At 41.3% G+C, this 288,358-nt stretch overlaps 1 protein-coding gene across 4 annotated transcripts; it reads right to left on the bottom strand.

Annotated features, from left to right (window-relative positions):
* Positions 1–34,299: 34,299 nt before the first annotated feature.
* LOC126285456 (uncharacterized) lies at positions 34,300–168,254 on the bottom strand. Of its 4 annotated transcripts, none has more exons than XM_049984857.1 (22): positions 168,130–168,254; positions 164,096–164,155; positions 162,094–162,280; positions 160,692–160,758; positions 160,468–160,565; positions 142,183–150,503; positions 141,988–142,094; positions 132,083–132,480; positions 124,709–125,153; positions 102,276–102,399; positions 98,430–98,560; positions 90,828–90,974; positions 86,178–87,479; positions 77,807–78,164; positions 76,979–77,380; positions 60,075–60,493; positions 55,197–55,477; positions 51,858–51,993; positions 48,272–48,656; positions 41,293–41,401; positions 38,002–38,224; positions 34,300–36,852 (listed from the first exon to the last, which is right to left on the bottom strand). In XM_049984857.1, the coding sequence occupies exons 2-22, from the start codon at positions 164,127–164,129 to the stop codon at positions 35,140–35,142; spliced, it is 15,387 nt and encodes a 5,128-aa protein (XP_049840814.1). In that variant the 5' UTR covers positions 164,130–164,155; positions 168,130–168,254; the 3' UTR covers positions 34,300–35,139. The 4 variants fall into 4 exon arrangements, with proteins under 4 accessions (XP_049840814.1, XP_049840812.1, XP_049840813.1 ...); XM_049984855.1 differs by lacking the exon at positions 168,130–168,254 and adding an exon at positions 166,630–167,559; XM_049984856.1 differs by lacking the exon at positions 168,130–168,254 and adding an exon at positions 165,864–167,066.
* Positions 168,255–288,358: the final 120,104 nt, after the last annotated feature.

Genomic DNA, 288,358 nt, shown 5'->3' on the forward strand with positions numbered 1-288,358 from the left:
GGGATCATGATTTTAGTTCTGCCGGTGGCTGTTGATTGCTGTTTTCTGAGATACACTGCACGTCACACGGTTGTGGTTAGGTTAGGGCGCAGGTTTAAATTCAGGGATACAAAACACATTGTCTACCATATTTCAGTCACTGGTCACTTAAAATCAGCTGTCAACAGAGCATCTCGAATTTTCATCATACTTCATGGTGGTTGCTTCTAACATTGCTCCACATTACCCATTAACAGCAGTTCTGAAGTGACCCAACATAGTTGTGACACCTATAACGGAGTAGCAACTGATGTGGCAACACTGTAGCAACAAGTACCAGACATCAACTATCAAGTAATTTTAATCAGACCATAGGAATGCTTAGCTTCTCCAACAACTTATGGCACTCTGCTGCCAGAATAGAAGCAAGTGCTTTCACACATTCCTTACAGAGTGTGTGATGTTTGCCTGCTTTATTCCATTGTTGACTGTCCTTGGTGTCGACATACTGTGTTGCTATACTGGCTGAAAAATGGGGGTTGTAGTTCAACACTGACTACTTTGCATTTCACAGTTATTTACCTTCACTGTTCACAAAATCCCCATTATACACGGTTTTATGGCCAGTACACTATTGTTTAACTTTTGATAAGACTCATTAATAGGTTGCAGGCAAACATCCAGATACTGCTACAATAGTTTACTGTTGAATATCTACGAGCAGGAAAAGCCTAACCACACATTTCACAGTCTTTCAAATAAATTGAATAGACACTGTCATTGTTTTAATACACAGCCTAATTGTGTTACACTTATTTCACAGTTAAGTTGATGCATGGTTATTGTTTTAACTGTAGCGTTACCTGTTTGTTTACGCTTTAAATCTAAAGTGGGTGGAAGGGCTGACCCATTAAAGTGAACATTTAAATTCCAATGGGTTTAATAGCTAACCAAAACAATAACATAAAATTTGACAGGTGCCACTCGGGCAAGATTATTTAAGAGACTTACATTACATAAAATGACAAGCAAGTTAATAAATCATTTGCCAAACATTGAGAGCCGCCACTCAGGCAAAATATTTAAGAAATTTTCATTACATAAAATCATAAGGAAGTTAATAAATCATTAGCCAAACATTAAGAACCGCCACTCAGGCAAAATATTTAAAGAAATTTAGCTAAACATTGAGAACTGCCACTCAAGCATTTAAGAAACTCTCATTACATAAAATCATAAGCAAGTTAATAAATCATTAGGCAAACATTGAGAACCACCACTCAGGCAAAATATTTAAGAAATTTTCATTATATAAAATCATAAGTTAATAAATCATTAGCCAAACATTAAGAACTGCCACTCAGGCAAAATATGACCATAACTTTAACAAAGCAACTCTAGTTAAGACACAACAGAAAATATGTACCAATCGAAGCAAGGCCCAAGCTTGTAAGGCTGAAGTTTAACCACAAACAATGAAACCAACTGAAAGCGGTAGTACTTAACTTCACATCAAGAAGTTGTTCTGTTTACAACCCCACGTCAAATAGGCCACCAAAATGTGAAACAAGCAAACGCTACCGAAGAGGAACACACGAGCCCAGGCAGAGTCCACTGCACGTAAGCCAAACTTGTAATCTAAAGGGGAGCTCTATGCTTCAGTTGCCTGCTGGCTCAGCTCACTGAAACACAGACCACACCCGACAACAGGAGGCAGGAAACTTTCTAAACTTTAACATCTGAGATAGACCAGTAAATTAACTCTATAAAATCAGGGCTAAACAACAACTAATTTCACTCGGAAGTCCTTCAAGTGAAACAGTACTTGATAAACACTAAGAGTAGGAAATAAACTGGCTCCCGAGAACTGACACTGACTAGAACTTAAGGACACACATCTACAAATATATCGATATTATGCGGAAGCAGAACACACACTTAGTAAGAGACCTCAAATGAAATCAAACAAACATAACATCACACGTCTTGCAATGCCTTACTGTACCAAGAGCAATCACAATGACAGTTAACTAAGTGCTGTTAGTAAATAGTGTACTTAACTCGGTGTCTTGATGTGGGGGCGAGTTTGTGAAGATGTCAAACCATTGCTTCACAAGACCATAACAGCGTGTCTCTCCAAGGAAGCAGGCTCAACCACCACCCACAAGGCTGCTGGAGAATGTACAGCGCTGGCCAACTCATGCCAACTCTAGTACAGCCACATGACAACTGCCGCCCAGCCTCACGCAAGCCGTCTTCACTTCTGTCCAATAGCCAATCGCCGACTCGCACACTGCGGCATGATGTTCTCAAAGCATTGTGTTCTCCTCCTACTTGCGGTTGGCACTCCCTTATATCTCGAGCCGGCTCCAGTCCAAAGACGAACCTCCGCACTAGGAAATCGATCGTACTCATGGCAGAGATACTACTGGCACCAGTCCTGCCACAGCTCACTAACCAACACAGGTTTCTTGTCTGAAACTTGGCCGTGGACTGACTGTCTTGGGACCAAAAATTGTGCCCTTATATATTATCACAATAACAGGCACTGAAACTATACATTGTTTGATGTTTAATTTACAGAAATCATAGATTAAAACTTAACTCATTAAATTAACTGTTGTTGTTATTGTTGTGGTCTTCAGTCCTGAGACTGGGTTGGTGCAGCTCTCCATGCTACTCTATGCTGTGCAAGCTTCTTTTCTCCTGATAACGACATCCTCTTGAGTAGTCCCCACCCGGAGATCCGAATGGGGGACTATTTTACCTCCAGAATATTGTACCCAAGAGTACGCCATCATCATTTAATCATACAGTAAAGCTGCATGCCCTCGGGAAAAATTACGGCCGTAGTTTCCCCTTGCTTTCAGCTGTTCGCAGTACCAGCACAGCAAGGCCGCTTTGGTTAACATTACAAGGCCAGATCAGTCAATCATCCAGACTGTTGACCCTGCAACTACTGAAAATGCTGCTGCCCCTCTTCAGGAACCACACGTTTGTCTGGCCTCTCAACAGATACCCCTCTGTTGTGGTTGCACCTACGGTACGGCTATCTGTATCGCTGAGGCACGCAAGCCTCCCCACCAACGGCAAGGTCCATGGTTCCTGGCGAAAAATTGCATCTTTTTAACAGTTTCTTCTACTACAAGATTTAAGCCATATTATTTGTTTAAATCATGAAATTAACAAATATAGTTACACAAACAATACTTTTGATGAAACTGGAAATTACTTTGGATTGAATTAAGAGCTGGCTTTGTTAACATGTTTTTGAATAGAGCCAAATAGATCCCTTAAGAATACTATTAGTTGTTTCTCCAAATGTTTACAATTGTTACAGACTTTATATTTGTTTATGCATCAACAATCAAATTTAAATTACAAAACAATTACTGATTTCACCCTATAACAAAAGTATGTACTAGGAATAGTCGAAACAAATTAGAAAAGCAGTTACATACATAAAACTAAGCACAAAATTAGATCTGGTGTTATATTCTTTAAAACTGAGGACCAACCTTTTCCTTTTATGAAAATGCAGATTATACTCACATATTACATGGCGCAGAACCATAATAACTCACTTTTGTAGTCTAATGAATATTTATTTTAACACTGAACAAAGTGAATACAAGAGAAGCTGTTGAACATGGCAGGTAGCAAGATATAGACAAAGTGAACTAAAAGTAAAGTCAAGGAATATTGGTTTAAAGACATGGTGCTTCACACCAGAGGCGCCACAGAGCCCACCCCCCCCCCCTCCCCCAGGCAGTGCGGACTGGACTGAGGGAGCAAAGTCAATTCACATCAACACAAAATCATCGTACCAGCGCAGTGGATGAAGGCGGCATCCGGCAAGAAGTGCCCGCCTCGGAAGCTGCGTTGGACAGCTGCGCAGGCAGTGGTGTGTCGTTGGAGGTCATGTCAGCATGCAAGGTGCCGGCGAAGGCAGGCCAGCTGGAGGCGTCGGAACTTGGCTTGGAGGTGGACCAGGCAGGTTTTAATCTGTGCACTGAAACAGTATTTAGTCATCCATTGAGTAGCATCACGAAAGTATTAACTCTGCAGCATAAGATGTAGTGCGAACTGGAGTATGGTGGCTGCAGGGCTTCCATACAGAGTCGTCGGGTAGCATGACGAATTCACACAATGCCAGGTCTTTGTGTACAAACACTGGCAGTGTGGAATGAGCATGAGGTGGGGGTGGGCGAAGGTGGGTGACTTGCACATGCACTCGTTCTACAAGGGCCATCGCTGATTTCTGATACCTGTTAAGGGTGGCAGGTGGAGAGGGCAAGAGGGGGGGGGGGGGGCAAGATCGTCAGTGGTTCACTGACCTTGCCAGGCCAGAATGGCCTGGGCAGTGCATCAGCAGCAGATGACAACTGAGGGTGCGGCACGACAGCCACACAATGCGAGGGATTCCACAAAGCGAGAACATTTGCGTACTTGCCAGGCCGGAGTGACATGGACGGGGTGACGGTGGCAGACGATGATGGACCTCGTGACGCAGCAGCCACATGATGTAAGAGATCCCGTGGAGTGAGAACATGAGTGTCCTGTAGATTCAACTGATATGGTGTGAAATCAACAGCAGGGGAAGCTCGACATAGGAGCGATGCAGTGTGAAGATGCAGTAGAAGCAGATGACAGTTCCAAAAGAAACAGCTCTGTGGACAGGCTGCTGATCGTACTCCGTGCATGTGACAAATCAGCAGAGGCATCGACAATGTGGGAGTCTAATGCCTTTTTCTGTGTGCAGAGCTCATCAATTTGTGGGGGCATGGCTGGCAAATCAGAGAGCTGTATAGTAATACACTTGATCAGATATGCACATGTGGAAAGCATTGCCAAGGAGGCGGAGAGCAAAGTCTTGCTCAAGTCGTTAGAGCAAGGAATGGTAGAATCAGATGCTTGGCGGAGTGTGGCGGCCTGCAGGTCTGACGAAAGTCCATAATGGTGTAGGAAGTCCAAACCAATCACAGGTTCATCCACGTTGGCCATGTGGAAAGTCCATGGAAAGGTGGTGACTGGTGATAGGCGAAGTGACATTTTGGACCGCGATAGGAGAGTGATTTGCAGCAATAAGAGCAAGGTTAGTAGGAGAAAGCACGCTGCCCATGTACTTGGCCGGAAGAACGCTGACATTGGCGCCGGTGTCAATGAGACAGTTAGTGCTCGATGAAAAGTCAAAGAAATAGACGTGTCGCACGGCCAGAGCGAGTGGTACGAAATCGGATGGTAGGGAGCGTGGAGGATCGTGGAGGGATGTGGTGCCCAAGTGTGCCCCCGGTCTTGATTGGGAAAGGCACAAGGCACGTGGCAGTTGTGGGCAGCGTCCTCATAAGTAGTGTGGAACCAGCACAGTGCAGCTGGCTGCGTTGAGTCCAGAATCAGGTTGCTGCTCGGGCGAGGTCGGCAGAAGTCAGAGGGCCATGAGTAGTACCTCCTGTAAGCTGCTAGGTGGCATTTCCTGACAGGTGGCGAGCATCCTGGTCTCTGTCGGCAGAGTGTGGAACCGGAGGTGAAGGTGTGCCAACTGATGATGACAGGGATGTCATCTGTGATGGGTGGTGTTGGTGACGAATGATTACTTAGGCCCCATTGGCCATGCGTAGGCAAACCTCAAGAGGGTCAGTGACGTGAGATAGCAAGTGAAGTTCTGGGTCCAATGGCAGTTTGACCATCCACAAAGTCCAAAGTGCAGTTTTTGGTAGTGCTTGATCATGAATTAATGCACGAAGGCACTACCAAAGCTCCAAAGGTGTGCGGTCATCAAGGTGCTCATCATGGATGATGTGGCAGATAGCCTCGGATGGAGAGCGAAAAAGACATTCGATGAGCAATGTTTTCGCTGTTAAATACTTGGTCCAGGCGGGTGATGAGAGGAGCAGATCACTGATGTGGTCTGGATGAGTGTGGAGGTGACTCACCAGGCAGATGAAACATGCATCATCATCTGAAATCCCGTGGATATCCAGGATGTGATCCATCAACGTGAACCAAGTCCTAGGGTTGTCCTTTTGCAAGGCAGGCAACTTAGGAAACCTGCCAGGTAACACATGTTGATGCAGCACTGGGAGGTGAAGAGCTGTGTGAGCAGGGTAGGAAGCCCCCAACAGTGGGAGTGCAGAAGCAGTGGGCAGTGTGTCGCCGAAGGACTGCGTGGTGGGTAGGGGGGTGGGGGTGGGGGGAGAAGGTGGGTGGCTGCAAGCAGCACACAATATTGATTGAGTCAGTGCAACCAACAGCATGATGTGTCCCAACTGCAGGCCCAATGGCGAACGAGGCGTGGATGTAAAACACGGTGCCGTTGCAATAGCGGGTGGAAGGCAGTCACGGTGCAGCCACGGGTGGGCTGATCTACTGATCTAGTAACGGGTGCAGGTGGAATGGCTGGTGCCATTACGAAAGCAGGTCGAAGGTGATTGTGGTGCGATCACAGAGCGATGGGTGTGGAAACCAGCACGGTCGCGACAACCGGCATCGCTGGGGGGGTTGTTGTGACGTCAGGCATATAATAATGTACGACCCTGTGCACATGATTGTTCGAATTACGGTTCTTGAACTTCATCAGCACATCAAACCATACCAGAGGGTACTGCATAATGGAAGGGTGAAACACAACATCCTTCTCTCGACTATCAGTCACAATGTCACTAAGTGGCGTGCACTGTCCATGCAGCAAGCATTGCTGCATAGCATATTGGACCGGTAATGGTTAAGTGGCTGCCAGCATGGCTGGGCATAGGTAATTGTTCACTTTTAACTAGACGCACATTAAGTACACTTGTATATTCATGATCGGAAGCCAAGTCAATTAGGTCTGCTACACTTGCACTGAAAGACACTGGTAGATCCATTGTTCTGTAGACCAGCACATGAAGTCTGTTAATGATGAAAAGAAGCACAAAATAATTCTGAACACACAACATGATGTTGGGGTCACCACAGTGGGTATTACATAGTGTAGAATCGTAATAGCACACTTTTGCAGTCGAATGGACATTTATTTTAACACTGAACAAAGCGAATACAAGAGAAGTTGTCATACATGGCATGCAGCGAGACACAGGCAAAGTGAACTAAATGTAAAGTCAAAGAACATCAGTTCAAAGACATGGCGCTTCACACTAGAGGTGCTACATGACAATTAGTTAAAAGTGGAAAAATGAATTTAAGGAAGCAGATGGCAAAACGAGAGGGGACGTATAAATATCCCAGCTTGCTTCATCACAAGGTGTATTATGTAATCCATAAGTCCAGTCACCTTTCCTCTGTTTTGTGGTTTTCTATCCATGATTTCTTATTTCAGTATATCATTGTGACAGTCGTGCTATGATTTAAAGGTGGAACAGAAGTACACTCTTCCTCAGTGAAATATATATATTTTTTATTTTGTTTTGTAAAAAGTATTAAACATGTTTGTCCTTCTCTCTGTCATCCTCTGTTTCAATGGCATTATGATCACAGAGTGAGTGAAATAAATGGCTTTAATCCATTTACTCATTTAACATAAGACCAAAATTTCTTAGGAATTTGCATCAGATCGGTAGATTGAATTTTACTTTTTGATTTGTTGAATGCTATGGGCATGACTTTCCTTACACTGATTTTGCCCTCATTCAATTTTTGTTTGCTGATTAGGCTGTGATTGGCTATGTTTAAATGCTGTGTTTAAATCTGCAGAGAAGCTCTCTTTGCTTTTGGAGCAGCTTTGTCAATTCATGGTGGGTCTTTCCTACTTTAAATAACCATCAGGAATGTTCGATTTGGCTATGCTGCATTCATTATTATAGTCTCTGCATTTCATTGACTGGTTGTTGTTGTTGTTGTTGTTGTTGTTGTTGTTGTTGTGTAGTGAAGTGATGTTGTGTGGTGTCTGCATTATCTGAATAACAGAATTATAGTTTCACAGTATTTGTCGCAACTTATTTAAAAATCCCCTCAGCCAAATATGTTACTGAATTTCAGTACCCTGTGCCGTAATTAAAACATTTTTCACATTATTGTCAATCTCAACACACACTCAACATCCATTATGCATAAATGGAGTTTAATGCATGTTAGCCACAAAGTGGTACAGGAATGAGAAATATGAGCAAGCAGCTTTTATTTAACCCATGCCTGCCTCTTCCTACAAAGTACTCTCTTCAATCCCACGTTTTTGGCCACTTATTGCATATGTATAATGGGCTGAAAGTAAAGCTCACTTCTCAGTATTCATTCAAATTAATCTCATTGAACTTAAGCCGTACAATGCTGCTTAATATTTTGTTCTACAGACCTTGCTTACTATGATCATCAGTGCAGAATTTTAACTGTAAGCTGGTCAGTCAACTCCATAGTCCTGGAACAGTAATAGTCAGCACAAGTCTGAAGCTTCTGGCTAGTAGTCATTTGAATTGGGTTGCAGGCAACTTCAGTTCCGTGACAGTACTCACAATGGCACTATAAGCCACCCAATTGGCTGATTGAAGGCCACACAACTGTCCAGTGAGACCTATCCAATGGCATCTGATTCACTTGTATTGTTTTATACTGAAATCTGCAGTTTTGTTCATCGTTACAGTCTTTCACATTTTGCATCTGCATACTGCGAATAATATTTTGTTACATCTTCATTATAAAAGGATTGTACACTTAAATTTCATAAGCTTTACAGTGGAACTGGAGAGAACTACTGCTGAAAAAAAGGTAAGGTATTTGATTTACAGTGTTTTAATTACGTATATATGAAGTGTATTATCTTCTATCATGAATTAAGCCATGTGGTTTCCTTTTCTTTATTCAAATATGACTGATGTGTCATAAATGGGGGAGGGGATGTAATGCAGAATTTTGTGTTTTTTGGAATATTCCACACAATAAATTGAAGCTGAAATACTCCTGTGAATTCCCCATTTGTTTGTCTTGATATTATGTATGTGCAATGGAGAAAATTAACAATTGGCATTTCTACAAGTTTCCTAAACAACCTAGAGCTGTTTCTGAAGTGGAAAAGTGTTGTGAACTGTTACCTGATGTGAGCTGTGCTTTTGTTTGTGTAGGCCATTTTTCTGAAGAAGACTTTATGAATAAAATTAGGCATAGGCTAAACAGGGGTGTGCTCCCAAAACAACTGACAACTGTTCATTATGTAGCTGGTAACATTAGGAAGCAAATCAGGCAAAACTGGTGTTAATGACTTACCAAGCACTAGCTGTGCTACAGCAAGTGTTCATACCAGAAGTGAAAATGGTATATTGAATTACCAAGCACTAAATGTGCTGAACAGTGTAATTCTTTGACTGATACATATAATAAATTTTTTGTTCCCTCTCAAAATGAATCTGCAGATGGTGATTGTGCATGCTTACCTGAAACGTCTTTTAATGAGGGAATTGGAGTTTTGGGTACTGGAGTTTCAAAAACAGACCTATGTCCCAGGAAATGTATAAGTTTAACAAGAATACTTTAACAAGGCTAGCAAAACTTGAAACAAACCTACATCACTGCAAGAAATGAACTAAAACACTCAAATATTTGTGTGATTGCAATACTTTCTCTTCAATGAAAACAATTTAAATTCTGCAGCCAGAGATTTCATAAACAGCCAGTTAAGTAACACTTAGTCGTCAGCAAATGCTAGGCAATGGACATCTGAGGATGAGAGCATTGAGCTGTCCTTATAAATCAAACCCCTCTTCCATAGAGATACTTGTCAGTCTCTTTTTCCCTACCTTCTGTAAGACTTCAGAAATCTCTGTTGTTTGCTGTACCTTTTGGTCCAGGATTGAATCCTGCAATGATGTATGTAATAAAAGCACAAGTTACAGCAATGTGCAACAATAATAAATATTATGCTTTGTTGTCTGACAAACCGTCTTTGGTGAGAGGTTTGTATTATGATGCAAGTAATCAATATACCACAGGGTTTCGGGAGTTAGGTTATTTAGGAACGTCAAATGCATATGCAGGCCATGCACTGGTATTCATGGTCTGAGGCACACACAAAAACTGGAAACTTGTGGTTGCATATTACTTCATTCACAACTCTGTTTCAAGTAGTACTTGAAACGCTCATTACCTATGTTATATTACAACTGCAAGAAATGGGGCTAAAGATAGTTTGTACACTTTGTGGACACGGTGCAACCAACCAGATAGCAGTGACAGAACTGTGCAGTGAGAAATCAACTGAATCCAGTCCGTTTAGTTAGTAAAAAACCTATTGCAGTGATTTATGCTGTCCCACACCTATTAGAGAATACTAAAAATGCTCTACTAGGAAATAAAATACAATCTGGGTTTAAAAAAAAAAAGAGGCAAATTTTAAATTTATTCAGAGGGCTTTTCTTTCAGATCAATAGAAGATTTTAAGACTTTCCCAAAATTGCAGTGGAGTAATTTTGACTTAAGGATTCTTTTACTAAAATCAAGGTAGCTGTAGCCCAGCTTAGTCATGCAATTACTCAATTATTGAGACCTGTGTAGCATTTATTTTACCTGCAGAGGAAATACATACTGCAGAATTTGTTGAAAAGATAGAGTGCATATTCAACTGAAGAGCTCCCATTATTATCCACAATATAACAAATCTTAGAAGTGTGACCCCTCTGCAGAGTCACCACATGCTGAAATGTGGTACAATGTATTAAAAGAAATGGAAAATTGGTAATTCTTCTAGCTAGGAACAAGGACAAGTAAGACAAAAATGCTGTTTCAAAAGTGGGTGGCAAACTACAGTAAGATCACTGATGTTGATTTGGAACAAATTAAAAGAAAAAGGGGGAAAAAGGTTTTCTTTAAGAATAAGGGCCTTCAATGCAGACACACTGGAAAAATTTTTTGTTGTGTGAGGCAACTAGGTGTTTCAAACACCAATCTAACCTGTTTTCAGTTCATATCAGCAGTGAAAACAGTTATAATCAGTAACATTCAATGGGAATTATTGTATGATAGATACATGCCATAAAGCAATTTAATACAGTATTCTTGCTGACAATCAGCTGGTGGCAGTGGTATTGATGGTGAAGAGTCTTATATAAGGAATGACAGACAAGCTTCAGCATACACAGCTGGCTATATTCTGTGAAAAATGGGACGCATGAAACCAACTGTGATGACTGTAAAATGACTGTTTTCACCAATACCCACAGAAAGTATCATATGTATGCAAGTGACAGCCTAGTGTCCTTTTTAAAAAATGTCCACTGTCAGTTGCATGTATCTTTAGTTAAACGAGGGCAACAGGAGAAATTGAAAAATATATCCTCTTCACTGTAATTTTGTAAATCTCACTTCTCTGAACAGAAATATTGAGAAAATGTGTTCCATTTTTTATTTACAAGTATGTCAGAGACAGGAAACACACCATCTGTAATAAAAGTAAAATGTGGTTAAGGAGAAATCGAATAAAAAGTAGACATGTTTGACAGCTCAGAGATAAATTTTACTGTGTGCTTCAAAAACAAACAAAAAATAGTTAGTTTTTGTTTTCAGTTAATTGCTTTTATCCCCACTTCCTGTCTGAGACACTTTCCTCTTAATCTTGATGTTGTGTCTACTTTTGTGCTGAATCATATACATGTCTTTTAATATGTAGGAACACATTAAGTCTGTGGTTAACAATGCAAGTGTCTTAAAATATCCTGCAGTTATGACAAACTTTAGATAACAAGTATGCCTACATGCTTTGTCCACATGTACTGGTGATGTAGTACTAACTATGGAATAGATAGTGCCCCATTTTTGTGTGTGGTAGTGCAGTAATTCTAATCACTGAAATGAAAGTTATTTGAAGGGTAATATTGCTGTAGGTGTGTCCTGAAATTTTTCTTAATTACTAGTGTAATGAAGGTCAATGGGAATGAAAATCAGCCATTTATATAAAAGTTATTGTTGTGAAACTATGGTAGATGACATTTTTACACTTGGTGACAGATAGTCAATAATTTCACAAACTGTTAACAGTAGGCATGAGGGAGAGATAATGTTTCAATTAAGGGAAATTAATGTTTGTCTGAAGGTAGGCCTGTCACTCATGATTAAACAAAAACACAATAATGTACTATCTGTATTTTGAACAGGCAAGAAGGAAGATAGATTGGTGTTTTACATCCTGTCAACTGAACTTGTGTGAGACAAGAAAAATATAAATAAATCAAAATTTTCTTTTAGCAAATTAATGAATCATTCAAAGTTAACTTGCCTCTTCTTACTATGAAATATCCTTTCATTCAGTCTTGTGAATTTTTTCCACCTATTTGCATAATCAATATGGTATATGCTCAAAAAAATACCTCATGCTGCGACAAAGGGGAGTTAAAGTCGCTACTGTATTGCAGTATGTTTTAGCTACATTTCAATTTTTTTATTTGATGATAGCCAAAAACATAACTTTGGAGGTTCAGAAGATTTGTGTTGGTAAAATTAAAAGCACAAAAAAGCTATTTACACTACATGGGATGCAGCCTGCAATGTTTTCTTTTTCTTTAGTTCATTTCCAAATCACTTGGGGCACTGCTATCACTCCGTATTTCCACCTTTTTGCACAGGACTTGAGATCCTCTTTTATTGATGTTGTGGAACAGTACTGCGTGATGTAGCTATTGTTGTTTGCTCTGTTACTTCTTTGTATTTCTGTCAGGTTCCTACTGTTTCCTTTCCCTGTGATGTACATAATTGTTACAGATATCAACTTTCATAAACATGCCAATACATAACACGGGTTCAGTTTGGATTATGAACAACAGTTGAGCAATTACTATCTCCATGCGTGACTTCTCCTTTTGCAGAAATGTGAAGCACAGGTGAAGTTGTCTGTACCACAGAGGACAGACATGGCTTGTTCTGCCCACACGGCATATTTTTTCGAAGATCCATGTTGCAAATACATCAGAGGATATGCAACATCAGTTTGACAATTTTTTGTGGTTACGTTCTAGAGCATTACGTAAATTTTATGGTATTTTGTAAATAGTTCTAAAGCAGAAGAATAAATATTTTAAAAAATTAATCTTTTATAAAAAAAAATATGTTCAAAGCAATAAACAGACATGGACACAAATACGAATACAAGAACATACTGGTATCTGAATGTTACAGGTACATGGGTGCTATATCTTCAAGTACTCTTCTATAGTGTGAAATGACTGAAGTGTCCCTGCACCCACAACTAAAAACCTTACAGGCACTGAAATTAACCCCATTCTGAATCCTTAAGAGTCCTGTCATGAGTGGGTAACCACCAGTGTCTTTTAGTTACATATATAAGCTCAATGTTTAGCTATGGCATGCTTTCCTAAAGAACAAATGCTCAAAATATGTATGTAGTTTTCACACAACAAAAATGGACTATAAGAATAATAACCAAAAATAGCAGTCAAGTTCGTGATAAAGAATTGTTAAAAATATTGGGGATTTTAACTACACTATATGACTTCATTTACCCATCAGTTGTACACATCAAAAATAACATTGGTAATTAGGTGCTGCACAAACAGCTCTGTCCATGACCATAGAACAAGAGCTAGACTGAACTTACATTTGCCAAGACAGAACAAATATAAAACTCAAACCAGCATTTTTCTACCAAGATATAAAAATGCACATTAAATTCCTTAAGAGAATTAAAGAGACTGCTAAAACAGTCTCATTTCAAAAGATACCTGTTAAGCAGTACATTCTATACACTGAAAGGTCATTCAGATAACACAGAGTGGTAGTTCCATTAAAAAAATCAACATATAAATTATGAAGATGATAAAATATACATCATTTCACATAACTCTTTCACACTATACTTTTCCATCTTTCTTTCCGTTCTGGAAAAACTTACTCCAGATGTAGTTGAAAGTAGGTTGAAACAGAGTATTAGCTTAAAGAAAAAAGACAGTTTGGGGTCAAACCAGAATAGGAAAAGAAGAATTCTGCTTGTAGGCAGCAGTCATGGGAGGCGTGTGGGCCAGCAGCTTCAGGAGAAATTAGATGCAGGGTACCAGGTCACAAGTTTAGTGAAACCAAGTGCTAGCCTTAGCCAGGTGACAGAAAACTTAGGTCAGCTATGAAGGGACTTTGAGAAGGAAAATCAGGTAATTATAGTTAAGGGAGGAGGAAACAGCCTGGCTATGAATCCAAGATACAGTATTAGGAGTGACCTGGATAAAATAGGAGCAGAAACTGAGCACACAAGTGTGTGGTTTGTGGAGATCTTTCAGCACCATGATCAGCCCTGGGTAAACACTGCTGTAAGGCATGTTAACATTGAGCTGAACAGGATGCTCCAGACACCAGCAAAGTCCCACATAAGTGTTGTTCCAGTAAACACTATTGGTAGGTGGGGATACACTACACATGGCCAGCACCTTAATAGGATGGGGAAAAGTAAGTTAGCTTCTCTATTAGCAGAAACTGTAAGGGGGTCCACAGTCACACAAGGGGTGATCCCTGTGGTTAAAGGGTCCAGGCAGACAGGTTTTTTAGGTTACAGCCAAAGTCCAAACAGATGACAATCAAGATAAATAGAATTAAAGAAACTTCATGTACAGTTAATTGGGGTAAAGCTAAGGGCAATATCAACATACTTCATCCAAATATCAGTGGAATAAAATATCAAGTAGACAGGCTATCAGTATGTTTAGATGATCTCAAAAATAAGAATGAGATTGATATAATCTGTCTGTCTGAACACCATGTAACTGTGGGCATGGATAGTGTCAGTATAAGTTGGTATAATTTAGCATCTTACACTTGAAGATCTAGGATGGATAAAGGGGGAGTTGCCATTTTCATAAAACAAGGATATAAATGCCAAACTGTAGAAGCAAGCAAATTTTGTGTTGATCAGCACTTTGAAGTTTGTGCATGTGAACTTCACCTAGATAATGTAGTATTGATATTAGCAACAGTCTACAGGTCTCCATTAGGAGACTGGGAGCTGTTCATAAAAAAGTTTGACTCCCTTTTATGCTGTCTGTCAGAAAAAAGAATAAGTTATTAATCTGTGGTGATTTCAATGTAAACTTTCTAAGTAATTCTGATAGTAGAAGTGAACTAGAAGTGTTATTAACAACATATAACTTAGAATCAGTGATTAGTTTCACTACACGTATAGCTCAGGACGTATAATAAATAATGCGTGTGACGAGGGCCTCCCATCGGGTAGACCGCTCGCCTGGTGCAAGTCTTTCGATTTGACACCACTTCGGCAACTTGCACGTCGATGGGGATGAAATGATGATGATTAGGACAACACAACACCCAGTCCCTGAGTGGAGAAAATCTCCGACGAAGCTGGGAATCGAACCCGGGCCCTTAGAATTGACAGTCTGTTGCGCTGACCACTCAGCTACCGGGAGCTCAGGACAGTAGCACGCTAATAGATAATGTATTTGTACAGAAAGAGGGTGTAAAACAAACATGTACTTTCCCTGTGGTAAATGGATTGTCAGACCATGATGCACAACTGATTAACTTACAAAACCTAACAGGGTGTACGGTTCAGAAACTATTAAGTAAAAGTGTGAGGTTGCTCAACCCGGTATCTATATAGCTCTTCAGAGAAAGCTTAAGAAATGTTAACTGGGGAGATGTATATAATGAGCCAAATGCTAATGATAAGTGCAAATTATTTCCTGATAAATTTATATCCCTCTTTGAACATTGTTTCCAAAAGAAAATTACTTAGTGTAACACCATACAGACATTAAAGAGTCTTCAGAAAGAAAAAGAAAACTGTATGAGACAGCAAGAACTAGTAAAGACCCAGAAGTAGTTTTACACTATAAAAATTATTGTAACATACTGAGAAAAGTTGTTAGTAAATCAAGATTTTGTATGTTAGAGAAGAAATTAACAACTCTGGCAATAAAATCAAATCAATATGGAATGTTGTTAGAAGGGAGACAGGAAAATTAACCACTGGGGTAGGTAGTATTACTGTTAAAGGAAACAAGTACACAAGTAGCTAATGTATTTAACAATCATTTCTTACGTGTAGGAGAAAAAATTGGTGAGAACAGTTCAAAAGAAAAAGCTAGGCAGTACATGGAAGAGGCTGTTTTGAAAAAATTTAGTCAGATTAAGTTTTACCTAAAAACCTCTTGTGAAATAAGTAAAATTATTAAATCTCTGAAAAATAAATGTTCTGTTGGAGTAGATGACATCTCCAATAAGGTATTAAAACAATGTGGAGCAATTACAACTGATGTTCTGAGTCACATATGTAATGCATCACTAACTCAAGGTATTTTCCCAGACAGGTTAAAATATGCCATTGTCAGGCCTCTCTACAAAAAGGGGGACACCACAGATGTCAATAATTATTGGCCAGTATCCTTGCTTACAGCATTCTCAAAAATTTTTGAGAAAGTAATGTACTCAAGAGTGGTTAGCCATTTCAACAGTAATGGGACACTTAGTAATTCGCAGTTCAGATTTCAAAAATGCTGTTCCACTGAGACAGCAAAATACAGCTTCCCTGTCCACATAATAGAGTCTTTAAATAGTAAAGTGTCACCAATAGGAATTTTCTGTGACTTGTCCAAAGCTTTTGACTGTGTGAACCATGACATTATGTTACAGAAATTACAAGTCTATGGTATAAATGGAATAGAATATGAGTGGTTTAAGTCACATCTACAGAACAGGAAGCAAAAAGTTTCCTAATATGGGTCAAGTGATTTAAATAAGTTTGCCACTTCATCTAACTGGGGTGAAATTACGTTAGGTGTTCCACAGGGTTCAATCATAGGTCCCCTTCTGTTCTTGATATATTGAACGACCTCCCTTCCTATCTGAAACAGGAAGCTGAACTGACACTGTTTGCTGATGATACAAGCATCATTATTAATCCAGTAAAATAAAGTCCAATTGAAAATTATATAAATAAGGTCTTTGGAAAAGTCATTAATTGGTTTTCTGCAAATGGGCTTGCTCTAAACTTTGAAAAAACACAGTACTTCCAATTTTCTGCTGCAAAAGATACAGCTCCTTCAATAAATATAACACATCAACAGAAGTCAGTAGACAGGGTAGAGCATACTAAGTTTTTGGGTGTACATGTGATGAGAATCTTAATTGGAAAATTCATATTTTGGATCTCCTAAAGCAACTAGGTTCAGCAACTTTAGCGATCAGAATAATTGACAATTTTGAGGATATAGAAATTAGTAAGCTAACATACTTTGCATACCTTCACTCTCTGATGTCATACGGAATAATATTTTGGGGTAACTCAACATTTAGACAAAAAGTATTCATTTCTCAAAAGAAAGTGGTTAGAATAATATGTGTGGTTTATAGTCACACATCTTGTAGGCATCTTTTTAAAAGATTGGGAATTCTTACGACAGCCTCACAATACATCTACTCACTAACGAAATTTGTTCTGAACAACGTGGACCAGTTTAAAAACAACAGTGACATTCATGATCATAACACCAGAAAAAAAAAAGATACTTACACTGTCCTTTGCTCAACCAATCTTTGGCACAGAAAGGGGTAAAATGTGCTGCTACAAAAATTTTTGACAAATTACCAGATGAAATAAGGCATCTGACTGACAGCAGTAATAGCTTCAAAAATAAATTGAAATCATATCTCCTTGACAACTCCTTCTACACCACAGATGAATTCTTGAATAGGAAGAAATAAATCTACCGATATAGTATATGCATTTTGTGCCATTTAAGGGAATGGGGTAAATAATAGAAATCTTAATCTTTAACTCTGTATTGTAATATATATACAGGGTGGTTCATTGATCCTGACTGGGCCAAATATCTAAGAAAATAAGCGACAAACGAAAAAACTACAAAGAATGAAACTTGTCTAGCTTGAAGGGGGAAACCACATGGCGCTATGGTTGGCCCGCTAGATGGTGCTGCCATAGGTCAAACAGATATCAACTGCATTTTTTTTTAAATAGGAACCCCCATTTTTTATTACATATTCGTGTAGTACGTAAAGAAATATGAATGTTTGAGTTGGACCACTTTTTTCGCTTTGTGATAGATGGTGCTGTAATAGTCACAAACATATGGCTCACAATTATAGACGAACAGTTGGTAACAGGTAGATTTTTTAAATTAAAAAACAGAACGTAGGTCCGTTTGAACATTTTATTTCAGTTGTTCGAATGTGATACATGTACCTTTGTGAATTTATCATTTCTGAGAACGCATACTGTAACAGCGTGATTACCTGTAAATACCACATTCATGTAATAAATGCTCAAAATGATGTCCATCAACCTCAATGTATTTGGCAATATGTGTAACGACATTCCTCTCAATAGCGAGTAGTTCGCTTTCTGTAATGTTCGCACATGCATTGACAATGCGCTGATGCATGTTGTCAGGCTTTGACGATGGATCACGATAGCAAATATCCTTCAACTTTCCCCACAGAAAGAAATCCGGGGACGTCAGATCTGGTGAACGTGTGGGCCATGGTATGGTGCTTCGACAACCTATCCACCTGTCATGAAATATGCTATTCAATACCGCTTCAACGGCATGCGAGCTATGTGCCGGACATCCATCATGTTGGAAGTACATCGTCATTCTGTCATGCAGTGAAACACCTTGTAACATCATTAGAACATTACGTAGGAAATCAGCATACACTGCACCATTTAGATTACCATAAATAAAATGGGGGCCAATTATCCTTCCTCCCATAATGCTGCACCACACATTAACCCACCAAGATCACTGATGTTCCACTTGTTGCAGCCATCATGGATTCTCCGTTGCCCAATAGTGCATATTATGCTGGTTTACGTAACCACTGTTGGTGAATGACACTTCATCGCTAATTAGAATGAGTGCAAAAAATCTGTCATTGTTCTGTAATTTACTTGTGCTCAGTGGCAGAACTGTACACGATGTTCAAAGTTGTTGCCATGCAATTCCTGGTGCATGGAAATATGGTAAAGGTGAAATCGATGTTGATGTAGCATTCTCAAAACCGGTGTTTTTGACATTCTCAATTCTTGATCGATTCATCTGCTACTGATGTGAGGATTAGCCACGACAGCAGCTAAAACACCTACTTGGGCATCTTCATTTGTTGCAGGTCATGGTTGATGTTTCACATGTGGCTGAACATCTCCTGTCTCCTTAAATAACGTAACTATCCGGTGAACGGTCCGGACACTTGGATGATGTCGTCCAGGATACCGAGCAGCATACATAGCAGATGCCCATTGGGCATTTTGATCACAATAGCCATACATCAACACGATATCGACCATTTCCACAATTGGTAAACACGGGTAATGTATCACGAAGCAAATACCGTCTGCACTGGCGGAATGTTACATGATATCATGTACTTATATGTTTGTTACTATTGCAGCTCCATCTATCACAAAGTGAAAAAGTGGTACAACTAAAACATTCATATTTCTTTACGTACTACACGACTATGTAATAAAAAATGGGGGTTCCTATTTTTTTTTTAAACGCAGTTGATATCCGTTTGACCTGTGGCAGTGCCATCTAGTGGGCCAATCGTAGCACCATCTGGTTTCCCCTTCCAGGTAGATGAGTTTTGTTCTTTGTAGTTTTTTTGTTTAATGCTTATTTCGTGAGATATTTAGCCTAGTCACTATCAATGGACCACCCTGTATATATTAATTAAATTTTAACATTATATTAGATCAAAAACTTTGTACACAACATGAGAGTGATATTTTTCCCAAATTTTTATTTCTGCAGCTGTCACTTATGAAATTAATGTAATTTGAGAGAACAGTACTGGCAGTTTGAAAGAATGATACTGCAAAGTATGGTAGGCTCATGTTGAGCACACTAAAAGAATTAAGTATGGAAGATACAAACACCATCATTTTGTAGAGCTACTTCCACATTTGTAAGGTTCACAACATGTACTGCTGACTACTTCAATTATTTTGCTCTAGAAACGGATGTTCAAAATGTGGTCTACTGTCAATCAGTATCTTTGACAGTCAGCTTAACTTCATACCATTCATCACTTTTTGTTTCAAATGGCTGCTGCCTCCCCTACTTGATTTATTTTGGACTGAAAGTAATAGTTTTGAGGGGACAGTTTGGGTTGGTTACACCAAACAACACCCATTTAGCAGTTCATTTATTCACCTAAACACATGTGAGGCTCACAAAGAACTGAACATGGCAGAACAGCCCAAAGACATTACTCATAGTCCAAAGATGATGCTCAGAGTACAAAGACGAATGCATATCGATGCTGGTGTCGACATCATCGGTGCCACATAGCCCCCCGCCCCTCCCCCGGAGTACTCTCTAGAGGCGCGGGGGGGCGGGGAGAGGGGGGTGACTAAGGTGTCGGCAGGAGTGGTCCGTGGAAGCCGGACCACGGTCCACTCGACAGCGTTGTCAAGGAGATGTGTGGGTAGATGTTGTGAAGGAAGGTTTGACGACTGAACCTGGAAGTCGTCGAAGCGAGCCGGGCGTCGTACCAGGTGTGCTGGTTGTGTGGCGACAGGTAGGCTGGCGGTTTGGCACGGAACGGTGACGAGGATGTCTCCGGTGGGCGTGGTAAATACACGAAGCATGTCCAGGTCGACGTCGGGCGGGAGGGGAACACATTTCACCAGGTGGCAGGGAATGGTGGAGGTTGTGTTATGACCACTGGATGAAAAGGAACACACGACAAACAGTGTATCATTGTGCTGTATTATTGAGATGTCGTGGATTATGTCCAGGGGCACAGGCACAAACACCTCGAGCGAGGGCACGTTCAAGATTGCGGGAGGGGGGGGGGGGGGCAGAAACCTTGACAGGGTGAGGCGGGCATCGGTGGAGAGGTTGAAGGGACCGGCTTAGGGCCTGGTGGCGAGGGTGTGATTATAGGTCACTCGACGGAGTGCATGAGACCAGAGTAGAGAGCGAGGTCGCAGGAGAGCTCGGCGATTGGAGCTGGAAGTCACTTGATCGAGTGTGTAAGTCTGACATGGAGGGAGTGGTTGGAGCATCGTGAGCCACGACCGTGAGTGGCATGGTCGTGGCCTGAAGGGGGGTAGAAGAAGGCTCGACATGAGCAGGCTTAAGTCTGTTTCGAGAGACTGTAACAGCTGAATCTTTCATTTGGATGTCATAGGTGTTGGCTGAGCACCAGAGATCTCGGTACGGGCCGGTATATGGAGGTTGGTGGGGAGCATGGACAGTGTCATCTCTGAGCATGACGTACTCGCATTTGTCCAGAGATTTCGTGGCATGGACCCTAGGATAGGGATGGCTGGTGGGCGGAGGGATATGGAGGTTGATGAAGTGGCGTCTGATGCGGTCCATGAAGGAAGGTAAGTCAAACTGAGGGATAAAAGCCTAAGGGCTCACAAGTTCGCCAGGGAGAACAATGTTCTGGCCGTATATGAACTCGGCTATCATTCCTTTGAGGTCTTCCTTATGGATCGTACAAATGCCGAGTAGTACAAGGGGAAGGGGCTAGAGAGACATGGCATCAAAGAGCCGCCTTGAGAGTGCAGTGCCAGTGCTCTACTAGCCCGTTACATTGTAGATAATATACTGTGGTATGGATGCGCCGGATGCCGCAAATGTTACAAATCCCGTTGAACAGGGCCGACTCAAAATGTCTGCCCTGGTCAGTTGTGATGATAGCTGGACATCCAAAATGTGATACCCATGACTTGACGAAAGCTCGAGCAATAGTTTCTGCTGTAATATTGGGAAGGGGGCACCCTCGACCCAGCAAGTTGTTCGGTCAATAGATGAGAGAACATAACGAAAGCCGTTAGAGGGGGAGAGAGGGCTGACAATGTCAATATAAATATGCTGGAAACGCCTAGAAGGGATCGAATGGGAGCCGAGGGGGAGTGAAGTGTGCTTGTGTACTTTGCAGCGTTGGCATGCGACACAGGAGCATGCCCATTGCTCGCAGTCCTTGTTGACATTTCTCCACACAAAGCACTCCTCTACGAGGCGGGTGGATGCACAAACACCGGGATGGGCTAAATTATGCAATGCGTTGAAGATAGCTCGGTGGAGCGTGGTTGGGATGAGGGGGCGTAATGTGCCTGTACTGTCATCGCATCAGATGTCACCAGAAATGCCAGGGAAGGTGGTGCAGACGAAATGTAGTGAAGAAGTAGAGTCTGAAATCAGGTTTTGTGTTTCCCCGTTGGTGGGTTGGAGGTTAGGCAGTTCAGAGAGGTCTAACAGCGAATGGACGGCATCGACTCATGGAAGGAAATCAGCAACTATATTTTCAGCACCCTTTATGTGTCTGACGTCAGTGGTGAAGTGAGATATGAAGTCCATGTATATAAAGCGGCAAGGAGGCAGGTCAGCTGACGGGTTTGTAATGACCGCAGCCAGGGGCTTGTGGTCCGTTAACACATAGAAAGGATGTCCCTCAACGTGCGTCTTAAAGTGCTTGATCGCTTCGTAGACAACGAGCAACTCCTTGTCAAACATGGAATATTTCCATTGCGCATTGGTGAGCTTGCGCGAGAAGAACTGCAGGGGCGAAGTTTGGCCATCGATTGTCTGGCTGAGGACAGCACCGACGGCAGTATCACTCGCATCTGAGGTGATGAAAAGCTGCATGTTGGGATGAGGCTGCGCGATGGTGCAGGCCTCAGAAAGAAGATTTTTGAGGGCAGTGAAAGAGTCAGCCATAGCAGCCATAGCAGGGGTCCATGGAACGGGCCGAGATCCAGAAGTGTTGGTGCCTGCCAAGGCATCCGTCAGAGGAGCCTGAATCTCCGCAGATGTCGACAACAATAATTAACCATCCCCAGAAAGTGCCAGAGCTCTTTGAATGACAAATGTCTGGGTAGGTTTAGTATTGTTGTACTTTCTCAGGGGGCAGTGAAGTGCAGTCGGCAGAGACCCGAAAACCAAGAAAAGTGACAGCAGGTTGATGTAGCTGCAATTTGTCCTGGTTGGTCTCGATGTCTGCTGCCGCGAGAGTGTTCATTACCATGTCGAATGTTGTCCTCGACACAGGAGCTGAACACAAGAATGTCACCAAGATATGCAAAGCAGAATTTTAGGTCGAATAGTACTTCGTTGATGAAGCACTGCCAGGTCTGGGTGGCGTTTTTCAGTCCGAAGGGCATGAATCAAACTGAATAACCCAATTGGGGTGGTGATTGCTGTCTTCTCGATGTCTTCTGGTGCCATGGGGATCTGGTGGTAGGCCCATTTGTAATCAATGACAGAGAACGTGGTCGCACCTGTGAGGGAACTGGTAAAGTCAGCAATGTTGGGTATGGGGTAGGTGTCCATAATTGTTCATGTGTTTAGTCGACGGTAGTCTCTGCACATGTGCCAGGACCCATCTTTCTCGGGTGTCGTATGTATGGGCATAGACCAGCTACTGTCAGAGAGTTCAATGACGCAAGAGCTTATTAGTTCAGAAATCTGATTTTTAAGGTCGGAGAGGCGCTCGGGACAAAGTCGACGAGTTTACTGGAGATCAGGGGGACCTGGTGTGAGGCAAAGCTTGTGAACCGTGCCATTGGTGACGACAGAAATGTTTCTGGCGGCACAGGAGGCGGTTTATTTACAAAGTGTGGTGGGCGGGACGGGCGCGGCGTGGTCTTGGTCTTCGGAGCCACCCAGCGGATCCGACGGGAGCCTAGGCGGCAAAGTGTCTCAGGAGTCAACGTGAGAAGATGGCCGCCAGCCCGAAGCAGTGGCACTGTGGTCGGGTGAGCTCGGTAGAGCTCGTGAGCCGTTAGTGAGTCCACTGTCCGAGGGCGCAGCCTGTGGCAGTGCGGTCCCGGGTGAAACGCTTGGCGCAAGTGCACTGATTGCGTTGTCAGTGGCGGTTGCACAGTGGCGAGTAGGAGCCGAAGTTGCATAGTTTGAGGTGCTGTCTGCGAGGGGCGGGGGAGCTGTCAGTTCGGGGCACATGATGTTCATCACGCATGCGCACTTGTGTCCGGCTGAGTGTCAAACGCTGCCGTGTTAGGAGGGTGTGGCCTTGCAGAACTTCAGCCCCCATGTTATGGCAGTCTTGATAGCACAGTTGTGAGGGGTAGCGGGAGGTAGACACACGGAGGATTGATTGCTGGGACCGCAAGCAGATTCGGCGCACTAACTGACCTTGCTTTGTAATTGCTGTAGTGTCCATTATTCCTTTTCTGCATCGGAGAGCTGGAGCTGTGTTTCGTGGAGCCGGAAGGAGAGCTCGTAGCTTTCCTTGTGTAGGCGAGTGACGTGTTCAAGCATGACAAGGCACTTGTGCGTGGTTTCTTGTAACATGAACGACAGAGACAAGCATGTACGGATGAGGTGAGCCCGGACAGATGTGCCACTGGGGGAGGGTTTGCTTGACAGAGCACAGGAGAAGTGGGGAAGTAAGTCTTGGACGGATGATGAAACATGCTGTTTCGCACTAGGTCCGGTGAAAGTTTGTGGTGTCGCAAGAAGTCAATGCCTAGTATAAGTTCGTCAATTTCGCACACTTAAAAAGTACACTCGAGTTTGCAGTTTGCGCAGAGTGAGACGACATGGGGAAGTTGAATCCGAGCATTGTAGTTCAGTTGAATTCACAGCTTGCAGCGAAGTATGATGAGGGCGGATGTTTGTAGACACTAAGGACGTAGTCAGCACCGGAACATCAGCGCCTGTGTCCACTAGGAAAAGGTATCCCGATGAAATGTCTTTAACGTAGAGTCGTCTGTGATTATCCGGTTGTTTCTGGACAGAATGGAGCACTGGGGGGCGCCTGTCATGTTGTGCGCAGGAGGCGGCACCCGGACCTACCTGCGATTGTCGTTTGGGAAGTAGCAAGGTAGTCTGCAGTTCCATACCGCCTCACCAAACCATGTGTGGAAGTAACAGTATGGGTAGTGCGGTTGCATTTGCTGCAGAAAGTTCGTTGCCAGTGGCAGTGGTCGAGGTTCGGTAACCGCCACAGGTTCAGTTCCAGGAGGGGGCGTGACCATGGGTGGAGCCGGTGACATCCCAGTTGCTTGTTTACTGCTTCCCAGAGCGAGCAGAATAGTCGGCACAGTACAGCCCCGGCCGCGTCCGGCCACAGGGCAGTGAGCCTAAACCTGAGACTTGTCAGGTAGGCAATGGCTGGCGAAATAGCGCAGTGATGCATCATGTAGCTTGTCAGCAATTGTCATTCTTTGCTCGACAGGTTCAGGAGACCACTGGGCCAGAGCAAAGTGGATGTGAGGAGATAATTTATCTGACCAGATGGCGATGAGAGCAGTGTCAGAGAATAGATCGGCGCTGACCAGGGCACGTAGCCGTATCCAGAACTGCAAAGGTTTGTTGTTGCCTAGTTGCTCGATGTGGAGCACTTGCCGTACTGGTGCCTCAGTTGAGCGTGCAAGCCGACATAGAACTGTCTTTTTGGCTAGAGTGTACTGGGTAGATGAGTCCGGGGCATCGACCATATCAGCAATCAAGTCCTCCTGGTGGTGTAGGTGGGTGATGAGGCACAGAAACCTGGTTGACTCGTTGAGTTTGTAATGGTCGAACACTTCATCCACAATTTTGAACCAGGTTGTAGCTCTCTCAGGATTAAATTGCGGCAGTGTTGGTAAGCGTTGTAGAATGTTCAGAACAGGTTGAGTTCATCGGGGTACTGCCTGAATTGAACTGTTGTTGCTGTATTATTCCAGGAGAGTGTGCCTCCAGGGGATGTGGCAACGACAGCTTTTCGGGTGGCAGCGTGAAGGTGACACCTTGTGGTTGAGCACGATCCTTCGTGACGCGGGCGAGACACCGTAATGTGTCGATTGCGGTTGTGCAAGCTCAACAAATTGCGGGTGTGTTCTGATTGATGCGTCGCGGAAGATCGACGCGGATGAGGCACCTAGATGTAGTGGATTCTCGACTGGAGCCGGCACGGGGGCAACAGGTGATAAAAAGTTCAAAGTTTGAGAATGCTTGTTAGACTGCGGAAAGCTCGGCGTATGATCAGAGCCAGGGCCACCTGTGTTGCAGGGAGGCTGCGGAGGTGCGGGCTGTCCAGAAGCACAGTGTGGGAAATTATGTCAAATGTGGGACGGAATGTGTGAATGTTCACTATTCATAATCACTCCACTCAAAATGGTGTGCGGATAAGATGAATGTCGTGACACAAAACACTGAGGCATAGCAGTGGGCCGGAGGTGGAGGTCAGGCACAGATAACAAGTTATTGTTCCTGTTGCAGGCCGAGGTATCGAATTAGGAATGCATGTGCTGATGCCGAACCGAGGCAGGCGCGGGCGTGGTTGGATGCTGAGGAGGTTGACCTGTGAACGAATCAGTTCGGCCACGTGGCAGGTATCCGTGTGGTACTGCACAGATTTCAGCGTGGCAAATCGTTGTCCTGGCGGTAGTAGGTTGTCCGACGAAGTATTTGCAGAAATTGGCATTGGTCCTGCACTGCACGGAGATCCGTAAGAGGTAACTGCACAGTCGATGAGGGATGGCACATGTGGTGGGAACAAAGACATTTGATTGCCGGAGTCATGCTCACTCCTAACCTCACTTATTGTTGCAGGCTCAAAAACATCTGGCAAAATCGGCGGAACCATCAAGTGAGAGGCATCGTGTTGTAGTACTGGCGAGTGTACATCGCCCGCAACATGATGCATGTCGATCACGAAATCCGGTATTAGGCGCTGGCCGAAGTCATTGTTCGAATGCTGTGTCAATGTAATAACCAATGCTGAGGTCGCGGACACAGTAAAACAGCGAAAATTGAAGACGTTACAACTCGGGGTCACCGGTGAGGGGAGAGTTTGGGTTGGTTACACCGAACAACACCCATTTAGCAGTAGTTCATTTATTCACCTAAACACATGCAAGGCTCACAAGGAACTGAACATGGCAGAACAGCCCAAAGATAATGCTCAGAGTCCAAAGACGAACCCAAATCGATGCTGGTGTCGACCCCATCGGCGCCACAGTTTTATTACTTCTGTGGTTTGTAGTTAGGATTTCACCTGTCTTTGAAACTTACCTCAAGCTCTTAGGCTTGTGATTATTCTTTAACTGTGTTTGCCAGAAGAGAACTTCTGGAGACATTGGTTTAAATTGAACAACGCCGGATTCATACAAATATCTTGATATTTGAAAATAAATCTGCATTGCTGAATTAACACTGTTTGTTTTTACTTCTTCCCATCACCTTATTTTCTTCTGGCACAACCTAAATTTACCCAGTTCCAAGCACTCAGTAAATATATAAGTAAAAAGCTACTATGTCTAGTGTGATGTGTAATTTAGTAAATTAGTTTACTACTGGCTACTGAAGAGTCAGCATTCAGGACTTTGATCCCACCCACATTGTGGCAGGACATCATGCACCTTCTCCACCTCAACCACTGGGGTGTTTCTCATACAAAGGTGTTGACCCTCCACCATGTGTTTTGGCTGTGTTGATAATGAGATCATGCACGTTGTGACAGCCTGCTGCAGTGTGCCACCCATCAAGTAGCACCAAGGGGCTCTCTTTCTCTATGGCCCGCCCCCAGCACCTCTGGGAGCATATTCATGGTGATTATGCAGGTCCATTCCTTTAACTCCTTTCTGCTTGTGATAGTCAAGGCTTTCTCAAAATTTCCTCATGTGTTTCACTTCCCATCCATGTCCACAGCCCCTATGGTCACAGCCCTCTCTTTCTGTAGAACAATTACTCTATATGTTCGTGATGGACAATGGCCCACAGTTTGTGCCTCAAGATTTTTGTACTGACAATGGCATCCAGCATGTTACTGTCTAACCCCAGTCCAATGAAGCGGCAAAGCAGCTGATCCAGACAGTCAAAACCCAAGCTAAAAAAGAGCTCTCAATCTTCTCCCAAGTAACTCCCTCGATAGATTCCTCTATTAATGTAGGTACACTCCAGTCAGTGACCGTAGCCTGGCAGAGCTGCTCCACAGCCACCAGGCCCGTACTCTGCTCCATCTGCTCTAGCCAACGTCCGGCTACCAGCCAGCACCCACCTTGCAGTGATTCCATCCAGGTTCCGCCATCTGGGCACCTTTTGTGGATAACAACAGTCACCCACCGCTGCTGAGGTTTCTGCCTCTGTGTCGTGCGCATCTCTGATGACTTGGTGTTACAACACTACACCACCTTCATCCCCGTGTGACTGACCTTGCACCAAGAGTCTCTCCACGACCATGGCGACCTGCATCAGCTGCATCGGCCCATGTGGCATGGTCCAAGCCTCCTCTGGCTCCGGCACCATCTTTGCTCTGGGTGTCGCCAGCACTGGTTTAAGTAGTCAGTGCTGGGACACCACCATCTTCTCTGCTGCCTCCATTGCCTAGTGCCTGACTGGATATGACATCATCACCACCAGTGTTCCCTAATAACCTCTCATAGGGGAGTGGATGCCTGTCTACCTGCGTCATTTGGACCACATTCTCCAGTGACAGCATAACACCTGCTCCAGCAGTCGTCACCTATTGATGAAGACATGAACATCTCCACAGTGAACACTTTTCCCCAATGGGGAAGGAGTGTTGTAACCCTATAGTATGAGAGTGCAAAATCAAACTGCATGATGTTAAGTGCCCCCAGGGCTGACCTAGAGAGGTAGCTTCGCAACCTGGACAGACGATGCAGAAATCACTGGCTATTACAACAGTACATTACAAGTCCAGCATGTAAGTCCTCAGCCTCAATTCTATTTACTTGCTTACTAAATGCTCACCTACGAGACTGTCTATAGATGTGTGCTACAGTTATAAGACTTTGCACTATTGTCTAGTTCATTCGGTGTTGCTACAGTTATAAGACTTTGCACTATTGTCTAGTTCATTCGGTGTTATAGTGAATCTCTTCATGTGGAAGCAGAATAAATCTTGGTTGGCGTTGTTTCTTATATTGTGTCTGTACAAAATTAGAACAAACACAAATTTAAACTAAACAATGGAAACTCCAGGTAGGAGTATTAACAAGTAGGAAAAGATTCGAGCACCCATTTGTACACTACTATCCCTTCCCCTTCCCCACCCATTCCAGATTGCTTCTTGCATCCCATTTTGTGTGTGTGTGTGTGTGGGGGGGGGGGGGGGGGGGGCACACATGGAAGGTAAGGGTTCATACAACACATGCCAAGGGATGTAGGAATAGTTAATTTGATATTGGATCGGTGTGGAGAGGGGATAGTTCACCCATCAGAGGTGCAAATGGGTGATGCAAATATATGAATATGTGTATCATCATACATCTCCTTTGCACAGGTATCCATAGTAGGCCAAATAAAAGGCTGCCTAGTGGCTGTATCAGCCTGTTGCTCAATCACTTCTACAAGTCGACTCCGCACTACCCATAGTTTACCATGTGTTAGTGCAATGGATCCTGAACTTGTGGTTTCCACGACCTCTGGCACATTTAGAACTTTACTTACGAAATGTGTGTTAACTGCCTATTTGCATTAGAATCTAATCATCCTACTCTGGAGCAATCTCAGAATAACTTCTATTATGACTGATGAATATTCCTTCAAGAACTTTTATTCCCCCTTGATTCACAGATTAATTTGTTATTTGCTTATTGCAGAAGTCATTATGTTAATAAATGTTTTGCCCAAAGTGAGAATTACAGCACTGGTGATGAGTTTGTAATTTTGCTATACCTCAAACTACCAATGCGAGAGAGTTTTCGAGTTGTGGCAACAACAGCTGTCACAACTCAGTCAGGCACTTGTCTGTCATGGGAACAGCAACAACTGTGAAAAACTACAACAATCAACCCAGCAACAATTTTAGCATTGGGAATTACTCAAACACTTCTCTAGTACAAAATAACCACAGCTAAAACAGCAACAACAACAGCAGCAGCAGCAATGGGCACTGCCACCCAACGGAGCATTTCAGCCATTGATCGAAGGTCAAGATGACTGGAAAGTATATAAAAAATAACACCTTGTGATAAATATTCAGGAAAATGACATTAAATGCCTAGATCACCAATAGGCATTTTTTCTGTCTACGAATCCTTGCTCATATTCCTTGATTCAAAAGTTAGTCAAAATCACTCCTTTTTTTATAGCTGTGCACCAGTCTTTATGGGCACAGTTATCATGAGGTGCCTCTTGTAGGTCACATACAACCATGTCTCGATAACATTATAACTTTTTGTTAAGGCAGATTTGTCAGTAAAGAGTATATTTGGCCTCAATGGATACTCCGTTTTTGGATTTTCATTACATCATACAGTTCAAACCCTCAGCTCATTGGTAACCTGTGTTGCCATTGACGTGCTTCAAATGCCATTTGTTCCACTGTTTGAACCTGATTTGGGGAAAGCTGAACTTTCAAGCCGACATGGTCTTAAAACTGACATATAGTCCAAGATTTTGAAAAGCTCGCTTGTATCTATTGGCCATTATGGATGAAGTTAAGATCAAACTGGACTGACTGGAACAACAACAATTTTGTCCTCAGTCTCATACAGTCAGTGGGGTTCATGATTTGTGGTCATTAGGAAGCCTAAGGGCTGTCTCCGAATGTGTGTAGACTAAGCAAATTATTAATCCTAAAGCCAATGTCGATTCTTATTCCTTGCCGTGTTCAGCTGAATTCTCATCTAAGCTCTCATGAGGTAAAATAGTCTCCAAAATCAACCTTGCAGTGGCATTTTTCAGTTGTCTCTTGATGAAGACCTGTGGGAAGCCTTTAGTCTTAAACATGCCTTCAGACGGTATCAATATAACAGGTTGCTTTTTCGTGCAGTTAGAGCCCTTGCCTTTTTCCAGAGATTTCTGCAACAGTCTACCGGACTCATGTTTGGAAGGATAATGGTTCAAACCCACTTCAGGCCAACCCAATTTAAGTTTTTGTAACTTCCCTCAATTGCTTCAGGCAAATGCTGGTATGATTCCTTTGAAAGGGCATGGCAGACTTCCTTCCATAAACCAATGTGACCCATGACCTCACTGTTTGGTCCCCTCCCCCATACCAACCAACCAATAGTCTACTGTCATTAACTTGCATTGGTCAATTATCTTTATGATTTTCAAGTCACTTGTCATACAATAGACGAATATTTGCGCACACACTTGTTAGTTTTTGCAGTCCTCATGCCTTCTTTTGGCCTTCAGTCACTTATTTAAGTTACAACCTCAGTGAAAAGGGCCTTCAGACCATCATAAAGTATATAGAGGCTATTTGGAATACATCTGTGCCTAAATCCATTAACAACCTTCTAGTATTTCTAGAAAAAGCAAACTACTATGCATGGTCTAGGCCTCAGTCTCTATTGCCTGACCACTAAACCTTCTCAATTGTCTGAAGAGAGTATTCAGGGCTTTCAGAAGTTAAATCACTGAATCAATCACCTCCTTGTCCTGTCTTGTTAGTTGTTAGCCCCGTCTGCTGTCAATGTTGGTCACAGAGCAGTCCCCACTCCAATGTTGGGGCTGTTCTCCCTCAAGCCAGAGGATGGAACAGAGAGGCTAACCACATTTACTATACACACTTTCTAGAGCCCAAGAACATTACTCTCAGATCAACATGGAAGCACTGTTGGCCATTGTTTTTGGTGTCCATAAATTTATTTCTTTTTTTTTTTTTGTTACAAATTTCATCTCATCACCAGCCACAAACTGCTCATGTCACTCTTTGGACACAAGCTTAAATTGCCAGAGTGTGGTGCAGTGAATCCCCTTCATCAAAGGGCTCTCCATTCGGCGAATTTCCAATATTCCATATGTTACTGCAGTTTGGCTCAGCAATGTAATGTACTAGTTCACCTTCCAGCATGACAGAATCCTGAATTTGACTAACAAGGAACAGTTTGCTTTCAGTTAGACAACCAACTGTAGCAATCACTCAGACTCTTCTATAAATTTTCAGGACATTGCTACAGTGTCTAAGAGCAACCCACTTCTTGAACAGGTCCTGTAATGTCCATTCAGGTTGGCTGCATATACCATCTGGTACAGATCCACCAAGTCTTCAACTCCTCACCCTTTTCTGCCATCAGCAGCATCAACTTCAGTTCCAGCAAGGTGTGGTGTTACTCATAGACAATGAGGAACAGTGTCGGGTGGTAGCACCATCTTCTCTGCCAAATTGGGTGCTTGAGTTTTTGTATCAATCAAACAGTGGAATTTCTGTGATGTATCAGCTGGCACACTGCTACGTCTACTTGTCTTATGTGGATGACAGTATTGTGTGGAAGGTGCGACAGTGTGCCATTTGCTAGGCATAATAACTATCCCTCTCCAGACATCCTCATCAAGGCCAGAACCAACACAGCTATGGGACAGAGCACTAACATGGGGTCCAGCAGCTTTCTCGTACCTCATCTGCCTCCAGCTGACAACAATGGTTGCCACAGTCAGAACTATGGAATGGATCTTCACAACAGTGTGCATCCCACACACTGGTGACTGACAATGGTCTCCAGCTCCCAGTGGCAGAATCCAAAAGGTTTTGCACCTACAATGGTGCTCACGATCTTAACTACACCCTCTTTCCATCCAATCTTAAATGTGCTAGCAGGGTGGTCTATTTGCCTTTAAGGTAAAATGTAAGAAGCTTCAAGTTCTGCTAGATCTGCTATAGCACTAAACACCTTTTTTGTTTCTTGCAGGTTTACCCCCACCAATGGTTAAGGCTCGCCGGAGCCTCTACATGCTTGCCTTCACAGAATGCTCTGGATGTTGTGTCCCCTTCCCCCAGAACACGAAGAAAATGCAGCCATGCTGTTCCACGGGGCAGGGCAGGGCCATCATGCGATGTTAACAACTACATTATCTGGAATGATATACCGAAACTGCAACCAACCCTGGTTGCGGCACACTGGACAGCAGCCTTCTTGTTCTGAGAGTCCATCACTTCCATCATCGCAAACACCTTCAAGCGAGCTGTGTGACAACCATTGATGTCAATCTAGACACACTGACAGCTGCATCACCAGAACCTCCACATCCCACACGGATACCTCCACTCAAATGTTTCCGGGCATATACAGGGAACTCTTATTCTCCAACAGGGCTCAGATGTTTCCTAGGATTCTCCTGTTATGACATCGCCTAATTCCTGGCCGCTTCTGCCATGTACTACGCACAACAGCCAGGCAGGTAGGTAGGTTGGTAGCAGCCCAATGCATTAGTTAAAGGGATGAAACATTTAGTAACCCCATTAGACATGCAAACAAATGATGCGAACACATCAATAAGTGTAACGTCACACACCCAGTGGGGCACCTATAGCACAAACATGGCCACTAGTCAAGTCAGTCCCAAGTATCATAGCAGGCCCAAATAAAAGGCTGCCCAGCAGCTTTCTCACCTTCATTTTGCTCTTATTCAGCTTCCTCTAGAGGTGAACTCTGCAGCACCATTTGTTTACTGTGCGTTAGTGAAAAGGATCCTGAACTTGTGGTATCCACCATTTCGTGCCTGTATGGAAGGGGAGAGGGCTGTTAAAACTGTGGGGTGTACCAAAGTTTGACTACAGAAAGAGATTCAAATTGCAATTCCGATTGCAGATGATGAGGCTTGCACAGGATAGACTTGACCAATTATGGACAACAACAACAACAACAGGCAGAACACAGTCAACTGATTTCGTGGCTTCAGTAAGGGAATATAAGGTAGCTATCCTCTCTAACAAGCTTTGCTGCTATCTGTTATCTTAGGTTTCTGTTTCCGATCATTTTTACCTTTTCTCTGTGTTTAGCCTTATCTTTGCTTCATCCCCCAATTTCTCAGTTGCCTTAAACAAAAACCTCCCCTCAAGTGACTTTGTAGGAAATTCCATTTCCTATGCTGATTGCTGCATTATATTTTCCGATGTTTTTTGCCCAAAGCCAGCTCTGGATAATCCTCTCCTCGAATGAACTTTCCTATTATCCTTTTTCATATTTTCTCAGATTTCTTCTAATGTTTCCACTATTATTTATTGTCATGATTTCCACTTGTTGCCATGATGAGGTTTGTGTTTCAAGAGTCTTCTTCCCTTTGCAAGCTTCATACCTTATTTCATCTTTAAATCTGGGCCCCACAGATCAGTACCTGCACATGTCATGAGTCTTCAGGAAAACAGGGTATGTACTTTGGGTTTTTACAACATAAAAGACATAACTTAAGCAGCCTTGGTGCCATTATTGTGTTGTGTTTTGAGTATTTCAAGACTTAATTTTGAAATATTTGTGTTTACTAGCTCTGCAAGCCAGGTTTAAATAGATAGTTGCTCTGAACAAAAACCAACTGCCATTCCACGGTTGTGTTGCCCACAACAAAAACAAGAACATGCTTAAGTAATATCTTCAGAGCTAGGCAGAGCTGTAGCATAATCAGCCCACATCACTTCTTTACGTGTAACACATCTGAAGTTACTCAAAAGTGGGAAATGTTAAAGATGACACTAATAAATCAGTTGTCTACATGATGAGGCAGTTCTCCAAAACTTGCAAATTTTTATTTTTTCAGTCACAGAAATGTAGGCAGTAATCTAATAATTCATCATGGGTATTATTTTTTCAAGCTTTACACAGAACTACTATCACTTGTGCCAAATGAGCACAAGCTACACTGTAAACGCATTTAATGAAATTCAACATACAAAAAATTTAGATCCTGTAGTAACAGTGATACAGTTTACAGTAAATACTGTATAAGGAATTGCTTTGCAATAATTTGCAAACTGTGAACTGCTAACTTATTTTCGTATCTACATAGCACTATCAATGTAGCATGAACTATAATACACTGGCTACATATTTACAACATGGAAACAGAAGGACTACAATATAACTGACAATGAACAAGCATTTTATCTGCAGGCACGGCAGATGTATTTATTATATTAACAAGTAGTATCTATCAAAAACACAGTATTTATGCGAAATATTGGTATTACAAAACATTTTTGAAGTATTAACAACTAATAAAAAAATATTTCCTATTTTTAAATGATCACAGTTAAAAGGAATTGCATTTCTTAGTTTTACAATAATTACTGCTAATTACAAGACATACAGAACACAGTAACCATGCTGCAGTTTGATGGGCTACAGCTTTACTTTACATTTTGTTTTGTTTCCATATTTTACACTGCACTGTACATTTTTTAAATGCCCACAATCAGTACTGAAGCAATGAAGTTCAATCTTATTTGAAGAAAGTGTTCTGCTGAACATATTATTTAATACCAATAATCATGATCAACAGCAAAAACAGAGGAACTGCTAGTGCAAGGTACAACACCTTTTACACCCTTAACATTTTGTCAAATGGGTGCCAATTTCTGATGCTTCAAATCTCGTACCTTCACTTTGGGATAAATATTGTAAAGTTTGCTAAATGTGCTCAGACTCATTCTTATCACTGAACCACCATAATTTGCAAATGCCAGCAACCTATTTTCATCAATGGGTGATGGTGATCGTCCATAAAACGAGTACGGGCTTTCTGTACTAGAGTCATCACTTTCAGAAGATTCTGCAATGTCCTCTTCAGACCTGTTGGCTGACAATGATTTTATTAATAGTCTAGCAGAAACTGAAGATAAGGCTGTCGATTTACGAGCAACATTTCGAATTCTATGTGGAACATTCTGCGTACCTTTCTTTTCTGACACTGGCACAGAAGTACACAAACTTCCATCATCCGCCACATTCCTTTGTATAACTAATTTCTTCAAATTTTCCACTTCTGATTCCCTTATGTGAACAACCCTAACATCACAATCAACATGAGAAAACTGACAATGTCTAACAACCTTACTCTCCAAGTCATACTGCTGTGCACAATAACCGCATTTGAAAGGCTTTATATGTCGCTCAAGGTGTTCTTTCAGAACCTCATAATTGTCAGAAACGAAACAGCATCTTGGACATTCAAACTTTGTGCGCTTAGCTTCGTGACCCGCTGTTTCGAAACAGTATTTTGGTTCTACATTTGGATGGTGCATACTATGATGGTCACTATGAAATTGCTCCTCTGAATCAGTCCTTGCACTACACAACAGACATACATAATTACCAGAATCAAACAATGTACTACTGGTACTAGGACGTTTCACAGCAGCAGTCTCTGTTCTTACAATTACATTATCGCTTTCATCACCAGGTTGTTTCGATGGCTTCACAATATATCTAAATTCACTGTCACGATGTTCCGTTTCAAAGTGTCTTCTCAACACATGTAGCGCAAGTGCCACGAAACTGCACTTTGAACATTCGTAATGGTGTGCTGTTGCTTCAACAATACTGAATTCTTTATTTGGATGGCTTTCTTCATGATGTTTTAACAGAATGGATCGAGAACCTTTTCGTTTGCAGTAAACACAGACAAATGCTGTACGATTCATGTGCAATTTTTTGCTCCCTTTCAGTACATCATCAACTGCCATTTCCTTATAGCTGAAAGGTAATCCCAGTCTTGTTACACCATTAGCACACACCGCCTTGGTTTTATGAGTCTTCTGCCAATGCTCATGTATAACTGCAAGTGAAGTCGCACGGCGAGGACAATAGAAACAGCGGAATATTTTTGTCTTTTTCTGCACTGAAGATACGTCACTTACACTTTCCTGAGCTGATGATTTTTCAGAATCACATTCGGCACTTGAGGCTACCTGTGGAGTTTGCTCTTCACTATCTTCTACCTCTAACTCTGTATTTGAACTAGACACAGCATTACCAGTGTGATGACGTTTAATCCGCAAAGGTTTGATGTCAGGCTGGAGAGGCACTTCCTTCTGTTTGATACTTACAGGCTGCTGTGGATGTACTTTCTCAGAGTGCTTTTTCACTTCATATTCTCTTATAGCTTCAAAACTACAGTAGCCACATTTGAAAGGCTTTTGCACCCAGTGCCGCATCTCATGTTTCCGAAGGTCACTGGGGCTACGGCAGCTATAAGAGCAATGTGAGCAGCGGCGTGCCTCCTCTGCAGTCAGCAATTCTGCGAGTTCTGTCTGACTATCGCCTTCCTCCGACTGCAAAAAAAATCGACACAGAATTAGTCAACAGGGTGAACACATTGACAGGGAACAGGAAACGCGAGAGTGCTACGTGGGCTGGGATGAGGCAACTGCGTGGGCTAGGGGGAGGCGGGTGCTTGGAGTGAGACGTCTGCATGTGTGAGGGGAGATGATGAGAGGAAGGAGAGGTAGAGGGAAGAAGAGGGAGAGTAGGAGGATCTGGGAGGACTGACGGATGAGGGGTAGAGTTAAAGGTGTGAGGAGTGGCCCAGGATATTGTGGGAGAGATGGTGGAGGGGTGTGGAAGGGGGCTGGAGCAGAGTGACAGGGCTGGAGGGGCGAGCAAGGGAGCTGGACGAGTGTGAAAGTAGGTACAGGCAGTTGGAAGAGAATGTGGGAGTGGGGCATGGGGGCAATGGGAGGGGGGCAGGGGGTCAGGTTTGAGGAGGTCAAGTGGGAGGCGTGGGGGGTGGTTGTGATGTCAAGAGTGGAGAAAGGGGGAGCAGAGGGAAGTGTCAGGAGTGGGGGGGAGAGGGCTTCATGTATTGGGTGTGAGGGATATGTTTGATGAGGGGACATGTTGGGTGCTGGGGTGCTGGGCGACAGGGCAGTGGAGGTGGTGTCCGATTAGGGAGTGTAGGGGGGTCAAAAGTATGGGAGGGGGCATCCGGTTGAGGATATGTGGGGAGGGCATCAGGTCAAGGGCATGTGGGTGTTGGGGACCCCTTGTCAATGTTGTCTATGCGGGGGGGGGGGTAAGGATGTGGGTGGGGGGCTTTAAATTTAGAGTGTGGTACGGTGAGTGGGGCCAAGTCTGGTGAAAGGCATGTGGGGGGGGGGGCACTTCCAAAGAATGCATGTGGGGTGGGGGGCATCTAGCCAAGGGCGTGTGGAGTGAGGTACAACTGGCCAAGGATGGAGGGGGGGGGGGGGGGGGGGGCGCTTCGGGTGAATAGTGTGATACGGGTCTGATGGAGTGCTTGACAGGGATCAGTGGAGAGTGTCAGGGAGAGGGGGTGAGAGTAAGGCAGAGTGAGATGGGATAGGGAAGTGGGTGGGTAGGGCAAAAGGAGGATGAGGGGGAAACAACAAGGAGAGGAAGACGGTGAGAGGGGATTAACATACAGCAATATCTATGCCAAAAACAAAATAAATTGTTCTTACAAGAGATTCTGGCTGATGGGCCAATGGAGAAGGAGAAGCAGTTGTCGTCGTCGTTTTTGGTGGAAGGCCATAATTAGTTTCCCAGAATTCGTCGTCCAGTTTCAGTGATGCAGCTTCTTCGTTGTATTTCACCAATTCTGGCAAACCACGGTGTCTTACACGACAGTGCTGCTTTATAGCCATTTCAGTAGACCCTCCTTGGCGACAATGTCCACACAGCCACCTGTGAATATAAACAATTAAAACTGGATTTACTGAATAGATCTGTACAATTCCTAATTCTAGCAGTATTGTTGGAATCTGTGGTATCACTTTTGTATAATCAGGGGAAACAAATTTTGAGGTAGGTCAAAACAAATATGACTAAATGGGTCTCTAAGACTAAGCAGACAACAAGTGCCACTGTGGTGAAGTCCTGGACATGGAACATCTGCAATGTTCCAACTCCCCCACAAGATATACCCTTGATGACGTATGACTTCGTAAGAAGGAAGAAGGGGACATGGCCTGCTACTCACTGTAAAGGACATACACTGAGTTGCAGACAGGCACAACAAAAAGCCTGTTGCACACACAGTTTTTGGCCAAACCCTTCTTCAGAAAAGAAAGGAAAGAAAGGAAAAAACAGATTGACACAAGCAGGCCCCCTCATGCACACATTACCATTACCTGCCACACTGCAGCCGTCATGCTGAATGAAAGCAGGAATGCTCAGTGGGGAAGGGAAAGGGGAGGGGGAGGGATATCCTATTACAGGGAGTGGGGGGAGAGGATCATAGTCTGCAGTTACTACAAGGTGGCAGGACAAGGCTGCCAGGAGCAGTGTCAGGAAGGGGGCCAGAAATATCAGAAAAGGAGATGAGCAGAGAAGGTGGAAAAAGATGCTGGGCTGGCAGTCTTGTCCTGTCACTTTCTGGTACTACCATGCTCTGCCACACAGCAGTCTTCTCTCCTCCCACCCGTACCCTGCTATCACTCTCCTTCCCTGTTCCACTATTGACTGCTGCTTTCATTCAGCATGACTGTTGCAGGGTCAGCAGCTACAGATAGTGGTCTTGTGTGTGTGTGTGTGTGTGTGTGTGTGTGTGTGTGAGAGAGAGAGAGAGAGAGAGAGAGAGAGAGAGAGAGAGAGAGAGAGTTGTGCCTGCTTGTGTGTGTGTTCTCCTTTCTTTTCTGAAGAAGGCTTTGGCCACAAGTTCAGTGTGTAACAGTCTCTTCGTTGTGCCTATCTGCAACTCAGTGGTTAATCCTAAAGGTAAGTAGGGCTCTATCTTGTTCATAATATTGTTGCAATTTCCTTTGATGTAACTTTAAATTTTTATTTAGCGATTTTTTGTATCAACTGTGCATCTCCAGACATTTAATTCAGTAGATAATTTTGACATTTGTTAATGATTATTGTGGCTGCCCTGAGAATGGTAACTTATATTCTAGTGGATTTGTACTCTGAATAATGATTGTTACTTATTGTGCCTTCTGTTGTGACAGTGCCACGACATTTAACAGTGCCACCACGACAGTATGCGCAAACGGCGATAGAGGCGCTCCGCAACTCGGCTGAGCGTGGGAGCGCCACCTAGCTACGAACGACGCCGGCCGCATGTCACGGCACGGCAGTCGAATATGAGATACTGAGTTGTTGTCATGTGATCAGCTATTGTTTCTAAGAGAGAGTGTTGAATATCCACGCAATTATTGGTGATTAAAGGTTATAACATCTTCCATATTGCTTTTAGCTGTAATATTTTCTAAAGGGCTTCACCAGTATGGCATCATCTTTGACAGTATTCATCTGATGACCTTTAAGTACACATAATAATGAAAAGTTTTGCTGGGAAAATTATTTACACTGTTTACGTTCTCCTTTCATCAATCTTAAGAAAGTTCCTTTCCTTGTCTTTTTAAGCTGACAAAGGAGTCTCACATGATTCGGAATGTTTCTCTGCCAGGCTTTCTCAAAATCAAAATATACGAACATATTGTTTTTAAATTCACTGAAAATCTGTTTGTATTACTACCTCCACATGGATCAAGTTGGAAAGGGTGAAAAGAGGTTATCTGGCAGTTACTGAACAGTTCTGTGAATTCTGCCTTAAGTCAGTCAAGATGATCAGGCATTCCAGGTTCTTTCTCTTGGAGCCAATAATAACACAGATATCTCTCTCTCTCTCTCTCTGTCTCTCTCTCTCTCTCTCTCTCTCTCTCTCTCTCTCTCTCTCTCTCTCTCTGTGTGTGTGTGTGTGTGTGTGTGTGTGTGTGTGTGTGTGTGTGTGTGTGTGTCTAGTTCTCACACAGAGAAAGAAACTTTGCACTCCCCACTCCTGCAACGGAGACTTCTCTTACCCACAAAGCCACCTCACTCTGTGGCACTCTTAAACTCTTGGCAACCTCCTCCTTTTTACTATTATCAAGCTTGTCAGAACAGTGTCTATAATGTTCAGTTAATCAAATTACCCATCTCAGTCTTCTCCCCTATTACAAAACAGTCAGTAGAATAATCTTCCATATTACTATTTTGCTCTCTGAAATGAACATTCGAGCACAACACTATGACATCATCCTTGTTTTTAAATAACTTTTTGTTTCCTAAGTACATTATCACTATCTTGAAGGTACTCTTTTACTCAAGAGAGTAACGAAGAACGAACACTTCATTTCCAGAATACACTAGGGACTCTGCTCCTTCAACTGTTCCCAAGTGGACAAATGAATTTAAATTTCGTCTGGAGAACTTAGATGATGATTGGTTGGCCAAGATGTGTCACTACTCCAGAAATCATTGCAAAAAATGCACAAAATGGTCATGGAGGATCACCAATTGAAAGTGGGTGAAATTGCTCACGCTTGCCAGATGTCATCTGAATGGATATATCACATTTTAAAACTGAAGAATTAGAAATGAAAACATTGTCTGCAAGATGGGTGCCACGACTCTTGCCACACCCGCCTTATTCACCTGATATGGCTTCATCAGACTTCCATCTCTTCACAAAACTGAAAATTTTTCTTGGTAGATGAAGATTCACTTCGAACAAAGAATTGATAGCCAGAGTTGGCAACTAGGAGGAAACTCATTTTCGAGATGGGATCAAGGCACTGGAACATCGTTGGACCAAGTGCATTAATCTACAAGGAGACTACAGTGAAATATTAAAAAAGTTTCAGCTATGTAAGTACTTATTTCTATTCCATTTCGAGAACTTCTCAAACCACCCTCATACAACACCATCTGCCTATCAAATTTTATTCACGTTTCTTCTCTAAAAAATAGTTTGTGGGAATTACACTTACTTTGCTGTACACATGTGGTTCATTCTAATGTGCAATTTCAGTCCGCGCACATTAACACACTTTGTACCGCAATCCATGCATGTTATTTTTGGTTCCTTTGATGTGGTTTCTGTAAAATCAAAAAGGAAAATTTACACTTATTTCAAATACTTTTCATAATTTATGTATAGAGAACATAGCCTTACAAACGAACAGAGGAAACACAGTACGAACTCACTTAACAATGTAAAGTGACAGCTACTTTGAACGAGAACAAACATTTTTAGTATGGAAAGAAAGTAAGAGCCAGCTGAGAATTAATAACTAACATCTATACTGTATGCCAACCAGAAGTATTCATTTCTCTGATCCTTTTGCAAACAATATTTTGGACCGAAACTACATACCCGCAGAATTAATGCAATATATTTTATGCAAGTTATTTTTAACTCTGAACTGGAAACATTACAAACATGGAATATTTTTTATCCAGGGGGGCACATTGGAAGAAACACTTGACTTAACATGGAAGTTGCATGTATGAGACCTGCTACAAGATTCATACAACTCTAGGCAAAATTCTGGTACATATACCGCAGTATCAGTAAAATAGCATTTGCAACAAAGTAACCATGCCTGCAATTAATGAGAGATATTATCATATTTGCTGAGTGGTTGAAAGGAGAAAAAAGTAAAAGGTTTACCAACATACTTGGTAACTAAGCTAAACCACTTTTCTGAATATATTACAAAGTGTAACGCCAAAAGATCTGCAGCTCAAATGATAATTAAATGTTGATTAACAAGAATTTAAAAAAATATTAGCTGATGTTTTTAATAAAAGAAAGAAAAAATTATTATACTAATCACTAACTTCATTGGCACCTAAATTATGCAGAATTTGGAATATCAAAACAAAAGTAGATAAATCTCATTAAATTTACACACAGCACTTTGTAGATGAGCAATGTTGGCCTACACAATACAAGTATCTGTGAAATACAGACAAAATCTTGATTAATAGGCTGATAGCTCTTCTTCCACATGAAATACAGCTTTGTCACATGTGTGACAAACACATACAAATCATACGGTACAGCCAGGGGGAACGCAACCACTGTTCCTGGAAAAAGGTCACTGACTAAGAAAATGTCATTGGAGGAAATCAAATGTGCCACACTTTATGCAAAATACTCCACAACAGCTACATCGTACAAAGATTTGAGGACTGAAGGGCCACATCAGAAGGAAAACATCACTGTGGTCATTAAAACGGTCCTTAACAATTCCAGACACACGAATGGGAGCATAAACACGCTGGTCACCAGGGAACGCAGTTTGCGGCTTTGGGTGAAGATGGTCAATGCAGAATAATAACGTAATCCTGCCCTGTAACTCATTAAAACAGAACAAGTGGGACAAGACCACTGTTCAACACAGCATCCCATAGTACTGTAGAATTACTGTCATGTTTCCACAGTGCCCCTCTGATCCACAGTGCCCTGTGATTATACATCAACAGGATTATTCAAAGGAGCACTAAAAATGAGTGCATCATCAGTCACCTGAATACTCAAGGATGAATAACCATTTGACATTCATGAAACAGGTTTTTGGAAACTTCGCAACGATATTACCCTCATCAAAGTGACAGACACCATGAACTGACAAGAGGAAACTCGGGTGATCTTTCTTGATGCCTGCAAAGGTTACAATAAGGTCTATTTCAACAACTTGCATACAGAAAACCTTCAAATTCTCTGTAATATAAACTCAGTCACAGTCCTTACTGGGCCCTTCAGTATGGACCGACTGCTGTGACGTCCTCTATCAATGGCATCACTGAATCTGATATGGAGGGATGTGGGGCCAACACACCACTGTCCCAGCCACTGTCACTTTTCAGGGCCTAGACCTGCTGCTTCTTATTCAATTAGTTCCTCAATTGACCTCATGAAGCTGAGTGCATCCAGGTCCATGCCCTTCCACCATGGAAAAATCCCTCTACGAACCAGCAGTCAAAACTGGGGCTTCATATGGCAGTCAGCCATACTGACCACTCAAGTATGGAGTGGACCTGGATTCTCTGTGACAGATCAGAAATTGTTTCAGTATTACCTTGCGTAATGACAATCAGAATGGCTGGTAAGTCCCCCCTGACCCATGATTCTGGACAACTTTTCCACACTCTCTCAATGCCGGAAACATAACAGTCCTTTAACTCTTTTCCTTCACCCCTCTCCTTCCTCTTCAACCCTTCTGCCACAAGGAGACACTGGCTCTGAAAGCTTGCAAATTTCAATACCATTTTACATGCATGTTCTCCTGCCGCTGCTTGGCGAGTAGATTTCTTACCTATCCAATTGCATTATATATTCTGAACAGTACATATTTGAAGAAATGCAAAAGATGCAATGAGAGAACACAGTACCAGGGTATGTATTAGAGTTATTGTTATTTTGCCATATATAAGTGGCTATCTTCCATACCACCTCATTTTAACTACCATATGTACATTAACACATTTTAGATGTATATGAGTGGCAGACCAAAATGTTTAAGAGCAGCTATAAAGTTGATACTCAAGCAGTTTGTGACAGCTAACAGACCAGTATTTACAATGAACCTTAAATAAATTGCATGAAAACATAGTTCAACAATTCATTACTTCACACCTGCACATATTTCTTCTGCACATCATACAAAACAATACAGGAATTCCTTTCAGTTACTCAGAGAACTTGGTAGAATGTTGAATGAGACGGTAATGTATTTAGAGAAGATAATGTATTTGCATGCTAGAAGAAACATGCATTTCTTCATATGTTATAAAATCACAGAAATCTTTTTCTTCTTCTTCAGATACCTCAACATGAATATGGCACGAGGCCCAGTTTTATTCAGTTTTGGTAATTGGGATGTATTACAAAAGCATCCAAGCCCAACAACAATTCCCAGTCCTAATTTCCAGTGGCAGGTTCATTACAAATGTAACACTATGATCACATTGCCACTTCCTGCAGATGGCATGTGATGACCATGTTCTGTTTGGCATAATGACACTTCTGGAATCCACCCAAAGTACTTATGGCACACCCTTTAATATTGCAAGCACTGTACTACTGATTAATTTCAGATGCATTAAACACCAATATAGCTGTAAGTGTTCCTTTCCTTCTGACTGAATCCTATACTCCATAAGCAGTGCCTCAATATCCCAAAATCTCAACTCAGTTTTTCATCCCCCCCCCCCTACCCCCAGTCCTTCTCTTTTTTTTCTGTCTTTCCTACTTGTCTTAGAAATCTATTTTGAATTGTAGTTATTCAGGAATAAATTGTTTGTGTACTTTTACGTATTAACTTTATCATCTAAAAGTATGTATATGTTAGGGTCTTTAATGCACACACTGCATTGGTGCAGCATTCTAAACACTCTCCTCCCAATTCTAATCAGTATCTATTTAATAGTTATCCAATCTATCAACCCAATTTCCACAATTTTTCTGTAGCGCCATTTTTCATAAGCTTTTATTCTCTTCTTGCCTGAATTGTTCACCATCCAAATTTCACTTACTTACAAGTCTACACTCCTGTCAAATACTTTCAGAAAAGGTTTCGTAACACTTACATTTATATTCAGTGTCAAAAAATTTCTCATTTTCAGAACTGCTTTCCTTCCAAGTGCAGGTTTACATGTTATATCCTCCCTATTTCAACCACTGTCAGTTGTTTTGCTGCTAAAATAATAAAACTAATCTACTACTTTTAGTAATGATGTAAATAAAACAGAAAGAAACTTCCACATGGGAAAAATATATTAAAAATAAAGATTCCAAGACTTACCAAGCGGGAAAGCGCCGGCAGACAGGCACATGAACAAAACACACAAACACACACACAGAATTACAAGCTTTCGCAACTGGCAGTTGCTTCGTCAGGAAGGAAGGAAGGAGAGGGAAAAATGAAAGGGTGTGGGTTTTAAGGGAGAGGGTAAGGAGTCATTCCAATCCCGGGAGCGGAAAGACTTCCCTAGGGGAAAAAAAGGACAGGTGTACACTCGCACACACACACACACACATATCCATCCGCACATACACAGACACAAACTTTTAGTGTCTCATTTCCTAATATAATTCCCTCAGAATCTCCTGATCTGATGTGACTACATTCAATTACCCTTGTTTTACTTTTGCTGATATTCATCTTGCATGTTCTTCAAGAAATTATCCACCCGAGGTCCTGCAGTCTCTGACAGAATCTTAATGCCATAGGAAAACAAAGTTATTAGTTCTTGCTCCTGAACTTCACTTCCCTATCCAAATTTCTCTTTGGTTTTCTTTAGCGCATGCTCAGTCTACAAACTGAGCAATATTGGGGGAGAGGCCACAAATGTGCCTCAGTCCTTCCAAAATACTGCTTCCCTTTCATGTTCTTCAACAGCTATAATTGCAGTATGGTTTTTGTACAGGTTGTAGATAAGCTTTTGCTCCCTAAATTTTATCCCCCGATACCTTACGGATTTCAAGGAGTGGAGTACAGTCAACATTCTTATAAGCTTTCCTTAAATCTACATCACAGGATCAGTATTGCCTTACATTTTCCTACATTTCTCTGAAACCCAACATGCTCTACCTAATGTCGACTTCTAGCAGTATTTCCATTCTTTTGTAAATAATCTGTGTTAGTACTGTGCCATTGAACCAATCATTTAGTAATATTCACACTTGACACCTGAATTCTTTGTAATTTTAAGTATTACATTCTTCATGAAGTCAGAAGTTTTTGCCTCCTCCATACATCCAACAATTTTGTCATAGTACAAAGTGTCCAACATAGGACACTGAATTTAAAATTAACTAACAAGAAAACGAAGGTTGATAGAAGAACGCAACAAACAGTACGTGTTTTGTGAAAGTTGTTAGAATTACACATGGAAGTTTCAAAGTAGTAGTTACAATGCTTTTTCGATGGAAGAGGTTGAAATCCTTTATTCCACCGAACGATGTGTGCTTGTGCTATTAGAATATTACAGGTTATAACACAGTATTAAGGCAACAAGGTGCAGTATTCAAATATGATTTAATATTCCATAAAGACCCAACGTGGAAACTATCCACAAGCTCTTCACTGAATTCAAAGACCATGTAGCATGGCTGATGATATAGTGAGTAATGTTGGCTCCAGGCAAGCGGTAGTTACTCCTGATTATGTTGCCACAGTTTCTGGACTTATTCAGCAAAATCTGCCTAACAAATTTCAGCAGAGACTGGTTTAAAGTGTTCCAGCATGCTTACAATGCTGAGAAACAGTCTACATGTTCCCATTCAAAATCTAAAGTCACCGGGTTGTACCTGCACCCAATACATGACAAAGGCCTAATTTTGCGAACCAGAGTCTCACAATGGCTGATAATGAATGATTTAATATTGGCTGCTTCAGGTTCACAGGATAAGCTCATTTCCAACTGAATGGATTTGTAATTTTCAGGTTCCGAAATTCCGCATGTGTGTTTGAAGGGAAACGACTGCAATCCCCAAAAGTTTCTGTTTGCACTGCAGTATGCAGCAGTGACATTATCAGCCTTTTTTTCATTTTATGCTCAATAATTAGCTAACATTAAACTGCTATGTTGGAACACTCTGTCACCACACAAGAAGTTTTGGAAATTCAACCACGCACCATGTGGCCCAATCACAATGAGGTTTTTCACTTTGTTGCTGGATACTTCCGGAATAGAAACGTTGCACTGGATTATTTTAAATTTACGGATGAAGGCATTGATTGGCCTCCAAATTCACTTGATCTGCCTTCTTGTGACTACTTTTTGTGAAGAACGTTGAAAAACATTGTCTACTGGAACTACCCCACCACACTGGATGAGCTCGAATTGTCGATCCATGAGGTAACTGAATCCAGCTCGAATTGTCGATCCATGAGGTAACTGAACCCATTTTCACTGAGGCACTGCACAACGTGTATGTAAATTTGATTGTTCGCTTGCAAAATCTCTCTGCTGTGAATGGTGGATATTTGAACTGACTGATGTGACTGCAAAGACTGCTTGCAGAGGACAAGTTTGTTTATGCATGCTGATGTGAGCTGAGCTGTACAACATACAGCGGCATGCGTTAGCAGCTTCCTTAACTAATACTTTGAAACTTCTACATAAAATTCTCGCAGCTTTCACAAAATAAAGATTTGTTTGTCACATTGATCTGTCAATAGTTCTTTCATATTATTTCATTTTAAAATCTAGAAGTCCTTTGTCGTATCAGTAATTCTGAGGGAATGTTGTCTATTCCAGTTGCCTTGTTATGGCTTAGATCTTTCTATGTTCTGTCAAATTTGTCTTACAGTATGTATACACAGACACCACAAAATATAAGGTGCCCCTTAAATGTAGGATAGGGACGCTGATGGTCAACATCTGGCTAGGTTGGTAATCAGCTGAATAACTAAGTAAGTAAATTAAATTTGATGATCATTCCACAATGATACTGTCTTCTGTCTCCTGGGCTTCTACTAAAATTTATTCAGATTTGATTCAACTGACATTTTGTCATGGAACCACTGCCATTTATTCAAAATATTGACTGCTTCTCAGAAATGTTGACTCAACTACAAATACAGTAAAACCAATAAAGATCTGACTTGACTTCATTATGATCAGACATTGTATGGTTGTGGGCTCTCTGTCATATACCGCTGATAAAACCTTCTTAGGATTCCACTCCAGTGGCTGCATCATAATTCTGCGACATTTCAATGAGTGCCACTCTATCTTGAAAAGAATATGAGTGACACTCATTAAAACATTGTGGAATTTCAATGCAGCCACACAGATGGAAGCCCATGAAGATTTCTTCAACAGCTGATCTCTACATTTATGGAACAAACTTGCTTGTTGTCATTACACGAATGGTAACTTAATTTCATTGTGTTTTCTCTCCAGAACCGCAAGCATAAGGTTCAAGGTTTATATGTATATACACATACTTACTCTTCTTATGTTCTGGTGACGAAGTAAAGTCCTGCTTCTTTTCTAGACCAGGATCTTCAATATCTGACCCCTTAGGAGATGATACTGGCGAACCAGGAGGCAAGGGCTCTGACAAATCAAGCATCGACGTCTGCGACAATGCCCTAGCCAGCAATGCAGCTGCCCGCTTTGTCGGCTGAGATGTAGTAGCAGAAGCAGCATCTTGTTCTTCCTTTCCACTGCTACCTGGACTGCCAGTTCCACCTACATGTACTTCTTGCAACTGAGTTTCTGAATGGCTCCTCTTTAGTCCCACTGGAAGAGGCTTCCTCAATGGCTGACTAGTTTGTGATTCTATTATCTGCTGCTTCATTAGTGAATACTGTGTTGTCAGTACCTTTTCCACCTGCGTGTACACAGTCAATAGAGTTTATTATTAATGTCATGATTAACATATACTGTTATTTGTGAAAATTAAGAATTTTATCCATTTAATAGCAGAAGTAGAAAGTATAATACAGTATAATTCTCTCTCTCTCTCTCTCTCTCTCTCTCTCTCTCTCTCTCTCTCTCTCTCTCTCTCTCTCTCTCTATCTCTCTCTCTCTCTCTCCCTCACACACACACACACACACACACACACTTTATTCAGATGTGTACACAATTATTAATTCTACTTTTGTAATATTCTTTCAATAAAATTAACATTCTGAATTGCACTAATGGGTGAACACAATCTCGTTAAGTATCGTTTGCACAGCAAGAACAAAATGAAACAAGTGAACAAGCATCAGCAAATAGAATTTTCTCTCAGGTATAAACAGACAATGAGGGTGAATGAACAGCATTCCGTCACATTCTCTTTGTGATTTACAGGTGCTCACTTGGGTTCCACACTTTTCAGTCTTTCCTTACATCAACTAAGGCAGTTCACCTATTGTCTGATTCTGCTAAGTTGTGTACGAACACTGCTTCTGGAGAAGGGTGGAAAAAAAAAGGAAAAAAAATAGCTCTATTTCCTTAAGCCAGTAACACAGAACTTGCTTCATCACTAACAGTATGCTCACCCAAAAACAGTAGTCCTACTAGTTTTAAATGTTTTACAAGTAACTAGTATCACACCAGCTGAAATCTGTGAGATGATGATTTGATTGGTGTCGGGAGGAAAAATGCAATGTCCACAGTGTTCCCACATAGCTATGTAAATAGGTTTAGAATAAGTACCAATAACTGTTTATGCCAGGTCAATCATGTTTATTTTTGTTCCCTCTGATATAAACAAGACATTAGAAGTAACAGAAACAGCTTGTTAACTTGTTTGTTCATGTCATCCTGAGAAATCCATTTTAAAAGACCTGGTGACCTCCCTGATACTGTAATAGCTGGGCAACAATATGAAATGACTAAACTATAACATGTGGAAAACTACAATTGCCCAATGTCTCAAATATTTAAACCTTCACACAAGAGTAAATTCAACTCACCGGAGAATAGGCAAAACTGAATAGAATGCAGATTAGTGTGTCACTAGACCAGTGAGTATGATTTACCTATTTATCAACAATAACGACACTAGGAAGTAAAGCCCTACTCCATTCTGCTTTGTGTGTCAGTTAGCTACAACACAAGTATTTGAACAAAAGTAACTATACATGCCTACGCTACAACTCTAGTATTCTTCTGCTTCAAGTAGATATTACAATTATGCAAGATAGTAGGACATTTTGTGGTTGATGAGAATGAGAGTAATGACGACAGTGATGGCCAGTGTGGCAGGTACAGAGAATTTGTGATTAAAGAGAAAGGCTAAAATGATATATACAATACCAATTTGAACTGAACCAATTAGCAAAGATGCAAAGGCTTTTTACCAAATTTGTCATTTAAAAAATAAAAGGTCGGCTTATATTCAAAGATTAAATTATTCCAGTGGAGGCCAACATATTTATGTCATTTAACAGAGTATATAAGGGTTGTATTACATTTACAAATAAAGCTTTGACTATTAGGTCACATGCACATTTATTTTGAAGAACTTAGAAGGCAAAGGCATGGTTGAGCAAACAATACTAGTGTTCGAATATGCTCAAGATTTCCCGATACGCTGGTGCATACACTATGGTATCAACATTGCTCAAACAATCAAGTGACATCCGACACACACAGCGGTAGTGCAAGGGATATACGAGCAACTATGAACTAGCCACTACAACAGGCTCTTGCTCTGCTTGAAATGTGACAATTTTGTGAAACACAGGAGGAAACAGCATTAAATTCTGTCATCTTACAAACTCTTGTTGTACCTGTACAAGTTTGCAATGCAAGTTCTCATACATGTATGGATACCAAATACAAACATAGGAATCTTTTTTTATCAAGTTCTCTTCCAAAAAATAATATTTTTGTATCACTGAAATACATCCTATAATGAATGACATTATACACAGACATATGAAGACTGCTTTTAAAGCTTAAAATAATGATTTACAAAATTTTGAAAATCACGAATAATAAAATCCCAAGTATACTCGTGCACTAGACTTTTACTACAATATTCTGAAACTTGAAGTCATTTTTTTAGTTTCTGTGTAGCTGTGAAGTCTAGCCATGTATTTCGCTACTGTTTCCTGTAAACAGCACAACGGATGTATTTATCTCATACCACTAGCGAGCACAGTCATTCTCAGTTCCTCATCCATGTGCAAATAATGTCTACTACGCTCACATTCTTTGGGTTAGCATGCACTTGGTGCCAAGTCTGACACTCTGCAACCTTTATTATCCTACACACCTTTTTTCTGTGGCAGGAGCACTGTCGAATCGCACCAGCATTTTTCCAGTACGTAACAAGTGGGCATGCGAGTAAGTAGGTGTATGGAGCTAAAGGTGTTGGTTGGATCATAAAGATGGGGGATCAGTGGCACTAAAAGTTAAAGATGGTGTTGAGAGGAAGAATTGTACTAAGAAGTCTAGCAGCTATTAATGAAAAATTATATGTAGGCCTATGAAAGTTCAGCAGAATGAATGAGTGTCAGCCTTTCTAGTGCAAATGTAACTGAAGTTACTGATTACTATTTACGAGACTTAAGGAACTTTAGGAAACTGCACTAAAAAGCTGAAACTAGTACCGATAAAAGAATAAAGATGAGTTAAGTGATGACTTCTCTGCAATGATAAATTACAAGTGTGTGCGCATGGAAGGTGGGATTAGTAAGATCCGTTGTTGGGAAACTATACAAGCTCATATACATCATGTCATCTATTATAACAGATCCTGATCATGTCTAATCACCAATGGGTGGCCATTCATCACACACACACACATCACAAACAGTACATCGACCGTTTATTTCTGTGTCTGACACAATATGTACTACGTCACCACCTTAAAAGTCTGATCGTCAAACAACTAAATAAACGACAATATATCTAAAATTCCAAAGGGAGACCTTACATGGTTTAAGCAACAAACCAAAGTGTGACATTTTCTTATGCTAAATGGTACCTAAAACTTCTGATATTTGTGCATCATTAATATTTGCTCTTCAGTATGGATAATGCAAGATTTTAAAATAATATCTAGCGACAATCGTATATAGAACAACTCACCCATTCTTCGATTTCTTTGTCTGGTGGAAGTGCAGCTATGGCTTCAGGTTTGTGGTTCTTATCATGAACTTTTGCCGAATGCTTCTGAAGATGACTGCGACTGCAAGACATCAGTCGACAATGTGTGCATACCCATCTGTGAACGCAATTACAGGACACTCAACCAAATATATTCACATCAACCAAATATGTTCACATGCTCCCAAATCTACACAGATACGACAAAGGTCTTACAAGGTACTTTCAGAATTAACTGGAGTTAACCAAAAAAATTAAGAGTAATTATCAATAGACAAGTTCTATGATTCCTTTTTAACACCTGGGGACAGTTGACGAATCTTTGCCAGATATTTACAGGCCTGATATACGAGGGAAGATCAGAAAGTAATTTACAATATTTTGTTTTAATAAAATGGTTAACAGGTAACAAAACAAAAAGAATCACAAATGAACTTACATCTTTTAGCTACTTTTCTACAAAGTCACCCGACTTCCTGTGGGGTTGGAGTTCTTACCAGGTGCCCGCAGTGTGGCCAATCACTAACATTCACATAGCCCTCTTGTAAGGATGCACACCAACTGGAAACACTGCTACAATCCACTACAGCTGTCCCCATACACGCCACACATGTGCCTGTTAATTTCACAGTGTTTATGTCCTTTTGGCCCATAAATATCAAACTACACTTCACTGCTCTTAATAAGTTGACAGCACTAACACGTGCGGCAAGTTTGTTTTGTAGTTCAGGCTTCTCTTGCTAGAGCTGCACATGAAAACAAAACACCCACTGTTGCACAAATTTGAGCGTCGTGACATTACAAAATTCCAGCTGCGATACCAGGAGAGAAAAAAATTACTCTGCATTACTTTCCAATCCTCCCTCATATACAGGGTGTTATAAAAGGTACAGCCAAACTTTCAGGAAACATACCTCACACACAAAGAAAGAAAATATGTTATATGGACATGTGTCCGGAAATGCTTACTTTCCATGTTAGTGCTCATTTTATTACTTCTCTTCAAATCAAATTAATCATGGAATGGAAACACACAGCAACAGAATGTACCAGCGTGACTTCAAACACTTCGTTACAGGAAATGTTCAAAATGTCCTCCGTTAGCGAGGATACATGCATCCACCCTCCGTCGCATGGAATCCCTGATGCGCTGATGCAGCCCTGGAGGATGGCGTATTGTATCACAGCTGTCCACACTACGAGCACAAAGAGTCTCATACATTTGGTACCGGGGTTGCATAGACAAGAGCTTTCAAATGCCCCCATAAATGAAAGTCAAGAGGGTTGGGGTCAGGAGAGCGTGGAGGCCATGGAATTGGTCTGCCTCTACCAATCCATCGGTCACCAAATCTGTTGTTGAGAAGCTTACGAACACTTCGACTGAAATGTGCAGGAGCCCCATCATTCATGATCCACATGTTGTGTCGTACTTGTAAAGGCACATGTTGTAGCAGCACTGGTAGAGTATCCCATATGGAATCATGATAACGTGCTCCATTGAGCGTAGGTGGAAGAACATGGGGCCCAATCAAGACATCACCAACAATGCCTGCCCAAACGTTCACAGAAAATCTGTGTTGATGACGTGATTGCACAATTGCGTGCGGATTCTCGTCAGCACACACATGTTGATTGTGAAAATTTACAATTTGATCACGTTGGAATGAAGTCTCATCCATAAAGCAAACATTTGCACTGAAATGACGATTGACACATTGTTGGATGAACCATTCGCAGAAGTGTACCCGTGGAGGCCAATCAGCTGCTGATAGTGCCTGCACACGCTGTACATGGTACGGAAACTACTCTGACGCTGACATTAGGATTTTCGTCAACTGCACGAAGAATTGCCTTGTCCATTGCAGGTATCCTCGTCGTTCTAGGTCTTCCCCAGTTGCGAGTCATAGGCTGGAATGTTCCGTGCTCCCTAAGATGCCGATCAATTGCTTCGAACGTCTTCGTGTCGGGACACCTTCGTTCTGGAAATCTGTCTCGATACAAATGTACCGCGCCACGGCTATTGCCCCATGCTAATCCAACCATCAAATGGCAAACTCCACATTTGTAAACATTGATGCTAGTACTGTAGAGCAATGAGTCGCATGTCAACGCAAGCACCGAAGTCGTCATTACCTTCCTTCAATTGGGCCAACTGGTGGAGAAGTGAGGAAGTACAGTACATACTGACAAAACTAAAATGGGCTCTAACATGGAAATTAAGCATTTCCGGACACATGTCCACATAACATCTTTTCTCTATTTGTGTGTGAGGAATGTTTCCTGAAAGTTTGGCAGTACCTTTTTGTAACACCCTGTATACTTGGTAAATATCTGCTTAGAGTAGTTTAACGTGATGCGAAGCTCAATTTATAGTATAATCGCACATACAAGTAACTGGCTTCAGTTTGACTTGTTACACGAGAATTCTGTATTCTTATCACTGAACTGCTTTGTGGAACTATTGAAATTTTGGTTTTCTCAGACGACTGCTTCACTCTGTCCAACATGGTTTTGGTCCTAATTCAAATATCATTTCTGTATTTTGCCAACAGTTTTGTAATTATGTACTTACAGTAGTACACCAAGTAATCATCTATCAGCCACAGTCACTGTATTTTCCTTAAATTGGAGAACAATGAAGGCTGATGGTCTTCATGTCAATTGTCATGTTGATGAGAGAGAGAGAGAGAGAGAGAGAGAGAGAGAGAGAGAGAGAGAGAGATGAAGACTATATTATAATCATTTGAAAGCTGTACGTAAATCCATTATTGTTACACTATGCAATATACAATATTTTTAACTTTTTCCTAAATGTCATTCTCATCTCTTTTGTATCCTATTTTAATATCTGCCATGCCTTTCTTTCCTAATTTTCTGAACCACGTTTCTTTCCTGTTCGTTAATCCAAATCTTCAATCACTTCATTCATCTCTCCCCATTTACCACTTTGTTAACTTCAGAGGTGGCATTTCTGTTGCTTACCCCACCTGAATTCTCTCTCTCATCTCCTTTTTTGACAGGTAAGCTTGAAAACCTTTTCTATTGGTTTCTATCCTGTTATCAACCCTACCACAGTTGATAACCCTGGTGTTTAGCGCTTAACATTTCTCTTAACCGAGCATGTAGCTATACTATACTACTTAAATCTTACTACAGTAGCTGTGAAATAAGTAATATTAGAAGTGTCCTCATTGTTTAAAAAATAGAAAATGTACAATATTAGAACCTACATCAAGCATTAATTTTACAGTATTTATGATTTTCATTTGCAAAAACAATGGCATTTCCACAACTGGAAAAGAACAATACATAAGTACTCACTTGGAATAATTCAGCTCTCTGTATAAGTGATCTCTCATATCACCCCGGAACTTCGTTTTGTATCTTTCACACAATGTACAAACATATAAGTTGCCTGCAGCTGGTTTGCCATAGGGGCCAAATGCTCCCACTAGCTCTCTATCATCTTCAGACTGCTTATTTGCGGCTTCCTCCTGCATATCCTGTTTTATTTCAGATTTTATTTCCTTCTTAATTTGACTGCTTCCAGATGTGGGTGTACGTTGGAGGGCACTGTCTGCATTTTCCTTCTTTACTTGCAACTGAAAATAATTTCACTATAATGAGCATTTTCAAACCATTTAAGCCAAAGAATATTTCAAATTACACCTGTTAAGTAAAATGCAGGAGAGTTTCAGTTTACCAGAAAGGCTTTACAAACAGTGAGTGAATTGTATCAGACATACTCTGTTGTCACAGTCACTAATCACACCCTGCAGGGAACACACGGAAAATATGATAATGGGGTATGAGAGCAACAACAAAGTCATAATAAATGGTAAATCAACTGCTTCTCAACAGATTAGATTTATTTAGTTGCTGAAAATGTGAAGTTCATGTTATGACAAAAAAATTAGAAGTGGGATGTGATTATGTATATGTCTTAAAAATTGCAGCTCAGAGTCATGAACTATGTGAATGTCACATCTACTGAATGCTTGTATTCCCATTATAAAAATCTGTACTCTGTATAGGTGATGTTCACACATCAGTGCTCTGTCTATTACCGAATGTCGCCCCTCTAAATGCCCAATCAAATCCTCACTAAAGACCTCATTTTTATTGATTTGATCTTACACTATCTCTATTGTAGCCAGCTATTTATTTCTGATAGGTTTGACCAACAGATCAAAAAGAAGCAAGTAACAATTACAGTATAGTTACCTGCTCCTTCAGATTATAGAAGATCAAAGCAACTGTTCATTAGTAAAAAATCACAAAATTTCATCCTCAACTGCATAAAAAGTATTAGTGCTCATTGAAAAATAAATGCACACTCATGTATTTGTATGTACATATATACATACTTAATGTGGAAAAAGACGGCAGTAGCTCTGAAGTTAACTAAGAATATGTGATATTAAGTATTATTGTGCAACACATAGCAATCAGCAAATAGCAAGTGATTGCCATTTTTCATTTTTGTTTATTCTGTATTGGAAGTTCATTAATTGTAGCAAATCATTCAAATAGCACTATGCTTTCTGTACAAATTACAGTTTCTAAACTGGAACATAAATTGTTTGAGAAGAGACAGAGTTAACTTTTCCATACAAAGCTGCAATAGACAGACACAAACTAAAGGTGATAAAGAAAAGCAGCTTTCAGTAAAAGATTTCAAAATGTAGGATGGAACTACACTGTTTGAAGCCCATACTAGAAAAATCACCCACAAAATTGAAGTATGACATGACAAGTATGAAATGCTGGTTATCCTGGCAGTGATTTTCCACTGTCCAGAACTATTTACTACTGTAAACACAATAAGGACTACACATCTTGTTACGTAACATTATTCAGGGCTCAAACATGCCACAAAATTCTCTGCTAGGTAATATTTGCACAAAACAATGATAGAGGGCTCTATCAGCATGATACAGCCGCCAGTTAGCTACGGCATTCAGGTCAGATCTTATTCAACAGGTTAAGCAGATGTACACAAATATTTGGTTTTATCCACTTATGATTTGTGTGTTGAGTACATAGGCTGTGGAGGGGATGGGGTGGTTTTTTTAGGTTACAGGGTCTCGGGAAAGTGCAGAAAGGGTTTCAGTTTCAAAACTTGCAGGACAAACACAGGAAGAGGTTAGCCATAGCAACAATCAATACTATAGTTGCAAACTGCCGTAGCTTTGGTGGGAAATAAGCAGTGCTCCAAGCGCTAATAGAAAGCACTAAATCTCCTGTCGTTATAGGTTTGAAAGCTGGCTAAAACCAAAAATAAGTTCAGTAGAATTTTTTACGAAGAACCTAACGGTGTTCAGAATGGATAGATTTAACACAGTTGGTAGTGGAGTGTTTATTGTTGTCACAAGTGATTTACATTGTAGTGAAATGGAAGCAGATAGTTCCTTTGAGTTAGTATGGGAAGAGCTTACACCTGACAACCGGAACAAAAACACCCCGAACTCAAATGGTACAGGTGCTGAACAGTTGGAAGAAAACATGACACTAATTTCAAGCAGGTACCCCACTCATACAATTATAGTTGGTGGTGACTTCAATCTACCCTCGAAATGTCTGTGAAAGTACATGTTTAAAATCAAAGGTAGGCATAAAATGCCATCTGAAATTGTACTGAAAGTTTACTCAGAAAATTGACCTCTTAGCAACAAATAAGGAGCATCATGACAGATCAGTAATTATTATAGCTGAGTACCGTAACATCCAAACCTACCCAAAATTAATGATAAATAAATATTTTTTAGAAAAATCAGATAATAATTCACTTGACACCTTCCTAAGACAATGTCTCCTCTTTTTTCAATCTGACTGTGTACACACAGAGCAGATGTGGATTAAATTCAAAGAAATATTAATTATGGCAATTGAAGGATTATATCAAATAAATTAGTTTAAGATAGTACTGATCCCCCATACACAAAATATTTCAGAGCACTATTGCAGAAGCAACGAAAAAAGTAGGCCAAATTTAAAAGAACACAAAATCATCAAGATTGACAAAGTTTTATAGAAGCTCGAAATTAAGCACAAACTTCAATGGGATATGCTTTTAATAACTTCTACAACAAAACTCACTCTCAAAATCTGGCAGAAAACCCAAAGAGATTCTGGTTATATCTGAAGTATACCGGCAGCAAGATGCAATAAATACCTTCGTTGCATGATAATAACGGTGATGCTATCTGTTAACTGATGACAGTGCCACAAAAGATGAGTTATTAACCACAGTCTTCCAAAATTCGTACACGAAAGATGACGAAATAAATATTCCAGAAGTTGAATCAAGAACAACTGCCAACATGAGTAACTTAAAAGCAGACATCCTCAGTATAGTAACGCAGCTTAAAAGCACTTAATGAAGGCAAGAATTCTAGTCCAGATTGTATACCAGTCAGGTTCCTTTCAGAGCATGCCGATACAATGGCTTTGTACTTAGCAATCGCATACAACTGCTCATTTGTTGAAAGATATGTACCCAAAGACTGGAAAGTTGCACATGTCACACCCTCACAAGCAACTTATAATCAAATTGCATGTCTATGGAGTGTCGTCTCAGTTCTGCATGGATTCATAATTTCCTGTCAAAAAGCTCACAGTTTGTAATAATTGATGGAAAATTATTGAGCAAAACAGTAGCAGCACCTGGCATTCCTCAAGGGAGTTTTATAGGCCTTCTGCTGTTCCTGATCTACACAAATGATTTAGGAGACAATCTGAGCCGCCCTCTTTGATTGTTTGCAGATGATGCTGTCATCTGCTGTCTTCTAAAGTCATCAGATGATCAAAATGTGCTGCAAAATGATTTAGACAAGATACCTGTAAGGTGCAAATAGTTGCAAGGTGCAAATAGTTGCAAGTGACTAGTGCGAAGTCATCCACACAAGTACTAGAACAAATTCACTAAATTCTGGTTACACGCTAAAGCACACAAATTTAAAGGCTGTGAACTTAACTAAATACTTAGGATCTACAACTACAAATAACTTAAATGGGAACGATCACACAGGTAATGTTGTGGGGAAAGCAAATCCATGACTGCAATTTATTGGCAAACATTTAGAAAATATAACAGGTGTACTAAAGAGACTGCTTACACTTAACTTTACCATCCTCTGCTGCAGTACTGCTGTGCGGTGTGAGATCTGTATCAGATAGGATTGTCACCAAAAAAGTTCAAAAAAGGGGCAGCTCATTTTGTATTATAGCAAAATAGGGGAGAGAGTGCCATATTTATGATACATGAATTGATGTGTCAGCCTATAAAACAAAGGTGTTTTCACTGTGGCAGGACTTTCTCATGAAATTTCAATAGCCAGCTTTCTCCTCAGTGTATGAAAATATTTGTTGGTGCCCATCTACTTAAGAAGAAATGATCATCATAATACAACAAGAGAAATCAGAGCTCACACGGAAAGATTTAAGTGTTCTTTTTTCCTATGCACTGTTTGAGAGTGGAACAGTAAAGAAGTAGCTTGAAGGTGGTTCTATTACTCTTCTGTCAGGCACTTAATTGCTAATTGCACAGTTATCATGTAGATGTAGATGTAGATGTATACGTGCATTTGGGTTCTTCCTCCTTGCACCTCCACCTCTGTGCAGATGGAGATTTGTTCTAATCCCTGCTTATCTCAGTTTATCGATATTCTCATTTTCATTTCTCTCAAACATTTCACAACTTCTTTTATTGTTTTCTCTGGTTTCTGTGTCTTTCACTTTGTGTTTTCCTAGTATTGCCTGTTTTGTTGTGCTTCCATTTTTAGTGTGGCCTTTCATATACAAGTTAACGGTCTTCTCCATAACTTGAAATTTATAGAGTTTCCAATCTCAACCATTGATGTTTCATTGCTCATTTACCTTCTGTCTTGACTTCCCATGTCTTCTGAACTATGCATTTCCTAACACTCATGTTTCTTCTTACCGGTTATCTATAGTTCTATAAGAGAATGACTGTCTCAACTTTCTTGTATGTTTAAATTAACTGACACATGTTAAGTAAATATTAAGATGCAAAACAGTTGAAGGATAAATGTCAAAATTTTATCATTCACCAATGAAATAAATATGTATATCCTCTGCACTTACTTTCCTCCTGTTATATTTACACAAATTTCTTAGTTTCCTTATTTTTATGTATATAAGCTTAAGTAACACAATTCAGACATTGAAATAACATACCGTCACTTTTCTGGCAGTGTCGGTAATTTCTGTAATATTTTCTTTAATTTGGGATTCTTCTTCTATGAGTATTCCCCGGATATGTCGGACACCTGCCGAGTTGCGACTCCACAACGGTCTAGTATCAAAAGTTGGTTCCGTGGAAACAGCAGGAGCCATGACACCACCACCCCCCATTTCAACACGTCGGTAGACATCCATAATGTATGGTCTTTCACCAGGATGCCGTGACACAAAATGTGGCTCGAAGTTAGTTTTGGAAGAAGTACGGAATGCACAAAGACTGCACTTGTACTGACTCTTTATGCCATGTGCTGCCAATACATGGTCCAGGACATCTACTCTTGACTGGCACTGGGCATCACAAAGACCACACACCCATAGTGCATGTGGTGGTGAGAACAGTGCATCAGCTGTACCTGGAAAAAATGAAGACGATACACATATTAGTATTTAAAAAATAATTTATAATTAAAAAACAAATAAGAACAATCGGTATATGAAAGGGCAGACTAATGATGACACTTTAATGGCATTCCAAAAAAATTACAAAGAGGAGGAGAAAGTGCTTTTTAACAATGACAGAAAAAATTTTGGTTCTGTTCTGTCAAGTGTTTGATTTTGCCTAACAGTTTTTCTTACATCCCACAATGTAGTACTGTTTCTCTTTGTTACTATTATCTAATGCTTTGCTTTACTCAGTGTCCACCCTTTCCCTTCTCCTCTTTTCTGTGTTGTATCTGTCACTTTCCCAAGTGCACACGCTCTGCTAACAAATCCATCCCATTCCTGCATGTTCCCAAGTAGCATTACACCTTCACCCTTCCCAACCCCGCCATCCCCCCCCCCCCCTTCCCAACCCTATACCTAGTCACTATCCCCACCACTTACACCAGATTGCTAATACTGTCAAATGCAGTTGCTGTCTGCAGTCCAGTCGCAGCGAGCAAACACAGTGGTCATATTTGTACGAGTTGTGTACATCTCAGAAAAAGGACTTTTGATTAAAAGCTTGAATGTGTAGCACTCTTTTCATTGTGCCTTCCTGCGACTTAACATATTTCAGTTATGTAGTTAAACAGCATTCACTTGGAACATGTTTTGAAAGTTTAGTGAATCATATTTTTTTAACTTAGTACTTTAGTCTTATTTTGTCCCACAACAATGCACTGACCACCAATATAAACTTGACATTCACAAAATTTAGTCTCAGGACTAACACTGAATGCAGACAACCTACCAGTAAATGTAGAAAGCATTTTGTAACCGCTTTAACATGCACAATAAATCAGCAAAAAGTCATTCTCAGTCCACAAAAGTGGTACTGAAAATGATACACAAAAAGGGTTTTTCAAACACTTTCACTAGCAAAATAGGAGACATGGTCACCTGTTAAGTTTCTTTTGTCTCCTTAAACACTGAGTATTTCATTTTATGCTATATTGACAGTATCATCTTCTCAGCCATTTCTCTGTCTTACCTTCCCTTTAGATATCAGATACAGAAAACCTTTGATGTCAAAAGGAGGAGGAGGAGATTAGTGTTTAACGTCCCGTCAACAACTAGGTCATTAAAGACGGAGCGCAAGCTCGGGTGAGGGAAGGATGGGGAAGGAAATCGGCCGTGCCTGCATTTGCCTGAAGCGATTTAGGGAAATCACGGAAAACCTAAATCAGGATGGCCGGAGACGGATTGAACCGTCGTCCTCCCGAATGCGAGTCCAGTGTGCTAACCACTGCGCCACCTCGCTCGGATGATGTCAAAAGCTTTGATCTGTGCACAGTAATATTTGTGACAATCATCCATTTGTGATACTTCACAGAAATCATTACTTGCATTAAGATTTTTAATTCCTCCTCACCATCCCCCCCCCCCCCCTCCCGCACGCGCCCGCACACACACACACACACACACACACACACACACACACAATTTTCTAAGTAAAAACAATCAAAAATTATACTACATTGTAATCCCACTTTTATGTTCCCAGAATGCAAGTCTTCCCACTATTTATGACTTTAGTTTTTAAAAGCTGCTTCAAATTTTCTACTTTCACAATATTAGTTTGCACTAACTTCTGCATTATCACAATTAAAATTTCCTGCCATTTACTGTAAGAAGCATGTTCTTGGAGAGAAAACAAAAGAACAGCATAATGATGTTGGTAAGGCATTGCTTTTCAAGCAGTGTTTGCTGTAAGCAGCTCAAATGAATGTCTACTAGGGGTGAAGGGGAGCGTGCAGAAACAGTCCTTCCCCTTGCTCTCTTTGACCCCGCGGCTGCCTCAGTGCTGTTCGACTGACCATCTGAGAAATATTGTCTTACCAGTAGACTTCACTGTCAGCCTTGTTATGGCCTGTTTCACTGTCTGTAATGCATACGCTCCAATTTTCTTTCTTTATATTTTCTAGTTACCTATAACTGTGTTGTTTTGTTTCATAGTTGTGAAGCAAAGACCTTCACTGAGTGACTGGTGAACTATTAATCTGCTTTTACCATGTCTTCAGAGTGCAAGAAGGAACAGACAATTCACAGTGAGGGTAGGGAAGTAATAAGGATCATACAACCGTGTGACTAGACAGCACGGACAGGAAATTTTAAATATATGGTGAGCAAAGTAGTCTGGGAGCTGCCAACATGTTGGCATATCTATAAGAGCTTTCTTTTTTTTTCTTTAAATCGAAAAGAGAAACTTTTTGTTGGTATATCTCCTCTTTGTGATCCTGGTAAAAAAAAAAAGTACAAGATCTAAAGCATACAAATTTCACTATGATGATTTCGACTGGGATGTGATACACAACCTTACAGGACGTTTCTACTTACAGGAGAAGAGTGTGCCTACAGCACCAAAGCTCTTCCAAACAAATGGGAAAAGAATCTTCAACACACTAAGCAGGTTGTTGCATGTGACAAGACTGAAATCGAAAAGATGTGGTACCAACAGAAAAATGTTGACTGAGCACCCAAATATTTAAGCTTGGTGAGCCAAATACTTGAGGAGCCTAAGAACTTTCCATTCCCCAGGCAGGGACTCTGCATTGACACCCTTAACATTTTCATCCTGCTGTTATCAACTAAATGTATGATTACTGTCCACCCAAGATTCATGTAAACAGACACTTTCTCATCAAATAGACTTGTGCTTGTTCACAGTGGTTTCAGGAGCAAATTTAGCACTGGAGCACATATCACACAAATTTTTCCTTTGACTTTTATGTTCCTGCCCATTTTTTTTTTTTTTTTTTGCAGAATCAGTGCCAAAGATAAAGTTTCATGAAACATGCATACAGACTTCTAAGAGAGAGAGAGAGAGAGAGAGAGAGAGAGAGAGAGAGAGAGAGAGAGAGAGAGAGAGAACCTTACCATCACCTATGTTCTAACTGAATACACAGAAAAACTTATGTCATGATGAAAGTGACACAACGTTGACTCAATTACATTACCAATGTTTTAAAGTCGCATGTACTATTTTTCTGTATATTACTTCACAACTTGCAGCCACAATCCTGTTGTGTCCATTCTTCTCAGCCGTCGATAGCACAAACATGATGCAGTTAATTTTCTTGAACCCTGGACTCCCTAGTTCTGAAGTTAAATAAGTTGTTAAGGTCAGAAAAATTTCTGCGATTAGTGCTTTGACTTCTAACACTGCCAATTTTAACAAAACAGTATTTTGTGTAGCGTTATTCATAGTTATGTTACTGAACAACTAAACTCCAGTTTTTGTCAGAACAGTTGGAAAGTTGATGGCAAAGATCAACAAGAACTATGGTAGTGTCTCTTCTGGATAAGATATTAAATAGTTTCAAATATGTGTGGCACCTGTCGCAAAAAAATGTATGAGCTACAAGGAAATTGTTGGCTTTGATTTTCAGGTAGAAATAATGAAGTGGTGTGTACCATATGATTTAGTTCAAAATATGCACTGATTTCAGAGAGAGTTGGGTTAGCTATGAATGAAATGAGCAGCAACAGTATTTAAATACAGTTTTTTTAACTGTCACACACTTTGGTGAGCTGTTGGAATACATCCTGGATTTCCAAGGTGTTGGTTACATTGGGAACAGACAGCACAGCAAAAATTTAACTACATATGGATATTTTACTATGTCCCCACTAAGTAGTGTCATGATGACATTTATGGAACAACCCTTTCATTGGGTCTGCCATCTTATGTAATCAGTCATAACCACTCTTGCCAACTACTATCCCATATTTTGCATATTTCCTTTAAACATTCAATTTTTGCGAACAATGTAGCACGTTTTACAAATCTGACTGAAGTCAGATTTACTTCTTGTCACACAGCATCTGTCTATGTCTTAATTGCTTTCAGACTTCTGCAAATTGTTTTAAACCACAAAACCAGAAGAAAGATTCTGGAATGTTAGGTGAAACAGTATGATCTACCAATGCGTTTATGAAATGGAAGGGTTTCAAACTTAATGTCAGTACAATTAATAAAATTGCTTATTGATTTTTTATATTGTACAAAACTCCACAACACCAGCTGCAAAACCAGGGCATCATCTCGCAAGTGATGACAAATGAGGAAACGGAGGAGTACAAACTTCATTCAAAAAATGCAGGGCCCATCTGCCTCCAGATGGTAGTACCTCGTCATAGGGTCCCTTGCCGGGGTTGAGGTGAAGACCTCAATGGCAACTGTGGTGGACAAGGTGCACTTTGGGACAGCATTGGTGGCGGAAGACCCACTGCATCTGCATTCTAGAAGGGCAAATACTCATACTGATCACACTTGGTCACTGTTTAACAACTGCTTAACTCGTACAGCTGAAGCTCAGCTCGATGTAACAGAGCCATGTATGTGCAGAATTGATACGCAGACATTATTGTGGACATAAAGTAAAACAAAAAGTGCATGAAGACACAAAAATTAGCTTTCAAATAGTTACAAGCTTCTTGGATGATGATAACCTGCACAAATCCATCAATGAGGCGGTGAAACAAGTAGTTGGATATACAAAAAAAAAAATCACCACCAACATTTCTATAACGAGCTATCAACTAAAGAAGGGAACAAAATAATCTACCATCTGGCCAGAGTATGGTGTACAGCAGTTCAGGATATAGAACATTACAGGTGTGTGAAGATAAGAATGGTTGGTGGCTTTAAAGCAAGAGGATTCTGGGACACTGGAGAGAGAGTATTTCAGTGAAATACAAAATACTAAATTCCTCCGTCCACCAACATCAAAGGGGAATGTCATGACTGAGCCAGTTCTATGTATCACAACATATGAAGTCAAAGCTGTCATTTGTAAGATGCAAAATGGAAAAGCCCTAGGATCATACAACTTTCCTGCAGACATAAGCAGGACTGAGGAATTTAATGACAAAGTGATCACATGGTTGGCAGAATTGTTGAACTCCATCATTTATGGAGGCCACATACCCACCAATATTAGTCATCTAGTATCACATATCACTTTTGGAGGCAAGGGTGAATGTACCAACTACTGTCCAATCTGGGTCCTCTCCCACAATATGAAGATAATCGAACACTTGCTTGAGAGAGAGAGAGAGAGAGAGAGAGAGAGAGAGAGAGAGGAGAGAGAGAGAGAGAGAGAGAGAGAGAGAGAGAGAGAAAAAAACCTGAGGAACACAGTCCAATTCTCAACAAACCAGTGTGAGTTTGTGAAGGGGTTTTGCTGCACACCAGCTGACGGAGGAGAAATTTTGTGAGAACAGAAGATAACTAAATCTCGCCTTTCTTGACATGGAGAAGGAATCAGATGAATCGGTGTCCTCTTTGTGATCTCCAGGTTCCAGACGTTTACATAAACCGGGTAAAACTGCTACACAACAACGCCAGCACAATAGTGTGTTAGTCTGCGGAATTGACTGACAGCCTCCCTGTGACAGTTTGAGTGCATCAAGACTCAGTTCTGTGTCCACCGTTCTTTGCTAGCATAATGGATATCATAATGCACAACCTACAGAAACGTGTACCATGAGCAATGCTGTACACTGATAAAGTGATGTTTGATACAGATAACAGGAAGGATCTTGAAACTAATTTCCAAACATGGTATGATTGTTTGCACAGATTTGGCCTCCATACAAACATCCACAAGACTGAGTACCTTGAAACGATCCCGTCACCACAGACTATAAAAATTAACAGAGCCCCTCTCAAAAAGGTTCTTGACTACAGAGTCATGGTTATGTGAATGAGAATGTGCTTCAGGGGCATCACTGGTGTTCTTTGTGACAAGAAGATGCCCATCTGCCTAAAATATTTACCACACAGCAGTGAGGCCTGTTGCATTATATGGTACAGTGTTGGTCCACAACTGGAAGTAGTAAGAGCTCACTGAATGTCATGGAAATGCAGTTACTGAGACCTTCTTGACCATATCAGCAATACAACAATTTGAATAATTAATGGAAAATCTCATATAAAGATTTGAATTTGACAACTAGCTGGAGTGGTTCTCAATGAGAATGGAGATCTAATTGGTATGAACACATTGCATGGACACCACTCACATTCAATCAGCTCAGCCCATCATCTCACTATTGAAGGCCATATACAGCTTGGAACATCTGAATTACAGTGGCAGGACACTGTAAATGCAAGCCTTAGATCAAGAGGCCTACATCTACGGGAAACAGATGGTGTGCACTGATTCAAAATGTAAACACTAGGAAGAAGACTTCTATAATGTCACTAATTTCCCACAATTTATATTCCCCCATATTTACATTCTTTTTTTTTAAAAAAAGGTCCCTTTACAAGTGTAAATAATGGTATTTCATACAATATATAAGAAGTGTGTGTGTGTGTGTGTGTGTGTGTGTGTGTGTGTGTGTGTGTGTGTGTGTGTGTGTGAGAGAGAGAGAGAGAGAGAGAGAGAGAGAGAGAGAGAGAGAGAGAGAGAGAGAAATGGGGTTATACAACAAGGATTCGACAGGAAATTCAGTCAGCATTCTGGGTCACGGGGGCACCACAACAAGGTGAAAGAGAAATACATAATACAGTGTTTTTTCCCTTTTCATTACAATTTCAACTATTTGTCATTTGCTGTTTGCTTTCCCTACAATATTTTCTGATCTTTTCACTTAAGATCCCCTCTACCCACCCCCTATCACTTCAAACCCATTTTCTTACCTCTCCTGCCTTCTAATTTTAACACTTTCCTTCTTTGACATCCATATTTTTTCATAATTTTTTAACTTCTCGGCTCTGGTGTTTAATTTATTATCTGAGATACTTGAGGATCTGTTTTGTTAGTATATTGTCAGGTACTCTGAACAAATGTATAAAATATAATAAACTTATTTTCCTTTCCTTCTTTTTGTTCTATGTTTTGATATATTTCATCACTGCTTAACAATTTTCAGACTTGTGTGCTTCTTACTGAACATAAAATGTTCATCATAATTCTTTCCTCCCAATATTTCTCGTTTATCTGACCTATAAATCAGCACTAAAAAACTCTCTTGCATAGAGGCAGTCTGGTTTCATTAACTGAGTTATAATGTGGTGTCAATGCATTTCTCAAAGTACCATTTTTTTTTATTGAAATTAACCCACTTCCATGAATTTTCTCTCCTAACTAAACTTTCCAACTTTTACATTATTTGATACACCTTAAGTGCTAATCTGTGGACCTAATTTTTGTGGCTCGTAAATAATGAAAATTCATGAATCAAAAAGTGGGTTAGGTGATTTAATTATATTTTTAAGCATTTAATTCATGTTGCAATCCAAGATGAGTGTGAATGTTGCTACAAGACAATCAGAGAGGGAGGGGTATATGTAGCCTGTCGGTTGGAATTCCACTGGGGCAACTGTAGTGGGGAAGCAAATGGAGAAACTCAGCAAGATTAGCCCATGGAAATGTACGCTCTGCAAAAAAGGCAAGAGAATCGATGGGCAGGAGGCAAAAACTTGTACCTTTCAGGCTGTATTAGATTACATGAAATGATCTCTGAACTAGAAAGGTTGAAGGAACTCAGTAAATTAAAAAGTAATGGTTGAAAGGGGAAGAGCTCTTCAGTGTCTTCATCTACATTTGAAATCAGCAATTAATGAGTTTGACTAATTACCTAACGTAGGAAGGGAAGAGCCTTATCCCGCTGTATGTCACAGTAAGGTGCAGCAGACTCCTAGCAAAGCAAATAAGTATTGGTCATTATCAAATGAGAGTAGGAAGAAAAGAAACTGACAGATTAAAACTGCATCCCAAATTTCATATCAGGGCACACTCCAGTGCAGAGTGAAAGTTTCATTCAGGAAGAACAGTGCAAATTTCATTCAGGAAGAAAAGAGTCTTCGTGCTAGGTAGTAGCCATGACAGGGGTGTAGATCAGGTGGTACAGGAGAAATTAGGAACAGAACACCAGGTCACAAGTATTGTAAAGCTAAGTGCAGGCCTTAGCCAGGTGAGAGAAGACTTGGGTAAAGATTTTGACAAAGACGATCAGGTTATCCTAGTATGCGGAGCAGGGAAATTACAGCATTAGGGGTGACCTGAATGAAATACGAACAGAAACTACAAACGTACGTGTGAGTTTTGTGGAGGTCCTACAGCATCCTGACGAGCCCTAAGTTATCAGTACTGTGACCATTTGAGTTGAGGAGGCTGCTGCTTGCTGAAATGGATCTCATATGAGTGCAGTTCCTGTTGCTACAATTGGGAGACATTAATATACTAGACACAGACTACTCTTGAAGCAAAGATAGTTTGGCTGAGCTTGTTGAGAAAAAAAAGAAAAAAAAAGAAAGAAAAAATGACCTGAAGTCATCAGAGGTGTACCTTTTCAGGTTACAATGAGGATTCAGGTACGCAGCTAAGACAGAAAATAACAGAAGAGCCCCACAAAATGGTTAAGAACGCACAGAAAAGTAAGGTTACGTTTTTATTTCCTCAAAATATCAAGAGAGTTGCGTAATAATGCAGAAGAGCTTCTTGTCTGTTTGGAAAATTTAGAGCGCTCTGAAAAGACTGATAAACGTGGGTCTATCGGAGTATCACATAACCACAAAGTTAGAAAAGTTAAGATATAACAGATTAAACTCTAGCATCTTATTCATGCAGAACTAATATGGAAAAAGGATGAGATGTTACCTACATTCAGACAGAACGCAACTTCGAAAACAATGAGACAAGTAATTTTTTAGTGACCAGCACATTCAAGTGTGTGATTCTGAATTAATATTGAAAAATAGTTAATTTTTAATTGTAACTGTACATAGATTCCCACTGGGAAATTTTGAATAGTTGATGAGGAATATGTCGTTCTAACTATGCTATTTGTCAGGCAGCAGCAACTAGTTAATAGTCTATGGTGATTTCCATGTAGCATTTCTATAGGATTCTGATAGGATAAATGATCCTGAGACCTTGTTTGGATCCTACAATTTGATCTCAATATTTAACTCTCCAACATGGTTGGATAAAGACAGTAGGACCCCAACAGATAATGTTTTCTTTGATGAAGCTCAAAGCAAGAAAATAACTCTGCATCCAGTACCAAATGCTTTCTCTGATCATGATGCACAGTTAGTATAAATAAGGTACTGCCATACAGAGTAAATACTACTCAGTGGAAATCAGGAATAGTAATTAATGACACCAGGACAAATGCTTTGAAGGGTAGTTTACAAGAGATGACCTGGTATGAAATTTGTAGAAAACTAAACACTGACATTAAATTTTTTTGAAAATATTTCCACGTACACTAATCAGAAAGGACATTAAACAGCATTGTGAAATACCGTGGACCACTAGAGATGCATCAGTTTACAAGAACAAGTAAAGATCCTACAACTGTTGCACATTACAGGAACTACTTTAAGTTACGAAGAAAAGTTATTAAAAAAAAAAATGAAGAAACATTAAACAGAAATCAGGAACTCTGGCAACAGACTTAAGGCTATATGGAATGGAGTGAAACAAAAAACAGGACATCAGGTAACAGAACAAGATAACATCACTATTAATTAAATGGAAGGGCTGAAAATGAAGGGTCGCAGGTAGCAGATATGTTTAATAATCAATTCGTACATGTAGTAGAAAATATAGGTACAAAAATTTCACAAGAAAAATCACAGCAGTACAATGAAAATACAGTTCTCATAAAATTCAGTCATATGAATGTATCACCAACTTCTCCTTGTGAAATTAAGATAACTGCAGTATATCATCTCACAAAAAAGATTTTATCTGCATCTTATGTTGTTTCCAACAGGGTACGTTAAATATGTTCCCATAATTGAGGGCATGCTGAAAGGTAATGCCTGCAAATTTTTTATTCTGTTCTCAATATTTCCTGGGGTACTACTTGTCAGGCATATTACTCTGTCAATTGTAAGATGGTGGTGAGGAATTAAAAACTCTCATCTGTATATTTAAAAATAAATACATAAAAAAGTGAGCATCCAGCCATATTTAAAAATGAATGTTATTTGACTGTAATATGACTCACCCCACATTGTTAAAATTTATCATGCAAGTGCTCCATGAAACCAACCAACCAATTTATGCCTATTATTAAAATTTAGGTTCTTTTTCTAATTAGTAAAAATTTTATGTTTATTTGTGGGGACTTGAGGATTTCTATTGGCTACCTGCCCCAAGAAGATTTCATTTCTATGTCTATTACATTTTCATACAGTACAGTATCAACAGAAAATACCAGACATTTTACTTTCCATAGAAAAGACACGTCAAGTTGCAGCCAGGCACAATTAAAAGACACTCACATATAGCTTTCGGCTACAACTGTCATCAGTCCAGCATCTTGGGCTGGAATGCAACATCACGTGGGATGCAAGTAACAATCTGGAGGAGGTGGGGAAGGGGAAGGGGAAGGGAAAGGGATAGTAGTGTATGGGTGTGGAGAGAGACAGACACTGTCTGGTGGATTGTGCAGTGACTCGACTGCCAGCAGGCGCAGCATCAGGGTATTGTGGAGCAGGGAAGTGGGGGAAAGAAACAAGAAAGGAGAAGAGCAGGGAAAGACTGACGGATATGCAGGAAAAGACTGGCTGCAAATAATCAGGGTGAATGATGGGAATAGGGAGGAGATGATAGGACAGTCGAGGTGGAAACTGTTGGGTGGAGGATGTGAGGGGCATACATTACTGTAGGTTCAGGGTGGGATAACTATGGGAGCAGAGAATGTGTTGTAAAGGTTAACTCCCATTTCACAGTTCAGAAAAGCTGGTGGTTGAGCCAAGGATCCAGATGGCTAGGGTAGTGAAGCAGCTATCGAAACCAAGTGTGTTATGTTCCGCTGCATGTTTTCCCACATTGCCCTTGACCACAGTTTGGCTTTGGCCATTCATTCTGGTGGGCAGTTGGTTGGTAGTTATACCAATAAAAAAAAGCTGTGCAATGACTACAACAGAGCTGGTAAATGGCATGGCTGCTTTCACAGGTGGCCTGTCCCATGATGGGGTAGGACAAACCTGTGACATGACTGGACTAAGAAGTGCTGCGTGGATGGACTGGGCAGGTTTTGCACATGGGTATTCCACAGGTATAAGATCATTGCAGCAATGGGTAGGGATTGGGAGTGGCATAGGGGATGGACTATGATGTTGTCGAGGTTGGGTGGGCGACCAAACACCACTTGAGGAGGGGTGGGGAGTATATTAGGTAGGATGTCTCATTTCAGGGCAAGATTATAGGTAATAAATGCACTGGCAAAAGATGTAGTTCAGCTGTTCCAGTCCAGGGTGGCACTGGGTGATGAAGGTGATGCTTCTTTGTGACTGATTTTTGAAGATGGTGGGAGGGGAAATGGCACAGGAGATCTGATTGCAGACTAGGTTGGGAGGATAGTGCCTGTCTGTGAAGGCCTTGGTGAGACCCACAGCGTACTGAACAAGGAGTTTTTGTCACTGCAGATATGCTGCCCGGGTATCCAGAGTACATGGCAGTGATCTTTTGGCATGAAAGGGATGACAGCTGTCTAAATTCAGGTACTGTTGGTGGTTGGTGGGTTTAATGTGGACATAGTGCGGATGGAACCATCCGAATGGAGGAGGTCAGCATGAGGAGGACCATGTGAAACAGATTGGAGAGAGGGTGTTGAACTTGTCATGGAATGCAGATAGGGTGTCTTGGCCCTGTGACCAGATCATGAAAACATCATCAATGAACCTGAAGCAGACTAGGTATTTGGTGTTTTCAGAGGCTAGGAAGGTCTCCTCTAGATAGCCATAAAAAGGTTGGCATAGGAGGGTGCCATACAGGTCTCCATGGCTGTGCCACAGATTTGTTTATATATCTTCCCTTCAAATGAGAAGTACTTGTGGGTTAGGATAAGGTTAGTAAGGTGCATGAGGAATGAAGTAGTGTGTCTTGAGTCTGCAGCACACTAGGAAAGGTAGTGTTCAAGAGCAGTAAGATCATGGGCATGAGGGATGTTGGTGTAAAGAGGGGTGGCATCAATATGATAAGTAGGGATTCAGGAGGTACAGGGGTGGGGATGGTGGAGGGTCAGTGAAGGAAGTGGTTGATGTGTTTGATATGGGAGGCTAGATTACAGGCAATTGGAGGCATTGGTCACTCAGTGCCGAAATTCTTTCAGTGGGGACACAATAACTAGCCACAATGGGACATCCAGGATTGTTGGGTTTGTGGATTTTTGGGAGCATGTAGAAGGTGGGGTGCTGGGTGTCATAGGGGTGACGAGAGGAACAGATTCAGTGGACATGTTCCAGGAACGGCCTAAGGTTTTAAGCAGGGATTGGAGTTTGTGTATGACTTCTGGGATGGGATCACTCTGACAGAGTTTATAGGTGGAGGAGTCCGATAATTGGCAGAGACCTTCTGCCAGGTAGTCACAGTAATTTGTAACAGTGGTGAAACCTTTGTCTGAAGGTAGGATGATTACGTCAGGATATGTTCTGAGGTTGAGGGTGGCTGTTCCTTCTTCTACTGAAACGTTGGTGTTCTGAGGAAGAGGCCTGGGGAGTGATGGAGGCTAAGTTGGCTAAGTTGGAGGTAAGGAATTCCTGGAAGGTGACCAGCAGGTGGTTACGTAGGGGGTGAGGGGGGGGGGGGGAGGAGGTTATGGTTGGATCGTGGTATGAACTGTAAGAGGCATGGTTCAATGTAGGAAGCAGGGTGGGAGGGATTGGTGGCAAAGAAGTGCTCCCATGGCAGCGATTGAGAGGAGGAAATAGGTCTTTGACAAATCCAGCATGGTTAAATTTGGATGTAGGGCTAACTGTGAGCCCTTTGGATAGGACTGAAGCTTCTGTGGAGCTGAGGGTTTTGGTGGAAAGGTTAACAACCATGTCAGGGGAATATTTTAGTTCTGGATTTCATGGAGGGTTGGTAGGGAGTTTTGGGGGATGCAGCAAGCTGAAAAGATCAGTTAGGCAGGGATTACCTGCTATTAGGGGTGGACAAGAAGGATGACTGTGGGTACGATAGGAGTTAGATAGTGGTGCCCTGAGGTGGCAGTGGGAAATCATCCACAGAGGTGGTGTCTGGAATGCCCCTCCAGGTGCTACAGTGACAAAAACTCCTTTGCTCAGTATGCTGATGGTCTTCCAAAGGCCTTCACAGGCAGGCACTACCCACAAACTTAGTCTGCAAACAGACCTCCCATGCCATTTCCCATCACACCCCATTCCACCCACCACCCCCAAAGACTAGCTACAAAGGAGTGTCCCCTTTGCCACCCAGTACCACCCCAGACTGTTACAACCGAACCCTATCCTCTGCCAGGGGTCCTGAAGTGTGGGGCATCCTACCCGAGACACTCCCACCTCTCCTAAAGTGGTGTTGTCACCCACCCACCCTCCACAACATCTTAGTCCATTCCTATGCCACTCCCAATCCCAACCCCTTGCTACAATGATCTTATAACTGTGGAAGACCCAGGTGCAAAACCTGACCAATCCACCCACCCAGCTGTTCCTATTCCAGTGTGTCACAGGTTTACCCTACCTCCCCAGGTGCCAGTGTGAAAGCAACCATGTTATTTATCAGCTCTGCTGCAATCATTGCACATATTTTTATACTGGTATGACTACCAACCAACTGTCCACCAGAATGATTGTACACAGGGTGGTCTACTTTGCTCTTGAGCACAGTTTGGCGGTGGCCAATGTGCAGCTGAACATAACACACTTTATTACAATGGCTGCTTCACTATCTGAGCCATCTGGATCCTTCCCTCAACCACCAGCTTTTCTTAACTGTGAGATGGGTGTTACCCTTACAACACATTCTCTGCTCCCATAGTTATGCCAGCCTGAACCTATAGTAATGTACAGCCTTCACATCCTCCACCCAATAGTTTCCACCCCGTCTGTGCTATCATCTCCTCCCTATCCTCATCTACCACCCTGTTTATTTGCAGCCTTCTGCCAACAGATCCACTGACTTTACACCTGTTGGCAGTCTAGTCACTGCACACCATCAGACAGCGTTCGTCTCTCCCCCCACCCATACACTACTATCCCTTCCCATTCCCCTTCCCCTTCATCTTCACCTTCTTCTCTACCCCCTCCAGATCGCTGCTTGCATCCCTCATGATTGCATTAAGGATGGGATGCTGGAGTTGCAGTCATGTGCGCTTGACATATGCTTGCTTTGTTTGTGTGTGTGTGTGTGTGTGTGTGTGTGTGTGTGTGTGTGTGTGTGTGTGTGTGTGTGTGTGTGTGTGTGTGTGTTTACTGACGAAGGCTGTGGTGGAAAGCTGTATGTGAGCATCTTAATTAGGCCTGTTTGCAGCTCGACTTGTCTTCTGTACCATAAGCCGCAATCTGTCTTTTCCTTTTGATACACATTTTACTTTGATACATTAATTTCTTCTACCCAGCTTTAGTCTCATTACTGGTATTCTTGTAACTTTGATTACAAAGTCTATTTATTTTCCACAATAATCAATTTTTGAAAACAATGTAATTGGAACGATACAAAATCCACTCACCAAGCGGCAGCAGGAGAACACACATATAAAAGGAATTACGTATGCAAACTTTCTGAGCAAGTGGCTCCTTCTTCTGGCAGAAGAGTTGAAGGGAAACAAAGAGGAGTGAAGGAGAAGACTGGTGAGGTTTAGCAAAAGGGATTAAGTTCGGAAAAGTCACCCAGAACACCAGGTGACGGGTTTCTTTGTCAAAAATTGTCTAAATATTTCACAGATTAGTTCTACCAGTTTAGATGACTAAATTCTTGGGTTTCTTATTTATGGCTTCTCATCAAAAGAGTCAATTATCGCTTTGAAACCAACACATATTTTTAATTCAGTAAACTACAGTGAATTTTAGACTTCAATTTTAATATTTATCCTATGCAGGATCTGTCTTTCTTGCAAACATTTTGATATTCATTTAATTGGATGTTCACGGAGTTTTTTTCAGATGTATTCAGCAGATTTTTTTAGAAGTATTCAATAGGGTGCTGGTAAGGAAGATATTCCTATGTAATTATCGATTCTTTTCTTTATACTTTGTTAGCAATCACCTTTATTTATTTTTCAATCCTTGAACTATCACTTAGTTTATCAACAACTGAATTAAAACACCTGTGAAGTTTTAAGATTCCATTCAAGAAACCATGATTCTTCATCTACGGAATGGAGGGTAAGATCAGCAGAAAGTCCTACCATAAAAAGAAATTTGTTCAAAGTTTTGATTGTTTCAAATCTGAGGATAAATTGAAATTTTGGTGGACCTTTGTCCATATCATGAGGACCACAAAACATCTCCCAATAGCTTTTGCACAGCTTATTCGTTACAAAATTTTCAAATCTGCATTGTACTGGTTAGCAACTGTGCATTTTTCTACAGAGTAACTACATGAATTCACAATAATAAACTTGTGCTACACATGTTCCTTATGGAACTCCTATCTATCATGACAATCAATTCGTGATTGTTAGTGAAGATGAACACTTGTTTGATTTTTGCCCATTTTTGTCACAGGGAAAGTGTGCCTCTAAGTAGTGGGACTGTGGTTTTAACTCTGGCTTAAAGTCTAGCACACAATTCAACAACTGAAAGAATATGTTGCAAGAATGCTTCAAATTACAAGTTCTGTGAGGCTGCAAGTCCAGACATTTCTGTTTCTCTTCAGCAGTCAAAAAAATGAGTTTCCATTCTGTACAAACTTTTCCCTTAGTTTAAACAATTTTTCAGAATTTTGGATACTGGATTGGTGGTATCCCAGTGACTTTTCAAATTTCATCGGTTGCCACACTACAATCTTCTTCAAGGTTGTCTGTCATAAGTTTTAAACTCTATTAATACATTGACATTTTCAGCCTTCCGCATCGTAAATGTACAACCACCATGCAAATAATAATAAGAAACAGATACAGTGCATGGTTTATTCACTGATAACATAATTTAAAAGCACTGTGAGTGCCTGCCAGATTTTTACTACAAAAATTCAATTTTAATGCACAACTTTCAATCTTTAGCAATTCTTTAGCGTATGCAAACTGTACAAGTTCCACTACAAGCTCACATTACTTACAAACAGGGGACATTACACATGAAAAGAATCCACTGCTTCTTCCTCCAGCCTTCAACTGCCCCATAGTTAATTTTCACTACTGTTGTGCCATCCATGCGCTCTGTTGCAAATGTGTGGGTTCATTTACAAAATATCCCTTGTAGAGAGTGACAAAAAGCTAATCCTAATAATTTGGCGAACTGGATCACATGGTATATATCAAAGGCTACCAAATCTTACACCTTACGCATGTGTCTAGCAACATACCAATGTTGCCCCTACCTCCCTCTTCTGGTAGGTTTACATTTTTTTGTCTTTTTCTTTGGTTGTAGTTTTATGCCATCCCAAGTAAACGAAAAAGCAATTTTTCAAATAACTTCAAGTATGGAAACAAGTGACTGGATAATTAACCACTGTCCATGAGGAATTAACAGTAATACTCACCCGTAGTTGTTGATTCTGTTGAGGCTTGGGCGGCCTCACTCTCTCTTATCACAACAACAAAAGCTCTCTTTTCTGGGTGCCGGTCAACAAGGTGTCTCTCTACTATATGTCGCTGGAAGTGAAAGTATGGACAGTGAGCACAACCATAAAGGCGGTCGCCATGCATACGTAAATGAGCACCCAGCCTTTCAAGAGGAACTTCAGGCGCAGAAGGCGGACAATGAGGACAGCGATAGACTACTTCATCCAGGTGTAATGCACGGAGGTGATGCCGCAACATTGCCTCGCTACAGGTAAGATAGCTGCAACCTGCTGCACTACAAACATATCTTCTGTGCTCTTCCACATATTGTGGTACAACATATTGTTGCTGTTGCAACTGTCCCTCTTCATTAGCTGCACCTACAAACAAGTCAATCCATTACATCACACACTGCTGGCATTTCAACTAAATTATATTTTTATTGTTTAACTTGCACCTCTACTGATACAAGGAGATTGTAAAAATTATTCCAATTATTTCCTAGTTGTCCCTTACTCCTCGCAAATTGTTTAAATGTGCTTCATAGATACAATATACATTTCTCCACAGCTAATAAATACTACAGATATTTGAAAACCAAAGAATAATTATTTTCCTTCTTTCCAAGACAGTTTCACAACTCTTATCAGAACTGTTTAACCCACACCCAGATCTTAAACAACTAGTATCTTGTAAAAAAATTTAGTAAGGAAAATATCACCAATAAGATTTTATATTCACACTGCTCTTCAGACAATTATCCATGTTGTAACGACAATGGCTGAAGTGAAGAAAATAAAACCTACCAGCAATCACTGCAGTGCCAGAACTGCTACTGGTCCCTGAAGTGGTTGGCTTTGGAACACCAATATTAGAACTGGCAGCCAGATTAGTCATTTTGTCAAACATTTTTTCATTCCGTTCGAGGCATGGAACAGGATTTACAACCTCCACTGTGGGAATGTCTGCAGGGTCAACATCTGGATCCAAATGCAGGCCTAAATGTCGCTTCATGTTGCTACGCACTTTTGTTTTGAAAGAGCAAACTGAACACTCTATAGGATCTTTCAGAATTGCACTCATTGGCAGTAGATGTATCTCCTCTGGTCGGTAAATGGTTTTGACCACACGGCCAGTTGGGTTACGTTTTGGTCTTCCTTTTCCCTGAAAAGCAAGACTTCAATATTTATTTTGCATTTTAGTCTAAAGTATTTGCCAGAAGTCCTTTTGAACTATTTGTCTGGCAAATGTATGACATGTTTAGTAACTGTTATGTAAGCATACTTAGATTTCAGAGAAAACTACTACATATTTCTTAAAATTGTGAGAAACAACAACATCAACTCTTAGAGCAACACACAATTTAAGACAAAAGCAAATTTTACAAATAAAGGAAAATCAAATACAAGAATGTTACATTCTGAGTACCCTCGGTTTGGATACTGCATGTTTGACTATTAATCCACATTCCCTGGGTTCCCATTTTCATCTTTGCCATGCAAATATTCTTAATAAAAATAATCTGCTACAGCAGCCGAATCTATCTAGTACAAGAAGTAACCCCCCCCCCCCCCCCCCCCTCCTGCTAATGGCTTTGTCAAAAACGGGGTTGAGGATAGAGTACAGGGTCGGTTATTATCTTACCCTTTGGGTGGCAAAGCTCTCCTAGGCAGAAGAAACAGTAAACAACCAACAGTTTGAGGATGCAGCAGGCAATTGAAACCATTACTTTACACATAGGAAATGAAGCCTCTAACTAAAAAAGTTTGATGACGATTTTTCCAGTGGTAAAATATTCTATTTTGGTCTCCTAATTCGATCTTTGGGAGGTGACTACCACATGGAAAGGTGAACACAAGAAAATTATTGAAAAGTGAACAAACAAATAACATTCTACAAGTCGGAGCATGGAATGGAAGAAGTCTGAGTGAAATAAGGGAACTGGACAATCCTTAAAAAAAAAAAAAAAAAAAATTACATAGCATAAAATCAGCCACTTTATGGATGTGGAAAGAGCATAAAACATGTCTTGCCAGAGGAATACAGAGTAAGTTTGGAATAATATGAACACCTTCCAAAAGATAACAACAACAGATAACTGTGATAACTCACACACAATCAGCTTTACAGTTCATGCATCTGAGATGTTATTCAGAATAACATGTACAAGAAGAATTGGAATAGTAGGGAATGAGGATCTGTCGGATGACAAAGAGACTTGGTTTTAGAAAAGATGAGGCACTCCTGTTGCACTTGATACTGGAGGCAAGATTTAAGAAATATCACAACACTTTCATGGAATTTGACAACCAATAAAAAACATTAAACAACACAAAATTAAGCAAGATGTAAGAGTTCCTTAGAAAGAAAGAAAGAAAGAAAGAAAGAAAGAAAGAAAGAAAGAAAGAAAGAAGAAGATGATGATGATGATGATACCAGCTATTGAGAAAGACAAGTAATATCGCTGGTAGGCAATGAAAGCCTCTTAATTCTATTTTATTAAATTCTTCCGGAAAAGCAAAAACACTTGCTTAAAAAATAATATAAAGTAATACAGATACAGCTGCAACCTGTGGAACGTTTAGGTATTGACAGATAAGAGAAATCCATGAACGTTCAATTCTCTCTTTGATAATGCAGTTACCAGTTCCTGGAATTATGAGGTTTCATAGACAGATGGAGTTACAAGGTTTTCATTGCCTACCATCGAATACAAATGTACAAGAACCATGAGACAGCTACAAGAATGGAAGAAAAAGAACAAAGTGTTCGGATTCAATCTGTATTCCTAAGAATCAGCGAGATTTAAGTTCAGGGAGAAAGGAACAACAATAAAATCATCTGATGGCACACCTATCCTCTGTAAAAGTGAGGAATATTTACAGTCCGTTGACTGGAATGGACAATCTACTAAGCACAGAATATGGATTGACAGTAAATTAAACAAACACTAAAATATTGAGCAGCAGCAGAAATGAGATTGGCAAAAAACTTAACATCAAAATTAAGGATCGTACAGCAGACTGAGTGAAGACATTCTAATAAAGTAGTCAGTCTTGATCACATAATATTTATTCACAGTAATCCCACAAAGTGTCTCCTCTGGTGATCTGTGGAGATGACAAGCGGAACCAAACATATGCCAGCAGCCACGTTCCTCAACTGTTCAATGGTCAATGAATATGTCTTCTAGCATATGTTTGACTCCACTCACCATCTCCACAGATTGCTCCAGGGGCCACTCAATGGTCTAAAGATGCAATCATGTTATCAGAAATCAATAAGGAAATCTGCAACCCTAGAGGAAAAATAATGCACAACAGGCAATGCAAGGTAGATATAAGAAGCAGGCTGGTACATGCAAAGAGGGCATTCCTTGCAAAAATGTGTATGCTCAACATCAAATGTAGGTGTTAATCAAAATTATGTATTTCTGAGAATGCCATGTCTGAAGTACAGTAGTGTATGGAAGTGAATCTTAGGCTGTGGGAAAGAGAATTGAAGTATTTGAAATGTGATGTTACAGAAGGATGCTGAAAATTACATGTATTGACAAGAAGTGAAAGTGTTCTATATAGAACAGGCAAAGAAAGGAATACATGGAAAAAGTATTCTGTCCACAGAATAGAAAAAATAATAATTATAAGAAAGATGCGAGATGCCTTTAATAGGTTCCACAACGAAACATTGTCTCGAAATTTGGTATGAAATCCGAAGAAATTCTGGTCGTATATAAAGTACACAAGCGGCAAGACGCAGTCAATACCTTCGCTGCGCAGTGCCGATGGTACTTTTACCGACTGTGCCGTTAAAGCGGAGTTATTGAATGCAGTTTTCCGAAATTCCTTCACCAGGGAAGACGAATGGAATATTCCAGAATTTGAAACACGAACATCTGCTAGCATGAGTTTCTTAGAAGTAGATACCTTAGGGGTCATCCGAAGACCAGTATCAGTTGCAAAGCGATTTAGAAAAGATTGCCGTATGGTGTGTCAGGTGGCAGTTGACGCTAAATAACGAAAAGTGTGAGATGATCCACATGAGTTCCAAAAGAAATCCGTTGGAATTCGATTACTCGATAAATACTACAATTCTCAAGGCTGTCAATACAACTAAGTACCTGGGTGTTAAAATTACGAACAACTTCAGTTGGAAGGCCCACATAGATAATATTGTGGGGAAGGCGAGTCAAAGGTTGCGTTTCATTGGCATGACACTTAGAAGATGCAACAAGTCCACTAAAGAGAAAAGCTTACACTACACTCGTTCGTCCTCTGTTAGAATATTGCTGCGCAGTGTGGGATCCTTACCAGGTGGGATTGACGGAGGACATCGAAAGGGTGCAAAAAAGGGCAGCTCGTTTTGTATTATCACATAATAGGGGAGAGAGTGTGGCAGATATGATACACGAGTTGGGATTGAAGTCATTACAGCAAAAACATTTTTCGTCGCGGCGAGACCTTTTTACGAAATTTCAGTCACCAACTTTCACTTCCGAATGCGAAAATATTTTGTTGAGCCCAACCTACATAGGTAGGAATGATCGTCAAAATAAAATAAGAGAAATCAGAGCTCGAACAGAAAGGTTTAGGTGTTCGTTTTTCCCGCGCGCCGTTCGGGAGTGGAATAGTAGAGAGATAGTATGATTGTGGTTCGATGAACCCTCTGCCAAGCACTTAAATGTGAATTGCAGAGTAGTCACGTAGATGTAGATGTAGATAACAGGATGTGTTAAAAATGTCAGACAATAGCTCCCATGGTATTAGAGGGAGCAATAGAGAGCAACAGTTACAGGGTAGACAGACTGGAATACATACAACCAATAATTGAGAATAAAATTGGATGTGCATGCTACTATGAAATGTGAAGACTCACAGGAGAGGAAATCATGAAAGGCCATATTGGATGACTCAGAAGACTGGCTGGGGAGAGGGAGAGGTTGGGTGGGGAGGGGGATTTAGGTGTAATGACCCCTCTCCCCCTCCACCTTTTTATATTTGTCTACTTCTCCCAAATCCCAACTCTCTTGTGTCAACATAAAGCTGAAACTTGGTTCAACTTATGGACTTTCTTTGTATGCTGTATTTTGTTAAGACACGACTACCTTTGTTAATTTTACCCTTTACATAAACTAATATAATGCAACTCTTTCTCCAATTTGATATGAGTATGTGCTTTGGTACTTAACAATGTAGGTCACTCTACAATGGGATTAATATGAAGAGCAGCTGAGTAAATCACGTTGTTAACAATGCCATAAGCACCAAGTGACATGGAGGTGTCAGCATTTCTGTAACTGGGTGAAAGCTTTTTTCTGTTTATAATTTACTGTGTAACTATTTTTGTATCACATAACTGTGCTTCTACATGAAGAAGAAAATTGTTAGATCATCTTGACTTTTACATGGCTTTAACACTGAAGATACAACAGAAAATCTGTGTTATAGAATTGGAAAAAGGCGCTTGACATATTGAAAAGCAGCCAGTAAAACTATGCCAACAGACTACCCAACAGACCAAAAGACACTGAGCATGGTAGAATTAAGTTTTAATTCCACACAGGGTGAAATTTGTGTGTCACCTTATTAATCTGGTTCAGTTACAAAGAATATAGAATTGAGTAGTGTCTAGATCATGGTACCGGCCCTCTGGGGTATCCAGGGTGGAAAGGAAACTCTATCCCTCAGTAAAAACCAATTCGAACCTCCCACATTGTCACTGGGTATAGCCATGACTGACTCCCAAATAGACTCACTGCACACAAACAATTCACAAAATTTTGTTCTATTGATTGGCAAGCTTCAATACGAATTGCCAGAGATTTTGTCAAGCAATTGTATGTTAAGTTGTGGCTCACCATATTTAATATCTAGGATTTGTCTTTAAAGCTCATGTTTAAGAGCATTTCCAAGATCTTTACATATAATAAAACCCTTATCCAATACATTTTAGTCATGGCAGGATACATACAGTTCTTCCAGCAGATGTTCACTGTACACTTCCCAGGGCCTGTGGTGGAGGCAACTAAAGTATAAAGCTTTGAGTGCCCTAATCTTCAGCTCTTTCAGGTGTGGAAATAAAGTTCACTTTAATAGAAGCCTCATGTGTCAAAATTAAGACGAACTGTCTTCTGTGTATCATAAATCTAAAATCAGTTGTTGCTGTCAACTCTATACCTTATGACCAGCTGTAAGTGACAAATCATTTTCATTGTTCTAATGATGTTGGAGGACGAACAAATGATTGCAAAATCATTCACAAATAAAAAGCGTCATCTGTAACACTTTACCATGAGAGTATGCTACTGACTGAAATAGCAAAGACAGTTACTTACAACTGAGCTTTTGAGTGACAGCCATTCTATTACATGAAACAACCTGGCAGGATATCAGTGGTGTGTCAGCCAAAAATAAATAAGCATAGAAAGGAAAAATAACATAAAAATTAGGAAATGGTCACAAAGGTATCCCTTGTGAAGCTGTTTCAGACTGAAGTAACTTGAGATAATTCTTTTTTTTTCTCAATACAAAAACTATTCCTACCCAATCCTGTATACAAGGAAGCCTGTTGTATAGATGCTTCAAACAGGGTGAGGTAAAAGAGTGAAATCTCCCAAACAAAAACTGAAGGACCTAAATGGATTATAGACTGAAGAGAAGTCACAAGTTGCTCTCATGGTTCTGCCTAGTTCCTAACACACCTCTAAGTGTACTTTTACTCAAATCACCTTAAGAATTTAAGGAGGATAGTTACTGATCTATTATTATCAAAGCAACACAATAAAATGACATTCTTTGTCTAATTTCTTTATCTGTCTCCTGAATGATTATGTAACCTGTGTAGTATCTTTTAATAGTGATCAAAGTTGAAATTTTGAAGCAAACTTGTGGTTTTCTAGCTAGTACAACTTTGTTAGTACACTTGCTGTCACCTTCCCATGTCATTGGAGGGGGGGGGGGGGGGGGGGGGCAAACTGACCTTCCGTTCAAGTTTAACTGTCACTGAAAATGAATGGATAATGTACGCAGCCATGGTCTATTATTGCTCCTCTTTCTGTTATTTACAATACCTTCTTCTTCTTCTTCTTCTTCTTCTTCTTCTGCTGCTGCTGCTTTTACAGCCTCACTGGAGCACTTCAGTCAATCATTTTCTGGTCACCTTCAGTAATTATTCTTTTCGAATTACCTAGTACTTTTTCATCCACTGTTCTGAGGTTTTCTGTTATTGCTACAGAAATACCCTTTTTATTGTAGGTCGTGTCTCTCTTTTTGGTTGACATATTATTTTTTATGTTTTTCAGTGTCTTTAAATTTTCTGTTTTGCAAATTGTTTAGGGTTAATTCTAGTTCTTCCATATCTTCCCTGATTTCCTATATCCATCTTGCCTGTTGCATCAGGTTCTAAAGTTTCTCTATAATTTTTCTTGGTCATCTGGTTTCTGGTGTCCTCAATAATGTAGGTGGGGGTAATGTCCTATAGTACCTGTAATGGGCTCCAGTTTGCTAAAGTACCACTTCATTTGGCACTAACCACCGTTGTACATCTCTTTGATGTTTCTTATTTATGTTTGTTTTAGTTATTCTTCTCTCTACTTTTAGGATTTGGCCCATTATGTTTCTCTAAGTGAATTTGAAAAGTTTCATTTTGGTATGTCACCTCTCGTTGAACCATCAACTTACACTGTTTTGATTTCGTTTTGATCGAGAGACTTTTTTATTGTATGTAGACCATGTTAATTTTTGAGCTTTATTAATTTTATTAGTTCTTCTTGCTATACACGTTTCACATCCAAGTTGTGTGTTAAAATTTCTCCCAGGTATTTAAACTGTTCCAATGCTTTTAATTTCCTGTTATTTACTGCTATGTGGTTGATTACTAGATGATCTGCTACTGTTATCTCAGTCTTTTTGAATAATCATCTGGAGCCCTATTTTTTGTGCTATATTTTGTAGGCCTGTTATTTGATTTCTAGCTTCTTGAACGTTATTTTGCTAGTAATGCTAAGTGATCTCTGAATTACAAACAATTTAAGTTTATTTGATCTTCCTAGGTTTCAATTCTTACATTTTTAGGATTTTCCTTGTACCATTCCCTCATCATGTACTCCACACCACAGTTGAAAAGTAATGGCAATAAACCATCTCCCTGTCTTATCCTGTTTCAATCATAAACAGATCAGGTATTTCTCCTCTGAACCTTACTTTAGATTTGGTGTTTGTGAAGTGTTAATTTTATAATTTTCATTAATTTGGAATGGAGCCTGAAATTCCTTAGTATCTTCATCTTTGAAGATGTGTGTACACAACTATAAGCTTTCTCGAAGTCTGCAATGGTAATGACTTCTTCTTCTTCTTCTTCTTCTTCTTCTTCTTCTTCTTTAGCAGCCCATTACCAAATTGAAAGTGATTACCAGTTGTGGGCAGCTTCTACATGGCCTAAAGCTTCCTTGGTATTCTTCTAAAATTTTTATCTTCACATACATAGTGAAAGCCCAAATCCAGATAACGTGGCTGCCAGAATAACTGATACATTATTGAATGGGTTAGGGATTAGCACAACACATTCCACCTAACCTTAGTTCCCCAAGTTGATGTTTTTAAAAGTGAGATGAATCAATGGAACTCTCACTTGAAGCTACAAAAAACTGAAGTCAGTCAGTGATCAGAAACTCTGAGAAAGCCTTATTCAACTGGATGGGGGACATGCCATAGAGCTTTTCCACTTTGTGTACCATTTCAGCAGCCATTTGCTTCATTTGTGGGCAGGAAAATTTATAGGTGACAGTTTTTCCTAAAGGTTTCTACCATTCTCACCCATTCTCACAATCTAAGTGATTTGGCCACCAACCCCACAGCAACGTTCCAATATCGCACTAACCACTACTGCCTGCTGGGACATATCCAGTAATAAGAGAGACAATGTGCTGACAAGTCCACTGTTTTGAAACCCACCTAACATCACCAGAGCACCGTGAGCTGACTGCCATTCAGTACTACAGATAAACACACAGGTGAAAGATGTAATTGCCCTGAAAATTTTTCGTTAAAAGTAAAACAAAGGAAATAATTTATTTACAGTACTAAGCAACAAAATCATCTTTAGAAGGCATTCCTAAGTATCGTGGTAGTAAATTAAAGTAAAACTATTAGTTATTTTCCAAAAACAACTGAATATTACCTTTGGACAGACTACAAACATATCCGTCTCATGGTTATTGAGAAAACGGTCAACTGGTACTGTTTCTGTACAGGACACTTTATGCTGATGTTTGAGGTGCTTGGCAACAGCTGTTGGAGCCGTAGCACGGTATGTACACAGAGCACACGAGTATCGTGGTACACCATGGGTTCTTAGATGGTCGACCAATGTGTTGAAAGCTTTGAAAGGGCGAGAGCAATGGGGACACCTGAGAACACCTTCACGTGACAAATCACACACACATAAATGCTCCCGTAACTGAGATGCTGTTGCTGCCCGGTATTCACAGCGTGCATTGCCACACAAATACAAGTCCTCTCCTGTAAGACCCGAGGCCACAAACTGTTTCCGCTGGTCTCCTTGTATTACACTGTCCTCTGTTATGGCACATCCCTCAGAGGCCTGGATTGTTTGTGGTTTATCTGCACCATAGGTAGTGTTCACAGACTCTGCGCAAGAATTTGTTTCAGACTCAGAATCAATGTTAGATCCACTCTCTGCATTCTGAATGGAAATTTTAGTAGTAAATTTGTTTGGTGTGGACCCAAGAAATGCTTCACAGTTTGTGTGTTCTTGTGCAAGTTCACTTTCTTTTGCTGTAGTATCTGGGCATGACTTTGTCAATAAGATTACTGAATCAGATGAATTTTGGCTGTCTGTTTCTTTTATTAATTCATTCACAGAGTTCTTCAACTTATTAACTGGAGATTCTTTTCCTGTGTGTGACTTTCTATGTTTACAGCTACCTTTGCAAGCCACATGACTACATTGTTTACCCTTCGTAGCAAGCTGATAATAAAGTACCTGAACATCATCATCCTCATCCACACCATCATCATGATCATCATCATGATCATCATCATCGTCATCATTATTCTCCACAGCTTGTTCCTTACAAGAAGAACTGTCGGAAACCTCTCCTTTTATATTTGCTTCTTGCAATGCAGATGAGTCTTTTGGTAATGGCACAGGGGCAATTCCTCGAATGTCAGCAACTTCACTCTCTTGAGCTGCTTCTGTTTCTTGATTTTCTACAATTTCAAATGAAGCATTCTGTACAGCATCAATTATCTCATTTTCAGTCATTTGACTGAATAAAACCCGTGGAGCTTGATTTGTACCAACATCATCTTCCTGGGAATTCGTTTCAGACTGAATGCTTGTCACCACTCCTCCAGCAACAGGAGCTGACTCTGAAGGTCTGCTTATAACATCACCCGATACAGACTGGTCCAAATTCACTATCTTTAGCCGGTTAACATCACCACCAAGTGCAGATTGCTGCAACAAAGTACAATGAATAAATGTAACAGATGTTGTGCTCGACAAATCATCAAAACATTCCTTTGTTAAATTCAATGGACTTACAGTAAAAATTAATATTAGGAACCACACTCCATAGTTCATCAACACGTGAATACACAGTAACTCAATAACAATTTCATTCAGTAAAAGAGACTTTTTAGCGTAGCACATTACTCAACTGACAAAGGCAACTTGCAAAATTTGGAGCTAATTTTATTCCTTGTTATAAATCAGTTCTACATTTTGCACCTTCAGCCTACCACTTGCCCTGACACAATCATCAAAGTTTCAAGTCAGATATTGGAAGCATGGCAATTAATAAATCTTCCATATTATCCAAGGTTTCACAGCCATCGGCAGTCTATTTCTGAGAATCTAACAGGCAAAGCACTTTAAAGACTTCAAACCAAAAATCAGATTCCTCTGAAAATAGCCCACCATTTCATTACATCAAACACATATACCGTCACCACATTTCACTCATGCTTTTGGTAATTGTAAGTCATTAGTGAAGGTTACAATTTGAAACTAAATACGTTCTTCCTTTGATACACTCTGAAGGATACTGAAAATTTCAATATCTTTATTGTGAATGGCTGGATCGCAGAAACAGACACACAGTGAAAAGGATGTAATGGATCTACTCAGTAGGAGCACTTATACATTTCAGTCAGAGTAGAATGCTCTACAACCACAAGACAGATCTAATAAAATAAGGTACATAACAACATTAAAAACACACTCCTACACTCACATCAATTATAGAAATATACCCAATGTTGTATCACTGCTATAATACACAATATTCACCTGTCTTTCACATATTTTTCATGTATTGTTCAATTCCTCTTTGTCTCAAAATTATTTAAAAAAAAAACACTGCAAATAAGACGCCAGAAAAAAACTGATACACCCTTTTAGAGGTTTCCAGTTCACTCACAATTTATTTTTGCAACAGTGTGTATGGAGTACACGAACCGATTACATTTACGGATCAATAGCACAAGTTGTTCTGCTGAAACACCCTTATTAGTACATGGTGTAGGCTTCACAGGCAGCAATGCAGCCACTGACTGGCATCCAGTCGATCATACAGATGGTGAATACTGTCCTGGGATACATTATGCCATGCCCACTCAACCTGTTCACATAGTTCTGTAAGAGTTGTTGGTTAAAGTGTTGTCGGTTGACAAGTCACATGAGTCATTTCTCGTCTCCTCATACCCAACATATGCTCAACTGGAGACAAGTCCGGAGACCGTGCTGGCCAAGGAAGTTGCTCCAAGTCTTGCGGAGCAGGCTGAGTTTCACAGGCAGTGTGTGGGCAAGTATTATCCTGTTGGAGCAATGTCACCTTCATGTTGCAATAACAGCAAAAAATGGGTCTAACAACATTCTGAACATACCAAAAACTGGTTAGCATCCCCTCCAGAAACACCAAAGGTGAACAAGATTTATGGCTTATCACACCTCAGACCATAAAGCCTGGGCTCAGTAAGCTGTAGGAAGCATGAATGTGTCTGTGGCATGGTTGCCTGCTTGCTTCACACATTTGCATCACAATGAGCCTTCCGGCTGTGAGCGTTCCCTGTTATAGGGTAGACACAGATGGTGCTCTGGTGGCTGCTATCAGTTGACAGATGATGTTGAAGCCACTATCAGTACATCTACTATTCCCAGGTGGCATATGCTTTCATCGAATCAAAATCAACATTGTCTCCTACATCTACATCTACATCCATACTCCGCAAGCCACCTGACGGTGTGTGGCGGAGGGTACCCTGAGTACCTCTATCGGTTCTCCCTTCTATTCCAGTCTCGTATTGTACGTGGAAAGAAGGATTGTCGGTATGCTTCTGTGTGGGCTCTAATCTCTCTGATTTTATCCTCATGGTCTCTTCGCGAGATATACGTAGGAGGGAGCAATATACTGCTTGACTCTTCGGTGAAGGTATGTTCTCGAAACTTCAACAAAAGCCCGTACCGAGCTACTGAGCGTCTCTCCTGCAGAGTCTTCCACTGGAGTTTATCTATCATCTCCGTAACGCTTTCGCAATTACTAAATGATCCTGTAACGAAGCGCGCTGCTCTCCGTTGGATCTTCTCTATCTCTTCTATCAACCCTACCTACATCTACATCTACATCTACATCCGTACTCCGCAAGCCACCTGACGGTGTGTGGCGGAGGGTACCCTGAGTACCTCTATCGGTTCTCCCTTCTATTCCAGTCTCGTATTGTACGTGGAAAGAAGGATTGTCGGTATGCTTCTGTGTGGGCTCTAATCTCTCTGATTTTATCCTCATGGTCTCTTCGCGAGATATACGTAGGAGGGAGCAATATACTGCTTGACTCTTCGGTGAAGGTATGTTCTCGAAACTTCAACAAAAGCCCGTACCGAGCTACTGAGCGTCTCTCCTGCAGAGTCTTCCACTGGAGTTTATCTATCATCTCCGTAACGCTTTCGCAATTACTAAATGATCCTGTAACGAAGCGCGCTGCTCTCCGTTGGATCTTCTCTATCTCTTCTACCAACCCTACCTGGTGCGGATCCCACACTGCTGAGCAGTATTCAAGCATTGGGCGAACAAGCGTACTGTAACCTACTTCCTTTGTTGTCGGATTGCATTTCCTTAGGATTCTTCCAATGAATCTCAGTCTGGCATCTGCTTTACCGACGATCAACTTTATATGATCATTCCATTTTAAATCACTCCTAATGCGTACTCCCAGATAATTTATGGAATTAACTGCTACCTGGTGCGGATCCCACACTGCTGAGCAGTATTCAAGCATTGGGCGAACAAGCGTACTGTAACCTACTTCCTTTGTTGTCGGATTGCATTTCCTTAGGATTCCCAATGAATCTCAGTCTGGCATCTGCTTTACTGACGATCAACTTTATATGATAATTCCATTTTAAATCACTCCTAATGAGTACTCCCAGATAATTTATGGAATTAACTGCTTCCAGTTGCTGACCTGCTATTTTGTAGCTAAATGATAAGGGACCTATCTTTCTATGTATTCGCATCACATTACACTTTTCTACATTGAGATTCAATTGCCATTCCGTGCCCCATGCGTCAATTCGCTGCAGATCCTCCTGCAGGTGTACTAATTTTTTTCTGGCACTATACCTCACACAACACTCCCTCTTTGGTACTAAAATCTTTGCCCAAAGGCAGTATAAAAAAAAATAATTCTAAATAATAATCGTCCTACATCAGCTAAAGAATATCCTTTTGTCTTCATTATGATGATACGAAAATAAAAAGAAAAACTGACAGTTAATTACCACATAATACAACTATGTTGAACATACCTTAGTGGGTTCATAATGACGCAGCACTGCAAGCGCTGGTAAATTATGGTGCATATTGCATAGATGCTGCTGAATTTCCTCTTCTGTCTCTGCCCCATGTGGACAATGCCGGCATTGATACAATGAAATCGAATGGAATTTATAGTGCTGGGAAACAAATGGAAATTAATAAATGGTTAATTCTGCAATTAATAAATATTTTGCTTTATGATAAGAATCCACATTTTTAAGTAAACACTTAATTTTTAACAAAAATAAAAAGCAAGTGTACATACCAAACTGGGTTAGGTAAAAAAAAAAGCCAATATTTATAATTTAGAGTAGTAGTAGTAGTAGTAGTAGTAGTAGTAGTAGTAATTGTCGTCATCTTGTACAGAGTCCCACCACTGGGAAAGTCTGATAGGAACACAAGCCTCTCCAGCTTCTTCAGTCTTACCAGTATAGTCTTCTCCTATCTCCCAAATGCTTTCTTCCACACGTTTTATTAGTCCCTTGGGCTCTTGCTTTCCATCTTCATCTACTCTATCTTACAAGGAACCTCCCCCCCCCCCCCCCCCCCTCACACACACACATCATCCATTTTCTTACATATCCACACCATTTTAATCTTTTCACCTCAATCTTATATTGCAGGGTTTCCTCGGATGTTATCTCCCTCACACTCAATTCCCATCTTTTCCATCTGACATTACACCTACCTGACTTCTCAAAAATTTCATTTCACTTGCTGACACCTTACTTTTTTTACCTTTGATTCATGACCCAGATTTCTGCAGCATGCAAAAGGATTGGTAAATAATACATTTAATATTTCAGCATTTTCCTGGGATACTTCTGAGTTCCATATCTCTCACATTCCTCTTAAATTTATCAGCTTGCCTTGTTTGTTCATTTATCTCTTAGCCATCCCTTCCATTTTCCTGTATTATGCTCTCAAGATACTTTAAGGTTTCTGCTATTTTCAGTTGCTCCTGACTCAGTGTCATGCTTACTTTATCCTTTTTTCCTTGTTGTGACCATCAGTCCATACTTTTTTCATTAAATTTTAAGCACACTCTTGCACAACTTCTCAAAAATCTAACTGCTTCTGTACTTCCTCACTGTTATTCCTCCACAGTATCAACTCATCAGAAATAACATTTCTGCTATACTGTCTCTTGCCACTTGTGTCATTATGTCATCCATCACCATCAACATTCTGGAAAGCAACAGAGATAGCACACTTCCTTGTGTAAGGCTATTTTTCTGTTTCATCTGTACTGATCTCCCCCAGCCCACTTTCACACAATTTACACCTCCCTGGCATAACTCTATTATCCTCAGTACAGTCTGCTTCCCTACCCCCTTCCTTTCTTAGTGCCTCCCAAACATTACTTCTGGATACAGTGTTGCACACATTCACTAAATCCTTGCAACAACACCAACAAATGCCATTCTCCCAACAGACACATGGAAGGATTGAATATCATAGTCAAGACATAAAAAAGTACATATTGTTATTGTATAAACATTTCTACTTAGGATAAATGTAAAAAAAAAAGAGGAATCCTGACAATCTTTCATTCTTTCCACGACAGATCAAAATTTTGCCTGTTTGACCCCCAAACTCACCCTTATCTCCCAATGGCAATACCCTCACCAAATGAGCTCCTCTGTACAGGCAAACCTCATGATGGAACTCCAAAACTTGAGCAGCTGGTATCTCCCTCCTACTTGTCCCAAGAACCAGCCACAAATAAACACATTTCTCATCATATCATCAAAGACTGTAAACACTGAATCATATCCTTCAGCAAGACTTCTATTGCAGTCCGCACAAAATGACATGGCTGGCAGATGCGCAGTCGGCAGGACACGCGCGAGGAGAGCACTAGTGGTGGGAGTTAAGGGCAGGTGCTGTAGGGGAAATGCCGAGTGCTGGATGTGAAGTGCCGTTCTACACTGAAGCCTATGCTCTTTTTTTTTTTTGTAAATATTAAGTGGAGCCCCTCCACGCCCAAACTTACATGGTGACCATTCAAAAAGATCTGTCACCTCCGCTTTGGTTAGTATCTAAAAGGAAATCTGCTGAAAATGGAACAAAGGCAGCAATTTATTTTCACTTGGCTTGTTAACCACTTCAAGAGAATCATCATGAGTGACAATTTTTGAGTATCACCTATACATTTCTCTTGTCGGCATGTTAAAATTTGCTTCTTTTGCCGAAAAACAGTGGAGACTACACAGTATCACCTCATTAACATGATGTGCACACGACTGTGGAAAAGTAAGGTCTGTAGCTTATGAAAAAGCATATGCTCGGAACAAAAACAAACATGTAATGTCTTCACTTATGTTGTTCCAAAATCCATAGCATTTCTAGTTTCACCAACTATCAATGGCCCTTAAAAATTACATTCTTTCATCGAAAAAGTTTACATTTAGTGGAATAACATGGCAGATGATGAAGTTTTGCATAATAACTATATGACAAAATAGTCTTTTTTTCTATCATTTGTCAAAATCTCATTTCAGTATCTCAAACTGTTTGTGAAATATGAGGAATGCTGCAGATATCTCACTCTGGCTCTACAGCTGGTGCGCGTGACTGCACATGAATGTGCTGCATCAGATAAATTTTCTGTAGATTGATGACAGAGACCTCCACCCAAGTTTAAATAAAAATTCAATATGTTAAGAGTGGAGAGCCGCTACAAAGGCGGGTGAGGGTCACGTTCTGCACATAGAGAGAGGGAAGATAAGTTGCGACGCTACCAATTTCCTTCCGTCTGTTCGTGCACTGAGTCAGCTAGCATAAACATCGTTCCATAGTGAACTTTAAGAAATACATTCTTAGTAACGAGAATCCTTACGCACGTGCACATACGCAACCTTCCACATAGAATTAATTAATATTGAACTCAATCACAACATTCCCAATCATATAAAATATTGAGATAAATAATTTCTCTACATTAAATTCTATATGGTTGAAGACGAAAGTCTATGAAAGTAAAACAGCTGTAAAGAAAAACACAAAAAACCAAGAAAACCACTGCATGTGGTAGCAAGATATATATGCAAAACTTTATGTTGTTTTCAGATTTGTAAAAACTTCAATTTATCTACAAGTAAGTAGTAACGTATATTCTTCCTATTGTATAACAGAAAGCAAATTAAAGCCCAGTGATGATGCTGAAACCTCAATGAAACGTCTCTGGGTGATGGCACAAAAAGAAAAAATTGTGTTTTGCTCAAGGCGGATCCCTTACAAAAGTACAGTTTATTTGTAAAGCAAACAGACGGAAGACCTTCAGTTTCAAGGCAATACACACAACATTTTGTCAGTAATAATGATGTAGCTTCAATCTTTCTTTAAATACTAACAGTGTTTAATGTTCCGTCTTTCGAACGACAAGGATTTGTTTTGTTAATCAAAGAAACTTTTGCATTGCTTACATTAGGCAAGTGAAGTGATTGAATACACTTAAAGCATTTTCAAGTTTTAATAATTTGTAACCATAAGGGCATCAGAAACAGATTGTTTAATGTGTTACTTAAAGCTAATTTTCTTTCATTGTGCAACCTGCTATGGTATTATAGTTTGTGTACTCAATTGAACGAAACAACAATCTTCGTCTTGCAGTTTTTCTGCTCATCTTACACAAGCTGCCCATGCAGATGTTGAGATGATGTCTATGGTCTCATGTGTAAGTCTCTCAATATCTGCACTTTTTAATGTATTGTTCTTTTCTGCAATTTATGCTTTCATCTGAGACCATACCAGCTCAGATGGGTTGTAATGGCAATTGTACGGGGGTAATCTAATGATACGGTGTCCATACTGCTTTGCAATTTCATCTGTCTCAAACTCTGTATGCAGGCTTGTGTTGATTTGACAAGAAATAGCAAATTCTGCTCTGGTATGCAACGAGTTATAAGGTATTCTGTTAGATGACAGCCATGCAATAATGTCTGCCTTTTTGGAGCTCGTATTTGGAGCTTTGTTCACTTGAATTGAATGGTTCAAATGGCTCTGAGCACTATGCAACTTAACTTCTGAGGTCATCAGTCGCCTAGAACTTAGAACCAATTAAACCTAACTAACCTAAGGACATCACACACATCCATGCCTGAGGCAGGATTCGAACCTGCGACCAGAGCGGTCGCTCGGCTCCAGACCATAGCGCCTAGAACCGCACGGCCACTTGAACTGAGTGGATGCTGGCATTGTCCATGGCTATAACTGAAGACGCAGGAATGTGTGGCACTAATTGTTGGGTAAACCACTTTTTGAAGATGCTGTACGTCATTTCAGAGTGGTAATATTCAGAATTCTTAGCTTTAGACGCCTTAAAAATCAGCTTACCCTGGGGAAAAAGCCAGTATCTGCTGATCCGACATGAAGCACTATAATTCTGTTACCCTTACCAACAGGAACTTTTAATCCACCGTACCCATCGCTCATTTTCCAGAACATAGCCCTTGCATGGTTCTGATGAACGAAAGTTTCATCTAAGTAATAAATCTGAAATGTTCCGGCTTCTCTGATCTCCTGCATTGTTCTTAAAAACACAGTCCTTGCAGCCGCAATATTGACTCGTCCCATTAATAATTTCCTACCATGGTTCATTTTCTGGTATCTGAACCCCCATTTCTTTCAGTACCCTCAACATTGTCCATTTGCTCCCATTAAAATTTTCAGCTTCTTTCATATGCGAAACTAGTTTCTCTGTTGTTGGATACTCGCCTTCAGCATACATGCTAAAAACTATGCGCTGCAAATGTTTTTCACAAAATCATCTAGCTCTCCCATTTCTTTTTTGTGGTTGTGTTGCTTCCCTGATGATTTGAAAACAGCTGACCCACAGGCTTGGATAGAGATCTTAGCTTCGCTGGATATCCTCTGAACGGCCCTCAAACCAATACCAAAGGCTTCAGCTGTGTGCTCCTGGCATTTGGCATAGGCGCGACCCGCGCCTCGTGCCAGCATGTATTCAGCGGAAGATTGTCTCTTGAAGTATTGGTACACATGGAACACTTCCTCTTGCCTGTTTGTGTAGCACTTGGCACGACTGCTTACCGTAACTCATAATGAACATTATGAAGGCAGTCGGCACTCAGCAAAGAACACAATGATTGAAATAAACAGTCAGAACTTCCGAATACAGCACGACCCGCACAGAATGAAGATAATAATGTCACTGTTGCGCGATTGGCTGAGAGTCATGTGGTACACTTCCGCATACTTTTGTGCATCTGACCTTCACCCACCTTTGTAGCTGCTCTCTGCTCTAGCTAAATTTCATATGCATCAAATATTACAGCAACTACGACCATTAACGAATTGAAGGGTACGCCACCACCACCACCACCACCACCACCACCATGAAACTGCCATATAAAGCTGTAAATAAAGTAAAAATTATTTTTTTTTTACCAAACACCTTCTCTAAAAATGTTTAACAAAGATTGCAGGGCATGTGCCTCAATGCTGTCATCGCTGACCGGCCGAAAGGGGGCAAATAATGTTGGCCTCCACTTCCGAACAAAGGGGCTCAATCAGCACCTTGGACAAAAAATGGTCACTGCACGTCAGCCACCATATCCTACATGGACTATCAACGTGCCCAGAGGTGACAAACATGTTATCCACAATCCTTCACATCCCTATAAAGTGATATTCCACTACCTTCATCCAACCTACACAGCATCCTGGTCCATCCCTGTGCCACATTCACTTCCAACCCCTTGCCACATGGGACATTTCTCTGTGGAAGATCTGGGTGCAAGACTTGTCTGATTCATCTACCCAGTGCACCTTATTCCAGTCCAGTTAAGATTATCCTATACCATCATAGGCAGGGTCTATGAAAGCAGCCATGTCTTACACCTGCTCGGCTGCAATTTCTGCAAAACTTTTTATATGGGAATGACCACCATTCAAACAAATGGCCACTGTCAAACGGGGACCAAGAAGAGATTTGACCACTGAGCAGTGTAACATGCTGCTGAGCAAAACATGCTTGATTTCAATAGGTGCCATCTGGATCCCGCCCCCACCCCCATCGACAACAATAGCTTTTCTGAACCACATAGAAGCAATCTGTCCTAGCAACACATACTTCATTCCCATAATCCTGGATTATTTTCGCTAGTCCCTGTGCCCCTCATTCACCTCCACCCTGTCCCAGGACCTACACTCACTCGGTCTGCACCTACATCACCTTCCGCAGTCTTCTGTCCTGTCATGGCCTCCCAATCCACTCCTCCATATTATCACCACCACCACCACCACCACCACCACCACCACCACCACCACCACCACCACCACCACCTTGCACTGGATGAACTCACTGGTACCTGTGTCCCTGCACCACATTCCTTTTCTGTGCACCTACTGCCTCTCACTCTTGCCTTTCTAGCTCATAACCCTGCTGCCTGCCTCTAAGCCACCAACCATGCTACCCCAACCCTTCTACTCCCAGTAGTGAGAGGGGAAGGGAAGCTAGCAAAGTTTTCAATCTTATTTATTAGCCCGTCAACGACTAATACCACTACTATTTGGTGAGTTGTTACTTTCATTTATAAACTATGTATTTCTCAGAAACTTTCACATCAGCGTACACTTCACTGGAGAGTGAAAGATTGATTCAGGAAACTAACATCACACTATGGCCATGTCACTCTTCACCATATTCTCACTCATAAGGGTGACTAGTGCAGGTAAAAATACAGTAGAGCCTTTGCCAAGTTCAAAATGTAGGGAAGAAGTTGGTGGGTGTACAGTCCACAAGAGGTAACATTTCACTTTCAACCTCAACCTGGCACACACTTTCAGTCCCTCACTGAGCAAGTTATCTTTATCTTCCAAGACAATCGGGTCATCGCCCACTATCAGCTGCAAACTGCTTTCAATAGACAAGAGTTAATATTAGAAACTACCAAAAATGAATGTCCCATACTCTTGCTGACTACACTAGCTCAAAGCTGCAACTGCAAATTGCTCTGTTTCTTTATACTTAGTTTATTCCATGCTGTCCTCTTCTTGTCAAGATCTCTCACTCGCCACTACATTTACTGCAATTAAACTGTACGATGAATCCTGCTCATTTTTTCCTTTTAATATAGTCTAATATATTTTCAGATTCATCACATCAGTCCAATGCTGATATTTTTTTCTATAAATCATTTTTTGCTTTAGCCCCTTAGGAGTGTTAATTGTTATCCTGCTTTTCTGCAGTACTTATTTACAGTCACCAACATTGTTTGGAACAGTTAACATCGTTTTTCCAAATTTCTGTTGGTCACTTAAGAGTCACACTGGAGACTACTCAAAATAACTCTCTTTTATGCATAAATTTTAGATGTTTTCTGATTTTTCATGTACCATTGTTCATAGTGATGAACCATTCTGCAAAATACTCTCATGACTATCACAACGTTGATGACTCAGTAATTTCTTAACCATACAGAGGAAATCTTGGGATACTATTAAAACAGATGACAATGAAGGAAATTAAGCACAAATTAACTCAAAAAACACACAAAGAAAAAGCAGGAAGTGGAAGAAACTTCGTCAGCTACTTAAGTGTGGAGAATTCTATATCCTTTCATACTTACAGATACAAGGCGTGCAGCTTTCAGACAGGGTGCTTTGCATATATGGCAAGTCAAGGTGGATACTTGATTGTGCTGCCATTGTAAGTGCAACAGAAAATCTTTTGGATTATAGAACCTTTCGCCACAAGATCCTGAAACAAAGGAGAATAATAATTTTAGTTCTTTTTACACAAACCAAGAGAGGCGATGAAGTGACGAGATGGTGGACTCTCATTTGAGTAAAAGGTGGCAAAAATTCCCATCGGGCCATGCAAACTTAGGTTTACCTAAATCACTTCAGGCAAATGCCAGAAAGGCTCCTTCATGGAGAACACAGCCTAATTTACTTCCCCACCATTCCCCAATATGAGCTTGTGCTCCATCTCTAACAAACCCTTGTCAATGAAGACATAACAGCTGTTAACACACACTAGCAGGCAACCAGAGCCTCGATTACAGCTGTGACTTGTGATGAACACTACAAACAGCGCTGAGGAGCTGTGCTGGCCCAGAGCCTGCAGCACTGACTAGTAGTGGTACAAGGTACCATCCGCTTTGTACCATACAGTGGCTTGCAGAGTACTTATGTAGATGTAGAACAGGCCCTGGATACATGGGAGCTGCCCAGAGCAAAGTCTAAGGTGTTCTGGAGCTAACCTCAAGAGCCATGCAATTTACCTCAAACATGGCTGTTACATATAATTTTTATGTCCCGGAGTGCAATAGAGGTGAGCCTGTTTAAGTCAATCACTTAAATCATTTCTTGCTTTCTTGCTTGGTTCTTTGTCATTTAGATTGTAACTTAACAAAGGCAGATAGAAAGAAGCCCCTTTCAAAACACACCCTTTATAAGGCAAACGAGAGACAATAGCAAAGGACAGATGTAAATTTTGTGAAACAGACAGTCAATGCTGCCTAGGCTCAAGGTCCGTGGAGAACCATCAAGGTAATGTACCATAATAAATGGAGTTTGAAAATCTGATATTTTAACAAAAAACTTACTTTTTTACTTTCACTATCTCCTATGAATTCACATTTTGGAGCAACTCATTGGATTCACCAGAAATATTCTTAGTCCAGAAACGGAAGTCAGACAGATCAGATGTGTCAGTTAGCAAATTCCATGCAGGCTGTTGGTCAGGTGTGTGTGAAATTTAACTCTGTAATCCCTGCAAATATGCTTGGATAACACTTCTGTAAGCATTGCGCAGAAAAGTGTGCAGCATTCAGCAGGTTTTATTTTCAATAGAGTTCCAGAAAAGCTGAAAAAATTGACAATATTATGAAAAAGACAGACCGATACCATAAAGTGGAGATGACGTGCCGCAAACAGGCGCAACAATAAGACTGCTAAACATGTGAGCTTTCAATCATATGGCCTTCTTGTAAAATAGACAACATATGCATATTCCTGCAAGAACAACCTGCACATACATGGCCACTGTCTCTGGCCACAGAGGCCAGACCACTTGCAATTCGGCCTCGGCAACTTTGGCTGAAAGCTTAAGTTCAGTGGTCTTATTGCTGTGCCTAACTGCGGCACAACATCTCCACTATATGGTGAGTAGCGATCTATCCCTTTTCATAATGCTGTTATCATTCCATCCTGGATTTTCCACTGTTTGGAAAAAAATTGAGTGTTAAACCAAAGTCTTCAAAATATAAGTTGAAAGGTTTCCTTGCAGTACACTCCTATTCTTTACAGGATGTTTTTGCAGTAATTGAAAACTTTTTTCTGCAACGTGTTATTTATTTGTGTACACACAATGAATTTTTTCGTGTTTCATTAATTCTTTAGTTCTGTTGTGTACATAGTTCCGCATAGTCAGCGCGTACACAACTTTCCCAATAGAGCGCGCCCCGCTAAGCACAACAGCGCAGGTGCAGCACTCGTCCGTCTCCGTACTACGAGATGGCGCTGTCTTAGAGACGGACCAAATTCTGCTTCCGCCAATCTGCGCATTAATATGTAACGCAGCCAATGAGATTGCTGCTAACGTAGAACCTTTTCTCCTTGCGGATCACACTCGCGCAGTGATACCCGAATGCTCGAGGTATTATAACGAGTGTACAGACCTCCGATTAGTTAGTCTGCATTAATCTGCATTAGTCTGTAGTCAAGTTTCAGTCTGCGCCTAATAAGGTTATCATATTCCTGTACGATATGTCTGCTTGTGTCTGTGTATGTGCGGATGGATATGTGTGTGTGTGTGTGTGCGAGTGTACACCTGTCCTTTTTTTCCCCTAAGGGAAGTCTTTCCGCTCCCGGGATTGGAATGACTCCTTACCCTCTCCCTTAAAACCCACACCCTTTCATTTTTCCCCCCCTTCCTTCCTTCCTGACGAAGCAACTGCCAGTTGCGAAAGCTTGTAATTCTGTGTGTGTGTTTGTGTGTTTTGTTCATGTGCCTGTCTGCCGGCGCTTTCCCGCTTGGTAAGTCTTGGAATCTTTATTTTTAATATATAACAATGAAGAGAAATGTATAAACACTGTCAAGTATCAGAGACATGTGAGAATAAGATTAATGTACCAAGACCAAAGGAACTTCAGATTGTCAATTGTAAATAGCATCCAGAATCAAGTTGAGTAAGGTTTATGATTGTTATTATTTTAATAAATGTGTGTGAAAATTAATCACCTTCTGTTTAAAGTTGGTCACCGTCAATCTGCTACTCTAAGCGTACAAGTGGCATTTCTATCGTCTGACCTAATGGCAGAAGATAAACATGCCACGATAAGACCACGAGACATATTACTGACACTCGCCTACTTCGCTAGAGCGACAACTCAAATAATCTGATGGTGTGTGTACCGAAGGTCTTACAGTATGCACACCACAAGTTCTTTTGTTAACAATTTTTCTAATCACAATTCTGTACATTACTCATTTCATAACCAAGTAGCTTCATCTTGCGTGTCTCATGGAACTTGACAAATAACAAATAAGCCCTAATATGTTAGTTCACTACACAGAGGATAAAAAAAAAGGATTGCTTCAACATTGTAGAGCACTATTCTCATTCTTCCACTGTAACACTGTCTTACAGTACACAATCAATTTTCACAATTCAACACAAGATTCAAGTATTGGGGTGTTAGGTAAAAATTGCAATTCAAAGTGGAAATAGTGAAAATGTCTGCATACAACCACATCACTGAAATTTATTGTGTTTCTTACACTCAAGTCACCATTTCGAAATATGTCTTGTTTGAAGACTGGAACTGCTTCTTGTGATATATGATCTTCACAATACCAAGTCACCAATTTGTTAAAGGACTGAGCAATTTTCCACTTAGGCTGCAAATTTTTTTTTTTTTTTTGCAAGTCAGCAGAGAATGTAGACTTTCCTAGCATATACTACTGATGAAAAGCTAAAGTTCTCTGGTTTCCAGCTGGGTGGCAAGTATTAAAATTGCAAAAAATGTCACACTCATCACCCTCTGGAAAGCACTGAGATACTGCAAATGTCTTAATATTTATGCCCTTCCACTCGGCTGCATGCAACTGGACACTGTTCGGCCGCTGGGCTGAGTTTTTCATCAATGTATATTATAGGTTATACATCACAATAATTCTCTAGTTACTCACATGGAGACTTTCCCCCACCACTTCTGGTGATGTTTTAGCACACTTCAACGTTAAGTATTTCTTTACCTTACAAGCAAACTTACTACATTATCTCCCTATGCAATCTTTACAACCCAACAGAAACTTTCCTTTTGTTTAGAAATCTTTGGGTACATAACCTATCGTTACTATTACAACAAATGGCAAACACTTTACAAAGATAAACATAATAAGTATATCTGAATTTCCCTTTCTGTTTATGTCAATAACTTATTTTAGCCATACTGCAATTACCTACCTTGATCACAAATATACGGATGTACAACAGATACAAGAGGCTCGAGTTCACTTTCTGTTGGAGCATTGACTTTTATATCAGTACAGAGCAGAACCTTCACTGGCTTGTTAATGTGGCCTGTATTCTGAAAGAAAAGATAATATATATGTTTGTTTGCATGGCCATTTTCCACAGCAGCTGTTATAATCAACATATATTAATGTTTTTCTGTTAAATAATTGATGAGTGTTCTTCACCAGGTGCTTTTCTTTAAAAGTGCTCTGGTCTGTGTTATTCCAGAAATATGCATACACAATATATCTACACATTTTGGTATTTTGATTCAAAACTGGTGTACAATTTACTCTGGTGTTTTCTTTTCTTGTTTACTTATTCTGCAAATAACCCCTTTTTTTCCTTTGTTATTACCACAGCTTAAGGTCAAAGGAAAATTGGCTGCACATTTACATGCCAATTTTTCATCTTTTTTAACCAATTTTTTCTTATGCTGCCTCATCAGTGTTTTTCCTACTACACCTCACTGTTATAAAACTTCACAAGACAAGTAGTACTGTACTCTCACTTATTCAGCACTCAGTGCAGTGTTAATGTTTACTCATTTATTTTCTGCGCAGGTTGTGACTGTTGCCAAGCTGTGATTGCCCTATCTTCTGTAATCACATCCACATGTTTAAATTAATAAGTGTCAGATGTTCAACAAAGATGTGACTGGATTTGGGCAGCAGGGAGGGCAGGAGGAGAGTATTACAATGTTGGAATTGCATATTACATTAATTTCTGATTTCTGATCTGGATCCATTTTTTTTCCTATTCCTTTTGGGGAGTTTGTGCAGTATGTACAGGGTGGCACACGGGAGAAGGGTGGCTTTGAACTGCGTAGTACTGAGGGCGCGGTGGTGGGAGGTGGTCGTGGTGGGGATAGCTCTGATGCACAAAAGATGCCATTTCATTTATTCAGTCACTATGGAGCAGTGGGACATGCAACATAGAGTGTTTGTCTATGAAAGTTTCGCAAAAAGTGGTGAGTCTATTGTTGCTACGCAGCAATTGTTTCTTGTGAGGTTTAATGTTGGTCGACATGGAGCTGTTCCGAGCCATAACACAATCCTCAGTTGGGTGGAAAACTTCAGATCAACTGGAAACATACTGGATAAGAAGCATCCTGGCCCGAGACGCAGAGTAACGACACCAGAAAATGTTGAAAGGGTAGCCCAGGACAGTCAGCTAGACGTCATGCTAGTGAGTTACGAATCAATCATGAATCAATTAGACGAATTTTGTATAAAGAATTAAAATTACATCCCTACAAAATGCTCATTGTCCAACAACTTAAGGAAACTGATTTTGCTGTATGAGAAGACTTCGCTTACAGAATGCAAGTGATTTTGGGATCAAATGAAAATGAAATTTTATTGATGAGCTATGAAGCTCATTTTCATTTAAACGGGACTGTGAATAAGCAAAACCTACGTTACTGGGCTCCAGAGCATCCACACCTTATCCACCAGCGACCTCTACACTCAGAAGAAGTAACAGTCTGGTGTGCTCTTGGCTCTGTTGGCATTATTGGACCTTATTTTTTTTTTAAAGAGAATGGGGCCACAGTTACTTTTAATTCGGTTCATTACATTCGTATGATTGAAACATTCTTGAAACCAAAACTAAGAAGATGACGAATCCCTTTAAAACGCGTTTGGTTCCAGCAGGATGGGGCAACATCGCACACCACAAACACTTCAATGACAGTTTTTAAACGCATGTCCCGACTTGTCAGCATGTGACTTTTCTGGCGGGGGGGGGGGGGGGGGGGGGGGGGACCTTAAGAACTGTGTCTATAGCCACAAACCACGAAATTTGGACGAGTTGAAGCATGCAAACATTCAAGAATTTGCTGCCATCCCTGAAGAGATTTTAGTCTGTGTGATGGAGGATTCTGAGAAGAGACTTGAGTTCTGCATTCAAAATGATGGACATCACCTTCATGACATTATTTTTCACAGATAACTTTGTTGACTAAAATGGCAAATAATGAGCTTTGATTTTGTGTAAATATACTTGCTTTAATTTTAAAGTTGGCTGAACATTATTTCATTAAAAACTGTCCATCTCCCATGTGTCACCCTGTATATAAATGCTGTTTGTTCATGTTAGTTTGTGTGTACTCACATCTGCTGTTGTGGGTTTTCAATAATTGTTTAATATGTGCTGGTTGTTCTGAATCTTTATGGTAGTGCCCAAGAAATATATTGATCTAGCTAGCTTTTTTCCTATTGTAAAATTTATTTTATCTTCAACAAATTTATGACCGCATGTAATTGATCTAATTTACTCCTTGGTTCATCTACAAGGCACAGGGTTCCATCCAAATATCTAATCCAGAACCAAATATCTAATCCATAACAGGACATCATGCGTATTTGGTACAATTGTTTTAAGTATGACAAATTCTACATGGTTCATATATACACTTGCTGTAGTTCCAGAAACTGAGGAACCAGGAACCAAGTGGTAATTTTTCACTTTGTAAATAGATTTCATTACTGAAATGGAAATAGTCCTGTTCTGTTATTAGATCCAACAGCTTGACAACTTCTTGGATGCTTTCCATTTGGATGCTTACTGTGTCTTTTGAGACTTTCTTCTGTAGTGTTTATTGTTTCTGTTATTGGTATATCACAATACATGTTCTTTGCATCAAATCAGGAGAGGGTAGCTATGTCTAGAATCTTTATGTCTAAAGCATTGCATCAATTGTGTAATGTGTGTTACAGTTTTATCCTCATGTGTTGCAACGAAGCCTGACTAAGGACTGCTATACATTTTAGCTCTCAGCCAGAAAGCCTTCTTCTGAAGTAGAAAAAGTGCATGCATTTACACAAGTACAGCTCACACACACATTACCACTATATATGGTCACTGTGAGCAGCCACAGTGGTCATGTGTGTGGAAGTTGTGCTTGTGTGAATGTGTGGGTGTTTTCTACAATATAGGAAAAGATTGCTACTTACCATAAAGATCACATTTTAACTTGCAGACAAGCACAATTAAAAAACACATACACACAAGCTTTCAGCCACAAACTTTATCAGAAAAAGAGAAACACACACACACACACACACACACACACACACACACACACACACACACACACACACACACACACACACCATTCATTCACACAAGCAAGCTCAACTCTTGCACAGAAGACTGCCAACTCCGGCAGATCAAGCCAGAGTTGGAGTTGGCGGTCATGTGTGTGTCATGTGTACTCGCTTGTGGAAATCAATGGTGTATGTTTCTCTTTTTCTGACAAAGGCTGTGGCCGAAAGCATAAGTGTAACTGTAAGTGTCTTTGAATTGTGCCTGTCGGCAGCTAACTGTCTCGTCTTAATAGCTTTTCCTACATTATTGATATTCCTACATGGAGTTTCCATTGTTTGATTGTGTCTGTTTTCTGTTTCAAAAGAAGGGCTTTAGGACAAAAGCCAAAATGTATAGCAGTCTTTTTGTTGTGCCTGTCTGCAACTCAGTGTCTTCTCTGTATGGTGAGTAGCAACAACATTGTTGTTATTCTTTCCTGGACTTCCCACAGTTTTAGTTCTATCCCCCTGTAATCTGGATTTTTGCCCTTGCAACTGAATATGTGGCATCATTCCTATAGTTCACAACAGGTCTGACTAAAAACTCTTATGTAACATGAGTGGACATCAGAGGGAAGGTGCATTGGGATTTGCTTGAAAAGAGAAAATTGCATTAACTGACTGGTTACTCTCACAGCCTACACAGAAAACAAATGAACAACCATAAACACTAAGCTGAGTGGTGAACACAAGTAACTACAGTACAACTTATCTTGTGAAGTTTCCAAAAGTGACGTAAATTGGAAAAAATGCCAAAGCAATATAAGAAAAACTGGATTACAAAAGTGAAAAACTTCTAGAAGTGGATGTGCAACCAATTTTCTTTCATCCTTAACCTCTATTAACAACAAGGGAGGAAGCAGTGGTTTGCAAAATAGGTAAACAAGAGGGAAAAAACCACCTTGCATAAATTGGATGCCAATTTTATAAGGAAATACCGTTTTTAATTTATAAATACCACCATTTATAAACACATTACATATCCATATTTCCAGACTGACCAGAGAAGACACTTTATAAATAAAAGTGAAAAGCATTTGCTGAAAATTACTCTTTAATTATTTATGATAAGCTTAAGACCGAAAAAAACCAATAATAATTCAAAGGAAAGCTTTTCAAAGTATCACACTATTCCTCTTCCATAACTTACGCTATGTTATCCAAAGTATCCGGTCACCTGGCTGGAAATGAGTTAAAAGTTCATGCCACCCTCCATCGGTAATGCTGGAATTCAATATGGTGCTAGCCCACCCTTAGCCTTGATGACAGCTTCCACTCTCGCAGGTATATGTTCAATCAGGTGCCGGAAGGTTTCTCGGGGAATGGCAGCCCATTCTTCACCGAGTGCTGCACTGAGGAGAGGTATCGATGTCTGTTGGTGAGGCCTAGCACGAATTCGACATTTCAAAACATCCCAAAAGATGTTCTACTGGATTCAGGTCAGGACTGTGCAAGCCATTCCATTACAGGGATGTTAGTGTCATTTAACCACTCCACCACAGGCTGTGCATTATGAACAGATGCTCGATTGTGTTGAAAGATGCAATTGCCATTCCCACATTGCTCTTCAACAGTGAAAAGCAAGAAGGTGGTTAAAACATCAATGTAAAAACAACCAGGGGTGCAAGCACACTCCATGAAAAACATGACCACACCATACCACCACCACCTCCAAAATTTACTGATGGCACTATACACCCTGCCAGATAAGGTTCACTGGGCATTCGCCATACCCACACCCTGCCGGCAGATCGCCACATTGTGTACCGCTCCACACAACGTTTTTCCACTGTTCAATCGTCCAATGTATATGCTCCTTACACCACGTGAGGCATCATTTGGCATTTAACAGCATGATGTGTGGCTTATGACCAGCCGCTTGACCATGAAATCCAAGTTTTCGCACCTCCTGCCTAACTGTCATAGAACTTGCAGTGGACTTTGATGCAGTTGGGAATTCCTGTGTGATGGTCTGGATAGATGTCTGCCTATTACACATTACGACCCACTTGCAACTGTCAGCAGTCTCTGTCGGTCAACAGATGAGGACAGCCTCAATGCTTTTGTGCTTATATGTGTCCCTTCACATTTCCTCTTCACTGTCACATCAAAAACAGTGGATCTAGGGATGTTTAAGAGTGTGGAAATCTCGCGTACAGACGTATGACACAAGTGACACCCAATCACCTGACCACATTCGAAGTCCATGTGTTCCGCGGAGTGCCTCATTCTGCTTTCTCATTATGTCTAATGATTACTGAGGTCACTGATACAGAGTACCTGGCAGTAGGTGGCACAACAATGCCCATAATGTGGAAAACATGTTTTTGGGGTGTCCGGATACTGTTAATCACATAGTGTATTTGTATATTAAAATAAAAGCAGTTGATTACTGTTCTGTTAACAGCTAAAATAATAGTAGACAAAATTAAGGAACTATTTTGACAAAGGAAAAGTGCTCAAAAATAGGCAATAGAGTTCACATTCGAGCAGAGATGCTGTACTAATGCTACACATAAACTACGTATGTAATTTATGAAAAATAATGTAACAAAAAAGTAGATATGATGATGCTGATGATGATGATGATGGAATGCCAGGAACGGAAAAAAGTATCAGTTACATCTTCAGAGAGAAGATGTTAAACAATGTAAGAACCTATGTAAAGATCATTTCTTAGAACTGCAGTCCATTGGTGGTGCAAAAAAAAAATTAAACTTCTAACTTATGCATTCAAAAAAATATGGTCATTTATATAGCATTTTTGCTATTCACTAACTCACTCATCCAAGATCTATTGGGTGTTTCCCATTGAACTAAAATCACAAAATTTTGCAAGAAGCAAGGTTTCACAGTACAAGTAAAGGAAAAAATTCTAAAAAATTTTAATTTGTCATTACATCACTTGCAAAAAATTTGTCATTAGTTATCCGACTGTCCACTTAGTAAGATCCTTTTTTCTCAGTAACAGGCAGACTATCTACATATACAGGGTGGAGCAGAGAAACGCATTTTTTTGAACCGCTAGAACACAGCGATGAGAGGGGGTATTGACCATGAATGAATGTTGGCAGACTGTCCATAAAATGCAGTTTCAGTTGCTATAGAGAGTTTGAGAGTAGAGCACCGTGTGTTTGTTGTCTAGCAGCACTTTAGAAACAATGATTCCGTAGTCACAGTGCAACATCTCTTCCGTCAAAATTTTAGAGTTGGACGTTGATGTGCAGTGCCTAATCGAAATAATGTACTCCGATGGGCTGAAGCATTTAGAAGTACTGGATCTGTGATGAAAAAGAAACCACCTGATATTCCCCGACCAGTTCTTACTCCGGAAAATGTAGACAAGAGTGAGAACGGCAGTTGTTGCTAGTCCGACACAACTGGCTAGATGACAGGCTGTAGTGCTGGGTATGTCACGTCGTTCGCCTCACCGCATCTTACATGATGATCTTAAGTTTCACCTGTACAAGATAATGATTGCCCAGCAGCTTAGTGAAGGGGATTTTGTGCAGTGCCGAGAGTGTTGTGGCATAATGGACGAAATTTTTAAGGAAGATGCAGATGCTACAGACTTCATGAGTGATGAAGCACATTTTCATGTAGGCTGTTATGTCAATGTTCAAAATTGTTGGTACTGGGCGCTGGAGAACCCACATGAATTACACCAAAGACCCCTCCACAGTTTAAAAGTAACAGTATGGTGCTGCATTTCAAAGATGGGGATTGTTGGTCCCTATTTTTTTGAAGAGGGAGGAACTGCAGATACTGTGACATCAGCACGCTATGTTAACATGTTAAACAACTTTCTTCATCCAGAACTAGAAAGGCATCAAGTAAACATGAGAGAAATATGGTTTCAGCAGGATGGTACCACAGCTCACACGGCTAGAGCATCCATGGAAGTGGTTTGACAAATGTTCCCAGGACACGTTATTTTGAGATATGGTGATGTTTACTGGCCCCCTCGCTCACCCGATTTGTCGATCTGTGACTTCTTTTTATGGGGATATTTAAAATCAAAAGCCTACACGAACAAGCATCGCACGATCGATGACCTGAAGAATTCCATTCGTCAGGAAATTGAAGCCATGCCGAATGAAATGTTGGAGAGAGCCATGCGTAACTTTCGGGAGAGGATCCATATTTGTATCCAGCAAGAAGGACGTCATCTCCAAGACATTATTTTTCGAACCTAATTAAAGTATGTATGTTTCAAACTGAATTAAAAATCTATCACTTAATACTTGTTTTTATTATTTTTATCAAACCGTGTCCCAGTCATTCAATAGTGAAAAACATGCGTTTCTTCTACTCCACCCTGTATAATTGAGTTTGTACAGAAACCTCAGAATATTAGACCTACTCACACTTAGCCAAGTTTTTCCTTAATTAGGCTGTATTTATTACATTACCATGATTACCATTTCAGTATCTACAGCCAACATTACAGTATCAGTAAGTACACGTAAAATAAAAATACATGTAAAATCCAAATTACCCCAGTTACTGTGCAGAAACTATTAAAATTGACAGCTAACAGGGCTCTTGTGAGGTTATGATGGGTCTAGGCTAGCCAACAGTGAATCAACAATCAGCTAAGTGGAATTAGCCTCACAAAGGATGAATATATAAGACAATGGCCCGTCAAGACAAATGGATTACATTTTTGGAACTTTTAACATTGTAACACTGACAGTGGATATGATGGAAAAGAGAAAACTAGATATCTGAAGAAGGCAGTAGGGAACTGAGGAAATGTTACATATTGTACTGGCATGGAAATGAAGAGGGAAGACAAAAGGGAGTGGGAGTAGTAGTGAGATATGGTCTAAAACCAGAGGTATTGAAAAGATGTGGCAAGATAATGAAGATCAGAATAATGACAAAGGAAGTGTGGAGATGGTTCAGGTGCATCCCCCCCCCCCCCCCCCCCCCCTCCAAGTGGGCAGTGAGTATTAATCATGGGAGGCTGCAATTCACAAGTAGAGAATGAAAGACAAGGGTATGAAAATGTCCTGAGAGCAGAAGGATGGGGACGTAGAACTGAAGAAGGAAAGAGATTGCTTGAATTCTGCAAGAAAAATGATTTAATGATAGGTAGCTCCTGGTTACAGAAGAGAGAGAGAGCACCACAAAGTAATGTGGAACAGCAGGAATCTGGCACAGAAATCTTTGGTGGATTACATGCTCCACTATTGAGAAACAAAGAGGACTGTAACGGCTATAAGGGTACTACCATATGAAGCATTGAATCACGACCATCAGGTACTGGTGATGAGGACGAGAATCATGAAGAAATGAAAGAAAAACAATAAGTAAAGGAGAATAATAGTACGGAAACTGAAGGAAAAGGAAGTCAAGTAATAATACTAGAAGATTATAAGGGAAAGGTTACCGAAGGGTGAACCACAAACAGGAGAAGAGGAATGAGGACGATATAAAGTGTTATGGTACAAGCTGCAGTAGCTGTATGCAGTACGGCAAGTGGCACAGAACGGTGGAAGGAGACACCATGGTGGAATGAAAGAGTCACGGAGGTAGTCGGAAGGAAGAACAAGGCTTCAGACTGTAGTTCCGAAAAAAGGAATGAGTTAACAAGTGAAGAGTATAAGAAAAAGAAGGAAGAGGCATAAGACAGTGACTTCGGGGGGAGAGGAGAAGAAAGTGGATTGTAGTAGAATGGACAAAGATGATGGAGGAATATGACACAGGAAGTAGGAAATTACTATATAGAATGGTCAAAAGTTAGAGGAGAGGTTTGACAGAGGCTGCGACAATGATGGATAGAAATGGGAAAGAGGTTAATAACTAAGAGACACTGAAGTTAGTGTGGAAGGAGTACTCTGAACACTTGCTAAATCTGAACAGACTTGGAGATGAAGATAATAGACTGAAGGAGCTAGACGTAAACTGTACGAGGAAAAGGAGCTGACATGGAAAGAAATGAAAAACGCATAGGACAGATGAGAGGAGGACTGGTATGGATGAAATAAGTGTTGAAATGGTGAAAGCAGCAGGAGAAGTTGGGAAACAGTGGCAATGATGATGTGGAATGAGAAGACTCCAGAAGATTGGAAGAGGACACTAATTGTTCCTATATTTAAGAAGGGAGTAGGAAGGAATGTAGAAACTACAGGGGAGTCACACTGATACTACACTGTGCCAAGGTAAATGGAAAGATCCTGGAAAGCTGAATCCAAACAAGTGTCAAGAACAAATTGAGAGATGAACAGCATGGCTTCAAACCTGGAACGTCCACTGTTGACCTCATATTTGCATTGAGGCAGCTCCATGAGCATCACTATGAATTTGATGAAGCCCTGTTGACAGCCTTTCTCAATATAGAAAAGGCACTTGATAGCATCAGTAGAAGAAACGTCTAAGAAGCACTAGAAAAGAGAGGAGTGGAAAAGGAGACAACAAGCAGAGTGAAGCAGAGATACTGTGGAAGTCTGAGTTGGGTGAAAGAGGGAAATGGAAGGACGTACTGATTCCAGTGAACAACTGGGCAAAACAGGGCAGTGCACAGTCCCTCCCCTTCTTAACTGTGGAATTGAGTTAAGACTAAGGTGACAGAAAAAAAACTTGAGAAGACAAAATGAAAGAAGGGGTGTTAGCTGATAACTTGATGATCTGGGGAAACAAGGAGGATAACATCCAGGAAACGCTGGATCCTTGGGAGAGTGACAGTATGGAGTGAGACAGTATGGAATGAAACTGAATGCAAGTAAATGTGAGATCCTGGTTACAACTAGACACAAAGACAGACCAACCAGAGAATAAGGATTAAAGATGAACAATTTATGAAGATGGAAAGTGATAAGTACTTGGGAAATGTGATAGAGGAAAATGGAAGAAATGAGAAAGGGATCAGGGAACGTGGCGGACAGGCAGAAGTGTTCCTGAAAGTGTTGGGAGCCTGGTTTGGAATAAAGACATCCAACAAAAAAGCAAAGTAGTAATACACAAAAGTTACTACATCCCAATACTGACTTAAGCATCAGAAACATGGTTAATGAAGAAAAGTGATGCACGCAGATTACAGGCATGCGAAATGAAAGTCCTCAGAAGTAGGGTAGGAGAAACAAGGAGAGATGAAGAGGAATGAAAGGGTAGGAGAAATAGTGAAAGAAGATAGAAACTTCATGGCAAAGATGGTATGGGCACTTAAAGAGGATGGAAAACGAGGATTCCCACAAAGATACATGAACTGGAGATGAGAAGGAAACAACCAAGAGGAAAACAAAAGGATAGGTGGCTGACAGGTGTGGACGAGTGTGTTGAAAAGAGAGGTAAGGACTGGACCAGACTGAACACATGAAGATGGTGGGGAAAACAGGACTTGACTGCAAGGCTTCTGTTCCAAACAGACCCAGCCTGGGGCTGTGTGCTGTTCAAGATGATGATGACTATACAGAAATGTACCCCCTACTTTCACGTAATTGAAAATTCATTCAACAGCAAACACTGTACTTCTGTATGCAATAGTTTACCCATATCTATGCTCACAAGGCAGCATTCGAATGGCACTGTCACACCAACATCTATGTTATTTGGATTTTGAACATATAAAAATATGTTATATGTATATACTGATTACGCACACGCGCACACGCGCGCACACACGCACACACGCGCGCACACACGCACACACGCGCGCACACACGCACACACGCGCGCACACACGCACACCTACCCCAACATACACAGACACAAGCAGACATATTTAAAGGCAAAGAGTATGGGCAGAGATGTAAGTCGAGCCAGAAGTGTGGAGGCAAAGATGTTGTTGAAAGACAGGTGAGGTATGAGTGGCAGCAACTTGAAATTAGCGGAGATCGAGGCCTGGTGGATAATGAGAAGAGAGAATATATTGAAGGGTAAGTTCCCATCTCCGGAGTTCGGATAGGTTGGTGTTGGTGGGAAGTATCCAGATAACTCTGACGGTGTAACACTGTGCCAAGATGTGCTGGCCGTGCACCAAGGTATGTTTAGCCACAGGGTGATCCTCATTACCAACAAACACTGTCTGCCTGTGTCCATTCATGCGAATGGACAGTTTGTTGCTGGTCATTCCCACATAGAAAGCGTCACAGTGTAGGCAGGTCAGTTGGTAAATCACGTGGGTGCTTTCACAAGTGGCTCTGCCTTTGATCGTGTACACCTTCCGGGTTACAGGACTGGAGTAGGTGGTGGTGGGAGGGTGCATAGGACAGGTTTTACACCGGGGGCGGTTGCAAGGGTAGGAGCAGAGGGTAGGAAAGGTGGTTTGGGGATTTTATAGGGATGAACCAAGAGGTTACGAAAGTTAGGTGGACGGCGGAAAGACACTCTTGGTGGAGTGGGAAGGATTTCATGAAGGATGGATCTCATTTCGGGGCAGGATTTTAGGAAGTAGTATCCCTGCTGGAGAGCCACATTCAGAGTCTGATCCAGTCCCGGGAAGTATCCTGTCACAAGTGGGGCACTTTTGGGGTTCTTCTGTGAGAGGTTCTGGGTTTGAGGGGATGAGGAAGTGGCTCTGGTTATCTGCTTCTGTACCAGGTCGGGAGGGTAGTTGCGGGATGCGAAAGTTGTTTTCAGGTTGTTGGTGTAATGGTCCAGGGATTCAGGACTGGAGCAGATTCGTTTGCCACGAAGGCCTAGGCTGTAGGGAAGGGACCGTTTGATATGGAATGGGTGGCAGCTGTCATAATGGAGGTACTGTTGCTTGTTGGTGGGTTTGATGTGGACGGATGTGTGAAGCTGGCCATTGGACAGATGGAGGTCAACGTCAAGAAAAGTGGCATGGGATTTGGAGTAGGACCAGGTGAATCTGATGGAACCAAAGGATTTGAGGTTGGAGAGGAAATTCTGGAGTTGTTTTTCACTGTGAGTCCAGATCATGAAGACGTCGTCAATAAATCTGTACCAAACTTTGGGTTGGCAGGCTTGGGTAACCAAGAAGGCTTCCTCTAAGCGACCCATAAATAGGTTGGCATACGAGGGGGCCATCCTGGTACCCATGGCTGTTCCCTTTAATTGTTGGTATGTCTGGCCTTCAAAAGTGAAGAAATTGTGCATCAGGATGAAGCTGGCTAAGGTGACGAGGAAAGAGGTTTTAGGTAGAGTGGCAGGTGAACGGCGTGAAAGGAAGTGCTCCATTGCAGCGAGGCCCTGGACATGCGGGATATTTGTGTATAGGGAAGTGGCGTCAATGGTTACAAGGATGGTTTCCGGGGGTAACAGACTGGGTACGGATTCCAGGCGTTCGAGAAAGTGGTTGGTGTCTTTGATGAAGGATGGGAGACTGCATGTAATGGGTTGAAGGTGTTGATCTACGTAAGCAGAGATACGTTCTGTGGGGGCCCGGTAACCAGCTACAATGGGGCAGCCATGATGTTTGGGTTTGTGAATTTTAGGAAGTAGGTAGAAGGTAGGAGTGCGAGGTGTCGGTGGGGTCAGGAGTTTGATGGAGTCAGGTGAAAGGTTTTGTAGGGGGCCTAGTATATACCTATCCTTTTTTCCCCCTAAGGTAAGTCTTTCCGCTCCCGGAATTGGAATGACTCCTTACCCTCTCCCTTAAAACCCACATCCTTTCATCTTTCCTTTTCCTTCCCTCTTTCCTGACGAAGCAGCCACCGGTTGCGAAAGCTCGAAATTCTGTGTGTGTGTTTGTGTGTTTTATTCATTGTGCCTATCTACCGGCGCTTTCCCGCTTGGAATCTTTGTTTTTAATATAAAATTTCATATGGAAATTAAATAATTTTTTCAGCACTAGACATTACAAATAAACAAATATAGTACATGTATTTCGCAGACAACTTTAAAAATACGATCCTCCAACATCAACACTAAAAGACAAAGACAGTAAGATGGTCCAAACCAATAGAGGAAATACAGAAATTTTAGCAGAAACATTTAACACACTACTAAACTGTGTCGATCTCTTAGAGCGATTTTAAAACACAAAATCCCTATTAAAAACACCAGCAGAAAATGTAAGTCCACCAACAATCTGTGAAGTCTAACAATGCTTTGAGAGAGCTCAAGAACTACAAAGCATATGGAAAAGGTTAAACATTTGGAGGACTCGGGAAACATGCAGCAGAACCAGCCAAGATATCATTATACCGCAGGATCGTGAAAACCTGGGACAAAGAAGAACTACCCAAACAATGGACAATGATAATAATATATCCATCACACGGAAAAGGAGAAAAACCAATCCCTATAACTACAGAGGAATTTCTCCTTCGGATTGCACATTTGAAGTATTGTCAAGAATTCTGTACAATCGCTTTAAAGAGCAACTTGAACAGGAGCTAGGAGAGTAACAAAGAGGATTTAGACTTTGGAGCAGCTGCTCACAACAAGTACTGACCTTAAAATTATCAACTGATATCTATAATAGAAAATAAAAACAAGTTGTAACCTTTTCAGACTTTTAAAAAAAGTCTGACTGTATCTGTTACCACGTTATACAAAGACAGCATCATAAGTAACAACAAGTTTTATTCTGCTTCCACAGGGAGATATCCAAAATAACAATGAGCGAAGTAAGGAACACTACAAAGTCTCATAACTACAGAACACATCAGCATACAGTCTCGTAAGTGAACATCCAATAAGCGAGGCCGAGGGTCTGGCACTCCGGTCTTATATTGCGCTGCTGAGCACACGACCAGGTTGTCATGTGACCTTTTGGCCAACTGTGGACATACTTGTATTGCGCACCACTTGATTACATGCACTCACACTGCACCGTTACAACAGTACCCACAGGTCTTCAATTTGAATATATTGAGGACTTTCGAACTTCATCCCAAATTAATCAACATGTTTCAATTAACTGAGAAAAAACACCAAATGCAGGATAACATTCAGAGGAGAAATATATGAGATGTTAAAATTAAAGCAGGTCTAAGTGTGAGTGATGGCCTATCACCACTACTCATCACTCCGGAATTCTTTGCAAGAGAATGGCACAAGAAAACTCCTACAAAAATCAAACTAGAACCAAGAGAGATCAGCCCACCTGGCTAACATCCATCAGTAAACAATCTTTTCTCATCCAGTGTCCACGTCAATTGTTTTCCCTCTTCCTGGTTACCTTTAAAATTTCTCTCTTCCCTCACTCCTCCCAACATCTCTTTTTCACTCCGTCTAACCATTTTATCCCTTCCATCCTCATCCAAATCCACATCTCAAATGCTTCTATTCTTCTTTCTTCCTCTTTCCTCAGTGTCCATGTCTCAGCTCCATATAATACAATGCTCCATGTGAAGCACTTCACCAGTCTCTTCCTCAGGTCCCTGTCCATGCACCCCACAGATGCAGCCTCCTCTTATTGAATGTCTCCTTGGCAATCGCTTTAACAGTTTTCAACTCCTTGTGACATCTCATGTTGTCTGTAATAATGCTTTACAATATCCAAAAGCAATAACTTGTACTGTATCGTCCTGCCCTTATCAATTGAAGACAAAGTCAGAAAATGAGTCCACGGTCATATATTTCACAGGTCTGTCTTGATCAGATAAATTTTTACATTTCACTATGACCGATTTCAGCTACTGCCATCTTCAGATCATAAAATATTCTGATGTGGTATCAATGTCAAACTAAACATGTAGGTATTTAGTAAGCACATAGTAAGCACATAGTAAGCACTTACTTTGTACCTACATGTTTAGTTTGACATTGATACACAGAATATTTGTATCTCTTGCAACTTTCCCTCTTCTAATTCTATACTGTCGATCTGCAATACTTTTTTCAGAGTCCGTGAAGTCATATCTTTCACCCTTAACAAAACTTTTACTGCATGCAAAATCTAACTTACAGTTCTAAAATCTTCACGTTCTTGGCATTCCTCCCCAATCAGTATCATTACTGCCAAGAGAAAGTCATCCAGCCATCTACCTTTTTCGTATATCTTATTACGTAGATGTGTGTACTCTTTCACACCACTACTCTGAAGGCTTTTACACAACTCTGCTGGTAATCCATCAATTTCACTTCTTTTATGATTCTTTATCTCTCTCAATGCCCTTTCTACTTCCCAGATACAGCATCCTTTGTCCTCTTCCCTAACTTTCATTACCTCTTCTATTTAACTATCATTTGGCTTTTGATCAGCCTCATACAAGCACTCTACATATTCTTCCCACCTTCCCAACACTTCTGGTTTATGAACCATAGTACCATCACTTCGTTCTATTTTCATACTTGTCCTGTTTTTCTTTACTTCAAAGACTAGACCAGCAACTTCTCTTCCTTTTCTTTTCTCTATTTCTCTACATCTCCCTTACATCCATGCCTTTATTGCCAGTTCTGTTTCTCACCTTAATTCATTATTCAGCTTTCAGTACATTGTTTTTCCTTCTTCATTTCCTACTGGCTCCCATTTTCGTCTTTTTTCAGCCTTACCCAACATTGCCTATGTCACCCATTCTTTCCTTATTCTTTTGAACTTCCTCACCCCCCCCCCCCCCCTTTCTACTTCTGTAGATTCTTTAAAGTTTTGTCTCCTCCTCTTCCATTTCTCATTTGCACTTTCTTCATTGGGCCATCTATCCCGCAAACACGTTTTCTACATCAGCATCCCTATCTTCTTCCTTTAGTCTCTGTAGGTAAAATTTCACTCTGTTTTCTTCCTCTCACTTTCTTCAACATTATATGCAACTCCACCACCACCAAATTGTGGTCCGAATCTCCAGGGTATGCTCTGACATGCCCCAGGGTATCCTCTAGCATTCTTAAGCTGTTGTTGTTGTCTTCAGTCCTGAGACTGGTTTGATGCAACTCTATCCTGTGCAAGATTCTTCATCTCCCAGTACTTCCTGCAACCTACATCATTCTGAATCTGCTTAGCGTATTCATCTCTTGGTCTCCCTCTATGATTTTTACCCTCCACACTGCCCTCCAATGCTAAATTTGTGATCCCTTGATGCCTCAGAACATGTCCTACTAACAGGTCCCTTCTTGTCAAGTTGTGCCACAAACTCCTCTTCTCCCCAATTGTATTCAATACCTCCTCATTAGTTATGTGATCTACCCATCTAATCTTCACCATTCTTCTGTAGCACCACATCTCGAAAGCTTCTATTCTCTTCTTGTCTAAAGCTATTTATCATCCATGTTTCACTTCCATACATGGCTACATTCCATACAAATACTTTCAGAAACAACTTCCTGACACTTAAATCTGTACTTGATGTTAACACATTTCTCTTCTTCAGAAACGCTTTGGTTGCCATTGCGAGTCTACATTGTATATCCTCTCTACTTCGACTATCATCAGTTATTTTGCTACCCGAATAGCAAAACTGCTTTAGTACTTTAAGTGTCTCATTTCCTAATATAATTCCCTCAGTATCACCCAACTTAATTCGACTACATTCCATTATCCTCGATTTGCTTTTGTAGATGTTCATCTTATATCCTCCTTTCAAGACACTGTCCATTCCGTTCAACTGCTCTTCCAAGTCCTTTGCTGTCTCTGACAGAATTACAATGTCATCGGCGAACCTCAAAGTTTTTATTTCTTCTCCATGGATTTTAATACCTACTCCGAATTTTTCTTTTGTTTCCTTTACTGCTTGCTCAATATACAAATTAAATAACTTCGGGGAGAGGCTACAACCCTGTCTCACTCCCTTCTCAACCACTGCTTCCCTTTCATGCCCCTAGACTCGAATAACTGCCATCTGGTTTCTGTACAAATTGAAAATAGCCTTTCGCTCCCTGTATTTTACCCCTGCCACCTTCAGAATTTGAAAGAGTATTCCAGCCAACATTGTCAAAAGCTTTCTCTAAGTCTACAAATGCTAGAAATGTAGGTTTGCCTTTCCTTAATCTTTCTTCTAAGATAAGTTGTAATGTCAGTATTGCCTCACGTGTTCCAACATTTCTACGGAATCCAAACTGATCTTCCCAGAGGTCGACTTCTACCAGTTTTTCCATTGGTCTGTAAAGAATTTGCATTAGTATTTTGCAGCTGTGACTTATGAAACTGAGTTCGGTAATTTTCACATCTGTTAACTGCTTTCTTTGGGATTGGAATTATTATGTTCTTCATACACCTTGCTCACCAGATGGTAGAGTTATGTCAGGACTGGCTCTCCCAAGGCCGTTAGTAGTTCCAATGAAATGTTGTCTACTCCGGGGGCATTGTTTCGACTCAGGTGTTTCAGTGCTCTGTCAAACTCTTCACGCAGTATCGTATCTCCCATTTCATCTTCATCTACATCCTCTTCCATTTCCATAATATTGTCCTCAAGTACATCGCCCTTGTATAGACCCTCTATACACTCCTTCCACCTTTCAGCTTTCCCTTCTTTGCTTAGAACTGGGTTTCCATGTGAGCTCTTGATATTCATACGAGTGGTTCTCCTTTCTCCAAAGGTCTCTCTCTAATTTTCCTGTAGGCAGTATCTATCTTACCCCTAGTGAGATAAGCCTCTACATCCTTACATTTGTCCTCTAGCCATCCCTGCTTAGCCATTTTGCACTTCCTGTCGATCTCATTTTTCAGACGTTTGTATTCCTTTTTGCCCATATAATTTAGTGCATTTTTACATTTTCTCCTTTCATCAATTAAATTCAATATTTCTTTTGTTACCCAAGGGTTTCTACTAGCCCTCGTCTTTTTACCTACTTTATCCTCTGCTGCCTTCACTACTTCATCCCTCAGAGCTACCCATTCTTCTTCTACTGTATTTCTTTCCCCCATTCCTGTCAATTGTTCCCTTATGCTCTCCCTGAAACTCTGTACAATCTCTGGTTTATGCTGTTTATCCAGGTCCCACCTCCTCAAACTCCCACCTTTTTGCAGTTTCTTCAGTTTTAATCTACGGTTCATAACCAATAGATTGTGGTCAGAGTCCACATCTGCTCCTGGAAATGTCTTACAATTTAAAACCTGGTTCCTAAATCTCTGTCTTACCATTACATAATATATCCGATACCTACTAGTATCTCTAGGATTTTTCCATGTATAGGCAGTTTTTGTATATTCTGAATTACGATATAATCAATTTTGTATCTGCCATCATTCAACCTAGATATCTATGTCTCTGTATTCTGTGGCGTTCTAACAATGGGTTTCGAATCGCGAGAGAATTTTCTGTGTCAAAATTAACCAGCGTTTCAGTCCTGTCATTCGTTTTTCCCAATCCAAATCTTCCAACAATTCCCTCCGTTTTCCCCCTCTTCAAACCCCCATTACAACGATGCACGCGTTTCTCTTTCTTTATTCATCATAATTTATCCAATCTTTTCATAATATTCCCCTACTTCCTCATCAGTGCATTGACTTGTTGGCATGATTTTATCAAAACAATGTTGTTCTCTCGTCGTCATCGTCATTGTCATCTGTCTTCAGTCTTCCATCTATGTACTCTACTTTCAATACTTTTTCATCAGCCACTTTCCTATCTTAATTACCGCACCAAAGCACTCTTCTTCCTGCATGAGTAAACCAATTTGTACTCTCCATTATCCAACTGTCCCATCTCACAAAGTAGTTATTTGCAATTTATTTAATTACAGTCTTGCAAAATAGTGATATAGTAGTGATCTTTGAAAAATAATTTAGTTTCATGACAGAAAAACACTTGAACACTAGTTGTAACCCTCAGAAAGTTCCATTTTATCCCTCAGAGAGTAATTATCCCCAGGCTGGGTACAAACATGGTAAAAGGAAGTTAGCACACAACAAAAATGCACTATTTTGTTTTGTTTTAACAAAGATAAGGTTCTTTAAAAAAGTCTCTGAAGAAGCTTACAAAGATTTGAAGCATACCATGGGCATTTTATCACATTCAAAAATACTGATATTTCCACATCGTGAATCACACAAACTTAATTTTAAAAGCCTCTGAATCAATTTTACATTTTTTGTTCAATTAAATACACATCATTTTGAAGCCGTTTTATAACATTCTTGAGCTCTTTATAAAAATATACTCCACAGGGCTGGACTAAAGCTATACATTATTATTTGTTGTTGTTGTTGTTGTTGTTGTTGTCGACATCGTCTTCAGTCCAAAGACTGGTTAGATGCAGCTCTCCATGCTAGTCTATCCTGATCAAGCCTCTTACATTTCCAAGTGACTACTGTAACCAACATCCTTCTGAATCTGCTTACTGTATTAATCTCTTGACTTTCCTCTACGATTTTTCGACCCTCACTTCCCTCCAATACTAAACTGGTGACCCCTCGACGGCTCAGAATGTGCCCCATCAACTGGACTATTCTTCTAGTCAGGTTGTGCCACAAATCTCTCTTTCTCCCTATTTTATTCACTATCTCCTCATTCGTTACATGACCTACCCATCTAATCTTCAGCATTTGTCTGTAGCACCACATTTCAGAAGGTTCTATTCTCTTCTTGTCTAAACTGTTTATCGTCCATGTTCCACTTCCACACGACTACACTCCATACAAATACTTTCAGAACGGACTTGTTGACATTAAATTTGCAATTTGTACAGAAACCGGATGGCATTTATAAGTGTCAAGGGACATGAAAGGGGAGCAGTGGTTGACAAGAAAGTGAGACAGGGTTGTAGCCTATCCCCAATGTTATTCAACATTTAGGAGGACTAAATTTAATTGTACGTGTTGATAAGCCCAGTCATTAAAAAACAAGTTGTTATATATTTTCAATTTGGTTTGCCATCACTAAGAATCAACAAGCACAAGAAATTTTGTCTGTCTCTCTATGATTTTATGGTTGTAATTAAACAATTTATATAAAAATTAGTTACCACCTTCCCTATGTTGATGACGTGACACGCATTCTTGTATATTTTCACAGATTTGTCCCTGTATCTCTGAACTCTAATTCCTAATGAATCTGTTGGTACTGGCAAGCACAGAAACTACACACAACAATTTTTAAGACAAAGTCAATACTATGTTGTGCTGTACATAAATGTGAGTTGTATTATTTATATTTTGCCTCTGAAGAAAAATAGTTCTTGACCCTTGCTTTGGGGGAGTTCTGTTGATAACAGACTGGTATTGGCATCTTAGCAAATAATTTTAAAATTTACCATGTTCACTTATTCTCTAATATAAATTATTAAGAATGTTAACAATGTAGGATTTTTAACACTTGTTGAATCTGTGTTAGTAATATAACTAGGATTAAAATTTAATATCAGACAATGACCCTGTGTGCAAAATTTTTTTTGCTGAAATGAAAATTCCACTACTATTGCACTTTCCTTTTCATACGCATGTTTTGTTACTTTTCACAGACAAATTTAGGGTTTGAGTTTGAGTTTCTCAACCCATGGAATGCAAGTTTGAAAATAAGTTTTCCATATTAACTTACAGCAGCTAAAGCCCATTCTTGCAGTTTCTTATCACTTATTGAAAAAATTGCCAAGTTCCTATAAAAATCATTTTACATCCATGAGCCCAAGCAGTTCCTCCACTTTTAATACATTTCTCTCATTCTGTCAATTCCTCCATACCTTATAAATGGTATCATCCTTCTGCATGTGAAGGTTTTCAAATTCCATTTTGGATGAGATCTGATGATACTAACTACTTTGAAATGTTATCCAGATCTTTTGACCTTATTTCCTCTGGCTCGTAATAAGAATCCTCTTAAAAAGTCTTGTCAATTTTATGACTCAATCAATTCTTCATCAAACATAGAAGATATTTCAACCAAATTCTGTACGATATGTTGCAGATCTGCCACCAGAAATCGTTAGTTCTCTGATAAGACTGTGGTTTTTTTAAGAACCATCACATAATACACAATGGCTTTTTTTAAAGACACTTTTTAAATGTCCTTGCACAGATTTCTTCAACTGCCTCTTCTCAATTAAGATGTCAGGTTCATCAACAGATTTCGCATCTGACATGATAATTATTCTTCTTTAGAATATTTGTAAATAATACTTTCACTGGATTAAGGTTACACCACTGCAAAAGCTAATGATAAAATGAAAATTCTGGACAGCATCAGTTCTCTCAGAACCCATATTCCCCTCACTATTCCTTTGGCTGCATTGCATTCACAATAAACATAACACTGTAGAGCCATAATCGATCCTCAAAAAACATGACTCTTCAAATTCCATCTGACAGGCTAAACACACAGAGTAGAATGTAAGTGACAAGATATACAAATGATAAAATTGATATTTTTTATAACACAATATTATTTGCTTTTTCATGCAAATAGTTACTAAAAACATGTTATTTTTAATAAAAATTAAGATTCTGTATTTTTAATTACCATTTCAATTTTATAGTAAACATTTAAATTAAATATAGATAAAAGAAAATCTGGCTCTAATGAGAACCGAACCAGTAACCTTGCGATTACAAGATTGGATAACTGTGTGCTCGGCTATGAAAAATACGGATAACTGGATTAAAATGTTTTGAATTCAACAGCACTCTGAGGCAGCAAAAAAGTCAAAAGAGGACCAGTCCGTAAGATATTCTTACCAGGCCTCACTCCTATGGAGTATATATGGGACACCACTTGGAGATGTTATAAAATCTCATTGCTTATATTCATAATGTCTCCATATGAACACTCTTATTGGTTCAGAATGGTCTGCACCATATTAAATGGGTATACATTATGTACATGTTCCACAAAATAATTATTAATTCACAAAGGAATGCTGTAAAAACTGAATTTTCCATTAGGCATTTTTTGGGGAGATGTTAAAATTGCATCGGGTTTCAACATTGAAGGTATAATCTACGCTGATAGGCCGTGTTGTGTTTCTTCTAAGTCATTGACATTTCAACCCCACTGCTGCGATCTTCTTCAGGATCTTGTGGTGTTCAGGTTACCTGAACACCTAATTTCAGCTAACAGTGAATACACTATGATCCTGAAGAGATCCCAGTAAAGGTATAAGAATGGCAATTGCGTAGAAGAAACAACGTGGCCTAGCAACCTATGAGACTCTACTTTCAATAACAACAACCATGAAAGCCTGCTGAGTTACTTAGGTTTCAACCTCTCCTCAAATGCAAAAAAGCCTGCCACAAAAATACATTAATTTGGATAAACAGACGGAAAAAGGTTTATCTTAATGAACACAAAGTAAGTCAGCTTTGCTTGCAAAGAAGGAGCAAGAATTTCACCTGTGAATCTGGATAAAAGAGGAAATAATGATTACATTATTTAAAGAAGGAGGAAGGGAGATGAGAGCAGCTGTTTCAGTTGGTGTCACAGTGCTACTACAATAACCACATACAGGGAAAGGAAAGTCCATGCATAACACATAAATTGCAAACTCTGAATACATACATTACATCAAACTTACCTGGTGTAACACAACATAGCTGCATGCCATTCCTCGAAAGAAACAATATGCACACTGATACTGACAATGGCCATGTTTTCTTGTGATGTGTTGTACGAGATCATGTACTGTGCCATCACCTCGGAAAGGACAATAAGAGCAACGATTCCAGTCTGATCCTTTTTTGTTGAAATGCTGACCCCTTAAATGATTTAGGAAATTGCGACCACCATTCTCAGTATAGTAACAGTTCTTATCCATACATTTATACAAATTGCGGAGACTGTCTACTGTCAGCATCTGGTGACGTGCTTTAAAGTTTTTGTGAGTGGGTAACCATTCATTGTTGGGACTAGCTTCACCACTTGTGCTGTTTGGCTTTGAGGAGCTGCTTTTTCCAGCTTGTAAATTTGGAGAACGAGTTTCAGTTCTGCTTTTTGGGATAATGTGCTGTACTGTTGGCTGACTGCAAAGAAACAAACATGAAACTGTCATCGTCACTGGAGAGAGAGAGAGAGAGAGAGAGAGAGAGAGAGAGATAGGAAACACAAGGAAGCAGATAAAGACTGATCCACTGTTCACTACACATGTTTACATTATACTGTGCTTGATAGAGCCAAATAATGGGAACAAAAAAATACAAATCAGTTACCCATAGGATAATCTTATCATCACATAAAATTGTAGAACCAAAAGATTATAATGCTGATTTTTGGGAGAACACTCCTGAATTTGTGAAATCAAGCAAAAATGAAGAGCCACATGAAAATAAAAGAAGACAGAAAATACAGAGTAATGAATATAAAAGAAAATTTCCTCTAATGAGCACACATTATTAAGTAGCTTGCATTTTTGTTTCCATAATAAAGTTTAATTACTGTTGTATTACTGTCTGAAAGACACCAGGGCTAGTTTTCATTTTCTTGTTTTCATTCTTTTATGTTCATAATTTTAGAAATGGACGTTTGAAACTTCTGCAGCCCCTCCAGTTTTGAAATTTGCCATCTTGTTACTGCAGTTGCCGTTTCCAATATTTTGAGTTAACATCTACTTCCACATCATTATACAGTCCCCTTTGCTGAAAGCTGTGGCATCTCTGATGCCAATGCCATTGCATGGGAGCCCCAAAGTTGCACCTTCCAACAAGCATGACCTGACCTGTCCAACCTCACTTGGGGATGGACGGCAAACAACAGCAGATTCATCAATTTCTAGACCAGTAGATGGGGGTAATGGCCACTCACCCACCCCTCTGTATCTTAATGACAGGTACAAGACACAGCTCACTGCTGAGAGCACACCTGTGCCAGCATGGGACACTTCGTCTGTTGGGACTGGAGCTGATAATCAGGAAAGATCCAGAAAAGCACAGAGGCGAGTACGTTTGTCACAGAGAGCTCTAATGTTAGGTGGGTGTTGGAGCCCTATAGGGAATATCTGGCATGTCTGGATATAAGGCCAGAATGCAGTCTGTATGTCTGCTGGGTGGAATGGGGTTCATCCAAGATGTGAAAGCAGCTCTGTCAGTAGCCGATGAGCCCTCTTGGTTTAGTCTGCTGTCAGACATAGCTCATGTCGGATTGAATGACACTTGACACGTAAGGTCAAATGTCATCCTCAGTTTCTTTAGATAGCTAGCTGAATTGAAGACACCTGGCTTCACTTACACGGTGTAAGCCATTTGTAATTTACAGCACTGCTATCAGAACCAATAGAAATCCTATGTTTGGCATTGATTAGAGGGCTTAAACCAGTCACCTGGATGAATGTCTTTATCCTTGGCTGATCAGATAATGCGAATGAAAAGTTTTAATGGGCATATCACATTCAGGATCAGGTGATGAAACCGAATGCTACAGTCTTCACTGTAAGAATAATATCCACTGTCATTAAAACTGAAATGCTTAAGTCCTTCTCAGTTCAACTATTGTAGCCTATGGTATCATATTTCAAGGCAACTGACCGGGCAGTTTTTATTAACATTAACCATCTCTAATAATAAGGATTTCTGGTCAGATGAGTATAGAGTAATATCACAGTATAATGGGAGTAGGATTCAATTATGAATAGGAGGTTGGGCAGAGTGTATTACTGTGAATAGTTCTGAGATAGGATTGTTATAACCAGAACTGACAGCAAACCAACAACAATAGTTCAGGTATACATGCCGACGTTGCAAGCTGAAGGTGAAGAGAGAAAAAAGTGTATCAGGATATTGAAAGGGTAATAAAGTACAAAAAGGGAGATGAAAATCCAATAGTCATGGGGGAATGCAGTTTTAGGGGAAGGAGCAGAAGAAATAGTTACAGGAGAATATGGGCTTGGGACACGGAATGAGAGAGGAGAAGGACTAATTCAGTTCTGTAATAAATTTCAGCTAGTAATAGCAAATACTCTGTTCAAGAATCACAAGAGGAGGAGGAATACTTGGAAAAGGTAATACAGGAAAATTTCAGGTAGACTACATCATGGTCAGACAGAGATTCAGAAATCAGATACTAGATTGTAAGGCATACCCAGCAGCAGATATATACTCAAATCACAATTTAGTAGTGATGAAGAGTAGACTGATGTTTAAGAGAATAGTCAGGAAGAATCAATATGCAAAGAAATGGGATACAGAATTATCTAAGAATGGCGAGATACACTTTAAGTTCTCTGAGGCTATAGATACAGAAATAAGGAATCGCTCAGTAGACAGTACAGTTGAAGAGGAATGGACATCTATAAAAATGGCAATCACATAAGTTGGAAAGAAAAACATAGGTACAAAGAAGGTAACTGCGAAGAGGCCGTGGGTAACAGAAGAAATACTTCAGTTGATGGATAATAGAATGAAGCACAAAAATGTTCCAGGAAACTCAGGAATACAGAAATACAAGTCACTGACAAATGACAAACAGGAAGTGTAGGGAAGCTACCACAAAATGGCTACAAGAAAAATGTGAAGAAATCAAAAAAGAAATGATTGTCAAAAGGACTGACTAAGCATACACGAAAGTCAAAACACCCTTCGGTGAAACTAAAAGCAAGGGAGGTAATATTAAGAGTGCAACGGGAATTCCACTGTTAAATGCAGAGGAGAGAGCAAATACGTGGAAATAGTACACTGAAGGCCTCTATGAGGGCGAAGATTTGTCTGATGTGATACAAGAAGAAACAGGAGTCAATTAAGAAGAGATATGGTATCGAGTATTAGAATCAGAATTTAAGAAAGCTTTGGAGGACTTAAGATCAAATAAGGCAGAAGGGACATAACATTCCATCATAATTTCTAGTCATTGGGGAAAGTGGTAACAAAACAACTGTTCAAGTTTGTGCGTAGAGTGAATATGTCTGGCAACATTCCATCTGACTTTCGGAAAAATATCATCCACACAATTTCAAAGACTGTAAGAGATGACAAGTGAGTGAATTATCGCACAGTCAGCTTAACAGCTCACATATCCAAGTTGCTGTCAAGAATAAGTACAGAAGAATGGAGAAGAAAATTGAGGAAGTGTTAGATGACCATCAGTTTGCCTTTAGGAAAAGTAAAGGCATCAGAGAGGCAATTCTGACGTTGTGGTTGATAACGGAAGTAAGCCTAAACAGACATGTTCATATGATTTGTCGACATGGGAAAATCGTCTGAGAATGTAAAATTGGGGCAAGATGTTCAAAAATTCTGAGATAAATATGGGTAAGCTGTAAGGAGAGACAGTTAATACACAATACATACAAGAGCCAAGAAGGAACAATAAGAATGGATGACCAAGAACGAAGTGCTCTGATTAAAATGGGTGTAACACAGGGATGTACTCTTTCACCCCTACTGTTCTATCTGTACATCAAAGACGCAATGATGGAAACAATATAAAAGGTTCAGGAGAAGGATCAAAACTCTAGGTGAAAGGATATGATGATACAATTTGCTAATGACATTGCTATCCTGAGTTAAAGTAAAGAAGAATTACACGATTTGCTGAATGGAATAAAGACTAATTAATACAGAAGGTGGACTGAGAATAAATCGAAGAAAGATGGCAGTAATGAGAAGTAGTAAAAATGAGAACAGCGAGATTGATCATCATGAAGTACATGAAATTAAAGAATTCTGCTACCAAGGCACCAAAATAACCAATGATGGACGAAGCGAGGAGGGCATCAAAAGCAGACTAACACTGGCTAAAAGGGCATTCCTGACCAAGGTAAGTCTACTAGTATCAAACATAGGCCTTAATGTGAGGAAGGACAGATCAGAATACTTCCAGCAAATAATTGAGCATGTAGGTTGCAAGTGCTACTCTGAGATGAAGAGGCTGGCACAGGAGAGGTGGGCCACATCAAACCAGTCAGAAGACTGACGACTTAAAAAATAATAATAATTAAAAAGCACACACCTCAGCCATTTCTGAACATGGGATTTGGGGATGTACTATTACTTGACTTCGGTAACGTGCATGATAAGATCTTGTAGAAGCAGGAAAAGAAATCTGGATGAATCCAGAATTAAATTGCAGCAGCATCTTAGATCCCGACAGGAAACTGAAATTGCTAGGATAGGAAGGGCACCAGTGGTTAGTGACGTATTTACTGCAGTGATAATATATATTACTCTCAAGTGAAGATATTCTACATGTGAACAATTCAAGTTAATGTATGGCTCAGACATGGTAAGCTGCACTGGTAAACACTTCTGAGAAAGCTCTGACATTGCCATGTGTAAATTTCTTGAGAATGTCAAATTAATGTACAGTACTGAATACAGGGTGCATGACTCTCATAATTAGAACAGGTGCCAGGGACATGGACTCTTTTGATACTGCACAAATTATTTTAACCACAATTACTACCAGTAATTAGAGAAACTACTCTTGACACCAGCGTCTTACGTCTTATAGTGAAAACATACCCAAACTTTCTTTTCTTTTAATGTAGAGCACTGGAAATAGCAACAAGGCTTATTAAGTATTATATGTGTTTACACTCTGGTGACCAAGTCCAAGTGTAACTCAGGCCAAAACACTGTAAGTCGTACCCAGGTATTTAACTCAAAAACCGGACTGGTTTTGTACAAGAAAAATGTACAGCCATCTTGCTACACGTCCCTGTACATGTGCTGCCTTCTGTAATCAATTTCTACAATTACTTCAAAAGAAGCCATAGTAAACCTAAGGTCTGCTGTAATGACTGCCCGAGCCATCGAATGCTCAAATTTGTCATGAACTTCATGCATATATTCATCAGGTTTTGCAGTTTTTTTTGTTGTTCTGCTGCAAGCATGTCATAAGTGAGTAAGAAATTTTGGAAGCACAAGGGGAAGAATTCAATGATTCTGAGCTGGGGGGTTAAAATATCTGAGGAATTCATAATCAGATAAGCTATGGTCTGCTACAATTTTTGCCACTAATATTGTTGCTACGGATGCTGCCGCTGTGATTAAAGTTTAGATATGTTTTATTCTTCTTAAGCTCACCTTTTTTACAGATGAATCTCATGATGAAGCAACATTCAACAAAGGTTTTTGGGATTTGCTCTGAAAACATGAGGCAATTTGGCAAAGCATATAGAAAAGAAAAAATGCTGGTACTGCACCAATTGCAACATACCTCTCTGTAAGACAGAAAGCTTCAGACTTTTCCATACAAAAGCCTGTTGCATATGAAATTGCTCAAGAATTCAACTCACACTTTTCTTTTTTAGGGTAATTGTTTTCTCTCTCATTATTACCATTAAATTTTTAATCTATCGCAGGACTATTTACAAAATATAAACCTTGAGGCTCAGTTCTTTTTAATGCATATTACCCTTTAACACATGTCAAACGAAATGTGAAAGTAACATTTTAAATAATTGCATCAATAACAGGTTTTCTGAACATGAAATTTTTGTTAGTGGCACAACCTCAAAATTTTGAATGGAGTTTTTAGTAAGGTAGAGAAGTATTTCTGCTACCTATGTGCAGCAAGGACAACATGAAAGAATCATCTCTGGATTCAAAAATGTGGAGTATCAAAGCATAAAATCAGGAGAATTGTCCAATACTCCTTTCAACAGCACATGCTTAGTACGACTGACTGAGACTGAGGTGCACCACAATGGTTCAATTATCATGCCAGCAAGTTGTGGCAAAAACAAAGAGCTTCGTACAGTTTTAAATGAGACCAAAGCCTTGTTCACAAACAAAAGCTGTAGGAAAGCAGCATTAAATGAAACCAAAAGTAAAATCCCACATACCAGCTGAATGGTAGATATTTTGGCATTAATGTAAATTAAATGAAAGGGATAAAATTATCTATCCAATCACTTAGAGATCATTAAGAATAACAGAGAGAATGCCAAAATGCTTGGCTGTTTTGCTGAGAAAGATTGTACTATGGCCTTTCCTTTCACCCATCACCTGAATGCTGAATTGGTGGACACCGAGATAAGTGGGCATCGAAAAGAAAGTTATGGAATCAAAGGGATGTCACTATACGTGAAGATATACCTGCACGATTTCATGAAGTTCACTTGCTCTCCTTACTGCAACAGTTTACTTTAAGTCACTGGAACAACAAAGCATTCCATGAGACTGGAAGAAGTCACAGGTCATTCCAGTTTTCAAGACAGTTCACTGAGAATATCTCAGTATGAATCAAGAAGCATTCCATAAACAGAAAACTTATGAAACTCTGGTTGCACTGTTTGTCAATGAGATCCAGAAGGCAGCAGGCAGTGGTCCTAGAAGATATACATTCTACAAGATAAAACTTATCTCATAAGTTTTAATAACGAGAAATTGTTAAAAATTTAATGTCATGCATAGCAAAAGGGAGAAGTATAGGGCCATCACTTTCCAGTGAAACTACTCGAAGATGATGCTGTTGTACACAGCAAGTGACAACAAAAGAAAATGCAGGAAGATCAACAGAAAACTGATCCCTGAAGGCTGACTGTGCCTAAAACATTTAGCAAGCACAAGAAAATCATGAAGATGCTCATCTAACTCCAGTGGCATAAGCCACAAGAAAGATGTTACAAACTGCAAAAAAGTTCACTGATAAAAGTTCCAGAAGCACATATCCAAGAAATATTAAGCAACATAAACTTCCCCCCTAAACGTATTTTGCAGAAGGACCATGAAGGTAAAGAGAAATTTAAACCCATATGCAAGCTTACTGCCAGGCACTCTCCCTGCATGCCATATGCATACAAAATAAGAAAGGGGGAAACAATAATGGCACTTAATGAATTAATGTACCCTCTAACACACTAACGAACGAAAACATTCAGAACAATGATCCTGTTAATACAAACATACAGTACTGAGTATTCTGCCAACACTTCAGGAAACATTTAACTACACACACACACACACACACACACACACACACACAAAATATATCAAAGTGACTAAAAAGAAAGACTCACTTGACTTTGGTAGCTGCAGGAGATACTTTGGGAGCAATTCTAACCACTCGTGCTGGTGTCAGAGCTGCGCCTGCTGCACCAGACCACACGATGGGCTGCTGCAACTGCACTGCACCTTTCGGTCTCAGATTTGAGGCAACAGACACATCACTTGCTGTTGTCAGCTTCATCCTTTGCACCAGTTGCATCCTGGGTGACTGGCCAGAAGATACAGCTATTCCTGGAGTCAGCAGCACTGCATTAAGCACCTGTGGTTCTTTTGCGACCACACAATCAGGATGCAGAGATTCCCGAGTTGGTGGTGAAGCATCAGTGATTGCACAGGAGGTAGTATCTGCACTGTCTTCATCTACTGTGCTATCATTTTCTATAATATCCAAGTCTTCAATGCCTCCAACCTGAAAATTTAGCTACTATACACAAGCAGAACAACACACTAAAACAACAGATAGCATTACATAAAGGAATTCCTTCAAGTAACAACAAAAAGTTATGTTAATTGTGACTATCAATCGTTCAGCATTATTTCACAATAGAGAAATTAACTGAAAGGAATTCCTGAAACACTTCGATCATTATTATAAAAATAAAACTTACTTTCTTTTTGATAGTATTTAACTCACAAATACATTTAAACTGGTTGAATTCCATGAACTGCCTTTTCTGTAAAGCATTAGTACTGAATTCCAAATTTTGGTTCAGTTGTCTTCTTTTTCTGACTCTCAAAAATAATGTAAGTAAAGCTTTTATTTCCATTAACTGGTCAAGCATACTCAGATAACTGAATGGTCAATCTCCTTACTTCATACCTCGAGAGCAGAAAAATGTCCAAGTCTCTTCCTAAACCAGCTTTGCACACTCATAAGTCCTTACATTCGACAAATGCTAAAATTGTAAATATGAATGGAACATTGAGAATAACACACAGCTAAAGACTCTTGCCATGGCCATCAGAGAGAGAGAGAGAGAGAGAGAGAGAGAGAGAGAGAGAGAAGACATTACTGTGTCATGCATCAATCTGCTATGAGTGGGTAGTTGCCTTTCCCTTATTTTAGGTACTGCTCCAGCCAGGAATTTCCATTATTTTTACACCAGAATTTCAAATCATACAGAATCCTGTGAAAATACCTGCTGATATTCCAACAAAATGTAAATGAAAGGCTCCTGCAATGATTTTTTAAATCATCAGTCTTCTGACTGATTTGACGTGGCCCACCACGAATTATTCTCTTGTGCCAACCTTTTCACCCCAGAGTAACAATTACAATACATATCCTCAATTATTTTCTGGATGTATTCCCATCCATCACTGTCTTCCCCTACAGATTTTACCCTCCACTGCTCCCTCCAGTACTGTGGAGGTTATTTCCTGATATTGTAACAGATCTATCATCCTGTCCCTTCTTCTTGTCAACATTTTCCATATATTCCTTTCCTTGCCAATTCTATGGATAACTTCCTCATTCCTCACGTTATCAGTCCACCTAATTTTCAACATTCTTCTGCAGCACCACATCTCATACTTTGACTCTCTTCTGTTCCAGTTTTCCCACCTTTCACTATCATACAATGCCGTACTCCGAACTAACATACTCAGAAATTTCTTCCTCAAATTAAGACCTATGTTAAATACTAGTAGACATCTCTTGGGCAGGAGTGCCTTTTAGCCAGTGCTAATCTGCTTTTTATGTCCTCTTTGCTCCATCCATCATGGGTTATTTTGCTGCCTAGGTAGCAGAATTCCTTAATCTTGTCTACTTCACAATCAGGAATTCTGATGTTTAAGTTTCTTGTTGTTCTCATTTCTGTTACTTCTCAATACTTTTGACTTTTTTCGATTTACTTTCAATTCAAATTCTGTCCTCATTAGAGTTTTCATTCCATTTAACACATCCTGTTGTTATTCTTTGCTTTCACACAGGATAGCAATGCCATCAGTGAATCTTATCACTGATATCCTTACAACCTAATTTTTTCTTCCATTCTTCATCTTTTCTTTTATTTCCATCACTGCTTCTTCAATATATTAGTTTAACACTAGTGCCGAAAGACTAGAACCCTGTTTTCACACCCTTTTTAATCCAAGCATTTTTGTTCTTGGTCTTCCAGTCTTCTTGTTCCCTCTTGGTTCTTGTACATATATTACCCATCTTTCCCTATAGCTTACCCCTATTTTCTCTGAATTTCAAACATCTTTTACCATTTTACATTGTCAATTGCTTTTTCCAGGTCAACAAATCCTATGAACATGTCTTGGTTTCTCTTGAGTTTTGATTCCATTATCAATTGCAGTGTCAGAACTGCCTCTCTGGTGCCTTTATCTTTCCTAAAGCCAAATCTATCGTCATCGAGCCGATGATCTACAAATATGAAAACACCCCTGAAAAAAATAAAGAAGAACAGAAGAGAACTTAGATGTTAACTGTGGTCCTTGGTGAATAAAGTGACAATGGGATAAAGCTTTTTATGATGTTTTTACTGGAAATTTTTAATATTTCTACGCATTTTCTATATAATAATTTATTTTGCGACAGCTTGGCATATTTTTAGCCATTTATTAACTGCTCCTGCCAAGCACAGGAGAATACATTTTGGGATGGTCATGTTCTCACCATATAACAGAGATGCTGAGTCGCTGGCTTCAGCTGCCAGAGACTGTGGTCATGTATGTGTATGAGTTGTGTGTGTGTGTGTGTGTGTGTGTGTGTGTGTGTGTGTGTGTGTGTGTGTGTGTGTGTGTGTGTGTGTGTGTGATTTTGAAGAAGGCTTCAATAGCCAAAAGCACTCTTTCCGACAGTCTTTTTGTTGTGCTTGTCTACAACACAGCATCTCTGCTATGTGATGATTAGCAACTACACTTTTTATAATATTGCTGAATTAAACTAAAGTACACAAAAATGTATTAGGTACAATGAATATTTGATAAGAGGAACAACTGAAAACAATGAAAGTATGACAAGAAGAAACAGGAAATTTGCATTAGGCAGATACCAGTTAGAATAGCAGTTGGCACAGATAACAGGGAGAAAATTTTAGAAGAATTTCAAGACAACTGTTTGAGTAGTTCGAAAGACGAATAAAAAAAAAACGATTGTCCAGTTGTAATACCCGACAAAGTGAGTAAAGGTATTCAAGATAGGACTGAAGTGCCTGAGATGAAGCTATATGAGCAGCAATAAGAAACGTTAGAGGCAACATAAAACCAAACAAACTTCCAAAATCATTTACAAAGTGTCTATGAATGGAGACATTTCCCCAAAACTGGACTATGGTGTAATAATTATCTTTCACAATAAAGAACGACTTCAGGGGGAATGGGGGTGGAAGGCTGCTAGAAAAGGGGAGGAGGGGGGGGGGGCAGAGAACTGTAGACCTATAAGCCATTTCTACAGTGTTCAAGACATTCTGTAAAATTATCACCAACCACATAGTCTGCGTAGAGAAGCTAAACATCTTAGGTCACTAGTCGCATACTCACACCCTCCCCTTCCCCACACAGAATCAGTGTACCCCATCTGCTGGCATCTTGAATAGATCCTACGAGCAAATTATGAGAAGAGTTTTCTAAATGTTTGCATAGCAGGACATGGATACCTGCCTGGTAGTCCTCTAGCGGGAGCTAGGAAACCTCCTAAAACTGCATCCTAGATGCCACGCATGAAAACAGCCAGGTAGCACACTGGCCATTGTCATCAGTACATCAGATGGATACGAACCAAGGCGGCATGCCTCCTCATTCTGGAAGCGAGCACTTTTATGTGCATATCTATCCATATTGAGTGCTCGACCACTTAAAAGTTGAGGACATAATTACAGAAGAGAACAAAGAGCATGAATTACCACTTCATCTGGCATTCATGAGAGACAAGATATTGACTCAACTTATGTTAATACGCTGCAGAACATAAACATCAATCCTACAACTCATACTTGACTGAATCACCATCATGAGAAACTCAGAATCGAAAGGAATCAGGTAAGTAGATCCCATATCATAAAAGTATCTTCAGCAGTCCTAAAGAGAGCCTTCAGATCAGATCTTTGGAACTGGTGCAGGGGAGAGTAAATGGGATAGGCACAAACGATGTCTATTCTGCTCCTGTAGTACACAAATTTAAATAACATATATAGGAACTATAGCAAGTCTCAAAGTAGTCTTTAAAATCAATTTTACAATATGACTAAAATGATTTACAAGTAAAATAGTGTAAAAATGTCTTGAAAACTCAAGGTCGCTCAATGCTCAACTAAAAGATGCATGCTGACAATTACAATGTAGCTAGGAGGGTGTAGAAGAGGACTTTCTCTGGCAGTGGATGTCAAAAGGCTGCTGTTCCTGCTGCTGACAGCAATGCATAGAAATGCCACGACAAACCATAAAAGACATCATCACTAGCTAGTGAGCTACAACTCTTTGTTCTATTTTAATGAAGGTTCTTACATACACTATGTGATCAAAAGTATCCAGTCACGCCCAAAAACATATGTTAGGTGCATTGTGCTGCTACCTACTGACAAGTACCCCATACCAGCGACCTCAGTAGTCATTAGACATCATGAGAGAGCAGAATGGGGTGCTCCGCGGAACTCACAGACTTCGAGCATGGTCAGGTGATTGAGTGTCACTTGTGTCACACATTTGTATGCGAGATTTCCACGCTGCTAAACATCCCTAGATCCACTGTTTCCAATTTGATAGTGAAGTGGAAACGCGAAGGGACACATACAGCACAAAAGCATAAAGGTCGACCTCGTCTGTTGACTGACAGAGACCACCGACAGTTGAAGTGGGTCATAATGTGTAATAGGCAGACATCCATCCAGACCATCGCACAGGAATTCCAAACTGCATCAGGATCCACTGCAAGTACTCTGACAGTTAGGCGGGAGGTGAGAAAACTTGGATTTGATGATCCAGCGGCTGTTCATAAGCCACACATGATGCTGGTAAATGCCAAATGATGACTCGCTTGGTGTAAGGAGCATAAACATTGGATGACTGAACAGTGGAAAAACGTTGTGTGGAGTGACGAATAACGGTACACAATGTGGTGATCCGATGGCAGGGTATGGGTACGGCGAATGTCTGGTGAACGTCATCTGCCAGCATGCGTAGTGCCAACAGTAAAATTCGGAGGCATTGGTGTTATTCTGTGGTTGTTTTTTTCATGGAGGGGGCTTGCACCCCTTGTTCTTTTGTGTGGACTATCACAGCACAAGTCTACACTGATGTTTGAAGCACCACCTTGCTTCCCACTGTTGAAGAGCAATTTGGGGAGGGCGACTGCATCTTTCAACACGCTCAAGCACCTGTTCATAATGCACGGCCTTTGGCGGAGTGGTTACACAACAATAACATCCCGTAATGGACTGGCCTGCAAACAGTCCTGACCATAATCCTATGGAAAACCTCTGGGACGTTTTGGAACGCCGACTTCATGCCAGGCCTCACGGACCGACCTCGATATAGCCTCTCCTCAGTGTAGGGCTCCGTCAAGAAACCTTCCAGCACCTGACTGAATGTATGCCTGCGAGAGTGGTGGTTGTCATCAAGGCTAAGGGTGGGCCTACACCATATCGAATTCCAGCATTACCGATGGAGGGTGCCATGAACTTTTAAGTCATTTTCAGCCAGGTGTCCTGATACTTTTGATCACATAGTGTACATATCCACAAGGGCAACTCAAACATATACACTCCACAGCAACACTTTTGTTTTTTCTATGGAATCAATACTGTAGTTATTTTTGAGCCATTTAGGTGTCTCTATTTCACTTCTCACCAAGAGATCCAGAATTGTTTTGCTCCAAGGCAATTTCTTTACATATTGCTTACAGCTGAGAAGCTGTACAGAGTGTACAGCGATACACATGAAGCTGAGATGAAAAATTTCAGACGGGGCATTTATGGACTGTCGAATCGGGGAACAACCTCAAATTGGTCTGCAAAAGCCACCTAAGCTACAGCATACTAGCACCATGGACAATTTTAAACATCCTCTCACGTCTTACGCACCAGCTTAGTCAATCTTCACTGTTTGAAGACCATTTCTTTTACTCACTGAAATCATTCTCGAACCTACAAGTGATAAAATTTACTTTTTTGAATAAATTTTACCTCAAACTTTGTGACTTAACATTACAAATAATTTGGTTTCCCTGGCCTTCTTACTGAAGACTTCTGTGCTTAAAATTAAATTTAAACTGAATTGTAAATGTAATTAGTTTTTGCGTAATGTTTACAAAAGCCCATTTTCTTGTTGAACTGTTAATGTTAACTAAATAAAACAATTTCAAAAATATGACTGATTAAACTGGCAGTGTAAGAGAAAAAGATATTCAAAATCTCGTGTGATGCGCACATGCTGCAACTTAGGCGGCCTTTCGCAGACCAATCTGAGGTGGTTTTCCGGTTTCATACCGAACTGCTCTGTTCGTTTGTACTTCCTCTACACAACTGTGGTACATTGTAAACAGTTAGCAATTACACCCTGTATACATACTCATATCACCAGCACTGTCATGGCATCATGACCCGTACTGTAACTTATGTTTCAACACTTGCCACAAGCACCTAAACATCTCATCTTGTATTTCTCACTTAGTGCCAACCTCTCTCTTTAAACAAGAAGATGCATTCATTGGTGAAACATACCTTATACTGCACAGAAATCACCTGCTATTTGTTCATTATTTACATTACTAAATAATATAGCTGACCATGGCAGGAATTTTGTATGCAGTAGAGTTCTGTGAAGTCTGGAATATAAGGAAAATTCTGTCTTCAGTCACAATATTTTTATTTTCTAATTACTAGCCTTCATGTTTTGGAGATACAACTACATTTTTAGGGGCTGTTTAGGCTTACTGGGCATTACACTGAGGTGACAAAAAGTTGTGGGATACCTTCTAAAATCATGTCAGACCTTCTACCTGGTGTAGAACAGCAATTCAACATGAAAATCGAGGCAACAAGTCATTGCAAGGTCGCTGCAGAAATACTGAGCCATACTGCCTCTAAAGCCAACATTATTGCAGAAAGTGTTGTCAGTGCAGGATTTTGTGTATGAACTGACCTCTTCATTATGTCCAATAAATGTTTGATGGGATTCATGTCAGGCGATATGGGTGATCAAATCATTCTCTCTAACTGTCCAGAATATTCCTCAAACCAATCACGAACAGCTGTGGCCCAACTAAATGGTGCACTGTCACCCAAAAAAATTGCATCATTGTTTGGGAATGTTAAGTTCATGAACAGCTGCAAATATTCAAACATACCATTTCCAGTCAATGATCAGTTCCGCTGGACCAGAGGAGTCGGTCCATTCCATGTAAACACAGTCCACGCTGTTATAGAGCTATCTCAAGCTTGCACGGAGCATAGATGACAACCTGTGTCCATGGCTTCGTGAGGCCTGTGCCACACACTAACCCAAGCATCGGAACTGAAATTGGGACTCATCAGACTACGCCACAGTTTTGAAGTCATCTACAGTCCAACCAACATGATCACAAGCCCAGGAGAGGCAAAATTTCACAGGACTGTCCTAAAGGATACATTCATCATACACCCCAAGTTGATTTCTGTGGTTATTTCATGCAGTGTCACCTATCTCTTAGTACTGACAACTCTACGCATGCCACTGTTCTTGCTCGTTAAGTGAAAGCTTTCGGCCACTGCACTGTCCACAGTGAGAGATAACGTCTGAAATATGACATTCTCAGCATGCTCTTGACACTGTGGATCTCAAATATTGCATTCCCTAAAGATTTCTGAAATAGAATGTTCCACGCATCTAGCTCTCACTACCATACCACATTCAACGTCTGTTAATTCCCTTCATGCAGCCATAATCACATCAGAAACCTTTTCACATGAATCTTCCGAGTCCAAATGACAGCTCTGCCAATGTACTGCCCTTTTATACATCGTGTACATAATGCTAACAAAGGAAGGTCAGCATTGGCTGTTTTTTTTTTTTTTTTTTTTTTTTTTTGAGGGCCAATGCTGACCTTCCTTTTAAAGTGACTTGGTTAGTATTCAACTTTGTGTTAATTTACATTTACGTGGAGTAATTAACAGGGTAGTAGATAATACCAGCACCAGAAGGCAGTCTTGGTGATAACACTGCATTAATCAAACAAACAGGCACTAAACATACGAATAAGGAACTGTCTGGATAACAAAAACACATAAGACAGGGGAAAGGCAACCAGATAGACACAAGGCACATAAAAACATGTAACAAAAAAACAATATTCCCACTAGCTTCCTAGTAAAAGCTGACAAGTACACACACACACACACACACACACACACACACACACACACACACACACACACACACACACACTCTCTCTCTCTCTCTCTTTGTCATTTTGCAGGTACTTTCATTTCATTTGTAGACGTAACAAGCATAATATGAAGTTATTACTATGTTACAACCTAAACAAGTATACAGTAAATTTTAACAAATATGTTTAGGCACTGTATGATAAGAAGCATATCTATCTCGTGTTGAGAATGTAAAACAAATTTTATTTTGTCAATCCAGGTAAATGTAAATAATATGAAACTTATCTGTCATGTCACTGTAACAAAGGCTATGTAAGTGTCATCTGAGCCTTGCAGTACTATCAAGTATATTAAATCATTCAAAATGTCAGCGTAAATGTGTAAGTTTTTCGCCAACGCAGAAGACAATATTATGTGGTCAAATGCAGGTAGTATGTTACAATACTTTATTTCTCTCACTTTTCCAGCATTTCTCTCATTAATCTCACTTGAAACAGGCTTTTCACTAAACTGTGTTGCTCAGCTGCCAATACTGTTAGGTGAAAAACTGAAGCAGTTTTAACATTCATGAAGCCTATACAGCGGTCAAAAATGGAGTTTTAACTCCGAAATGTGTTGGACAGTAATTACAAAACAAAAATACTGTGACTGGAGATGGAATATTATCAATAAATATATTCCTAACCTCAGAAAGTGGTAATGGAAGAGGTGAAGCAGTGCACTGAACACGAGTAATCCTCTACAACTCAGTTAGAGGACTGACCACAAAAGACAAGGTTCCAGGATCATATATCATATCAGTCCAGCACACAATGTTGATCTGCTAGAACACTTCAAAACAGCTATCATTCCTCTGGAGTTCTAGATACAGTATTAACCATTTTCAAAGCCCTCGCCACCTGACATCTCATATCCAAACAATCACTAACATTCAAGAGCATTTTAACAATTCTGTTACTGCCTACGTCTGCTATCAATTGGTAAATGTGCTGTATTTTTATACCTATATGTAATTATGCAATACAAATTTCTTGAAATTTTAAGTTCACCTGTTAACAACTGATTTAATGTGAACTTAATGTTATTTTCCTGCTGTCCCAACACATACATCCTATTTTACTTCTTTTCATTAACAGTGTACTGTGGGACATCATGAAACTGAGAGAATCAGTTACGTTACAGTAGAATTCTGGCTGTCTCTATATGAACACTTTATTAGAAGAATATTTTTTTCTCCCTCAAGTATTCTTTCATAGTAATTGATAGAGACAACATCTCTCATATCATATGGCACATTGACATTTACATCAGAATTGGAAAAAAACATTAAGTAAGCTTGCAACATTTAGTGGGGCTGGGAGGAACGAACTGGTCTCAGAACCTTTGCTGAAATTAAATGTACTGTTTGGGAGGGAATCGCACAATTATCACTACTGTGATCTCGACTGTAAGCAGTATCAAACATTTCGCTTTGGATGTCTCTTCCCATTACATACATTTCTTGAGTGCTCATTTACATATATTCAATAATACTGATAAATATATTCAATAATTTTGGTATGTATCTTTAAAAAATTGTATCATCTGTTAAAAGAAAAAATACTCACAGAATTTTCTGCATTAGGGTTGAGACTCACAACAGTTGTAATTTTTATAAATGACACGTCATCCGTACCACTGCTGTCATTCTCTCCAGCCATGAGATTTTCAGTATCTAATAACAAAACAAAAAGTCACAGATTCTATTTCCAATGCTTCTTATATATGTTCATAAAACAATCAACAGCAAAAAAGATTCTTACCACAAAGAGATGACTGGACATCTGGACCATCTTTATGACCCGAAAGTTTATCTCCACTGAGCCTTCTAGTTCGCAAATAAATCTTTGGCTGATTACAAATTTGTGTGTCTTTCCTAGATGTACTGTCGGTGGTATCTGTACTTTCTGATGTGTCCGATTCCACAGCCCCTTCTGCTGATGATTTTAATGAGTTATCTTTCTCTACTGAATATGCCTCTGCAACCTGTCTCCCTTCAGCCACAGGAGTCTTTCCATCAGATGTTCTCAGTATGTTACCAGAAAGGCTTCGAACTTTGATGTTTTCTTCAGATGATGAATGCCTGGCACCATCTTCCTTTGTGCCACTGCTCAGCACACCAGTTTCTGAACTGGCAGTATTTTCACCCAGGCCAGAACTTCCTTCATCCGATTCACAAACTTCACTGTCCACTGCTCCATCAGACTTGCCTGTATGCTGTAGATTATCCAATAATAAGGTTTTCTTTCCACCTGAATCATTCAAAAAGCACCTATCTGTTAACACGTGTTCATCAAGAAGGTGATTAAATGCAACTATGTGAGCTACATGTGAATTTCGTGCCCCTTCCCCTTTAATGTTAAATTTGCATGTCTGGCAAAAGCCATCCCAATAAGAACTTTTATGGTTTGTTCTCAAATGTTCAGAGAAATTTGACACATGTGTACTCTGAAAAATACAACCCTGAATCAAGCAGGAAAAGAGAACTTTCGAGGAGCCATACAGACGTGCACTAAATGACCCTACTCTTATGTCAGGAGTTCCAAAAGTGTTTGCTGAAAATATTTTTTTATCCTTCCTTATTGCAATAGCTGGTGGTGGTGAACATAGAAACTTTGAAGAATCCTGTTTTCCAGAAGCCACATTTCCAGATTCCGATTTAACTGGTGATGCTCTACTGTATGAATATTTACACTTTTTTCCATTTGAGGGTAATACTGAATCTGAAATGTGAGAACCACTCAGACCCATTATCCTCTTTTCATATGCAGCTGCTGCATCATACAGTTCATCATAATTTACCGAATCTGCATCTGATGAATCAGCAGTGCTCTCATTTTGACTCATCATAGCAGCATCTTCAAATTCTCTCATTTCACTCACTCCATATTCACTATCTATATCATTTTCGTCATCGCCTATGACGAGAGCACTTGGGTCAGAGATGTGTTTGGCCAATCTCTGTACAATCAGTGGAAGAGAACTTTCATGATCACCTTCAAAAGAGCTTTCAGAGAGATTTCTAATTTTATCCTCACTAAGCAGCTCAATTTCTACAGCATCTCCCTCAGCTGGTGAACTTGTATAGTTAGAACTTGTAACACCCACCTTCACTGTTGTCTGCTTCTTCAATTCTTTCTTCTGGATTTTATTAAGAGCTGGTGAGAAAATTTTATCAAATAATGAACTATCTGAATGTTTAATTACGTCATCATCAAGAATTTCTTGCTCACTATAAGGATCATCCTTAGATTTCTGAGGTACTACCCTGTTAGATTCTGTGCAATCAACATCCGAGCACTTGACAGCTTGGGCCGCCTCAAGGGCACGCCTCTCATCAATCAGAGTTGATTCGTCACCCTCACCATTACTCTTTACAACATCTGCCTTGTTCTGTGCAGTGAAATTTTCGGAGACACACTCTGGCTCTGATATGGTATTTGTGGACTCTTCCTGCTTTTTACGAATATCAATGGATTCTATTAAAACATCAATGCTCGATTTAATCACCGGTTTGAATTTTAAGCTCTGAGTTATCGCTTCCATTGTCTTGTATCTTTCATTATGTAGCATTTCTTCATGTTGATCAGTTGTATCCGATGGAACAAATGCACTTATTCTTCGTTTTCTATTTTCTTCTGTCTCGTCTCCAACACCAATAAATGAAGACTTCTCATTCTCTTCGGAACCTGAAACAGTTCTAGCTGGATTCAAATTATTTTGAATCTTCAAAGTGGCATTCATTTCCTCGTGTATGGATACAGCATTCTCAAGTGGAGATGTACTATCATCATGGTCATCAGCAGTACCACCCTCATTAGTACTGCTTTCTTGTACAGGGCCACTTTCTGTTTCATTATGTACTGATGCAACACTCTCCAAATTTGGAACTTCATCATTGCTAACTTCAGCGCACTCTTTTGCAGAAGAATTATTCACCATTGTATTCTGATCAGCAGCTGTAGTTTTATCCACAATCTGTGTTTCACTTGTAGCAGTTTTAATGCTCTCTTCTTCACAAGCGTTATTTGTATTTTCAATCTGAACAGGTGTGGCCTGCTTTACATTTGCAACTTCACAAATGGTAGTATTAGTCTCATTTCTAATATGATCACTGTATTTTATTTCTACACGAGTATCTACCACTGCTTCACACTGAATCACTGTAGGTTCCTCCATATTTGTAACATGAGATCTGGTGGAATTACTATCTACAGTACTGACAGTCTCTTCCTTATGGTTTTCTTCTGGTACATCATCACAAGTTTCTTTACAATCAGCACCTGGCAGTAGTTTATTTGGTTCACTGCTTTCAGCATTTTTAGTTATTACAGCATCACTGTTTGACACAGCAGTACCTGTTTCTTCAGGTTCATTATTTACACCAACTTCAGAATTGACATTAGCATTTGTAAAATCATCTATTGCTGATTCCGATACATGTGACAAAACATTACTATTGTTTTCATCACATTTATCATCACTGATATTTGTTTTCACACCTTTAGGTGTAATTTTGCACAGGTCACCAGATACTTCACAATCCACATTTTCTAACTTGCTGTTGGGGCGTTCGTCAATCTCTTGTTTTGTAGGACTTAAACTTGACTCCTCTTGATCACCATCGGTGTCAGGAACGTCAGTACTATGTTTTGACATATTAATAAGCAGCACTTTTGGTAACTGTGAATCACTAAAATCAGAATCTGAGTGTACCATCTCTACATGTTTCTCTACATTTTTCTTTTCGATCTGCACAAAATTACAGGCTGTACATATATGTCCAAATACAATGCGCTCAGTATTATTTACAGTATGCAAGATGTTAGTCTTTATATCAAAGCCTGGGTGGTGAGTGAGAAAATGTGACTTAAAATTTGGTCTTGAGGCTGAAGTAAATTGACATACATCACACTGATACCGATATTCTCCAGTATGAGTGGTAAGATGATCATAAAAAGTGTTTACCTTATTTGTTATCAGATCACACATTCGACACCTAAATAAAGATTGTTTTCTGTTTCTGTCACCACTAGTTTGAGTAGCACAATCAGCATACTCAGTCTTTTGTGAAGATACTACAATAGCTGCTTCGGCAAGATTCAGCCTAGATATATATACTTCACTGTTTGGGTGTTGTGTTTTATAATGATTAGTAATGCCTCTCCCAAAATATGAGCAAAGCTTGCAGGGATATTTTGGGCTTCCATCAAATGCGTACATTTTATCTACTGCATGTTCTCTGTGGCTATTATAAGCCTCTTGCGAAATGTCCACTTGTTTTGTTTCAGATTTGTTTCCTTTGCTCTTAAGGGAATCTAATTTTAGCTCGGGCCCTACATTCTCCTCGTCACGTTTGGATTCTTCTTCAAGATTGCTTGTCTTAATGTCATCAGACAGACATTCGATCTTCATCTGAACAGACTCAAACTTGCTCTTCTCATTAGAAATGTCCGAGAGATTTTCCCGTGGAGTCTTAATCTTACTATTTTCCTCTGAGCATCCCTGCCTAATAGTATCAGTTTTCTCTTTATCAGCAATTGAGTCATCACCCAATTTCAACTCTAGATCACTGTCATCAACTGAAAAAGATGCTGGGCTCTTTGACAAATCAGATCTGTCAAACTTGCATTTATGTACAGACTTCTTCTTAATTATACCCAACTGCCAAGCACTCGCTTTCTTCTTTTTGGATTTCCTGGGAGTAACTGGCTTTTTGTTACCAAATTGTTCAGTCTCTTGCCTCTCCACTAACTTTGTGTTCTTCAAAGAAGTATCATTTGTAGTTTCATTCTCAACATCACCAATCCTTTGTGCAGCTCCACTACTAGCACAGGGTTCAGCAACATCTTCCTCTTTACATGTTTCACCAAAAGCGTTTTCTGTTAGCTTTTTGATGACATCCTCAATCTTTATAGATCGAGGCTTTGTTCTTCTCTTGCAGCTTGTCCTCTTGAAACAGAATGGGTCCTGCGTTTCAACATACTCATATGCAGATTGATGATCAGAAGCTTTAGCAGATACAGTACTCCTTCTTTCACTAACATCAATCTCTTCATCATCTCTGGATGGAATTTGTGTGCTAGCCCATCTCCACACACTTCTAGCTAGCCTTCTGCACTCCTCTGTCGTGAGAGATACAGTTTGTGAGAGATATTCTTCGTCTTCTGATTTAACATCTTTCAAATCCATTTTTGGTGCACAAGTCTTCTGAAGTACTACTTTCAGTTGATTTTTTGACTGTTCATACTGGTGCTTCTGATGGTCATACTTCTTCTTTCGTCCAGGTTTTGCTTTAAATTCTTTGGAATTATATTCATAATCATCATCTTCTTCATCCTCATCATAACCATCATCTGAAAAGTCTGTTATAGTCTTGCGTCTACCTCTCTGTCTCCTTGTTTTTGAGAAATTCTCACATTCCATTTCTGCTTCTTCTTGCATACGCTTTGCTTCAGTTTTTGATACCTCCTCTATAGACATACCAGGCTTAACTTCTTTTAAAAGTCTGCACATTCTGTAACCTGTTGCTGTCACAACTCCTTCACTGATAAACATTTCTCTTATGTCTTCCTGCAGAAGCTCTAATGGAGAACGACGTCTATGTTTTTTCATTTGCTTTACACCTCTGCCTTTCTTCTCTGTACTCTTTCCATCACAACCACTTTCATTTTCGGAACTCTTTTGTTCTTCAACATTTTGCTTATCTCTGTTTTTATCTGAGTCTTTTACATCTATAGTAACTTTCTTCTTAGTTTTAGCCTTTGTTTTAGGACTAATCATTGCTGGCTTTGGTTTCCTTTTCTCCTCCTCAGCATTTTTTACTTTTGATAACTCAGAAAGTGGCTTCTCGTCCTCTGTGTCATCTTCATTTACTTCACTTTTCTCACGTTGCTTCACTGTGGTCTTATTGTCACCCACATCATCATTATCCTCATCCGATTCGTCAGAGACAATAACCCGCCGCCGTCTTGTCTTTTTTTTATCCTCCTTTACATCATCACCACCATCATCTTCATCAGAATCTTTCTTTTTGTTTTGTTTAGCTTTTGTGTTCTTCTTGCTTTTTCCACTGCTATCAGAATCACTGTCATCAGAATCAGACTCCAGGATACGCTTTATTTTCTGTAACTTCTTTGCTTTCAGCTTCTCATTCAAATTTTCTAAGAAAATGGCATTATCCAATAACTTTTTCCCTTCACCACATTCAAAAGATCTACGAATGAAACTTTCGATAAGTTCCTGTGTTAATTCTTCTGTTTTCTTTGGACATGTCTCAGCAATGTCAATAGATTCTGCTTTCACTGAATTTTCAGTAGCTCCTTTTTCTGTACTTTCCACTGGATCTACTACAGTGGGTCTCAACGGCTTTTCATCAGCAGATGTTTCATCAACCTTTGTTCTAACAGAACTCCTTTCCTCCTCAGACTTTGTAACAGGAACTGGTGACCTAGACCTATGTAGATGAGGTGGATCACGTTTGATTTTTGGTATTCTGAAATGCTGAAAACCATACCCTTTACCTGTTTTGGGAACAGAAGAATCATCGTACAAGCTATTGAGTGGTGAAATGATTTCTTTTGCTCCAGTTTTGCCCCTCTGCGAGTCCCTCTCGCTCTTACTCAAAGACTCTGAATGCCTTTCATCCCGTCTCCTGTCACTACTGTCACCATGCCTCCTATCACTACTCTCACGCTTCCTGTCATTACTTCCATCACGCCACCTGTCACTGCTAACGTCACGGCGCCTGTCCCTGCTTGCATCACGCCGCCTGTCACTGCTAACATCACGCCGCCTGTCACTGCTCACTTCACGCCGCCTGTCACGGCTTCTTGAACGTCTGTCACGGCTTCTAGAGCGCCTTGGGTCAGGAGTTCTTGGTCTCCTTTCAATGAGTCGAGAACTTCTGGCTGCATCAGTGTCCTCTATGCTTCGTCTCCTTGGATCTCTCTCTGACAGGATTGGAGCCCTTCTCCCCAACATTGGTCCTGGGCCCAAAAGACTAGGGGAAGGTTCACCTGGAGCCCTGTAAGATCTACTGGCATAAAAAGAAGAAGGCATATTTTGGTTAGCACTGGCAGTTGGATGTCCCATTTGTGACTGATGGGCATGCTGTTGTAAGTATGATGCATCACTTCTTCCACCATATGGTTGATGCTGCATCACAGCCTGCTGCTGATTTGGCCACATGTGAGCAGGAGAAACATGTGGAGAAAACTGCTGAACAGGTGCTGTGCATCTGTCTCTACTTCTGTGGTCCACTTGCCTGCCAGAATGGTGCACTGGTCCGGACTCTCTGTTGTACTCCACCACTGAAACGTCAGACACAGGACGAGACAGGATTCCGTAACATGGTGAACCTGGCCACTGCTCTACTGGACTACTCTGAGAATAGTCTGTGGTGTTCAGTCTGGGGTCTTTACTAACTCTTTGCTCAACAACTCCTGATCTGTGAACATTAAGCCTTGGGTCTACCACGCCACCCTGATGTCCATGCTGTGTGATTTTGAGACCATCTACATCTCTCTGTCTTGCAGCACCATACATCACATCTGGATGGCTTTGAGCGCCAACAAATGTTGGAGGAATACCTTGTTTTGGAAGTATACCTGGTGTTGGAAGAAGTGCTGGCCTGTTGGTAGAGTTAGGCTGCTCTAAAGAGTTCTCGTACCCATAAGTCCCACTTCCTTGTATTTGCTGCTGACCGAATGCAGTACCTTGAGGCCGAAAGCCCCCTGGATATGCAAGCTGAGAACTTTCTGGGGTATGTGCAGGTGAGCAAACATTAGTATGTGTTATGTTCACAGACTTGTTAGTCATTGGACTTGCTGCTTTAACAGTTTCCAAAATTTCTTTTGTATTTGGTGGAGGGGAAGGAAGGCTTTGAAGATTTTCATGCACTATCCTTTGCAAATCCTCTGAACTCAATGACGACAGCAAACTGTGTGATTTACCTTTGTTATCACTCTGATTTGACTGTGGCGTAGTCTGAAAATTCTTCACAGCATATCCACTCCCTAGTTTCAGACGTGGGTCACTATTTTCATTTGACTTTGGCTCCACTTGTTTTACATCACTATCAGGTGTATTTGCAACACTTGGTTGTTCAATGCTTTGTCGCTTCCTGGGATCTGAAGATCCTTTCCATTTGTCAAACCTGCTGGGACTTCGTGAAAATAAAGGTGTTTTTTCCTCAACAGCACTGTGATCAGGTACCTTCGAACAGGAACTCGTCTTATCTACCTTCTCTAATAATGATCGAGCAGGAGACAATGTATCAATATTCAATTTTTCAGGTTTATTCTTCACAGGTGAAATTTTTCTGTCATCTTTATTTATTAATCCCCTCAATGCACCACCTGTACTCACTCCCACTCTATGTACTTTATGTATTTCTTCTTCAAGTTTTGCACGTAATGATCTTGAAGTAATACCTTCATCTTTCTTTGAAGCTGTGTTCTCATCTTCACTCAGAAGAGACTGCCCTTCATAATTATATGCTGATGACGAATTATTTTCCCTTTCTTCTATACATGATGCTGCATCTCTTGACTCTTCTACTGTACTTAATTTGTTCTCACTATGTGAATCCCAGAAGTGCTTACTTGTCTGCAGTTCATGTGTACTTTTACTTGCCCTATCACTGTATTTGGAGATATTATAAGTAATACTCAATGACTGGGATAAAGGTGTGTTTTTATTTACTGAAGATTTGTCAGTTTCACATACCCAGTCCATAGCTGAAGCAATGTCATACGACAGTAACTTTGAAACCGAGGCATTCTTTAATGCTTTTTCCTTTCCACTCAGGACATCTTTACGCCTGTCATAAATCCATTCCATGTCTGATGAATTATCACTTGAAATATCTATAATTTTTGTTAGCTTCTCTCTGCTTTGAGCAAGTATGTCTTCTGGAAGTCTGGTTTCTGTAGATGAAACACAGTTATCACTCTGACTACTGGTGACAGTAGGCACAGGTGACATGCGACTAGGTGAATCATCACTAACACGAGCAACAGCTTTCTTCAATGGTGCAACATACGCTGATGGTTGTGGTGTAGTTGAACTCACCACTGCCTCACTGAAATCAAACAGCATATTCAATCAATTAATCCATATTTGGAAGATGGTTCTATACTGAAAGTAACCGTATCAAATGAGGGAATTAAACAGTACTTGTACATATGTTTCTTCAGACAGAAAAATCGTAATTTATTTAAGTGTCAATTTATAACAAACTGCAGGTACCACAACACCAACTTATTTCTTGTATCTATTACGTAAATATTACCTGAACTACAGCTTAATCTGCACTGTGGTTGTCATCCATCATTGTATAAGTTGATTTTTTGAAGTGCTGCAGTTCCAGTAGCCAGTACACATTATAAAGAAGAATTTTGTTTTCTTTTTTCCATCAGTACCCACTAAATACATACATTGACATACTACCCTAACTTACAAAGATAAACAGCCTATGCTGGAATAGGGTAAACTCAATAAATTATACACATCAACATTTAAATGAAACTGCTTGTCTTTAAGTGTAAAATTGTTCAAACAACACATGGGACAATTGAAAATTGTCAACGGCACAGGCCAGACTTTCGAAATACAGACCAATTACAAACAATGTCTTCAAGTGCCTGTGAAAGGGAAAGGCACTCTGATTTAGCGAAAAACTGAATCCAAAAATAATTCGAAGAAGGGCTTCACCTTCTCTGATAGTCATAACTCAACAGAAAAATCCTCAAAAATCTATAAATGCATTTGTTGTCTCATACTGCCATATACAGCAGCAATTATATCCAATGACTGAAGACAAATCTACATCCCGTAACACCTGATAAAAATCTTCATGAAGACCTACAGTCTATGTCCTGAACATCCATGAAAATATACAAGCTCTATGCCTCAAATCCTACCCCCATGAACCATGAAGCTTGCCGTTGGTGGGGAGGCTTGCGTGCCTCAGCGGTACAGATGGCCGTATCGTAGGTGCAACCACAACGGAGGGGTATCTGTTGAGAGACCAGACAAACGTGGGTTCCTGAAGAGGGGCAGCAGCAGCAGCAGCAGCAGCCTTTTCAGTAGTTGCAGCGGCAACAGTCTGGATGATTGACTGATCTGGACTTGCAACACTAACCAAAACAGCCTTGCTGTGCTGGTACTGCGAATGGCTGAAAGCAAGGGGAAACTACAGCCGTAATTTTTCCCGAGGTCATGCAGCTGTACTGTATGATTAAATGATGATGGTGTCCTCTTGGGTAAAATATTCCGGAGGTAAAATAGTCCCCCATTCGGATCTCCGGGCGGGGACTACTCAAGAGGATGTCGTTATCAGGAGAAAGAAAACGCGTTCTACGGATCGGAGCGTGGAATGTCAGATCCCTTAATGGGGCAGGTAGGTTAGAAAATTTAAAAAGGGAAATGGATAGGTTAAAGTTAGATATAGTGGGAATTAGTGAAGTTCGGTGGCAGGAGGAACAAGACTTCTGGTCAGGTGAATACAGGGTTATAAACACAAAATCAAATAGGGGTAATGCAGGAGTAGGTTTAATAATGAATAGGAAAATAGGAGTGCGGGTAAGCTACTACAAACAGCATAGTGAACGCATTATTGTGGCCGAGAGAGACACGAAGCCCATGCCTACTACAGTAGTACCAGTTTATATGCCAACTAGCTCTGCAGATGATGGTGAAATTGATGAAATGTATGATGAGATAAAAGAAATTATTCAGGTAGTGAAGGGAGACGAAAATTTAATAGTCATGGGTGACTGGAATTCGAGAGTAGGAAAAGGGAGAGAAGGAAACATAGTGGCTGAATATGGATTGGGGGAGAGAAATGAAAGAGGACGCCGTCTGGTAGAATTTTGCACAGAGCATAACTTAATCATAGCTAACACTTGGTTCAAGAATCATAAAAGAAGGTTGTATGCATGGAAGAATCCTGGAGATACTAAAAGGTAACAGATAGATTATATAATGGTAAGACAGAGATTTAGGAACCAGGTTTTAAATTGTAGGACATTTCCAGGGGCAGATGTGGGCTCTGACCACAATCTATTGGTTATGAACTGTAGATTAAAACTAAAGAAACTGCAAAAAGGTGGGAGTTTGAGGAGATGGGACGTGGATAAACTGAAAGAACCAGAGGTTGTACAGAGTTTCAGGGAGAGCATAAGGGAACAATTGACAGGAATGGAGAAAGAAATACAGTAGAAGAAGAATGGGTAGCTCTTCGGGATAAAGTAGTGAAGGCAGCAGACGATCAAGTAGGTAAAACGGCGAGGGCTAGTAGAAATCCTTGGGTAACAGAAGAAATATTGAATTTAATTGATGAAAGGAGAAAACATAAAAATGCAGTAAATGAAGCAGGCAAAAGGGAATACAGACGTCTCAAAAATGAAGTCAACAGGAAGTGCAAAATGGCTAAGCAGAGATGGCTAGAGGACAAATGTAAGGATGTAGAGGCTTATCTCACTAGGGTGCACCTGTGTGCACTGTAGATTGAATCCTCTCATAAATATTACAACAAATATCCATGAGGCCGGTATTACATTATCATATTACACTGACAAAGAAATATTATCAAATATTCATCAAAGATCTTTGACATGGAGCTAAACAGGGGCGTTACACTGTTATGTAATTGGATGAAATGTGGCAGAAAAAAAAAGGAAATATACTTGGATGAAGCTCTAGGTACAGCGCCGAGATGATAAAAGCATTCAGTAAAATTTATTACAACAGCTGAAAATGGATTAAGTCAAGTCTTAATACACAAGTTACTTACAAATGGATGCCAGTGTATTTCAGCATTTTCTCAATAAAGGGGCTTCTCATATTACAAAACAGAACACTCTTGATAACTGTTATATGTGCAGAGGACAGGCAAACTGTGACACTGATTTCTTGATAGATGAGAGAGCTAGTCTAGTTCACAACACAGCTCTCTAATGTTACACTGCACATTAAACAACATAATTCCAGAAACGAGTCAAGTGATTTATAAGGCACTGAAAGAAGAATATGTGAAGGTAAGTAATTTTTTAATATTATACTATATGGACAATCCGACCTATTTTTAATTTTGAATAATTTAATTAATGAAATTAGTGTCCCAATAACTACAAAATTAAAAAGTACAAAACAGATGAAGTGCTGCGGCACTCAGCATTCAAAAATAGACAAAGTAGAATGGAAAGCTAAGAAAGAATTTTTTATTTTAAAGTGTGACCGCATCCTCTATTCCAGCTTGCTGAAAAGCTACCTGACTGTTTCCAGGGTAGTGGCGGATGGCTGTAACTGCGACTGTGGACATGAAGTCACCTACAGCATATCTCACGTGCCCATCAACACACAATTAATAGCATGCACTGTGCTTCTTGCTCACTCTCCCCCCTACCCACCCCAACCTCCCTGGCCTAGCCAAAGCAAGTTTATTTTTAAAAAATAAAAAAAAGAGTCGAAGGAACAAAGTAACTTTGAAGCCATGTTTACAAACACATTACAGAGATGTCAAATAGCTGTAACATTTCACATTGCATTGAACAGAAGATGAACAACTTATGATCAAATCAACAGCGAGGTCCTAGATTTGATCATGTCTGACGACAGGTGAGATTTGACAACATCCTCTATTACACCATCAAATTTCTTTGACATAAATATGTGACATATGAACTTTGACAAAGAAATATAATAGTGTAATATTGGCCTAATACTGCAAACAATTTCAAACACAGAAAATGCATCCAATTGGCTCCATTAATTCATACAGAGGTCCATCAGTCTGAACCAACTATGACACCTATGGGACAATGGACTTCAAAACCAGACTTTAGTAAAAATCTACAATTTTAGGCTGGCAATCTGAGAGTTGCTCCATGCAAGAAATTATTGAATATAACCAGAAGCTTCTATTCTGAAGTGACAACTGCTCAAGATATGCTACTGCATCTGAAAAACTGATATCACTTCCACCTCTAAATCAATTATCCAACAAGCCTGTATCAACAGTCAACATAATGTACCAATCGATTGTGGACACAATGTGAAAAAAATTTAAAACTTCGTACCCTATATTCAAACTATCCTCATTTACAGATCCACACGTTAATCAGAACACAAAAGATGAAATGTCAGAGGCATCAACAGAAGTAGAAAATTGAACACATTTTTACACCACTGTTTTGCTTAAGAAAAACAAGAAATGGCATACTGTGAAAACAAAGCCAACCAATCATTTCAAATTAAGGTTTCTGACTAATTCATCTGTCACTGGCCCCAAGATAAGACCCACACCACCAATCTAAGTCTCATTCATCTGGACCACCTGTGATTTTCTGCCACCCCCCCCCCCCCCCTCCCAACCTTTTTTTCTTTAAAAAAATATATACAAGTGCATAACAATATTTCAGTGTTACTAAATTGACTAATGTCTCTGTTTTGACAGTGCGTCTTTGTCACTTTTTGTCCTATGGCTTCCCCATAAGGAACAAAGAAGGTATATTAGAGTTCAACATCCTATCAAGAAAAAGTTCATTAGTAGCAGATGTTATTTAAAACCCGTGCAATTCTGTATGTCTTAGTTTGTTTGGTGTATTATCTCCAAAATTAATATTACAACCAAAATTTAAATAGAATAGAGTTTAGTGTAGTCTGGTGTAGTACAATCTACAGTGGCAGTAATTGTTCTCAGTATTCGACAAACTCATCAGGCAGTACCTTTGGCTTATATGTTTATGCAGGTAAAGCAAAAATTTTCCACTACTGTAACAGTGAAACATTTATATTTATGTATGAGGACATAAGCAACAATGTTTGCTCATTTTGGAGATGCACAACATAATGAAGTCAATGAAACTATAATGATTACTTGCATCTGGCCAGTTAAAATTTCAACACCCCCCCCCCCCCAAAAAAAAAAAAATAAACCCCAATGTCAACCTGCCAAACTAAGACAGAAGTAAGAACACAACAAGGAGAAAAACTCATCTTTGCATGAAAGAACTTTCTTTTCTTTCTTTCAACTCATTAAAGATTGCAAAGCACCAATGTATTGCAGTCATAACTCACTCAGCAACAAATTTGTTTAGGTTTGCAAATTGTTGAAAGTAAGAGAGGGCCAAATCTAGTGAACAGTGTAGTGTTCCAACAACTCTTACTTTAAATCACAAAGGTTAATCACTGTCAAATCATCTTTGTTGATAAATGTCTTAACTTGGTGAGAAAGGGATTTTCTTTCTTTTGCAGTTCATTTTTTCTTCCAAATAGTCCGGATGACAGTATCACCCAGTTATCATTTTACTTGTTGTTTCCAGTGTGAAACGGTGCTACCATGTTCCATCCCCAGCACAAACTGGGAACAAAATCCATTGAATTCTTTGGAAAAAGGTATTAACACTGCTGAAAAATAGTGCTCATACTTGCTTTTCATTAAAATGGAATAAAATCTGCATCAATCTTGTGCAGAGTTTCTCACTGTTAACTCTCACTGCGAAAAGTGCCCTACTCTTTTCTCCTGACATGCCCACGAAAGGATTCACACACCCTTAATTGCTTATCATCCAAAAACACACACACTACCTCAGTGTTCTCGACTGTGGTTCCAATTTTGTGTTGTCCTTCACATCAATGGTCATCGAGAGAAGTGTGGGCATGTTTAAGTTCAACCACCAATTTCCTTGGAAACTTTTTATAAACAAACACTATTTGCATTTAATTTACATTATTGTGCAACATGCATCAGCACAACAAAAATTTAATTTCACTGATACAAATGTCATGTCTATAACTGGCTGAGAAATTTCCTCCTTGCCCAGTTTTCTCAAAAGTAGTTTCTACATTGCTGTCCACTAAAATTTAGAAATGGGAAAGGATAGCAAGTAACAACATTTTACTTACTGCAACTACATTCAGTGATTAAGTATGTAAGTGATTTGGGGGTATACAGTATATGAAATTTAGTACAGTGCTATAGCCTCTGACAGCAACAATGGCTGCAACTGCATAATCAAACTGAATTGGGATGACAAACACACAAATCCACATTGCTTCAATTCTATACCAGAGTTCATTATCTACATCTACACTCTGTAAATCACCATGAAGTGCATGACGGAGGGGAAAGTCCCATTGTAACAGTCGTTAGGGTCTCTTCCCATTCTGATCATGTATGGAGCATGGGAAGATTGACCGAATGCCTGTGTGTGTGTGATTCCAGTTCAGTTCCTTCCTTCAGTATCTCTGCAACACTCTCCCACGGATCAAACAAACTTGTGACCATTTGAGCTATCCTTCTCTGTACGTGTTCAATATCCCCTGTTAATCCTATTTGGTGCAGGTCTCAGGCACTTGAGCAATATTCTAGAACCAGTCACAAAAGAGATTCATAAGCAGCCTTAATTGTAAACTGACTGCATTTCCCCAGTATTCTGCCACTAAACCAAAGTCTACCACCTGCTATTTCACATCCTAGGTGTTTGTACAATTTGGCCGTTTCCATCATCAATCACAGTGGTAGGCAAGTGGTAGTGCGCCAGTGTCTCGGCAGACTAGGACCAGATGTTTTCAATATGTAAGAGAACGTGCTGCCCAGAGCAATAATGTGAACACCATCTGTATCAAGATAATACAGCACATGCAACATGTAGTCTCAAAAGGTCTTTTAGAAAGATAACCCAATGTAGACCTCAAAGAAAGGGTATTCCCACCCGCCTGAACAAACGAATAAGGTAACAGCTGCTATTCAAATTACCAACTATGGAAACTATAGTCTGATTAAAATTACACGATCGCTGACACTTCACACCACTGCAAACTGTCACAACAGTCAATTCATTTCCAATTCATTGTACAGTTTGCCTTCTTGATATGTTTGGATCCCAAATCCTGGGTCTGGCCTATTTAGTTCATATTTCATCACAAGTGATAACCACGCCAAAAACACAAGGATACTAATGAAATACACACGTTTCAGACAACACTAACTACACAGTACTGGATCCTTTGGCACAAGATACAATTCAGTGTCATGTATACAGCTGTTATAATCACTGAGATTGGCTTCATTAGATAAAATTTGCATGAAATTGTGTGAAGAAGGATTTCTGAACACTGCAATTAATCATTGCTACTGGGTCATCAGAGTCATAAATCCATCAACTTTTCCCAATGTAGTGGGGTAGCAGAGTGGGTATCATACTAATCTGATGTGTAGAAGATCACACGTTCAAATCTTGTCAACTGCAATGAATTTTTTTATTTTTCTACATCTAATCCAAGGACTTTATTATTTTTATTCAGTTAACTCATTTAAATTTGTTTTTCTCTAATACTTCGCTGCATCATTATCTTGTCATACCGACATTTTTATTTGCTCTTATTTTTCTTTCTATCATCTATTTGGAATATGCTTGTGTCAACTATAACCTCCAACCCAAGTACCAACCAGGATTTCTCACTGGTTGGTAATGCATCAGACCATGTAGCTGGCGTAAGGTTAGTTTCACGGTAACTAATGACAGCAAGAAATTTTAAGTTTGCTTTTAGTGCTGAAATCAATTTTTTTTTTCTGTTTCGAGTTTGCTCATGCCTTGAACAAGGTGATCATGATTTTAGTCCTGGCACAGACTGTTGATTGTTGTTTCCTCTGATATACTGCACATCACAAGGTTGTGGTTTGGTTAGACCATGTGTAAATTCAGGGTTACAAACCCATCATCTGCCGCAGTTCAGATGTTGGTCACTTAAAATGAATTGCTGACAGATCATCTCCCATCTCCATCATACTTCGCAGCTGCCACTTCCATCACCACTGTGTGTTACACATGAATGTTATTTGTGAAGTGACCCGCTGTGTCTGTATGTTGTCTATAACTGGTGGATGTGGCAACACTGTAGTGGCAAGTGACATCAACCATCAAGTAATTTCAATCTGACTATAGAGGTGATCATGTTGTGTACCCTATAGCATCCCATACCATCACATCAGATGCTCAGACCTTTTCACAATGACAAGGGCTCTCTGGCAAAAGTCACAGTATATTCATCAAGATGCTGTGCTCAGAATTAGGATTCACTTAAAGAGACGATGTGCCATCACTCCTGTGAACAGTTACATCGACTCCACCAACAAACGTACTGTAACCTACTTCCTTTGTCTGTGGCACTATGGGCATAATTGCACTATCCATGTGGATACTTGTCAGTGGCAAACAAGTTCATTTTCTGACTCAAGGTATGTGACATATGTTACAATTCTTCAAGGACAAGCAAGCAATGTGTAAAAGTCCTCTACAGTACTACTCATTTGCGGCAACCAAAATCCTGCTTGGTGTTGAGATGGCCCTCTAGAACCCACTGATCCCATTCTCGAATGATGGTTATTCCATCGCAACCAAAGCATGCAATCTTATCGCTGCACAATAAACTACAGCCTCCATAGGCTGTCATCCTGCTGCTGTTTAATTTGACACTCAAGGCCTGCAGACGTGACTGTCTCACAAATAACATCAATAATTTCAGAATGAGAAAGGCACTGTGTAATATTTCCTCATGTACAGAATGCAGTAATTTCACTCCTACCTACTTATGTTGTACAGTTCCACTAAAATGCTAACCATTTTCGTACCCCAATATGCAGTACACTTCATGCCATTTTAACAACTGGTGCTTGCCATCTTCATGGATTTGCAATTTTAATGGTTAGCAAGGTATTTTGGTATCAAATGCCAGGAATAATAATAATAATAATAATAATAATAATAATAATAATAATAATAATAATCCTTCCACTTACTGCTACACTATACACACCGTTTCACTGGTGGCCAACTCAAAAATCTCAGTCTGCAAGCTCGTAATGTAGAAAGTTGGTTACGTAACTTGTGAGGGTACTGGCAAACTCTTCTCACCGAGAGAGAGAGTACGAAGAACTTTACACTGAAATGTTGGCTACACATATTTCACTTAAGCATTCAAGACCACAGGTATCAATACAATATTAATAAATAAAACAAAGGGGAAGAGCAATGTTTCTAAACACGAGGGTTGACTGGAAAGTAATGCCTCCACCTTCGTAACTCTTCAACAGTTGGTAGCATCTTGTTCCATAGCCTATTCTCTACAGCTCCACTTAGCGGGAAGCTTTAGCATTGAACGGTTGTGTTTTTACAGTGTCAAGTATGGAACTCTGTGCAGACAGTCTGTCGATGTGATTTAAGCAACGTGCAGTCATTGAATTCTTGACAGCGGAAAATGTCACCCCAAAGAAGATCCATCAGAGAATGAAAGCAGTTTATGGTGATTGTGTTGACATGAGTACTGCGCGTCGTTGGGTCAGTCAAGTTTAAAGACGTTGAGGTGGGAGCATCTGACCAGCATGACAAACAGAGTTGGACTTACTGTGACAGCAACCACCTAGTTTCCAAAGCAAAATGTTGACAGATTGATTCAGGACGATCGCCGTATCTCTTAGAGAGAAATTTCAAGCACAATCGGCATTTCACAAGAATGTTGGGTCACATGTTTTCATGCATCATGACAATGCCAAACCACACACTTAACGTGCCACCACAGCAGAACGTCAGACTGAATCTCAACCACTGTACGGCATCTTCCATACAGTCCAGATTTAGCACCGCCTGACTTCCATCTCTTCCCAATAAAGAAAGATGGTCTGCGGAGACATCATTATGCTTCTGATGCAGACATTGAGAGAACTGTGAGACTGGTTGCAGAAAGTGTGTGTCGACTTCTTCCGTGACGGCTTCAGGAAATTTGTTCATCGTTGGCGGAAAAGTATCCAATTGGCTGGTGATTATGTGAAAAAGTGAAGATTGGTAATTAAAGATCGCATTCTAAGGATTATTTCTGCTTTTGATTTATTAAAATATTCCCATCCAAACTCAATTAACGAAGGTGGAGGCATTACTTTTCATTCAACCCTCATACTTATTCATTCACGACAAGCTGAACAACCATATTCCACCATTAACCAAGTTACTTATGATATGAATCAATTGCATTAAAAACTTTACCTCTTATCCCTTGTAGTTGCACTTTTGGTTAATTCACCACCAACAGTAGCATTTTCTTGCTTTATTCCTGCACTGAGGCTCTCCTGTATACCTGGAACCTTAAAAACAAACGAATTATCAACAACCTCGATTACTAATAATTCACCTGAGAGAGAGAGAGAGAGAGAGAGAGAGAGAGAGAGAGAGAGAGAGAGAGAGGGAGAGAGAGAGTTCAATATAAATACCTTGTCAACCTTCTCCCTCAGCTTCTTCAGAACTTCCTCACACTTCATCAGTGTCTCAATCTTCAGCCTACAAATAACCATTAAAATCAAGTTAATTCAGAGCATGGAGCAGGCCCAGCTGCTTCTCTATAGTTACTGCAACTATTTTTTTTCAATTATTGGAATCTATTCTTGAAAAATTAAATGGAGAGAGACTGTTACGCACTAAGCTTTCAGCCATAGCCTTCTTCAGAAATGAAAGGAACACTCACACACGCACCCGCACGCACACCTTATGCACAGGATTGTTATCCTGACTGCTCTGACCAGACTACAATTCTTTCACTGAACGAAAGAAGCAAACAGTAGTGGAGCAGGGAAGGGGGAGGGAGAGAAAAGTATGAGGGGGGGACGGAAGAGGGCTGTCTGGTGGAGCATGCAGGGACTAGAAGGCAGCAGGACACAGTTGCCAGGTGCAGCATCGGGAGGCTTTGTGGGAAGGAGGAAAGGAGGGGGTATGGAAAAGGAGAGAACAGAGATGAGTGAAAGACATGGGTGTGTTGACAGAGAGAGCAACAATGAGGACGAAGGAGATGAACTGGGAGGTAGTGTAGGACAGAGTGGGAGAAAACTGTTGGGTGGAGGGTGTGGAACAACAGGTTACTGTAGGTTGAGGCCAGGATAAGGTTGGGAGCGGAGAATGCATTGTAAGGTAACTGCCACCTGTACACTTCAGAATAGCTGGTGGTGGAGGGAAGGAGCTATGTGGCCCAGGTTGTAAAGCAGCCATTAAAATCAAGCATGTTATGTTCAGCTGCATGTTGTGCCACAGAGTGGTCCACTTTGCCCTTGGCCAGTTTAGTGGTGGCCATTCATCCTGGTGGACAGCTGGTTGGTAGTGATACCAATATAAAAAGTTTGCAACAACAGAAAACCATTTTAGGAGGGGTGGGAAGGATCCTCGGTAAGATGTCCTTCATTTCAGGATATGATAGTCAAAATTCTGGTTTCCATAGCTTGAAGGCACAACAATGACTGAAATAATAACTATTAGGGTACTTTTTCCTTTTGCTGCAACATATTTTGTAGTCTGGTGTTAAGACTGACTGGACAAAATTGTTTGGAATTATAATATTGTGACTGGGTTTTTTGCTTACTTTTTCGAAGCAAAAGATAACCTTTGCTTCGTCCCCTTCACAACAATTTATCAAAGTCCCAACAATTTAACATTATTCAGTTCAACTGTCATCTCCATAATATTTAGTTTAATTTTAATTTAATATTATTCTGACTGTGTTCTGGCAGTTATTAGAAGTATTGATTCCAGGTTGAACTATGTAGATAAAACAGGCAATGAGTACTAAAATACTCCATCATGACAGTATATTGAAGTAATTAACGTTGATAAAATAACTATACTTACATTTTCTTAGAATTTGTGAGGACGGCGTGCAAGCTTTTCATTTTTGAAAGCTGTGCCTCTCGAGACTTGTCACGCGTACGCTCTAATTTTGATATCATTGTTTCAAGAAACGGTATATACTCCTGCATCTGTCTAAACTTGGCTTCTTGTTGACTGCATTCTTCAGTACTGAGATCCTTACCTCCACCTAAAACATTAAATTTTTAAATGGGTTGCTCATATAAGCTGAGCTGGGGGTAAGACACACATATTCACATGAAATGACTTCATTTCCTAGGAAATATTCACTTAAAAATGCATCTGTGCCTATTAATATTTCAGTACCGTACACATCATATTCGGCTCAACTGTAACACAACACCTCTAAACTGATTAGGACTATGTGCTTGCATGCACACACGCACACACATTATCTCCAGAAGAAATAGAATGGAAGTCTCCAAGATAAATTATAATATTGTAGTTTTTGTCAACATTTGTTTCCACCTCTCTATGCCCTCACTTAAGAGTGACTGGTTATCTTTACCCTGGCCATGCTCACCACAGATTTTCAACTGGAAGTTACTGCTGCAATTTTCAGCAGAACCACATCTTTTATCATGTGGAGAGAGAGAGAGAGAGAGAGAGAGAGGGGGGGGGGGGGGGGAGCAGACTTTGACAAGAAATTATGGTACAATTTAGTTAGCAGCAGCATAGATAAAGGATCATCAAAAAGCCATGTGGTCATAATAATGGGGGAAAGGGGGGTTAAGGTTACTGTTAAAATTCTATAATCAAGAGTGCAAGTTACAAAAAAAGCAACATAGGAGGATGGAAATTATGACAAAATAAAGAACTAACATGGCACGAAAGAGTATCTTGAGCGAAGTCTTCCTACACACTATGATGCTACAGAAAAAAAATAATCCTCATATAATGAGGAAACAGTGTACCAGTCACTATTGGGTAAGCATTATCCTACTTCTTTTCAACAACGGGTCCAACCTGAGGGATTAGATTTACACAGAGGCTTATGAACTGTACTGATCAAAATCTGTTATTAAGAATAGAGGGGGATGGAATAGGATGCACATGAAAATTTGTCGGCCTCAAATTAATTATTGAAGAATTAAGTGTGGCTTAGGGTTAAGACAAAACATCGGAAGCAAAAGCATCCTATAGAACATGTCACGTTCCTGAGAATCATGTCTACCAACATAAATATTCCTGAATGTACACTTCTTCCTCTAATCACGTATGATCTGATGGATATGTAAGTACATTGCTCCTAGAAATCATTTGGTAATTGTTTGCATTCATCCTGGACAAACTGCATTTTTGCTTCAAATTTACATCAGTTACATCAATTGTTTCTACAATCCCATTTCTACAGCAGACAACTGAAGTATTCCACAACTTATATGTCTTACCAAGTTCTGACTTCTTATTTTGCCACTACAAATAATTTTTGGACCACTGGATAGTTGTCAGAATATGTATAAAAACATGCATCAAATGGTCTCAAGTTGCAAGATTCAGCATTAAATTGTAAATCCCCTACAAATGTACCAGTGAGTCAGTTCAAAGTAGAGGAAAAGACATTTGCATAACACCAGTAAGAACCGTATCATGTAATGCATGTACTATTCAAAGCATGATATGAGGGTGATAATATCTTTATTTTATGAATATCGAACATCTCCCACCACTCCCCCCCCCCCCCCCAAAAAAAGAAGGAAGTTCCACTTGGGTACATTAACCTTTCTGCATGTGACTGAGCTACTTCTGCAAAGCAGTTTAAGTTTAACTTGTCTTTTCAAGGTAAACAAATTGTAAAGTGCTTTTTCCAGCAAATTTCAAACACCACTACATTTTCTGTGCTCACACACAGTATTGAAGATCACGAAACAACTCTTCTTCCAACAACTGTAACGTAACTTAAACATATCAGTATGCAAACAACTTATATACTGGCATCTTACTTTAATACTGCTGCTACATGAAGAATGAAATGCCAGCTTACCTGCATCCCAAGTTTGCTTATTTTCAGCCATCATGCTCTTTTATGATGATTATTCAGTGCCTGAAAGAGCAAAGCAAAATCAGTAGTTGGATAGTGTAAGCAACAATTTTGTATCACAAAGATTATATCAAATACATATAAACAATACAGTATACAACACTTATAATGCAGTAGCAGTGCAAAATGCAAATCAAAACATGTAAGACAGAATACAAGGTGGATATGTAGCTGTTTAGCCTTTACTATGTTATGAAAGACAATGTTCTGGCTAAGTTTGTTTCTGATGAATGATTTCATATTTAAAACATTTTGTGCTGTTAAAGATCACTCCCTCCTGCCACAAATATGAATAAAATAGTAAAGCTCTACTCTCAAAAACAATGAATGCCTCATTTGACAATAGTTAAATAACTTAGCAGCACATCTAATGAGGTTTCAACTAATGAGATATAGAGTCCTAACAGAACCCATAAATAAAATTTACAATTTCATTGCTAAATGTGTGATCAAAATTTTGTGCTGTTTAAGACATTTGCTGAACAAGATTTTCACTTAACGAGAGTTTACAGGTGACAATGAATGGGCATCACAATACACTGAGCTTTGTGAGCTCATCCACTGGCCATACAGTACATTGTATGTGTGATTTTTAAGTGAGAAGCAGGCAGCAGTTTTCATCACTTACTCAGGATGTGAATGTGTTACATCTCATGCAACATTAATGGAAACCAGGATGGAAATCAGTACATGAAGGAACTACAAACATGTTTATCACACTTCTGGGCATAAGATTCCATACATTTTTCACGGAAAACATCCTCTCACGATTGATTTTCAACAGTGTTTGTCTGTAACATCTAATAATAGCATAAAAGAAGTACAAATACAGCAACACATTTCTTGAGTCAGTAGAATAACTTACACTTCGTGAAACATTATTTATGTAAACTACAAAATGAAAATAACTAAGTGTTCTTCAGTGTATTTAGTGTGAAACAAAACCTTGAATCTCAATATACTTTGAACAGTACATATCAAGCACAAAACAGCCTTCAAAATGTCATAATTAAGGCCTTCATTATACCCTAGTGAGATAGTCACATTTATGTCGTGAATGCCACTCGCAAACTGGAAACAAACCCACAATGTGTGCAGTATGTGGCAACTTCGATGAGTTATGGAAAACGTAATAAACAATAACAGATGAGAGCTATCCACTGTTTTTCCACGTGTGAACTATATTATCCTACATAAATGACAACAACAGTGTAGATGCTGTTTACGAGTGAACACGTAATACACATTGTTTGCAAGCAATATTAAAAAAATATTTACGGTTTAAGAATGAAAATGCACCCTCTCTCCAGAAAAACTGTCGTATCTGTTATGGCAAGACAAAAAAAAAAACTTATACCGTTCACCACTTAAAAAATAGGCCTACATATTGACATTTTGGAACACGCCGCATGCAACGACTTCTCTTAGAAAACGCGGCATATAACCAAGTTTAGGTGCAAGTTTCCTTTTTTTTTTCAGAACCATGCCAAACACAGATTGCGAAAAAGTTTTCACTATTTCTCACGAAGTCCATTGGTGTATTCGTCGAAAGACAATCCTTGTCAGTTATATGCGACGATTAATTTTATTGCAGTTCCAAAATATCAGACAGTATCAACATTGTACTATATGTGTAGTTTACGTTTGCTTCACACTGCAACGGTTAATATCTACGCTAACTCATCACCACTTTTAATGCAACTCCATGTACCTTATTATTCTAGTAAAATTGGAGCATTTTCCAGAAATACGCTCTCTTCCATAAAACGATGTTCAACAACACTGCTCCACATGTTCTCATTAATGTCTATACGCATTAATGGAATGGGCGATTACAGTATTTTTTTGAATCACAGCTACTACGTAGAGCTCGTCGTGCTCTGCAACAATTTTCCAGCAGTGCTGAAACTCTTTCCATATCAGCGGAGTATTCCTTTTACCTTCACAAAAAAATCTGGGCACACACAACACAAGTGATTGATGCTATCGATTTTTCCTCTTATTTTGTGTTGTAGGCAGCTCCTCACTTTCCCACATTGACGCGGTTCCAAAACTTGGGTAAGTTCCGGCTTCATGTCCAACAGCGCCACTATCCAAGTCTACCAAGTTTGTATCTTCAGCACAAGACACCATGAACATCTCTTCTTTCACTCTGTTCTGTACTGTGCCATGTTTGGACTTAACTGCTTGGAGACCTATTCGTTAATTGTTTTCGGCTCACACGAAATTCGAGTATTTCGCTTGCGCCTTTCAAGAAACATGCAGCCTTCACATGCAGTTTTCGTTCTTGAATCCCGAAGCACACGCCCTAGCTGCTGCATTCTGTCCAAACATAAAACTGATCGCTCATCTGCACTCATCTGCTTCATGTTCCATGGTAGAAATGGCGACGTTGCATTCTGGCATTTGACGAGCTTTTCAAGTCGTTCACACATCAACGAAAACCATTCAGTATTCTTCTGTCCCTGCAAACTTACCTTTCATATAAATAAGACGAGTGTATCTATCTTTCAACAGCGTCTCTCAAAACATAATGCAAATTCCATTCGATCTTGACGATACATTTTCTTGTCCGCTCCTTCATCTGCAAAACAAGACTGAATCGCCCAGCACAAGCCAGAGTTAAGGCCCAGGGAATTCTAGTTGTTCATATTACCACCAGGTGGCAGACTGTGAGTACGCGCTTGAAATCTGCCAGTGAGAGCCATCGATTCTCTCTACATTAGTTCTTGGAGTTGGACGGACGCACTGGCACGTACGTTAAGCTATCTCAATACTCGTGTTCATTTGGAACGGTATTGTCTACGTGTTAGTACGCGTGGTATTTGAAACGTTTAATTTCAATAGTACAGAGAAAAAGGATAGGATTTAATTCGGTGATGTAAATGGGTTGCGTGGAATCGCGTGGATGTTTTCGTACATCCAACGTATTATTACAAGTCGCTGTGCAATTATTACAGCGCAAACACATATGTACTGACAACATTCCTACGTGTAAATTGCTATTTAGTGAATTTCTGCTGGTACTACGTTGCGAGTTATCTGTGTATTCATGCGCGCACGCAGTTAAGACAGTTGCGAGGTTGCTGCTATCGTAGTAGTTCTGCTTTGCAGCAGCTCGTGGAATTTCCAGTGTAGTGTTCTGGGTGTGCTACGATATATGATGCAACGCAGCGTGATATTGGCCGCCTTGTGATACACAATAGAGGAATATAGTGAAGGGAATGTACTCATATTCTTACGTACAGTCACAGTTGCATAGAATTTGTGAGTTGTATAGCGTGTTATATTTTTATTACAGGGTATTTGACACGTTGTGATTTTAAAAGGAAAGAAATAAGTGAGCAGGTATAATCAGTGCTGAGAAACAAAAGAGAAGCTGCAGCGGCACCTTATTCCAAAAATAAATAGCCTCCTTCAAACACTCCTTGTGGAAATTCCTTTTAAGCGTATGTTAATGTCTTCCGTTTACTTTTGAAGGTAAGTGTGTAGGCGGAAGTGTCAATTTTTTGACGTTATTCAGAGAGTGGTATGTTACGAAAGTGACAAGATATTGCTTAGAGCCTGGCATTCGAACTCTTTGTTTATTTGAAATCGTTGTCAACTGTTTAGTCATGCGTACACTATGTTCTGGGTAAAAGAATTAAATCGGAATCCCGCTATTTTATTTTGAATGAAACTGTCAAAAAAGATCCTACTGAAATTCGTAAGAAACATAAAGCTGAGACTACCATTTCTACACCAATTTTAAAAGCTGAAATACATCTTCTACTCACGACGCTGGAGCATTTCTCGATAGCACTACATGCAAATGATTGCACAGCCTGATGACCTGTTAAATCTGGATATCAATCGCAGGTAAGTTTTCGTATCTCAAAACATTGTGGAAGGTGACTTCATGCGACAAAAAAATGGTGCCATTTTACTTGAGGGAAAGTAAGTGACGGGAACGTAACAGTAGTCATTTTCGTACTCACCACTCGGCCTCAGACTATAGTTTACGGACAAAAGCTGTAAATGTTAAGGAAAACACACTCGTGTAACATGCGCGCACAGGAACAGCCTTCAGTGAGCACGCGCCATATTCTGCTGCTGCGCAGTTGGGTTTGCTCTTGGGCCTTTCGTTAAGGGTTTGGCTACGTACCGGATATTTTTCTGCTTTCCTGTATGATCTGTGACAAATAGTTCCCCCACCAAGAAGTATGTAGATCATGTGAAACTTAGGTACTTAATTTGGATGCTCTACGGATTCTAATGGAACATATTGGGCCAGATATAAGACAACTATTTTTTGTAAAAACGGAAGGGAACTCAATGTTTTATTTTAGCGAGCATCAATTGGTATGAAACAATATAAAGTTAACGTCTTATAGTTGGCTGGTGTAGGCATTTGTTTCATAAAGGTATTTTAAACTTTTCGTTGTGTAAAGTCGAATAAATGACGCAAGAGGTCATTAATTCTGCTCAGCTGTATAAGAAACCTATGTGATAAGTGTAGTTATTTCTGAAGCTGTTGGCATCTTATTCAGTACTTCTTATTCAATACGTTAACCGCACATTTCGGTGACTGAGGCGAGAATCAGTCTTTCGTGAATGGCGTAGACAAAAATTCCATACGTATCTTCGATGTTGGCGCTCGTTCTGTTTTTGTTGTGTACGCTTCTGACAAAGTTTGCATTTCATCGTTTATAACAATCCAGCTGGAAAACATTTGCAGCTGAGTAATTGCTTTTAACGGAAGGTGGTGAAATAGTCAAATTGTTAGGAAGTGTGGAACTGTCCTTTTTGCTCCTTATGTTACCCTCACATGCGAAAATAGGAAACGCCGTATCATTGATTAGATGATACGCGCATAAGTACATCAGTCGTATGAATTTGTCAGGTGAGTCGTGGAGAAACGTAAGTCATCAGTATAAAATTTTTGACCAGCACCTCATTTCTTATGTCGCAAAGAAAGGATGCCATCGGTAAGTGGATTTGTTGAAAGTTGTTTAATTAGTAAACAAAAAAGGGCCTGTTCGTGTCAGGAATGTGATGGCAGATCCCGCTCTCCATTTCAACTGAATCCAGTGCATTGACGTAACATTTTGTCAGAGGTAGTAGGTGACCAGAAATACGACAGTCCTCAAGAAAATGAGCATAATGTAAGATGGTTCAAGTATTACAGATAACTCATTGGTCAAATCGTCATAACAGAGGAAACTAGGTAAATGTGAATGTTAGGGCACATTGTTGTCTAGCAAGAGAAATTCTGCAAGAGGCAAATTATCCCGTTGCAGGAGGTCAGCGGCTGTCGTGATGGTACTTCTCGTGCAATAACCGTAGCATGATGCCTCCGTATATACCGAGAGAGAGCGCAATGTCACTGCCGCCCCCCCCCCCCCCCCCGGCCCTTGCACCACACAAACAGCCGTATAAGCGCCCTTGGTCCATGTCCACATAATACAGCAAAGGTCTTGAAACTACGTTGATAGATTTCTTAGACCAGTTTCGGCCAGGACTGTGGTTAAATGACAGTTTATATATTTACACCACCGACAAGTTTGGGATGAGTAGAGGATTTCACAATACGGAATCAATGCATTAGCTTGTAATTAAAGATGAACTTTTAGATTGCTCAGGCTCGAAGACGGAGTGTTAACTATTGTTCAAGGTTTCACCCCTCCCTATCTCCTCCCTCTCCATCGTTTCCAATCATCCACTCGCCGATCCCTCCCCCTTCACATCCATTTCATCCTTCACCACGTATTCCTTGCAAATGAAGCAAACGAGATAAAGGTTCTCTGCATATCCCCTTAAAGGTTTGTATTTTGTAAAAGTTCTCGAAACCATTTCCACTAATTTTGAGTTCATTCGCGAACACCACGGGGAACGAAATCGTATGTAAATCGCACATTTGCAAGCAATTATTATTCTCTAGCGGAACGGTGTACGCGATAAGAAGACAGCGCGCTAATCATTGCTTCGGTCGGGTACATGACACATGAGTCACATTGTTCTTTGTTGTTTGACGCACTATACATAATTATCATGTTTCTGTAAAAAGTAGTCAAGTGTCAGACTATGACTCCATAAAGTTATGCAATTCAATCCTTATTTGGTTGTAAGACTTATATTCTGACGTATATCAGTTTTTTCCACCTCTGGCAATGATTTGGTAATGTGACAGTTCCAAGTTGCACCTCTGTTCAAACTTTGAGCAGTAGGATAGTATAATTGGCTTGGTAAATCAAATTGGAGGAAGACAAGGAAATACCACCTCCAGTAGGACCATACCTAGGAAAGCACTACGGTATTCCAACAAAGCTTCGGACTGAAGACAACTTTACTTCCACAAGCACCATTATGAACATGATTATGCATTGTGCACCCATTCCTATTTAAGAATAAGGATCTCGAGGGTAGTGACATTATTACACCAGCTAGCGAAGAAATACTGTTTTTCGAAGATTCCACTCCCGAATTTTTCGTTCTAAAAGTACCTTTGTGGACGATGTATAGTCCTGATGAAGGCTATTTTTTTGTTTTTGCAGTTTCGGCCTACTTTTTTTCCCATTGCATTTGTCGGGAAAGTCTTCATAGTATTGGGCTGTTCTCTCTTCTACCCTATGAAAGGTAGACGATAAGACGAACCCTCTTTGTATTTCAGAAAATTCCAATGATGATCTAACAGATGAGATCAACTTCACCTTTATTGGCATATGCCTACCAACTTCCAACACGTCTTCTTGGCGTCTCGTTCCTGGTGATTGGCGTTAAACGATCATATTCGCAATGACAAACTGATGCACAAAATCGATTGGATTCCTTTTAAAACAACATAAACGTGGCTGATTCACCGTCGCTTTTAGTCATTTTTACTTTCATCAAGCTTTTCCCTACGTATGTGTAAAACGTATCATCCTCTTTCTCCCGGATTTGGCTGTTGTCGGCTGTCTCGTACACGCTTAATCGCCGACAGTCCGAAACCGTTTCTGCAACTTCTCGGCGTATTCGACAGTGGTTGCTGTTATGAGATATACATTATCTAAATTATCTTTTCAGCTACCTATTATTTTACTGTTGCAAACGAAGATAGACTGTAAATCTTGACCAATAGGGAATATTTTCCTTAGCGAATTTTACGATAGTACAGTATTTTAACGAACATACACTTCATGACTACTATAAGGAAGCTCCGTAAACAGAACTATTTCGCAGAACAAGTTGACAGCTAACGTTAAACGCAGTCCGCAGAGGAGGCAACTGCCGTTGCCTCTTTCATGTATAAACCGAAATTGTGCTTTGTAAACAAAACTCTCGAAGTCTAAATGTCTCGTAAGAACCTTAATCTTTCTTGCGTATGTCTGCAAACGAGAACCTTTTCATTCAGGTTGCGATTAGGATATAGATATTTTGACAAACAGCACCATGCCGATGTTACATTAAGTGAGCTGTTAAATTGAAATCTCTTCTTGGCCCCAGGGACATCGTCCAGAAGTTTTACCCATTGCTCACCTAATATATTTATTCGTTTCTTCTATTTCAGCACAAAATCAAGGTACTGTTTCTTCCATGTACAAGCAACTGTTAAGCACTGGCACATCTCCTTTGCTGCAAGCATTCGAAGGATGTCTTTTTCCTATTTCACTAAGCTGAAGTGTCTAGTCTTTTGAGTTGATGATGCACCTACGATGCCTTGACCAGTAAGTACATTATTTCTCCCATGTGAATCTTCATCCTACAAACTACAACTGTTTCACAAATGAAACCCTTGGTCATCATCTGGATATGTGGAGAAAAATTAGTCATGAGTCAGTCAAAGTGATCAGTTGCGGCTGCAGTTGGTCGTTAATATATAGCTCATTTTATTTTAAGCAATCAACTGCTATGTTAGCAAAATGGTAATTTAACCACCAAAAGTACCAGTAGACTGGCAGCAAACTAGTTTGAAGCGCTTCCTTCTCTCTGTAGACGCACGTACTGAAAACCATGGATCAAGGAAGTTAGCTCGACGCAGTATGTCTCGATTTCCGAAAAGCATTTTACTCAGTTGCACACCTATACTCCTTACCAATAGGACGATTGTGTGGAGTATCAAGCGAAATTTTTTATTGGATTGAGGATTTTTGGTAGGGAGGGCGCAGCAAGTTATCTTGCGTGCGGAACCATCGTTATACGGAGACACAACTTCCGGTGTACCCGAGGGAAACATGTTTGGTACGTCGTTGTTCACCTTGTATATTAATGATCTTGTGAACAACATTAATAGTAACCTCAGACGTTACGCAGATGATGCAGATCTCTACCGTGAAGTACAGTCTGAAAGAAGCTGCACAAATATACAGTCAGGTCTTGATTATTGTTGTTTTTGTGGTCCTCAGTCCAGAGACTGGTTTGATGCAGCTCTCCATGCTACTCTATCCTGTGCAAGCTTCTCCATTTCCAAGTAACTACTGCGCCCTAAATCCTTCTCAATCTGCTTAGTGTCTTCACCTCTTGGTCTCCCTCTACGATTTTTACCCTCCACACTGCCCTCCAACATTAAATTTGTGATCCCTTGATGCCTCAGAACATGCCCTACCAGCCTATCCCTTCTAAACAAGTTGTGCCACAAATTCCTCTTGTCCCCAATTCTATTCACTGCCTCCTCGTTCGTTACGTGAACTACCCCTCTAATCTTCAGCATTCTTCTGTAGCGCCACATTTCGAAAGCTTCTATTATCTTCTTGTCTAAACGATTTATCGTCCACGTTTCACATCCATACATGGCTACACTCCCTACAAGTACTTTCAGAAAAGACCTGACAAATCTATACTCGATGTTAACAAGTTTCTCTTCTTCAGAAGCGCTTTTCTTGCCATTGCCAGTCTACATGTTATATCCTCTCTACTTCACCCCTTATCAGTTATTTTGCTCCCCAAATAGCAAAACTCATCTACTACTTAAAGTGTGTCCTTTCCTAATCTAATTCCCTCAGCATCACCTGATTTAATTAGAATACATTCCACTACCCTCGTTTTGCTTTTGTTGATGTTCATCTTACAGCCTCTTTTGAAGTCAGTGTCCATTCCGTTCAACTGCTCTTCCAGGTCCTTTGCTGTCTCTGACATAATTACAATGTCATCGGCAAACTTCAATTATTTTTATTTCTTCTCCGTAGATTTTAATTCCTACTCCAAGTTTTTCTTTTGTTTCCTTTATTGCTTACTCATTGTATAGATTGAATAACATTGGGGATATGCTACGACCCTGCTTCCCTTTCAAAGAACCAGCCTTAAATGATGAATCTACGATTATACTGCAACCTCCTACACATCGCTCCCATAGGAATCGTGAGGACAAGGTTAGTTTAATCACAGCAGGCAGAGAGCATTGAAACATTCTTGCCGCTCTCTATGCAACCCGTACCCTCTGCAATGCGCTTCATAGTGCGTTTCAGGGTATAAATGTAAAAAAAGACCATCACCTACATCGTAGTAAGGACGTGCTTCCGCTGCCACCATACCGCAGCTTCCGTGCTAATCGGTTTTTTTTCAGTTCCCACGAGTATGAGATTGACTGTCTCACTATTGCATATGGAAGTGTTGTTAGACACCTAAGAGGAGACCACAGCTCCCAAGACATTCTGTTTCCAACTGCAATGGTTTTATTCCTCAGCTGCCTGCTTTTGCTTGCCCTCTTGGCTCACCTTTTTTCCTGTAATCGACAGTAAAGTGCATTTAACGTCTCTCCAAAAGAGATTATTCTGAGAACATCTGAGTGAGGTGATGCAGTGCTTGAGGGGCACTGGAGGAGAAAGGTGGTCCAAATCCTCGTCGAGACTTCTTGAATTAAGCTTTCTACAAAATCACTGGCCTAGACGTCGACGAGATGGTCAACTTGAACCTTCTTTCCCTTTACAGTACTTCATTATATCCATACATTTATAAAAAAATTGTGTGTTTGTGTTTGTTCAAAAAATGGTTCAAATGGCTCTGAGCACTATGGTACTTAACTTCTGAGGTCATCAGTCCCCTAGAACTTAGAACTACTTTAACTAACCTAAGGAAATCACACACATTCATGCCCGAGGCAGGATTCGAACCTGCGACCGTAGCGGTCGCAGTTCCAGACTGTAGCGCCTAGAACAGCACGCCCCCCCCCCCCCCCCTTCTTTCCATCACCTCCCAAATCAGTGGACCGATTTCAACCAGTTGGAACACATATTCATTACTGTCAGGCAACAACCGCTGTTGGGGCAAGAACCACGTACCTATTACTTCTCTAATATTGTATTTCCAAAAAATTTCGCCGACAGTATTCACATATGCGGCTAAATGCTCTTATAAAATTATATCCATGTGTAACATAAAATTGAGGAGATTTGACATCATAAAACAATGAGATACGCGAAAAAATGCCGCAACATGCACGAAGTGTGAATATATTTATTCTTTACTAGTTTGACACTCCTACAGTGAATCAGCTTCAGGAAATCGCTAACACCTTGCAGCACTTTCAACAGCTTTCAACTGCAAAGCGCACCCTGGTGTAGGCGAAAAAAGTAACCGTCTATAAAGCTATGAAGAGTGAAGAGACGTTGCCAGTGAGACGTTCCCAAAAAAAATTGGGTATTGCAGTTACACATTTGTACACATTGTATCTTTCTTTGTGTGACTTTCATTTTCTCACGAATGCATGGAAATGAATAGTTCTATCTTACACTACACAGTTCGTTGTTTGTTTCCGTTCCTAACGAAAAATTAGCAAAATGAATACCTGGGCATCGTCATTTCCTCCTCATCACCGGCGCGCAAGTCGGCCAATGTGGCGGCGAATGAAAGTAGACTTGCACTTGGCGCCGAACTTCCCCGAATGGGGCCTCCCGGCTAACGATGCCTTACGTCCATTTCTTTCGTTCAACCGGGAAATTTGTACTTCCAACTACTAACACAAAAAAGAATGCTGTGAATACAGATTTGGAAATTTCCTAGTAGTAAAGTCATCTGCCCTTCCTTTCTACAAATTTAGATGGAATTCGCTAGAAAAGAACTGGACTCGGAGTACGATGTACCTGCTTAATCTTCACAGTTTAAAATCTGCACAGAAAATTGCATTACATGTGTTGTTCTCGTATGATATTTATGACAGAATTAAAATAGCTCAACAACTATCTACCAGTATAAGAGGTAGCTAGGTAAAATTTCTCACTTGTATGGCCATAGCTTTCGTAGTAGTGTCATAATTCATGAGTATTTTTGTTCTATCGTTGCAACTACAAAAAGGCGTGATTTTTTTCGTCAGACTTGTTTCGCTTTATTGAAGTAAAGCATCATCAGTGGTCTATAATTAAGTTATTTACATTTTGATTTTCTTTTAGATCGAAAATCAGTTCGTTAAGAATAAGTTGATTTGTAGTTAAGGTGATTTTCGGATGATTTCTCGCTTACGTCGGGAAATGCCACCTGCTAGCACTTCGTTGTTTTTCTGCTTGTCTAACCTAACCGAAAATCACCGTAAGTACGAATCAACTTATTCTTAACGAACTGTTTTTCGATCTAAAAGCAAATCAAAATGTAAACAACTGAATTACACACCCTGATGATGCTTTACTTCAATGAAGCGAAACGCGCCTGGTGAGAAAAATATTTTGTAGTTGCAACGACAGAACAAAAAATACCCCCAAGAAAATTTCTTACCGTGGAGCCGTAACTATCTTTTTAAACATCTCAAATGATAATCGAAACATGCTCAAGTCGCAGGGAACGATGGGCATACTTAAAGAGCGTCGAATGTTTTGAGTGTTCGAGAAATTATAGCTAATAGCAAAGCTAATATAGCGCCAAGTTTACTGTCGAGTTCTTTATGGCTTAGCATTTTGTGATTTCTCTAATTTTTTTAATGCATCTTGTGCTGGTATCAATCAATCCTCTGTATTGAATGACCTAAGACTTTAATCCAGAAGTGAGTGGTTGGTAAGCTCAAAACATAGTCATCGCTTAAAACTAAACATATATACTTATAGTTCTAGATAGCTCTACATTGTATAAAGAAACCTTCTATTGGCAGTTTTCTTTGACGTCTCAATCGTTCCGTCGAAGGAATCGCGCAGTTATTTAACCGACGATTCTTTCTGAGTTAGTGACCGTTAAATGTAACTGTCTCAAATTTTTTCCATTTTCATACTATTCATGTTTCTTTGCCGAAATTAAATGAAAGGCAGGTCACATTTTTTCACACACACAAAAAAAAACAGATTAAAGACGACATGGCTGTAGCCGTCACCCCCCGACCCCAGCAAAAAAGTGAGGTGACGAGTGCCCCCAGAAACATCGTATTCGTTAACGAAAGGTAAAAAGTTATTTTAAAAGCAAATAATTAGTTGTGCCTTATTTTATGTTTCCCTATTCCCCTTGGAATGCATTTGGATCATTAAATACAGAGCACCCATTGAGGCTTCGGTACATGTTTGAGGTATGAATAAAAGTACTAATGAGTGTGTTCTGCGAAGACAGGCGTTCACCAGAATATTACCACCCGACGAGTTGCGAATCCAGACATGTAGCTACGTATCACGTAAATAATACTTGAAGCTTAACGGATGGCCTGTTCGGATGGTCATTTCTCACGAAAAGACATTATCAAATGTGCCCACTTCCCCCCACAAATGAGGAAGCGTTTTGTTAAACCCATTGCGGCTCCTTTCCTGTGCGTCGGAATGGCCAGCGCCGGCAGCAGAATATGTTGAGCAAGCTAGTTTTTTTGTCGCCATGAAAAGGTCGGCGGTCCAACTCAGTGCAGCCGCTTCCTTATGTTTCTTACAGCCAACACATCGCCCAGATTTATGTGGTCACATTGTGGCCAGAACGAGATAGCCCGCTGTGGCCAACTGTACTCTAAAAGTGGAGCGATTTGCTGATAGTTTCTCTTTATCAGCAGCTGAGTTGCACTTCAGCACGCGATGCTTATTGTCAACACATATCTCGCCAGCCAAGTCCGCGGCACACACTGCGTGAGTATATTATGCTTAGTTTAGTGATTGACTTTCTCGGAAACGGGTCTGTGAAGACATCGTTAACGAATGACAGTTTCGGTAGTCATAAGGCAGAGATAGTGTTACTAGCCAGGGTTTATATCTGGTGCAAAGGTTTCCATCAGAGCCCACTCGGACTCGTGAGAGACAACTGAGCAGCAACCATACAGCTGACATTGACATTCGCACTAACTGGATGCCGCGCTTCACTTGACCACCGACGTCACATGGCACAAGCTGATGTCAGCGCACTTACAATACCCCGAATATTCCTGAAATTATTTAAATTAATTTCATACTAAAGTTTCACAACCGTTCGGAAAACCTGAAGGTGGAAAAAAAATATTGGACGAGCCCTCATCGTATTTATGGTCGGTACTGTAACGCAGTGGCTTAGCCAATTCCGCTATCTTGAAGCAACTTTTATCAGCATCGTTGTGTGTTCTTTGATCTTGTTATGGTAGTGTTATAATTATACAGCAAATCCTCATGAGAACAAGTTTTCGTGAATCTTAAAAGAGTAGTTTACTCAGACCAGCTTTATTTCGTTACATGCGAGTTATAAATGCGAAAATAACTGAATATGAAAATATTTTAACAACCGTTATGACGTTTCCCATTGTTCTATTACAACCGATGTACTGGTAACGACTCGTTCTCGAGAATCGTGGTGTTGCTTAGAAACAGAAAATGTTTAGAGGGTGTAACGTACAACATAAAACTCATCGAATATAGGCTTCTAAACACGACAAATATAATAAATAATAAATGAAAACCACTGAAATGAAATGGAAATGATCGTATGGCATTGTTGGCCGGGAGGCCCCATGCGGGGAGTTAGGCCGCCGTATTGCAAGTTCTTTTTAGTTGACGCCACTTCGTCGACTTTGCGCGTCACTGATGATGAACACACAACACCCAATCATCACGAGGTAGAGAAAAATCCCTGACCCCGCCTGGAATCAAACCCGGGACCCCGCAAGAAGCGAGAACGCTACCGCGAGACCACGAGTTCTATTCTACAGTGTTACTTTTATTGTGTTAACCGGTTTTCGACTAGCAAGGACATCTTCAGACATTTATTGAAGATGGCCTTGTAAGTGAAAACCGGTTAACACAATAACAGTAAAACTGCAGAACAAAATCAAACTAGTGCTTTTCAGATATTATAATGTTGTTGTACCAAGAACCGACGGAAGATTCAGTTAACAGTAAATACAGTACGGCATCTTGCTTTCTGCTTGTGAGATAGAGAACGTTCTTGCTTGCAATTGGTTCCACTTCACGTGGCACGTTGTCGAAATATCGCAGAACTTATTTCGTGTTTCACGTGACGAAATGGCTTCTCAACGAGAAATATCTGGAAGTGACGTCACAAAACTTGTTGAGCGCCACGTCAACGTTTGCTAACTCAGCTAAACACGCAAATAGCCAAGGTGACGGAAAGTCGAAAGGTATTTCATAAGGTAACGCCCCAGTTCATAAAAACCTTAATAGAAACTAATTGCATGTCGTGTAAAATGAATCATTAATCAGGACCGCTGTGTAACAGCCGGACGATTTGACAAGCATCCAAACAGAAAGCCACAGTCCTGCATGGTGATAGTAATCAGCGACAGAAATTGAAGCAATTGCACTCACTGTTCACGCTACGAGTTTCGCCAGTGTACCAGTTTCACACAGTTTGATACAAACGGCACTACTTGACACCAAGTACGGCTCCCGACCCGGACAGTCGATAAGCAGCGTTCGTCGCGAGTCCAGTGATAAAATCTGTGAACAATTTGTTATTTGAATGCGAATGTATTCTGCGTCAGTTGTTTGCCGGTACTGGCATGAAAAGACAGAGGTTTTACCCGATATAAAGAGAGACCAGCAAGAATAATTCGTGGAACTATAACACAGTGACATAGAAACTCCACCCTAGAATCAATCTTTTGCTGTGCCCTGTTTTTAAAACTTTCTGGTGTATTAAAACTGCCTGCCTGGGACGCAAACCCGGACCTATGCCTTCCGTGGGCAATGCTCTTAGTGACTGTACTGCCAAGGCGCGATGCACGACCTCTGCCTTCACATATTTACTTCCGCAAGAACCTCTCTATTGCTGTCTAAACTTCAGACGTTCTCCTACACACCTTGCAATAGGGATATCGCGGAGAAATGACTTTTATTCTCATATGTTGGGCTATTTCCATTGTGAATCTTTCATTCTGCAGACCATCACCTTGTATGAAAGACGAATTAGTTGGTTGATGACACAATCATTGCCTATGCACAACGTTTAAATGCTTGATCATTAACACTGGATAACTTCGTGTCGTCCAAAGAATCATCATTCTCCATTAATCAAGATGTTTAAAAAATAAACAACTATAGTTGAAAGAATGAACGTCAAGAAAATAGTGGTGGAGTTTTACACCATAGTTGACAAATTGCAACGGAAGATATTCTGTAGCGCAGAATGAAAACAGGAGTCGATAATAAGAAGTTATGATGCAAAGGGTGTTCATTTATGATATTTTGGCTGTTCTGCATAGTAAATGAATCACATCTACAAAACATAAAGCCTACTTCCTTATATGGGGCACTGAAAAAAAAATCGAGGAAAAAGATAATTAACGTTACATCATATACGAAAGTCAAATAGGTATATAATATATTATAAGAACGGAAAGGATTTTGTAGTAGGAATTCCCAGTCATTAGCCATTGGCTGTTCACTGCTGATAAAAGGGCACTGCAGACTATTTGCTATTTAAAAAAATCTGATCACTTTATTTGCAATGAAGGGTGTGACTGCTTACAACCATCCTACTACTTGAGAAATCAACAACATCAGAAAAAGGATGGATGATATCGTTCTGATTACTGTAGGCTAAAAGTATAGAAAGTTTAATTAATGAAGGGTATCCGATAAGCAGCATTCGTTTTGATAGTTTTAAAAACAGTTTTGATACTTTGCTAACATTCCTGGACACTTTTTCAGACGCTCCATGAGCGGCCCAGCAGATTTCGATCACTTAGGGAAGGGAAACAAGTGGGAAAATATGGGACTAGGTAGTCTAATCAGCAAGAAATCCTTGACCCATATACACACATCAAAAAAAGAGTTGCGCATCACCCCAGTTCCCAGAACTCCTGAAGATAGACGTTGACTGTAGATATCGTATTACAGACACAGTCCCTTTCACTGTTCAGAGATGTCACTAAACCCACCCAAAGATGTAAACAACCATGCATGAGCAGCGCTTATTTACGGAAGGGGGTCTGACAGCCCATCAGTTCCAGTCATTCCACCAGGAATGAGGTACACGGCTCGTGTTGTCTGTAGTTCAGCCATGCCTAGACCTGTCAATACCGCGGTTCGATCGAGTCCACGTTGTTACTTTGTGCCAGGAAGGGCTCTCAACAAGGGAAGTGTCCAGGCGTCTCGGAGTGAACCAAAGCGATGTTGTTCGGACATGGAGGAGATACAGAGAGACCGGAACTGTCGATGACATGCCTCGCTCAGGCCGCCCAAGGGCTACTACTGCAATGGATGACTGGTACCTACGGATTATGGCTCGAAGGAACCCTCACAGCAACACCACCATGTTCAATAATGCTTTTCTTGCTGCCACAGGACGTCGCGTTACGACTCAAACTGTGCGTAATAGGCTGTATGATGCGCAACTTCACTCCCGACGTCCACGGTGGGGTCCGTCTTTGCACCTGTCTTTGCAACCATGCAGCGTGGTACAGATGGTCTCAGCAACATGCCGAATGGACCGCTCAGGATTGGCATCACGTTCTCTTTACTGATGAGTGCTGCATATGCCTTCAACCAGACAATCGTCGGAGACGTGTTTGGAGCAACCCGGTCAGGCTGAACGCCTTACACACACTATCCAGCGAGTGCAGCAAGGTGGAGATTCCCTGCTGTTTTGGGATGGCATTATGTATATGCCGCTGGTGGTCATGGAAGGTGCCGTAACGGCAGTACAATAAGTGAATGCCATCCGCCGACCGATAGTGCAACCATATCGGCAGCATATTGGTGAGGCTTTAGTCTTCATGGATGACAATTCGCGCCCCCATCGTGCACGCCATGTGAATTACTTTCGTCAGGATAACGACATCGCTCGAGTAGTGGGGCCAGCATGTTCTCCAGACATGAACCTTATCAAACATGCCTGGGATAGATTGAAAATGGCTGATTATGGACGACGTGACCCACCATCCACTCTGAGGGATCTACGCCGAGTCGCCGTTGAGGAGTGGGACTGTCTGGACCAACAGTGCCTTGATGAACTTGTGGATAGTATGCCACGATGAATACAGGCATGCATCAATGCAAGGTATTAGAGATCCGATGTGTCCAGCAATCTGCACCAGCACCTCTGAAGGTCTCGCTGTAAGGTGGTACAACATGCAATGTGTGATTTTCATGAGCAATGAAACGGACGGAAATGATGTTTATGTTGATCGCTATTCCAATTTTCTGTACGGGTTCTGGAACTCTCGGAACGGAGGCGATGCAAAACTTTTTTTTTGCGTGTGTATTATTCACTCTTTTGGGCTAATTACCATCATTAAGTTTAGCCATGTGGCGGACTTACTTCTTGGTCTCAAGCTACAGAGTTGCTGAACACGGTAAACTGAGACCTATTTTCCTAGCGCCTATTGCCCTACCATCAAAGAGGCAAACAGTTGGCAGATTTGTTGAAACACGGGTTTGTGGTTTCTGTTCTGGACGAGCAAGAGTCCAAATCTCCTTACTGCTTAGGATCTCTTTAAAATGCTGGGGTTGTGTTTTCTTTTGACCCTGTTCCAAACAGGTGATTAGTTTCGATTGACTTCGACGTTGACGGGAAGTTAAGCTTTTATGTGGGGTACACAGAACAGAGAAGCAAGTAGTCGAGTTAACACCAGAGTGGAAGGCGCAAGTGTCGTGCATTCAACGTATGTGTGAGAACCGAGAACCGGGTGAAGATATCTGTATGTCGCAGCCTTTTTATTTCAACCATGCTATTATCCTGCACATGCATATTACGCGTTTGAAGCAGTCTGCAATCGGGCGCTTGTTGTCTGTCTTCTGTTGCAAGGTGAATGCACCTGCAAGCCGCGCATGCGCAGAAGCGTAGTGATGACGTGTGTGCCCGTCGTGCGGTGTTGCCTGCCGGCATCTGCATTCTAAATCATTTAACGGGACTCATGATGAAGTGTCGCGTTTCTTCTTATGCCACATTAATTATAACGATAAACACAAAGGTTTTTTTTTTCGGCGTAAGATACTGAAGAAATATCATCAGTCTTCAAAGGTGAAACTCCCTGGCAGATTAAAACTTTGTACCTGACTGAGACTCGAAGGGTGGGCAATTGCTCTACGGACTGAACTAACCAGGCACGACTGATGACCCGCCCTCACTACTTTACTGTCGCCAGTCTTCAAAGGCGATTGCTTACGAAATTCTTGTTTTGTCTGAAACATTGATCAGGTGTCGACACCAAATACGACTAACAGGGAATACTGAACACATACGAAGAGGGGCAGTACCATTGGTCACAGGTTTGTCTGACCCGCGGGAGATCTTCTCGGAGGAACTGAAAACACTGAACCTATCAGGTTCCAACTATTTCGCGAAGTTTCAAGAACCAGACTGAAGTGAGGAATATGCTATAGACTATTACGTAGTCCCCCCATAGGGACTGCGAAGAGAAGATTTGACCATTTACACAGGTCTGAGCGATATTTAAGCACTCATTCTTTCTGTATTCCAGTCGTTAATGGCACGGCATGAAATACTATTTGGGGAGCACTTGCTGCCAAGCACACAACAGTGGTTTGCAGGGTATGAATGTAGAGCGTAGATGCATAAGTAGAAAAGTTGTGGAGGAAGACAGTGTCTCAAAAGTGAACTATGGTGTAATTGTTTTCTCTTCAGCTGGCAAAAAAAGAAATTTGCAGACCCAACAGTTGGTCTTCGTAATGGAAAAGATGTTCACTGGAGTTATCAGCAACTTATAAGAATAAAATTATTGTTATCAAGCCAAGGATTGAGCTGCTTTCGGAGGTGTTTAGAGCACAATTGACCATTTGTAAGACACGAACTAAATTACAAAGTGAGGGACTGTGCATGAATCAAGTTGTATGGCATACACAGATTCTGAGGACGCTTTTGACTCTGTTTCAGCAAATCAGGAACCAACAGCCGTTGAGAAACATGAAAATGATTCAGCATTGGTTAGTACCGAACAGTAAATGTAGCAAAGCGACATCGTTAGTGAAGTGGGATATTCAGAACTAAAAGAGCACTCCTGCCTCGTGATGGCTGGGTGTTGTGTGGTGTCCTTAGGTTAGTTAGGTTTAAGTAGTTCTAAGTTCTAGGGGACTGATGTTAAGTCCCATAGTGCTCAGAGCCATTTGAACCATTTTTTAAAAGAGCACTCGGACAAGGAGATGCCACACCACTGAAATCACTCTCGGCAGACTTAAAGGCAGGTTTCAGATCCGAGAAGGGATATTTTTAATCGGACGTATATGAAGCACTTTTGCTGCTGACATTGTGCTGATTGTTCCTAGTGCAGTTCACGGAATAAGTTAAAAAGACGTAGTTGGTAAGTAAGCCCGTAAATTAACTCGAATGTGACTAGAATAATGTGTAATCAGCCTGTCGGAAAGAAAAGTTCAAATAAGTAAGAAAATAATTCAGCCTGTTGAGTGTTTACATTTAAGGCAGCTGAAAAGAACGAGAGCAAAAGAGTAAATATGCCATGGAGTATTCGTGATAACAGTTGTAAGTCAGGTTTTCAAAGTTAAGATTCCGACTTACCTGAAAAGTGAGGTTTACACTCAATGTGAAACACCAAATTTGCCAGCGATACACTTGGTTTTAATGTCAAAACCATCGAAAAACTCAGCTTTACTAATAGAACAATGGGGAGATACGTGTTTGGAATTAGTAATGGGTCCAGAAAAAACAAGTCGATCAGGGAACAGTCGAATGGCAGACTAATTATGACTGCAAAGCAAATGAATGGAGATTGGCGGTACATGTAACCCGCGAATGCATGGTAGAAAGACCGTTATTGAATTCAAAGAGGGAAGGGAAAGTTGGTACACAGTAGGAAAGAACATACAGAAGCAGCATGGATAATTAATCCAGAAGGCGGAAATGGATGAAAAAGTCCAGATAAGGCCTGTATTCAACAGTGGAGAATGTAGCAGCAAATTAAAAATAATTATTGTGTGAATAAAGAGGTGGCGTATTGAGCCTCTTTCGTTGGATTCTCTCATAATGGGTATATCAGAGGCCGAAAGAGTTGTAAGCTAAGCTTTTTACCAACATGTACAGACTGGCATTTTAGTTTCTTTCAGTAATATTATTCTGTTGTTAATTATTTATTGCCGTTCAACTTGGCTGCGAAGAAATGTATTATATTGGTTATGTACTTCATATACAGACTAGTTATGAGTGCACCATTTTTAAGTTGTAAAGAACATGGCAGTCGATCTCGCAGACCTACTACACTCCAGAAAAGGGCACAAGTTCAGAGAAGTGAGTACAGCACGGAGAATGATGTTGCAGTACAGAAAACAGGTAAGGAATAAGAATCGACGTTCGTAGCTCGTGGTCTAGTGACTAACGTTGCTACTTCTGGATCACGGAGTCCCGGGTTCGGTCCCAGGTTGGGGATTTTTCTCTGCTCGGGGACTGGGTGTTCGTGTTGTCTTCTTCATTCATGAACGGAGCTAAATTGGACTGCGTACATCCTGGGAATTTGTACGAGCGCTGATGGCCGCGCAGTTGAGCGCCCCACAAACCAAACATCACCATCAATAAATATAAACTGTTTCGTACCGGACTGCAGAATCCGAGACCCGGCGAAGGTAAGAATGTGGACTTGCTGATCACACTATCGATTTCCGTTGCGCTCCGAGCCAGCCTAACGGCCGGCGCCGGCTAGCACAAAGAAAGCGCAGGGAGGTCCCCCCCCCCCCCCCCCCCCATCCCACGGCCCTCCAGACACGCATGGCAGGGGCCCAGCTGCTCGACCAAGGTCGCTCGGTTCACTCTGCGCAAGCTCCCTTGAACTCTGCCAGCGGCGCATGAGCACACTCTGCGTTTTCATGGGTAGCACAGTATCTTTCCGTAAACATATTTCCCAGTTTCGCTCCTGGTTGGTCATGTAAATACTCCAGTATAGATTGGTGGTTCATGTACGTTATGTACACCTCTCGCTTTTTGAATTTGATACGATTTGCACTGTAAAACCAAGTGCACCGAAATATTTTGTGTGTGTTTAGGGAGAGGGGGAGGGTGCGGTCCCTGGCGTCCAGCTACACAGGCTTCCAGAACAAGAGTGCTCAACTCATCGATCGTAATCGACTAGTCGATTGCCGTGGCCTTATGAGTCGATCTTTCAAAACCTGTGTCCTAAATCTGTTTAAATACCGTTTTCTTGACAAGAAGTGTGTCGCACGGTATTTGTGAGCGGTACAATAAATCTGACAACACTGTGTTCGCCTCTTTCGTCTCAATCTGCATTTCACTGCCTTTAACGCCCATGCCAAGCAATAACAGTCTTTCCTAGGTCGCTATTCGCAAATTGGAACGTGGCGGCGAAACAAGCTCCGTCTCCAGCAGGCAAAAGAAACTATTGTTTTTGAGCTTCCAGAAAGCAGCAATGTGCATGACGGAGGTAATGATCAGTCGAATATTTCGCGTTATCGAAACTGAGAGTGCTGTTCGTATTGTCTAGAGAGGAAGATTACAACCATACGATTTGAGTTGGTTGTTGTATCTGTCATCTGTAACTGATATGACACTTAAACTAAACGTATTATGCCAAGATCTTCTATGAGAAAACCAAACTGCCATAACTTTTGTGCCTTCTATAAAGTGTTAAATTTGACTTTCGCACAGCACAGTTACAGAAATTAAATCTGCAACTCTTTGCTAATAGACAGTCACAACCGTCGGATCAGCAAACAACATTGGTTCAAAAGCTGCAAAGACATATGTGGCCAACCTGACAGCACTGAAGTGAGAATTCGAAAACCGATTTTCATGTTTCAAGAAAATGGAACCTTTCTGTCTTTCATAGCTCACTCTTCCCAAAATGTAAATATGGAAGATATTTCTAGAAAAATGAGCACTCTTTTCTCATGTTGTTATCATGAACCTCAAGAGGAAATGACTTGGGTTCAAAATGACATCTCCTTGAAGACATTATACAACGAAGATAAACTTTTGCAGTTGAATGAGTCTAAAAACCTATACTAACATTGGCATCATAATTTTTTTTATTGGTTTTTGGATCTACTTATTCATGTGAGGTAGCGATTTCAACGATGAACATCGAGCAATGTTAGAGTAGAAATAAACTGACTGATCCTCATCTTTCAGACTGTGTAAGGTTGGCTCTGACAAATTAAGTGCTTAAACCTGTACGAAGAAATGTTCTGATGTGTGTGAAATCTTATGGGACTTAACTGCTAAGGTAATAAGTCCCTAAGCTTACACACTACTTAACCTTAATTGTCCTAAGGACACACACACACACACACACACACACACACACACACACACACACACACACACACACACACACACACACACACACACATGTCCGAGGGAGGATTCGAAACTCCGCCGGGAACAGCCGCACGGTCCATGACTCCAGCGCCCTAGACCGCTCGGCTAAACCCGCGCGGCAAACCTTTACGCTTTACGTCAGTAGATCTCTGAATGGACTAAATTGCATGTAGTAGATCTCAAGCTTAAAAAGGCTAAGCACCACTGGTCCAGAGAATAATATAACTGGAACACCTCTATATGGTGACGAACCTGCAGTGGCTCTAAAACTAGTTAACAGTACAGCAAATCGTATCAGATACAGAAAGCGGCTGGTTGCAAATCACACCCGTATGATTTGCCAATTTCATTCATTGTCGCACGAAGGGCGCCCATGCGATTGTATGTGTGTGTGTGTGGGGGGGGGGGGGAGGGGGAGCGGGCATATCTGGGGATATGTTTTTAATATTCTGGAAGGCGAATGACGACTTGTAAGTAGCCACAAAAAAAGTTCCATTCCCGACCCTGTTAAAAACCTAGGTAATACTGACTTTTAGATAAAAATAACTCAGTGTTCTTGAAAGTAAAACATCCGACTACACAATATTTTTTTCCTTTCCCTAAGAGCCGAAAGGGGGGGGGGGGGCTTGACTCCAATATAGTAGCGATTTGGTTCCCAGATTTCAACTTCCAAAAAGAATTGCGAGCCGCCAATTGGATTGTCAAGATTAGACAGGAAGTGATACATAAATGTTGATTTATCTGCAGAATTAGAAGAATCGAACTGTTTGGCAACAACTCTTTATTCTCCTCAACTTGGTAACTCGTAAACTACTACACCCACACATCTTTCAGTGGCAAAGACACAAGTCTACAATCAATGGATAGTGAAGAAACATACATTAATTCTATTTTTCCACGCCATTCTTCTTTTAGATGGATATAATAAAACTTTTAAAACAAAGCTAAATGGACACTTGGCACGTACCAACCAAGGAAACTGCAGAGAACTTAGCAGATATTAAAGAAAGTAATCCAGCTTAGCAGATATTAAATAAAGTAATCCAGTTGCACAACCATCAAATGAAGGGAATTGCCAGAAAAATTAACAAAGCAACTAGGTAGGATTGAACTGTTGCAGAGCTCATGAAATCACTTGGCGCAAAAACTTTAAAAGAAATTTATATTGATCATACAAAACGTATGGGTAGTGGATGACTGGGAAACTGCACAGATACATCTACTACATAAGAAGATAGAGAGAACTGATGTTAAGGATTAAAGAGGGGTTCCCTCATTCCTGTCTTATGTATAAGGGGCGTTCAAAAAGAAACGAGCCAGAGGCATAATTACAGAAACCTGTACCTGTATGTTAGAAGTATTGACCTTGGCTGCTGAGACACTTATCCCATTGTAACACAAGACGGTGAATGGCTGTCTCATAAAATTCCCGGGGCTGTGGTGTTAACCAGTTCCTCACGTACAGCTCGACGTCGCCATCCACACAAGTGCATGAAGTGTTAAGCTGACATTCTTCTTTGAACAAGATGGCCCCCTTCTGATTCACTTCCTGCAACACGGGACAACATTGAATGCCCAGCATTACTCGAAAAACCTTGACCACCCTTCGCCAAGCGATCAAATCAAAACGACCAGGCAATCTCGCCCGTAGGCTCATTCTGCTCCACGACAGTGCAAAGCCTTATACGGCCAACACAGTCGCGGCACTCCTCCAGAAATTTAAATGGGAGATTGCCGGCCACCCTCCATACAGCGCGGACCTCTCCCGCTGCGATTACGCCATTTTTGGTCCCCTTAAAAAGGCTGTGAGGGGCAAATGATTCGACGACGTCCAGCTGCATGTGAGGAACTGGTTAACATCGCAGTCCCGGCAATTTTGAGAGGCAACCATTCACTACCTTGTGTCACAGTGGGACAAGTGCCTCAACAGCCAGGGTCAATACTTCTAACACACAGGTACTTCTTCCTGTAATTGTGCCTCCAGCTCGTTTCTTTTTGAACGCCCCTTATGATATTCTAATTCTGTGTCTCCTGGACTGACCATAACAACAACTTGAATCCAAAATTGGTGAATATCAAGCTGGTGTGAGATGAAGTAAATCTTGACCAGAAAAAAAATTATTTCTAAAACTATTTCTCAGGCACCGATAAATTTATAATGATAAAGCAGTATATTTCTTCATAAATTTTAATGAAGCTTATGGCTCATTGGGCCGCAAATCTATCTACCAAATTCTGAAAAAACCAGGTCTGGATCTCTCGGAACCATTGCAATTATTAACGAAACACTAAATGGTACAAAATCTAAAGTAAAATTCAGAGAAGAAATTTCTGAACATTTTGAAATTAAACCAGGAGTGCGACAAGGCAATGGATTCTTTCCATTACTTTTCACCTTTGTCTTAGAAACGCTAGTCCAGGAGCGGAGAAACTGAAATCAGAGCTTAAAATTGACGAATCCAGCAAATTACGAAGAACCAAGATTACCATAGACTGCTAAGCTTTTGCAGACGACCTGGCGATCGACTTTTTTTTGGGTCATCAGTATACTGACTGGTTTGATGCGGCCCGCCACGAATTCCTTTCCTGTGCTAACCTCTTCATCTCAGAGTAGCACTTGCAACCTACGTCCTCAATTATTTGCTTGACGTATTCCAATCTCTGTCTTCCTCTACAGTTTTTGCCCTCTACAGCTCCCTCTAGTACCATGGAAATCATTCCCTCATGTCTTAGCAGCTGTCCTATCATCCTGTCCCTTCTCCTTATCGGTGTTTTCCATATATTCCTTTCCTCTCCGATTCTGCGTAGGACCTCCTCATTCCTTACCTTATCAGTCCACCTAATTTTCAACATTCGTCTATAGCACCACATCTCAAATGCTTCGATTCTCTTTTGTTCCGGTTTTCCCACAGTCCATGTTTCACTACCATACAATGCTGTACTCCAGACGTACATCCTCAGAAATTTCTTCCTCAAATTAAGGCCGGTATTTGATATTAGTAGACTTCTCTTGGCCAGAAATGCCTTTTTTGCCATAGCGAGACTGCTTTTGATGTCTTCCTTGCTCCGTCCGTCATTGGTTATTTTACTGCCTAGGTAGCAGAATTCCTTAACTTCATTGACTTTGTAACCATCAATCCTGATGTTAAGTGTCTCTCTGTTCTCATTTCTACTACTTTTCATTACCTTCGTCTTTCTCCGATTTACTCTCAAACCATACTGTGTACTCATTAGACTGTTCATTCCGTTCAGCAGATCATTTAATTCTTCTTCACTTTCACTCAGGACAGCAATGTCATCAGCGAATCGTACCATTGATATCCTTTCACCTTGTATTTTAATTCCACTACTGAACCTTTTATTTCCATCATTGCTTCCTCGATGTACAGATTGAAGAGTAGGGGCGAAAGGCTACAGCCTTGTCTTACACCCTTCTTAATACGAGCACTTCGTTCTTGGTCGTCCACTCTTATTATTCCCTCTTGGTTGTTGTACATATTGTATATGACCCATCTCTCCCTATAGCTTACCCCTACTTTTTTCAGAATCTCTAACAGCTTGCACCATTTTATATTGTCGAACGCTTTTTCCAGGTCGACAAATCCTATGAACGTGTCTTGATTTTTCTTTAGCCTTGCTTCCATTATTAGCCGTTAAGTCAGAATTGCCTCTCTCGTGCCTTTATTATTATTATCGTTAATTCCCCATTGAGGCCTTTACTTTTCCTAAAGCCAAACTGATCGTCACCTAGCGCATTCTCAATTTTCTTTTCCATTCTTCTGTATATTATTCTTGTGAGCAGCTTCGAAGCTTGAGCTGTTAAGCTGATTGTGCGATAATTCTCGCACTTGTCAGCTCTTGCCGTCTTCGGATTTGTGTGGATGATGCTTTTCCGAAAGTCAGATGGTATGTCGCCAGACTCATATATTCTACACACCAAAGTGAATAGTCGTTTTGTTGCCACTTCCCCTAATGATTTTAGAAATTCTGATGGAATGTTATTTATCCCTTCTGCCTTATTTGACCGTAAGTCCTCCAAAGCTCTTTTAAATTCCGATTCTAATACTGAATTCCCTATCTCTTCTAAATCGACTCCAGTTTCCTCTTCTATCACATCATCAGACAAATCTTCACCCTCATAGAGGCTTTCAATGTATTCTTTCCACCTATCTGCTCTCTCCTCTGCATTTAACAGTGGAATTCCCGTTGCACTCTTAATGTTGCCACCGTTGCTTTTAATGTCACCAAAGGTTGTTTTGACTTTCCTGTATGCTGAGTCTGTCCTTCCGAGAATCAAATCTTTTTCGATGTCTTCACATTTTTCCTGCAGCCATTTCGTCTTAGCTTCCCTGCACTTCCTATTTATTTCATTCCTCAGCGACTTGTATTTCTGTATTCCTGATTTCCCCGGAACATGTTTGTATTTCCTCCTTTCATCAATCAACTGAAGTATTTCTTCTGTTACCCATGGTTTATTCGCAGCTACCTTCTTTGTACCTATGTTTTCCAGATCGACATATGGATACTGAAAGAGCGCAAAAACGAATAAAAATGCCTAATGAAACAGCAAGAAGAGTAGGGTACCAATTACAAATCGAAAAAAAAAGAAAACAAAAGATATGTCTACCAACTACCTGGCATCCAAAATTCTGAAAACTAAATACGGGAAAGTCGAGAGAATTTCTCAGTTCAAATATTTAAATTAAAGCATTCAGGAGACTGACGTGGAAAACATTTGTTACGAAGTTCGTTGTCATAAAATAGAAACATATTTTAGGCTTCCAAAAGACATCTGTAATAGCAAACATGCATCTCAAAACACACCAAACTGAGGCAATACACTTCAGTCAACAACTTCAGTCTTCACGGTGCCGAAACAATCTTTTTAAACAGAAGAAGTGACACTTCAGAAATCCAAAAGAGAAAACAGGAAATAACCAGGGAAGTTTGGTCCAAATTACATTGACAAGGGGATCCACGCCGTTTGGCTCAAAAATGGTTCAAATGGCTCTGAGCACTATGGGACTTAACATCTGAGGTCATCAGTCCCCTAAAACGTAGAACTACTGAAACCTAACTAACCTAAGGACATCACACACATCCATACCCGAGGCAGGATTCGAACCTGCGACCGTATCGGTCGCGCGGTTCCATACTGAAGCGCATAGAACCGCCTTTTTAAAAAACTATAAAACAATTTAATAATCGTGTGACTTCTGAAATTTTCCCGGCGTATTTGTTCTTCTAATAATTTCCGGGTATGCAGCCGGATCCCGTCGACATTCTGCCACGATATTTCGGCCCAGAGACGTCCGGCCATCATCAGGTGAGTACACAACTACTGAAGAGCCCAGGTGCAGTCGCGGTATTTATACCGATTCTCTCGCACGTGTTGACATGCGCGGCATAGCCGAGTTGTACGTGCTGCCCTCGGTGGTGAAAGTAAAAGATCATCTAGTCATTGAGTATCGAATGACGCTGTCTATTCCGCTGTGAATGTATAATTTTAATAACAGGATTCCAAGTTTTATCCAGTTGAAAGTCGTTGTCACGATTTATAAGATTATCGGCAAGACGTATTTCCACTGATTCCTTGATTACGGAATCCCAAAATCCGGAAACCGGAGCTAAAATTTTTGTTCCATTGTATTCCATTGAATGTCCCAATGAAATACAGTGCTCTGCTACTGCCGATTTTGACGGTTGCCTCAGACGGGTGTATCTTTCATGTTCTGTACATCGTTCATGGACAGTTCTTGTCGTCTGGCCAATATATGCAGAGCCACATTCACAGGGAATTTTGTAGACGCCTGCTTTCTTCAGTTGTAAATCGTCTTTAACGGATCCAACCAGGGCCCGGTTCTTTGCTGGTGGACGGAAGATAACCTTGATTTTATTCTTCTTCAGTAATCGGCCTATTTTCGACGACACATTCCCGGCGTATGGAAGAAACGCAGTTGATTTAAAGTCGTCATCAGCGTTCTCAGTGCGCTGCTTCTTGTTATGACAGTTGCGCATGGCCTTTCTTATTTGGCGTGAAGTGTAGCCATTCTCTTTAAAAACCTTCTCCAAGTGTTCTAATTCTGCGTGGAGATTTTCATCGTCCGATATTACATTACTGAAATGTAGAAACAATAACTTGATTCCAACTTTCGCCAGAGTTGTTCATTTTATTAATAGTGTGGCCGCCAACAATATAAAACGCAAGGCGAGTCTGGCTTTATTAAGAGAACGAATCCGTTATACGCGTCGCGAGTTAGACACTGTTGCCAGGAATTTATATTATTTACATCTGAAGATTGCAGCAAGATGTTCTTCCCTTAGCTGGGACTGGATTGACGGTGTATCTTGGGCCAAGGCAGACTGGGCTCACAGGAACAGTACGAACAGGCAAAGTGCGAAGTTTAGCCAACTCGTAACACGAAAGCCGCAGGAAGCTATCTCTGGACGATCCGTGGTGAACCTTACGGAGAAATCGTTTGACGATGCGACGATGTCAGTGCTTGCGAAAGGTTTAAACTTCGCCCCTACTCCTGTTTCACTGCCTTTAACGGATTTCATCAGTTCCATTGAGGAAGCTATTAGACGTCTCCCTGCGGATAATGCAGACGAAATTCGACGTGAATCTTGCCGAACGTTGTTGAAATGTGCGCCACAACGGAGTAACATCTCGCCAGCTGAAAGAGCTGCTCTCCGCAGCCTCAGAGAAGATACTAGCACAGTCGTACTGCCTGCGGATAAGGGTAACGCCACAGTTCTTCTGACAAGGGAAGCCTACAACGAGAAGATATATTGTCAGCTAAATGATTCCACGTACCGCAGAATTGAAAAGGACCCAACAAGCCGAATATCAAGGAAAACTGCTACCCTTTTGAACGACTGTTCTCTACCTGAACAAATTATCAAGAGATTGAGACCACACAATGCAGTACCACCAAGACTCTACGGTCTTCCCAAGATACACAAGGATGGTGCCCCACTACGATTAATAGTGAGTAATATTGGTGCTGCCACCTATTCTACAGCAAAATATCTGGCCTCACTACTAAAGCCGTATGTGGGTAAGTGTTGCCACCATATACGTAATTCCGAGGATTTTGTCAGTCGCTTGAAGGAAGTTAAGCTTAGCAGTTCGGATTTATTAGTCAGCTTTGATGTGGCCTCACTATTTACCAAAGTGCCTTTAATGGAATCGTTACATCTTATTGGTAACTTATTCAGTGCAGAAATGACGGCCTTGTTTGAACATATACTCTCCTCAACGTACTTTCTATTCAATGACGAATTCTTTGAACAAACAGACGGCGTCGCCATGGGGAGCCCTTTGTCCCCTGTGGTAGCTAATCTCTTTATGGAGGACTTTGAGGAGAAAGCACTTGAGTCTGCTGTCTTAAAGCCTACGGTCTTCTGGCGGTACGTAGATGATACTTTTGTTGTATGGCCTCATGGCAGACAGGAACTGGAGAAATTCCTTCATCATTTAAACTCTTTACATGAGAACATCAAATTCACGATGGAGATTGAAAAAGATGGCACTTTACCATTTCTAGACGTGCTAGTATGCCGTAAAAATGATGGGTCATTAGGACATTCTGTGTACAGGAAACCGACTCACACAGATCTGTATCTCCAGGCGTCAAGCTGCCACCACCCAGCACAAACAGCCGGCGTTCTCAGTACCTTAATACATCGAGCGCATGTAATATCGGACGATGAAAATCTCCACGCAGAATTAGAACACTTGGAGAAGGTTTTTAAAGAGAATGGCTACACTTCACGCCAAATAAGAAAGGCCATGCGCAACTGTCATAACAAGAAGCAGCGCACTGAGAACGCTGATGACGACTTTAAATCAACTGCGTTTCTTCCATACGCCGGGAATGTGTCGTCGAAAATAGGCCGATTACTGAAGAAGAATAAAATCAAGGTTATCTTCCGTCCACCAGCAAAGAACCGGGCCCTGGTTGGATCCGTTAAAGACGATTTACAACTGAAGAAAGCAGGCGTCTACAAAATTCCCTGTGAATGTGGCTCTGCATATATTGGCCAGACGACAAGAACTGTCCATGAACGATGTACAGAACATGAAAGATACACCCGTCTGCGGCAACCGTCAAAATCGGCAGTAGCAGAGCACTGTATTTCATTGGGACATTCAATGGAATACAATGGAACAAAAATTTTAGCTCCGGTTTCCGGATTTTGGGATTCCGTAATCAAGGAATCAGTGGAAATACGTCTTGCCGATAATCTTATAAATCGTGACAACGGCTTTCAACTGGATAAAACTTGGAATCCTGTTATTAAAATTATACATTCACAGCGGAATAGACAGCGTCATTCGATACTCAATGACTAGATGATCTTTTACTTTCACCACCGAGGGCAGCACGTACAACTCGGCTATGCCGCGCATGTCAACACGTGCGAGAGAATCGGTATAAATACCGCGACTGCACCTGGGCTCTTCAGTAGTTGTGTACTCACCTGATGATGGCCGGACGTCTCTGGGCCGAAATATCGTGGCAGAATGTCGACGGGATCCGGCTGCATACCCGGAAATTATTAGAAGAATTTAATAATCGTATTAGACAATTTCTGAAATACTTGAGAATGGCGGAAAGGAGATATATAATAAAGTTGAGTAGTCTTCCAACTACACTTTCTGGAAATTAATTGAATGTTAAGTATCTGAAGTGATCAGATCTATATAATCAGTCTTTCACTGCGAAACTGACCTACACATCACAGTGCAAAAATGAACAGGGCAATGTGCCAGCCATTGAATATTACATTTATCAGATAGAATCTTACGGTTTTAACTAATCGATAAGGACATTTCTATAAAAACTGTCTATTTCCAAATTTCTAATATAAGCCAATAATGCACCTTTAATGTTTTGTATTCTGACACTATCAAATACACAATCTCAATGTCACATAAGTTCTGTACATTAGATTATAAATTTCAAAACTACTCTCTGAAGTAGAAAAAGCACACATCAAAAATATACTGTAAAATCTTAAATAATATCCTTAAGGTAAGTACAATACATCACTGTCAACACAGTCTTCTTTTTTATATTAACCAATGCCCATTCTTTCAAGTACAATTTTTAACGTATTACCGAACTTTTTCTTGTGATTTGAATACCTTCTAATTTTGTGGAATTCACACAGCATGTGTACCTTGAACTCTATGATGCTATCGGATCGGAATTTGTTAAGGACGTAGTTAACAAAATTTCCCAGCAACCAGTACACAGCGTTATTTTTTGCTTCTGGGAAGCAGCGTGCTTCAGGCCTGTGTATCAATGACAGCGATATATACTCAGGGGATGTTCTTGTAATCAGAGCTATTTGATCCCGGATCCACTTCCAACTATTCATGTGACCACTGCAAGTATATCTATGAATTATTGTGTCAACTAGATGGAATTGTTGACATAGATTTGTTTCGCAGAGTCCGATTGCGTGCAAAAAATGGTTCAAATGGCTCTGAGCACTATGGGAATTAACATCTGTGGTCATCAGTCCCCTACAACTTAGAACTACTTAAACCTAACTAACCTAAGGACATCACATACATCCATGCCCGAGGCAGGATTCGAACCTGCGACCGTAGCAGTCCCGCAGTTTCGGACTGAGCGCCTAGAACCACTAGACCACCGCGGCCGGCTGATTGCGTGCAGTCTTTCATTGGTGCTAACTACGTTGTTAACTGTCTTTTACCATGACGTTTTTATATTAGACGTGAGCACATTAGAACTAATGTTTTTCCAAATCTCAGTCCACTCAATGTTTGGAAACGGTCGTTTTATTTTGTTTCTTCCTTCGCTTTTCTTTCGTTCCCGCATTATGGCTCTCGATGTTAATGTCGGGACTGCCTGAGTTCGACACTGACATAACTGAACTCAACATAGAAAATCCTCACGTGCCGTAAGTGATTGTTTCTGCACGTCAATCGGGGGAAGCAGGCTTGGAGGTTTAATGATCTCGAAAAGTTGGCTGGTTATGCTTTCTCGCGAGTCTCTTATTAAATTAACTTGCCTTTTGATAAAAAGAGCAGGGGCTTAATCCGTTATATCAGTTAATCCTAGTCCACCATTTTTAGGATCTAAAGTGGCTACTTTAGCAGGTACTCTGAACACTTCACCTCTCCACAAAAAGTTTGTGATTCTGGACATCATTCTCCTCGCTATTATTCTCGGTATTGGAAACAGCTGGGCAGTATAATAAGCCTTAGCAAGGATACATGAGTTGATATACTGTGTTCTTTGAACTTGGTTCATATATCGAGTTAAATTCTCTATAATGGCTCCTTGCACTTTATCTGCTGCAACTTTCCAATTTAAAGCCTTCATTTTCATAGGGCATGCTGTTAGGGTGATCCCAAGTGTTTTACGTTGTCGGGCTAATTTTGCCCACTCGACGTTGATTTTATCAATACCTCTGAGATTTAACAAAAAAAAAAAAAAAATATATGGCTCTGAGCACTATGGGACTCAACTGCTGTGGTCATCAGTCCCCTAGAACTTAGAATTACTTAAACCTAACTAGCCTAAGGACTCACACACATCCATGCCCAAGGCAGGATTCGAACCTGCGACCGTAGCAGTCGTACGGTTCCGGACTGCGCGCCTAGAACCGCGAGACCACCGCGGCCGCCTGAGATTTAACATCTTACTTTTTTTTCGTTTGCATTGGCTCCAGATGTTCTTCAATACGAATCAGTCACTGTTTCTAGCGTGGTTACCTCGTCATTATTCCTTATAATGACCCCTATATCGTCAGCATGAGCTCTTATAACTGTTTTATTTTCTGATAATGTTAAGTCTTTTAATCTAGCATGGACATGTCGGAGGAAAGGTTCCAGCGAAATGCCAAAAAGTGACATGGACAGAGGACTTCCTTGAGGAACACCTCGTTTTATTTGCATCGGCCTGCATTGTTGATAATTCACCGCAATTTTAGCATTTATTCCAGTTGCTATGTTCTTAATCAACCGTATGACCCTGTCGTTGAAACCCATTTTCTTCAATTTCTGTAGAAGATATTCATGATTTACTACATCGAACGCTTTATAAAAATCGAAAAACAATAAAGCACACTTTATGTTTGTCACAGAAGTTATTGCAATGATATCCCTAAATTCCGCTAGTTTTTGAAAAATGGTTCTGCCTTGCGCGCAGTTCTGATGTTGACTCATAATTTTATCTGTAAGGCATGAAATTCTCTTGTTTATTATTCTAGCTATTAATTTATAATCAGAATTCAGCAGTGAAATTTGCCGAAAATTATTTAAATCTTTGTTTCCATTATTTTTTGGCACCAGAACAATTTCACTCTCCGTAAACTCAGTCGGAATCATTTTACCCTGAATAACCTCATTTACAATGTCCGTGATTTTCTCACCTACTATTGGCCAGTAACGGATGTAAAACTCTGCTGGCAGACCATCCTGTCCTGGGTATTTTTTTGGTGGTGAGGCGCACAGAGTCTCATACATGTCTTCTTCACTGACAACCTGGAGAAAATTTTCGTTGTCATCTTCTGTCAGCTAGGGATGGGCTATGATCGCGCTAGAGAAACCCGCGACACGAAGGCAATTTCTCGAGAATGTCTCTGGTACGCTCGAGAAGATGACAGTGCTGCGCTCTCTGAGAAACTGCGCAAACTTTCAGTACACGAAGCACTGACAAGGGAACCTATACATTGCACCCCCCCCCCCCCCCCCTCAGATTTAGTTATAAGTTAGCACAGTGGATAGAGCTTGAAAACCTGAACACAGATCAATCGAGAAAACAGGAAGAAGTTGTGTGGAACTATGAAAAAAATAAGCAAAATATACAAACTGAGTAGTCCATGCGCAAGATAGGCAACATCAAGGATAATGTGAGCTCAGGAGCGTACTCGTCGTGCGTACGTGCACGAAAACTTGGAAATTCTATGATTGATATCAACTGTACTACCGTTATTAATGTGTGCTGAAATATTAGTATATTTCGGGTGGCGAGGGCAAGGTGTCGCCGCATTATTCGTGAGAGCAAGAAGAAGTCATGGCAACAGTTCCTGAACACCATTAATCGTTCCACCAAAAGTTCCATTGTGTGGGAGACCATCAGGAGAATTTCTGGCAGAGTAGGGAGGTGTCCCATAGCTGCTATAATGAATAACGGCACTCTCCACACGGATCCGAGAAACATTGCCCAGACTATGGCAGCGTATTTTGCCACAGTTACTGCAACAACCAGTCAGGATCCAGGTTTCCAGCGCCATAGGGCCGTTGCTGAGAGATGTAGTCTGAACTTCCAGTCCACATCTCATGAAGTTTACAACTGCCCATTTTTTATGTGGGAGCTGGATTCTGCATTGTGTGGAGCTCGTGACACCTCCCCTGGTCACGACAGGGTCCATTACAGTATGCTATGGCACCTCACAATGCGCAACAAAGAAATCCTCCTCGCACTTTTTAATGGAATTTGGGCGTCGGGTCACTTTCCTGACGCGTGGCGTGAGGCAGTTTTAATCCCTTTTTTAAAACCTGGGAAAGACCGCACGAACCCGAGTAGCTACCATAGTGTTGCCCTCACTAGTTGCATAGGGAAGACCTCGGAGCGGATGGTCAACCGCCGCCTTGTCTGGATGTTAGAGTCCCGGCAACTCCTTAGTCGCTTTCAGTGTGGGTTCAGGAGGTTTCGTTCCACCTTCGATAACTGGCCCTACTGGAGGCGGCTATACAACAAGCTTTCCTACGCCGTCACCACCTTCTAGGTGTATTTTTTGACATTGAGAAGGCCTACGATACCACTTGGAGGCGTCTCATCCTGGAGCAACTTCACGAATGGGGTTTTCGGGGTTGTCTTCCTCTTTTTATTCAGTCTTTCCTCTCGCCACGATATTTTAGATACCGAATTGGTGACGTCGTGTCTGATCGCTTTGAGCAGGAGAACGGTGTCCCTCAGGGTAGCGTTTTAAGTGTGACTCTCTTTGCCATCGCTATTAATAGCATTACATCCATAGTGAAAAGTCCTGTCCAGTGTTCTTTGTTTGTGGATGATTTCTCTTTGTTTTGCTCTTCTTCAAGCCTTGCAACGACAACTCGTCAGTTGCAACTTACGATTAGACGTTTGGATGACTGGGCGCGGAAGAGTGGTTTTAAGTTTTCCACCGAGAAGTCTGTATGTGTTCTTTTTAACCGTTCTCGTTCGATTTTAACCTTTCCTGAGTTGCGGATGAGGGACACTTTCTCACTTTTAAAGACACGGTGAGGTTTCTGGGGCTCATTTTCGACTCGAAGCTCACGTGGTTACCTTATCTTAAAGACCTGAAACGGCAGTCGCTTAAGGCTTTAAGTATTTTAAAATGAGGAGCTGACAGGACTTGTCTGCTCCAGTTTTACAGGGCGTTTGTGCGATCTCGGCTCGATTATGAGTGCACGGTGTATGGGTCTGCGAGGCCTTCTTACTTGAAGATGTTGGACGTTGTGCACCATGAAGGGCTTCGGTTGGCTACTGGGGCATTCCGAACTAGCCCCATACCAAGCCTCTGTGCAGAGGCTGGTGAACCGCCACTTCCTATGCGGCGACGGCTACTTACAGTGCGCCAGGCGTATAAAACTTTGTCTACACCATACACCCCTGTATACCCTGCCATTGCTCAGCCTCCTCTGGCACAGTTATTTCATAACCGGCAACGTGCGTCGCGCACAGGATTGCCTCGCTGCCATGTCTATGGCTGGTCTTCGTGTTTTGCGTCGCGGTTGGGTCAGATCCCCACCTTGGCTCCTCCGGAGATCCAAACTTATTTTAGATTTGACTAATTTTAAGAAAGATCGCACACCAGATTTTACATTCCAATGTCTGTTTTTTAACATTTTAGATGTGCATCACGGTTTCACTGTCGTGTACACTGATGGCTCCAAACAGGAGAAATTCCTTGGCTGTTCTGTAGTGTTCCCTGATCACGTTACCCGGATTCGCCTCCCTGCTGAATATACCGTTTTCGCAGCGGAGCTCCACGTGATCCTGAAGGCACTGAAGCAGATGAATCGTGTTCGGGGCGATCGATTTCTTCTCTGCTCCGATTCTCTTAATGCCTTACAATCACTGCAGAACCTGTATCCGACTGAGGCGATGGTCCAGCTGATACATGACCAACTGTAGTTGCTCCAACGGCGGGGTACAGAAGTATCCTTCTGCTGGGTGCCTGGTCATGTTGGCATCTGGGGCAATGAACAGGCCGATCGGTCTGCCAAGGAGGCCTGCAGAGAGCAGGATGTGGTCCAGTGTCCTATTCCCTTGCAGTCAGTCATCGCTGCACTCCACAGGCAGTGCATGGCGTTGTGGGAGGACGAATGGCTGGCGGTGACGGCCAATAAACTGCGGTTGATAAAGTCAACCACTCGGCCGTGGCGTTCCTCCTGCCGGTTGCTCAGGCGGGAGGAGGTGGCCCTCACTCGTCTTCGGATCGGGCACTGTCCTCTCACACATAGCTTTTTATTACGGCGGGAGGATCCACCGTTTTGTGATGCTTGTGGTGTGCACATATCTGTCCGGCACATTTTAACAGACTGCATTTTATACCGTGATGTACGGGCAGAAGCACAAGTTGCTGGGGATCTGCCTTCTGTATTAGCTAATGATGGGACGTGTGTGTCTAGGGTTTTTAAGTTTTGTGATGTGTCTGGACTCTGGCCTAAAATTTTAGGCTGGAGGTTTTAGTGTATTGCAGAGTGGCTGACTCCTCCCCTTTTTCCCTTGCGGTCAGCCAGCCACTTCCATCTGCTACATTGTTTTAGCTTCTTCTATCATTTTCTTCCTGTGTTGTCCATGTTTTACTGCTGACGCTCTGCTTCATCCCACGCTTTGGTGTGGGTGAGCACATGTTTTTCGACGATTATTACCCATGTTTTCTGTTCCGTTTTATATTCCTGTTCTGGGATTTTTCTTGACACCCGTCTCACTAAGTTACTGAACGGGCGCCGAAGACCTTGCTGTCGTGCGCCCAAAACCCCTCTACTACTACTACTACTATTAGTATATTTCTCATAAGACAAAAATCATAGAATTGTTGTTTAAAACAAAGCACAGAATTCGCATGAAACAGAAGCTTTATTCTTACAAAATAAATTACCTTGTACATTCTGCATGTATGCATGCATGCTTAAACGTAAAGATAAGTGCTATAGCCTTTTATACACAGAAACTGCGTACATGCATTTACTTACTGAAGAAAGAACGGAAACTAAAGTTGTTCAGCAGAAGGCATTTTTAGATCTCATTGCTGCACTGCCGTCGATTTTTGTTTAGAAATGTGATTTTATTAACCAGTTGGCCTTTTAGTCTGCTTCTTTGTTTGTTTAAAAGTTGTCCTGTTTTCGAAAATATTCTTTCACTGGGAACAGAAGTTGCAGGTATTGCAAGATATTTTTTTGCCACGACAGCTAGACCTGGGTAACTGTTTTCATTTTTTTCCCAAAAGTGTAAAGGATTATCTGTGCGTTGTAGGTACGGTTCTTCGAAATATCGTTGTACCTCCAGGTGTAACCGCTTTTCATTAGATTTTTATTGGAGACCTCTTCATCGAAAGAAGCCCATAAGGAACTACTGGCGTTTTGTACGAAATGGTACCCGTGGCTAGTGTCGTTAGCAGCCAAATGAGTAGATCGTACGGTCTCTACCACGTTTGTGCACTCTGCAATTAGGCTTGCAACGGCATGTTTTGAATGAATGGGATTCGTAAATGGTAACGTTTTGAATCTTGGATCGAGAACTATGGCAACGGCATGTACTTTGTTTGTTTCTATTAATCCTAGCCGGGCTATTAGTGAGTTGTGCAGATGTTGCTGTAGCTCTTGCACTGTCGTGGTAGCCCACTTCTCATTGCACAGGGTTAGGATTAGCTGTCTGATTATTGGAATAGCTTTCGAAAGAGAGGTACAGTTTTCAGTTGGGATTTCACTTGTTACCACTTCAAATGACTCCAGTACACATAAACATTCGCTCAAAATTCGCCACTCGTCAGCTGTGAGGTTCTCTACACCTGAATACAAAGATGATAAACAGGCTGCAATGCATTCTTTCTGCTCCACTGGACGTTGTAGCACATAAAACGTACTGTTACATCGGATTTCGGTTTCCTGAATCAATTTATGAACAGGTTTTTTCATTAGATGCTACATCTCATGGAGTTTTTCATTAGCATTGCAACTTGTTTTAAAATAGCTAACAAATTTTCTGGCCTTTTCCCGCATTATGCAGAGCTCACTGTTGCTGTTCAAAGAACTTTTCACAACTAAATTGATGGTGTATGCTAAACAAGGCACCTGTTGCATATCTATGTTGCCACTGTGAATAAGTTGTATGGCTGCCTTCATGTTACTGGCGTTTTCAGTTGTTCCATTTTGAAATCACGTTATCTAACGCCTCACTAATATTTAGCGCTGTATGCTTTTCCGGGAAACGGAATGTCTCGAGAGCTAAAGCTTTCAGGCACCAATTAGTGTTAATGAAATGATCAGTTACATCAATATATGGCTCACTATTGAGTGAGGTCCAAATAACGGTCGTTAAAGAAACACAAGCAGAGTCTTCCACGGCCAAGTTTACTGCCTCTTTCTGTTTATGGTAATCGTCCTCAATCATGAGGAGCAACTTTTTTCGATTTGGTGTCGAGTATTGTTGGTACGACAGTGAAACAAAACGTCGAAAGCCAGTGTCCTCGACGATTGAAAGCGGTTGAAATACGTCTGTTATCATGGCCACTGGTGCTTCATCTAGCTGTTGTTGCCGTTTACTTGCCTCCATGAAGAGAAACGTAAGATTTAGATCAGTGCTCCTGCGAGAGGATACTTTATGCTCGAAAACTAGTCCAATAAAATTACATATCGTATCGTGCAAAAGCTTGGATAGTATAGTTTTGATTTTGGGGTATGTTGTATGTTATCGGAGTACGATTAAAAATCAGTGTTTTTTGTGGCGGACCGCTTACGACACTATCCGAACTTTTGCAAGGAATTCACCTTTTGTGCCATAATTACCTGGATATTTTGTCTGCCTCGAACTATTGGAAGAATGAGCCTCTGTATCCATGGACGTCGCTGTTTTATTGCTCGATAAATTGTGCAGTTTAGATGTCTACTCATGCCCGTTGTATTTTTGATACATTACGGAGATTTTTACGACAAATGTCGCAAGTAACGTTATCTCCATCATCCGTAAAGTATTGCCAGCACCATGATGTTCGTTTTCGAGTGTCCATATTGATTTGAATAACAACTTTACACGAATGAAACCTGAGACATACTGCCTACCGCGATGGCCCCGAGTTCTAGGTGCTGCAGTCCGGAACCGCGCGACTTCGACGGTCGCAGGTTCGAATCCTGTCTCGGGCATGGATGTGTGTGATGTCCTTAGGTTGGTTAGGTTTAAGTAGTTCTAAGTTCTAGGGGACTGATGACCTCAGATGTTAAGTCCCATAGTGCTCAGAGCCATTTGAACCCGAGACACACTAGTTACGAGCACAGCGAGCAGCGAGCGTGTTTGTCACGCGGCGGCATTCAATTCATAAAACAGCGGCGCGGTGTATGTTGTCGCAGCCAACTGGCGCGCAGCGGCTCACTCCGCCGAGCAGTTTCTCGTGAGCTTCTCGAGAACTGCTTGAGAACTTGAGGCTCGAGGAGTCGCCGAGCCTCGCCTTCCCATAACTGCTGTCAGCTGTGGGGCTAGGATGTCAAGGAATTCTTCCAAGGAAGCATCACTACTTTGATGTACAGAATATAGCTCGCAATAATAGCGATAAATCTCGTCCATGATATCCTGCTGGGTTCTGAGAATCGTACCGTGTTTTGTTCGAATTTCATCAATAAAAGTCCTTATCCAGTTTTTCGTATGCTTCACTAAATGGTATAGGGAAGTAGTTTCATCTTCTGACACCGAATTTGCCTTCGATTTTATTTTCAACCCTTCCATTTGACTTCTCTTGATATTAAGTAACTTGGCTTTGACTTTTTTGATGTCTGCTATCCGAAGTGAGGAACCTGCTGAGACTTGATCATATAGGTCTCTCAAAACGGAATAGTAATACTCTATAGTGCATTTCATTTCCCTTGAGCTCTGGGCACTGTATTGAATAAGAACTTTCCTCAACCTTGGCTTTGCCATTTTAACCCACCAGTCAATAGCAGTGGCATATCTACTAAGGGCTCGCAGGCATACTGCCCATGTTTCTTTAATCAGATCTTCTAAATCATGATTTACTAACAAAGAAGTGTTCAAATTCCACTGATTCTTGAATCGGCGAACCGGCTGTCTTGTTAGATTTATCCAAGCTAAGACACTTGAATGGTCTGAAAAGTACGTAGGAATTGTTTCTACTTTTGTCACGGAAGTTTCAAGATTTTTGGAAATATGTAGTCTTTCAATCCTGCTACGTGATGTTGCCGTGACATAAGTGAACTCAACCGTGGAGGGATATTTGATTTCCCATATACCCTTTAATTCTAAACCAGTAACTAGTTGTTTTAGTTCACTTGAGAAATTAAAATTAGGTAACTGATCTTTTCGATTTAAAACACAATTAAAATCACCTCCAAGTAATAACTGTCTTGGCGATTTCCTTAACAAGTATATCAGGTCATCTTTGAAGAAACGTGCCCTGTCAGCTCGATGAGAACTTCCTTAAGGAGCGTACAAGTTGATGATAGTCACATCAGAATATTTAGTCCTATTCCCCGTCCGGATTCCAGTCGTTCCACCTCGCTTACTGTAATCCCTTCCCTCGCCAAAATAGCTGTTCCAACACTTGTTTCGGGAGACACATTTATGTAACTGACAAAACCGGGAATTACCAAATCCGAAATTAGAACTTCTTGTAACAGGGCAATATCAGTCGCGGATTCATGCAAAAATTCCTTAAGGGCCTATAATTTCAAACCGGTCGTGATTTTATTTATGTTTATAGTGGTGACAGAATAAGATTGCGTCATTGTTCTGTCACTATGTAGTTGTTTTGATGAACTAATTTAGTTTCCTGTGGTTCAGGGTTCAGTTAAGCTGTAACAGTTTTCTCGGAAGGCTGAACATGGAATAACACTTCAGTTTATTAGTTACTGTCCCGTTTTTTTCTACTTGTAATGTTTTCTCTTGTACCGCAAGCATACTGATTTCCTGGTAAACTTTCTGATTTTTCCTTCAGTGATTCGTGTAGGACCGTCTCGGATCGAACATTCTTTGAGCTTGGGTTGCCCCTACCGGATTTTACCTTCCCTTGGTTACGAGTTACATTGTCATTTGGTTGCGTCGGTATTTTACTTCGCGGGTTATCTGGAGCAGCAGCAGACGCTTTCGCAATTTCGGTTGCCGGCGCCTTCCCTGAGGTGTTGACCGTGAATTCAGTTTGGCCACCACTTCCTCGTTCTTTATTAATTTCACTCACTTCCTGATCGAGGGAAACAAATGGAGACTGCACTTTTGCAACCTCTCCCTGAATTTGTTTATTAACAGAGAGATTCTGATCTTTGCAATCGGCTACTGCACCTGTTGTTTCTCACAAATTAATGCTGTTTACACCCCTTTCATTTTCTGGTACCGTATGTGTATTATCTTTCTGTTCATTAGTTTCCATTCGCATTTTGCCTTCAGGTTCCTCTGCCTCCTCATCGCACTGTTTCTGCTTGCGAAGTAAGGGAGTGAGACAAGACAGCTCGTCCTCTGAACAACTATCAGTTATCTCCAGAGGTCGTTTTTCGGTTGCATTTCAGTTTCACGAGTAGTGGCAACAGGGTTTCCTTTTGTTGTTAACGGGGGAAATTGACTGTTATCGTGAAGGGAGACGTCAGCTTGGCCCGCTGCGTTAACATCCTCATCCAGTTGATCCGGGCTACTCTTCGGTAAAATATCATTTAAGGTAAGCTTCTGACGCTGTATCAAATTACTTTTAAGAACAGTTCGCCGCGGACATTCCTGTCTGAAGTGTCCGGTTTCGTTATATATATGACATGTAGCTTCCTGACCTGTATAAACAATTTGTGATTTATACCCACAAACAGTTATGTGAGACGGAATATTCGTCTTAACGTCCATCTCTACACAGCGGACCCCGTTAAAACACTGCAGTTTAAAGCGAGGCAACCATCTTTCATTTGCAATTCATTTAACGTCTCCGTAGTTTGAAAGAGCTTCCTTAAACTTATCATTTTCAATTGCAATGCGAAGATTCAAGACACGAACGGTTTTGTAATGAATGTCCGCTCTATAGATGGAAACCTTCCTTTTATAACCATATCTATGCACAAAATCTACTTCGTAGCCCCGCTTTCGTAACACTTTATCAACAGTCGAAGCACTGATTAACTTAACAAAAACACGGTATTTTTCCTGATCCAGTTGCCAGGTATGGACGGTTTCAGAATTTAGACGAATTACCTGTGTAATCCAGTCATCTATTTCCAGGGATGTCGGCTGAACATGACGAGATTCCTTGTCAAAAGCAAATACCAGAGTATTTTTCCTGAGGTTTGCAGCCAAGGTTAATCCGGCGAAGCAATTTCGGTTAAACAACCGAAATTCAAAGTAGCAGCAGCAAGACCAGAGAGAGCGATCACATCACAAGGAATAGGAACGAACACGGAGATTAACGGACGGACGGCACTCGGCTCGGCGAAGCACAAGTACAGGCATGTAAACACTGGAGTGCAGAGTAACAGTTAACAGCGGCCACTCGCGGGCGCGGCTGAAACAGAACTGAGAACCGCTCGGCCACATAGGCCGGCTCACGACGTTTGCTTCACACTTTGTTCACTATCAGTAGTCCTAGGACAACATAATGTCAAGTAGTAAGGCGATTTGGAAAAATCGGCAAGAGATTTTCTACGCGTCAATGATGTAAAAGTCGCGCGATCTCCACACGATGTGCTTACGTCATCGATTTCTTAGCCACTGGTGCCCCCAATACTTACCTTCTCACATTAAACGCCTATCGTCATTCCACAACCGCAATACCAGATTGGATACGTCTAGCATCTTGCTGTACCTTTACATAACACAAAATCTTTCTCCGTGTCGTTCTCCATCTCAGCCATACGACTATGGAACGCGCTCCCCTGTGATCTGCGTCTTATTCAGAACCACTCAACATTCAAGAAGGAACTCAAACCCTACATATTAGGGACGGTATAGCCACCATTGTTGTGCCCCTCTCATCTCTTTCCTTCTCCTCTCCATCATAGCTTCGAATTTTACCATTCTGTTTCTCTTCCTCTAACCTAGCTACCTCTTCTATATCTCTGTCACCCCATTCTATCGTCTTATGTCTCTGTTCGATGAGAATAACTCACAAGCTGCAAGAACATAACGAGAAAATTCCCAACTAGCAATAGCACTGACATTCATAAAAGAAAAATACGTTTACTTTCATATACATAGTCATTACTATTATTATTATTATTATTATTATTCTTGATTGTTATAATTATCATTGTACTACTGTTATAATCTCTATGTTTTTCTTTAACATTAATACTGTATAACACGTCATATGTCCTTAATATTCTGTACAAACTGAAATTCGTTCAATTTGAGTATGCCTGGTTAGATGTAAGAGAGGGCCTGGAGGCTCTAATCTTGCCAGGTAAAATAAATGCATAAATAAATAAATAAAACGGTGCGTTGCGATGCTGTACATGAGCTGCCGGCGGTCATGTCGTTGGTGTTCAAGCTCCGTAATCGGTGTATCTCTGGATCGAGTCCGGCAGATTTTTTTAAAAATTTACATTTTTTCAGCTATAGTCTTGTTGTTTCACACATATTACATTTGAAAGTTAATATGATGGAAAGACACGTGTATTTGTATGAACTTTTATTGAATTTCCAATAACATTTGGTTGCCTGCAAATTTTAATTATCACAGAAAATTTTATATTTAAAATGATTGACAAGTAATTGACCAAACGCATAAGGTTTTCCTGGAAACGGATGCGTGTAGTGATTTCTGACATCCCTTATACCTGAAATCGAGCAAGGTATCGAGATCTGCTTTACACCTAAACTGATATCACGGACGAGAGACACGCTTGGAAAGCCAAAGTCAAACATAGATAAATAAAGGTGTAAATTACTTTATGCAATAAGACAATCAGTTGACGATGTGTCTGAATATGAGGGTAATGTAGATTACTCATCGGTTGTGCATTCGACGTTATAAGCTGCGGACTTATATTTTTCATACAGTCATGGAAAACAAAAATTGAAACGGCATCTATTACATCGAATGAATGCAATTTTCTCTCTCACACAAGTAATCTTCAGAGGTTCTAAGGAAAGACAAGGTTCGCATTTTGGAAAAATTCTCTTCCTTCCGACAATCTGACTGCAAACCACGTGTAACGTAACATTTCGTAAATATCGGTGTCGAAAATTGGCGATGTACGATCGAATATTCCTTATAGTATCTTCACGAGAAGCAATTCCTTATTCGTTGTAAATGAAATACGAACAATTTTGAAGGCGCTGGATAAAGTTTTTAGCTTGCCTCTAGAAATAAAAGTCGCATAATATTTGTTGTAATAATAAAAATTAGTAGACAGCCAAAAACATTGGAAATTCAATAAATGTTTATGAAAATATACGTGTCTCTCCAGAATGTTATCTTTCAAGTGTAATATGAACGAAATAATATGACCAGTATTGAAAAAATATAAATACGCCTTATTACTTCCACATTGCGTTGTCCTAATGGACTACCAAAAGTGTACAAAGTTTGAAGTAAATCAGTGATCCGACGTCATAGAGCAAATAAACACATTGAAAAGTATATCAGTATTTTTTTGGATACAAAAAATAACGCAAGTTAAAATCCTACCACTATATTTAAAGAATGGAACCAACCAAATCAACCGCGCAGTTTGTGGAACACTGCGAAGGCAGCAATAAAGATAAAACAATGAAATGGATCAGTGCAGTGAAAGTAGGCTTGAAGGGAGTAGGAATAACACACCTTGGTATACCAGACAGAACACTTCTTGGCAGAAAATTGACGACTGGACAGTTGGACAGGCAGAAAAACCCAACAAGGAGGAGCAGTTTGGTCTAACGAGCACAATACATCCCATTTTGAGAAAATGAAAGTAAAATGAATACTAAGAAAAGCTGAAACAAAACCGTATAAATGCAATTAGCTGAAAATCGCGTGGTCCAGTAAGGCCTAAACATAAACAATAACAAAACAATTTCGAATGCATAATTGGTCTGTATAAGATTTTTGCACATGTCTTTTCTTGTGCATTCTCCTCCTCTTTCATCTTGCGAGTTCACTGACATTCACAAGGAAACAGTTAATAAAGTCATTCATCCAAAATGAATTTACACTCTACAGCGGAATGTGTGCCAATTCGAAGCTTCCTAGCAGATTAAAACTTTGTGGCGGACCGAGATAACCGGAATAAAAGCTGTGGGGGAGGGTCGTGAGTCGTGCTTGGATAGCTCAGTGTGTAGAGCAACTGTCTGCGAAAGGGAAAGGTCTCTGTTTCGAGTACCGATCCGGCTTCCAGTTATCTTCTGCCTGGCAGTTTGAGTTAATCATATTGATAAATTCGTAACAGCTGATTTATAGACACAGCTCTTACATCACAAATGACAATCGGAAAACCGATATTTCTTGGAGCCAGTAAAATTGATTCAGTCCCTAACACTACAGCGAAAAATGGTTTCCGAAATGCCGTTTTCTGGTTGTGGAAGTTTTGTGGCATATAACAGTGCTGACTGTGAGGTCAACAACGGAAGACGCTAACGTAGATATTGAAGGACAAGGCACGATTTAATGATGTCAGATACGTCTTGAGTCCCTCCACCCCCAACTGAGAGCAGACAAGAAAGGAACCATCAGCTATAAAATAAGATTTCTCTTTCTCTCACACACTTTACCCTATCTTCCCCTCTATCTTTCTTAACTCCCTCATTTTTACAACGTTATTATGATGTCTCCCTCCTTGCTGCTCCCCTCCTCACACACTATCATTCACCTGTATTATGTACCATATACTTTCTATACCTCCCCTCTTGCACTCAGGACATTTTCTGCGCCCCGTCTGGCTTCATACCACACCCAAGCTCTACTCTCTTAGACGCCAATGCAGACAGATTGTACAAAGAGAACGAGTACTAAAATGAACTGAAAAATTATTAGCTCTTCGAATGCCAAAGTACCAGAGAGAAAGAGAACGACATGGGCATCAATGAAATGAACATAGCAGTGTAAATTAAAGGGAAAACTTTAAAATGTTTAAATTTGTAGTGCTTAAACTAGTAAAAAGAAATGGACAAGAGAACAATGATAGAAGTGAGAATTCTTGAGAAATGTGTGCATGCAGATAATACAGCCACGTGGAAGAAGCAACAGACAAGGAAACGTCATAATTAAATAAACTAACTATAATTGTCAGATCAGTGGCGATGTTTCTTATCTATAAAATGAATCCTGTATGGTGACGAAAGTTCGCATTTAATAGTTTGAGTGAGAGCGACTGCAGTGATAATAAAGTACACTATGTTTCAATGGGAAAAGGCAGAATGTAAATGTATGGAGCTTCGTGTTCCGGTATGAAAACCATAAGTACACGGCTGGCCATTAAGTTCGCAATACTAGGGAACGTGACAAATTTTACTTATTGTGTGTACACAGAGTAGTGGAAAGAACACGATATCAAATTTGGAGGTGATTTGTGGGTATACAGTGCGAAATTTAGTACACAGAGCTACCACCTCTGGTAGTAACGACAACTGGGCATCGAGTCCAACCAAGCTTGAATAATGAATACGGATATGCCATTCTGTACTGCTTTACTGCCAGAGCTCATCAATCGCAGTGGTTGGTGACTGGTGGTGTGCTAGTCCCCAGCAGCTCATGACTAGATGAGAGATCCGAAGAGAGTAATGGCCAGTGCAGTAGATGAGCACCCTCGGTATCGAGGTAGGTCAAGGCAGCACAGGTACCACGTGAGCTTGCGTTATGTCATTGAAAGGTAACGTCTCGACGATAGGGCATAACCAACGGCCTTAAAACGGAAAGTAACACATAATGTCCAAATCACTGGCCAGATGTGATCCAGAGGTCATCCTGCTGTACACCCAATGGCACCTCAAACCTCAACACCAGGTAAGACTGATGAATGCAATCTGCAAACAATAGTCCTCTTGGAAGTTTCTGCACATAGATACGTTCATTGTGATGCTGTCCAATGTAAACTTTGTCGGTGCCCCACTCTCTCTGTTAGCGCTTGAGGAAGCCACAACAATGTTCGACGTGCAACAGTTTGTGTCGCTCCAGTTGTTGGCTGGCCACACTCGAGTGGATTTTAGCGACGGACGAAGGTCCACGGACATTTCCAGAGGATTCTTGAAGACCTCCAGTCGCCACTTGTGTGGTAGGTGGGACACAACCTTCAGACCGTTACCTGCAGTTCTGGGAACTGCCGATCCGGTCTCTCAGCAGCCACACAGACGGGTAGATTTTTGCGACGTTCAGCAAGCCCATGGCTACTCCGGCATAACGACGCGCTCACGTCGGTAGTATTGGGACAAGGACTGTACTGCCCCAAAGTATCGTCATCTAAGATGGCGGCGATGACGTCTCCAAGATGGCGGGTCTGACGTCATCTATATGGCGGATTTTGGCGGGAAGTTTGAATTTTGACGGTAAAGTGCCACGTCCCCATCGCCCAGAAAATTGGCGGGAAGTTTAAATTCCAACAAGATAATGCATCACACCAAGAAAAAAGGGCAGGAAAAATGGACTTGTCTTTATTATTTAACCAGGTTCAAGCATGTGTGTTCGCCACTGGGTCTGGACTCCATCTGGCTTATTTCATATCGTCGCTACCAGAGAGCGCCACCATGATGTCATCCAAGATGGCGACCGTGACGTCAATCCAGATGGCTGCACCCAGTGTATCCACCACGCGGTGTAAGATTGAACACTTGGCCTACCTACACTAACCTAACCCCCTCCCCAATAAAAATCGCGCGAAGCTCAAATTCCAACATGATAATGTGTCACACCTAGGAAAATGGCGGCATAAATAGATTTGGCTTTTATTAAGTAATCAATTCCAGGCAGATGTGTTCGCCCTGGGACAGGACTGCAACTAGCTTAGTTTATATTGGTGCCACGAGAGGGCACTCTCCTGATGTCAGATGATGACGCAAGTACAGTTATTCAAGATGGCTGCCCCCGATGTATCCATCACGAGCTCCAGAGCTCAAGTGGTTTAGCTCATATCGTCAACACCAGAGGAAGCCACAGAGACGTCGGAAGATGACGCAAGATCGTCTGCTCTTTCTCGTGCATGCGTTATAACCGGACATGAGACGTGCCACCAGCCCGCGGGTGTCCGCCCGATAACATCACACACATCGGCCTCCACCTCCATACGCGCACAGCCTTCTGTAAATATGCTAACACTCACATAACAAACCTAACTAATTAATCCCATTTTAATTTTAATCATATTCAATAATTCAATTTACAATTTCAATATTCAATGATCAGATTAGAAGTTCCACATTTTCCCCACTATCAGCACGGCATTCAGTCAAGACCCCCTTCTAACAGCCGAGTACCGGAAGTCTCTAGAGGAACGGAAGGTTCCAAATGATTGGGAAAGAGCACAGGTAGTCCCAGTCTTCAAGAAGGGTTGTCGAGCTGATGCGGAAAACTATAGACCTATACCTCTGACGTCGATCTGTTGTAGAATTTTTGAACATGTTTTTTGCTCGTGTATCATGTCATTTCTGTAAACCCAGAATCTACTCTGTACGAATCAACATGGATTCCGGAAACAGCTATCGTGTGAGACCCAACTCGCTTTATTTGTTCTTGAGACCCAGAAAATATTAGATACAGGCTCCCAGGCAGAGGCCATTTTCCTTGACTTCCGGAAGGCGTTCGATACAGTTCCGCACTGTCGTCTGATAAACAAAGTAAGAGCCTACGGAATATCAGACCAGCTGTGTGGCTGGATTGAAGAATTTTTAGCAAACAGGACACAGCATGTTGTTCTCAATGGAGAGACGTCTACAGACGTTAAAGTAACCTCTGTCGTGCCACAGGGGAGTGTTATGGCACCATTGATTTTCACAATATATATATATATATATGACCCAGTAGATAGTGTCGGAAGTTCCATGCGGCTTTTCGGGGATGATGCTGTAATATACAGAGAAGTTGCAGCATTAGAAAATTGCAGCGAAATGCAGGAAGATCTGCAGCGGATTGGCACTTGGTGCAGGGAGTGGCAACTGACCCATAACATAGACAAAGTAATGTATTGCGAATACATAGAAAGAAAGATCCTTTATTGTATTATTATATGATAGCGGAACAAACACTGGTAGCAGTTACTTCTGTAAAATATCTGGGAGTATGCGTGCGGAACGATTTGAAGTGGAATTATCATATTGAATTAATTGTTGGTAAGGCGGGTGCCAGGTTGAGATTCACTGGGAGAGTCCTTAGAAAATGTAGTCCATCAACAAAGGAGGTGGCTTACAAAACACTCGTTCGACCTATACTTGAGTATTGCTCATCAACGTGGGATCCGTACCAGGTCGGGTTAACAGCGGAGATAGAGACGATCCAAAGAAGAGCGGCGCGTTTCATCACAGGGTTATTTGGTAAGCGTGATAGCGTTACGGAGATGTTTAGCAAACTCAAGTGGCAGCCTCTGCAAGAGAGGTGCTCTGCATCGCGGTGTAGCTTGCTGTCCAGGTTTCGAGAGGGTGCGTTGCAGGATGAGGTATCGAATATATTGCTTCCCCCTACTTATACCTCCCGAGGAGATCACGAATGTAGAATTAGAGAGATTCGAGCGCTCACGGAGGCTTTCCGGCAGTCGTTCTTCCCGCGAACCATACGCGACTGGAACAGGAAAGGGAGGTAATGACAGTGGCACGTAAAGTGCCCACCACCACACACCGTTCGGTGGCTTGCGGAGTATAAATGTAGATGTAGGTGAACCCCCAGCCATAGAATGCAGCACCAATAGTCACCGGACTCTATGTAAGAAAATTGTGGGAAACAAAGGTCACTTCTACTAACCTCAGCTCCCCGACCGCCACCTCCTCCTAGAAACCGGCGCCAAGTTTGAATTCTGGCAGTAAAGAAAGCTCACTTGTGCTTTCGCCACCTATGTAAGAAAATTGTTGCAAAAGACGCTCACCACCACCACTAACCTTATCCTCCAGGACGCAACCTCTTCCTAGGGGCTGCCGGTAGAGGGACTCAGCCAGCACTAGGCTGATGGAGAGAGGAAGTAGTGTACTTTATTTACTTGGGAGCAATTTATTAAGGAATCGATTATATCTATCACAGAACACACTCTCTTACTTCCCCACGTCATACAGGCCTGCAAACTACTCCTTCATAACTCACTTAAAAGGCTCAACAAACACTCTTCCTAATTTTAAACTGTCAAAAATAACACACTGCACAACCTACAGACATGTGAACCACTCATAAATAATGCAATACATTTACGTCCAGATAGCCAAACAACTCCTAAATTGTCATATAGCTACGAAAATGGGTGCACTACGCTTTTAACTACCTAGTTTCAACTACTTTTCAAGGAGCAGACCGCCACCTCATCCTAGGAACCGGCGACTAGTTTGAATTCTGGCACTAAAGAAAGGTCACTCGCGCTTTCGCTACCAACCTAACAAAATTTCTGCAAACCAAGCTCACCACCACCACTAACCTTAGCCTCCAGGACGCAACCACTTCCTAGGGGCTGCCAGTAAAAGACTCAACCCAAAGTAGGCTGATGGAGAGAGCAAGGAATGTACATTATTAATTGCGAGCATTTTATTTAGGGATGGAGTATATGTATTTTAGAACACACGCACTGACATGCCCCACAGTATACAGACTTGCAAACCACTCCAATATAACTCGTTTATAAGGCTCTACACACATGCTTACTAATTGTGAACCGTCAAAAATAACACAGACATACGAACCATTCATAAATAATGCAGTACACTTACATCCATATAGCCAAACAACTCCTAAATTGCCAAAATAATAATCCATAGGCAAGCATATACAGACAGGAGAGCAAACGCTCTCCGAATGTGGAGGTGACTGGATACAGTCGAGTGTATTGCTATATGACAGGTCCCGATCAATGCATTTGGGCTAGGTGGTGGCATCTGTGCTACATTTACAATCAATTTTAGAACAAGGAACGAGATGTTATGTCATGATCGCATATATAGATCTGAGCTCAGATCGATAGAATTGCGAAAAGTGACCAGGGAATAGGTATACATTGACTGAATATGGGGCCTAATGCGGTGAAATTGAAGTACTTTGCTACCTTCTGGTTCGCACCGAACAATTTGTATATCGGACCAGGTATGCTGCAACAGGAGGAATCCCGGAAAACGTGGACATCGAAACGAAGGGAATGAGGGAGGCAGTCAATTTTTTGTTTAAAGAGTTAGTGACGGGATGACTTTTAACTTTCACGTGTCGGACGCTGCTGCCATGCGTTTATCTGTTTCCTTGCTGGATGTATTCCCCGCCACTTACTATCATTTTATGTAGGCCTTATGCAGGCATAGTATAATTTCTGAACCATGATCGGATGTGAACAGTGTACACTATACGTCTCCACAAAGCTATATTGCGCTCGTATCTTGCAAAACAGATATTTACCATTCGATAAGATGGTTCAGCGTAGAGAAACTGTGAAGAAGGGTGTATGTCTGATAGGCCGGAAAGGTAGTCCATCTAACATTATAGCCCGTTTTTAAGTGCAGGACGTTGTAGTCTTAGGTGTGTGTGTGTTTGTTTATGTTCTCTATCGTGCCAATACCTTCCAGATACAGATCCTAGACTCTAGAACAATAATTTAGAGTTGATAGCTTCGCTGATTTAAGTAAAAATGTGTCCAACTCAATTCGTCTTGAACTCCATCGCGTATAAAAATAAGTCTTTTCTTGTTCTTCTTAACTCTATGTTATTACGTTACGGCACTTGAAATCTGTTACTATACATCGATAAGGAGTGCTAAGCTCCTCGACATGGTCACATCTCGAGAAATCTCTTGTACTTGGATGGGTTGGGACTTGGAAAGCTATATTCATTCACAAGACGTAGAATGTAGCGCTCTTCTTTTGTTCGCCTGGGGGTTAATTCTCTCAAATGGTGCTGCAGGGTGTATTGGTCAATGACTGTAAGAGGTTGGTCTTTTACTCTAAGAGTGTGAGAATGCTCTGTGACTCCCATATGCTGAGAGATAGATTGTAAATTAAAGATCATGCTCGAGGTGATAGAAATATGTAGAGCGTCGAAACTACCTGGCAGATTAAAACTGTGTGCCCGACCGAGACTCGAACTCGGGACCTGAGCTACCGAAGCACGACTCACGCCCGGTCCTCACAGCTTTACTTCTGTCAGTATCTCGTCTCCTACCTTCCAAACTTTACAGAAGCTCTCCTATGTTGTCTCGTATACTTTGATCATGTATGTGTTTGAGAAAAATAATAATGAATGGATGTACTGCACAGCAATCTATTCACATTCGCAATCATACTCGCAAAGTGATGTAAAAGTTTAGCTGTGATTCTGAAATTGGGGGCCATGCTGTCACATCAATGATCGGTGTCGAAATTAGTGTAAAAATGTTAAAATTGTTCACACTATCAACTATGATGCTTATTATTAGAGTATATCGGTGGTGTCTTTTCCATCCCACCCGTCCGCTGACATGCTGTTGGTTACGAAATAATGACTGAGTGACAATGCTTGTTTGAGTTGGAAGGAGAGTTTTGGCGGGTGGGCTGTATCTTCTGGGGTGGTTAGCATCGCAACAGTGATCGCGTACATGTGTGCAAAATTACGAATGAGTCGAAATGGAACGTAGAGTTATCAGCTATTCCGTCAGTGTGAAAGATGAGCTTTAATGTAGAGCTCCTGAATCACATTCGGACTCTAATTTGGAGACTCTACACAACGCGAGCAAACTCTTCAGGTTTCCTTATGTTGTAGCTGTCTTTTATTTAAAATCATCCGATGTGTGGCATGTTATGGTATCAGCGCTAAGAACATGAGTTACACCATGCAACATCTATTTTCCTGTGAAAGCCTGTGGATAAGAACTTCTTAATGTCAGTTTAGAACCTGGCGCAGGCCTCGAAGTCGTGGCAGAAAAAAGAAATGTTTGGCAGTGTACAAAGTTTGTTAGAAAACATTGTTTCAAACAACTAAACAGGTGCACAGGGGGCGTTTCTTGCGATTTACAGTATAGTACGTGGAAACGTTCATTCTCCTAGAGTAGAGGTGACGAAATTTTAAACAACCCTCTGTAGTGTATCAATACGCGTGTATTTAATAGGTTCTTTCCACACAGGAAGCAGTAGCAACAGCAGTTTGACAGGTAAATTCAGTGACGAACGAAGTATGCCGTTAGGAATGCTTGGAGCGCTTATTCTGGGAAGCATTGCGAAATCTCTCTCTTTCTCTTTCTCTCTTTCTCTCCCCCCGTGCTGGACCCCCAACACAGCTTTGAGTCATCGCGAGAGTAATGGCGTCTATGTGAGTTCTTTATGAGATGAAGTTATTTGAGCTTCTATAGTTGTTAATTTTTGTCTGTTGCAGGGTTGAGAATAACGATGAGGGAATGTTGGGCTGATAGATTTGAATGGACGTGTATGTGTAGTACTTGTACGTAGTCTGGGAACTCGCCACAAAACACGGTCCTGTCGCACTAACTCACTTCGCTTTGTTTCTAGACAGGTTGCAGAAGGTGTAGGATATGGCTCTGTCCAACTTAAAATGGCAGGATCACATGCGCAAAGCTGCACGAATGGAAGCAGTTGCGAGATGTGTAGGGACTAAGACCATGTTGGATTTTTACTGTAGCAGATAGGTTCGAGAAAGGTGACGCGTTTCGAGATTGAGAGCGCCAGAAATATGATTCACTTATGGCTGTGATCCAGCGCAGGTATGTGGCTGAATGGCGGAGCTGATTCCAAATTCTAGATATCATTTCTAGCGGATAGCGTAACACTAGAGGTGTGAAAAGCTAGTGTACATTTCTTACGACCTCAATAAGCATACGATTTACTAATGTTTGTGGTCCTTCTCAATCAGTCATCGCCTTTAACTCAGTGGATATATACCGGAACCTCTGACATGGTATTGAGACATGATACGTAACACATACTGGATAAATATCTAGCGGCGTGAGGGGAGTTGCAAATACCGGTCACATACCGCGTTCCTTAGCCGAATGACTTTCAAAATTCACCGATTTTATGACAAGGTTGCATCATGGTCTAGTGTTGGTCTGATAATACACATTCCTACCATTAACGGCTTGGTATTTGTCTGGACAATAAACGACCTCATTGAGAGGTAATGTCGTACCTAGACTTATAAAGCAAAAAAAACTTTTATCATGGATACCAGTGCACACCTGTAGAACGACGAGCGCTTGTGAGAGTAACATGCAGTAGTTGTTGGGATCGAGATTTTTTGTTCAACATGTGTTCGATTATGTCTATGACACGGTGGTATGACTCGCAGGATGAACGTAAGAGAGATGCACACCCATCGTTGATTTTCGGTCAGTATTATTTGGTGCTGTATGCATCCAGTTATTGAGGAGGTAATAATATACTTAGTATTAGTGCCGGGTGTGTGATATGTTCGCATTTGAGCATCAGGTTTGTAAAGTATATCTCTTTGTGTAAAGGAAATGTCTATGTGCTGTTGTAGGGACGGTATGGATTTGACTTGGAGTACTGTGATGGCGAAGGGAAGAGTATGTCAAATAATAAGAATGGTAGTGATATTTCAATTTCCAGAGCCACTGCCGAGAGGAGGGTGTATTTCCAATACTTCGGTCATTGCCGAATACCCTTCAATTCAGACTGCGATAGTAAGATTTAATTGTAAGTATAATGATAGAAGATATATGTGAGGGGTTTTCTGGAATGTGTCCGTGTATGCAAAGTCTGTGGTGGTATTGATCCGGGTTCCCCTGTTAATAGTAGCAGTCTTCAGAATGCAGAGTCCTGTTGGAGTGTAGGAATGTATTAGAGTTAACTTTACAATCTTCTAGACGAACGAATAGCGTACTAATATTTCGTATGTGCCGGGCAACTTTCGTGATCAAGTCTAACTTTGAGGAGATGGTGCGTTTGCGGTGGAGCGTTATTCCCTCCCATGTAAATTGTTCGGTCGATTGCTTCTGGACATTTGAGGGATAATCGATTTTGGTGTGTTGGACACACGTATGCCTGTTCTCTAGACGTGGGAAAGACCATAGTTGGTTTGTAAAGACTATTGATCATCTCGAATGCGTTAGATGACCGACTTCGGTATTCGAGAGTGCGAATATCAGTTTACTCTACTTGTTTCTAGTTAGTCAATGGTTTACAGCACGCTGCACCTCGCTAAAGTTTGGTGTTTGTGGAGAAATAATTTACAGTGTATATGTTGTGCATTGTATATGTTGTGCATTATGTTGCGTTAGCAATCGGGAGGCTAGTGGGGTATTCTTGATATCGAGAAGTTCAGCGAGAATTGTCGGTACTCGGTGATATATTCCCTGGTTGGAGATTGGTTTGACGGTCCAATATTCTTGCGAGTATCGTTTGTATTTGATGACCTGTACAAAATTTTGCAATGTTTAGTTGTCTGTGCAAAATGGTGATCAGTATAAAATAGTTTATTAACACTGATTGTAGCGTCTGTAGAAAGAAAGAACAGGTTGGGGGTGTGGAGATTGAGGGAACTGTCGGTGCAATTTAGCAATCTTTGCAAAATAACGACAGAAAGCCCGAGAAAGAAAAGATGGATGGTGCTTGGATACCGATGGCGTTAGTAATTCGACTGGTAAATTCGATAAGAGCTAATGAGAATGCTCAATTGATTGCGATGGGATATAGGAGCGGTGAGAACATTTGCGTACGTTGCGGGCGGGAAGGCTATCACGCTATGTCCGGGAGGAAAACTGCATTAGGCAATGTTTTAGCAAACAGGTTCTGTTAGGCCAGGAATTTTGGCGCATACAAGCTGAGACAACAAGAAAGTGAGTGTTAACTATTTCTGGGGCACTATAAAAATCAGCACTTGGCTCTTTTTTTTCACAAAGCCATGTGACATAAGAATAACATTGAGAATGTTCTAGAGGGCGATGTGTCAATCAAGCTGGAGTATGTACGTGTGGTTGAACGCGTGTGTCAACGCGCTCTGTGCTATTCTGCCTTCAATGGTATAGACCTGTGGCACCTGGAGATGGCTCGAATATAAGACTGGCGTGAACGCGCTTTGGAATGCTATGACAGTATAACGGTGACTGCACAGAGCAGACTTTCACCTGCGATCGGCGGCCGTGGCTTGGGGCTGTGACGGAGCGCAATCCTGGACGTGCTTTGACATCTGACGGGCGCGTCGACCGCAAATGGGCGCGAAAGAGATTGTAGCCTTTGCGCTCTGTAAATATGTCTTCGCGCCCTTCCGATAGGCGTCTACGTGAATACGTATTGGGATAGGAATTTATCAGAAATGAAGTAACAATGAGAGAGCGCCGCTTGCGGAACGTGGGCGGGGGCTTGTGCGTTGTATGAGAGTTGACTGATGCGGAAGTTGTCGCTACCTCCTGTGTACTCTACTGGCAGAGGGCGGTAGAGTATGCTTGCGCGCTTTGATTACATTACTTTGCAGGTCTTTAGGCTGTGATATGCGCTATTTGGACAGTTTACGAGTACTTAGCGTGTCTACACATCAATGTGCTGTTTTATTTAGGAGCAGTTTGCTATTGTGCACTGAAATTACGAGTTGGTTGCGTGTCAGTGGGCTGTGCAATATGGCCCCGGGCACATCTGGTTGGGTGTTTTGTGATAGTGTGATAGATATACTCTATCAATAAGTATGTTGTTTCAAAATAAATAGAGTGCTGTCAATAGTTACTCTCCCCTGCAGCCCAGAGCAGGCTGAGTTGTTTTCCCTCACCATCTTGGTTAACATCAGGAAAGGGGCGATAGCTTCCTCTGCTGGTACTGGGTACTAGACCTCGTGGAGAACACAGGGCTTGCCCCCATCATGGGTAGTTGTACTTGCGTCATTAGTCGATGTCACTGTGGCGTCCTCTGGGGGCGACGAAATGTACTAAGCCAGTTGGGGTCTGTAGCTTGTAGTGAACCCACTAGGTGGCGCTATCTTGGATTACGGTACTTGTGTCATCACCTGACGTCAATACAACGTCCTCTAGTGGCATCTATATGAACTAAGTCAGTTGGGCTATGGACTCAGTGGCGAGTACACTTGGTGGTGATGCTGCCTCTAATTGTTTAAATGGCTCTGAGCACTAAGGGACTTAACATTTATGGTCATCAGTCCCCTAGAACTTAGAACTACTTAAACCTAACTAACCTAAGGATATCACACAACATCCAGTCATCACGAGGCAGAGAAAATCCCTGACCCCGCCAGAATCGAACACGGGAACCTGGGGGCGGGAAGCGAGAACGCTACCGCACGACCTCGAGCTGCAGACAATTCTTTAAATGAAGGGTGGTGTATGATTTAGACAGTTGACGATTAGCAGGGAGAATGTTTTAGATGGATTAATATTTTGACAATTTAGGAGTTGTTTGGCTATCTGGACGTAAATGTATTGCATTATTTATGAGTGGTTCGCATGTCTGTAGGCCTTGAAATGCGTTATTTTTGACGATTTACAATTAGCAAGCATGTGTGTAGAGCCTTATAAATGAGTTATGTAGGAGTGATTTGAAGGTCTGTATGCTGTGGGGCATGTCAGTGCGTGTGTTCTAAAATACATATACTCCATCCCTAAATAAAATGCTCCATATAAATAAAGTACATTCCTTCCTCTCTCCATCAGCCTAGTGCGGGCTGAGTCCTTTTACCGGCAGCCCCTAGGAAGAGGTTGCTTCCTGAAGACTAATATTAGTGGTGGTGGTGAGCTTGGTTTGCAACACGTTTGTTAGTTAGGTAGCAAAAGTGCAAGTGACCTTTCTTTAGTGCCAGAATTCAAACTCGGAGCCAGTTCCTAGGAAGAGGTGGTGGTCTGGTCCTTGAAAAGTAGTTGAAACTAGGTAGTTGAAAGCGTAGTGAACCCATTTTCTTAGCTATATGACAATTTAGGAGTTATTTGGCCATCTGGACGTAAATGTTTTGCATTATTTATGAGTGGTTCGCATGTCTTTAGGTTGTGCAATGTGTTATTTTTGACGGTTTACAATTAGCAAGAGTGTGTGTTGAGCCTTTTACGTGAATTATGTAGGAGTAATTTGCAGGCCTGTATGGTGTGGGGGATGTCAGAGTGTGTGTTCTGTGATAGATATAATTGATTCCTTAATAATTTGCTCCTAAGTTAATAAAGTACACTCTTTCCTTTCTCCATAAGCCTAGTGCGGGCTGAGTCCTTTTACCACCCGCCCCTAGGAAGAGGTGGCCGCCTGATGACTTACGTTATTGGTGGTGGTGAGCTTCATTTGCAACAATTTTCTTACATTGGTAGCGAAAGCATAAATGAGCTTTCTTTAATGCCAGAATTCAAACTTGGCGCCAGTTCCTAGGAGGAGGTGGCTGAGGTTAGTAGAAGTGTCCTATCTTTCCCACAATTTTCTTATGTAGAGTCAGGTGACTATTGGTGCAGCGTTCTAGGGCTCGAGGGGGGGGGGGGAGGGGGTGGAGGGTGCTAGATCATGACTGAACGCCGTTCTGATGTGGAACTTCTAATCTGATCATTGTATATTGAAATTGTACATTGAATTATTGATTATGATTAAAATTAAAACAGAATTAATTAGTTAGGTGCGTGATGTGAGTGTTAGCATATTTACAGAAAACTATGTCCAGTGCATGTATGGAGGGGGCGGCCGATGGTGTGTGACGTAAGCGGTCGGAAGCCTGCGGGCCAGTGGCGCGGCGCAAGTCCGGTTGTAACGCGCGTGCTAGAGTGAGCAGACGATCTTGCGTCATCACCCGACGTCGCGGTGGCTTCCTCTTGTGTTGACATTATGAACTAAACCACTTGAGCTCTGGAGCTCGTGGTGGATACATTGGATGCAGCCATCTTGAATAACTGTACTTGCGTCATGATCTGACATCAGGTGAGTGCCCTCTGGTGGCACCGATATAAATTAAGCCAGTTGCAGTCCAGACCCAGGGGTGAACACATGTGCTTGAAATTGGTTACATAATAAGGACAAGTCCATTTTTACCGCCATTTTGCTAGGTGTGACACATTATCATCTTGGAATTTGAGCTTCACGCGATTTTTATTGGGGAGGGGGTTAGGTTAGTGGAGGTAGGCCAAGTGTTCAATCTTACACCGCGTCGTGGATACACTGGGTACAGCCATCTTGACTGACATCACGGTCGCCATCTTGGATGATGTCATGGTGGCGCGCTCTGGTAGCGACGATATGAACTAAGCCAGTTGGAATCCAGATCCAGTGGCAGACACGTGCTTGAAACTGGTTAAATAATAAAGACAAGTCCATTTTCCCGCCCTTTTTCTTGGTGTGACGCATTATCTTATTGGAATATGAATTTCCCGCCATTTTTCGGGGGGAAGGGGACGTGTCACTTTCCCGCCAAAATTCAAACTTCCCGCCAAAATCCACCATTTTGGGTGACGTCGTCGACGCCATCTTGTCCCAATACTGTCGGCTACACTGCAGTATTTCTCACATGATTTTAAAGAAACTATTCGGTAAAAAAAATGCCTTTTACGTCGTCTATAGCTCTATATACAACCATGGTCGTGGGGTAACGTTTTTGATTCATAATTGGTTTGTAAGGCATACTCGGAGCAGATATAGACGCAGATCTAAACATAGTAGTGATGAAGAGTAGGCTGAAATTTAAGACATTAGTCAGGAAGAATCAATATGCAAAGAAGTGGGACACAGAAGTACTAAGAAAAGACGAGATCCCCTTGAAGTTTCTAAGGCTATCGACAGAGCAATAAGGAAAAGCTCAGTAGGCAGTATAGTTGAAGTGGAATGGACAACTCTAAAACGGCCATCACATGAGCTGGAAAGAACAAGTTAGGTACAAAGAAGTTAACTGCGAAGAAACCATGGGTAAGAGAAGAAATACTTCAAATGACTGATGAAAGGACGAAGAGCAAAAATGTTCCAGGTGACTCAGGAATACAGAAATACAAGCCGCTGAGGAATGAAATAAATAGGAAGTGCAGGGAAGCTAAGACAAAATGGATGCAAGAAAAATGTGAGGAAATCGAAAAAGAAATGATTGTCGGTTGGACTGACTCAGCATACAGGAATGTCAAAACAAACTTCGGCGACATTAAAAGCAAGGGTGATAACATTAAGATAGTGACGGGAATTGCACTGTTAAATGCAGAGGAGAAAGCGGATGTTGTTGTTGTTGTTGTGGTCTTCAGTCCTGAGACTGGTTTGATGCAGCTCTCCATGCTACTCTATCCTGTGCAAGCTTCTTCATCTCCCAGTACCTACTGCAACCTACATCCTTCTGAATCTGCTTAGTGTACTCATCTCTCGGTCTCCCTCTACGATTTTTACCCTCCACACTGCCCTCCAATGCTAAATTTGTGATCCCTTGATGCCTCAAAACATGTCCTACCAACCGATCCCTTCTTCTAGTCAAGTTGTGCCACAAACTTCTCTTCTCCCCAATCCTATTCAATACCTCCTCATTAGTTACGTGATCGATCCACCTTATCTTCAGTATTCTTCTGTAGCACCACATTTCGAAAGCTTCTATTCTCTTCTTGTCCAAACTAGTTATCGTCCATGTTTCACTTCCATACATGGCTACACTCCAAACAAATATTTTCAGAAATGACTTCCTGACACTTAAATCTATATTCGATGTTAACAAATTTCTCTTCTTCAGAAACGTTTTCCTTGCCATTGCCAGTCTACATTTTATATCCTCTCTACTTCGACCATCATCAGTTATTTTACTTCCTAAATAGCAAAACTCCTTTACTACTTTAAGTGTCTCATTTCCTAATCTAATTCCCTCAGCATCACCCGATTTAATTGGACTACATTCCATTATCCTCGTTTTGCTTTTGTTGATGTTCATCTTATATCCTCCTTTCAAGACACTGTCCATTCCGTTCAACTGCTCTTCCAAGTCCTTTGCCGTCTCTGACAGAATTACAATGTCATCGGCGAACCTCAAAGTTTTTACTTCGTCTCCATGAATTTTAATACCTACTCCAAATTTTTCTTTTGTTTCCTTTACTGCTTGCTCAATATACAGATTGAATAACATCGGGGAGAGGCTACAACCCTGTCTCACTCCTTTCCCAACCACTGCTTCCCTTTCATGCCCCTCGACTCTTATGACTGCCATCTGGTTTCTGTACAAATTGTAAATAGCCTTTCGCTCCCTGTATTTTACCCCTGCCACCTTTAGAATTTGAAAAAGAGTATTCCAGTCAACATTGTCAAAAGCTTTCTCTAAGTCTACAAATGCTAGAAACGTAGGTTTCCCTTTTCTTAATCTTTCTTCTAAGATAAGTCGTAAGGTCAGTATTGCCTCACGTGTTCCAACATTTCGACGGAATCCAAACTGATCCTCCCCGAGGTCCGCATCTACCAGTTTTTCCATTCGTCTGTAAATAATTCGCGTTAGTATTTTGCAGCTGTGACTTATTAAACTTATTGTTCGGTAATTTTCACATCTGTCAGCACCTGCTTTCTTTGGGATTGGAATTATTATATTCTTTTTGAAGTCTGAGGGTATTTCGCCTGTCTCATACATCTTGCTCACCAGCTGGTAGAGTTTTGTCATGACTGGCTCTCCCAAGGCCGTCAGTAGTTCTAATGGAATGTTGTCTACTCCGGGGGCCTTGTTTCGACTCAGGTCTTTCAGTGCTCTGTCAAACTCTTCACGCAGTATCGTATCACCCATTTCGTCTTCATCTACATCCTCTTCCATTTCCATAATATTGTCCTCAAGTACATCACCCTTGTATAAACCTTCTATATACTCCTTCCACCTTTCTGCCTTCCCTTCTTTGCTTAGAACTGGGTTGCCATCTGAGCTCTTGATATTCATACACGTGGTTCTCTTCTCTCCAAAGGTCTCTTTAATTTTCCTGTAGGCAGTATCTATCTTACCCCTAGTGAGATAAGCCTCTACATCCTTACATTTGTCCTCTAGCCATCCCTGTTTAGCCATTTTGCACTTCCTGTCCATCTCATTTTTGAGACGTTTGTATTCCTTTTTGCCTGCTTCATTTACTGCATTTTTATATTTTCTCCTTTCATCAATTAAATTCAATATTTCTTCTGTTACCCAAGGATTTCTAGCAGCCCTCGTCTTTTTACCTACTTTATCCTCTGCTGCCTTCACTACTTCATCCCTCAGAGCTACCCATTCTTCTTCTACTGTATTTCTTTCCCCTATTCCTGCCAATTGTTCCCTTATGCTCTCCCTGAAACTCTGTACAACCTCTGGTTCTTTCAGTTTATCCAGGTCCCATCTCCTTAATTTCCCACATTTTTGCAGTTTCTTCAGTTTTAATCTACAGGTCATAACCAATAGATTGTGGTCAGAGTCCACATCTGCCCCTGGAAATGTCTTACAACTTAAAACCTGGTTCCTAAATCTCTGTCTTACCATTATATAATCTATCTGATACCTTTTAGTATCTCCAGGGTTCTTCCACGTATACAACCTTCTTTCATGATTCTTAAACCAAGTGTTACCTATGACTAAGTTGTGCTCTGTACAAAATTCTACTAGGCGGCTTCCTCTTTCATTTCTTAGCCCCAATCCATATCCACCTACTATGTTTCCTTCTCTCCCTTTTCCTACACTCGAATTCCAGTCACCCATTACTATTAAACTTTCGTCTCCCTTCACTATCTGAATAATTTCTTTTATTTCATCGTACATTTCTTCAATTTCTTCGTCATCTGCAGAGCTAGTTGGCATATAAACTTGTACTACTGTAGTAGGTGTGGGCTTCGTATCTATCTTGGCCACAATAATGCGTTCACTATGCTGTTTGTAGTAGCTTACCCGCATTCCTATTTTCCTATTCATTATTAAACCTACTCCTGCATTACCCCTATTTGATTTTGTGTTTATAACCCTGTAATCACCTGACCAGAAGTCTTGTTCCTCCTGCCACCGAACTTCACTAATTCCCACTATATCTAACTTTAACCTATCCATTTCCCTTTTTAAATTTTCTAACCTACCTGCCCGATTAAGGGATCTGACATTCCACGCTCCGATCCGTAGAACGCCAGTTTTCTTTCTCCTGATAACGACATCCTCCTGAGTAGTCCCCGCCCGGAGATCCGAATGGGGGACTATTTTACCTCCGGAATATTTTACCCAAGAGGATGCCATCATCATTTAATCATACAGTAAAGCTGCATGTCCTCGGGAAAAATTACGGCTGTAGTTTCCCCTTGCTTTCAGCCGTTCGCAGTACCAGCACAGCAACGCCGTTTTGGTTAATGTTGCAAGGCCAGATCAGTCAATCATCCAGACTGTTGCCCCTGCAACTACTGAAAAGGCTGCTGCCCCTCTTCAGGAACCACACGTTTGTCTGGCCTCTCAACAGATACCCCTCCGTTGTGGTTGCACCTACGGTACGGCCATCTGTATCGCTGAGGCACGCAAGCCTCCCCACCAACGGCAAGGTCCATGGTTCATGGGGGGGGAGAAAGCGGATAGTTGGAAATAATACCTTAAAAGCCTCCATGAGGGGGAAGATTTGTCTGATGTGATAGAAGAAGAAAAAGGGGTCGATTTAGAAGAGAGGGGGTATCCAGTATTAGAATAAGATTTTAAGAAAGCTTTGGAGGACTTAAAATTAAATAAGTCTGAAGGGACAGATAACATTCCATCAGAATTTCTAAAGTCATTGGGGAAAGTGGCAACAAAATGTGGTGCGTAGAATGTAAGAGTCTGGCGACATACCATCTGCCTTTCGGAAAACCATCATCCACACAATTCCGAAGACGGCAAGAGCTGACAAGTGCGAGAATTATCGTACAATCAGCTTAACAGCTCATGCATCCAAGTTGCTGACAACAATAATATACAGAAGAATGGATAAGAAAACTGAGAATGCGTTAGATGACGATCAGTTTGGCTTGAGGAAAGGTAAAGGCACAAGAGAGGAAATTTTGACTTCGTGGTTAATAATGGAAGCAAGACTAAAGAAAAATCAAGACTCGTTCATAGCATCTGTCGACCTGGAAAAAGCGTTTCACACTGTAAAATGGTACAAGATGTTCGAAATTCTGAGAAAAATAGAGGTAAGCAATAAGAAGTGACGGGTAATATACAACATATACTACAACCAAGAGGAAATTGCAAGACTGGACGACCAAGAAGGAAGTGCTCGTATTAAAAAGGGTGTAAGACAAGGATGTAGTCTTTCGCGCCTACTGTTCAATCTGTACATCGAGGAAGCAATAATGGAACTAAAATAATGGTTCAGGAATGGAATTAAAATACAAGGTGAAAGGATATCAATGATACGATTCGCTGATGACATTACTTTCCTGAGTGAAAGTGAAGAAGAATTACATGATCTGCTGAATGGAATGATCAGTTTAATGAGTACAGAGTATGGATTGAGCGTAAATCGAAGAAAGACGAAAGTAATGAGGAGTAGTAGAAATGAGAACAGTGAGAAACTTAATATCAGGATCAATAGTCACGAAGTAGATGAAGCTAAGGAATCTGCTACCTAGGCAGAAAAATAACCAATGATGGACGGAGCAAGGACATCAAAAACAGACTATCAATGGCAGAAAGGGTATTCCTGATCAAGAGAATTCTACTAATATCAAATATCGGCCTTAATATGAGGAAGAAATTTCTGAGAATGTACGTCTGAAGTACAGCATTATATGGTAGTGAAACATGGACTGTGGGAAAACCGGAATAGAAGAGAATCAAAGCATTTGAGATGTGGTGCTACAGACGAATGTTGAAAATTAGCTGGACTGATAAGGTAAGGAATGAGGAGGCTCTGTGCAGAATTGGAGAGAAAAGGAAAATGTAGAAAACACTGATAAGGAGAAGGGACAGGATGATAGAAAATCTGATAAAGACATGAGGGAATGATTTCCATGGTACTAGAGGGAGCTCTAAAAGGCAAAAACTGTAAAGGAAGACAGAGATTGGAATACATCCAACAAATAATAGAGGACGTAGGTTGCAAGTGCTACTCTGAGATGAAGAGGTTAGCACAGGAGAGGAATTCGTGGCGGGCCGCATAAAACCAGTCAGAAGATTGATGACCCAAAAAAAAAAGTTAGCTTCATCATTAAGCGCCTATCATTTCGCTAACGGTCATAGGTATATTTTGAATATAGACTGAGGTGACAAAAGTCATGGGATACCTCTTAATGTCATATCGGACATCCTTTTGTCCTGTGTACTGTAGCAGCTCGATGTAGCATGGACTCAACAAGTCGTTGGAAGTTCAATGCAGAAATATTAAGCCATGAAGCCGCTATAGCCTTCCATAATTGCGAAGGTGTTGCAGATTCAAGATTTTGTGCACCAGCCGACCTCTCGATTTTGTCCCATAAATTTTCAATGGGATTCACGCCGAGCCAAATCATTCTGTCGAGCTGTCCAGAATGTTTCTCAAACCATTCACGAACAGTTGTGGCCAGGTAACATGACCCTTGTCATCCATAAAAATACCAACGTTACTTGGCGTGAAGTCTATGATTGGCTGCAAATGGTCTCGAAGTATCCGAACATAACCATCTGCAGCCAGTGATCGGTTCAGTTGGACCAGATGACCCACTCCATTCCATGTAAATATAGTCCACTCCATTATGGAGCCACCACCAGCTTGTACAGTGCGTTCTTGAGAACTTCGCTCCATGATTTCGTGGGGTCTGTGCCACTCTCAAACCCTACCATCACTCTTACCAACTCAAATCGGGACTGATCTGACTGGGCCACGGTTTTTCATTCTAACCAATATGGTCACGAGCCCAGGAAAAGAGCTGCAGGTGATGGTACTTGCGTCAGCAGTCTGCTCCCAAAGCCTATTAACGCCATATATGGCTGCACTGTCCTAACGGATACGTTCGTCGTTCGTCCCATATCGATTTCTACGACTATTTCTCGCAGAGTGGCTTTTTTGTTAGCTCTGACAACTCTACGCAAACGCCGCTGCTCTCGGTCGTTAAGAGAAAGCCGTCGGTCACTCGTTGTTCATGGTGAGACGTGAAATCTGAAATTTGATATTCTCGCCACACCTTGACACTGTGGATGTTGGAAAATTGAATTTTCTAACGATTTCCAGAATGGAATTTCCCTTCCCTATAGCTACAACTACCATTCCGCTTTCAAAGTCTTTTAATTCTCATTGTGTGACCATAATCACGTCAGAAACCTTTTTCACATGAATCGTCTACGCTACACCAATGCACTGCCGTTTTATACCTTATGTATGTGATACTACCGTCATATTTAAAAATGTTCAAATGTGTGTGAAATCTTATGGGACTTAGCTGCTAAGGACATCAGTCCCTAAGCTTACACACTACTTAACTGAAATTATCCTAATGAAAAACACACACACCCATGCCCGAGGGAGGACTCGAACCGCCGCCAGGACTGTCATCTTTATTCACGGCTGTAAGAGCGTGTAAAAATTTAACAGGACATAGAGGATGCTCCCCTGAACAATTTGAGCTAGGGAACCTGGGGTCGAGAGGATCCAGCTTAAGAAGATAATAGGAATAAAATCACATTACTGTGTATTTTGTTATTTACATCAGTTATAGTTAACTGAAAATACATAATTGACACAATGAACGTACCATTTTTACTGCATCCTACAAAATCTGCTGAAACTGACAGCCATCAACCTCAATGCAAACATGACATCGGGAAACAAAATTCTGACACACCCCGACAAATATCTCTGGTTGTTTCGAACCACATCACAATTCTGGCAACTATTGCTATCTCCGTATCCACTGCGCCACTTACACAAGTAACTTTAGCTACCCCATAGGAAATAATCAAGGGGTTTCAGGTCAGGTGATCTCACAGGCCGTGGAGTAGGACCTCTTCCTCCAATAAAAAAATGGCTCTGAGCCCTATGGGACTTAACATCTTAGGTCATCAGTCCCCTAGAACTTAGAACTACTTGAACCTAACTAACCTAAGGACATCACACACATCCATGCCAGAGGCAGGATTCGAACCTGCGACTGTAGAGGTCGCGCGGCTCCGGACTGAAGCGTCTAGAACCTTCGGCCACTCCGGCCGGCCCCCTTCCAATCCAGCGGTCAAGAAATATAACACTGAGATGGTTGCGGACATCCACATTGAAATGAGGTGGCGTACCGTCATGTTGTATCCACATCCTCTCACGAACAGCCAAGGGTATATTCTCCAACAACTCTCTGAACGAACCTCAAGTACAGGTCGCCATTCAGAAGACCAGATAGAATATATGGCCCAATGAGATTGTCTCCTACAATCTCGGCCCAGATATTCACAGCAAAACATAATTGATGGTGTGATTATACTACAGCATGAGGGTTTCCCTCATCCCACACATGGCTACTCCAGCTGTTCGAAATACCGCCACTATCAAATAAGGCCTCGTCAGTAAACAGCAGGCTTTGGAGGAAATCTGGTGGAGCAATCCATTGTTGGAGCAACCACTGACACAGTGCGGCGCTTGGTGCAATGTCAGTGACAAACACTGCGTGGACTCGTTGTGGGTGACGTGGTTGTAATTGTCGTTCGTGGAGTATTCGCCACAGGCTAGTATATGCAGCGCCCATTTCACGTGCAATACGATAAGTACTCGTAGTGGGATCCGCCGCAACACGTTCCAGCACATCCTCTTTAAAATCGGTTGTCATCTACATCTACAGTTATACTCCGCAAGCCACCAACGGTGTGTGCCGGAGGGCTCTTCACGTGCCACTATCATTACCTCCATTTCCGGTTCCAGTCGCGAACGGTTCGCGGGAAGAACGACTGCCGGAAAGCCTCCATGCGCGCTCGAATCTCTCTAATTTTACATTCGTGATCTCCTCGGGAAGTATAAGTAGGGGGAAGCAATATATTCGATACCTCCTTCAGAAACGCTCCCTCTCGAAACCTGGACAGCAAGCTACACCGCGATGCAGAGCGCCTCTCTTTCAGAGTCTGCCACTGGAGTTTGCTAAACATCTCCGTAACGCTATCACGCTTACCAAATAACACTGTGACGAAACGCGCCGCTCTTCTTTGGATCTTCTCTATCTCCTCCGTCAACCCGACTTGGTACGGATTCCACACTGATGAGCAATACTCAAGTATAGGTCGAACGAGTGTTTTGTAAGCCACCTCCTTTGTTGACGGACTACATTTTCGAAGGACTCTCCCAATGAGTATCAACCTGGCACCCGCCTTACCAACAATTAATTTAATATGATAATTCCACTTCAAATCGCTCCACACACATACTCCCAGATATTTTACAGAAGTAACTGCTACCAGTGTCTGTTCCGCTATCATATAATCATACAATAAAGGATCCTTCTTTCTATGCATTTGCAATAGTTACATTTGTCTATGTTAAGGGTCAGTTGCCACTCCCTGAACTAAGTGCCAATCCGCTGTAGATCTTCCTGCATTTCGCTACAATTTTCTAATGCTGCAACTTCTCTGTATACTACAGCATCATCCGCGAAAAGCCGCATGGAACTTCCGACAGTATCTACTAGATCATTTATATATACTGTGAAAAGCAATGGTCCCATAACACTCCCCTGTGGCACGCCAGAGGTTACTTTAACGTCTGTAGACGTCTCTCCATTGAGAACAACATGCTGTGTCCTGTTTGCTAAAAATTCTTCAATCCACCACACAGCTGGTCTGATATTCCGTAGGCTCTTACTTTGTTTATCAGGCGACAGTGCGGAACTGTATCGAACGCCTTCCGGAAGACAAGCATCTACTTGGGAGCCTGTATACAATATTTTCTGGGTCTCATGAACAAATAAAGCGAGTTGGGTCTCACACGATCGTTGTTTCCGGAATCCATGTTGATTCCTACAGATTAGATTTTGGGTTTCCAGAAACGACATGATACGTGAGCAAAAAAACATGTTATAAAATTCTACAACAGATCGACGTCAGAGATATAGGTCTATAGTTTTGTGTATCTGCTCGAGAACTCTTCTTGAAGACTGGGACTACCTGTGCTCTTTCCCAATCATTTGGAACCTTCCGCTCCTCTAGAGACTTGCGGTACACGCCGGCCGTGGTGGCCGAGCGGTTCTAGGTACTTCAGTGTGGGACCGCGCGACCGCTACGGTCGCAGGCTCGAATCCTGCCTCGGACATGGATGTGTGTGATGTCCTTAGGTTAGTTAGATTTAAGTAGTTCTAAGTTCTAGGGGACTGATGACCTCAGCTGTTAAGTCCCATAGTGCTCAGAGCAATTTGAATTTTTTTGCGGTACACGGCTGTTAGAAGGGCGGCAAGTTGACAAGTCCCTCGTTTCTTCTTTCCAATGAACCACTCTCAAGCATTCGTCGATGGAGAGAAATAAATAGTCGTCGTGACGGATGATGCCTATTAGAAAATCGTTAGCTTTATAACCTTCCAGCAGCGAGAGCATTGCAACGTACTTCCCCATACACAAGGTGCATGTCAGTGAGTTCCGCGAAACTGTACCGGTACTGATCCATCATATTGTACTGAACATCTCTGGATAGCACTGAGTAATGAATAGGTCTTTCGTTGATTTGTAGCACGTTCTCTAATGGGACAATGTAAATACGATACAACAGAGCCATCTCATGGATAAGAAAAGTAAACAAAACCTGCATCATGACTTCCCAGTAATCAGGCTCGTCCTCCCTGTTTATTTCCAGGAAATGAATAATGTACGTGTAAATAAACAGCGCACCACGTGTAAACTTGTTCGCATGTTAATTGTAAATAAGCTAAAAAACAGCAATGCTAGACAAAGCTGTAGACAAGTTTACTCCTATATCTCATTGAGCTGGCTTCTCCGGCCCCAGGTTTCCTTACCTACAATTATACAGTGGAGCATTCTGTACGTCCTGTTACATTCTTGCACCCTCTTACGGAAACACCCGGTATGTGTGTATCGCTATCCCATGACTTTTGTCACCTCAGTTTAAGTAACACGTTACATGAAATTCGAAAAACTAGCAATGAAAAATAGGAGGCACTACGAATTTTGGTTTGGTGCATACAGGCCATATACTGCTGTGGGCGAAATTTAGCTAACATATTAAATTTTTCTTTAGACTCTCGAGGAGTTGTCTATGTACAACCAGTCTCGAGAAAACTAATGTTATGTACTGCCCTCATCTGTGATTGTGTGTAGCCGTAATAAAGCTTGAATGAAACACTCCTAATACCACATATATCTCACAGACTGTTTGAGTTACTGAAACAAGAGTCTGACAAATGATAGCATGCAAAAGAGGAAAGTACTTTGCTATATGGTAAACAAGCATGACTTTCTTATCTGCCACGATATTTGAATAACTGCAGACTTCTGCAATGGAATGATGTAATTTTTTGAGAGTAATCGATAGCTGGTGAAATGTGAATTAGTGTGGCTTTGCAACAAGATAAGCGAAGAAATTACGTTTCTATATTTATACCGATAATGTGTTTTTTCATTAGCTGTGGACCTGGTTTGTCCTTAGTTCTTCGTTTAATAAATCACTGTTTCAGTATTACATCGCAATTGCAACTACCTCACAATGTTAGCGAGGTGACATTGTGTAAGTTCCGCTTCGTTTTGCCAAAAAAAGCGAATTTTAACATGCCAACCAGAGAAATGTAGGTAATACTCGAAATTCGCTGATGAATGAGAGGTTTACAGTTGACAGCTAATTTTAGTTTCTACAAGCGTAGTGTGTGACTAGGACCTCCCGTCGGGTACACCGTTCGCCGGATGCAAGTCTTTCTATTTGGCGCCACTTCGGCGACTTGCGCGTCGATGGGGATGAAATGATGACGATTAGGACAACACAACACCCAATCCCTGAGCGGAGAAAATCTCCGGCCAGACGGGAATCGAACCCGGGCCCTTAGGATTGACATTCCGTCGTGCTGACCAGACACAAGCATAGTAAAAGGGGTGTAACAATGACAACATCGGAAAACTTACACAACTGTTCCGTGAAATGCCTTATTTGGAACAATTGTCCCATGAACATTACACAAATAAGAATGTAAAAATAACATGTAATACAAAGAGATGGCCGAAACATTTCTAGAGACTATTCCAGCTGTGGACCAAAGTGTTATAAACACTAACAATGTCAAACGAGGGAAAACCTCAAAAACATTCAGGCAGACAGGGTTTCCAGATATGATAAAAATTCGGGCGTAACATGTTTTGTAACGAACTGTTTTTAGATGCAGGAAGCAAGCCAGATTGCAGATATGTTTTATTACAGATCACTGATCATGCTTTATTTTGATAAAACGCAATGCCTTTGGTGACGAAAGTACGTATTTTGCTATGGTTGCAAAGAGGGATTTGAAATTCCTTCACTAATTTGAAATAATCTCAGTAAGGTATATGTCTCTTGAAAAAAAGCATTAAGTGGTGGATTGAGTGTCAATAAAATGTTGATTGTTGTGTCCATTATTTTACAGATATTACGTATTACAGTACTTTACAAAGGCCCACTGAACCGACGACAGGCACAATTTTCGTGCTAGCGTCGTCCATGCTTCCTCTCCAAGATACAAACCACTTTCAAAGTGCGAAAGTGTACTACAATACATAAGATGCCTCTAAAACGTCGCACTGTACGACATACTTGCAGTGAGACACAGCCGCAACTCCTGAAATACGACACCACGAAGATGACGTGCTACAGACGCGAAATTTAACTGACAGGAAGAAGATGCTGTGATATGCAAATGATTAGCTTTTCAGAGTATTCACACAATGCTGGCGCCAGTGGCGACACCTACAAGGTGCTGACATGATGAAGTTCCCAACCGGTTTCCCATACACAAACAGAAGTTGACCGGTGTTTCCTGGTGAAACCTTGTGATGACTTGTGTAAGGAGGAGAAATGCGTACCATCACGTTTCCGACTTGGATAAAGATCAAATTGTAGCCTATCGCGATTGCAGTTTATCGTATCGCGACGTTGCTGCTCACGTTGGTCGAGATCCAATTACTGTTAGCAGAATATGGAATCGGTGGGTTCAGGAGGGTAATACGGAACGCCGTGCGGGGTCCCAACGGCCTCGTATCACTAGCAGTCGAGATGACAGGCATCTTATCCACATGGCTGTAACGGATCGTGCAGCCACGTCTCGATCCCTGAGTCAACAGATGGGGACGTTTGCAAGACAACAACCATCTGCACGAACAGTTCGACGACGTTTGCAGCAGCATGGACTATCAGCTCGGAGACCTTGGCTGCGGTTACCCCTGACGCTGTATCAAAGACAGGAGCGCCTGCGATGGTATACTCAACGACGAACCTGGGTGCACGAATGTCAAAACGCCTTTTTTTTTTAGATGAATCCAGGTTCTGTTTACAGTATCATGATGGTACCATCCATGTTTAGCGACATCGCGGTGAATGCACGTTGGAAGCGTGTATTCGTCACCACCGTACTGGCGTATCACCCGGCATGGTGGTATGGGGTGCCATTTGTTTCACCTCTCGGTCACCTCTTGTTCGCATTGACGGCACTTTGAACAGTGGACGTTACATTTCAGATGTGTTACGACCCGTGGCTCTACCCTTCATACGATCCCTGCGAAACCCTACATTTCAGCAGGATTATGCACGACCGCATGCTACAGGTCCTATACGGGCCTTTATGGATACAGAAAATGTTCGACTGCTGCCCTGGCCAGCACATTCTCCAGATCTCTCATCAACTGAAAACATCTGGTCAATGGTGCCGGAGTAACTGGCTCGTCACAATTCGCCAGTCACTACTCAATTTTAATGGCCAGTAGTGTAGTTTTGCGGATAAATGACGAAAACCCGCCGATTTGGCGTAACACACGAGCAGATCCGACCTGTATGTAGATCAGTGAGCTAGTTCTGCCGGGGGGGGGGGGGGGGGGAGGGGACGACGACACACTGTAGGTTAGTGGAAAACGACAAATGACGGGTGCCTCAGATTGGCGAACCAGATCACGTTAGATATAACCTGCGGAACTGCCCCGTAGTTCCGGTGCGTCGCAGATATTCGCTCGTGTGCTCGTGTGTTGCCAGCCAATTGTCCAGGTGGATATTTGTCATGGTGCAAACAACCCCTTGCCTGACACAAGGTAATATCCCATACGGCTGGAAGAACAATATGTCTGTCCTCTCGGATGCCTGTCGCGTGGGCCCTTTCAGATCTTTAACGGCATTATCTATGGCCCTCGTGAACTCAAAGATTACATATTCACATGACAGCAGTGGGATCCGGACCAGCGGTATAGCGGAACGATTAATCACAAACTCGATATGCCACGATCCTGCCACTATCGAATTCCGTCACGACCTGACGGAAGACCTCGTGATGACTGGGTGTTGTGTGATGTCCTTAGGTTAGTTAGGCTTAAGTAGTTCTAAGTTCTCGGGGACTGATGACCATAGATGTTAAGTCCCATAGTGCTCAGAGCCATTTGAACCATCTGACGTAAGATTTTCCTTCTTAGAGTGAGGTATAACAAGATCTGAAAAGGTTACAAGCGAGGAGCTCGGAGCGGGAAGGTACTGGCCCACAAACAACACATCACCTAGAAGAGATGGCCTGATTTTATTTCATTAGCTGTGTAAACTGTTATTATGGAGTTTTTAAAAACGTGAAACTTGACAAACAATTATTTGTATTAATCCGAGAAAATCAGCAATAAACATTTAGCATTTCAAATTTGATACATATTAATTTGAGATTAAGCAGAAAGTTGACAGATGGGAAGTTAGAGAACGAAGCTCCGAAGCAAGCAGGAACAAAATAGACAGAGGAAAGGAAGAGAGCCCATGCAGAAAAAATGAGAGCAGTGCAGAGAAAAGGAAAAAGAATCAAGAACCTTTGCGTGATCCAACAGTGTCTATCGCACATAATAATAATAATAATAATAATAATAATTATTATTATTATTATTATTATTATTATTATTATTATTATTATTATTATTATTATTATTATTATTTGAGATTTCAAATGGTGACTACCTCACTCATGTGGTTCTGTCACAAAAATAAATTAATTAAAGCAAAGAATAAATTCAGATGGTACTAGAACAGACAAAAACACTTCAATTGATAAATGAGTACTAGCATGCGAGACGGAGATAGCCCACACAGATGATGAACTAACATATTTTGAGTATTGCTGCGACTCAGAACCATTCCAAAATTCTTTATTTTTTACAGTAGAAGAGTAAAGGTAGGTACTAATTATTCATGTATTGTGGAATAATAAATACACGCTGTATGACGAAAAAACGACGCACCAGGAAGGAATTATCTGAATCGGACAGAAATCGGTAGATGTGAGGTGCACTTTCAGACAAACAAATGATTACAATTTCAGAAAAAAATGGGCCATTTATTCTAGAGAAAGATTCACAAACTGAGCAAGTCAATAACGCATTAGTCCTCCTCTGGCCCTCATACGAGAAGTTATTCGACTTGACATTGATTGACAGAGTTGTTAGATGTTCTCCTGAAGGATATTGTGCCAAATGTTCCCCAATTGGCGTTTTAGATCGTCAAAATCCCGAACTAGTTGGAGGGCCCTGACCATAATGAACAATACGTTCGCTATTGCAAAGAGATCCCCCTACCTCGCTGGCCAAGGTACGGTGGAAACTCTGGCCGTGTGTAGGTGGGCTTTATCTTGTTGAAATGTAATCCCAGAATGGCTTGCCATAAAGGGCAACAAAACGGGGCGGAGAATGTCGTAGACGTACCACTGTGTTGCAAGGATACCGCAGATGACAACCAAAGGGGCCTTGAAATGAAAAGGAAATGGCACCCCAGAGCATCACACTTGAGTGTCGGGCCATATGGCGAACGTTAGATTGGTATTCCACTGCTGTCTGTGCTGTTTCCAGACACGTCTTCGGCTTGGAATCTTATTCGCTGGGATAGAATTGTCTTTAGTGATGTGTCCTGCTTCGAACTGAGCCTCGATGACCAGGACAGATATGTCTAGGGACGCTCCGGACAGAAATGGGATACCAGTCTGACTATGGCCCACCATTAGGGCCGATAACCAGGGGTTATGGTCTGGGATGCCATTTCTTTTCATAGCAGGACCTCTTTGGTTGTCATTCGTGGCATCCTGACAGTACAGTGGTACATAGACAATTTTCTATGCCCAGTTTTGTTGTTCTTCATGGCAAACCATCCTGGTCTTACATTTCAGCAAGATAATGCCCACCCGCACAGAGCGGAAATTCTACTGCTTATCTCCGAGCTTGTCAAACCGTACCTTGGCCAGCAAGGTCGGCGGATCTTTCCCCAATCGACAACGTTTGCAGCATTATGGAAGGACCCTACAACCAGCTCAGGATTCCGACTACCTAATGCAACTGTTGGACACAATTTGGCACCACATCCCTCAGAAGGGCATCCAACAAGTCTGTCAATCAATACCAAACAGAATAACTGCTTGCATAAGGGCCAGAGGTGGGTCAATGAGTTACTGACTTGCTCGATTTGTGAAGCTCTGTCTCTTGAATAAATCATCCAGTTTTTCTGAAATTGTAATCATTTGTTAGTCTGCGCATTTGTACCACATGTGTCGATTTACAACCCATTCTGTTAGTTCCCTCGTGGTGTGTCTTTTTTTTTTGTCTTAGAGTGTGCTTCAGTCTGTTTGAGTTACTGAAACAAGAGTCTGACAAATGATAGCATGCAAAAGAGGAAAGTACTTTGCTATATGGTAAACAAGCATGACTTTCTTATCTGCCACGATATTTGAATAACTGCAGACTTCTGCAATGGAATGATGTAATTTTTTGAGAGTAATCGATAGCTGGTGAAATGTGAATTAGTGTGGCTTTGCAACAAGATAAGCGAAGAAATTACGTTTCTATATTTATACCGATAATGTGTTTTTTCATTAGCTGTGGACCTGGTTTGTCCTTAGTTCTTCGTTTAATAAATCACTGTTTCAGTATTACATCGCAATTGCAACTACCTCACAATGTTAGCGAGGTGACATTGTGTAAGTTCCGCTTCGTTTTGCCAAAAAAAGCGAATTTTAACATGCCAACCAGAGAAATGTAGGTAATACTCGAAATTCGCTGATGAATGAGAGGTTTACAGTTGACAGCTAATTTTAGTTTCTACAAACGTAGTGTGTGACTAGGACCTCCCGTCGGGTACACCGTTCGCCGGATGCAAGTCTTTCTATTTGGCGCCACTTCGGCGACTTGCGCGTCGATGGGGATGAAATGATGACGATTAGGACAACACAACACCCAATCCCTGAGCGGAGAAAATCTCCGGCCAGACGGGAATCGAACCCGGGCCCTTAGGATTGACATTCCGTCGTGCTGACCAGACACAAGCATAGTAAAAGGGGTGTAACAATGACAACATCGGAAAACTTACACAACTGTTCCGTGAAATGCCTTATTTGGAACAATTGTCCCATGAACATTACACAAATAAGAATGTAAAAATAACATGTAATACAAAGAGATGGCCGAAACATTTCTAGAGACTATTCCAGCTGTGGACCAAAGTGTTATAAACACTAACAATGTCAAACGAGGGAAAACCTCAAAAACATTCAGGCAGACAGGGTTTCCAGATATGATAAAAATTCGGGCGTAACATGTTTTGTAACGAACTGTTTTTAGATGCAGGAAGCAAGCCAGATTGCAGATATGTTTTATTACAGATCACTGATCATGCTTTATTTTGATAAAACGCAATGCCTTTGGTGACGAAAGTACGTATTTTGCTATGGTTGCAAAGAGGGATTTGAAATTCCTTCACTAATTTGAAATAATCTCAGTAAGGTATATGTCTCTTGAAAAAAAGCATTAAGTGGTGGATTGAGTGTCAATAAAATGTTGATTGTTGTGTCCATTATTTTACAGATATTACGTATTACAGTACTTTACAAAGGCCCACTGAACCGACGACAGGCACAATTTTCGTGCTAGCGTCGTCCATGCTTCCTCTCCAAGATACAAACCACTTTCAAAGTGCGAAAGTGTACTACAATACATAAGATGCCTCTAAAACGTCGCACTGTACGACATACTTGCAGTGAGACACAGCCGCAACTCCTGAAATACGACACCACGAAGATGACGTGCTACAGACGCGAAATTTAACTGACAGGAAGAAGATGCTGTGATATGCAAATGATTAGCTTTTCAGAGTATTCACACAATGCTGGCGCCAGTGGCGACACCTACAAGGTGCTGACATGATGAAGTTCCCAACCGGTTTCCCATACACAAACAGAAGTTGACCGGTGTTTCCTGGTGAAACCTTGTGATGACTTGTGTAAGGAGGAGAAATGCGTACCATCACGTTTCCGACTTGGATAAAGATCAAATTGTAGCCTATCGCGATTGCAGTTTATCGTATCGCGACGTTGCTGCTCACGTTGGTCGAGATCCAATTACTGTTAGCAGAATATGGAATCGGTGGGTTCAGGAGGGTAATACGGAACGCCGTGCGGGGTCCCAACGGCCTCGTATCACTAGCAGTCGAGATGACAGGCATCTTATCCACATGGCTGTAACGGATCGTGCAGCCACGTCTCGATCCCTGAGTCAACAGATGGGGACGTTTGCAAGACAACAACCATCTGCACGAACAGTTCGACGACGTTTGCAGCAGCATGGACTATCAGCTCGGAGACCTTGGCTGCGGTTACCCCTGACGCTGTATCAAAGACAGGAGCGCCTGCGATGGTATACTCAACGACGAACCTGGGTGCACGAATGTCAAAACGCCTTTTTTTTTTAGATGAATCCAGGTTCTGTTTACAGTATCATGATGGTACCATCCATGTTTAGCGACATCGCGGTGAATGCACGTTGGAAGCGTGTATTCGTCACCACCGTACTGGCGTATCACCCGGCATGGTGGTATGGGGTGCCATTTGTTTCACCTCTCGGTCACCTCTTGTTCGCATTGACGGCACTTTGAACAGTGGACGTTACATTTCAGATGTGTTACGACCCGTGGCTCTACCCTTCATACGATCCCTGCGAAACCCTACATTTCAGCAGGATTATGCACGACCGCATGCTACAGGTCCTATACGGGCCTTTATGGATACAGAAAATGTTCGACTGCTGCCCTGGCCAGCACATTCTCCAGATCTCTCATCAACTGAAAACATCTGGTCAATGGTGCCGGAGTAACTGGCTCGTCACAATTCGCCAGTCACTACTCAATTTTAATGGCCAGTAGTGTAGTTTTGCGGATAAATGACGAAAACCCGCCGATTTGGCGTAACACACGAGCAGATCCGACCTGTATGTAGATCAGTGAGCTAGTTCTGCCGGGGGGGGGGGGGGGGGAGGGGACGACGACACACTGTAGGTTAGTGGAAAACGACAAATGACGGGTGCCTCAGATTGGCGAACCAGATCACGTTAGATATAACCTGCGGAACTGCCCCGTAGTTCCGGTGCGTCGCAGATATTCGCTCGTGTGCTCGTGTGTTGCCAGCCAATTGTCCAGGTGGATATTTGTCATGGTGCAAACAACCCCTTGCCTGACACAAGGTAATATCCCATACGGCTGGAAGAACAATATGTCTGTCCTCTCGGATGCCTGTCGCGTGGGCCCTTTCAGATCTTTAACGGCATTATCTATGGCCCTCGTGAACTCAAAGATTACATATTCACATGACAGCAGTGGGATCCGGACCAGCGGTATAGCGGAACGATTAATCACAAACTCGATATGCCACGATCCTGCCACTATCGAATTCCGTCACGACCTGACGGAAGACCTCGTGATGACTGGGTGTTGTGTGATGTCCTTAGGTTAGTTAGGCTTAAGTAGTTCTAAGTTCTCGGGGACTGATGACCATAGATGTTAAGTCCCATAGTGCTCAGAGCCATTTGAACCATCTGACGTAAGATTTTCCTTCTTAGAGTGAGGTATAACAAGATCTGAAAAGGTTACAAGCGAGGAGCTCGGAGCGGGAAGGTACTGGCCCACAAACAACACATCACCTAGAAGAGATGGCCTGATTTTATTTCATTAGCTGTGTAAACTGTTATTATGGAGTTTTTAAAAACGTGAAACTTGACAAACAATTATTTGTATTAATCCGAGAAAATCAGCAATAAACATTTAGCATTTCAAATTTGATACATATTAATTTGAGATTAAGCAGAAAGTTGACAGATGGGAAGTTAGAGAACGAAGCTCCGAAGCAAGCAGGAACAAAATAGACAGAGGAAAGGAAGAGAGCCCATGCAGAAAAAATGAGAGCAGTGCAGAGAAAAGGAAAAAGAATCAAGAACCTTTGCGTGATCCAACAGTGTCTATCGCACATAATAATAATAATAATAATAATAATAATAATAATAATAATTATTATTATTATTATTATTATTATTATTATTATTATTATTATTATTATTATTATTTGAGATTTCAAATGGTGACTACCTCACTCATGTGGTTCTGTCACAAAAATAAATTAATTAAAGCAAAGAATAAATTCAGATGGTACTAGAACAGACAAAAACACTTCAATTGATAAATGAGTACTAGCATGCGAGACGGAGATAGCCCACACAGATGATGAACTAACATATTTTGAGTATTGCTGCGACTCAGAACCATTCCAAAATTCTTTATTTTTTACAGTAGAAGAGTAAAGGTAGGTACTAATTATTCATGTATTGTGGAATAATAAATACACGCTGTATGACGAAAAAACGACGCACCAGGAAGGAATTATCTGAATCGGACAGAAATCGGTAGATGTGAGGTGCACTTTCAGACAAACAAATGATTACAATTTCAGAAAAAAATGGGCCATTTATTCTAGAGAAAGATTCACAAACTGAGCAAGTCAATAACGCATTAGTCCTCCTCTGGCCCTCATACGAGAAGTTATTCGACTTGACATTGATTGACAGAGTTGTTAGATGTTCTCCTGAAGGATATTGTGCCAAATGTTCCCCAATTGGCGTTTTAGATCGTCAAAATCCCGAACTAGTTGGAGGGCCCTGACCATAATGAACAATACGTTCGCTATTGCAAAGAGATCCCCCTACCTCGCTGGCCAAGGTACGGTGGAAACTCTGGCCGTGTGTAGGTGGGCTTTATCTTGTTGAAATGTAATCCCAGAATGGCTTGCCATAAAGGGCAACAAAACGGGGCGGAGAATGTCGTAGACGTACCACTGTGTTGCAAGGATACCGCAGATGACAACCAAAGGGGCCTTGAAATGAAAAGGAAATGGCACCCCAGAGCATCACACTTGAGTGTCGGGCCATATGGCGAACGTTAGATTGGTATTCCACTGCTGTCTGTGCTGTTTCCAGACACGTCTTCGGCTTGGAATCTTATTCGCTGGGATAGAATTGTCTTTAGTGATGTGTCCTGCTTCGAACTGAGCCTCGATGACCAGGACAGATATGTCTAGGGACGCTCCGGACAGAAATGGGATACCAGTCTGACTATGGCCCACCATTAGGGCCGATAACCAGGGGTTATGGTCTGGGATGCCATTTCTTTTCATAGCAGGACCTCTTTGGTTGTCATTCGTGGCATCCTGACAGTACAGTGGTACATAGACAATTTTCTATGCCCAGTTTTGTTGTTCTTCATGGCAAACCATCCTGGTCTTACATTTCAGCAAGATAATGCCCACCCGCACAGAGCGGAAATTCTACTGCTTATCTCCGAGCTTGTCAAACCGTACCTTGGCCAGCAAGGTCGGCGGATCTTTCCCCAATCGACAACGTTTGCAGCATTATGGAAGGACCCTACAACCAGCTCAGGATTCCGACTACCTAATGCAACTGTTGGACACAATTTGGCACCACATCCCTCAGAAGGGCATCCAACAAGTCTGTCAATCAATACCAAACAGAATAACTGCTTGCATAAGGGCCAGAGGTGGGTCAATGAGTTACTGACTTGCTCGATTTGTGAAGCTCTGTCTCTTGAATAAATCATCCAGTTTTTCTGAAATTGTAATCATTTGTTAGTCTGCGCATTTGTACCACATGTGTCGATTTACAACCCATTCTGTTAGTTCCCTCGTGGTGTGTCTTTTTTTTTTGTCTTAGAGTGTGCTTCAGTCCATTTCACTGAGCAGTTGTCCGTGAAGTCTGCATGGTCACATTGTGAAGGGAGAGTATCCGGCGCTTGTTTGTTGTTGGCCAGAGATAATACGTTTTTCTAATCTCCGTCGCCATCACTGGCTCGTAGGTCTTTCTCTAGTATCGTTAATGCTCTGTGAAAGAATCCTCGTTGATGAAAGATAAGTTAAAACTGCTCTCTCTCTTTCCCATGTAGTGGTTCTCATGGGTAGAAGTAGGAACCAGGATGGCACGTGTCTTGGCTCTTATGTAACTGTCAGTGCCGAAAGCGATGGCATAACTTCTGTCCAAGGCTGAAAGAAATAGTCCTTCCCCTTTTCCTGTCCGATGAAGTTATTCAGGTTTTGCCTGTCCGATGTAGTTATTCAGGTTTTGCCGTTACCAACTGGAAAGTAATTCGAGAATAGTTATTCGTGTTTTAGTGCGCCAGCCGGCTTCGACACTAAACGTTTCGTCGGCGACAGTCAGAGCATTGCTATAGAATAGTTACTAACGGTTTATTTTCCCCTTTGAACAATAAAATCCTTTCGCCTCTCTCATAGCGAACGTATTATTCTTTCATACTTCTTACAGTTCGTTCAGACGTCACTCATAGAGCTAATATCAGCTACTGTAATAGAATTTAATATCTGGGAAAGTTTTCTGCGATGATCTGATTCGCTGAATATGAAATTTGTTTCCATTCTTCTTGAGGCATGGTGAATAACACCAGAGTAAACAGCGCACTCCTCTGCTCGAAACTATTTTGAATTAGCTGTTAATTCCATAATTATACAGCTAGAACGAGCCGTTCGAGTAATGACCAACTGGAGTTCAATATGAAACTTAGAACAAATTCTAACATTAGTCTGCGAGAGGAAATGCCGTTACAGTAATATTGGTACTATTTTGGACATGTTTGTTCCGGAAATGTGTCTCCTCAGTTGTGTACATTAAGATGAAAATAAATAAGTGACGACTGTAGTTGTTTCTCATTTGTCACCAGATTGGCAACTGAATTCTAAGATGGATTCCGCCGTTAGCGAAACATCTTGAATATTAAATTTAAGAAAATCATAAAATAAACTATTGTGAGTGCTACTAGCGTGAAATTTTGTTGCTGTATTGAAAATAATATTAATTTTGAATTATCTAGTGATACTTTCCTTACACGAGACACGTAATTAAACTGTGCATTAACTGAAATGTTGCCATACTTTTACGTTAAGTAAGCAACTGCTGTACGAAATAGACCAAAAAATAACATCTTTTCACAGAAACAATGTTATCGTGTTTTTCACTCCAGTTTTACCACTATGATCAACTTCGTTGTATGCATTCCGAATACTGAGCACTAATTTATACAAAATAATGGTACAATTACTTGAGCTCGACTCATACTTAAAACATCGCACAGCTGTCTCGCAAGTAGTTCTTGAATTAGCAATAAAACGATATATACTTGATAGTTTCCTTAGACAAGACACGTAATTAAACTGTGCTTTAACAAAATATATGTTTCTGAAAAGTCGCCGTACTTTTATGAAAGGTAAACAACTGTTGTGCAAAATACGACTACGAAAAGAGCTTTTCACAGAAACAGTTTAGGCCTTTTTTTTTACTGCATGTTCACCACTGTAATTCACCACTGTAATTAACTTCATTGTATGAATGTCCGAATGCTACGCACTGGTATATACAAGCCAATGGTACAGTTTCTTAAGATCGACGCATACTTAAAAACTTCGCACAGTTTCCTTTCAAATACTATTTGAATTATCAATGAAACGATATATACTGTAATTATGCCATTTGAGCTTATTTTTTGTTAATGCTGTTCTCATTTCTAGTACTACTGATAATGCCAAAAATAATGAAACTGTTTATTACTGCCTCATTTTGAAGTACTTCTGCACAGCTTCTGCGCTTCGTTACCAGCTGAACAAAAGCACAAAAGACAATTGTGATTTTTAATCTCTGATTTGTACTGCGAATCACGGCGCCGTGAAAGATAACACTGAAGTATTGTGTTATACATACATTTACACTTATAGTGCATCAGCTCAGCAGCTTATTACAATACTAATTCCATCTGTTGAAATAATTCTGCACAGTTTGTGCGCTTCGTTACCAGATGAACAATATCACTTAAGACAATTGCGCATTTTAATCCTTGATTTGTACTGCGAGTCATCAGGCCAACAAAGCTCACACTGAAGTGCTGTGCTATAAATACATTTATAATCAACAGTGCCTCGACATGCAATCCTTAACTACAGGATAACATTTGAAGATGCGTCACCACGTGTGCATTACTACTGCTTTTGTTAATAGCGTGTATTCTCCCTTATATGAATGAAGCCACCTGCTGCACATACATATTAATGATTTCTATAAAGCTGAGGTTTCTTACTTCAGTATTGTAGTCGACGTCGACGAAAAAACGGTGACGAATCCCAACAATGCAGCCAACACGATGGAATATGTAGAACTCTTGATGTCTACGCCAGACGACATGCACTGCGGAATCGAACTACTGTTTTTTATAGCTGTCCCCAGCAGACCGTTGCAAGCAATTTAATACGATTTGCAGCGTCCCACTCTTCGGCAGTCTTCATAATGCGTTCAACGAAAACAGCTGCTAGTGTTTGGAGCTAGTTGCTTCACGATATTATAAATTCCCTGACAAATGAAAGCGTTACCCCCACCTATTGGGATGGCCCGAATAATGAGAATTTCTTTACAAGAATATATATATATATATCTTAGACAACCTAATCGTAGAAACATGGAATAACGCGACGCTAAGATATTTTACACACGATTTGGAGTATTCATAAAACTAAGAGACGCACCGATATCCAAATTTGTATACACAGATAACACTAACGATTAAGCGGCAGGTTTTCTGCACAAACTGGCTAACTAGGACGTGTGGGTGATTTGTGCATTTTACGGATTTGATCGTCTTATGTACCGATTCTTTTAATTTTTTATTCTAGATGCTATTTATCATGTCTTGTATTGACAATACTTTGGATGAATCAAACTGATTTTTCTCAAAATACATTAGAACGGTACTTGCATTTTGGACAGCGGCCTTGGCATGCCACAGGGAACGTCCGACTCTAATCCTTTCAACAGTATAGGTGCATGCAGTGTCTAAAACACCTGCATCCATTTTGCAGTCGAGCGAAGCTAGTAACCAACACAAAAACCTTGTAAAATGACTTTTTTTGCTACATAGCATTCCTGACATTCTCTTTGCTATTTTACACACCATTGCCTGCTTTGGCTGTCCAGCAGAAGTGAGCTTTGTCCATTCTGGAGACGTGGACTTCCCTGATCCTCATAAGTGGCTTGTATTTGGTATTGTGTACTACTTCGTACACAGTGGTAAGGGGAGATGGGGTACAAGGTGGTGCAGGAGCTGTCGTCGTAGGGAAGAGGGACAGGAGCAGAGATGATTAGCGAACACATAAAGACAGTAAACAGAAGTTTTAATTAACTTATAGCTTTCTCCAAGCGCTGCGGAGAAACTTTACAAAAGAAAAAACAGCAATGAAATCCAGCTATTACAAGAAGCAAACTAAAAACATTATACAGTGCGAGGTTCCCGCTACTAATGCACGAACGAACTGTCGAAGGCTGACTAAGACAAGGCTGTCGAAGGCTGACTGATAATGCCGCCAGCCATCCTATATCGTGGCAGCGGACGGCGCTCTTGGAGCCACTGAAGGCGTGCCTTAGCGGACGGGCATCACTGGATCCGTCGTGTCCCTGAGCGACTGCTACCGTCGTCTGTCGGAAGCGTGCGATGCCTGTGGGGGTCGTATTAATCTACAGCGTGTTTCAAAAATGACCGGTATATTTGAAACGGCAATAAAAACTAAACGAGCAGCGATAGAAATACACCGTTTGTTGCAATATGCTTGGGACAACAGTACATTTTCAGGCGGACAAACTTTCGAAATTACAGTAGTTACAATTTTCAACAACAGATGGCGCTGCAAGTGATGTGAAAGATATAGAAGACAACGCAGTCTGTGGGTGCGCCATTCTGTACGTCGTCTTTCTGCTGTAAGCGTGTGCTGTTCACAACGTGCAAGTGTGCTGTGGACAACATGGTTTATTCCTTAGAACAGAGGATTTTTCTGGTGTTGGAATTCCACCGCCTAGAACACAGTGTTTTTGCAACAAGACGAAGTTTTCAACGGAGGTTTAATGTAACCAAAGGACCGAAAAGCGACACAATAAAGGATCTGTTTGAAAAATTTCAACGGACTGGGAACGTGACGGATTAACGTGCTGGAAAGGTAGGGCGACCGCGTACGGCAATCACAGAGGGCAACGCGCAGCTAGTGCAGCAGGTGATCCGACAGCGGCCTCAGGTTTCCGCTCGCCGTGTTGCAGCTGCGGTCCAAATGACGCCAACGTCCACGTATCGTCTCATGCGCCAGAGTTTACACCTCTATCCATACAAAATTCAAATGCGGCAACCCCTCAGCGCCGCTACCATTGCTGCACGAGAGACATTCGCTAACGATATAGTGCACTGGATTGATGACGGCGATATGCATGTGGGCAACATTTGGTTTACTGACGAAGCTTATCTTTACCTGGACGGCTTCGTCAATAAACAGAACTGGCGCATATGGGGAACCGAAAAGCCCCATGTTGCAGTCCCATCATCCCTACATCCTCAAAAAGTACTGGTCTGGGCCGCCATTTCTTCCAAAGGAAGCATTGGCCCATTTTTCAGATCCGTAACGATTACTGCATCACGCTATCTGGACATTCTTCGTGAATTTGTGGCGGTACAAACTGCCTTAGACGACACTGCGAACACCCCGTGGTTTATGCAAGATGGTGCCCGGCCACATCGCATGGCCGACGTCTTTAATTTCCTGAATGAATATTTCGATGATCGTGTGATTGCTTTGGGCTATCCGAAACATACAGGAGGCGGCGTGGATTGGCCTCCCTATTCGCCAGACATGAACCCCTGTGACTTCTTTCTGTGGGGACACTTGAAAGACCAGGTGTACCGCCAGAATCCAGAAACAATTGAACAGCTGAAGCAGTACATCTCATCTGCATGTGAAGCCATTCCGCCAGACACGTTGTCAAAGGTTTCGGGTAATTTCATTCAGAGACTACGCCATATTATTGCTACGCATGGTGGATATGTGGAAAATATCTTACTATAGAGTTTCCCAGACCGCAGCGCCATCTGTTGTTGACAATTGTAACTACTGTAATTTCGAAAGTTTGTCTGCCTGAAAATGTACTGTTGTCCCAAGCATATGGCAACAAACGGTGTATTTCTATCGCTGCTCGTTTAGTTTGTATTACCGTTTCAAATATACCGGTCATTTTTGAAACACCCTGTATGAGCCACAGCTGGAACTTGGTATAATGCCTGGAACTTGCTATAATGGCATAAGGGATAGTGACTTCCCCACGATGGCAGATGTTTTCCAACACTGGCTGGAAATGAATTCTAGAAACTCCTGGCAGGAAACTCCGCCGCTCTTAGAGTTACTTAGTTTCTCCAACACCAAGTGGGATATCCGGCAACAAGTCTCCTCTAGCGAACTCAGCCAGCAGCCAAGTTTTCTGCTCCCTCCTTGTTAACATCTGTGCGTTGAAGATACTTTGCGAAAGTACGTTTCCAGGTGTTACGAGGTCTTCCTCTAGTTCTACATGCACAAGTTGGTTTCCACAACATTGCCGATTTTGCGATTCTTCCACTTTATATGCGCGGAATATGCCTTGAAGGTTTCAGTGTTCTTACAACGTTTTTTGTGCTGGATGCGTAGACTACTTCACAGCATCTTTCGAAGACATCTGTTTGAAACAGCAGTAAGTCGTTGCTTTTCTGTTCCTGAGGCTGACTGGATGAAAGGGGTATATGTTAAGGTAAATGTTGTGGAACAAGTTAGAGCTCTTCAACTGGACGAGTCGGCTGACTGTCCTCGCAATAGTTCGACGGCTGTCGTAGGTCCTGCAGGACGGAGGTGATGGTTTATGAAATGAATTGATCGTGTGGCTTTGATGACCGGGAGGCCCTACCCGGGAAAGTTCGGCCGCCGATTGCAAGTCTTATTCCAGATGACGCCAAATTGGGCGACTTGCGTGTCGGTGGTGATGAAATGATGATGAGGACAACACAGCGCCTAGTCCAAGGGAATCGAACTCGGGCCCACTGCACTGTAGCAAACACGTCACCACTCAGCTAAATAGACGGAGGGTGATGGTTTATTAAGTGCTGCGGAGGCAAAAGTCGGGTGTGCGCGCTCCTTTGACATTCGTATAGCTACTTTTGAGTGCAGAAAGCGTAAAAGAGCTCAGAAGTGCGTTCCCGTGTGCAGGAGTAAAATTCTGCTTAATCATTTTCCGGTTGTTTGGCAAGTGCTCCGGTTTAGTGAAAGTGCACATGCATGGTAGAAACGAGTCTTGGATTAGACGATATCTAAGCAGGTGCAGATCAAAAAGAGGAAGGGGGAAGGTATTGGGGACTCCCCCCCACCGTTGTCCACTAACACATTTGGGTGCAAGCAATTAAATTTTTATGTATGCCAGATTCCAAATTTTCCAGAAATCGTTCGGATAGTAAATAATCTAACGTGTCAAGGACTTCTATGAGTTAGAAGCAACATTTAGCTCAGCGTACTTTCCAGTCGTTTGTACACCTGCGGGGTTAACCAAGAGCGCTTATGTGCTGCTTGCTGGACTCGGGTAGGCGCGCAGGCCTCAGATAGAACCTGCCCGGAAGACGAAGAGGGCCGGTGTGCCGGCCAGCCTGGATGTGGTTTTAGGCGGTTTTCCACATCCCACTAGGTGAATACCAAGCTGGTCCCCACGTTCCGCCTCAGTTGCACGACTCGCAGACATTTGAAAAACGTTCGCACTATTTCACGGCTTACACTAGACACAGACAGCTGGAGTACCCAGCTTCCGTCTCAGGGGCGTACGCAGTGGCAACAGGAAGGGCATCTGGCCATCCTCTGACACTAACATCCGTAGTAACAAGGCCGACCCCTGCGTTGAAGTGGAACAAAGACCCTAGAAAATGATGATGACTTTCCAGTTGTTTGTATGACGGCCTGCCCATGCAGATTACCTTGCAATCTAAGCATAACATTCTAGTTGGGTAAAGGGACACATTACCACACAGTCAGTACTTGCTACAACATCAAATTCAAGATGGTTAAGTCCACAGGTAGAACCAATAAATCACAGGAAAGACAGAAAGAGAAAGATCCTCCACCATGGAAGAAAAGAAAAAGGAACAGAAAGACTGACCTCCCAAATCCAGGTGGAACTGACTGAAAGAAACACCAATCCTTTGGTTCATATGCTCACTTAGCCATAGTCATTAGGTATGTGATTGTAGTCGTAGTGCTGAGTGGAATGGTAATAATGGTGACAGCGCACTTCGATTTTACACTATCAGATTAAAAGTATCTGGACGCCCCTACGTAATGCGGAACTGAGCACCAGATCTGACGAGAGGCGGTCCCACCAGTATGAAAGGAAGCGGGGAGCTCTGTCTTGTCAGCAGAGAAGGTGGGTCGATTAGGAGAGCTCAGTGACTTCAAGAGTGGACTACTCGTAGGATGTCATCCGAGTAACAGTTCCATCAAGAGCATGTCAGCCCTTCTAAAGCGGTCAAAACGACTTTTGGTGATGTGTTTGTGAAGTGGAAACTCGAAGGAACACCCACAACTGAACCAAGGGCAGGCAGACCTCATGTACTGCTGGACGGGAACCGTCGATCATTCCGGATGGTGACTAAAAAATCGAATGAAATCTTGGGGGAGAATCAGTCGTGAGTTCCAAAGTGCTACCAGCAGTCCATCTAGCACAATGACTGAGCGTAAGGAGTAAAGAGGAAGGGCTGCAATGGTCGAGCAGCTCCTCATGATCTAAACATTTTGTAGTCGATGCAAAGTGACTCCTGAGGTGGTATAAAGAAAGACGCCACTGGACAGTGGATGACTGGAAACGAATCATCTGTGGTGAGTCACGCTATACCCTGTGGCGATCCTGTGAAAGAGTTTGGGTTTGGCGAACGCCTGGAGAACGTTACTTGCCACTACGTATACTACCGATGAGGGGGTGTTAACGTATGTTGGTGTTCTCCGTGGCTGGCTTGTGGTCGCCTTGCTGCGCTTAAGAAAACACTAACTACGTAATGATATGAACTTTATGTACTGTGTACTGTAAAGGAACGGTTGGGGGACGATGACTTTTTATCAGCACCACAATGCACTCTGGAACACCTGATACAATTGATACAGCTGATACAGTTACTACCCCATCAGTAAATGAAATACAGCAAGCAGTAAAGAAATTAAAGAATAACAAGGCTTGTGGCGAAGACCAGATATACGCTGAGTTATTTAAGAATGGAGGCCCACAATTGGAATTAGAAATACAGGCGTTAATAGAAACAATTTGGAAGACAGAAACCACTCCTGCAGATTGGAAAACTGCAATTGTATGCCCCATATTTAAGAAGAATGATCCACTTGTTTGTGAAAACTACAGAGGAATTGCCTTACTGGATGTCACCTACAAAATCTTGTCGAGCTGCCTATTAAACAGGTTGATACCAATAACAGAAGAACTGATTGGGGACTGCCAAAGCGGTTTCCGCAGAAACAGATCCATACTAGATCACTTACTCACCATAAGACAAGTAACTGAGAAGGCATGGGAATTCAATGTTGATGTCCACAAGCAAGGGGAAACTACGGCCGTAATTTTTCTCGAGGGCATGCAGCTTTACTGTATGATTAAATGATGATGGTGTCCTCTTGGGTAAAATATTCCGGAGGTAAAATAGTCCCCCATTCGAATCTCCGGGCGGGGACTACTCAAGAGGATGTCGTTATCAGGAGAAATAAAACTGGCGTTCTACGGATCGGAGCGTGGGATGTCAGATCCCTTAATCGGGCAGGTAGGTTAGAAAATTTAAAAAGGGAAATGGATAGGTTAAAGTTAGATATAGTGGGAATTAGTGAAGTTCGGTGGCAGGAGGAACAAGACTTTTGGTCAGGTGACTACAGGGTTATAAACACAAAATCAAATAGGGGTAATACAGGAGTAGGTTTAATAATGAATAACAAAAATAGGAATGCGGGTAAGCTACTACCAACAGCATAGTGAACGCATTATTGTGGCCAAGAGAGACACGAAGCCCATGCCTACTACAGTAGTATAAGTTTATATGCCAACTAGCTCTGCAGATGATGATGAAATTGACGAAATGTATGATGAGATAAAAGAAATTATTCAGGTAGTGAAGGGAGACGAAAATTTAATAGTCATGGGTGACTGGAATTCGAGAGTAGGAAAAGGGAGCACAGAGCATAACTTAATCATAGCTAACACTTGGTTCAAGAATCATAAAAGAAGGTTGTATGCATGGAAGAATCCTGGAGATACTAAAAGGTATCAGATAGATTATATAATGGTAAGACAGAGATTTAGGAACCAGGTTTTAAATTGTAAGACATTTCCAGGGGCAGATGTGGACTCTGACCACAATCCCAAAGAAAACAGGTGTTGACAGATGTGAAAATTACCGAACTATCAGTTTAATAAGACACAGCTGCAAAATACTAACGCGAATTCTTTACAGACGAATGGAAAGACTAGTAGAAGCGGACCTCGGGGAAGATCAGTTTGGATTCCGTAGAAATGTTGGAACACGTGAGGCAATCAATACTGACCCTACGACTTATCTTAGAAGCTAGATTAAGAAAGGGCAAACCTACGTTTCTAGCAACTGTAGAGTTAGAGAAAGCTTTTGACAATGTTGACTGGAATACTCTCTTCCAGATTCTGAAGGTGGCAGGGGTAAAATACAGGGAGCGAAAGGCTATTTACAATTTGTACAGAAACCAGATGGCAGTTATTAGAGTCGAGGGACATGAAAGGGAAGCAGTGGTTGGGTAGAGGGTGAGACAGGGTTGTAGTCTCTCCTTGATGTTATTCAATCTGTATATTGAGCAAGCAGTAAAGGAAACAAAAGAAAAATTTGGAGTAGGTATTAAAATCCATGGAGAAGAAATAAAAACTTTGAGGTTCGCCGATGACATCGTAATTCTGTCAGACACAGCAAAGGACTTGGAAGACCAGTTGAACGGAATGGATAGTTGAAAGGAGGATATAAGATGAACATCAACAAAAGCAAAACGAGGATAATGGAATGTAGTCGAATTAAGTCGGGTGATGCTGAGGGAATTAGATTAGGAAATGAGACACTTAAAGTAGTAAAGGAGTTTTGCTATTTGGGGAGCAAAATAACTGATGATGGTCGAAGTAGAGAGGATATAAAATGTAGACTGGCAATGGCAAGGAAAGCGTTTCTGAAGAAGAGAAATTTGTTAACATGGAGTATAGATTTAAGTGTCAGGAAGTCATTTCTGAAAGTATTTGTATGTAGTGTAGCCATGTATGGAAGTGAAACATGGACGATAAATAGTTTGGACAAGAAGAGAATAGAAGCTGTCGAAATGTGGAGCTACAGAAGAATGCTCAAGATTAGATAGGTAGATCACCTAACTAATGAGGAAGTATTGAATAGGATTGGGGAGAAGAGAAGTTTGTGGCACATCTTGACCAGAAGAAGGGATCGGTTGGTAGGACATGTTCTGAGGCATCAAGGGATCACCAATTTAGTGTTCGAGGGCAGCGTAGATGGTAAAAATCGTAGAGGGAGACCAAGAGATGAATACACTAAACAGATTCAGAAGGATGTGGGTTGCAGTAGGTACTGGGAGATGAAGAAGCTTGCACAGGATAGAGTAGCATGGAGAGCTGCATCAAACCAGTCTCAGAACTGAAGACCACATCAACAACAACGTCCACATATGATTCGTAGGCCTATGATAGCATATACCGACAGACACTCCTAAATATAATGAAGGAATTTAAAATGCCGTCAAAATTAATCAGATTAGTTAAAATGTGTATAGGGGAAACTTTATGTCGCATAAAGACACTGGTAGCAGAAACTGAAGATTTTAAGGTGTACACTGGACTGAGACAAGGGGATGCCATTTCGCCTATTTTATTTAACCTTGTCCTAGAGAAGATCTATAGAGAATTTTCTAAAACCAGTCCACAAAGGATCCAGCTACAGGATGTGAACATTACAAGACTTGCCTATGCAGATGATGTAGCACTAATAAGTAGTTCCAGAACAGAATTAATCAGAATGATGCAAAATCAGTACCAAATTGCTGAGAAAACGGCATTACATGTTGAAAAGACAGAATACCTGCCCATAAGTAATAAAACCAGAAATGATGCACCTTTGACTGTCGATGGATTCAATTTTGATACTGTTGACCACTTCAAGTACCTAGGAAGTCTTTTTAGTAATAACAACAGAACAGATATAGAAACAGATGCTCGTTGTGCAACAACAAACAAGACACTTTTTAGTTTCATCAAAATTCTAAGAAAAAAATCACTTAGCAGTAACTTCAAAATCCGCTTATATCAATCGACCATTATACCTGTGATGTTATACGGATGTGAAACATTAATATTTAGAAAGAAAGATAAAGAAAAACCGTTAATATTCGAAAGAAAAGTACTAAGGAAAATAACTTGGAATGGAGAATAAGAAGAAATGAACAATTAAGAGGGCTGTACAAACACCGTAACATCGTCGAAGTGCTCCAGAGGAGAAGGTTGAATTGGGCAGACGATATAGCAATAATGACAGAGAATAGACTACCTAGAATGGCATTCAGCAGAACAACAGATGGAACGAGAGGAAGAGGAAGACCCAGAATCAGATGGTGGGATAACATTCTGGAGGACACAACAGCAGCAGCAACTGGACAAACTGCGCATTGGATAGACAGAAGTGGAAGGGGCTCATAGAGCAGGCGTATGGTCGATAAGGCCCTTGGCACGTGTAAAGTAAGTAACAATGCACTCTGTCATAAATCATCATCTGTGAGGCAATGATCAGTCGACAACGTTCCTGACATGACTGCAAGGCACTGAGTCTTGAACTAAGTGGATCACTCTTGGGATATGTTCGACTATTAGAACGTCGACTTCGCTCGAGATCCCCAGCGTCCAAGAAGTCCACCTTCCCTGGTTTCGGCTCTTGAGCAAGAATCGGCTGCCATTCCTTCACAGATGTACAGTCACCTAATTGAAGGTGTCCTCAGCAGAATCGAGCCATGATGAAGGCGAAAGGTGGACACAACCCATTGTAATGTCCATTAATGTGTGTCTGGATACTTTGGCTTAGACAGTGTAAATTAGAACATTAAAGGCTCTTTAAGGCTATTCGCAGATGATGCAGTTGTATATACCAAGGTAGCAACACCAGAAGATAGTAACAATTTGCAGAACGACCTGCACAGAACTGATGAATGGTGCAGACTCTGGCAGTTGACCCGGAACGTAATTAAATGTAACATATTGCCCATACATAGGAAAAGAAATCCACTACTGTACAGCCACACTGTTGATGGCAAACAGCTGGAGACAGCGTCTTCCGTAAAATATCTAGGCGTAACAATCCAGAGCAACCTTAAGAGTGGAATGACCATATAAAACAGATAGTGGGAAAAGCAGACACCAGACTCAGATTCATCCGAAGAATCTTAAGGAAATGCAACTCATCCACGCCCGATTCTGGAGTGTTGTTCATCTATCTGGGATTCCTATCACGTGGGACTGATAGAGGAGATAGAGAAGATCCGACGAAGAGCGGCGCGTTTCGTCACGGTATCATATAGCTGGCGAGAGAGCGTTACGGAGATTGCTAAACGAAGTCCGCTGGCAGACATAAAGTGAGGCGATGTGCATCACGGAGAGGATTAATATTGAAATTTCTGGACAGCACTTTTCAGGACGAGTCGGACAAGATATAATTCCCCCCTTCCCCCCCCCCCCCTCCCTCGCCACACACACATACATCTCGCGTATTGACCAGAAGGAGGAAATTCGAGAAATTAGAGCCAGTACAAAGGCTTACCGACAATCATTCTTCCCACCCACTATTCGCGAGTGAAGCAGGGTTGGAGGAATTAGACAGTAGTACCAAAAGTACCCTCCGCCACACACCATTAGGTGGTGTGCGGATTATCATGTAGATGTAGATTAAAGCTGTGAGAGTCAGTTACAATTATAGTTCTTAAGTGTATGATGTATGTTGTTCTCAAATTATCGGACGAACGGTTTCTACACCTTTACTTATCTGGATTAGAATTTCTCGTATGTTACACTGAAGTGATGTTCTGATGTCAACAAATTATTATTATGAAACATTTTGTATATTTAATTATATTAAAATAATACACATTTGTGGCAATTGACCGAAAATAATATTTGAAAGGCAGGGGCGGAGGGGCCACAGTACCAAAATTTGCCCCCCCGCCGTTTGATGATGTTTTTGTGTGAATTTCGTCCCCTGTGCACTTCGAACCGTTTTCTTCTCTTGTTTTTGGTGGAGATAGTCGGCAGAAGCTATTTACCGCTGGGGGCGGTATATATGAACTTCTATGAGCAGATTTTTCAGAGACCGCTATTTTCCGTTATATTGTTTAAATTATTCGATCTTTGACGATGTATCGATCTGTAACCTTATCATCAAGCAATAAAGGCAACCCAAGTATTTGACATGAAAGATTCTTAAAATTATAATTTTCTTTTTGAACTTTGTATTGGAGCATTCTTCACGTTAAGCAATACTGTGGTATGTTACTAGGATTATAAAACTCGGTATTGTAAGAATACGCATTCGTTAATTTTTTATATTGTTTAAACTCTTTGCACGCTGGTCACTTACATTTTTGGAGGGTTGTGTCAGAAATGAAACTGCATGTGTAAAAGGTGGTTTTTATTACAAAAAGTTTTAATTGAAACGTAAATGGTTACAAACTTTAAAACAAATACATGTTATACATCGTAGTACAACGTTTACACGTAGGGAGGAACGTAACTCAACTGAGCAAAAAATTGTGATTAAATTGTTGAGTTAATGTTTTGAAAGGTATAGGCCGAAATCAAAATATTAGTTTAAGCTGTAGTGAAACATTTATCATACGTACATTGAAGATTGTTCAGCTCTCTATGGGGACTATTCTAATCGGACTAACACTTCTTTGAAGGTTTCGTTGATCGTACAATATTGTTGTCTGTTCATCACTGCAGTTGTCGGAGAAAAACCTTATCATTTCCTAAAACAGGTTTCATGGCCACCTCTTTCTTTTCCCGTAATTTTATAGATCTATCAGCTAATCTACTTCTTGGTGCTGAACATTTCACACTCTCTTCCGTGACTGTCATTTCAAGAAATCTGACTTTTCTACGGTTTCCTCCACTTTATTTTCACTTCATTTATGTCCATTTATGTCATGAATTCTCCAGATTTGCTGTTAAAAGAAAAAAAGTCGTAGCCGGAATCGCTTTGTCCGATGCAATCCGCACGTACCGTGGTGGCAGATTAACGTACCCAATGTTTTACTTGGACTAGACCCTGATAAAGCCTGCAGTGTGGAGAATGTAATCAGTTGTATCTAAACATAAAACAACAACGTTATATTACTTACTTGCAAACAAAAAACAGCACTTTAAAGCTAATTTCGTGCATCTAAACCCACTAGTAACAGACACGCGCTGTTGTTCTGATTCAGAATCGTGTGAGCGGTCTTGTTCCTCAATAATTCACACTGCAGTGGAGCTTTAGGTGCTTCCATTAGAGATAGTGTTAGAAGCAACTGTGGTCGAATACAATCAGCTATCCGCTACTAACAGGTCTTCCGACGCACGTAAAATGTTTTTTTACGTTTTTTTTAGCATTACGATGAGGTTATATCTCGAAACAAAATAGAAAAATTAAGTAATGTAAGGAAGCTGAAAAAAAAGACCTGCGACTGATAACGGTCTCTTGAAAACAGTTTCGTAAATTTCAACGATCAGTCACGGTCGAATAACAGCCAGTGTGGTTTTAAATTGTGATATATATAAACTGTCCCGATTTAGTGGTCGTACCTAGGAATATACCACAAATGGAGGCCCTGTAGTAGTCTGACTAGATTACTACAGGGCATTCATCGATGGTATAGGCGCAGTGACAATTTTAACCATAATGAGATTTTCACTCTGCAGCGGAGTGTGCGCTGATATGAAACTTCCTGGCAGATTAAAACTGTGTGCCCGACCGAGACTCGAACTCGGGACCTTTGCCTTTCGCGGGCAAGTGCTCTACCAACTGAGCTACCGAAGCACGACTCACGTCCGGTACTCACAGCTTTACTTCTGCCAGTATCCGTCTCCTACCTTCCAAACTTTACAGAAGCTCTTCTGCGAACCTTGCAGAACTAGCACTCCTGAAAGAAAGGATACTGCGGAGACATGGCTTAGCCACAGCCTGGGGGATGTTTCCAGAATGAGATTTTCACTCTGCAGCGGAGTGTGCGCTGATATGAATATCAGCGCACACTCCGCTGCAGAGTGATATTCATATCAGCGCACACTCCGCTGCAGAGTGAAAATCTCATTCTGGAAACATCCCCCAGGCTGTGGCTAAGCCATGTCTCCGCAGTATCCTTTCTTTCAGGAGTGCTAGTTCTGCAAGGTTCGCAGAAGAGCTTCTGTAAAGTTTGGAAGGTAGGAGACGGATACTGGCAGAAGTAAAGCTGTGAGTACCGGACGTGAGTCGTGCTTCGGTAGCTCAGTTGGTAGAGCACTTGCCCGCGAAAGGCAAAGGTCCCGAGTTCGAGTCTCGGTCGGGCACACAGTTTTAATCTGCCAGGAAGTTTTTTAATTTTAACCATGTCTCGCGGATCTAAGTGACTCTTCTTTAGACTGCTTTAGTAGCGAAGCGGCAGAGAGGATTAATGCGGATCCGCAATAAATGTTGCCGACTAAGCCTTCGGAGCAAGCGTCGCGTTTCTTGGACGCCTAGAGCTCGTGTATTCTGGCTGCGGTTGGAAGACGCATTACTTTCCACGGAAACTCCGACGAGGAGACCAGCTAAACCGAACTGGGATATCCCTACGGCAAACTCAAAGAGAGTAAGATTCACTGAGCATCACTGAGTTCCACAACTCCCATCTGAGTACCAGATCACGCACAGAGATTCACCACTCCACTATATATTCTTCCACTTGTGTTTCTCCGTTTCAATTATTATGCATTTTTATAGCAAAATAGCTTTTGTAGATTGTGTTTCACATCTTTAATAATCATAGAAGTGGCACATTGTAACATGTGAAACTGCTGTATAATTTATTATTAATGGTAGACACGTTTCGGTCAAAGGCCATTTTTCAGTAGGCACTTTTTATACTACGTTATGAATACAGGACAATTTTCATGCAAAAAGAATGTTCGAAGATTGTAGTAAAAGAAAAGGAATATCTACAAATTCTTGTTAATAAGAGGTGTTATTACACTGACATCTTAAAACAAATGACATAATATACGTATATAAATAACATTTTTGCTATGCAAAGGTACATGTATTACTTTAATTTTTTATGCATTTGCAACATGCTCCATTACAGTATTTGTAATTGTACATGTAAATGTAAAATACTACATGTAAGTGTCAATTACACAACTATTCAAAGAGTAAATAAAATAAGTGGGAAAGATGTCTATAATGACTAGAATTATCTTTGTAATAAAATGACACGAAAATTATAAATGTTAAATGTTTTCCTAAACCCAACCACATCTGACGGAATAATCCATAATACCTCACGTCATGCGATGACACATAAGACAACACTTTTTCAAGCAGTGGAATACAAATTAATACGCTTTGCATTATCTGATACGAACAATGAAATGGAGCTAAATACATTGAAACACATAGCCACAGAAAATGGCTACAATCGTGAATTAGTTAATAAAATCTATACACAAAACAAAAACGAGAAGTAATAGCAGACATGAAACAGAAATCAATATATGCAATCTCATCCTGTACCGGACAAATATCTGAGAAAATTAGACACATATTTCGTAAAATAGGAGTGAAGCTTGGTTTTGTGACTGGTAATAGAAAACAATCCCATATTGGACATTAATCTGACCAAGCACTCCACTACCACCAATCAAGCGTACCTAAAATACAGTGCAACGACAGAAATAGATGTTACATTGGATAAACTGATAGAAAATCATGTTCAAGATATGAAAAATCATTGTAATATCAACAAAAACAAGCCATAGACATCTACTACACATTTAAGGGGTGTAGTAGACAAAACTGAATACAGCGTTACTTTTTACACGAAGTAGAACGAGGATTTCATGGAAGAAATAGAAATTCTTTTGCATTAGGCTGAGGTTCGAAATCTCTTTTTGAATGAACGACTTCAACTGAAAAACAAAAAAATATATTTGTAATTTCCGTACTGTTTTATTATGTTCTTTGAATATTTGTTTAACTAACACTCCAGACATCTACCTTTGTTTAATAAAAATTGCTCCACCAAGAAGAAATGCAGGTCATAAACGGGTAGTCATTGGACAAATATATTATACTAGAACTGACGTGTGATTACATTTTCACACAATTTGGGTTCATAGATCCTGAGAAATCAGTACCCAGAACAACAACCTCTGGCCGTAATAACGGCCTTGATACGCCTGGGCATTGACTCAAACAGAGCTTGGATGGCGTGTACAGGTAGAGCTGCCCAGCTTCAACACGATACCACAGTTCATCAAGGGTAGTGACTGGCGTATTGTGACGAGCCAGTTGCTCGCCCACCATTGACAAGATGTTTTCAATTGATGAGAAATCTGGAGAATGTGCTGGCCAGGGCACCAGTCGAACATTTTCCGTATCCAGAAAGCCCCGTACAGGACCTGCAACATGTGGTCGTGCATTATCCTGCTGAAATGTAAGGTGTCGCAGGGATCGAATGAAGGGTAGAGCTACGGGTCGTAACACATCTGAAATGTAACGTCCACTGTTCAAAGTGCCGTCAATGCGAACAAGAGGTGACCGAGACGTGTAACCAATAGCACGCCATACCACCACGCCGGGTGATACGCCAGTATCGCGATGACGAATGCACGCTTCCAATGCGCGTTCACCGCGATGTCACCAGACACGGATGCGACCATCATGATGCTGTAAACATAACCTGGATTCATCCGAAAAAAATAACATTTTTCCATTCGTGCACCTACGGTCGTTGTTGAGTACACCATCGAAGGCGCTCCTGTCTGTGATGCTGCGTCAAGGGTAACCGCAGCCACGGTCTCCGAGCTGATAGTCCATGCTGCTGCAAACGTCGTCGACTGTTCGTGCAGATGGTTGTTGTCTTGCAAACAGCCCCATCTGTTGACTCAGGGATCGAGACGTGGCGGCACGATCCGTTACAGCCATGCGGATAAGATGCCTGTCATCTCGACTGCTAGTGATATGAGGCCGTTGGGATCCAGCACGGTGTTCCGTATTACCCTCCTGAACCCACCGATTCCACCTTCTGCTAGCAGTCATTGGATATCGAACAACGCGAGGAGCATTGTCGCGATACGATAAACCGCAATCGCGATAGGCTACAATCCGACCTTTATCAAAGTCGGAAACGTGATGGTACGCGGTTCTCCTCCTTACACGAGGCATCACAACAACGTTTCACCAGGCAACGCCCGTCAGCTGCTGTTTGTGCATGAGAAATCGGTTTGAAACTTTCCTCATGTCAGTAAGTTGTAGATGTCGCCACCGGCGCCAGCTCTGTGAATACTCTGAAAATCTAATCATTTGCATATCACAGCATCTTCTTCCTGTCGGTTAAATTTCGCCTCTGTAGCACGTCATCTTCGTGGTGTAGCAATTTTAATGGCCAGTAGTGTATGTAGAACATCTGCTATTAACAAGAATCTGTAAGCATTCCTTCTGTTTTACTAGAATTTAGAAACACACTTTTTGCATGAAAATTATCCTGTATTCTACAACAGGTACCAACTGGAAAATGGCCTCTGTCCGAAACCTGTTATAAAAGCACATTGTAAAGCAACTTCACGTGTTACAACACGTATAATTTCAACGATTTTTGTAGCAGCCTCGGTGGAACCACAGTCTCATTGAAACACTGGGGCTTTCGTAATCCACCTGAGCCATTTGTGTAGCATAAGCTGTATACAGTATTTTTTTAAACATCCGTGTCCTACTTCCCAGTTAGATATGCACTAACGCTAGGTGATGATGCTTTGCTAGAAAAATAACGTTCCCTGCTATCGAGGAAACAAACACAGGAGACAGTACCGGTACCCCTGGTGTGGGTGGAAGTGTACTTCCGGTGGCGACTCTATTCAGAGAAGGCCGCTCTCGCGTGACGCATCGCCGTCACGCGTTGCTCAGTCACAGTACGAGTGAGCTGGTGACGCACTGGCTGGCTCCCTGCCACCTCGGCCGCATCGCTAGTGCTGGGCTGCCCCTTCGCCCTATAGCTCAAACAAGTCTGCAGTGTATTCAGTCCGCCTGCAACGCGGGCGAGGTGACCGCTAGGGAACACGAAGATTGGAGAACAACGGACAGAACCGGCCTCTGAAGTACTGCAGCCGCTCATGTCCACGTCCCGGGGCACCCTTTCCTGTTGTCGTTGTCTTCAGACCGAAGACTGGTTTGGGGCAGCTCTCCACGCTAGTCCACTCTGTGAGGGTGTCTGCAACTCTGCTCAGCTATTGCAACCTACGTCACCTTCAATGAACTGGTAGATAACGTCGAAAGTTCCGTGAGGCTTTTCAATTCAGAGGCCCGACGATTGGTGCTGGAAGGGACAATTGGCTTTCAGGATAAACAATTTTTTTAAAAGACGGCACTGTAGAAATAAGTTATTTCACACTGTATTCTCGGCCTTTGGGCCATTATTCAAGTGGTACTGCAAAAGCTAAAAAGAGCACAAAAATGGGGCACAGAGAGTATACAGGGTGTTACAAAAAGGTACGGCCAAACTTTCAGGAAATATTCCTGACACACAAACAAAGAAAAGATGTTATGTGGACATGTGTCCGGAAACGCTTAATTTCCATGTTAGAGCTCATTTTAGTTTCGTCGTCCACCTACGCTCAATGGAGAACGTTATCATGATTTCATACGGGATACTCTACCTGTGCTGCTAGAACATGTGCCTTTACTAGTACGACACAACATCTGGTTCATGCACCATGGAGCTCCTGCACATTTCAGTCGAAGTGTTCGTACGATTCTCAACAGATTCGGTGACCGATGGATTGGTAGAGGCGGATCAATTCCATGGCCTCCACGCTCTCCTGACCTCAACCTTCTTGACTTTCATTTATGGGGGGATTTGAAAGCTCTTGTCTACGCAACCCCAGTACCAAATGTAGAGACTCTTCGTGCTCGTATTGTGGACGGCTGTGATACAATACGCCATTCTCCAGGGATGCATCAGCGCATCAGGGATTCCATGCGACGGAGGGTGGATGTATGTATCCTCGCTAACGGAGGACATTTTTAACATTTCCTGTAACAAAGTGTTTGAGGTCACGCTGGTACGTTCTGTTGCTGTGTGTTTCCATTCCATGACTAATTTGATTTGAAGAGAAGTGATAAAATTAGCTCTAACATGGAAAGTAAGCGTTTCCAGACACATGTCCACATAACATATTTTCTTTCTTTGTGTGTGAGGAATGTTTTCTGAAAGTTTAGCCGTACCTTTCTGTAGCACCCTCAAATGGTTCAAATGGCTCTGAGCGCTATGGGGCCTAAATTTCTGAGGTCATCAGTCCCCTAGAACTTAAACTACTTAAACCTAACTAACCTAAGGACATCACACACATCAATGCCCTAGGCAGGACTCGAACCTGCGACCGTAGCGGTCGCGTGTAACACCCTCTGTACAAGATTGCACAAACATGTCCTGCCGACAAAAGGGGTGAAATAATCCATCACTTATATTTTACTTCAGCACACGTCAGACTTTATAATCGTTCGATCTGTATACACGTCATCGTCAAACCTGAGCCTTTTCACTGTAGAAATACAGTACCATCAAACGAGTGCGAAGCTCTGTACACCGTGAAATGATATAAATTACGTTGAGGTGTTACTAATGTTAACATCTTTCACCGAAAGATTGAAACCGTATGCCAGACCGATACTCGAACTCCGGATCTTTGCCTTTAGCGGGCAAGTGTGATGAGGTTGTAGGCCGCAAATTTCGCAAGAGAACTTCTGTGAAGTTTGGAAGGTAGGAGATGAGGTACTGTCGGATGGAAAGCTGTTGAGGACGAGCCGTGAGCCGTGCTTGAGAGGACAATTGGCAGTGCACTTGCCCGCGAGAGGCAAAGTTCTCGAGTTAGTGTGTCGGTCCGGCACACAATTTTAATCTATCATGAAGTTTCATGTCAGCGCACACTCCGCTGCAGAGTGAACATTTCATTCAGGCATTCTTTGCATAAATCGCTACAGATCAATGTTCTAACACACTTTTTATATGTGAACTGAGGTCGTTGACGCCAAAGTACATACACAAGTTAGACTGTCTGTACACTTACCGGAGGCATTTCATTTCAGTGATAACAATTGTAAGCTGTACATCATTACATGTTTTTCACATCTGTTGACAACAAACAGCTTTCTATATTATGATATAGTCGTAAGGTCTAAGGGGACAGGAAAGGAAAATTTATTTATAACAGAGCAGCGTAAAGCTTCATACGCTATCTCTTCAAAAGGCCTTCCATTCGCTTATATGTTCATACACAACACGACAACAGTAATCTTAGGCATTACTTTGTTTATGTATACATTACAGCTGATGAGAAAGACAAAAGGCAGAAAGCGCTCGTCGGTGACCCAACCAACAGTGGAGCACAACAAATTGAGACAATACATCACAAGACGCTCCCTCATAACTCATTGTTCCCAGCCCTAACATGGCGAATTTAATTATGCAAGAAGCTATATACATAAAATTTCTACAGTCAACGGCGAATATGATGTGCTTTAAAAAATCCTACATGACTGTGAATCCCGACCTTGGGAAGTTAATAAACAAATGTAACGTATTGAGTATACACAGACAGAAATACCCTTTTTTGTATGATTACACGATTTCAAAACAATCACTGGAAACAGTTACAGTTATCTAGGAGTATACGTACAGGGCGATTTGAAGAAATTAATCGCAGGTAAGGCAGATGCAGCCTGAGATGCCGGACTGAGATTCATTGGAAGAAGCCTCAGGAAACGCCGTCCATCAACAAAGGGAGTACCTTACGTAACACTCGTTTGACCAATCCCTGAATATTGCTCGTCAGCCTAGAATCCGTACTAGACAGGACTGATAAAGAAAGTAGAGACGATGCAAAGAAGAGCAGCACCTTTCGTAACAGGTTCATTTAATACGTACTAAAACGTCACAGAGATGATCAACCAACTCCATTGGCAAAAGCCTCAAGGCAGGCGCTCTGCACCACGGTGAGCCTTACTGTTTACATTCCGAAAGCGTACAATTCTAGACGAGTCAACAAATAAGTTGCTTCCTCTTACGTATGTCTCGCGAAAAGACCACTAAGATAAAATTCCAGAGGTTCAGGCCCACACAAAGGCTTAACAGCAATCGTTCTTCCCTCGAACCACTGGCGACTGAAACAGTAAAAGGGGCAAGTGAGGCTGGTACACCAAGTTCTCTCTGCCACACACCGTGGGGTTGCAGATGTAAGTGTAGACCAGGAATCGATATTGGTTTCCTAGGGATCGACATAAACGAAAACTGATTTTGGGGGTCGACGAGGTCTAAAAATCAACCTCTATTAAATTAACACCATTTTTTATTTAAAACTTTCATGATAGGTAGGTACTGTATTGTTTATGTTGTGTTACGTGTACTAAGAATAATTAATATTTTTGTAGGAAATAGCATTGTTGTAGTAATGTAAAGTCTCAAGTTCGTACAAGATGAAAAACTCGGCAAGTCTGTGTGGACAAGTTTGTGCAAGATAATGAGTTCAAGCGTACGTCTTTCAGGCGCGTTTTGACTTGCTCTCTATTTTACGAAATTGGTTCAAATGGCTCTGAGCACTATGAGACTTAACATCTTAGGTTATCAGTCAACTAGAACTTAGAACTACTTAAACCTAACTAACCTAAGGACATCACACACATCCATGCCTGAGGCTGGATTCGAACCTGCGACCGTAGCAGTCCCGCGGTTCCCGACTGCAGCGCCTACAACCGCACGGCCACCTTCGCCGGCCTCTATTTTACGATTACGCGATTTAACACGAACGAATTCATGATCTAGCCCAAACATGTTCCTGATATTTTACTATTTAACGAGCTTGCACTTGGGTTGAAAGTTCAGAATGAAAAATAACACTCTGTAGCAGCTGTTTTAAGTTAGCGGACCATTATGAATAAGGGGGTTGATCTTAAAAGTAGGTAATTTGGCTATGGGGGTCTGAGGTAACAGTTCATTTTGGAATCGGGGTCACTTGTCCAAAGTAGTTTGGGGATATCTGGTGTAGACGTATAACTGCTTACTGGTCTCCCTCTACAGTTTTTACCTCACCCACTGTCCTAACTCTCGAGTTAATGACTGCTCGATGCCTTACTATCTCTCCTTTAGTTTAGTTGCCGGCCGCGGTGGTCTCGCGGTTCTAGGCGCGCTGTCCGGAACCGTGCGACTGCTACGGTCGCAGGTTCGAATCCTGCCTCGGGCATGGATGTGTGTGATGTCTTTGGGTTAGTTAGGTTTAAGTAGTTCTAAGTTCTAGGGGACTGATGACCACAGCAGTTGAGTCCCATAGTGCTCAGAGCCATTTGTATTTTTTAGTTTAGTTGTGCCGTAAACGTCTGTTCTCAACAACAAGATGATAATAACGAAAAAAAAAACTGAGAAAGGTTAGAGAAGAAATCGGTCCTATCATTCGCTCATAGTGATTTAGGGAAATCACGGGAAATTTATGCTGCATGTCCGTACCGGGATTCAAACAACCATATTCCAATTACAATTCCAGTGAGTTACAACTGCTTCACCAAGCTTGCTGTCGAGTCCCACGAGAAAGACAGGTCGCGGCGCGTACATCACGAACGTTGGCCTGACTCGCTAGCTCGCTCAGCTCAGCAGACAACCTGCACCTGTTAACTCGTATTTGCGTGTTTACGTAGAAATGAGAATTGCTCCTTCTACTGAAAACAGATCTGCTATTATGGATGACGACAAGAAATATCGACGTGGGTGCCACGTCGTCTCTCAAGAAGGGACTTAAAATGATTCTGAGCTCTATGGAACTTAACATCTGAGGTCATCAGTCCCCTACAACTTAAACTACTTAAACCTAACTAACCTAAGGACATCACACACATCCATGACCGAAGCAGGATTCGAACTTGCGACCGTAGCGGTCGCGCGGTTCCATACTGAAGCGCCTAGAAGCGCTCGGCCACAACGGCCGGCCCAAGAAGGGTCTTAATTTTGCACCATCGCCGCAGAGTATCCCTTTGCTGACGTAATAAGTGGCTTGAAACAAGCGGTTCACAAGATGCCTAGGGGTACTGCAGAAGAAATTCGCCGAGAAACGAGCCGCATTCTTTCTAAATCCAAGCCGCCGACTTCGAACATGAGGAGAGTAGAGCGTAATGGTCTTCGTGAACTCCGCAAATTTCTCGTAGTCTTGCCAGCTGACAAGGGCAATGCGGCCGTCATTATGGAACGAGCCGACTACAACGCGAAGATTCGGTTGATGCTGGAGGAGGGGAGATATCAAAAACTGCCGAAGGATCCAACTTCAAGAATAATGAGGAAGACCTCGTAGCTTCTCAAGAGGTCTTCGCTGGAAGAGAATGTCATCAAAAATATCCTCCTTCGCGCGCCTCGACCACCTACATTGTATGGCCTTCCAAAGGTTCACAAGAAGAACACTCGTGTGCGCCCCTTAGTAAGCACTACTGCATCGCCGAATTACAGACCAGCGAAACATGTAGCCAGCCTCGTTACCTCTCACGTTGGTCACTGTGTGCACCACATCAAGAATACACCCGACTTCATCAGTCGAATTAAATGCCAGTGTCTTGGAGAAGGGGATATTATCGTCAGCTTTGATGTAGTGTCATTGTTCACTCACGTTCCCATTAAAGACTCTGTAGATCCGCTCTCCCAGGTATTTGGCGACACTGTTGTGGATTTATCCGAGCATACTCTGACATCTTTGTTAGCATCGAGTCTAGATATAAGTGTCAGGAAGTCATTTCTGAAAGTATTTGTATGGAGTGTAGCCAGGTATGGAAGTGAACCATGGCCGATAAATAGTTTGGACAAGAAGAGAATAGAAGCTTTCGAAATGTGGTGCTACAGAAGAATGCTGAAGATTACATGGGTAGATCACATAACTGATGAGGAAGTATTGAATAGGATTGGGGAGAAGAGAAGTTTGTGGCACAACTTGACCAGAAGAAGAGATCGGTTGGTAGGACATGTTCTGAGGCATCAAGGGATCACCAATTTAGTATTGGTGGGCAGCGTAGAGGGTAAAAATCGTAGAGGGAGACCAAGAGATGACTACACTAAGCAGATTCAGAAGGATGTGGGTTGCAGTGGGTTCTGGGAGATGAAGAAGCTTGCACAGGAGAGAGTAGCATGGAGAGCTGCATCAAACCAGTCTCAGGACTGAAGACCACAACAACAACAACTCTGACATCATCGTATTTGTTGTATGATTCAACCGGACGGACGGCGTTGCGATGGGAAGCCCATTAGCTCCAGTTCTAGCCAATCTGTTGAAAACATCGCCCTAGACACGGCTCCTGAAAAGCCTAGTTGCTTTTATTCTTACGTCGACAACACGTTCGTTGTCTGATGGACATGAAAAGCTGGGAGAATTCTTGGACCACATCAACAACATCCATGACAACATCACGTTCACGATGGAGATTGAGACAGGTGGTGCCTTGCCGTTCCTTGATGTCCTCGTCCACCGCAAAGCAAATGGGTGTCTCAGCCACAGCGTTTCCCGGAAATCCAACCACGCAGACCGATATTTGCACGCTAACACCTATGACCATCCGTCGCAGAAACTGTCCCTTCTGAGGACCTTAGTGCATCGAGCCGAAACCGTCTCAGATTCAGAAAACTTGCCGAAGGAACTGGGGCACTTACGGAAAGTATTCAAGGAAAACGGCTACAAGAACCGCCAGATTTCCCAAGCTACCTTTCCGAAAATACGTAAGCAGAAAGTCTCCAAGGAGGACTCGAAGAAGTCTGCGTCCTTGCCGTTCTGTGGCTCAGTTACAGGAAAGATAAGCAGGCTCCTAAAGAGGCATAAAATCGATTCGGTCTTCAAGGCTCCAGTAAAAATTCGACAACTCTTGTGGCCTGTGAAAGACGACGTAGGCTTCAGAACGCCAGGAGTGTATAAAATACCCTGTGAGTGTGGACGGTTCTGCATCGGACAGACTGTGCGTACAACTGGACAGCGCTGTGTAGAACACGAGAGACGTTTTCGTCTACGGTAACAAGACGAAATAGGAGATAAGATACTGCGTGAAGAGTTTGACAGAGCACTGAAAGACCTGAGTCGAAACAAGGCGCCCGGAGTAGACAACATTCCATTAGAACTACCGACGGCCTTGGGAGAGCCAGTCATGACAAAACTCTACCAGCTGGTGAGCAAGATGTATGAGACAGGCGAAATACCCTCAGACTTCAAGAAGAATATAATAATTCCAATCCCAAAGAAAGCAGGTGCTGACAGATGTGAAAATTACCGAACTATCAGTTTAATAAGTCACAGCTGCAAAATACTAACGCGAATTCTTTACAGACGAATGGAAAAACTGGTAGATGCGGAACTCGGGGAGGATCAGTTTGGATTCCGTAGAAATGTTGGAACACGTGAGGCAATACTGACCTTACGACTTATCTTAGAAGAAAGATTAAGAAAAGGCAAACCTACGTTTCTAGCATTTGTAGACTTAGAGAAAGCTTTTGACAATATTGACTGGAATACTCTCTTTCAAATTCTGAAAGTGGCAGGGGTAAAATACAGGGAGCGAAAGGCTATTTACAATTTGTACAGAAACCAGATGGCAGTTATTAGAGTCGAGGGGCATGAAAGGGAAGCAGTGGTTGGGAAGGGAGTGAGACAGGGTTGTAGCCTCTCCCCGATGTTATTCAATCTGTATATTGAGCAAGCAGTAAAGGAAACAAAAGAAAAATTTGGAGTAGGTATTAAAATTCATGGAGAAGAAGTAAAAACTTTGAGGTTCGCCGATGACATTGTAATTCTCTCAGAGACGGCAAAGGACCTGGAAGAGCAGTTGAACGGAATGGACCGTGTCTTGAAAGGAGGATATAAGATGAACATCAACAAAAGCAAAACGAGGATAATGGAAAGTAGTCAAATTAAATCGGGTGATGCTGAGGGAATTAGATTAGGAAATGAGACATTTAAAGTAGTAAAGGAATTTTGCTATTAGGGGAGTAAAATAACTGATGATGGTCAAAGTAGAGAGGATATAAAATGTAGAGTGGCAATGGCAAGGAAAGCGTTTCTGAAGAACAGAAATTTGTTAACATCGAATATAGATTTATGTGTCAGGAAGTCGTTTCTGAAACAATCTGTATGGAGTGTAGCCATGTACGGAAGTGAAACATGGACTATAACTAGTTTGGACAAGAAGAGAATAGAAGCTTTCGAAATGTGGTGCTACAGAAGAATGCTGAAGATAAAGTGGATAGATCACGTAACTAATGAGAAGGTATTGAATAGGATTGGGGAGAAGAGAAGTTTGTGGCACAACTTGACTAGAAGAAGGGATCGGTTAGTAGGACATGTTTTGAGGCATCAAGGGATCACAAATTTAGCATTGGAGGGCAGCGTGGAGGGTAAAAATCGTAGAGGGAGACCAAGAGATGAATACACTAAGCAGATTCAGAAGGATGTAGGTTGCAGTAGGTACTGGGAGATGACGAAGCTTGCACAGGATAGAGTAGCATGGAGAGCAGTATCAAACCAGTCTCAGGACTGAAGACAACAACAACCCAGAGAAATCAGCGGTAGCAGAGCATGCATTAGAAAAAGGTCAACGTATTGCATTCGACGAGACATCTATTATCACACGGAATAACAGCTTTTGGGGTAGCATAATAAAAGAAGCGATCGAAATAAAAATTTGTGACAGCACGCTCAATAAAGACGGCGGCCTGCAGCTGAGCACAGCGTGGGACCCGGCCATCGGCAGATTGGAGCAGGCGCTGCGGCCGCACAACGCAAACATTATCATACGAGGGCTGTCCAGAAAGTAAGTTACGACTGATCGCGAAATGTAAACCACAGTGAAAATCAGTAATGTTTCATTTGTAACAGTTAGCTACACCTTCCAGCTACTTCTCTACGTAGTCGCCGTTCTGACTCAGACATTCGTCGTAGCGTTGTACCAACTTTCCAATACCCTCATCATAGAAGGCAGCCGCCAGTGCTTTCCGCCAATTCTCTACGCTGGCCTAAAGCTCGTTGTCTGTGCCAAAATGTTTTCTTCATAGTCAGCGGTTCGTCTGAGCAGAGATGAAATTCAGTGGAAGACAATTACGGGCTGTATTGTGGGTAACCAAACATTTCCAATTGAAACGATGCAGGAACATATTCATTGCCCCTGCAGAATGAGGCTGAGAATTGTCTTCTAGAAGAAACCGCACGACAGGTATGTAATGCTGGTTGCATAGCTTCAGGGGAAAATTCTCACCAGGCCCTCGTGCTTGGCGGGAGACACTTTTTTCTATAACATCTTTACGCGCTCATTAAGAGCTCAGGAATGAAAAGAGTGACATAATTCTACCTAGAGTCATACTAGAGACACTGCCCAACACATTTTTGCAAAGCTTCATCGGATTTTCATAGTCGTTTCCATTTCGCGACCGATCGTAACTTACTTTCTGGACAGCCCTCGTATATGGTGCCGCAGCCGGTACCAGTGACGTCACGGAAGGCAGGGCGGCTATGTAAGGACGGCAGCAACAACCAGAAGACAGTCACCACTTGACAATGGCCGAGGAGTGCTCGGCCGAAAGCTGGTGGATTTGTACCCACGTGACGCGGCTGGAAGCCCGAGAAACTTTTATTAGTTATCTTATTGTTTAATAGTCCTGCAACGGTCGACAGTCCTTATGCCTACTAATAATTTGGTGCGTAAGTTCGTAGCGTTCTTTTTTTTTTGCATGTTGGTATTCTGGTTGATTTTGGTTTATTTATCGACTGTCATTTTTTACCTGTAGTTCATTGTTTCTATTTCAGTTTACATATTTCCATTTTCCCATTTGGAGACAGTGAGCGAAGCTATGGGTGCTAGAAAAAGAAGTGCCAAGAGGAAAAACATGGGAACGTAATGAGATTTTCACTCTGCAGCGGGGTGTGCGCTGATATGAAACTTCCTGGCAGATTAAAACTGTGTGCCGGACCGAGACTCGAGACCTTTGCCCAACTTTTTTTTATCATTTTCTTCGGTATTGATCGATGTGTTTAATCGTTGCGAGCAATGGCGTTTTTTTTAGACCTACACTTTTTTTTAAATCTCATTTTGTTCGTTTTCGTTCGTTGTATCTGCTCGGGGCGGACGTCGAAAGACACCCACGTCTGTTCGTTGTTGATCCATTAACTCAGTTTTTTTTATTACAGAGGGCATGTAACCCTCTGACCGAACACGCTGAGCTACAGTGCCGGCATTTTTTTTCTACTCATTATGTTGAGAACAGAGATCTCAGAACCTAGACAAAACAGACACTGGATGATCAAAGTTCTCTCATATTTACTTTACCTCCCATGTTGGGCTAGTGACGTTGGCGTGCGCGAGCGACGGTAACGAAGAGAGCCGCAGCGAGTCGAGCAGCGGAGTGCGTGACCAACTGAGCTACCCGAGCACAACTCACGCCCCGACCTCACAGCTTTACTCCTGCCAGTACCTCGTCTCCTACCTTGCACTTGCCCGCGATAGTCAAAGGCAAGTGCAAGACTGTGTGTCTCGGTCAGACACACAGTCTTAATCTGGCAGGAAGTTTCATATCAGTGCCCACTCCGCTGCAGATTGAAAATCTCATTCTGGAAACATGCCCCAGGCTGTGGCTAAACCATGTCTCCGCAATATCTTTTCTTTCAGGAGTGGTAGTTCTGCAAGGTCCGCAAGAGAGCTTCTGTGAAGTTTGGAAGGTAGGAGACGAGGTACTGGCAGAAGCAAAGCTGTGAGGACAGGGCGTGAGACGTGCTCGGGTGGCTTAGTTGGTAGAGCACTTGCCCGCGAAAGGCATAGGTCCCAAGTTCGAGTCTCGGTCCGGCACACAGTTTTAATCTGCCAGGAAGTTTCAAATGGGAACATTTCTGCCGTATTCTTGTGTTTGAGTTCAATAGAGGGGTGACAGCAGCGGAGGCAGGCAGAATCATTTGCGCCGTGCGTCGGGATAATGCCACTAAACAGAGAATGGCAAGAAAATGGTTTTCCTGTTTTAAGGAGGATCGTTTTGACATTAGCGACTCGCCAAGTTCATAAAGACCTCTGGGTTTCGATGAATATCGTTTTAACGCGTTAATCCACAATGTTGCACGTCAGTGTAGTCGAGAACTGGCAAATGCGATGAACTGTCGTCATTCCATCATCGTCCGAAATCTGCATGCGATGGAGAATGCTGAGAAATCGGGTGTATGGGTACAGCATGATCTAAGCCAAGATCAGAAAAATCGCCGGGTGGTCTTATGTGCATGTCTGCTTGCTTGTCATCAATTGGCTCGTGAACAACACCGACCATTCCAATCCTGTATCGTTACTGGTGACGAGAAATAGTGTCTTTGCGTTAACGTAAGGAAAAGAAAGGAATGGTTGATCCCAAACAAAGCAGCAACTCCCCGTACGAAGACCTGCTCGCACCATCAAAAGATAGCCTTATGCATCTGATGGAAAAGCGACGGTGAAGTGTACTAGGCATTGCTTCTCCGAGTTGCAACCATCACTGCCGACATTTTTTGTCGACATCTGACAAGGGGAAGGCCTCAGACACGGCCAAACGATTCGGCTCAAATTTTGCAGGTCGCTTGTGAACAACCTAAAACTAAGGACTCTAAGATACACTCCTGGAAATGGAAAAAAGAACACATTGACACCGGTGTGTCAGACCCACCATACTTGCTCCGGACATTGCGAGAGGGCTGTACAAGCAATGATCACACGCACGGCACAGCGGACACACCAGGAACCGCGGTGTGGGCCGTCGAATGGCACTAGCTGCGCAGCAATTGTGCACCGCCGCCGTCAGTGTCAGCCAGTTTGCCGTGGCATACGGAGCTCCATCGCAGTCTTTAACACTGGTAGCATGCCGCGACAGCGTGGACGTAAACCGTATGTGCAGTTGACGGACTTTGAGCGAGGGCGTATAGTGGGCATGCGGGAGGCTGGGTGGACGTACCGCCGAATTGCTCAACACGTGGGGCGTGAGGTCTCCACAGTACATCGATGTTGTCGCCAGTGGTCGGCGGAAGGTGCACGTGCCCGTCGACCTGGGACCGGACCGCAGCGACGCACGGATGCACGCCAAGACCGTAGGATCCTACGCAGTGCCGTAGGGGACCGCACCGCCACTTCCCAGCAAATTAGGGACTCTGTTGCTCGTGGGGTATCGGCGAGGACCATTCACAACCGTCTCCATGAATCTGGGCTACGGTCCCGCACACCGTTAGGCCGTCTTCCGCTCACGCCCCAACATCGTGCAGCCCGCCTCCAGTGGTGTCGCGAAAGGCGTGAATGGAGGGACGAATGGAGACGTGTCGTCTTCAGCGATGAGAGTCGCTTCTGCCTTGGTGCCAATGATGGTCGTATGCGTGTTTGGCGCCGTGCAGGTGAGAGCCACAATCAGGACTGCATACGACCGAGGCACACAGGGCCAACACCCGGCATCATGGTGTGGGGAGCGATCTCCTACACTGGCCGTACACCTCTGGTGATCGTCGAGGGGACACTGAATAGTGCACGGTACATCCAAACCGTCATCGAACCCATCGTTCTACCATTCCTAGACCGGCAAGGGAACTTGTTGTTCCAACAGGACAATGCACGTCCGCATGTATCCCGTGCCACCCAACGTGCTCTAGAAGGTGTAAGTCAACTACCCTGGCCAGCAAGATCTCCGGATCTGTCCCCCATTGAGCATGTTTGGGACTGAATGAAGCGTCGTCTCACGCGGTCTGCACGTCCAGCACGAACGCTGGTCCAACTGAGGCGCCAGGTGGAAATGGCATGGCAAGCCGTTCCACAGGACTACATCCAGCATCTCTACGATCGTCTCCATGGGAGAATAGCAGCCTGCATTGCTGCGAAAGGTGGATATACACTGTACTAGTGCCGACATTGTGCATGCTCTGTTGCCTGTGTCTATGTGCCTGTGATTCTGTCAGTGTGATCATGTGATGTATCTGACCCCAGGAATGTGTCAATAAAGTTTCCCCTTCCTGGGACAATGAATTCACGGTGTTCTTATTTCAATTTCCAGGAGTGTATTTTGGGTCAACATCCCCGCAATTTTGAGAAAATCACCCCTAGTGGTTATGACTAGCAATCGATTCAAAATTGGCGGGATCGATAGATAATTGTAAATAGAGCATGTTTCATCATCAAGTATGGGGTCCGAAAACGCATACTTTTCCAGAAATCGAGGAAGGAACCTTTACAACTGTCGCTTCTGTACCCACATGGTAAATGATTTTTCGCGGCAGCACCGATAGAGCAAAGGCTTAGATAACTGGCTGGGAATCGGAGAACCCGAGTTCGAATCTCGAAGAAACCTACCGTATGTTTTTCTTTCCGTTTGAATTGTTCCATATGTCAATTGATAGGGATAGGAGGGTTAATAAGGTAAGTAAATCAATAAGGAAAGATAATAATAAGGTAGGCAAATAAATTTCTCAAACCTCTTGGGATAGTAAACAACTAAAATGATACTCCAGGTCACTTTACAATGGCTCTTCCAGTTACTGTTACGTGTCCTCACTTTTCTTCGAACAACTAGATGGATAGTACTTATGATATAAATATTCGAAACAAATATACTCACGGCACCAAGAACATCTAATGAATGCAACCTTTTGACAGCTACACTGTTACTTCCGAAGAGTCGGCGGAAAACAAACTTGGTTTACATTTAAAAATACGTCTTTTTCGGTAATTAATTTTGATGAGTACCACGCATACGATATCATTGCCTGAAAAATCGGTGCTGAAAGTTGGTTATAAATTATGCTGTGAATAGTTATTGCATCCGTGCCGTTGTGCAATTCCCGCTGGCTTTCCAGAAGCACACGGCAATTCTGAAGCCTGGAAATAAAGTTTGGATAGAAATAAACATCACACGGTTGGCATACAGGTGGCAGTTTGGCGTTACTGTGCACGTCGGCTAACTCTCGCCATCTCAATATCAATTGAGAGATGGAAAAATACGAACGTAAAGAATAACATCCGCTAAGTTTCTTCGAGATTCGAACCCGGGTTCTCCGATTCCGAACCAGTTATCTTAGCCGTTGCGCTATCGCCGCTGTCTTCAAAAACCGTTTACCATGAGGGTACAGAAGCGGCAGTTGTAAAAGTTTCTTTCCTTGATTTCTGGGAAGGTTTGCGTTTGCGGACCCCATACCTGATGATGAAAAATGCTCTATTCACAATTATCCATCGGTCCCTTCAATTTTGAGTCCATTGCTCGTCATAACCTTTAGGCCGTTGCCTTCCTCTAGCCTCTGATTTACCAAGCCAGTTTCAGGCGAACCCACAGTTTAACAAGGGATCCGAAACACTGTGTAATCCAGCATTTTTCACGATACAAAACACTTCTAGAGATGGAAGAACTGAGAACCGTCGGATAAAAGTCCCACGACTAACTGGGGACCGATCCCCAGACCTTTGAATCCGTACTCCAGCACTTCACCACTGAGGCATCTTATTTTCATTTTGATGAGAATGGGGATCTAAATCATTGTGACGAAATTATTGTTGTCACTCATTTTCTTACTCCATAACCTTCGAAACATCTGGACGGTAAGAAAGGAACATGGGCAACACATAGCTGTGTCGCACCGAACAAATTTCTCGAAGTTATCGCCTCCAAACACATAAAGGTGTTTTTATTTCTTGTTCTGCAATAACGGCACAAAAACTGCATTTTGTGTGGAGGCAACACTAAGAATTGCGCTACTGGCATGGTTTAATCCAATCGGATTTCACTCCAGGCGATAGCGGGAGGCCATCATATTTCACGATAATTCCGAATAACAGCAGAGTCCAACGTTCTACACTTGTTATTCACCGAGGTAAACGAGGTGTATTGGTGTGTATTAAAATTTTTTCATACTGAGCGAGAACTAAACCATTTTTATTTATCTATTTAATTTCTTTTGTAATGCCAGTACTTTTCCATTCAATCAATTACCCATTTTCCTGCAAAAGTGGAATTAATAAAGAAAAGCAGCACTTCATTGTGACATAGATTGAATGTAACATATCCTAATAAGATGAAAAACCTTCATCTTCATAGACTGAACAATTTTGTCTTAAAGTGAAATAGAATTTCGCCTCTTTGTAGAGAGTAAATTATTTTTTTTCTCTTTCATTAAGATAAATAACATCTTCCAAAGCAGAAAAATTTAAAGTTATAACTAAACTGTTCGTCTGAAAGAGTGAAATTGATTAAAAATTTATAAGAATGGAAACTGTAAATGATAACTGAGTAGTGTAGCGTATGTACCGGGTGATCAAAAAGCCAGTATAAATTTGAAGACTGAATAAATCACAGAATAATGTTGATAGAGAGGTACAAATTGACACACGTTTGGAATGACATGGGGTTTTATTAGAAGCAAAAAAATACAAAAGTTCAAAAAATGTCCGACAGATGGCGATTCATCTGATCAGAATAGGAATAATTAGCATACCAAAGTAAGACAAAGCAAAGACGATGTTCTTTACAGGAAAAGCTCAATATGTCCACCATCATTCCTCAACAGTTGCTTTAGTCGAGGAATAATGTTGTGAACAGCACTGTAAAGCATGTCCGGAGCTATGGTGAGGCATTGGCGTCGGATGTTGTCTTTCAGCATCCCTAGAGATGTCGCTCGATCACGATACACTTGCCACTTCAGGTAACCCCAAAGCCAATAATCGCACGGACTGAGGTCTGGGGACCTGGGAGGCCAAGCATGACGAAAGTGGCGACTGAGCACACGATCATCACCAAACGATGCGCGCAAGAGCTCTTTCACGCGTCTAGCAATATGGGGTGGGGCGCCATCCTGCATAAACACCGTACGTTCCAGCAGGTGTTTATCAGCCATGCTGGGGATGATGCGATTCTGTAACATATCGGCGTACCTCTCAACCTTCACGGTAGCAGTTTTGCTGTGCAGCGCCATCTGTCGGACATTTTGTGAACTTTTTTTTATTCTAATAATACCCCATGTCATTCCAAGCATGTGTGTCAATTTTTACCTCTCTATCTACATTATTCCGTGATTTAATAAGTTTTCAAATTTATACTGACTTTTTGATCACCCTGTATAATCCATTTACCACTTTTTTAAAAGGTGAACATAGGCTCTAAAAGGTATGCCTTAAGAACTATTGGCACTTGTTCGGCAGAAGAGATGTGTTCCACAGTAGGCAAGATCAAGTGCTCGTAGCTCTTACGATATGCATTTTAGAGCCCATTTTTACTAGACTCTTTTTGTTTCATTTTGGTCCATACTACCAACTTTGAGACTTTGTAGATGGAGTTCTGGTTCACTCCGTATATTCACCAACAAAGAGAAGTAATGTGGTGTCATTATTAGGACTGCAAGTAATTCAAAGAGATAAACGAGTGAATTTTTAAAATGCGACTATGACAACGCCAAGATTTATGCTGGTATTTACTCACCGATATGAGAAAGAAACTATTTTAAAATTGCCGTAAGAAAGTAAACAGATAACTCTTCCGACTCTGGCACGTGTCTTCGAACAGTAGAAACACTAGAAAGAGTGTTGCCAGAAGTTATTTCCGTGGACGGGCTTGAGGCCACTGACAATACCTAGGTACTGAAATAGAAACAACAGGCAGTCTTGACTTCTGAGTGAGAACTTCGTATCATATGGTTGAGGACCTTTGAGTGTGGATGCCAGCATGAAAGTCGCACTTTCTCGAAATTCTGCGAGACTGCGTTAATTGGCAGATGCTCCTTAATACATCTTCATAAAGGAGCGAAATGATCGGATATTAAAGTTACGGCATTTCTCAGAGGACTGTCAGATGGCTTTTATTGTTCACCACATACATAAATGATGTAGCGAATAGCACCGAAAGCTTCTTTAGGCTGTTCGCGGATGACGTTCTTTTATAAATTAAAATCGTACCGCCAGGTAAATGTGGTGAAACAGGAAATTGTGGTGAATTGCAGGGGCGAAGGCCTTGGCTCAGAGATTGGTAATTTGTTCCGAACATACATAAATGTAAAGTATTGTGCACGAATTATTACTCACGAATGGCGATAAATCACTGAATACAGTAAAAAGCGTAAAATACCTGGGAATATGCAGCCGGAACTGGTACGAGCACATAAAATTATACGGTCGCAGGTTCGAATCCTGCCTCGGGCATGGATGTGTGTGATGTCCTTAGGTTAGTTAGGTTTAAGTAGTTCTAAGTTCTAGGGGACTGATGACCATTGATGTTAAGTCCCATAGTGCTTAGAGCCATTTGAACCATTTTGAACATAAAATTAGTTTTCGCAAAACGGTGATACCCGACCGAGAGTCATTAGAAGATTCCAAAGGAACCTCAGTTCATGTACGTTGACTCTTAAGGACTATGATGCTATTTATTTATTTAAATAGCGAAGACTTCGCTGCTGCATGAACACAAGCAGTCAGCAATGGAACGTTGTTGCGCGGTTTTTTCAACGTAAGTAACCAAAACATCTTCACTTTAATAATTTGTTTACATCGTTTAAATCGTTGTGAGGCACAATTGCAGTTAAACAGACACTGTCTGACACCTTATTTTGGTTTTAGGGCGCTACCAGCTCAAGGAAATTTCATAATGTGGGAAAACAAAAAGTGAAAGATAATGTAAAATGTACCTTAACGTGGACGAGCCGTCTGAACATAAACATGCAGGTTCGAAACCAGCAACGGGGCTATTTAAATAAATAAACAGCCCTATAATAATTGTTTGACTGCTGTTACCTTCTCTGTAAGACTCAGTCTATATTTTGTACGCAGGCCACAGTTTTCGACAAAATAGAAATTCAAATCATTCACGAAAAATGTAGCATACATCATCCAAGTTCGATCGCAGAGTATATTTCATCAGCGTGAGAGCCTTACCAGTGAGGATCAAGAGGGCAGATGAGATGGCTGCAAAGAAGAGCGATTCAGTTCGTCGCTAGTTTGTTTATCAGGGATGCTACACTCCCCCCCCCCCCCCCCCCTCCCCACCAAGGACACTCTGCTCTCTGCTGCGACCCGTTTTTCTACAATTCTTGCATTCCAGACTTTCCTGGATGTATCTTTTTTCGCCTTCCTGAAGATCTCCAAATTCTGTAATCGTCAATACGTCGCTTATGGCCACACCATTCTAATTATTCCCTTTCTTCTCGAAGTTTTATCTATTCCTTTTCTTTGCTTGATGTCTTCATTTGTTAAATTCCCATTAATGCGGATTTGCAACTTACTTCCTATGCTTCATTTCCGTTGCCTGAAGTCTTTCTTTCATTCTCTTTCTCAATGTCCACACTTCGGCCCTATGTATACCTTTCCAAGTAGCTTCTTCGTAACTCTGAACATATTGTCGTTCTCTAATAGAATATGTTGCTATTTAATAACTGACCTTCGCTTTCCTAATTTTTATTGTTCATCTTGATGGTCTCTTCTATCCGTTTGCAGCGTGAATAATGTGCTTATAAGAGATTAAATTTATTTATGGGTTCTCGTTACTTCTTGGTAGAACAGTTCCTTAAAGGGGAGATTAAATCTGCAATGGCTCCCTTCTCAATCATTTACTGCACCATACCATTCCTGCTGGGGTCCTTGGACCATCCCAATCGCAGTATGGATTTCAAAAGGGCCACTCTGTTGAGTCAACTACTTATACACACACTGAGCACACAACTGAGAAACAGCAAATGATACTTATGTGAAAGTTATTACTGTATTTGCACAAATAGGTTAGCTTTAAACTTTGAAACGACACAGCTCATCCAGTTTTGTATTGCAAACAATATAACACACCTTATTAATCTTGTATTCCAACAAGAAATAATAAAAACTGTAGAAAGTTCAACGTTCTTAGTTGGGCAAATTGGTGAGAAACTTGAAAATCACCTGCTAAAGCTTTTAGTTTCAAGTAATTTTGCCGTAGGAATAATGCCAACATTGAGGACGTAGACGGCAGTAAGTTAACATTTTGCATATTTTCATTTACAGATGGCTAACAGGATAATGTTCTGGAGCCACTCCTCACTTAGGAGAAAATCATTTATTGCACAAAAGGTAGTAATCAGAACTATGTGTGTGATTCGCACATCTACTTCTTGCGGACATCTCTTTAAGTAGCTGTGAATATTAACCGCAGCTTCACAGTACATTTATTCACTTATGAAATTTGAAAAGCAATAGAGATATTCACATGTACTACATAAGAACTAAAATGATCTACACTGCCCTTTAATCAATATAACTTCGGCACAGGAAGGAGTGATATATGCAGCTATGCTTTGACAAGCTCCCCATGAAAATGAAATGCCTGACGGATACGATAGTGTTACCAGATGTGGATGGAAGATGTTTCTCCTTAAAGAATCCTTGTGTAACATGTAATGGTGCAGTTATATACTTTTTCCCAAAGAATAATTAATTTCAGACATAAGTGAGAAAGAATATTAATTCCAAATTGTCGCTGTGTGATGGGAAAAGGGTAGCAAGCGCGGGAAAATCCTTTTATTAATACTTACGGGAAAAAAAATCTGTTATATACTGTCATCAAAGAGCTTCTGAGCTGCCATCTAGACTCAAGTTTCGGGGAATGCAGTTCGCAGAAGACTGATGGGTATGAGGAACAATGGGCCGAACTGCTCGACGTCTATAACTCGCTGTAGGCGGACTGAAACATGAAGAGTTACACAAACTGTATTCGTCAGTCGTAGATTTGTATGTTTTACACTCATGTTTATTTGATTACGTCAGGGTTGGCCTATTATGGCAACATCATTAACAATAAAATTACCAACCACATGGAACCCACCATTCATTATTAACAATACTTTAGAACAGTTAGAGAGTCGATATTACTAGACGCAGTGACTAATTTTCTTCGAAGAATATATGATTTTATTTCTTTCTCAGCAGCTTACTGTTTTCTGTACAAGCCAAATGAAGTGGTAGTGACATTAATTTATTCTGCTTGAATACATTGTGCAGTTTCTGTTCTAACATTCTGGGTGGTGTCTGTTCGTTCTATATCGTGTCTCTCTACAACTTTCGCGCAACGACGCTCTGAGCGTGTTTTTTAGGGAATTGACTAGTTTCAACCTGGGACCTGTTGCTGGTAAGGAGACGCCAGACCACACATGACATGTAGAATTCACAAGAGATATAACCAAATACTTAATTATCTCAGCGTCAGCTCCACTGCACTCCCTGTAAAAGAATCTTAATACTAACTAAATTTAGTGGAAGGGGTTCAAGGCTTTCCTATTTTTAGTTAGCAGGTAAAATAACATCGAAAGAGCAGTTAAGTTTACCATTGGAAATTTTATTCTACTCACAAAACATTGTTTATAAATTGCACTATTGATAAAAGGAAGTGTTTCAATACAGGATGGTAAAAAATCAACTGCGTTCAACAAAAATGTGAACGAATATTCCCTGAGTGGGTTTCCAATTTCTACAATGGATCGAAGGATGACCTATGCCATATCACGTCTATAATCTAGGTTTAAATTAAGTTTCGCAAGAGAGAAAACTTTCAAAATGGTCTACAGTGACCCTCAATTATCTTTAATTACTTATCTATCTTGTCGTAAATTACAGTGGCTGATGTGGCTTCTCAATAATAATATAAAAGAGAAATCATCGCGTTTCACATTTTTACTTCAAGTGGCAAATGTGAACACCATGAGCTTTAATTTACGATCGACACTAGTATTACGCAAAAAGGGGGTGTAACAGATGAGACTTCTGCAGGTCAGAGTGAAGCTTTATGCGCTGTTATGCGGCATCGCGTTCGTTCATTACCTTGTCGTTGGTTAGGCAGCTTCAGGGGGGCAGCGGCCGGCGCAGCAGCCATCCAGCTCCCCGTCTCGGAACTAACTAACTTCTCCTAACTTCTCCTTACTACCATTTTCCGAAGTTTGTTAAAAAAAACTATCTGACTGTGTTTTCATCTGATCAATCAGGGTCTCAATGTTAACCTTATGCTCCGCCTACATAAATTCTGTCTATCCAATGAGAAACGTTATACTTTTCGTGGTGGGGCAATGTTTTTAAAGTTTGCAACATAATAGAGACGAGAAAAAGCCTCACGCTAAAACTTGCAGCTGGTGTGGTCCTTTTAGCGTTATCGTAAGATCTATACTATTCTTCTGGAGGGCTCTATCTTTTAACATGGGCTGGGGGGTGGTCCTAACGTAACAGAGACGCGAAAAAGTCTCACGCTAAAACTTGTAGTTGGCGTTGTCCTAGTGGTTAGCTGGCGACGTGGGTGTCCAGTCCGTACCTTATCGTACGGCCTTCTAGCTTATCACGGTTCTACTCTCGGCTTCTGTTCTCGTTTCTCCCCTCGGAACTGCGTCTGTCTCACGGTGGGAAGGTACGACATGCATTGAGGCATTCTTGTGTTAGTCTGTGGTATTCGATTTGCTCACTCGTTACTCGTATTACTTTGATTAATTTAATGTCAGTTTTACTCGGCACGTACCTGTCTAAAACGCATTTTATGATTGCCTTGAACTTTTTCCATAAACACTCAACATTGTCAGTCTCGGAACAGAAATTTTCGTATTGATCTATTAGGTAGTCTGAAATCTGCCTTCCATTGCTCTTGCTAAACAGATAAATCTTCCTCCCTTTTTTTATATTCCTATTAATGTCCATATTCAGGGATGCTGCAACGGCCTTATGATCACTGATTCCCTGTTCTGCACTTACAGAGTCGAAAAGTTCGGGTCTGTTTGTTATTAGTAGGTCCAAGATGTTATCTCCATGAGTTGGTTCTCTGTTTAATTGCTCGAGGTAATTTTCGGATAGTGCACTCTGTATAACGTCACTTGATGTTCTGTCCCTACTACCCGTCCTAAACATCTGAGTGTCCCAGTCTATATCTGGTAAATTGAAATCTTCACCTAAGACTATAACATACTGAGAAAATTTATGTGAAATGTATTCCAAATTTTTTCTCAGTTGTTCTGCCATTAATGCTGCTAAGTCGGGAGGTCGGTAAAAGGAGCCAATTATTAACCTAGCTCGGTTGTTGAGTGTAATCTCCACCCATAATAATTCACAGGAACTATCCACTTCTACTTCACAACAGGATAAACTACTACTAACAGCGACAAACACGCCACCACCGGCTGCATGCAATCTATCATTTCTAAACACCGTCCGTGCCCTTGTAAAAATTTCGGCAGAATTTATCTCTGGCTTCAGCCAGCTTTCTGTACCTATAACGATTTCAGCTTCCGTGCTTTCTATGAGCGCTTGAAGTTCCGGTACTTTTCCAATGCAGCTTCGACAGTTTACAATACCGATTGCTGCTTGATCCCCGCATGTCCTGACTTTGTCCCGCACCTTTTGAGGCTGTTGCCCTTTCTGTACTTGCCCGAGGCCATCTAACCTAAAAAACCGCCCAGTCCACGCCACACAACCCCTGCTACCTGTGTAGCCGCCTGCTGCATGTAGTGGACTCCTGGCCTATCCAGCGGAACCCGAAACCCCACCACCCTATGGGTCAAGTCGAGGAATCTGCAGCCCACACGGTCGCAGAACCGTCTCAGCCTCTGATTCAGACCCTCCACTCGGCTCTGTACCAAAGGTCCGCAGTCAGTCCTGTCGACGATGCTGCAGATGGTGAGCTCTGCTTTCATCCCGCTAGCGAGACTGGCAGTCTTCACCAAATCAGATAGCCGCCGGAAGTCAGAGAGAATTTCCTCCGATCCATAGCGACACACATCATTGGTGCCGACATGAGCGACCACCTGCCGATGGGTGCACCCTGTACCCTTCATGGCATCCGGAAGGACCCTTTCCACATCTGGAATGACCCGCCCCCAGTATGCACACGGAGTGCA

This window comes from Schistocerca gregaria, chromosome 8 (genome assembly GCF_023897955.1).
Source record: "Schistocerca gregaria isolate iqSchGreg1 chromosome 8, iqSchGreg1.2, whole genome shotgun sequence".
Taxonomy (NCBI): domain Eukaryota; kingdom Metazoa; phylum Arthropoda; class Insecta; order Orthoptera; family Acrididae; genus Schistocerca; species Schistocerca gregaria.

What these genes read in the sequence shown, in the direction of transcription:
- LOC126285456 (XM_049984857.1), bottom strand. Translation starts at nt 164,129, where the DNA reads ATGATGGCTGAAAATAAGCAAACTTGGGATGCAG. An exon ending in TAAGCAAACTTGGGATGCAG is followed by an intron (nt 162,281 to 164,095) that starts GTAAGCTGGCAT and finishes TTAATGTTTTAG; the next exon opens with GTGGAGGTAAGGATCTCAGT. An exon ending in ACCCTAATGCAGAAAATTCT is followed by an intron (nt 132,481 to 141,987) that starts GTGAGTATTTTT and finishes CTAAATTTTCAG; the next exon opens with GTTGGAGGCATTGAAGACTT.